General features: G+C 38.7%; 3 protein-coding genes and 1 pseudogene across 5 annotated transcripts; 1 reads left to right on the top strand and 3 right to left on the bottom strand.

Moving 5' to 3' along the window:
• Nucleotides 1-49,943: 49,943 nt before the first annotated feature.
• ERCC8 (ERCC excision repair 8, CSA ubiquitin ligase complex subunit) lies at nucleotides 49,944-99,428 on the bottom strand. Of its 2 annotated transcripts, XM_068990713.1 has the most exons (12): nucleotides 99,313-99,428; nucleotides 90,639-90,734; nucleotides 86,043-86,144; nucleotides 81,091-81,214; nucleotides 77,570-77,651; nucleotides 75,660-75,728; nucleotides 74,433-74,499; nucleotides 71,471-71,571; nucleotides 69,990-70,114; nucleotides 60,460-60,657; nucleotides 54,615-54,698; nucleotides 49,944-50,012 (listed from the first exon to the last, which is right to left on the bottom strand). In XM_068990713.1, the coding sequence occupies exons 1-12, from the start codon at nucleotides 99,387-99,389 to the stop codon at nucleotides 49,944-49,946; spliced, it is 1,194 nt and encodes a 397-aa protein (XP_068846814.1). In that variant the 5' UTR covers nucleotides 99,390-99,428. The 2 variants fall into 2 exon arrangements, with proteins under 2 accessions (XP_068846814.1, XP_068846815.1); XM_068990714.1 differs by lacking the exons at nucleotides 77,570-77,651; nucleotides 86,043-86,144; nucleotides 90,639-90,734; nucleotides 99,313-99,428 and having other exon boundaries at nucleotides 81,091-81,112.
• Nucleotides 99,429-99,629: 201 nt separating this feature from the next.
• NDUFAF2 (NADH:ubiquinone oxidoreductase complex assembly factor 2) lies at nucleotides 99,630-273,129 on the top strand. Of its 2 annotated transcripts, XM_068990759.1 has the most exons (4): nucleotides 99,630-99,776; nucleotides 200,220-200,309; nucleotides 223,599-223,639; nucleotides 272,868-273,129. In XM_068990759.1, exons 1-4 carry the CDS (start codon nucleotides 99,650-99,652, stop codon nucleotides 273,114-273,116), a joined length of 507 nt encoding a protein of 168 aa, XP_068846860.1. In that variant the 5' UTR covers nucleotides 99,630-99,649; the 3' UTR covers nucleotides 273,117-273,129. The 2 variants fall into 2 exon arrangements, with proteins under 2 accessions (XP_068846860.1, XP_068846861.1); XM_068990760.1 differs by lacking the exon at nucleotides 200,220-200,309.
• LOC138094660 (prohibitin 1 pseudogene) lies at nucleotides 181,725-182,517 on the bottom strand (annotated as a pseudogene).
• Nucleotides 273,130-277,712: 4,583 nt separating the features above from the next.
• On the bottom strand, nucleotides 277,713-282,193 carry SMIM15 (small integral membrane protein 15). The gene is made up of 3 exons (XM_068990631.1): nucleotides 281,960-282,193; nucleotides 281,000-281,133; nucleotides 277,713-279,720 (listed from the first exon to the last, which is right to left on the bottom strand). Exon 3 carries the CDS (start codon nucleotides 279,706-279,708, stop codon nucleotides 279,484-279,486), a length of 225 nt encoding a protein of 74 aa, XP_068846732.1. The 5' UTR covers nucleotides 279,709-279,720; nucleotides 281,000-281,133; nucleotides 281,960-282,193; the 3' UTR covers nucleotides 277,713-279,483.
• Nucleotides 282,194-288,358: the final 6,165 nt, after the last annotated feature.

Below are 288,358 nucleotides of genomic sequence, written 5' to 3'. Positions count from 1 at the left end.
GGTCCTCCCTTATCTGAATGATTGCAATAGCTTCTCAGCTGCTCTCCCTTATTTCACCTTTGTTCCTCTTCAATGTACTTAACACACCAAAGGATAAAACAAAATAAAATGAAAACCCTCACATCACTTCTCTGCTTAAAATGCCCCAATGTCTTCCCACCTCACTCACACTGAGTCAAAGTTCCTACAATGGCCTCCAAGGTCCTACGTGGCCTTGACTACCTCTCTGACCTCTCCGACCTCTCCTTTTCTCACCTAGCCTCTTACACAGAGGGCATCAGCCACACTGGGCTCCTGGTCCTTTCTTGAACACTGCAAGAACATCTGAAACCACTGTCCCAACAGTGTGGAGTTCTCTTCTTGCAGATACTTGTCATGATACTCCTTCACTTCTTTTGGATCTCTGCTAAAATGTCACGTTCATCACCCCACCACCATGGACTACCCTTTGTTGCTTTATTTTTCCCTGTAGCAGTTATTACCATGATTTTTATATATTTCACCAATGTTCTATATGTATTTGTTTATTATCTGATTTCCACTCACTCCCTAATAACACCCTGGAATATAAGCTCCTTGGGGTAAATAGGATCTTTTTCTGTTTTGTGTGTTGCTGCCTCTCCAGCACCTGAGATGATACCTGGAGTATGTCAGACAGGAAAGTATTTGTTGGATGGCTCGATGGATGGACTTTCTTATAAGAGATATATAGGCACGGGATGGGGAAGAGCCATGACTGTTATTTTTGGCAGGTGATGGCAATGAGGATATGACAGAGTTTGAACACGGTGGAAGAGGGCTTCAAAGAAGAAAAGACAGAGTGGAAGTGTGGTTAACAGCAGGAGGAGACAACAGAAAGGCTGTGATGCCTAGTAAGGCATTTCTCTTATAGGCAGTAACCAAGAATCATGAGAGCAAGGGTGGAAGTCAACTGACCTCAAATCCCTCATCTTTGAGACAAGCCAGAATTAGCAGTAACAGGTTCAGTCTGGTTGTGGATGGGAATAGAGTATGGTGTCTTATCACGGAAGGGAGATGGTACCCAGAGTAGGTGGGTAGGTCATGTGGATTAACAGCTCCTGGAGAGAACAAAAACTGTACTGGTCTCCCCCATTACAAATCAGAACATAGGAAAAGTATTATAACATACATGTACATAACAGCACACACCCACAACATATACAGATAAGCTCACAAAAGGAAGAAAAACAAATGGTCCTCAAAAAGAAGTGTGTATAAGAAAAGTAACCAACAGTAAGATTAAATGAAATCATTGTGCTTTCTATTTCTGCATTTTGTTGTTGTTCAGTCACTAAGTCATCTCCGATTCTTTGCAACCCCAAGGACTGCAGCATGCCAAGCTTTGCTGTCCTTCACCATCTCCCAGAATTGCTCAAACTCATGTTTAAGCAATACCATCCAACCATCTCATTCTCTGCTGTCCCCCTACAATTCACTTATCCAGCCTCATCCAGGATTGCAGTGTTCCACAGAAATGAATATCAATAACCTCAGATATGCAGATGACACCATCCTTATGGCAGAAAGCAAAGAACTGAAGAGCCTCTTGATGAAAGTGAAAGAGGAGAGTGAAAAAGTTGGCTGAAAACTCCACATTCAGAAAACTAAGATCATGGAATCTGGTCCCATTACTTCAAGGCAAATAGATGGGTAAACAATGGAAACAGTGGGAGGGCCCCAAAATCACTGCAGATGGTGACTGCAGCAATGAAATTAAAAGATTCTTGCTCCTTGGAAGAAAAGTTATGACCAACCTAGACAGCATCTTAAAAAGCAGAGACATTACTTTGCCAAAAAAGGTCCGTCTAGTCAAAGTGATGGTTTTTCCAGTAGTCATGTATGCATGTGAGGACTATAAAGAAAGCTGAGCGCCAAAGAATTGATGCTTTTGAACTGTGGTGTTGGAGAAGACTCTTGAGAGTCCCTTGGACTGCAAGGAGATCAAACCAGTCCATCCTAAAGGAAATCAGTCCTGAATATTCATTGGAAGGACTAATGCTAAAGCTGAAACTCCAATACTTTGGCCACCTGCTGTGAAGAACTGACTCATTTGAAAAGACTGATGCTGGGAAAGATTGAAGGCGGGAGGAGAAGAGTTCGACAGATGATGAGATGGTTGGATGGCATCACCGACTTGATGGACATGAATTTGAGTAAACTCCGGGAGTCAGTGACAGAGAGGGGAGCCCGGCATGCTGTGGTCCATGGGGTCACAAAGAGTTAGACACGCTTGAGTGACTGAACTAAACTGTTTATGACCCTTTGGAGTGTAGCCCACCATGCTCCTCTGTTCATGGGATTTTCCAGGCAAGAAAACTGGAGTGGGTTGCCATTCCCTTCTCCAGCGGGTCTTCCCAACCCAGGAACTGAACCTGCGTCTCCTGTGTCTCCTGCATTGCAGGTGGATTCTTTACTCACTGAGCCATCAGGGAAGCTCAAAACAAAGATTAGCCAAACTTAAAACAAAAAAACTCCAGTAACCTTGCCTGGAAAATCTCATGGACGGAGGAGCGTGGTAGGCTGCAGTCCATGGAGTCGCTGAGAGTCAGACACGACTGAGTGACCTCCCTTTGACTTTTCACTTTCATGCATTGGAGAAGGAAATGGCAACCCACTCCAGTGTTCTTGCCTGGAGAATCCTAGGGATGGGGGAGCCTGGTGGGCTGACGTCTATGGGGTCGCACAGAGTTGGACACGACTGAAGCGACTTAGCAGCAGCAGCAGCAGCAAAACAAAAAAAAAAAGTTATGAAGAAATGAAACATGACAGACTGATATGATTGGGTCAACAGATTCAGAAGACAGCAACACTAGGAGGGGAGTCAGAAAGTTCTAGAACATTTGAGAGGATCTCAGGGGCGAACAGTCCTGGAGGAGACAAAAGCAAGGGCAAAGGCTAGAGGCAGGGACAAACAGTATGTTGGAGCAATAGCAAGCAGAGTCAAGGAAGAGACTGATGCTAGACGACTTGGAGAAATGAGTATACAGGGTCCCGAAGCCTCAGTGAGAGAGTCAGAGGTTTTATTCTAGGTACAATGGGAAACCATCAAAGACTTTTTGTTGTTGTTGTATGATTATTTTTAATTATAAATAATAAAATACACATAAAATTTACCAACTAACCATTTTTAAGTGCATTGTTCAGTGGTATTAAGTACATTCATATTGTTGAGCAACCATTATCTCCATCCATCTTTGGAACTCTTTACATCTTATAAAACGGAAACTCTCATCAGAGGCTTTTAAGCAAAGCAGTGACATGATCTGATTTATGTGTTTAAAAATTAACTTGCTTGCTTGGTAGAGAATTGATGGTAGGGAGGCAGCAGGATCAGGAGTTTGTTGAAGCAGATGGATTCAGGATACACTTTGGGGACGTTCCTGACACGATGGCTGCTAAATCGGATGTGAGCATGAGATACAGAAAGAAATAATGAGGGGAGTTGACTTCCAGATTTCTACATCTCCAGTGTCTAACTCACAGAAAATAGTCAAGGTTTATTTCGTAAACTAGTGAATATTGATTTAACACTTAAAGCAGAAGTCATTTTTCCTAGAGAAACAGGAAAACAGAAATGAAAACTATCATGGATGAAGGTCACCTCTGTTCAGAGGCCTCGCTATTAGTGCTGTGTCCTTGCAACTTGGATAAATTCTACACAGTCAGTTCATGTAAACACTATACGCTTAATTCTAACATTAACATTAAAAGCTAATCCCTGTACATGTTTATAAGTGAAACTTTATTAAGCATTTTATATATTTTATTTCATGTCTCTCCTAAATCAATAGCCTTTGAGACTATGGTGCTGTGGGCTACTACTCCAGAAACAACAATGTATACATAGATTTGATGTTTTTGAGATGGTATGAACCCTCTAATGCCCATCCTTAGACTAATCTTAGGTCTAAAAAAGCTGCTTTACTTAGGATGGGATGTTACTGTAATCATTATAAGAACCTAAACTTTATTAATTTAAGTTTGCATTTTGCAATAAGGAGCTCATGATCTGAGCCACTGTCAGCTCCAGGCCTTGTTTTTGCTGACTGTACAGAGCTTCTCCCTGGTCTGCTGCAAAGAATATAACCAATCTGATTTCAGTATTGACCATCTGGTGATGTCCGTGTGTAAAGTCAACTCCTGTGTTGTTGGAAGAGAGTGTTTGCTATGACCAGTGCATTCTCTCGGCAAAGCTCTGTTAGCCTTTGCCCTGCTTCATTTTGTCCTCCAAGGTCAAATGTGCCTAGTACTCCAGGTATCTCTTGATTTCCTACTTTTGCATTCCAATTCTCTATGATGAAAAGACATCTTTTTTGGTGTTAGTTCTAGAAGGTCTTGTAGGTCTTCATAGAACCATTCAACTTCAGCTTCTTCAGCATTTGTGGTTGGGGCACAGACTTGGATTATTGTGATGCTGAATGGTTAAAAGGACAGAAACTGTAAGGATCTAACAGAAGCAAAAGATATTAAGAAGAAGAGGCAAGAATACACAGAAGAACTGCACAAAAACGGTCTTAATAACTGGGATAACCACAATGGTGTGGTCACTCACCTAGAGCCAGACATCCTAGAGTGGGAAGTCAAGTGGGCCTTAGGAAGCATTGCTCCAAACAAAGCTAGTCGAGGTAACGGAATTTCACCTGAGCGATTGAAAATCCTAAAAGATGATACTGTCAAAGTGCTGCACTCAATTTGCTAGCAAATTGGAAAACTCAACAGTGGCCAAAGGAATGGAAAAGGTCAGCTTTCATCCCAATCCCAGAGAAGGGCAATGCCAAAGAATGTTCAGATGTGAAAGTGTTAGTCACTCAGTTGTGTCTGACACATGGACTGTAGCCCACCAGTCTCCTCTGTCCATGGGATTTCCCAGGCAAGAGCACTAGAGTGGGTAGCCATTCCTTTTCCACGGGATCTCCCCGACCCAAGGATTGAACCTGGGTCTCCTGTACTGCAGGCAGATTCTTCACCACCTGAGTCACCAGGGAAGTCTACAAGAATGTTCAAACTACCATACAACTGCATTCATTTCACATGTTAGCAAGGTAAAGCTCAAAATCCTTCCAGCTAGGTTTCAGCAGTACATGAACTGAGAAATTTCACATGTACAAGCTGGATTTAGAAAGGGTAGAGGAACCAGAGGTCAAATTGCCAACATCCACTGGATGATAGAAAGCAAGAGAATTCCAAAAAAACATCTACTTCTGTTTCATTGACTATGTGAAAGCCTTTGATGGTGTGGATCACAACTAAGATTGCCATGAGAAAACCTTAGATATGCAGATGATACCACCCTAATGGCAGAAAGCAAAGAGAAACTTAAGAGTCTCTTGATGAAGGTGAAAGAGGAGAGTGAAAAAGCTGGCTTAAAACTCAACAGTCAAAAAACTAAGATCATGGCATCCAGTCCCACCACTTCATGGCATATAAATGGGGAAACAATGGAAACAGTGAGAGATTTTATTTTCTTGGGCTCCAAAATCACGGCAGATGGTGGGTGCAGCCATGAAATTAAAAGATGATTGCTACTTGGAAGGAAAGCTATCGCAAATCTAAACAAAGTATTAAAAAGTCAAGACATCACTTTGCTGACAAAGGTCCGTATAGTCAAACCTATGGCTTTTCCAGTAGCCATGTACAGATGTGAGAGTTGGACCATAAAGAAGGCTGAGCATCAAAGAACTGTTGCTTTCAAACTGTGGTCCTGGAGAATATTCTTGAAAGTCCCTTGGACTGCAGAGAGATCAAACCAGTCACTGTAAAGGAAATCAATCCTGAATATTCATTGGAAGGACTGATGCTGAAGCTCCAATATTTTGGCCATCTGATGGGAAGAACTGACTCACAGGAAAAGACCCTGATGCTGGGGAAAATTGAAGGCGGGAGAAGGGGACAACAGAGGATGAGATGATTGGATGGCATCATGCAACTCAGTGTATGGTGAAGGACAGGGAAACACTGTGTGCTGCAGTCCATGGGGCCACAAAGAGTTGGACATGACTTAGCAACTGAACAATAAAACTTTATTAGCCTAACCCTGACGCCTTTGAAGAGATGTTTCAGAGTTTACCTTCATTATTGTCCATAATAAATTAGTTATCAAGAGCCAATATCAATATATGGGACTTTCCTAGTGGTCTAGTGGTTAAGATACTATTCTTCCACTGCTGGGGGCACAGGTTTGATCCTTGATCAGGGAACTGAAACACCACATGCCACATGGCTGGGCCAAAAGGAAATAAACTTTACATAAAGAATCAATATTAAAGAATATTTTTCCATCTTTACCAAAACTATTATTGAAAGCATTATATTTACATGAAGTGATTCAAGATCCTTTTTATAAGAACCTACTTGATAAATAAATTCCTCCTATAATTCATTTCTAGGAGAAAAAATTGCCTTAAAAATTGATCTTTGGTGTTAAAAAACCAAACCAGTAGAGTTGTGATAATACCATCTTACTCTTTCATCTACTCCCAGCTAGAAGTTAAAATTTAGAGTTCCATTTATCATAATTCTGTCACCTAGATTTTCCCCTTCTGTGCTTGGATCTCAATATATTTATTGCGAGCATTTCAAACATTCTTTTTAATGTGTAAATTACATATTATCACGTACAAACTTTGTAACTGTCCTATTTCATAAGCATATTATCTGCCATCCTCCATGATTCTTTACTAAAGATGAGGAAATAGATTCTAAGGTCACACAGAATAAATGGCAGGCTGTGTAATCAGAATATCTGCATTCTAGACCCAGATCCGGGCTTCCCTGGTGACTCAGATGGTAAAGAATCCGCCTGCAATGGGAGAGACCTGGGTTTGATCCCTGGGTTGGGAAGATCCCCTGGAGGAGGGCATGGCAACCCACTGCAGTATTCTTGCCTGGAAAATCCCCATGGACAGAGGAGCCTGGTGGGCTACAGTCCATGGGATGAAAGAGTCGGACATGACCGGGTGGCTAAGCACAGACGCAGGTCTGCCACTCACCCTGCAGTGACCTTAGCAGAAATCACCTAAATTTCTTGGAGTCTCAAATTTTCATCTGTAAAATTGAGTTGAGATACACATCACTTAGGGTAACACTAAGAACTGAGATTATGCATGCAAAGAATTTCTTTTATGGCATGTACAAGCAAAGAAGGACACGGAGAAACAGCAGCACACACTTGTTTGCTAGTAAGGAAATGGTTAATAACCCATCCTTGCTGTGTCTACTGATGAAACAGTGAAAGACTGCAGGTTGGCAGATCTTTTAAGGGGTGTCCAGAAAAGCAGTGGGCACCAACTCTCCTCCGACCTCACCCCATCCAGCCCCACAGATGCTACTTTCATGAGATTCTCAGGCAGTCACCTAAAGGTGATAAACTATGGCTAAGGACAGAGAATGAGTGTTAGGGCCTGTTAGATGAGCCAGCATGGGCTGGGCTGGATGGTTTAGCTGTGTTGGCTAAGATAATGTATTTTTCTTCTTTTACATTTTCAGTCATGGTTCAGGGTTAGGTTCTATAATTCATGGGCCTCAGAATGAGAAACATCACATTGCTTTGCGTTTCCCACTCATCACACAGGGGAAATGTAATCCTTGCCCTGGTCATGATGTACAGTAAAATCTACAGGACTAATTAATGTTGTTACTTACAGACAAGGATGGATGGGGCAATTTAGGGGCTTTAAACATTCGGTAGTGGGACTTCCCTGGCGGTGATTATGACTTTGCCTCCCAATGCAGAGGTGTGGGTATAATCCCTGCTTGGGAGCTAAGATCCCACATGCCTTTGGGCCAAAAAAACAAAACATAAAACAGGAGCAATATTATAACAAATTCAATAAAGAATTTTAAGATGGTCCACATCAAAAAAATCTTAAAAAAACCGATTCAGTAGTGAAGTCATATTCAGAGTTAAGGTTAATGAAGACAAAATAATTAGCAAGTCAGAAAACCATTTAGACTCTAATCAGGAGAACTTATTTCTAGTCCCCACATTTTTATTTCCTAATTAAAAACATTTTTTTTAATTGAAGTATAGTTGACTTACAATGTTGCATTAGTTTCAGGTGTACAGCAAAGTGAATTAGCCATACATATACATATATCTACTCATTTTAAGATTCTTTTCCCACATAGGTCATTACATACTATTGAGCAGAGTTCCCTGTGCTATACAGTAAAGTCCTTATTAGTTATCTATTTTATATATCGTAATGTGTATACATCAATCCCAATCTCCCAGTTTATACCTTCCCATTCTTCCCCCTGGTAACCATAAGTTTGTTTTTTACATATGTGACTCTGGTCCTACATTTTAAATAGGCTTATGGGCTCGACTGGACTTCCCTGGTGGCTCTGACAGTAAAGAATCTGCCTGCAATGCAGGAGACCCAGGTCTGATCCCTGGGTCGGGAAGATCCTCTGGAGGAAGAAATGACAACCCATCCCAGTATTCTTGCCTGGAGAATTCCATGGACAGAGGAGCCTGGCAGGCAGAGTCGGAGATGACTGAATGACTGACACACACATAGCCTTGGCCAAATGACCTGTACTTGCTGGGCCTCGATTTCCTCATCTGTAAAAGAAGTTTGATCTAAAGGATCTCTAAGGTGCTTTCCAAGTGCAAAACGCTTTAACATGTCTTTTAAAAGACATGCACATGTCCCAACAAAGTTTTCACTTCCTTGCCGCTTGGATAGATAAGTCTGGGAAGTATCCCTGTGGGAAGGAGGCCTAGGCACCCGCAGTAGTAGTAGTACCAACTTCATTGACACTCTTTGTACTGGCTGCCTTCCTTCCCCTGTCCCTGCTATTACTGCCTAGGACCACCTCTCAAATGCACTGCTTACAAAACGAAAAACAATCTATATTAGGGCACGTGGGCATTGGAGCCCAGACTGAACTGGGTCTGATTTCCAATGCTGTGTCTAACCACATGATCTTGGACAAGTCACTGAACTTCTATATGCGTCAGTTTTCTTGTCTATACACTAGAAACACTACCATCCTCTTAGTAGGGCTTCTGTGAAGATTAAATAAGACAAGGCACGTTAGAATTTAGCAAAGTGCCTGGCATACAGCAAGTGTTCAATAAATGCTATTATTGTAAAATGTATTTTTATTTTTCACATTTTATGTTTGTTTTTTTTTCACTAACCTGTTATAATGTTTCAGAAAATAATTATCATATCACTATAACAAACATTTGAATCTAGAATAAATTATACCTTGCCTAATTCAACTTACCAACTTAATAACACTAAGAAATTGGTCAAGTTTAACTGATTCTAGCTAACTCTAGCCTTTGTATTTTTGCTTTCAATCTTTATAGAAGTCATTTAAGGGAGGTAGGAACCAGCTCTAGGTTCTATGTATTGGTTCACATTATTAAAATAAGCTTAAATAGTATATGGATACTAAAAGCTTAATTTAAAATAAGAAGTAGAGTTGAATATGTACCATTAGCATGGTATGCTAAGCAAAGGAAAAAAAAATCTACATGTACTCTGCTTTTTACAATCTAAATGGCAAAGTTTCACTAGTCTTTATTAATGAGGTGCATAAAATACCTTCAGAGGCAAAGGTTCTGACAATCTACTATGTAACAGCATAAATGATTATAGTCTAACAGCTGGAATTAAAAAAAAAAATACTGCTGCAATTTTGACTAGTTCCGGTTGATTAATCAAAAAAAATTGTTTGAAGAATCAAAAATTATATATATACCATAAATATGTACTTTACCTTTAGACATATTAATAGGCACTAAGTTCCCAGTTTTCCAAAGTAATTTCAAGATTTCCCTTGAGGAAGAATTCCTGCCCAATATTTTTCTCACATAAACCACAGTCAGAATTTATTTTCTACAGTTCTAACTTTTAGTGTTCTATGTGGACTGAAAACTAAGAAACAAAAAGAAAACAAACAGAAAAAAATTGCAAATCAAGCTTAGGATATTATCTCTCAAGCTTTCAAAATCTTCTCTCCAATTCTTTACAGTTCTCCTACCTACTTTTTAAGTCACTCGCTTTAAAGGAAACTTTCCAAAGAATACAACATTCTCTTCACAGGAATAATACTCTTTCCTTTTGTACTTTTATAGATTTACACACATTTAAATTGAGAGTCCCTTGGACTGCAAGGAGATCCAACCAGTCCATTCTGAAGGAGATCAGCCAGGGATTTCTTTGGAAGGAATGATGCTAAAGGTGAAACTCCAGTACTTTGGCCACCTCATGCAAAGAGTTGACTCATTGGAAAAGACTCTGATGCTGGGAGGGACTGGGGGCAGGAGGAGAAGGGGACGACAGAGGATGAGATGGCTGGATGGCATCACTGACTCGATGGATGTGAATCTGAGTGAACTCCGGGAGATGGTGATGGACAGGGAGGCCTGGCGTGCTGTGATTCATGGGGTCGCAAAGAGTCGGACACAACTGAGTGACTGAACTGAACTGAAATTACCTAATCACGATAACAAGCATCAGTTCAGTTCAGTCACTCAGTCGTGTCCGACTCTTTGCGACCCCATGAATCGCAGCACACCAGGCCTCCCTGTCCATCACCAACTCCCGGAGTTCACTCAGACTCACGTCCATCGAGTCAGTGATGCCATCCAATTACGAGCATAATTGACACCAATAGGCTTGCAATAAAGATAGTCACTGACCCAGCTGTAGGAGCAGGGAACAGGCTACTAGAAGCCCATATTCATATCTGGGCAGCATTTGGTGTGTTTTATGGAGAAATGAACATGGGCTCATGGGGTCAACCAGTTAGGTGTCAAGAGGATTATCTTTATATTAGAATGTGTACATGCTAAGTCGCTTCAGTCATGTCCGACTCTGTGACGCTAAGGACTGTAGCTCGCCAGGCTCCTCTGTCCATGGGATTCTCCAGGCAGGAATACTGGAGTGGGTTGCCATGCCCTCCTCCACGGGATCTTCCTGACCCAGGGATCGAACCCCTGTCTCTTATGTCTCCTGCACTGGCAGGCAGGCTCTTTACCGCTATTGTCAACTCGGAAGCCCCATATTAGGATGAATCATATGTAACTGCCAATATCCAAACAGTTTTTCCGAGAGAAATGTCAACTGAATATGTTCAACCTAATATAGTTCTATTTTTTAATTATAAAAATATTGATTATACTTAATGTTTAATATTACACCTATTACCCCCTTTCTCCTCCCTTTGAACAATGAATAGTGATTCTTACACTTCACTTTTTAAATTCCACATTTGCTCAGGAATAAGTTATTCTATAAGCAGTCACTTGAGGTTGGTTTCCTAAGAATGTGATTTCTATTTTCTTTCTTTCTCCAGGTTAAAGTCTCACTGGTTAGAATTTCAAAGAAATTTTTCAAAGACTGAAGGTATAAGAATATGCCTTGCAGCAAATCGCAGGGTAAAAGCGGAGGGACTAATGTGTGAGGTCAGCATTAGTTTGTTTGCTCCTCAGACACACATCTTTGGGCTTGTAGGATCCAGCACAGCACTGTCTGCCTAGAGAAGGCAGGAACCAGTAAGAAGAGGACTGAGCGGAGAAGCCCTGGACCCCGTGAGATACAAGCAGCCTTTCCTTCTCATCTGTCCATGTTACGCCATGTAACTGTAACAAGCAAACAAACACATCGTAAATGTACTATTAAGACAAAAATCCCACAATTTGGGATGGAAAGGAAGAAGACAAAGGAATGGGGCACTGTATTTAGATGAGGGACAATTTGCCAAACCCTCTTTTTCTTGTTCTCATATTTCTACCACCGACCCTAAAAAGTCTAAAATAAGATTTATGTTTATGGTTGTCCTTAAGTATTATTAAGTATTGGTCGCTCAGTCCTGTCTGACTCTTTACGATCCCGTGGACTGTAGCCCGCCAGGCTCCTCTGTTCATGGGATTCTCCAGGCAAGAATACTGAGTGAGTTGCCATTCCCTTCTCCAGAGGATCTTCCTGACCCAGGGATTGAACTAAGGTTTCCGGCATTGCAGGCAGATTTTTTTTTTTTTTTTTTTTTTTACCATTTTAGCTACTTGGGACCTCACAAAACTAGTGTTGGATATTAGAACCCTAGTGGCTTAAGAGACACCCTCTAAATTATCAACCCACAAAGTTAGTATACTAAGGCAGAAGAGCCTGAATGTTGTAACTATATTTGGGTTTAAATCCTGGCTGCACACTTGTAACCCTGGACCCTTGCTGAGCACAATTTCTGCTCCTTCACTTGAGCACCTTTCTTCACTTTTCTGCATCCATGTGTGCTGTGAGGATTCTGGTACAGACCTTGCTGTCTTACAGTTCATGAGAAAAATGCACAGAAGTGCCTGACTGCAACTATTGACTGATACCTAAAAGATGCTCAAACTTTTCCCCTCGTAATCGTTAGCAAGAGCGTGCATTCTATAAACATTTCGCACAAGCTCATTTTCTGTTCCCAAATCGTTGTGGAAGGGAGCTGTCCTTTCCAGGGTCAGATAGAGAAAAGAGATAAAGCTCCACAGGAGAGGGAGAGGTTCCAGAATGATGAAGTTGCAAGTGCAGAGGGGTGCTTTTGAAATACCAATACCAACAGGTCCCTTCCATTCTTAAAAGGCTCCAAAGCCCGCTCCCCGCCCCCCCGCCCCCATTGCCTGTATGATAAAATCCAAAATTTTTACTAGGTGAAATGCAGTCTTCAGTAAGCCAAGCACGCTTAGCAACCTCCTATCACACCCTGCTCTGCAGTGATTTTTACAGTGTTTCCAGTTCTCTGAACGCACCACAGCCTGAATTTGACTTCCAGCCCTCAGCCCATTTCTCTACTCCAGTGTTCCTTCTTTTGGCTCAGGAGGGCAGTTCTGCCTGCCTTCCCGTTTGGCTTCCCCCATGCTCTGTTTCTGTTAATCACAGTTTTTCACACTGTACTGTATTTACCTCCCTTGAACCCACACAGACCTGGACGAGCTTCAGCATCCTGCCAACCACTCTGCCTGATGCAAACCTAATACTCAGATGTTTACTGAATGCGAACTTCTGCAATTCCCAAATTTTGGCTGAATTTGACTCTATAGTTAATCTTGGAGGAAACAAAGGAGCTGGGCTGCTGGTGGTCAAGGCCTGTGGCTGCTTCTCCAAGTGGATGCAGATTTGTCTTTAACAAGGTAGTCATACAAGTTATATGTTATATGGTAACTTAGTTCATCTGAATAATGGAAATATCTATCTCTTTGGACATATTTATCACCAAGAAAAAGCATAATTTTATTTGTCAAGGCAATAACATGTGCTTTTGATATATCTAAATCAGTTTGATTCAGTCACTCAGTCGTGTCTGACTCTTTTTGACTCCATGGACTGCAGCACACCAGGCTTCCCTGTCCATCATCAACTCCCAGAGCTTGCTCAAACTCATGTCCATTGAGTTGGTGATGCCATCCAACCATCTCATCCTCTGTTGTCCCCTTATCCTATCTAAATCAATTAGGAGTAATTAAAAATCTCAGTTTTTAAAAAAGACTGATCCTATAAAGTGCATGAGTGTTCAGTTTTTCATAATGTGAGTAGTCCAAATTGGATGAGTCCAATTTGTGTTTATGGGATGCTTCTTTCCCTGGTTTATGATGTATTTTGTTGAAATTCAAGGTCAGTTCTCAATTTAACATGCTGCTACATATCAGTTCAGTTCAGCTCAGTTCAGTCACTCAGTTGTGTTCGACTTTTTGTGACCCCGTGAACCGCAGCAGGCCAGGCCTCCCTGTCCATCACCAACTCCCAGAGTTTACCCAACTATATATACAAAGGCTCCAAAATTCTTCCATATTCTAAAGCTGATGTTTGCACATGTAGCATACCAAGAAGAATAAACAATTAAACAAATTAGAAAAAGTCTTATTTCTTCAACTCAAATAGTAATTATCTGAAGACAGAGGCTTTCTTTTACGTACATTCCATTGCCTACCATAAAGAAACAAATCCCAATTTGTACAATGACATATTTGCAAAGGTAAGCATTACTGCAATGTGAGTTGTTTATAATTATTGCTAATACACCTATCCAACAACAGAGGATTAGTTAAGGAAATCATATTATAATTATTGGAATAAATGCAATAGGAGTTTTAGAAATTATAAGAAAAATGCTTACTATATATTACAAGGAAAATATAAAATATTAAAACTCTATATGTAGTATGATAGAGGAAAACATGTATTTTAAAAAATGAGAGAGATAAAGGTAAAATGGCAAAATGTTTACTGTGGTAGAATCATGCTCGGGGGCAGAAATTCTCTTTTTGGCTCCCCAGTCTCACCACTTTGACACCTTCCAGTTTTCTTTTCTCCTCACCTCAGACCTCCCCAAGCACAGCCAGTTCTTCTTCAACAATGCCTTTCGGGATCAATCCAGGCCCACATCACCTTACACAGAGATTTTGAGAAAAGATTCCCATTTAGCCTATCTTCAGAATATCCAACTATCATATCTACTGTCAGAATAAGACAGTTATTCTACTTCTAAATTATTTACTGATAATCTCTTCATTTATGTTTTCTGCATTTTTATGTATGTGTTATATTTGTCAGTAAAATTGGGGTTTTTGTGTAACTCACTGTGGTTTCATCTCTTGTTTTGCTAGGATAAGGTTAGGATTCATGATTCCCTGTTGATATGGTCCCTATTCATTACACTTCTAAGTGGAATGTGTAGCCAGGATAGGTGGGTTTCTGTCTGCAGCAATGTAGCTGACAGAGGCCAACTCCTCTTCTGCTGCATTGTCTGCCAGCTCCCCCATGTTTACTGAAACAAACTCCTTAACATTCTCTAAAACCCAGCTTAAAAAATTTTAAGTTTTCTATCATCATCCAACCCACCCAGTATATGCTACCTTAATTCATCTTGCATCGTATTCTGCAAGCATTTATCAAGCTGATACTAGTTGCAAGGCTTGAAAAATTAGCCTTACTTTGTTTACAATCTTTCTATGGACCATGACTATTGATGGAAGAAGCTAATCAACAACAAAAAATGATATAAGTGATAAACAAATGTTCAGGAGTGGGGAAGAGGGAGACTAGTAAAGAAGAAGAGGGGAACAGAGGTGAGAATGAGGAAGGCTAGAAGGAAGAGACAAGGTAAAAGCTGAAAAGAGGTTTCCAATTGAAAAAAGTGTAATCTGAGACACGACCTCTGAGTTTTGCACCTGGGTGACTATGATAAAGGGGAGGGAGGCTAACATAACTAACTGGTGTTAACTAGAAATGCTTTGCGGCAAAGCAAGACAAATCCAAATGAAATACAGTAAGTCCCCTGCAAAAGACCAAGTTCTATTCCAAGACTGTGTTTGTAAGTCCAACAGAGTTAGTACTATATTGTAATAGGTTTATAATACTTCTCACACAAATAATACATGAAAAACAAACACAAAAAGTAAAGAAAACGTGTACAGTTGTAAAACAGCTGGCATATAAGGGCTGGCATCAAGTGAACAGGCAAGACGAGTCACTGACTGGAGGAGGGAGAAGAGATGGGAGGTGATAGAACTTGAAGGGTCATCAGCAAAAGGAAATGGAGAGCAAGCTGCTATTTCATTCACACCTGATGTTGACGGCGCAGATTGTGGTTTCTTGCTGGAACCAGATGCACACTTGCACCTTTGAAAGTTCACAATCGGGAAGGTTCTTCATATGAGGGGGACTTGCTGTATTACAATGCGCACTGATAGATGCTACGCTAAAACTGAATGAGATCCATGGAAACCACAGAAATTTAAGGCAAGTAAGTAGCAGTGATAACCTAAGTAACAAAGTTCTATGAAAAGGAAACCTAAATGAGTACAAAGTTACACAAGAAGGAAAAAAGGAACCAGAGAATGAGAGCCTGGTCAGTGAACCATGAAACAGCACAGGACTTCAGGAAAGTCAGAGAGGAAAGAAAGGAACTCTAGGTGAGTGGGTACCCACAGTAGTTGTTACCAGCCTCAGCCCTGGATCAGACCCCTGAGTTGCCATCTCAGTTGCAATCTCCTCCAGCTACTTGTGTGCCTTTGGGCAAGTTCCTGTGTCTCAGTTCCCTTATCTGAAAAAGCATCATGTTTTCATTTATTTACTCCATAGGGCTGCTGTGAGAATTAACAGATTAGATACAAGTTCTTAGAACAGTACCAGGCCAAGAAGCATTCAGTACATGGCTGCCACTGGGGGTGGAGGGGATTTTTTGTTTTTAATCCTCAGTGACCTAGAGGGGAACAATTTCAAGCCAGTAGTAGAAACAAAAAACTACACAATAAGGGAATTAACAGTCAAGGGAATTGACAGGAAGGGAATTAACAGTCAAGTGATGGGCAAGAAGACTGGGGACAATCAAAAGTTGATGACTCTTTCAAGGCAGTGAAACAGTAAGAGCGAGAAAGAGTAACCTGAGAATATAGGGTTAAGTGAAAAAGCTTTTCGAGGGACTAGATCAGTAAGAGGAAAAAGGCTTGGTCGCCAAAACTATTCTTCAGTCGTTGTGGCACTTGTTTTCCCCAAGCTGGACAGGGGTAGAGACCAGATCCTTCCTGTCCCAGCCTTCCCCAGGGAGCTCTAACGAACGCTCCCTTGGCATCCGGTAAGTTTGAATCAGCGCTGGTTGATTAGGGGGGAAGGCCCATTTTCTAACCAACGATACCTCGGAAGATGAAACAACAGGCTTTCCGATTTCCATCTCCGGCACGACCTGTTCTACCGCTCTGTACTCATCACTCTCCTCAGCCAGCAGCCGCTGCCGGGACAGGATGCAGTTCAGGGAGCCAAAAAGGCAGCGCCCGCTGCAAGAGCAGCGCCCCGAGTTAATTCTGGCCTCGAGGACACAAAAGCACCCCAGAGGGGAAAGAAGCAGAAAGAAAGGGGCTCGGCCAGGCGGGGTAGGGGTAGGCTGTGGCGAGCAAGGCCAGATCCCGGAGCTGGGAAAATGACCTCGGCGGTCAAGGTCGAGGAGGTCCCTCTTCCTGCCCGTCCCACCAGCAAGCACCTTTGTCCTCCCGCCTGGAACAGCGGGGCCCAGTCCCCAGGGAAAGCTAGGGGAGGGCTCAAAACCCAGGGACGGCGGGGGCCACCGTCCCTGTGCGATGCTGCGGAGGGTGGGTAGGGGGGCTCCCAGGGAGAGCGCAGGTGAGCTCCGCGGCCCCGCCCGCCGGCGGGAAGGGCTTTGACCCCGGGCACTCCCCGGCGTCGCGGCCGCAACTTCCGAAGCGCCCCCCAGAGTCCAGGCAGGGCCTGGCCGGGCTCCCGAGTCTTCCGGACCCGGATCCCACTCCTCGCGCGCCGCGCCCAAGTTCCTTCCACTAGGCTGCCCTCGATCGCCCGGTCCTGGGGTCCTCTCCCTCTCCTCCCCCATCCCTCCTCCTCTGCGTCCCGGAAAAGTTAGGCCCCGGCCCCCCGGCTCGGAGCCCCGCACTCACCCCGCGAGGAGCGGAGCCGAAGCGCCTGGGCGCGCGAGCAGAGGGCGGCGGCGAGCGGCGGCGCGAACGCGGAGCTCCTCACAGCGGCCCCTGCTGCCCTGGCCGCAGACCAAGCTGGGAAAGGGGCGGAGGCGGCCGGGGTGTCACCTGCCCGCTCTCCCACCCAGCCGCGTGACGCCGCGCAGCGCCGCCCCCTGCCCGCCCTCCGCGGCCGCCAGGTACCCGCGAGGGGGCGCGGGGAGGAGCCGCCCGCTGGGAAGGACCCGCCGGGAGGTGCGCGCGGCCTCGGGCGCCCCTCCTCCGCCTGGCTCGGCGCCCCGCCGCTCGCCTCGCGGCTGGGACCGGGGACCGAGGGTTGCTCGGGAAGATCGGTTCTGACCTCTGGACATTTCTTTTTGAGCACAGATGTCATCACCTGAGGTCATCTCAAGGCTTAAATAATAAAGGCTTAAATGATGTGAAAACTGTTATCAAGCATGACTCAGGATTAAGTTGCAGAAAAATCTGAAATGAGGAAAACCTGGCCGAGGATGAGGCTGGCGGCGGAGTGGTAGAAAAAAAGGGAGTTCTCGCTCCTGAAAAGGCTCTCTCAGAGGGTTAATTCATTATCTAAAATGGTGACCAGACCCGACGGCCGTGAGAGGCCCAGTGCGGGTCAGCTTCACCCCTACTTATTAAAAACTAGAGTTGCGGCGAATATGGGGGAGCGAAGGGGGCTATTAGAGCATGAAGAGGAAAATCCTATATAATCTAAGTTAACTTTCTTGCTCTGATTAGTAACCGCAGCTGCTGTAGCCAGCACACTCCAGCACACTGACTTCTCCTTATCCTGGACTGGACTGAATGGTGGGGTGAGGATGATTAGGCGTTGCCTTCCTTTGTGTCTGATCTTGATCCTCCTAACCACTGTCATGTCTGGAAATCCTGGCATCAATACCTGAAAAGTAAAATAAGAATCCTAAGAAGTTAATTATTGTGGAGGCAAAAACTCAAGGAGAATTGAGTTGTCTTCTAGAAGCCAGAATGTAGCAGGAGGGGCTGCAGTCCTGACCCCCCGCACGTCACAAGCATGGTCTGTGAGTTTCTGCTGTGAGTTTTAAGCATGAAATCACTGCCGGAAGGTCCAGACTACCCAGGAGGAAGGGGAGGGAGAAAAAGCATGTTTCACTCAGGTACAGGTGTGGCCTTCCACCACCTAATCCTACTGCATCGACAGGAGATTTTAAAGATTTTATACAAAATGTTGAGAGCCCTCGTAGTAGCCAGTGGGGAACGTGAAAGCTCAAATTTAAGAGAATCCCAGCTTCAGCGAAACTAAAGGCAATGGAAATAAAATAATATTATTAATCATGTAGATATTCTTGCTTCTTGATTATCGTGATCCTGAAGTCTGGAATTCTTTGTTAAAATAGGTTATTAAGTATTAGAGAAGCTAAAGATTTCTCCTTCTGTTTAGATAAACTTTGCTTTCATCATAAAAACATGCCATTTAATAGACGTGGCTACTGGGAACTAGAGACAATTGCTTAACAATATTTGCTTTTGTGTTTATCACTATCTACCTACCTATGTATAATTATGAAATTCAAGTACACAAAAAGGTCAAGTGGATTCATTCATTTAACATATATATTCAGTGCTTTTAAGTTCCAGGCTCTGGAGATTCAACAGATGACAACAACAACAAAAATTCTCTGTTCTTGTGGAATGTACCCTCGCTTACCTCATTCTAGTTGGGGATGACATACCACAGAGAACTAAACAAGTGAAATACAGCTGTCATGTTATGGTCAGTGCTGCCAAGAAAAACAAAGAAGGGAAAGAGATAGGGGCTTTTGGAGATAGGGAGTTGGAATGTTAAAGTAGCTAGGGAAGTCCTCAGCTGAAGGAGGCATTTGAGCCAAAATTGTAAAAAGACAAGTGGCAAGGTTGTGTGTCTATCTGGGTAACAGCATTCCAAACAGTGGGACCTATGAGGCTAATGGTATGGGCGAGCATCAGATGATCAAGTTCACAGAATAGCAAGGATGCCAGAGTGGTTGAACCTCAATAAGTGAGGTCAAAGGGTCAAGGGAAGCATTTTGAGTAAATATGTGACATCATGTAACGGAAGTTTTTAGAGGGAGCACCAAGACAACTCTTTTGAAAGTAGGGCAGGGAGCAGGATGGGAAAGGTAGAGGCAAGTTGGTAATTAGGAGGCTCTTTCAACATCCAGGTGAGAGAGAAAGGTGGCTTGCACCTGCTTGACTGGGAGTGGTTAGAGAGAATCAAAATTTTAAAATATATTCTAGGGAATTCCCTGGTGGTCCAGTGGTTAGGACTTCACCCTTTCACTGCCAAGGGCCCAGGGCCAATCCCTGATTGGGGAACTAAGACCCTACAAGGCAAAAACAGAAAAACTATATATATATATATATATATATATATATATAGTTATAGTTATAAGTGTGTATATATATATATATATATATACACTGAAGGTAATATCAAAAGGATTTCCAGAGGAGCTGGCATGCAGTGTGAAGGGCGGGGGGAGGTCGACTGGAGGTCGACTCCAGGGTGTTTGTAGCTGGAAGGAAAGAGCTGCCATTTACTAAGAAAAGAGGGACTGAGAGAAGACTGTTGGGAGGGGACTGTTTGTGGGACTGATTTAAGACACCTATTAGATATCCAAGTGGAAGTGTCAAGTAGGAAGTTGTTTCTACCAGTCTGGAGTTCAAGAAAGAGGTCTGGCCTGGCTATATAAATTTGGGAGAAATCAGCTTTCACACGATATTTAATGGTCTGAGAATGGCTAAGAGCACCACAAAGGGAACTAGAGAAGAGATTTTAGAACTTCATACTGGGGTACCCCACTTTTAAGCGGTCAGAAGTGAGAAGGAACAGTCCTGAGCCTGGAGTAAAATCAGAAGAGTGTGGTCTCCTGGCAGGCAAACATATGAGTCGGCTATTGCCACAACAGTTCTGCATGACAAATCACTTCAAAATCCATGGCTTATAGCAATATACCTGTCCTCATGCCTGCAAGTCAGCAGGCTGGTTGAGGTTCCGTGGACCTAGATGAATGGCTCTGCTTTAGGCTGCACATTTAGCTTCAGTTTGTTCCAAGTGTGTTATTTCTGGAGCTCAGAATGAAGAGCCAGTAGCCACAGGGAAAAGATCTTCCCATGGTAGATAACTGGAGTACAAGAACCAGTCCAAAACGCTCATCGTCCTGGGGACTCTGCTCACATCAAGTCTGCTAATATTCCATTGGCTAGAGTAGGTCACATGGGTAAATCCAACATCAGAGGGGAGTGGGGAACGTATTCAACCCACAGTGGAATGGTGAGAAGAAAGATTATTTGCTTAAAAAAAACTATACTTTTGTCACAGCAAGGGAAGTGATCAACTGAGAATGAGAAATTGGTCCTTGATTTAGCAATACGGAAGTCATTGGTTAACTGTGACAAAAAAACAGGTCTGGAGGAACAGAAGGAGCAAAAACCCAAATGAGATGAGTTTCAAGAGTGAGTGGGAAGGGCTTCCCTAGTGGCTCAGTGGTCAAAAACCCACCTGCCAACGCAGGGGACACAGGTTTGATCCCGGGTCTGGGAAGATCCCACATACCATAGAGCAACTAAGTCTTTGCACCGTAGCTACTGAGCCTGCACACCCAAGGTCTGCAACTACTGAAGGCCACTGCACCATACGGCCTGTGCTCTGGAACAAGAGAAGCCACCACAACGAGAAGCCCAAGCATGGTAGCTAGAGAGTAGCTCCCGCTCACAGCAACTAGCGGAAAGCCCCCCGCAACAACGAAGACCCCGCACTGCTGCTGCTGCTGCTGCTGCTGAGTCGCTTTAGTCGTGTCCAACTCTGTGTGATCCCGTAGACGGCAGCCCACCAGGCTGGGATTCTTCAGGCAAGAACACTGGAGTGGGTTGGACAAAGACAAAAATAAATAATTACAACAAAAAATTAAAAGAGTGAGTGGGAAGAGGGAAATTGGAGATAACAAGTTTAGACAATTCTGTCAAGGCTTTTTGTGGTAAAAAAGAAGAAATGAGGTAATGGCAGGAAGAAGAATTGAGTCTAAGGAGGCTTTTTAAAAATGTTCAGTTCAGTCATTCAGTTGTGTCTGACTCTTGGAGACCCCCTGGACTCCAGCATACCAGGCTTCCCTGTCCATCACCAACTCCCAGAGCTTGCTCAAACTCATGTCCATTGAGTCAGTGGATGACATCTAAAATCTGTTTGTACATTTTGGAAAATTTTAGTAAACGTGGAACAATTGATAATGCTGCAAGTTCAGTTCAGTTCAGTTCAGTTCAATCACTCAGTCATGTCCGACTCTTTGAGACCCCATGAATCGCAGCACGCCAGGCCTCCCTGTTCATCACCATCTCCCGGAGTTGACCCAGACTCACGTCCATTGAGTCAGTGATGCCATCCAGCCATTTCATCCTCGGTCGTCCCCTTCTCCTCCTGCCCCCAACCCCTCCCAGCATCAGAGTCTTTTCCAATGAGTCAACTCTTCTCATGAGGTGGCCAAAGTACTGGAGTTTCAGCTTTAGCATCACTCCTTCCAAAGAAATCCCAGAGCTGATCTCCTTCAGAATGGACTGGTTGGATCTCCTTGCAGTCCAAGGGACCCTCAAGAGTCTTCTCCAACACCACAATTCAAAAGCATCAATTCTTTGGTGCTCAGCCTCCTTCACAGTCCAACTCTCACATCCATACATGACCACTGGAAAAACCATAGCCTTGACTAGATGCACCTTTGTTGGCAAAGTAATGTCTCTGCTTTTGAATATGCTATCTGGGTTGGTCATAATTTTCCTTCCAAGGAGTAAGAGTCTTTTAATTTCATGGCTGGAGTCATCATCTGCAGTGCTTTTGGAGCCCCCAAAAATAAAGTCTGACACTGTTTCCACTGTTTCCCCATCTATTTCCCATGCAGTGATGGGACCAGATGCCATGATCTTCGTTTTTTGAATGTTGAGCTTTAAGCCAACTTTTTCACTCTCTTCTTTCACTTTCATCAAGAGGCTTTTTAGTTCCTCTTCAGTTTCTGCCATAAGGATGGTGTCATCTACATATCTGAGGTTATTGATATTTCTCCTGGCAATCTTGATTCCAGCTTGTGCTTCTTCCAGTCCAGCGTTTCTCTTGATGTACTCGGCATATAAGTGCAGGGTGACAGTATACAGCCTTGACGTACTCCTTTTCCTATCTGGAACCAGTCTGTTGTTCCATGTCCAGTTCTGTTGCTTCCTGACCTGCATACAGATTTCTCAAGAGGCAGGTCAGGTGGTCTGGTATTCCCATCCCTTTCAGAATTTTCCCCAGTTTTTGTGATCCACACAAAGCCTTTGGCATAGTCAATAAAGCAGAAATAGATGTTTTTCTGGAACTCTCTTGCTTTTTCCATGATCCAGAGGATGTTGGCAATTTGATCTCTGGTTCCTCTGCCTTTTCTAAAACCAGCTTGAACATCTGGAAGTTCACGGTTCACATATTCCTGAAGCCTGGCTTGGAGAATTTTGAGCATTACTTTACTAGCATGTGAGATGAGTGCAACTGTGCGGTAGTTTGAACATTCTTTGGCATTGCCTTTCTTTGGAATTGGAATGAAAACTGACCATTTCCAGTCCTGTGGCCACTGCTGAGTTTTCCAAATTTGCTGGCATATTGAGTGCAGCACTTTCACAGCATCATCTTTCAGGATGTGAAATAGCTCAACTGGAATTCCATCACCTCCACTAGCTTTGTTCGTAGTGATGCTTTCTAAGGCCCACTTGACTTCACATTCCAGGATGTCTGGCTCTAGATGAGTGATCACACCATCGTGATTATCTTGTTCGTGAAGATCTTTTTTGTACAATTTTTCTGTGTATTCTTGCCACCTCTTCTTAATATCTTCTGCTTCTGTTAGGTCCATACCATTTCTGTCCTTTATCGAGCCCATCTTTGCATGTAATGTTCCCTTGGTATCTCTAATTTTCTTGAAGAGAGCTCTAGTCTTTCCCATTCTGTTGTTTTCCTCTATTTCTTTGCATTGATCGCTGAAAAGGCTTTCTTATCTCTTCTTGCTATTCTTTGGAACTCTGCATTCAGATGCTTGTATCTTTCCTTTTCTCCTTTGCTTTTCACTTCTCTTCTTTTCACAGCTATTTGAAAGGCCTTCCCAGACAGCCATTTTGCTTTTTTGCATTTCTTTTCCATGGGGATGGTCTTGATCCCTGTCTCCTGTACAATGTCACGAACCTCTGTCCGTAGTTTATCAGGCACTCTATCTATCAGATCTAGTCCCTTAAATCTATTTTTCACTTCCACTGTATAATCATAAGGGATTTGATTGAGGTCATACCTGAATGGTCTAGCGGTTTCCCCTACTTTCTTCAATTTGAGTCTGAATTTGGCAATAAGGAGTACATGATCTGAGCTGCAGTCAGCTCCCGGTCTTGTTTTTTCTGACTGTATAGAGCTTCTCCACCTTTGGTTGCAAAGAATATAATCAATTTGATTTCGGTGTTGACCATCTGGTGATGTCCATGTGTAGAGTCTTCTCTTGTGTTGTTGGAAGAGGGTGTTTGCTCTGACCAGTGCATTTTCTTGTCAAAACTCTATTAGCCTTTGCCCTGCTTCATTCAGTATTCCAAGGCCAAATTTGCCTGTTACTCCAGGTGTTTCTTGACTTCCTACTTTTGCATTCCAGTCCCCTATAATGAAGGACATCTTTTTTGGATGTTAGTTTTAAAAGGTCTTGTAGGTCTTCATAGAACCATTCAATTTCAGCTTCTTCAGCGTTACTGATTGGGGTATAGACTTGAATGGTTGGCACATAGGAGATGGTTAGATTAAAAGATTAGGTCAGATTTCCCAGAAACTGACCTGAGGCAGGAAATCATGTGCAAGGGATTTATTGAGGTCAATAAGGGATCCAAAGAGATCTGGGTGAAACAATGATATTGTCCACTACACAAATGCTCTGTGTGTGTGTGTGTGTGTGTGTGTGTGCGCGCGCGCGAGCATGCACTCATGATCAGTTATGTCTGACTGCAACCCTGTGGACCATAGCCTGCCAAGCTCCTCTGTCCATGGGATTCTTCAGGAAAGAATACTGGAGTGGGTTGCTATCTCCTACTCCCGGGGAACTTCCCCATCCAGGGATCAAAACCATGTCCCTTGCATCTCCTGCACTGGCAGGCAGATTCTTTACCATTAGCGCCACCTGGGCAGCCCTTAGGCAAATATTAGTATTTTTGAAGTTTTTTAAAGAAATAAAATGTTACAATTAAAGCTCTACCCTGCCTTAATCCTTTTCTTCCTCCCAAAGATATCCTAAAGTAGCTATATATCATTTCAGTGTGTGTTTATACTTTCTTAGTATATCTATCTGAATATATACTGTAGTTTTGTATAAGGTTAAATTGAATGTAAATAGTATCATACTGTATGTATTCTTCTGCAGCTTTGCTCTTTAGTCATGTTGATTCATACAGATCTTATTCATTCATTTAACTACTATAGAGTATTCTGTTGTACAACTAAACCATTTATTTATTTGCCTGCTGATGAACAGAGTTGAGCTAGTTCTAATCTTTCCCTTCTGGAGATGATGTGTTACAGAATGTAGAAGTAAAGATTTTCTTGTACACATGGAGAAATTTTTCTAAGGTTTATGGTTAGAAATGGAACTGTTGGTCATGGGATAGATTGTTCTCTCCTGTGGACATTTGCAGTTTTTTAACTGCCGTATATCTGAACCCTCTGTCTCTATTTGAGGAAGTTCCTATTGTGACTTCACAGAGACCAAGGTCACCTCCCATTAGAGAAATTAAAAATGCGTGATACTCATTTTGCCACCCCACCTTGGACACCTAGAGCTCACAGTTATGACAGAGACTGGGACAAGGGGACCCGCCTCCACTCCCTGATCACCTCCTCCCAGGATTCTGAAGTTGAAGCTAGTGATACAAGAGAGACTTCCCTGGTAGTCCAGTGGTTGAGAATCCACTTTCCATTGCAGGGGACATGGATTCAACCTCTGTGGGCAACTAAGCCGTCACTCTGCAAGGACACCCAGCACAGCCAAACAAGCAAACAAAACAACAGCAAAGAACAGTGACCCAAGAAGCTGTCACTCTTCAGACTGACTCACTGGCATACGTTTAGCTCTAGTTTGTCAGCAAAGCTTGCCTTTCTTCCTACCTTTTCCAAACCTGTTATCCAGGCTTTGTGGAGAATCTGTAAGCTCTCAATATTTTTCAGTAAACACCTTTTCCCATTTAAATTAGTCACTTTGTTTCTATTTCCTGCAACTGAAGACTCTGACTGACAGACTTTCTTAAGTGATGCCAATTTACACCCTACAACCTTGTATTAATAGTTCCCATTTCCCTAAATCCTTGCCAACATTTGATGTTTTCAGACCTTATATTTTTCCCAGCTGGATGGGTGTGAAGTGATTTCTCACTGTTTTTGGTTTTTAATTAATTAATGTATTTATTTTGTTTGGCTGCATCAGGTCTTAGGTATAGTGTGTTAGAGCTTTGTGGGCTCTCTAGTTGTGGCTCGTGGGCATGTGGGATCTCAGTTCCCCAACCAGGGATCAAACCCGTTCCCTGCCTTGCAAGGTGAATTCTTAACCCCTGGACCACCAGAGAAGCCCCTCACTGTTAATATACATTTTCAGGATTCCTAGTGATAGTGAGCATCTTTTTTATATTTTTTATTCATCGAGATAGCCTCTTTGAAATGCTTTTTCTTATCATTTGCTTATAAAAATAAGCACTGGTTTAGTCATACAAACTTATTTTATATTTTTCTTATTGATATGTGCATTACATGTTTTATAATATCTTTTCTCAATCTAGGACTTATATTTCTATACAGATTTTTGTTATTTTTAAATTTAAGTATAAATTTATCAATATTTGTCCTATGTTTTATGCATTTTGCTTCTCAAATAAATGTTTTCTTTTCCTGCAGTTTTAAATATACTCATTTTTGTTTTCTAAAATCTATATTTTTTCTCATTAAATATAGGCCTTTAATCCATCTGGAATTGTTTTATTTATTTGGTTGTGTGCGTGCACGATCAGTCGCTTCACTTGTGTCCGACTCTTTGTGACCCTATGGACTGTAGCCAGCCAGGCTCCTCTATTCGCGGGATTCTCTAGGCAAGAATACTGGAGTGGGTTGCCATGCCCTCCTCCAAGGGATCTTCCCGACCAAAGAATCAAACCGCCATCTCCTGCATCTCCTGCATTGCAGCCAGATTCATTACTGCTGAGCCACGGGAAGTCATTTGCTAACCCCAGGTCTTAGCTGTGGCACGTGGGATCTAGTTCCATAACCAGGAGCAAACCTGGGCCTCTTGCATTGGAGTAACCAGGAGCAAACCTGGGCCTCTTGCACTGGGGGCTTGGAGTCTTATCCACTGGACCACCAGGGAAGTCCCTGGAGTTGTTTTTAAATTGTTACATTTGAGCAGGCAATGCATTCACATGCCTTACATATCAAAAAGTCATACAGTGAAAATTTCCCTTTTTATCTCATCTGTGCTTTTCTGATATACTTTGAAAGATTAGAAATATTTTTTTAAACACAGCATATTCTTCCTGTTTCTGTCTTTTTTATACAAATGGTAACTCTTAATACTATAGACATTGCTTACACCTATTTTTTTCACTAAACAATATATATTGAGATACTTCCATAAAAAGCCTTATTTATTCCTCTTTTATGTTGCATGACTCCACCATGATTTATTCAACAAGTTTCCTATTGATAAATATGTAGGCTGTTTGTAGTCCTGTGATGTTAATATCAATAGCTAACACATGTATAATATGTGCCAGGGACTGTTTAAATTGATTAATTCATTTAATTCTCACAGCAGCCCGAAGAATAGATACGATTATTACCTCCATGTTACAGATGAAGGAACCAAGGCATAGGGAGATTTAGTAACTTACTTGAGAGCATAATATTAGTTAGCGGGAGAGCTAGGATTCGAAACCATGCTCTAGCCTTCACGCCCCTCACCACATACAGTGCTACAGTGAATACCCTTGCAAACACGATGTGATCCCCAGAGGTAGACCTGCTGGTTCAGGGGGGAAGCTTGTATAATTGTGCTGGCCATTCCTCCATTCAGGCTTGCACTGATGTCCATGCCTGACAGCAGTATATCACAGTATCTTTTTCCTCCATAGCCTTACCTACAGTTAAGGTCACGTTCGTTATCAAATGTTTGGATCTTTGTCAACTTGATAACAGAGATCCAGGATATTGCTCTTATTTTTATTTGTGTTTCCCTTAAGGTGACTTCCCTGGTGGCTCAGATGGTAAAGCGTCTGTCTACAATGTGGGAGACCTGGGTTCGATTCCTGGGCCAGGAAGTTCCCTGGAGGAGGAAATGGCAACCCACTCCAGTACTCTTGCCTAGAAAATCCCATGGACGGAGGAGCCTGGTGTCCATGGGGTGGCAAAGAGTAGGACACAACTGAGCAACTTCACTTTCACTAAGGTGAGTGAGACTGAACAGCTGTTTCTTACGTTTAAAAAGTCATTTATATTTCCATATCTACAGACTCTTTCTGCTCTCTAGTTTTCTACCAGGATGTAGCTCCTTTTTTCCCCTTATCAATTTCTAGGAGGACTCTAATATATATGTATGAAGATGAACCCTTTGCTAATGAGTAGCAGGTATCTTCTGCCCTCCCTCCGCCTTTGCTAAGATGTCACATACATGTCTTTCTGTGTAAGCTCTCTGTTCTACTCCACTATTTGTCCTGCCTTGGATTTTCTCTTGCTGCTGCTGCTGCTGCTGCTAAGTCATTTCAGTCGTGTCCGACTCTGTGTGACCCCATAGACGGCAGCCCACCAGGCTCCCCCGTCCCTGGGATTCTCCAGGCAAGAACACTGGAGTGGGTTGCCATTTCCTTCTCCAAGGCATGAAAGTGAAAAGTGAAAGTGAAGTCCCTCAGTCGTGTCCGACTCTTCGCGACCCCATGGACTGCAGCCCACAAGGCTCCTCTGTCCATAGGATTTTCCAGGCAAGAGTACTGGAGTGGGGTGCCATTGCCTTCTCCGTGGATTTTCTCTTACTCCTCCGTAAATTTTAGAACAGTTTCTTCTTCTTTTTTGTTTTTAAATGAAAAGCTAGGATTTTGATTTGAATTGCCTTAAAGTTTAAAGATTTGTTTAGAAAGAATTGCCACCTTTAGAATATTGAAGTAATCCATCTATGAGCATGGCGTTACTCCTCTTTATGTAAATCTCCTCTGTCTTTTAATAAAGTTTTTATTTTTCCCTGTTTTGGTTTATCACATGTTTTGTTAGATTTGTTCCTAGGAGTCCTATAATTATTGTGGCTATTATAAATAGTATATGTGCTTTAAAGTTACAGTTTCTAATTGTAAATATAGAAATGTTATTAATTTTTGTTTAATGACTGTGTATCCTTCATCTATATTAAACTCTTAGTAATTTGTAGAATTTCTTTGACTTTTTATTGAGACAATAATGTTGTTGTTTAGTCACTAAGTTGTGTCCAACTCTTTACAATCCCATGGACTGTAGTCCACCAGGCTCCTCTGTCCATGGAATTTCCCAGGCAAGAATATTGGAATAGATTGCCATTTCTTTCTCCAGGAAAGTCTATAATATCTCTTGTGAATAATTACAATTTTATTTCTTTTCAATACTTTTCACTCTTTGAGTTAAGCCTAAGTCATTAACTGCAACTTCTTACTCTATGTCAGTCTGTTATGGATTTAACTTTTAGCAGTGATTCACAAACTTTAGTGAGAGTAAGAATTTTGGAGTTGTTAAAATGCAGATTCCTGGAAATATCTCTCCAGAGATGCTGATTTAATAGGTCTAGATAGTGGAAGCCTGGCATGCTGCAGTCCATGGGATTGCAAATCACTGAGCGACTGTTCTGAACAGAACTGAAATAGTGGGATAAGTAATCCGCATTTTAATACACACCCTTTGTGATTCTGCTATAGTTGTTCAGAGAGCTACAGTTTGGAAAATTTCTTACATATAACCCATCCCTTCTTATATTTATTATTGCCTCCCCAATGAAATTATAAACTCTTGATGACAGAGATTTAATCGAATCCCTCTTTGTATCCTTTGAGCCTAGAATAGTAACCTACAAACAGTAGATGCTAAATAAGTGTGCAGATGGTAAAAAAGGAATTTTAGGAAAGTTGTTGGAAGGACTTTGTGTGAAATTACAATTTAAATGCTATAAAAATATTTTCTCATCTGCATTTTATATACATTCAAAAGCTGTCTTTGCTATCATAGAGGAAGAACAATGATTGCAATTTGATAAGTGCATTGACTGAGTGACTACCAACCCTTACCTCTTGCCAAGCTTAATGGCCTCAATTCTTTCTGGCACTGAAAATGCAAACTATGACAAATAGTTTCAGACAAATCATTTTCTTTTTGGTATCTTACTGTTCCGATATCTAAGATGTTTGTAAAATTTATGTTCTCAGGACAGGATATAAGTGAGATATGGAGTAAGAACATCCCTTAAATTATCTTAACAATCAGTATTATAATTATCTTCCTATAAATCCCAATCACTTGAAAATGTTAATAACAAATGGTTTTCAACTGTGAAGGATTGTCACTTACTGTGATTTTGACATTAGCTATGATTAATTTGATTTTAAATATTACGGAACTGCTTTCTGAATCAACTATATTACCTGAAGGTAAAGTCTAGCAGCTTATTTTGTGCATTCAATTGATATCTTTGATACCACAAATTCCTGGGAAGACCCAGTCTAAACAATATTTTAAATTCTTATATGTTTCACTTCATAAAAAAATGCTTCTCAAATAGGTGAACTGTCTTAAGGTTTTAATAATTCTATGTATTTGCTTCGGGCTGTGCTGGGTCTTCGCTGCTGCGTGGGCTTGTCCCTAGCTGTGGCGAGTGGGGGCTACTCTCTGGCTGCAGAGCACAGGCTTCTTATTGTGGTGGCTTCTCTTGTTGCAAAGCACGCGCTCCAGGGCGCCCGGGCCTCAGTAGTTGCAGCACGTGGGCTCAATAGTTGGGGCACCTGGCTTCGTTGCTCTGCAGCATGTGGAATCTTCCAGGACCAGGAATTGAACCAATGTCTCCTCCACTGGCAGGCGGATCTTTACCGCTGAGCCACCAGGGAAGCATGAGATCTCTCATGATCTATATCTTATTGAATGACTAAATAATGTAGCATCAAGACAGGTTACATTTTAATGATGTGTTGAAACAGAGCAACCATTAAGAAAGCATTAAAAAATTTACATTGTAAAACTATTTAGCAGGCATGATTCTTTTGGAATGTTTAGGATATTCCACATTTATACTATGTTACTCTAAATTTTATGTATTGGTAATTGTTCAGTGTACCTATGGGTTTACAAAACAATTCAGCAGATGGAAGTTCTGTCTTCTTGGAGGACTTAACACTTATACTAGGTTGGTGTTTCACAAACTTGTCTGGTTTTAATAATCACTAGAAATAAATGTTTAAAAAACACAGATTTTTTAGCCCCTCCCTAGTGATCCAACCCTACCTTGAACAACTCTGAAATAACCAATGGTAAGAATCTTGATAAGTTTCCTCTCTCTTTCTCTTTAAACATTGCATATCTTCTCCTGCCCCCACCCCACACATACATATACTTGCTACTGAAGAGATAAACTGTATAATTTATTATGCATTCAGGATGATTGGGTAATCATTTATTTTTTGTGAAAAGTTTATAATTTTGAGGTAAGAGAAGATACCAAGGACACTTCTATTAATAGAGTATCACGTAAGATTTTGTAAAAATATTAGAAATATCATTACATTTTAAATCCTATATCATATACTAACAATTAAAAATGTTTTTTGTTGCTTTTTGGGTCTTTCCTTCAGATTGCTACTATCATAAAATTGTAATAAGTAAGCAGAAAGAGAAGACAGGGGGAGGAGGGGACAACAGAGGATGAGATGGTTGGATGGCACCACCGACTCAATGGACATGAGTTTTAGCAAACTCCGGGAGTTGGTAATGAACAGGGAAGCCTGGTGTGCTGCAGTCCATGGGGTTGCAAAGAGTCGGAAATGACTGAGCAACTGAAGTGAACTGAACTGAAGCAGAAAGAGGCACCAGGGACTATGTTTTATCAACAAAATGTGTGCACCTTGGCTGCCTACAAGAATATCAAAACAATGAAATTGTCTTTAATTGAAATGAGCATTTTAAACTGTCACTGGAATGTTTTTATAGCTTAAGATATATCTTCAAAACAATCTGTCCTATGAGTGTAACCCGTAGCCAGTTAATCAGTGTTTACTGATTATTTGTCATTAATGACAGTAGGGGCCAGCTCTGAAAATCAAACTGAGTGGAGACATGCATAGGTGCATTTGTGACTAAATTCTTAAGTGAAGAAAAGATAACGTGTATTGTTTTAAATTATCCATGTTTCTTTTTCTTCCACACAGATCATTAAGAGCTGACTGTGAACGCAAATGTGTATCTTTCATCTCTGTTCTTGGTTTTACATATCTATTCTAATGCATGTGAAGTATCTCTTTCCAAGTGATAAAGCAACTGTGCAAAGTGCTCTAGGAAATGCGGGTGCAGCAGCTGTGGATTCTATTCCCCAAAGCAGTTTGTTAGTCATTCAGTTTGCTACAACTTCATTCATTTCAGCTTCTTTCTTCTAGAACTAGGCTGAGGAAAAAGTGGTCTTTTTCAGAAAGCTTAAAGAGATGCGGCAAGTAAGTGACCTCAGTGGTGGACATAAAAATAGCCATCTCCTTGCAATTTAAAAATCTGCAAAGGAATTAGCTCATGGTGCATTGAAGAAGGAGGTCTCAGAATGTGTGGTGATTAAGAGCATGCTCATTCACAGCTGGAACAGAAGATGGCTAGCTCTTCACTGGGTCAGCTTCCTCTTCCTCCAGGGCATGCAGCGGGGCTCTCTTTCCTAGCCTTCCTTGCAGTTTAAGTGTGGCCATATGGTAGAGTTCTGGCCAATGGCATTGGAGCGGAAGGGCTGCCTCATTCATACTTACCAAGTAAGACTCCTTCTTCTCTTTATCCTGCAGCATAAGAAAGCCTTCTGTTGACTGGTGAAGCCACAAGGTGGAAGGATCCTAAGTTCTCAAATTACCATTTGGAAGAGAGGGACTTTATATGAGGTATAAACAAATGTATACTGTTAAATCTCAGAAATTTTGTAGTTCATCTGATACAGCAGTTAGCCTGCCCCAACTGATACAACAGAATAGTACTATTGGTCAACGATTCTGCTTCTCAGCCTGTAGAAAGCAGGAAATGGTTGCCTCTTCAATAGTACTTGCTGGATAAGACCTTCTTTGGCATTCTACTTTGGACAAGTTTTCCCAACCTCACCTTTTTTATTGCAGTTGCCTACTAACTAGATCTTGGCTTCTGTTGGTGCCCTCCTCTATAGTTTATTATCAAAGCAGAAACCAGGGTGATCTCATGTCATTCTTCTCAACTCCCTCCAAGCTCTCCATTTGATTCAGAGAAAAAGCTAAGGTCTTTTCAATGACCTGCAAGACAATTGCCCACCTGCCACTTCTCACTTCTCTGTGCTTCTCTCCTAACACTCTCCCTTTCCCTTGTTCTGAACCAGCCTCACAGATTCCTGTGCTATTGCTTGAGCAGAACAGGTATGCTCTTGCTGTAGAGCTTCTGTGTTTGTTTCCTCTGTCTGGAATTCTCTCTTCCGGGATGTCCTTGTGGTTCGCTCTTTGCTCAGAGAGGCTTTGCTGAGCATGCTATTTAAAATGACCGCTGCTTTCACTCTCTAACCCCTTCCTTCTGTTACTTTCCTCTGTTGCACTTACTACCTTCTAACATACTACACACATTTCCTTTTTAACGTTGTTCACTGTATGTTCTCCTGCATGCCCCTATTAAAATGAAAGCTCCATGAGAAAGGATTTCTGACTTTTTGTTATAGCGTAGAGTAGCACTTGGCAAGTAATAAATAATAGATACATTTTTGTTGAATGACTAAATGCTCTTAAATAGATCAGTGCCATGTGCCAGAAGAGCACTAAAGGGAAACTTCTAATTCCCACGGGGGTCTAGCAAGGAAAGTTCTCCTGGAGAAACTTCTTCTTCTTCTGGGCCTGGAAGCTGATGTACTTGCTAGGAGTCTGAGCCAGTGGTCACTGTTTAGTCCTCCTCTTAGCTGGCCTGTGAGCATCATTTGACACAGCTGTGCTTGTTTTCCTGACGCGTAGTCTTCACTTGTCTTCAGAGTACCACGCCTGCCCGGCTGTTCCCCTACTTCCTTGGCAGTCCATTCTCAGGCTCTTTAGCAGTTTCCCTCCATTTCCCCCACTGAATGCTGGAATACCTAGGGTTCAGTCCTGGCCCTCTTCTCATCTTTCTGCGCTCGTTCCTCGGGGTATCTGATCTAGTCTCAGGGCTTTAAATGCCATTTGTATACTCATGACTACCAAACATATACTTCTAAGTGGTATCTCTTCCTTGAACTCCATATCTGTGTATCGGGGGGGCCTACTGGGCCTCTCCCCTTGGATGTCTAATAAGTATCTCAAACGTAAATGCCCACAACAGAGCCTCTATTTCCCGCTTGCCTTGTGTTCCTGATCTCATTTAATGGCAGCTCTGTTCTTTTGGTTGCTCAGGCCAAAAGCCTCGGAGTTATATTTAATTCTCCCCTCCTCTGCCAATGCCACTTTCACAATATAACCAGAACCACTTCTTAGCATCCCCACTGCCAGCACTCTGGGACTGCTTGGGTGCTACTAGCCTCTTAAACAGTGACTTTGCTTTTGCTTGTTGATGCTCTTCAGCCAGGCCTCACACTGACACCAGCTTGATCCTATTAAAGCCTAAGTCACATCGTGTCTCTCTTCGGCTCAAAACTTTCCAATGGTTTCTCCTATGCCCTCAGGGACCTGCAAGGCCCTCCTTGACCTGACATCATCTCCAACCACGATTCCACTCATTACTCTTCTCCATCAGCTATCTTGCTGATTCTTGGCTATTCCACATATGCTTTTGCTTCAGAGCCTTTGCATTTGATATTCCTTATCTGGAATGTTCTTTCCCCAGATGTCTGCTTAGCTAGCTCCCTCACTGGCTTCAGTCATTCCTCAAAATTCATCTTTTTTTAAAAAAATTCATTTTTTTCAGTGAGGATTTTCTTGATTGCTTTGTCTAAGATTTTAATGGTTTCCTGCCTCCACTTCTCATTCCCTTTCTTTTTTTCCTTCTTTGCGGTTTTCAGTAATGTGTTTTATCTTCATATTTTCCTTACCTATTGTCTTTTGCCTCTACTTCAGTATGAAACCATAACTCTCACCTTTTAAAAGGTGCATCTGTCTCCTCCCATTTTCCTTTCTTCAGTCAGTTTTAAAGTCATGCTAATAACACTGACTCATAGTGGGAATATCTGAGCATACCAAAGGATTTGGTCTGTTTTGTTCTCTGAAACATAGTCGGTGTTCAACTCATTATAATGAATGGATCAAAATTAATTAGAGCTGGTAAAACTCTTTCCTTATCAAGTAGATGTTCTTCAAACCTCAGGAAGAGTTAAAATTTTAAAAGATGCTAAAACGAGGCAAATCATCTTTATAGTATTATCAATATAGTAATTATTGATAAATATAGTAAATATAGTAATTATTGATATAGAAATGTTAAATACCTATAATGATGATAGATATTTGCTAGTAATTATAGATAACATGAGCATTTAGGGTTTAAAATTTCACAGATTAGGTTTATGATTCCATTTTGAGTTTTATCAGTTCAGTTCAGTCCAGTCGCTCAGTCGTGTCCGACTCTTTGCGACCCCATGAATCGCAGCACCCCAGGCCTCCCTGTCCATCACCAACTCCCGGAGTTCACTCAGACTCACGTCCATCGAGTCAGTGATGCCATCCAGCCATCTCATCCTCTGTTGTCCCCTTCTCCTCCTGCCCTCAATCCCTCCCAGCATCAGAGTCTTTTCCAATGAGTCAACTCTTTGCATGAGGTGGCCAAAGTACTGGAGTTTCAGCTTTAGCATCATTCTGGATTCAAATACATTTAAAAATTAGAACGTAAACATTTTTTAAAAAAATGTTTATAATCAGTACTAAATGCTTGAAATGAAAAGTTTGGTCTTTGTAAGTTTAATTTATTGGATTTATAAGAGATGTTTGGACTTCCCAGGTGGCACATTGGTAAAGAATATGCCTTCGATGCAGGAGATGCAGGTTCAATCCCTGGGTCAGGAAGATCCCCTGGAGAAAGGAATGGCAACTCACTCCAGTATTCTTGCCTGAAGAATCCCATGGATGGAGGAGACTGGTGGGCTACAGTTCATGGGGTCGTAAAGAGTCGGATACGACTGAGCACACACACATAAGAGATGTTTAAATTATTGGAAGTTTTGCACATTCATTTATCTACTAAGACATTTGAAGTGCTTAAAAACATCGGTTGTTAAATGCTTAAAGGGAATTTGAATAGATTTGTGAATATAGCTTATCGTTTAAGAGAAGTTGAGTTCTACAGTGAGTTACACTCACAGCTACTGATATAGCTATAATAAAAAAGATAGACAATAACAAATGTGAGCAAGAATGTAGAAAAATTGAAATTGGAACTTGCGTATGTTGCTTGTAGGGATGTAAAAGGGTGTAGGCATTTTGTAAAACAATTCAACAATTCTTCAAAAAGTAAGATGCAGTATACTTGAAAATAACACAATATTGTGAATCAACTATGTGCTTATCCTCTGCTGTGCTTAGTTGCTCAGTCATGTCAGACTTGTTGCAACCCCATGGACTGTAGCCCGCCAGGCTCCTCTGTCCATGGGGATTCTCCAGGCAAGAATACTGGTATGGGTTGCCCTGCCTTTCTGCAGGGGATCTTCCCAACCTAGGATTGAACCAGGTTTCCCGCATTGCAGGTGGATTCTTTATCATCTGAGTCACCAGGGAAGCCCATGAATATTGGAATGGGTAACCTATCCCTTCTCCAGGCGATCTTCCCAACCCAGGAATCAAACTGGGTCTCCTGCATAGCAGGTGATTCTTTACCAGCTGAGCTACCAGGGAAGCCCAAATCAACTACACTTTGAAAAGTAAAATGCAGAGTTGACATGTGACCCTGCAGTTCTTGGATGTTCTCTTGTGTACTCAAGAGAACTGAAAGCGTATATCCACACAAAAACTTGTACACAATGTTCATAGCAGCATTATCCATAATAGCCAAAAAGTGGAAACAATTGAAATGACCATCAGCTGATGAACTGATAGATATAATGTGGTATATCCCTGCAATGGAATACTATTTGACAATAAATAAAGCATGAAGTGCTGATGCATGCTACAATATGGATGAATCTTGAACACAGCATGCTAATTTAAAAAAGTCTGTTACGAAAGACCACATATAGTAGGATCCATATGTATGAAATGTCCAGAATAAGCAAATTTATAGAGATTGCTTAAGGCTAGGGATTTTGGGGGCAAATGAGGAATGACTGCTAAGGGGTATGGGATTCCTTTTGGGGCTATCAGAAATTTTCTGGATTAGATCGTGGTGATTGTTCAAGTTTGCCAGTACACCAAAACTGGTGAATTGCATATTTTTAAAGGGTGATTTTTAAAAAATGTAATGTGACTGATACCAATAAAAAAGAGAGAAGTTGAGTTCTTTAAGGTCAGTTGACTGATATGCTTTTTAGATTTATAAATTTATTAGATTTATAAATATAACAAGATTTGTAAGATGAATTTGGTCTTAAATAAGACAAACTTTTAAATTTGCAATTTTAATAACTTTATTATTAACTTTAAGCCCAGTCTTAAAAATGTAAATTTGAAAGGAAGCTTGTCTTGAGTAACTCATTCATTTGGGACTGTTCCAAGGAGAAACGTTAGGAGGGAAGAGGACTATATCTATATCTATATATATAAGTGTACTAATATAAATACAAAACAGTGCAACAGGCTCTAGGTTAGATGGGCTTTATATTAAAGAAAAACACAGGCTTTTAAAAAATGTCAATCCAAACAGATCTCAAAAAATAGATACTTTAAAACTCTTTCCTATATTATGTTTATGTTTTGTTTCCTATATTATACTTGTTTCTGTACTTTGGTTTTTAATTTGCCCTTTAGAGTCACATATAAATCTGAACTTTATCCTATAGGACTGTTCTTCATATAATACATGATAGTTATCATGTCCACAGCAGATTTTCTTTTCTCTGGGTTAAATGGTTCTGGATCCCTTTGGCTATTTATGTGACTTTACTCTATGTCTCTTGGCCATCCTAATTGCTAATGTGAGGTCTCTTTTTCATGATGTGTTCTACTCTTATCTGCATAAACGGTCACAAGTAGTACACTCAACTGGATGCAGATCATTGATTTTTGACCCTCAAGCCATAAAACATTTTGAATTGCTTGTCAACATCTAAAAATTGTAGTTTTTCACAGAATATGAATTTTTCACTTCTCTTGAATAATTAGCATTTCTAGTTTCAGTAGGTCCACATTCACACATGGCTGGTTACCTGGAGTTGAGTAGTCTTATGACATGGGCTATTAGTTGTTCCCCAATATTTGTTTTCCTCAATGTCAACAGTAATCAAGCTCCCAGTTTTTAGCTCACCACAACGCAGTTTCTGTTTCAGTTGAGTCTGACCAGGAGTTCTGACTAGTAGGATGTTACTGTGGTGTGTGAAAGATAGAAGTGTCCTTAAGGATGCCATTTTCTTCATTTTCCTTTTTCTTGTTGGGTGGAATGTGGATTTAATGCTAGAAAAATCAAGTTGTATTTCAAGAGGGAAGCTGCTGATAGAGGGTGCAAGAGCAAAATGATAGAAAGTGCTGAGTTTCCTGATGATCTTAGAATCAGCACACCTCTGAGGACTGCCTTCTTGGACTTTTATCAAAAGAAATGCATTTTTATTTAAGCTATGTTATTTTGGGCTTTCAGGCAAATCTATTCCTAATTCATAACACCTGCTCAGGTGTTCTCAGGTTTATTACAAATCCCACCACTATGTAATATATCTTAATATTGACCACGAGTTGACATTTATCATATACTTTTTCCTCTCCATTAAAAATGGAAAGTTGAAGAACTGACATAGTCATGTGTTTCAAAGAAAGTTGAAGAGCATATGCCATTGTGGAATTAGAGATTATTTCTATATGATTAATTCTGCTTCAAGTTTGTAGCTCAGTCAGTAAAGAATCTGCCTGCAGTGCTGGAGACCCAGGTTCGATTCCTGGGTCAGGAAGGTCCCCTGGAGAAATAAGTGGCAACCCACTCCAGTATTCTTGCCTGGAGAATCTCATGGACAGAGGAGCCTGGCAGGCTATAGTCCATGGGGTTGCAAGAGTCAGACTAAATTATGACTTAGTGACTAAATTACATTTTTTTATGTATTAAATATACAATGACTTCAGAAGCTATTATGAAACTACCCACAGCAAGAAATATGCCCAGAAAAGCAAAGACATGTTAATGACAAACTTAACTTAGTGAATAACTAAATGGACTGAAAACAAGGACTGGAATTACAGCAATGATAATGGTGTAAAATGTATCAAATGAAAAAAAAATTCTTGGCATTAAAACATTTTGCCAGTGACGGGTTGATGAAAAGGTTGATTGCAACAGAAATTGTGTACTGAACAGAAACTAACATTTCAAATGTAAGTTTAATCTCATTAAATATGTCTTAGCATTTCTTAGGGGTGAAGGGATTTATAGTACAAAGTAGCATGAAAAGGTTAAATCATTTATAGTTTTTTCCCCTTCCAGCCAATGAAAGTATAGATATAAAAGGTATAAATACCACCCAAGTAGCTATAGTCATTTGTGGTGTCTGGAAGACTTTAAGTGTTTGAATAGCTTTTGAACATTGTACCAGTAATAGGCATATCAAGACATTATTTTTATGTGTTGAGTAAAGTCAGTAAATAGGGCCACAGTCTTTAGCAAGTCAGAGCTACTACTGGATTTGTTTTTCAAAACTTAAGTCCATGCTGGCAGTTTGCGCAAGTCATACAACATGTACTTATTTCATAACTAAATAGAAATCAAATTTAATTTAGGAAAAAGAGATAAAATGAATGTAGTAATGAGTACTATGAGATGAATGTACTAGCAAGGTTTAAACCATAGGAGACACATCAATGCTTTCTTTACTTGGTGAACTGTATGCAAAGTAGATGTGGTGTGAGAATGAAGAGTTTTGTTTTGGATGTTTCTAAAAATTGGTTTGTGTTATCTAAAGTGTCAGCTGAACTCAGTGAAGATTTCTTCAAAGATTGTCTATGCCTTTAGCTGATATAGACACTCTAATTCTCTGCAAGTGTGTTTACAATCAATTACACAAACAAATCATTTCTTTTATTCATCTAATTTCTAATCAAACTGTGCCTTTGGGAAACTCACTAAACCAGAAAAAACATGGCCTACTTTCAGATGCAGAAATCATTTTCCAGAAATTAAGTGATGATTAACCCTTGTGTACCTAACAGCTGAATTCTAAGATATATGATTTTGAAATTTATAAAAACAAACTTAAATCAGTTTGCCTTTTCTCATTTATAATATTGATAATGTGAATAGGCCTTAAAAAAAGTATAGTAAAGTGTGGGGAGTCCCAGGTGGTTCAGTGGTAAAGAACCCACTTGTCAATGCAGGAGATACAAGAGACACTGGTTTGATCCCTGGGTTGGGAAGATCCACTGAAGAAGGAAATGGCAACCTGCTCCAGTATTCTTGCCTGGAAAATTCCATGGACAGAGGAGGCTGGTGGGCTACAGCCCATAGGGTTGCAGAGTTGGACACGACTGAGTGACTGAGCACACGCACATACTATAGTTATAAAACTAACCATGAACTGAATTCTATAAATAACTCAGATATTTTAAATATGAAAAAGAAAAAAAAACTGAGTGAGGAATCTGTTTTGGAAAAACTGTATCTGTGAAAAACATATTAATTTTAATAAAATTAGTATTGCTCACAGATGAAGAAAAAAGCCACATTTCTTTGGTTCAAGATAAAAAACAATGAATTATAGAAGAAACACATAAAATACTTTATTAGTATTTAGATTTATAGCAGAATACTTAATCTTTAGTTTCATGTATTTATGTTACATGCTTATAGCAAAGTGCAATAAAAATGAGGGATATAATTCTCATATCTGCTGCTTTTCTCATTTACCATGTTCTCCTGGCTTTTGCAAGTGTTTGAGTTTGCGAGCCCTCATCTTGCCTTTCTTGCATTCCTTCTGGTTACAAAGCTAATCAATGACCTTAGCAGGTGAAACTTGCAAATGTATTTGTCATTTTTCCATAATGAGGGTACACGAGAGTAGAAAGCCCACAACTTTAGAGCCAAAAGCAATGGAGAAATTCAGTCTAACCATATTACCAGGTGGGAATGGGCTAGAATTGGAGAACACACAAGTCTGAATTCAAGGTTTCATAAAGATCCTCTAATTTTGTTTAGCTATTGAGCTTCATACAGCAAATCTCCAGTGTAACAGCAGCCCTCTAAAGGATTCACGGAGGATCTATGATAGGTGTACAGGCCAACAGGACCCTTTCCCATTGCCTGAGAATAGAGACTACAAGATTAATGCAACACCCAAGTTGTTAACTAATATTTAATAATATAAAATTTCTTACAGTTTTAAAAACAGCATAATCAATTATGACCAACCTGCTGCTGCTGCTAAGTCGCTTCAGTTGTGTCTGACTCTGTGCGACCCCACAGGCGGCAGCCCACCAGGCTCCCCCATCCCTGGGATTCTCCAGGCAAGAACACTGGAGTGGGTTGCCATTTCCTTCGCAATGCATGAAAGTGAAAAGTGAAAGTGAAGTCACTCAGTCGTGTCCGACTCCTAGCGACCCCATGGACTACAGCCCACCAGGCTCCTCTGTCCATGGGATTCGCCAGACAAGAGTACTGAAGTGGTTTGCCATTGCCTTCTCCGACTTCTTTATGAAAGCAGTACAATTTTAAAATAAACTTACCATTCTTTAATGTTCAGAGCAGTATTACCGAATTACTTACTTTTAACACATTTTTTCTACCATATTTACTGAAAGTCACATTTTTCCACACAAAATATATATATGTAAAACATTAAAACAGTACAATAAAAAGTTAATAACTTGATTCTCAAAGATCTATTTCCTCATTTTCGCACGTTAACAGTACACGTGTACAGGTGATGCAGATTCACATGGCAGTGGATGACGCGACTACACAGGTGGAGAGAAGCTGGAGAGTGGGGCGTGAGCCACTGGGGAGGGGTCAGCGCTCCTGCTCCTGCTGGTGTCTGAACAGAAGGGTGATAGCAGTGCTGTAGCTAACTCCTGCTGTAAGAATGAGGTAAACAGGAGAGAAGGGGCTTGTGCCACATTTGGACATTTGCTGCCTTCAACAGTTGACCAAAATGCCTAGCAAACAAAGCTACTGGCCAGGCCCAAGGCTATAGATCCTATGCAATAACCGCTAACAGACTGTCAAGGCATAAGAAAACATGCGGAGCTTGAGGAATTTGGTATTTAAACACTGACGTGTTTTTGGTGATAAAATAACAAACCACATGAAGACTGTGACATTTACTTAGTTCCAAGTCTAGGGAGAGCACAGACTGGGACAGCTGTATTAACCCATTAGCACAAAGTTGATGAGTACTCTCTTAAAGATAAACAAGACTGATTTGTCAGGAGTATACAGGGCATTTGCAGACTCCACATACAGAATCACAGAGGTCACAGCACAGTTGTCTTTTATTTCCCTTGGTGGTTTTTTTTTTTTTTTCTATTTTCTAATTGTCCAGTTTTTAAACAGCAGAAAGTAAGGAACTAGATGGCAGCAAAAGAACCATACCTCCTGTATGTGAGAATGTTGCTGAGATTCTAAGACAAGCTTGCCTTCCCAGAAATGACTTGTAATAAATTCTGAGCACCAGGGTTCAATACAGCAATCTAGGCAGCACAGGACCATACATAGTTTTTGCAAATAAAAGCCATATTCATGACTGAACTGTTTGTCCCTTAAATGTAATATTTTTTGCAGAGCTAAAACAGAAGAAACTCTATCCTAGCAATAGATTTATCTTTCAGATGTCTAGAACCTTCTTCATTATACAAAGTGATTATTGTCTAGTTTGCAATTAGCTTTCCCTGCTATACTTTTTATAAAGGAAAAATCTCAAGCATGTCAGGCTTTGTGCCAATTTCATTTCTGGCATGATTTGAATAATTTTAAATTTACTGTTCTAATGATACTCAAGAGTTTTAAAATACAGGCTCAGTAAATAGGCTGTGAATATAGAGAAAAATTACATTGAAAGAAAGTTTATCAATATGCTTATAATAATTATAACTTACAGAAATCTCTTTCCCTTTTCTAATCTTCCACAGCTAATCACTTTTATAGAAACAACCAGGTATTAGGATATGACTGAACAGTGATGAACTACTGAGTTAGAACTATGCAGTCATTAGGTTTAATATCTAATCTATGAGACAGTGACTTTTCTTTAAAAGATCACTGAGATTAGTTTGTTGAGACAAGCTTTTTCTATTATTCTCATTGAGACATTTTCTCATTAAATAATAGAGCTACAGGTTTTTGTTTCCTTATGTCTCATCAACAATAGGCTTCATATACCTCTGTGTCCTTTACTGGAGTCCTCACTTTGAAGCTATTTTTATCTATTAATACAACTGGTACAGTTAAAGGGCTTGCCTTCAGGGCTTTCTTTAAAGGTTTTTATATAGTTGAAATGGGGCTTTTTAGTATAAATTGAAGAGAAAGAATGCTTCAGTTGAAGATTTTTTTTTTCCAACAGGCTCTAAGTGGAGTTGGAAAGTGTGCTAAAGGTATGATAATATCTATTTGTGTGTGTGTGTATATATATATATATAAAATATGTATATATGATATCTACATCTCTCAGGTTGACAGGTCCAGCAGTTATTCTGTTGGGCAGTATGACCTAACACATTAGTGAAGTATATGTAAGATTAGTGAGACTGTGTGTAACCAAGGAGAAAGAGTGGCTGTGGTGAGCATGGCGAGACACACAAGGCGAGAGTAAGAAAACGCCTTGGCAACTCAGCGGTCCTCTCCCCAGAGCGTTAAAGGATTTGACTACTATGAGGCAAGTGCTTTCAGGGAAAGCAACAGTCTCCACTAATACTTAAAACACAGATAGCAATGACCTCTACTAGATTCCTCTCTAGGCACAGGAGTGTGTGCGTGTGGGGGTGCCTTTTGGCAGAGAACAAGTAGGATCACGGGCTAAGCAGACAGTAAACTCAGAGATGTAATGGGATCCTTAGTAAGAATGTCTTGTGTCCAATTTGTGCCTTAGGAGAGGGAACCCCATCTATGTTGATGGAGCTGAGGTTTTAGTGTCAGGATGAAGTCATCTCCAACGGCGAGGTCTCAGTTTAGGAGGTGGGACTAGGGTATCCTTTCAAAGAGGGTATCCACTTGAGGGCACGTGAGTCTCACATTTGCCATGTTTGGTTGAAACTACGGCTTATTTATAGAGGATTTGGGCCTTTAGACGTAAATTAATAAAAGCACACAGACTAATAGCAATAAGACTGACAGTCAACAGAAAAAATGTGCAGCTGCACTGACAGGGCTTTTGTTTTTGGTGGGTTTAGGCTCTAATAGGTTCCCTATCAGATGAACAGCTGTCTGGTGTATGGACAATTTGCTTAATGGGCCCCTCGATATGGCTTCCAGCCCTTCTGGGATGAGGGAAATGATAAAAAAAATTATAAAGATATGGGAAGACACTATAAAAAGGGCCTCATATAAAATGAATCTTTATATACATGACAGCAATGCACATCCACTTTAAATGTAAGGGGGTTGGGAAATTTTAAAAAGTTGATGTGAGGTGTACAGCCTTGAGTGAAGGCCTAGAGCAAGATACAGACCCATTCAGGGGTCCATTTACCTGATTGGAACTTGAAAAGGAGCCATGTGAGACCATTACGTCTCTTAATTAAACTGGCTATTTGATACCTTCCAGGGACGTGAAAATTCTATTGAATACTTTTTTCAAGAGATTAGCACCATGCATTTTAGAGAAGTAAAATGTGTATCTTGGTTATCACCACTTATAACTCTGATAGTATGGAGTACATTATATTGTATATTATGGCCTCAATAAATATTATGTGGAGATGTGTGGTTGTGAATTATATTTTGGGTATCTTGTGAGGCTAGACACTCCAAGTTTTGCTGGCTTTTTCTCCCTTAAAGGGACAATTTTAGGCAATGACCCAACAGTTTATAATCAATGTGAAATGGGGCTACTTGTTGGCCAGCACTTTGGCTGAGTGTGTTGTTTCTTGGGTTCTGTCATTCATGAGGCACATCCTGGCTAAGAGATGGAAAGCAGCAGCAACCCATTAAGCTCCATCATGTATGATGGTTGCCAGTGCCATCTGCATAGTCTATAAACATCCACTGCTGTTCAGTTAGTCCCTAGTGGATTCTGAGCAGCCAACTGGACTGGAGGAGGGGTGATATTCTCCAGCGCCATGGCATTTAGATAGGGACAGATGACAGCGGACACCACCTCCTTCTGCAGGTGGAATACACCAGAGAGCTCAGGTTTGGCTCCGTGCTCTATGAGGCTTTACTAAGAGGCCTTAGTAGCTGTGCCATGTTTCTGGTATATCATTTCTATGACCAATGTTTAACAAGCAGTTGGTATGGAAAACCACAGGCTCAGAGCTTCTATTTTCCAGAGAGCTCAGCATGTACTTCATTTTTTTTTTTTTTCTAATGAAGCACAGTATGGAGCTAAGAGGAGCAGTTTCTTGCCTCAGAAGCCCTTGGGTAACTTATATCCATCTTAAGTGGTCTGGCAATTCCAGGAGGTATGACAAGAGGTTACCAATATTTCCTTGGTGAAAGAGTCCTTCAGGGTACTAACAGGAGTAACTGTTGATTTTAATTTGGAAGTATTAAAATTTGTAAAGAAAGAATATTTTTGCCATCAGAACCCCGAAAGTATTAAAGATATTAGACCTGTATGCCTTAAATGTATATCAAATGAGTCTCCCTGGAGGAGGATATAATTAATGTAAACCCACATCTCTGCTCCTGGAAGAAGGCGGATGCAGTTGAGATCCTGTCTGCCAAGACTGTGTGTGACGGCAAAGCTGCTGAGGACGGACAGTCCGGAAAAGGTGTATTGTGTCTCTCTGAAGTGAAGGCAAAGAGCAGTTAGAGGATGGTGAAACAGGCACTGAACAGAACATGTTAGCCACATTTTCAGGGGCAAAATATTTACCAGTTGTTGACTGAATAGAATCAGGAATTTCAGTAATATTGGATATTCAGAACTACAATGAAGTACCACCTCACACTGTTCAGAATGACCATCATTAAAAAGTCTTCAAATATATGCTGGAGAGGTTGTGGAGAAAAAGGAACCCTCCTACACTGCTGGTAGGAATGTAAACTGGTGCAGTCATTATGGAAAATAGTATGGAGTTTCCTCAACAAACTAAAAATAGAGTTGCCATATGCAACTATTGCCATATGCAATTCCACTCCTGGGCATATACCCAGACAAAACTATATTTCGAAAGGATACATGCACCTCTATGTTCATAGCAGCACTATTTACAATAGCCAAGACATGGAAACAACCTAAAAGTCTATCAACAAATGAATGGATAAAGAAGATATGCCACACACACACACACACACACACACACACACACAGTGGGGCATATATATACACACACACACACACACACACACAGTGTGGTATATATATATACACACACACAATGGACTACTATTCAGCTATTCAAAAGAATGAAATGTCATTTGCAGCAATATGGATGGACCTAGAGATTATCACAGTAAGCAAAGTCAGAAAGAGATAGGAAATATCATATGACATCACTCGTATGTGGAATCTAAAATAAGCTTCCCAGGTAGTGCAGTGGTAAAGAAGTCACCCGCCAATGTAGGAGACGTAAGACATGCGGGTTTGATCCCTGGGTTGGGAAGATCCCCTGGAGAAAAAAACGGCAACCAAGTCAAGTATTCTTGCCTGGAAAATTCCAAGGACAGAGGAGCCTGGCGGGCTGTAGTCCAAGGGGTTGCAAGGAGGGGACAAAATAGAACCAGACTCACAGGCACAGAGTACAGACTAGCAGTTGCCAAAGGGGAGGTGGAAGGAGAAGCGTGCGAGTAGCAGATATAAACTATAATATACAGGATGGATAAAATACAGGTCCTACTGTAGTGTACAGGGAACTATACTCAATATCCTGTGATATAAACCATAATGGAAAAGAATATGAAAAACAATATTTATATGGATATAACTGAATCACTTTGCTGTTACAGCAGAAATTAAGACAACATTGTAAATCAACTATACTTCAATAAAATTTAAAAGAAATAATACTGGATATTGAGTATGGGGGCCCCCAATGGGTGGGATATCATTAATACTGTAGTAATCCAACATAAGGTACCATTTAAAACTTTTTGTTATACAAACTCTTTAGTATATTCATTTAGTATATAAATTTTGGATTTCCAACTGGATAAAATTAAAAGCTTTGTTTTAATATTAATTTATATATAGAAAATTCAATTACCTTTTATCTCTTTTTGCTTTTAAATCAGTAAATAATCTAGAATTAGCATTGTTTGCTGAACTGGCGCTTGCTTAGTACCTAAGATTTCAAGTTCCTTCTTTTTTCCCCTTGGGCTGTAGCCACCTAAAGCGGCAGTCAGTTTTTCTGCTTTGTTCCTGTTTTAGATTTTTGTACCCTGAAGGTACAGTCTTCACTTTCTTTTTCTGGCTGTTAAGAGGAAAAGAGGGAAGCTGAAGGGGTCAGGTGCTTCTAGTCAACTTATCCCTGGGATTGCCCCTGTCCGAGGACTAATCTGGAGAAGGCAATGGCACCCCACTCCAGTACTCTTGCCTGGAAAATCCCACGGATGGAGGAGCCTGGAAGGCTGCAGTCCATGGGGTCACAAAGAGTCAGATACGACTGAAGTGACTTAGCAACAACAACAAAGAAATAATCAGTCCCCTTCTCACGCTGCCACCTTTTTAAAAACTTACAGAAAGACTTCTCTCTTTAGCCGACTAAAACTTCTCCATTTTTTTCTTTTCAGTGTTTACCTGATGAGCTCCTGTTGGTCCCTAGTAGCCTCTCTGTGATCAGTGCCCCTTCTCTAGGGTGTCCTAATCAACCTTAGTGGGGCTAGTGTCTACATCTAGAAAAGCAATGGTGGCATCAGCTTATCTTTTACATTTGCGTATGAGACTCCTTGCATATTGGTAAGTAGCAGCTCTTAGGAGAGCCCATGTACATGGATCAAGTACTTTGCATTTTTAGCATTAATTGGACCAACTCCTCAGCTTTTTGGCGGGGCATGCTGGAACCAGGTGCTCCTTGACCTCTCTCCTCCTTTTCATTAAATGTTGAGACACAGGTCTCTGGGCATGGGACCTCTTACACCCTACTGGCTTGGGGAATGAGTTGCTTGTGACAGCAGCAAGCAGACACGGCAGAGAAGCTTGTGACCTGAACATAGTATTTGTGGGAAGCCATGATCTCCTGAGATGGCTCTCACACCAAACCCACAAATGGCCCACAATACCTAAGCAAGTGTTCAGGTGGACTCATCTCTTACTACTTTGAGGAATAGGCTGAAATTTGACTCAGAAAAGCTCAGAGGGGGAAGGGAAATGGTTTATGGGTGCCTATAGAAACATATAAAGTCACAGACACTAGGTACTAATATAGCCTCAATGCTTGCCAGCACTGCCTGGTCAGGGGATTAGACTTATGCCACGGCACTGGGAGGGCTGTCATTCCTCATCCTCAGCAGATGGACCTTCTCAAAATGTAGCCAGTTATCTATACAGTATTTGCAGTTTGTAGAAAGACTTCTTTTTTCTTAAAATTAAAAAAAATTTCCAATTTCAACAGCATTCTCAAAGGTTAAAGGTCTGATATGAGGCCTAACAGTTATACATTGAAAAACTCAACTGTATAGTTGGTTAAGCTCACAAAAACCTCATTAACTAGTCTCCTATTGATAAGAATCAGAAAGAAAGGGAATATAAGATTAGGTTCATGATAATCACCTGTGGGTTATGACACAAGAGCAGAACATAAAATAGAAATTTTCTGACATTTGACAACGTTAATTGGCTATACCTCAACAACAAAAAAAGAAATTTTCTGACATTTTATGTTTAAATCCAATTACCTGACAGGATATTTTCTACTTTGATGAATGCAGTAGGACTTGGTCACATAGTAACCAGATTCATAGAAAAGTAGTTCAAGCTGCCATCTGATGCATTAAAATAAAGGAAATGTAGGATTTTTCCTTAAAAACCTCCTATAATGCATTTTTTCAATTGTGGAAGGCAATGAATTCAAAAATATTTAACATAAAGCTAGAAAATGGTTATTAAATAAATGAAAGCACTGCAAAAACTGAACATATTAATAAAAATAAACTAATTTTGATTCTAACTTTTCAACTATAATTTTTGATATAATCCTCAGTAAAATCACCCTTGAAGGTGAAAATGAGCAAAGTGACTGTACAACCGGCAGGAGAAAGTCAGTGCTGATAACCTCTGCTTGCTCATCCTCTAAGACTGCATCTTATCATTCACACAATCTGCTCAGGTCCCACAAAGGGGATACCACAACCTGTCTCCTTGTACTATAGCGGCTGCAGCAGCCCACAGCAACTGGGGTTAAGGGAAAATGTTCTGATTAAATAAACTATACTGAACTTTGTTTTATGACTTTACACAAATATTAACCTTATTTTAAGACAAAAGGGAAAACAATTACTCAAATTCACGGCTCATTTAGCTGTCACTGGACAACAGTGGTCCGCCTAGTCAAAGCTATGGTTTTTCCATTAGTCATGTTTGGATGTGAGAGTTGGACTATAGAGAAAGCTGAGCGCCAAAGAATTGATGCTTTTGAACTGTGGTGTTGGAGAAGGCTCTTGAGAGTCCCTTGGACTGCAAGGAGATCCAACCAGTCCATCCTAAAAGAGATCAGTCCCGAGTATTCATGGGAAGAACTGATGCTACAGCTGAAACTCCAATACTTTGGCCACCTGATGTGAAGAGCTGACTCATGTGAAAAGACTCTGATGCTGGGAAAGATTGAGGGCAAGAAGAGAAGGGGACAACAGAGGATGAGATGGTTGGATGGCATCACCGACTCAACGGACATGAGTTTGAGTAAACTCTGGGAGTTGGTGATAGACAGGGAGGACTGGCGTGCTGCAGTCCAAGGGGTTGCAAAGAGTCGGACACGACTGAGCGACTGAACAGAACTGAACTGGACAACTGAAAAGATAAAATAGTCCAGTCTTAAAAGTTTTGACAGAGACAAAAAGGGTCCTAAGGAATGATATTCATCCTTCCTCATCACTGCTGCTCCAGGCATCTTCAAATGCTGGATTTAACTGTGATCTGGTTGAAGTCTAAAAAAGGAAGCAAAAAAGAAAGATTCAATTATTCTACCTCATAATTTTAGGCTTACAATATAATTATGAAATCAGATAAAAAGCAACTAGATTATTTTGAAAGAAACTATATAACTGTTCATTTAAAACCAAAAGAAACACCTACATTCAATATAAAACAATGCAACTTCATTTTAAGTAGACATATCAGGCTTTATTCAAATTACATTTCCCTCAAAGTAGTTACCTCACACGCAGACACACACACACACGATGCTGCTACTATTATTAAGGCATTTTTTTTCTTAATAACCCTTTGGAGTTACCAGGAGTACAGGGCACAATCATATCCATGTGGCTAAGACTGGACTCAGGTCTGCAGGCTGGCTTGACAGCCCAAAATATTAAAGTGAGCAATTTTTTACTGTTTTGATGGACCTGATTTTTATAAATAAGCAAAATTCATATACAGGGAATAAGGTGTTCATCAAATGGAGCAATACCCTTTTCGGTATGAAGTAGTGAGGTTTGCTATTATAGCTAGTAAAGTAGTGGAGAAAGACAGACAAAATGTGTTGGATTTGGTAACATTTTGTCATTAGCACACAGGTTTCCCTGGGAGAATTCTTTGAAAGAGAATATGCATTAGATGGTGTTTCAAAAACAACAAACATCACAGTATTCTTACAGCTTTAGAGCTGTGCCTAAATAAATGTAATCAGCAGTAGAGGAATTTTAATTATTTGTAGTAGTTCAAATCAATTCACTTGTTTGGGGAATTTGTTTGAATGGCCACCTTCTTATTCTTAGGCGAATGATTACGGGACTTTAAAATGATCTGTGTTGTTGTTTTTGAGTACCTACGTTTTCTGAATCATGTGTGCTTCTTATTTTGCAGTTTTTACATTTGCTGTCAGTTTGTTCACATCCCAAATCCAGTAACATATTAGTACTTAGATTATTCTTAAATTATTTTAGAAATATTACCTTTTACAACATATACGAATATTTTATGTTAAGGGTAACCCTTACTACATATTTGAGAATGTTCATTTCCTTTTTGATGAACATGATGACTTAGACTCTTAAGATTCAAACAATAATAACAGTAGAAAAAAGTGTTTCCAGTTTCCCAAGTGTCAGCCAGGAGAGTCAGAAAACAACATATTAATTTAGGTATTCTTTATAGCTGTGAAAGGTATAGATCTGAGTCCTTTACTTAATCTAATAATGTTGGCCATTGTTACTTAATTGTTCAAGCAAAATTCCATTATACCTTGTGTCCAGATCCAAAACTATTTTCAAAGCTTAGCTAACTACTCACCTATTTCTAGTAGCAGTCCACTGATATGCAAGAGTAGCATACTGAAGTCTGTTCGTTTATTCTTTCAACCAAGCATTTACTGAAATTCCTACCTTTCTGGGTTCATGATTTAACTACCAAGGTAGGTTATTCAGTGACAGTTTATTTAAAGATGCATTGTCCTCTGGGGTGAGGTGATTATTTTTCTCTACTCTATCTCTAAAAGCCTTTAACTCTGCCTTAGATGTCTACCAAAAATGTCCTTAGGTAGATAAGTCACACAAAGGCCATGTCTCCTAATTTCACTATGGAAGCTCAATATATAACCTATTAAACACTTAAATTTCATTTGAAGAATCAACAGAGAAGCAGAATTATATTTTAATGTAAATTATTGTTGCTATGGTAGGCAAACAAAAATAATTAAGTGAAAACTAGAAATGCAGTTGGATATAAATTTTACTGTATTTATAGTAGTAAAGAAAAAATATGAATATATTACTGTATTATTAGAAGTACATTTTATTGCTAAAAATCACAAATGAAACATCTTAGTTATAATTGAAAGCTGCAGTAAAAATGTCACACATGATATAGTACTGTTGAGGCCAAACTGTTTGAGATCAACTTAACCTCCATCCATTACTTCAGTTTTCTCTACAACATCTCCTCCTAGTGGGCGTTCTTTCTATGCTTGAACGTGTCCATCTCTACTTAACCAGCCTGCCTGTTCTGCAGATAGCTGGGAAGGGAAGTAAGAGTTAAAGGGGATCTAGTTCAGGTCCATAGAACGCGAAGGAAGAATGAAACCAACTTTAACATCTCCCACACATATATCTTACTTAATTTGATAAATTCAAAAATTCTTTTACTGGTAATTAGTGGAAAGTCTTTAAAGGTAGAACATAGGGTTGTCTGAATATAGACAGTAATTATACATCTTATCGCTGTTGTTTATTCTGACTCTTTTGCAACCCCACGGACTGTAGCCCTCCACACTCCTCTGTCCATGGGATTTCCCAGACAAGGATACTGAAGTGAGTTGCAATTTCCTTCTCCAGGGGATCTTCCCAACCCAGGAATGGAAATGGTGTCTCCTGCACTGCCAGGCAGATTCTTTACCACAGAGTTACCAGAAAAGACCTCAAGATTATACATCTAAATACAACAGTTACATACTGTGTAACTCTCAAAATAAAGTAAGATTCTTGATGAGAGGTCAGATTTAGATTGTAATACAGAATAGGAAAGACTAGAGATCTCTTCAAGAAAATTAGAGATATCAAGGGAACATTTCATGCAAAGATGGCCTTGATAAAGGACAGAAATGGACCTAACAGAAGCAGAAGATATTAAAAAGAGGCAGCAAGAATAAACAGAAGAACTGTACAAAAAAGATCTTCACGACCCGGATAATCATGATGGTGTGATCACTCATCTAGAGCCAGACATCCTGGAATGTGAAGTCAAGTGGGCCTTAGAAAGCATCACTATGAACAAAGCTGATGGAGGTGATGGAATTCCAGTGGAGCTATTTCGAATCCTGAAAGATGATGCTGTGAAAGTGCTGCACTCAATATGCCAGCACATTTGGAAAACTCAGCAGTGGCCACAGGACTGGAAAAGGTCAGTTTTCATTCCAATCCCAAAGAAAGGCAATGCCAAAGAATGCTCAAACTACCGCACAATTGTACTCATCTCACATGCTAGTAAAGTAATGCTCAAAATTCTCCAAGCCAGGCTTCAGCAATACATGAACCGTGAACTTCCAGATGTTCAAGCTGGTTTTAGAAAAGGCAGAGGAACCAGAGATCAAATTGCCAACATCTGCTGGATCATGCAAAAAGCAAGAGAGTTCCAGAAAAACATCTATTTCTGCTTTATTGACTATGCCAAAGCCTTTGACTGTGTGGATCACAATAAACTGTGGAAAATTCTGAAAGGGATGGGAATACCAGACCACCTGACCTGCCTCTTGAGAAATCTGTATGCAAGTCAGGAAGCAACAGTTAGAACTGGACATGGAACAACAGACTGGTTCCAAATAGGAAAAGGGGTACGTCAAGGCTGTATATTGTCACCCTGCTTATTTAACTTATATGCAGAGTACATCATGAGAAACGCTGGACTGGAAGAAGCACAAGCTGGAATCAAGATTGCTGGGAGAAATATCCATAACCTCAGATATGCAGATGACACCACCCTTATGGCAGAAAGTGAAGAGGAACTAAAAAGCCTCTTGATGAAAGTGAAAGTGGAGAGTGAAAAAGTTGGCTTACAGCTAACATTCAGAAAACGAAGATCACGGCATCTGGTCCCATCACCTCATGGAAAATAGATGGGGAAACAGTGGAAACAGTGTCAGACTTTATTTTTTTGGGCTCCAAAATCACTGCAGATGATGACTGCAGCCATGAAATTAAAAGACGCTTACTCCTTGGAAGAAAAGTTATGACCAACCTAGATAGCATATTCACAAGCAGAGATATTACTTTGCCGACTAAGGTCCATCTAGTCAAGGCTATGGTTTTTCCTGTGGTCATGTATGGCTGTGAGAGTTGGACTGTGAAGAAAGCTGAGCACCGAAGAATTGATGCATTTGAATTGTGGTGTTGGAGAAGACTCTTGAGAGTCCCTTGGACTGCAAGGAGACTGAACCAGTCCATCCTAAAGGAAATCAGTCCTGAATATTCATGGGAAGGACTGATGCTAAAGCTGAAACTCCAATACTCTGGCCACCTCATGTGAAGAGTTGACTCATTGGAAAAGACTCTGATGCTGGGAGGGATTGGGGGCAGGAGGAGAAGGGGATGACAGAGGATGAGATAGCTGGATGGCATCACTGACTCGATGGACATGAGTCTGAGTGAACTCCGGGAGTTGGTGATGGACAGGGAGGCCTGGCGTGCTGTGATTCATGGGCTTGCAAAGAGTCGGAGACGACTGAGCAACTGAACTAAGTAAGAATGACAGAAAGCTATATTATAAAAGACAATGTTTACAAATAGTTTTTAATGACATGTAAAAAGTCTAAGAAGGATGCTAAGCTGCATGTTCAAGCGTGATATTAACTGTTAAAAATATGCACAGGATAAAACAAGAATGAAATAAATAAAAATGTTAAAATTGATTAACTTCAGAAATTTATTTCATCCTCAATATTTTTTTGAATTTTACTAACGTATTATACAGGTAAATTATTTAAACAGTCAGAAAATAGCAAGAAATGCTTTAAAAGCCCCTCCCATTTAAAGTAAATTAGTAAAATTTTTTTATGATTTAGAAGTCACTGTACAACTTGTATGAATAATATTTACCTCATCATCATCATCAGGAACTGATTCACATAAGGATGGTACCCACGCAAGAATATTGCAGTCTCTGCTACCACTGTACAGTTCCTATAATACAGAAAACAAAGATGTGGTTGTGGGTCAGCTGAAAGCTGATGCCAATTTGAAATGAACAATTTTTTAAACGACTAATTCTTAGGTTAAATTAGAGGAAATCTGTTTCTATTCCCCAAAGAAACTGGATTGATGCCCTTTTCTGTTTAAGAAATAGCAAAACTTTGTTTTGTATTGTGAAATAGTATTAGGATATATTGGAATTTGCTTACATGGTTAAAATTCACAAAAACCATCGCCATAGTTTTTTCTTTTTTAAATCAATTGTATCCATATATTTCAAGTGACAGAGAATAAAAAAATGGTTGTGTCAATAACTGAACTTTAATAAAGGCTTTCAATGAAGAAACCATACGTTGTTGTTCAGTTGCTGAGTTGTGTCTGACTCTCTGTGACCTCATGGATGGTAGCACACCAGGGTCCTCTGTCCTCCACTATCAGAATTTGCTCAAATTCATGTCCATTGAGTTGGTGATGTTATCTAACCACTGCATACTCTACTGCCCTCTTCTTTAGCTTTCAATCTTTCCCAGCATCAGGATCTTTTCTAGTTAGTTGGCTCTTTGCATCAGGAGGCCAAAGTATTGGATCTTCAGCATCAGTCTTTCCAGTGACTATTCAGGGTTGATTTCCTTCAGGATTGACTGGTTTGATCTCCTTGCAGTCCAAGGGACTCTCAAGAGTCTTCTTCAGCACCACAATTTGAAAGCATCAATTTTTCAGTGCTCAGCATTTTTCATGGTCCAACTCTCATGTCCATACATGACTACTAGAAAAGCCATAGCTTTGACTATAAGGACCTTTGTGGGCAAAATGATGTCTCTCCCTTTTAATATGCTGTCTAGGTTTGTCATAGCTTTTCTTCCAAGGAACAAGTGTCTTTTAATTTCATGGCTTTAATTTTAATTTGTCACTATCTGGAGTGATTTTAGAGTCCAGGGAAAGAAAATCTGATACTGCTTCCACTTTTCCCCTTTTATTTGCCATGAAGTGATGGAAGTGGATGCCATGATCTTAGTTTTTTTGAATGCTGAGTTTTAGGGCAGCTTTATTCACTCTCCTCTTTCATTCTCATCAAGAGGCTCTTTAGTTCTTCACTTTTTGCCACTAGAGTGGTATCATCTGCATATCTGAGGTTGTTGATATTTCTCCTAGCAACCTTGATTCCAGCTTGGGATTCATCCAGCCTGGCATTTCACATGATGTACCCTGCATATGGGCTTCTCTGGTGGCTCAGAGTGTAAAGCGTCTGCCCGCAATGCGGGAGACCTGGATTTGATCCCTGGGTCAGGAAGATCCCAGGGAGAAGGAAATGGTAACTCACTCTAGTACTCTTATCTGGAAAATCGCATGGATGGAGAAGCCTTGTAGGCTATAGTCCATGGGGTCGCAAAGAGTTGGACACGACTGAGCGGCTTTACTTCTACTCTGTATATAAGTTAAATAAGCAAGGTGACAGTACACAGCCTTGTCGTACTCTTTTCCCAATTTGGAACGAGTCAGTTGTTCCAAGTCTGGTTCTAACTGTTGTTTCTTTACCTGCATACAAGTTTCTCAGGAGACAGGTAAGATGGTTTGGTACTCTCATCTCTGTAAGAATTCTCCACATTTTGTTGTGATTCACACAGTCAAAGGTTTTAGCATAGTCAATGAAGCTGAAGTAGATGTATTTTTGGAACTCCCTTGCTTTCTCCATGATCCAACGAATGTTTGCAATTTGATCTCTGTTCCTCTGTCTTTTATAAACCCAGCTTGTACATCTGGAAGTTCCTGGTTCACGTACTGCTGGAGCCATTAGCTTGAAGGATTTTGAACATAACTTTGCTAGTAAGTGAAATGAGTGCTTTGAACATTCTTTGTCATTGCCCTTCTTCAGGATTGGAATGAAAACTGAACTTTTCCAGATCGGTGTTCACTGCTGAGTTTTCCAAATTTGCTGACATATTGAGTGCAGCACTTTAACAGCAGCATCTTTTAGGATTTTAAATAGCTCAGCTTAATTCCATGACCTCCACTAACTTTGTTGGTAGCAATGTTTCTTAAGGCCCACTCGACTTCACACTCCAAGATGTCCAACCCTAGGTGAGTGACCACACAAGTGTGGTTATCCACGTTATTAACAACTTTTTTGTATAGTTCTTCTGTGTATTCTTGCCACCTCTTCTTAATCTGTTCTGCTTGTTAGGTCCTTACCATTTCTGTCCTTTATCGTGCCCATCCTTGCATGAAATGTTCCCTTGACATCTTCAATTTTCTTGAAAAGATCTCTAGTCTTACACATTCTATTGTTTTCCTCTGTCTTTTTGCACTGTTCATTTAAGAAAGCTTTCCCATCTCTCTTTGCTGTTCTGTAGAATTCTGCATTCTGTTGGATGTATTTTTTCATTTTTCCCTTGCCTTTTGCTTCTCTTCTTTCCTCAGCTATTTGTAAAGCCTCCTCAGGTAACTACTTTGCAGAAACCATAAGAGTTTCTAGCTAAAATAGGCCAGAAATTAAAAAAAAAGTTTTATTTAGCTCAAAACTGCCTAACTAGCTGCTGAAGAGCATTAAGATTCATATGCCATGCTTGTTGAGAAGCTTATTATTTTATAAGCTTGGATTGATGCAGTCAATGGCAATGTCTTTATGGATATGGTGTCTGTACATGCTGAACAATGTTCATTCTTCTTCTGACAAAACTTCAGAAATATGTTATATTGGCTAGTACTGAAAATATTTCTATGGGACAGTGAAATAGATACTCTCACATACAGAGGGTATAAACTGATATAATCCTTTCAGAGACTGAAATCTCTGTATGTGTCAGAAGTTTTTGTATACATTTCTAAGAAGTCATGCTAAAGACACATATGAAATTCAAGGTTATTATCACCAATATTGTATTTATAATAAAACAACAATTTCCCAAATATTATTGTCCAGGGTTATGATTTATATATAAATTTATGCTGCATTAATATGATATATTATATAGCCACTAAATTTGTTTTTGAAGAATATTTAATGACACTGGAAAATATTCATATTGTCAAGAGAAAGGAGCAGGATATAAACCAAATACAGAGTGAAAAGAAAAAAACAGGATGTAAAACACTATGTCAATTTTTTTAAAAGCTACTCAGCAAAGAATAAGGGCTAAAAAGAAAAATCAGCAAAACGTTAAGTTAAAACTCGACTGACTGTTTACTTTTCTCATAAATGTATTTCTACACAAATATTTCTAATACTACAACTTTCTTTCTGATCTGGTATTAAATTATTTATTTTTATTTTTATTCATCTCAAAAGTGATTTGAGGCATGGTAAAATCAGTATTTTTCTAAAAAAAAATAAAAGTAAACATTCTTGGTAAAGAGAAAATAAGATTATGAAGAAACTTATAGGGAATACAGATGTAAAGAAAATTAAGTTAATTATGCAAGCAGATCCAGTCAGTCCATTCTAAAGGAGATCGGTCCCAGGTGTTCTCTGGAAGGAATGATACTAAAGCTGAAACTCCAGTACTTTGGCCACCTCAAAAACATACTCCAGTACTTTGGGGAAGAGCTGACTCATTGGAAAAGACTCTGATGCTGGGAGGGATTGAGGGCAGGAGAAGGGGACGACAGAGGATGAGATGGCTGGATGGCATCACCGACTCAATGGACGTGAGTCTGAGTGAACTCCGGGAGTTGGTGATGGACAGGGAGGCCTGGTGTGCTGCAATTCATGGGTTGCAAAGAATCAGACACGACTGAGCGACTGAACTGAACTGACACATTAAAAAATTTCCTAAATGGAACAAAATTCTACAGACTATACTGTTTAAAATTTAGAATGTATGGTTACTGCGGATGGTACAAAGATATTTTCATATGCCCAGTGCTGTAGAGCAATTTAGTTCCTGCCTGAGAAGACAAGATTATATACTCAAGATAAACTAAGGTGAGGTAACCTTGTTTTCTCATGATTAAATGAATTTGGTGCTATATCTTTGCCAGGAATATCACATACACTTTGGCAATTTGACTAAGCTGATGCATGCCAGTCTTAGTCAAGGTGAAATTATTTTATCTTTGTAATTAATATTTTGTAGGGTGCAAACTTGAGACTATGTAAATATTCCACTCCTCATCAGACTTGAAAGTTATTAGGTTAATTACTAGTAGCAGAATGGATTCAGGGATCCCTATTCTAGTCAACAGAAAATAATCAACTATTATCATTATTTATTTTGATGTTGGATATATCTTCACATTTTTATATTTATAGCAGAATTAGTATAAACATCAATTTTATTTTCAGATAGCGAGTTTTTGTGTAATATATAATTGGTAAAAGGGTTCTGCTGCTAAATGGATGCAAAAGCACTGCTCTTTTATAATTTAGATTTATAATTCTCTTCCTTTTCAGAAGTCATAATAGATGGAATGGGATAAAAGCTGGAAGCTTTCTGATATAATAAAGTAATTAAAATCTTTCTTAGTACATAGCACATACAGAAATGGTATTTGTCAAGAGGCAATTGGCCTCAGCTTTCTGGCTAGACCTGTTCCAGCCATTTCAGGGACTGAGAGGAATCAATTATCTTTACTTACTTTTAATCTGTTCTAATCCATTCTTCACTCACTTTCAGTCCAATCTTCCTAGCAGGATATGGTGGAAAGCAATAGCTGGTAGTCAGAATACTTGAATTAAAATCTTGGCTTTGTCTCTAATGGCTCTGGATAAGAAAAGTACTGTATTCTATAAATTTATTTGAATGGATAATCACCCTCTGTCAATCTACTTGCAGATTTGAGGCAAGTTGTATCACCCCCTGGTTGCCTTAGTACTATTTTCCCAGAAGTAACACTAAAAATAGTTAATAAGTAGTACAAGACAGTAGCCAATCAGAAGAGATATTATTGGACATAGAGTAGAAGCAGGGTTTTAAAGGTCCCACTTAGTTACTGGGTTGAAGTGAGGTCTAGGAGGCTCCAAGAAATAAGGTGAAGCTGGAGGTCATGTAAGGGGCTTAGTACAAAAGCTATGTAACAAACTAAAGGATATGTGTTTGAGTATTTTAATAATGAATACCGCCATATAGATGTGTGCTAGCTGAAAATCCCAGGGACAGGGGAGCCTGGTGGGCTGCTGTCTATGGGGTCGCATAGAGTAGACACGACTGAAGCAACTTAGCAGCAGCAGCTGAAAACTAGCCCTGTATATCTTACTTCACAGTGTCAGACACAGATTAAGTAATACCTATTAATGAGTGACTGAACAGGTGATAAAGTCCCTCCAAGTAATAACTCATGGATGGAGGAGCCTGGTAGGCTACAGTCCATGCGGTCGCGAAGAGTTGGACACAACTGAGTGAATTCACTTTCACGCGTTAGAGAAGGAAATGGCACTCCAGTATTCTTGCCTGGAGAATCCCAGGGACAGAGGAGCCTGGTGGGCTGCCATCTATGGGGTCACACAGAGTCGGATATGACCGAAGCGACTTAGCAGCAGCAGCAATAACCCATAATTTTCATTCTTTTGGTATTTAATTTTTATAAGCCTCATTTTCCTCATCTACAATGCAGGGAAAATCCCAACAATCTCGCTACACTTAAGAATCACTTAAAGGAGCATATGAGATAATCTATGCAAAAGTTCTATGGAGAAAACACTCTGTTCCATTGGTGAGACTAAAGAGAAAGATTAAGATATTAAAAAAACAAAACCCATAGGTTTTGGCAAGCTAGCTACCCAAACATTTTAAATTCCCTTAAGTATCATTCTTACCTGGAAATTAGACTGAAATACACAGCAGTCAACAGTTTTATAGTGTCCCTTAAGCATAGTTATCTGTTCTCCAGAGTAAATTGTATAAACAGCAATGGTGCTACCATATGGTACAAAAACAAATTCTGAACTGCAGCCAGAGGAGACAGTGAATTTCAATCCTTTTCTACTATCATTATATACTTTTCCATAGTTGACCTGCAGGATGTAAAAGGATAAAGTTACTTAAATATGAATTAAAAAGACAATAAAGATAACTATTTACTTAAAACATTATACTATAGAAACAGCTCCAGAAAATCTAAAGAAAATGATCAGTGTCCTAATAGGAACAAGGACCAATGACATACATGTACATTTTGCATACAAAAGAAGTACAAATACTAAAATGACCCACAAAAACAAATGTTCACATTTCAACCTTGATAGAAATAAAATGCAAATTAAGGTAACCTTGAAAAATCATTTTCGACCGTTTAGCAAAAATTTTAATAAACCATTAAGACACTCAATATTAGTACAAGTGAGGAAAATATGTAGATGGCACTGTAATTTGGTCATCCCTTCTAAAAGGCCAAATGGTTTATTATGCAACAAAATATAAAGTATACCTTAATATTAACACATATGTATATAGAAATACATTTTTGGAGAAAGAATAACTTTCTTTTTATACATATATAAAATACATATAACAAAATTTATATAAATATACATTTAACAAAATTTAAATATATAGTATAAAAAAAAATTCATATAACATAAAATTTGCCATCTTAACCATATTTAAGTATACAGTTCAGTGACATTAGGGATTTCCAGGTGGCTTACTGGTAAAGAATCCATCTGCCAATGTAGGAAACGCAAGAGATGTGGGTTTGATCCCTGGGTCAGAGAGATCCCCTGGAGGAGGAAAGGACAACCCACTCCAGTATTCTTGCCAGGATAATCTCACGGACAGAGGAGCCTGGCGGGCTACTGTCCCTGGAGTCACAAAAAGTCCTACACGACTGACACTCATCAATGACGTAAAGTATATTTACACTGCTGGGCAACCAGCATTACCATCCATTTTCTATCTTACAAAACTGAAATTCTGTACCCATTAAACAACAAAGATATTCTTACTCCTTGACCTAGTAACTATTACTGGGAATTCATCTTAGGCTAATAATTAAACAGCAAAAAGGTATATGCCCAGAGGAATTCAATGTGGCCTTATCTAAAATGGCAAAGTAATTGAGAACAGATGTAAATTCCTAAGAGTATTATATTAATTTTAGCTTATATAGGAGTTAAAAATTATACATTTGAAATTATGTAGAAAATAGAAATAAAAGTATAAAAAGAAAAGAACACAAATAGTATATATACTCTAGTTGCAGCTTTATATAAAAAATTATGTATTTGCAACAAAATAATAATTCTGCATCTGTACACCAAAGTTGCAAGCCCAACAATAGCAGCATCACCTGCACAACTAGAAACAGAATTCCAGACCCCATCCCAACCTACTGAACTATAATCTTCATTTTAACAAAATCCCCAGATGATCTGTAAGTCCATCAAAGTCTGAGAAGCTTTGGGCTAAAGATATTGACAGGTTTACTTTCTGCTGATAATTTAGATAAGCAGCTTAAGGTAAGTATAAAACCAGTATCTAATGGTCTGAGAATTATGAGTGAAATCACCAAAATCTCCCTTCAATATGGCTAATACTGGAGTTTAAACAGTGAGTGATTTGCCTTTTTCTCTTTTTCTAAAGGTTGGGTGGGAGTGGTGTACGTGTGTGTGTGTTTGTGTGCATCTGTATGTGTAAGGCTCAAAGGGATATGCAATGGTAATTATGGATACTACAGTCGGCTTATGCACCATTGAGATTTACATGTGACAGAAATGAGCACATGTATTCAGCAGTCCCACTGAAAGAGTGGTATGCTGCTGCTCCTGCTAAGTCGCTTCAGTCGTGTCTGACTCTGTGCGATCCCACTGACGGCAGCCCACCAGGCTCCCCCATCCCTGGGATTCTCCAGGCAAGTGTATAGTGAATTGCTAGAATGTTAAACTTAAAATCAGTAGATTTGGGTTTCTGAAACCAACTCCCCCCCTACCTTTTTTTTGCCTCTTATGAGTAATGAATGACTTAACTTCTGAGTTTCATTCTTCTAATATATTAAAAGGAAATAACACTGTTTACCAAAGATTGTGAAAAATAAAAAGAAATAATGCATAAGAGAAAACCTAGGATACGAAAGTATTCAGTGAGTCCCTAGATTTATTAATTCTTATATATTTAAAAGTATAACATTCCCCCACTTGTGTATTTTGATCCTTCATGTACAACAATTTGTAGAATAACATCAGGGTGGGAGGATGGAGAAAAAACACAACTAGCAGAAAAAAAAATCTCAACTAGCAATTTTCTGTTCCTCCTAGAAAAATTATGAACTGTTAGACTGTAATGGTCTTATTCATACATCAGAACACCTACCTACAAAACTTATGTTCTTTCCATTATACCACATTCCATCCCAAATGTGAACTGCAAAGTGTTCAATGAGCTATAAATACTGAACTAGCTCACTAACTTCTGTCTGTGTTTTTAGGTGCTCCCCCTGTAATCCATCTTGCAACTTACTGTCCTATTAATCTTGGTAACTCACTGTTGTGATCAAATCACCTTTGGGCTCTAAACTATCAATACCTTTTCAACGTCTATGGAATGAAGTTCTAATAACAGATTAAGGGAAGCAGAGATCTACCATTTACTAAGTGCTCAGTGTCACACACTGTGCTAGGTGATTATCTAAGCTCCCCATTTTATAAGTATTTACCATAAAAAGCAGTGTGTGACAAATATCATACTATATATTATTATGAAAGTAAGTGAAGAAGAACTAAAGAGCCTCTTGATGAAAGTGAAAGAGGAGAGTGAAAAAGTTGGCTTAAAGCTCAACATTCAGAAAACGAAGATCATGGCATCTGGTCCCATCACTTCATGGCAAATAGATGGGGAAACAGAGGAAACAATGACAGACTTTATTTTTGGGGGCTCCAAAATCACTGCAGATGGTGACTGCAGCCATGAAATTAAAAGACTCTTACTCCTTGGAAGGAAAGTTATGAACAACCTAGACAGTATATTCGAAAGCAGAGACATTACTTTGCCAACAAAGGTCCGTCTAGTCAAGGCTATGGTTTTTCTAGTGGTCATGTATGGATGTGAGAGTTGGACTGTGAAGAAAGCTGAGCACAGAAAAACTGATGCTTTTGAACTGTGGTGTTGGAGAAGACTCTTGAGAGTCTCTTGGACTGTAGGGAGATCCAACCAGTTCATCCTAAAGGAGATCAGTCCTGGGTGTTCTTTGGAAGGACTGATGCTGAAGCTGAAACTAATACTTTGGCCACCTGATGCGAAGAGCTGACTCACTGGAAAAGACCCCGATGCTGGGAGGGATTGAGGGCAGGAGGAGAAGGCGACAACAGAGGATGAGATGGCTGGATGGCATCACCGACTCAATGGACATGAGTTTGGGTAGGCTCCAGGAGTTGGTGATGGACAGGGAGGCCTGGTGTGCTGTGGCTCATGGGGTCGCAAAGAGTCAGACAAGACTAAGTGACTGAACTGAACTGAACTGAACTGAGTAACAGGCTACTTTGGGTTATGATGTCTTCAAGTAGGTATGTACAGGCTTTGAAAAGATTTTGATGGGGAGGAAAATTTCATAGATGTTGGACAGGATGATGGCAAATACAATTCCCTATCTTATGAATTCCTTTTATTGTCCCAGAAATACATACATCTTGTCACTGAGTAAATACCTGCAGTGATGCAGTGACTCTGTCATAAGGCAGCTCATTTTACTGTCAAACAACTATCAGCATAATTAATGACAGGTGAGGAAGAACCCCTGGAGAAGAAAATGGCAAACCATTCCAGTAATCCTGCCTGGAGAATTCCACGGACAGAGAAGCCTGGCGAGCTCCTACTCTTAAAGAGTTGGACATGACTGAGCAAATAACACTTTCACTTTTCAACATTTACTGAATGTTAACATTTGGTGTAAGTATCAAACAATGTGAACTAAATATTTTACATGTATTATTTCATGTAATATGCGAAACAATACTATGAGACAGGCGGCATTATTAAACAAAAAGAAAACACTTAGAAAGGTTAAGTATCTCAAGCAAGGTCTCTTGGCTAGTAAATGACAGAATCAGAAACTAATCTAGGTTACAGTAATCAAAAAGTACGGTACTACACTGTTGTAAATTATTTTTCTTTCATTCCACTAAATGATGATCACAATCTACTATACTATAAGTGAGCACTAGGTACTATGGACTCATGTAAGCTAAACTAGAGGAGTTAAAGAGAGGTTGTGCCTGAGATGAACTTTGAAAGCTGAGAAGCAGCTAGCACAGAAGAAGAGAGTATCCTAAAGCAAGGGCAGCAGCGGTCTATGCAGCAGAATGGAAGGGTGAGAAAGCCTGGCATATTTAAGACCTCTAAGTAACTCAACAGGGCTAAGGACAGGGAAAAAATGGGGAAGTGGCAGGATATGATGATATAAAGCCGGTGAGTTAGAAGAGCCAGCTTACGAAGGCCTTGTGGACAATAGGCAAAAACATTCAGTTTTAATGACCTGAAAGTGTACTGACGAAACACTGAAAGACTTTCACTGGGAGTTGAGTTTGGGGAAAGTTAGAAGGACTTAGAGTAATTAAAGAGAGCGATCCTGGGAGTCCAGAGGAAGGCTGGAAGAGAAGACAACTATGAAAAAAATTAAGAAGAAATAATTAACAGGACCTGTAATTTGACTTAATTAGGAAGGTGGGCTTTAGGGAGGGAAGAATAAAGGACAGACTCCCAGTTTCTAGACATTGGTAACTGGGTAAATGATAACATCAGAAACTAAAAGAGTAAATACCAAAATAGTTATTTAAAAATTTTGTTGTTGTGCCAAATGCTCTCTCTCTGTGAATTTTGACTGTGGGTATGTGTTCTGTACTCCAAGGCCATGGTCTCCAGAGTGCAGCTGGCAGCTCAAGGAGTCTGTAAGATGATCCATTATGGTGTGAGAGGAAAATGTGAGAATTTCTGTTTCTTTTTAACTAAAACAAAAAAAGAAAATAAGCTTTAATAAAATATATAGATTCACAACACTCCTCCCCCTCCTCCTTCTAAGTTGCTTCAGTTGTGTCCGACTATGCGATCCCACAGACGGCTGCCCACCAGGCTCCTCTGTCCCTGGTATGCTCCAGGCAAGAATATTAGGTGTATATAATTTACAAATAATTATATATACATCAGAATCATGTATTTACACATTTTTCTCAAAACAGTAAGGGTACTATTCAGCAGGCAGCACCCTACAATGAAGATGGTTATCATTTATGATATGCCTATTACTCAGCAGGTTATGGTCCAACTCTTTACCTATTTCTATTCTGCCCTTACAATGACTGTTTAGGTACATAATAATCCAAAATCACTGCAGATGGTGATTGCCATGAAATTTTGACGCTTACTCCTTGGAAGGAAAGTTATGACCAACCTAGACAGCATACTTTGCTAACAAAGGTCCATCTAGTCAAGGCTATGGTTTTTCCAGTGGTCATGTAGGGATGTGAGAGTTGGACTGTGAACAAAGCTGAGTGCCGAAGAATCGATGCTTTTGAACTGTGGTGTTGGAGAAGACTCTTGAGAGTCCTTTGGACTGCAAGGATATCCAACCAGTCCATCCTAAAGGAGATCAGTCCTGGATGTTCACTGGAAGAACTGACGCTGAAGCTGAAACTCCAACACTTTGGCCACCTGATGCAAAGAGTTTACTCACTGGAAAAGACCCTGATGCTGGGAGGGTTTGGGGCAGGAAGAAAAGGGGACGACAGAGGATGAGATGGCTGGATGGCATCACCGACTCGATGGACATGAGTTTGGGTAAACTCTGGGAGTTGGTGATGGACAGGGAGGCCTGGCGTGCTGCGATTTATAGGGTCACAAAGAGTCTGACACGACTGAGCGACTGAACTGAATCCTGATTTACAAGAATGGAGACATTGAAACTGACCATAGTCCTTCATAAACTCACATTAAATAAATTGACTAATATCTCCAAGTTACTAAATGGCAAGACTGGAATTTATTTACTATTCTGTCTGATAGCCCATTAAATGTTTAAAGACAGTGTTTTCCCTGAGAATTACTTTACTGGGATAAGTGTCTCAATTCTTTTAAGTGTCTTTGTAGGTGAGTTTCTGGGCCACTGTAGTATTTTTACATCAATGGCTTTTTCTTTGATCAAGTCCTTTTTAAAATGTATTATCCATTATAATGGCTTCTCTGGTGGCTCAGACAATAAAGAATCCACCTGCAATGCAAGAGACCTGGGTTTAATCTCTGGTTTGGAAAGATCCTCTATGAACAGAGGAGCCTGGTGGGCTACAGTCCATGGGGTAACAAAGAGTTGGACATGACTGAGCAACTAACATACATCCATCATAAACACACTGTTCAAAATATGGACTTCTAGCAAAAATCCATAGAGTATGAGTATCACCTTCAAAAAGGAGAGAAAAATGGAATAAAATCACATTAACAATTTATGTATATACTCACTACATTTATATCTGTCACATTCACCTTTGATGCAGATGTCAACTTACTTTTCTAAAGTGACACTGTCACTTCTCCACTCAAAAGCCTTGAGCAGCTTTCCATTTCACCCACAAAAAAGCTAAAGCCCTTATAAAGGGCTACAAGCCATAAGCTCTGGTATACTGTTCCTTCTGTTCCTCATCTCCTATTACTGTCTCCTTTGCTTACTCTAGTCTAACACAAGAGCCACATACATGCTCCTTGGGTATGCCAAGCATGCTTCTGCCTCAAGGTCTTTGTACTTTCTTCCTTCTTCCTGGAATGCTTTCCCTCCCAGAAGTTGGATGTGACTCACTCCTTCATTTTCTTGAGGTCAAATGTCATCTTCTGAGTGAGACCTAGCTTGACTGCCCTATTTAAAACATCACCCCAACTTCCCAGTATTTTCTATGCTCCTTTTCTTGCTTTGCTTTTCTTCATAGAACTTGCTGTGCTGTGCTGTGCTGAGCTGCTCAGTCATGTCAGACTCTGCAACCCCATGGACTGTAGCCTGCCGGACTCCTCTGTCCACGGGAATTCTCCAGGCAAGAACACTGGAATGGGTTGCCATCACCTCCTCCAGGGGATCGTCCTAACCCAGGGACTGAACCCAGGTCTCCTGCATTGTAAGCGGACTCTACCATCCAAGCCACCAGGGAAGCCCCTTCATAGCCCTCATTGCACGTAATATATATTTTACCAATCCATCCATCTACCCATTGCTTGAATGATGGATGTCTTTCTTTCTCTCCCTGGAAGGTAAGCTCCACAAGGATAGAACTTTTCTGTGTTTGTCTACTGCTGTATAGTACTGCCTGGCATTTAGGAAGTACTCAGTAAATACTTATTAAACAAATGAATACAACGAGAAAAGGAAGGAATTACCTAATTAGAGGCATGTACAATATAATGAACAAGAGAGTCTAAATGAGACCTCACAATGCCTGTATTTTCAGCCTGGGACATGACGGAGACACGTTTCATAAAGAATAAGAGGGATTAGCAAACTCCAAAGTAATCTAGCACAAACAATTCTGACTTTAAAGTTAGTTTTTAATAATAAAAGTAATATACAGAATATCTAAGAGAAAATTAGCTAGAATGGATAAAAGAAATGAGTATGATTTAACATTAATATGAACCTTAAGGTAGTTAATAAATGCTTCAAGGGGTCTGGGTATAATCACCATTATGGTAACAGTGGAATCTAGAGTCACTCTGTTGTTTTCCAGCTATGTAAACTCAGGCAAGTTACCCAATTTTATGTTTTATTTTACTCACGTGTAAAATAGATATTATAATAATATTATAATAAGAAGCTTCAGAGTGTTGATGTGGTCATTAAATAAGACCATATACAGCCTGGCCTATACAGTAAAAGATAATTTTTATTAGCATAATAAATAGGATATAAGTGCCTGATAAATATTAGCTGTTAGTATTATCACCAAATTTAAAACTTTTGGAAGCCTATTCTGAAAGTTACTAAAACAAAAGGTATATTTGGTAAGGACCATAACATAAAAATTTTAAAAAGTACTAAAAATTAATTACCACATAAGAATTTAGCACTTTCATGGAAAGGCTGTGGAGAAAAGGGGAACCACACTGTTGGTGAGAATGTACACTGGTACAGCCACAATGTAAAACAGTATGGCTGTTCCTTAACAAAATGAAAATAGAGTTATCATATGATCCAGTAACCCCACTCCTAGACATGTATCTGGAAAAGAAGAAAATGCTAATTCAAAAAGATACACACACCCCAATATTCATAGCTTAACTATTTATAGTAAGACACAGAAGTAAACTAAATGTCCACTGACAGATGAATGGATAAAGAACATGTGAGATATACACACACCCACACACACACTAGAATATTACTCAGCCATAAAAAAAATGCCATTTGCAGCAACAAGGATGAACCTAGAGATTATCATACTAAGTGAAGTGAGTCAAAGATAAATATTATATGCTATCATTTACATGTGGGAAGTGAAGTGAGTCAAAGATAAATATTATATGCTATCATTTACATGTGAGTTCTAAAAAATTATACAGATAAACTTATTTACAAAACAGAAACAGACCCACAGACACAGAAAACAAAGTCATGGTTACCAAAGAGAGGGTGAGGTGGGGTGGGGTGGGGCAGAAATATCAGAGGTATGGGATTAATAGATGTTGTTGTTAATAGATTAATAGATACACACTACCATATACAGAATATATAAACAACAAGGATTTACTATATAGCACAGGGTACTATGTACAATATCTTATAATAACCTATAAAGGAAAAGAATTGAAAAAATAGATATATACAGATATATACATATGTTTAAGTGAATCACTTTGCAGTATACCTGAAACTAACACAAAATTGAAATAAACTACACTTCAATTAAAAAAAAAAGAATACAGCACTTTTAGAACACATCTACTCCAGTATTAAAAGTGCCAAACATTTTGCATTCATTTTATAACAATTCATATTATAATATTCATTTTGGATTTTGCTTACAAGTCAGATGCAGTACAAAATTTGACTATTTAACTATATAGCTTTAATTTATATCAGTTGTTCTCAATCTTTTATTCTTCGTCAACATACTTAAGAGACATGGCACATTCCCACTATGCACAGGGGCTCAGTAGAGCAGTGATTCTCCACTAAGTGAGGAGAGTGTGGTGGGGGTAAGGTGGAGTGGATTGTCCGGAGTTAAGAATTACTAGTTCACTAATGGAAAAATAATATAAAATGAAAGCTATGATTCAGAGGCAAGAAACAAAGTTAAATCTACAGAAAAACACCAAGTGTATGTCACAGATCCATTTCTTTAATGTACATCCAAAAGGTTCAAAGTACTTAAAAAGGTCTTACTAGTGTATTTTCTCCATTGGAACTATTCCAGAGCCTCATTCGATTATCTGTGCCAACAGTGAGTAGGTGAAGACCATCACTTGTAAAACATAAGCCGTTAACCTTTCCATTATGAGCAGTGTTTGCTGCAATGAAAAACACAATTCAGATTATCTCTTCTTATAAATTCAACAAAGGTAATGCTTGATGACATAGCTATTAAATATATTAAACATATTAAGGACATAATGTCCTTTAAACACAGTAAAGAACAATTATCTGAACTAGGTAAAATACGTAAGTTGATTATATTTAAAATTATTTAAATATATACATATGTTTAAGTGAATCACTTTGCTGTACACCTGAAACTAACACAAAATTGAAATAAACCACATTTCAATTAAAAAAAAGAAAGAATCCTTTCAATTATTTGAATATGATAAGCTATACAATTAGAACCATAATAATAGAGGAAAACCAAATGGAAAAAATGTTGCCAAATAAAATTTTTCTTCAAGAAGTAAGCTGTGCTATTCAGTTCAGTAGCTCAGTCGTGTCCGACTCTGCGACCCCATGTATTGCAGCACACCAGGCCTCCCTGTCCGTCACCAACTCCCGGAGTTCACTCAAACTCACGTCCATCAAGTCGGTGATGCCATCCAGCCATCTCACCCTCTGTCGTCCCCTTTTCCTCCTGCCCCCAAACCCTCCCAGCACCAGAGTCTTTTCCAATGAGTCAACTCTTAATTAAATACAGAAACAGTAAAAATTTTAATTAAATACCTTTTAAACTTCTTATATATTAATACTCTACTTTCAATCTAAAAATCACTTCATGGACTATTAAAAATCAGTAATACGAATATTTCCTTCTTAAAGATAACTGTTCCAGTCTCAATCAAAAGTGATATTACTTTCAAAATGAACAGGTTTAAGAAACCATAATCCTCAATAGTCTGATTAACTTAATTTAAAAGATTATTAAAACAAACATAGGTTTTAAATAGTTCATCTGAATGTATTTCTGGTCCAAATTTAATTCTAAATCAGAATTTTAATCTACATATAAATTACACTCTATTGTAAAAATGCAATTGAATTACTTTGTCTCCTAGATTGCAGTGAACTCAAATTTCATACAACCACAAATTTTATTGTGACAAACTTGCCACAAAATGTTACCATTCCTTTAATTTATTATAACTTCTTAAATGGTACTGAATTTGCATTATTAGTTGGCCTCATGTGAGCAAAAAAAAAGTTTCTACCAATACATTAAAAAATTCAGGAACAGAAGGAATGACATACTTGTATTTTGAAGAAAGACAACCATAATTAGTTGATGTAAATTTAGAAATTGACTCATTGTGAATGCCTTTTTAAAAAAATATAAAATCTATAGTTTGTAAACATCTATTTATTATCTGGTTTCAATTCAAATTTTTCAATATAAAAATATTGTCAATGTCATATTCGTATATTAATGCATTTTTCATTACCTGATTCAGCTGCTTGTGACTTTTTCCCATTATGCTGATCAAGAGTTATCAAGCATCCTGATGCTCTCCTCACATCCCATAGTTTTGCTCTACTGTCAGCACTGAGAGGAAATAAATGTTACATTGACATATAGCTAGGATAAGGACTCTACTCCTCACCCACCTTTCCTGTATTACTGGCATACACAATCTCAGTATACTAACACAAATGCGTTTGTATATTTGGGTGGCTATACTTTTGCCTTTCCAGCAAATATCCAATAGTCAATAGAAGCACAAAGAAGTGAAAAAAAAAAAGAAAAAAAAAGTAACCTTTTTTAAATCACAGGGGATTCTGTTGCTCTTTCTGTTTTTAATGACATGAGCATCCTTCTCTCCAAAGACAAGACAGGCTAAGAGCTTTTTTCCTTGGTAAGTTTGCTGCTAAATCCCCATATCTTTTCTACTGTTTGTTATTCAAATGTTTACAGAATCATGCAGTGAACTAATTTCACTTTTTGCTTAAATTTGGTAGGAATGGTTTTTCTTTTTATATGAAAAAAAAAAACTGAAAATAAGGTGAATAATAAGGAGAATATATTTTTATTTGATTTCCTGTACTCAAATCAATCTTTGCCAAAACAAAGGAAATACATTTAATGTCTCCTAGAATTAGAGAGTTATTTGCATTTTACTTCAAGTGAAAATAAAAAGGTAAAACCATGATCATAAATCAATTTCAGCTTCTAAACTACTCCTAAGGAAAACATAAATCAGTTCAAGTATGCTATCATATCCTCACAAAGCCCTTAATAATATCTTAACCCATTGGGTCTATCTAGGCCATTTTAATCAAGAAGAGTATTACACTGCATTTTATAAGCCTATTTCTCATTTAAAAATCTTTTAAAATGTATATATACAGGGTTTATCTCTTTCTATAACTTTGATTCTTTTCACAGATCACAAGCAAACCTAGCAAACTGGAATGGCTGGCAAAAAGTTAGTGTTTCCCATTCTCAATTTGGTTTTCTTTCTTTTCAGTAGGGGAATAGGTCAGCAATGGTATGAGTCTGAAGACATAAGTCTCTTCTGAAACATTAGATTTGGACATATCTGACTCCTAACTGACTACCAGGTCCATTCCAGAACTGATTCGAATTCCTGGGGTACTCTGAGAATTGAGAGCCTCTAAATTTCCCTCTTGATTTGAGGAAAACCAAATTAGAAAAGAACAATGTAAATCCACTCTAGCATGGAACACAACCAACGCCTAGCTCCTCACCTTCACAACTCTTTAGCAACCTCTTGTGGCTACACTGGGGCTTCCTCGGTGGCTCAGATGGTAAATAAACTGCCTGCAATGCAGATCAGGGTTCTATCCCTGGGTCGGGAAGATCCCCTGGAGAAGGGAATGGCACCCCACTCCAGTATTCTTCCCTGGAGAATTCAATTCCACAGATAAATAGAGGATTCCATGGCTGCAGTCCATGGGATCGCCAAGTTAGACATGACTGAGAGACTAACACTTCAACTTTAACTTTGTGGCTACATACTAGACTTTATACTACTTCAGACATTACAAATTTCAATGTCACAATCTGTAAACTATTAACCCAAGTTTCTCTGGGGACTAAACAAACTGTGACAGAGAAGGAAGGCTGGCAGCTTTACAAAAATACAGATACATTTCTTTATAAGCCTAAAAAAGTAGCTTTTCTAATAATTCTTCTGCAAAAAGTTTTATTAAAATGTCTATATCAAAATTTGATTACTACTTCCTATCCCTTCAAGTTTCAAAATTTTGTTTGACACTCATGCGTCTATCTCATTAGGTCATTGATCCCTCCTATAAGCCTTCAAGTGATTTTATTTCATTCCTTATACCCATGACTTCAACAATTTTTAGACAATTGTTAAGTTTGTGTCATTCACTGTTCTAATTTCTGGGTCATAGCACAGCTGTGAACTACACCTTCAACAGAGCACACAATACTGACCAGCAATCCTATGTGCCCCTAATCAGCTCCCTCTTCCATTCATTAAAATTGCTATTTCAAACCTTTACTACCTTCTCTGAAAAGTGATCCATGTATTTTCAATAGATGACATCAAGTTCTAAAATACAAGAAACTGGGTTTGCATTTCTTGAACTCTGCCAAAGTCACATATTTAGTTGTACTGACACTATTTCCTCCTTCCATGTAGTGTTCCCCTTCTAATGGGACCCTTGATATTATCTTTGCCTGTCTATTCAAGGTTCAATTATTCTCTCCATTTCTTATCTTCACTAATTTCTCTCTACCAATACTCTTCTCTCAGCATTCAAATATACAAGATTCTTCCTTCCAGCAAACAAAACTCCCAAACCCCATGATCCTCAAGAGTTAAGTGCTCTTGTTCTTTCTTCGCATACAGAAACTCTCAGAGATGTACCTCTGTTAAGGCATTTTTCAGGATGTCCTGCAATCACTGATTTTTCTGACTATACTCCCTCACTAGACTATCACCTTCTTGGAGGGACTCTGCCTGCGTTACCTCTGTGTTCCTGGTACAATGCTTGGCACATGACAGGAATCATGAACTGTCAGCAAACTGAATCAACAAATGTGGATGGAAGTGATGAATCAGATTTAAAATAATTTTGGGTTAAAGAAAATGAATTAAAATGTTACTAATTTTAAATTAACAGAGTGCTACACTTTTGTATGCAAAAATGACACAACACAGCGTTTCATAGGTAGTGTTAGGAGATTTGCCTTGCTACACAGATTCGGTTGTTTTTGAGTATCTTCAAGTTGGATAGTCAGGATTAGGATTATGATGAATAGAAAGATCTTTTTTGGTAATATGAATTAAAATCTTTAACTCAATTATTTTTCAGGACTTACTTAATAGCTAAATATGTACCTAACATAAAACAATCTTTTCAAAATGCTTATCCCTAATTATTAATCTCAAATCCAAATAGCTTGCATTTTACCTTGCAGTTGCCAAGATATATTCATAACGTGGTGACCAGGAAACTGCCAATATTTCTTGTCTGTGACCTGCAGAATAACTGTATATAATGACTTGCATTTTGAAATATGCATTTTGAAATCTTTTAAAATATCAAAAGATATTTCTAACTAACTTTGCCTGATTATGAAGAAAGCACAGACTAAATTTTAAAAACAAACTGATATAATAATTTTTTCACATTTATAATAATCTATATTTAAACACTAATGTGAAGTCTCTGGGACATTCCTCACATATGGTATTTTATTATAAAAGGCTTGGGTTTGCTTTGGAAAGAACAGCCAGAGCAAGTGAGTCTGTCTTTTTAAATATAGCTGCTAACCTAGTAGGTCAGTCCATCAATAAATGACATAGCTCAAGCTTACTTATAAGACAAACATTTCAAAGACTAAAAATGTTTCCTAACTTTTTTTAGAAAGTTGTAGCAGAAAAAAATTATTTTAATTCATGATTATAAAAAGCATTTATATAAAATTTTTGTCTAGAGCATAAGTGATAAGTTCATAGGACAAGTAAATTTAGCATTTTAAATTATTTCTACCTAACTATTCAAATTATATATTTTCATCAGCTTAGTGTATTTCATAGAGATTCATAATATAAAACAGATGTTATCCATCTCATGAAGTTTTCCTAATATATTTACTATGTGTTTCTCAGAGATGAATACAAACAGAATTTCTGAATTACATCCTATTTTTTTCACTGTTTGGAATTAGACAATCTAATACTGATTTAAAACAGTAGCAAAAATAATTTAAGCTGGTAAACCTTTACCAAATTTTATTTCAATATTTTTTCTAAAATATTTTTATTGAGAAAAGAAGTACCTAAATATTAAGAACGTCTACTCAGCCAGAACAATATTAAATAAAGTTCATAGAGACAGCTATACCGATGTAAGTTTCATAAGTAGTTCATTTTTTTCAATGTAGAAATAACACAATGTTTTGAGTTTGACTTTCTGTATCCTTTAAGCTTACCCTGCAGCCATTGTTCATATAAATGTCTCCTTAATAGTTTAGTTTTATAAGAATAATGCACAGAAGGATCTTTATTTCCCTGCTGACTTCTAACAACTAGCACAAAATACATCAGTCATGTCGTTTACAAAGACTGCATTGTTAGTAATGTTTCATTTTATTGAATGGTTTACTCAAAGTAGTTGTTGTTTCAAATAAAATACCCTGTAGAATGTGAGAACAGGATCCAGACTTCAAGTCACAAAGTTGTACTTTGGGTCCTCTAGTACCAACTGTAAAAACAAAAACAAAAATGGTTTAGGATCATTTAATTATAAATGATCACCAAAAGGAAATAAGAAACTACCATTATGAATCATGACATTTTCACTTGCAAAAATATAAAAATGTATGTTAATAATATACTTTAGTTTTTTATGTTTATAACTAGAAAATTATTTTAGTTGTACTAAGATTACTCTATTATTCTATATTACACTATTATTATTTTTAAATATTTAACAATGAAACAATTATAGATTCACAGGAAGCTGCAAAGATAGTGCAAAGAGGCCCTATGTACCCTTCACCCAGGTTGTCCCAATGGTTATATGTTAGGTAACTATAGCACAGTATCAAAACTACGAAACGTGTACTGGTACAATGTGTGTATAATTCTATGTTATTTTATCACTTAAGTTATTTTATTTTAATAGCTTAGCCGTTCCATGTTAATAATATACTTCTAAATCACTATTAACAGATTCACAGGAACTCTGGACACAGACTGAGTGAGCCTCAAAGACGAGTTAGTGCCCAAACTCTTTACACATGAAGTAGCTGACTGGTGTCCAGAGGTGAGGAGATTCATGCAGTGCCACAGAAATAATATCACAGGGACCTGATGCCTGATACCAGAAAAATATTTCTTCATCTTCATACATGAAAATTTTTTGTTGCATGTGCTTTCAAAAAAATGGATGTTTAATTTGAATCACATATTCTCAGAGAGAAGGAAATCATTTCTTTGTTTCACTGTATTGAATGAAAAGGCTGCCAAATTTTGTTTTCATAGGTGGGTCAGAGGTTAAAGCGTCTACCTGGAATGCGAGAGACCTGGGTTCAATCCCTGGGTCAGGAAGATCCCCTGGAGGAAGAAATGGCAACCCACTCCGGTACTCTTGCCTGGAGAATCCCATGAAGGGAGGAGCCTGGTAGGCTACAGTCCATGGGGTCGCAAAGAGTCGGACACGTCTGAGCGACTTCACTTAGTGTTCACTTAGAATCTTCGAACTTTGGTGGTTTAAAAAAGTTCTTTAAAGTGAAAGTCACTCAGTCGTGTCCAACTCTTTGCAACCCCACAGACTATACAGTCCATGGAATCCTCCAGGAAAGAATACTGGAGTGGGCAGTCTTTCCCTTCTCCAGGGAATCTTTCAAACCCAGGTCTCCCGCACTGTAGGCGGGTTCTTTATCAGCTGAGCTACTGGGGGGAAAAAAGTAATTAAGGGAACAGAAATGTGCTTTCTTTCTTTCTTAAAAACACCCCACAAGTGATACTCGTTTTCATAATTTTATTTTTACTTATTTATATATTTACTTTTTGGCTGTGCCAGGTCTTTGATGCTGTGCGGCCTTTTTCTCTACCCTCTGGACGCAGCGCGCAAGCTTCTCTTGCCGTGGCTTCTCTTGTTGTAGAGCTCTTGCTCTGGGTGCACAGGCTTCAGTGTGAGAGTTCAGCAGCTGCAGCTCCCAGGCTCCAGAGCACAGGCTCAACAGCTGTGGCACGCGTGCTTAGTTGCTCTGTGGCATGTGGGACCCTCCTGGACTAGGGATTGAACCCATGCCTCCTACACTGGCAGGCAGGTTCTATACCACTGAGCCACCAGGGAAGTCCCAGAAATGTGCTTTCTTAGTTTTCAAATCCTAGCCACTCTGAAATCTAGCATGGTGCCTGACTTGTACAATATCTGTTAAACGGAATGAATATAAATAGTAATATATATTTAAGTTGTTTTTTTTTTAAGAATTGTGATCTTCATCTGGGTTAAAATGTTTATATCAAAACTAACTAGATATTAAAAGGGAAAATGTTTTCAGTATGTTAAAAAAACAAAAGAACACAAATACAAACCTGCTACCAAACAGTGCTTGGTGGCAACCGGGGACATATGATGACTATAAACTGTTTCTTCAAAATTAAATACATCAGCAATCTGATAATCAAAAGACATTTAAAATAAGTGTAATCACAAAAGCAGCAAATTTTCTATTTACCTATTGTCACACTGTTAGTAATTTTTAAATTGTTAGCAATTTATCTTTCTCTAATAAATTCCAGAGATTAAGACAAGATAACCTCCTGGTTCACCATCTTCCTTTCTGCTCCATTCTGGAGAACTTCAGCACCTACAGAAAGGATCTAGTCAGTACTCTGCCTCTCAGTTCCATATAATCTCAGCTACCACACCCGGGACACTCTCACCACCAAAAACTGCTCCTTTGAAATCACATATTTCAGTTACATATGACCAGAATTTTATATTATTTCAGCTCCCTCCACCACCTCTAAGACACCCAAACAAAGCCCAGCAGCCCTATCAGTTCCTCCTGTCTTCACTTTTCCTCCTTCAGCTTGGATTCCAAGGTTAAATGCTTCAGCTCAAGGATCTTCAACTCCTTTGCCATCATCATCTCACCTGTCAAAGCCTCAACCCTGGATGACTCAAATGTCTGCCTTCTGTGCACCTTATTCAGGTTTAACTACACCAAAGGTCAACAAACTTTTTTAGTAAAGAGTCAGACTGTAAATATTTTAGACTTTGAAGACCAATTACTCATTTCTGTCACTGCAGTGTCAAAGTGGCCATAGACAACAAATGAGCATGTCTGTGTTACAATAACACTTTGTTTACAAAAAAGAGTCCGTGAGAAGCCTTGGCCAAGAGCCTAGACTTGGCCTATTGGCTGCAGTTAGCTGGCCTCTGCCTCATGAAGGTGAAGAAAACCTTATAATAGGGCAGACTGCGTGCATGCTCAGTTGCTGCAGTTGTGTCTGACTCTTGGGGATCCCGTGGACTATACACCCACCAGGCTCCTCTGTCCATGGGATTTTCTAGGCAAGAATACTGGAGTGGGTTGCCACTTTCTTCTCCAGGGGATCTTCCCAACCCACAGAGAGACAGAAATGGCGTCTCTTCACTAATCATCAGAAAAATGCAAATCAAAACCACAATGAGATAACACCTCACATCTGTTAGAATATCTATTATCAAAAAGAGATAACAAGTGATAGCAAGGATATGTAGAAAAGGAAACCTCTGTGATTATTACAGGGAATGTAAATTAGTGTAGCCATTATAGAAAACAATACAGAGGTTCCTCAAAATTAGAACCATATGATCCAGTAATCCCAGTTGTGGGTATATATCCAAAGGAAATGAAATCACTGTCTCAAAAGAGACAGCTGCATCCTCATGTTTTCAACAGCACTGTTTATAATAGCCAAATCATGGAAACAACCTAAGTGCCCATCAACACAGGAAGGGATAAAGAAGACCTGATATGTATACACACATGCACACACATATATGATGGAATATTATTCAGCCATGGGAAAGAATGAACGTCTGCCATTTGTGACAATACAGACAGATATTAAAGGCATTAAATACCAAGTGAAATAAGTCAAACAGAGAGGAATAAATACTGTCTATCACTCACAAACAGAAATCTTAAAAAGCCAAACTGAAAGAAACTGTGAACAAAATGGTGATTACTGGAGCTGGTGAATGGTGGGAGAAATAGAAAGATGTTGGCCAAAGAGTATAAACTTCCAGTTATAACATGAACAAGGGAAGGTAGAAGTTTCATAGGGAAAGAAATTTGAGGTAGGGAATACAACATATAAGATGTGTTCAGAAGGCAAAGGAGATCAATTTAGTGGCAGTACATTATTTATGTTGAAAAGAGGTAGAAGCTAAGGTTGAGAAAGTAGGAAGTGAGGTCACAGAGAACTTAGAATGCCAGGCTGAATTTAGACAATGGAATCACTCACCAAAGGTGGTTTGGGTCGAGACAGGATGAAACTGCTTTATTCTAATTAATTCTAGGGTAGAACTTACTGTGGAACTATGAGAAGAAAAATAATAAAAAGAAATCATTTAGGAGTTTATAGTAGTAGTCCAGATGGACAGTGATGGTAAGGGAAATAGAAAGGAGAAATCTGAGAGTCTGAAGGAAGACTAGCTAAGATTTGAGGACTAAATGGATATGAGGAGCCATCACATTCACTCCAATTTAGAATATGTTTAGTTTGAGATGATGACACTACATTTAAGTAAGAGAGGTTCTGTATACAGGTAGAGACATATGCAACTAGAGCTCAGGGAAAAAATTAGCATGAGAAAGAAAAATAAAATTTGATCAAATAGCATAAAAGCTATTATCTACTGTATCTTCCCAGGTGGCGCTATTGGTAAAGAACCCACCTACTAATGCAGGAGACATGAGATGTGGGCGCAATCCCTGGGTCAGGAAGATCCTCTGGAGGAAGACATGGCAACCTGCTCCAGTATTCCTGCCTGGAGAATCCCATGGACAGAGGAGCCTGGAGAGCTACCGTCCATAGGATTGCACAGAGTCAACATGACTGAAGCAACTTACCATGCAAGCATGCACTGTCTACTTTACTCAGCTATAATATTAATAACTTTCTTTTTCCTTATTTTTTTAGGTCAATAGGAGATAAATCCAATATTCTTCCCTACACCACTACACCATAGCAGTTTTTGAGTAATAAAATATATAACAGCTAATGGTGTTTATGGAGAAGGCGATGGCACCCCACTCCAGTACTCCTGCCTGGAAAATCCCATGGACGGAGGAGCCTGGTGGGCTACAGTCCATGGGGGTCGTGAAGAGTTGGACATGACTGAGCAATTTTACTTTCACTTTTCACTTTCATGCATTGGAGAAGGAAATGGCAACCCACTCCAGCGTTCTTGCCTGGAGAATCCCAGGGATGGGGGAGCCTGGTGGGGTGCCATCTATGAGGTCACAAAGAGTCGGACACGACTGAAGTGACTTAGCAGCAATGGTGTTTAAGTACTTACTATGCTAGGCACTGTTTCCAGGTACTTTACACATATCAACCTCTTTAATCCTCATAGTCATTCTATAGGGTACAATCATTACTCCCTTTAGAAGTTCAGACTTGCCCAATCAATATCACATAGCTAGTTAGCAGCAGGGGCTTCCCAGGTGGCTCAGTAATAAACAATTTGGCTGCCAAGCAGGATATTCAGCTTCAATCCCTGGTTGGGAGCCTGGTGGGCATGGTCCATGGGGTTGCAGAGTTGGACATGACTCAGTGACTAACCAGCAGCAGTCAGCAGCAGAGACAAGATATGAACTCAAGCAGTATTGCTCTCCTCAATCACTATACTGCTTTCACATCTAACATATGAAGTGAAGTCGCTCAGTCACGTCCGACTCTTTGTGACCCCATGGACTGTAGCCTACTATGTTCCTCTGTCCATGGGATTTTCCAGGCAAGAGTACTGGACATCTTAGCAAATAATCACACTAAAACTGTTTAGGACTAAATTTTCCTTCATTGTACAGAACAGCTCGGAAAAGCTTTAACGTACTTACTTGTAATGTGTTTGTATCCCATACTTTCAGAGTCTTATCAAACGAACTGGATGTGAACATGCCAGTGTCATGAGGATACCACTGTACAGTCTCCACACTGTATTTGTGAACATCAGGATGGCTTCTACAAAACAGCAATCAAAATTTAGAGATAACTGATTTACTTGAGCTTCAAAATGGATACCATATTAACAAGTCACAGTTTTTGGAAGAACAATACAAACCTAGATTACTCGCCATGCCCTAGCTGTCTAGAGAAAGAATATGTAGGCATCTCTAGTTTTAGGTGCCCACAGTATGATGTGGAGGCCTGCTTCCTACTAAGGCTCTTAAAATGAGACTTCCTATTTCTGTATGAGAGCTTGGATGGATTAGCCAACTACGCTGGACTGATTCATGGAAGAAAGTGATTTCTCCTTACTGGAGGAGATACCTACTTTGGTTTTGGATTTGCTTTTCTGATCATTTTATCAGCACTATCATTTAGAATTGTTGCCTCCCGTACCTCCATAGTGTCCCACACAGTATGGCTTCTGATTAAGAACCTCACTTCTACAGCAAAAGAATGTGACAGGGAGATGCCCATGGGGTTCACTACTCTTAGGTAGCCCATAGCCGACAAATGCATGATCTGTTGAAGACTCAGTTATGACATCAGTTACAGTACACCACCTGTGATGATGATGTGCTATCCTGAAGGACGCAGTATATGCTCTGAACTAGTGATCAACACAGTATGTGTCCTCTATTGAAACTTAATTCAAAGACACTGGATGTTTAGAAATACTTATGACAGTGGAGGGACATTTGAACACCAACTGGATACTTAACGTCATTAATTATCGTATATGTGAGACAGTGGTAATGGTGTTATGCTTATAAAACATTTTTTATTTTTTAGAGATAAAATTATGAATGAAATGATATCTTTCTGAGTTTTGCTTCAAAATAATCTTCAGAGTAGGTAGGTGGGTGGGGTAAAGATGAAATAAGATTGGTTATGACTGATAGCTGCTGAAGCTGGGTGATGGGTACATAGTTCATTAGACTACTATTTTCATATATATTAAATATTCATGATAATATAAAAGTAAACAGACTACTGCAACCCAAAACAGACAGGACCATCATAAGTTATGATTCTTTAAGCTTAAAGTTTAGATGACAATATAGGATAAAGGGCCTCGCACGTGTTGCTACTTGAAGAAATAAGAATATGAAGAAGAAAAGCTTTATATGCCATTTCTGGCCTTGAGATAGCTGCAAAAAACAACTGCAGTTCCTATCCATATTTTCTTACTTTCTACGTCATATAAATATTTTAACTAATTTCCCCTTTCTTTCTTCTCTCTTACCTCGATTATTTTATACAGATTACCTACAAACTGAGCCTACAAATTGCATAATCCTAATATAAGAACACGTAAAACTAGTGGAAAAATAGAGATTATCTTGAACTGGATCTGGTAACTAAATACACTTGGAATCACAGCTTTTGGGGGAAGGGAATAATTACAGTTTTGGTCAAGTAATAGATATTTGCATTAGGTTAGGATGAAACTTTACTTTTTTAAAGGAAGGGTAAGTACGGGAAGAAAGGTATATACTGATACTGGACAAATGGGTAGATTGTAGTGGATGTGTGCTCTTTTCTTGACTGAACATTCAAACTCTGCCCTTTGGGGGAAAACTCCCTTTATTGAAAGGTAGGACCTTGCCTCTTGTTACAGAAAGCAAGAGACTCCAAACATGGTTCAGCAGTAAAGAATCCACCTGCAATGCAGGAGATGTGGGTTTGATCCCTGGGTAGGGAAGATTCCCTGGAGAAGGAAACGGCAACTCACTCCAGTATTCTTGTCTGGAGAATCCCATGAACAGAGAAGTCTGGTGGGCTAGTCCATGGGGTCGCAAAAGAGTCAGACATGACTGAGCGACTAAAACAACAACAAGTAACAGAAAACAAAGAGACTCCATATATTCTCTTTCTCTTGCTCTGGGCAGCAGGGGCACAAACGTGTCCTGGGCTTAATCAATCCTGCCTGGGACTCCAAAACTCCAGCTAGTAATGCAAACCAGGGATATATTAGCAATTATTCATAGTTGTGGAGTCAAGAGTCTGTGTTGGTGATATGCAGCAGATCCCAAACTCGTGTGGTATGACCTTGACTGTGTTCTCTTATTCTGATTTCTCTTATTTTCTGCTCATTTTTTACATTTGTTTCTTCTACCTTCCTGCTGTTATGTGAGATATGAAGTATCTTTCCAGTAAATTTCTGCTGAATATAAAGAGAACTTGCCTCTATTTGTTCCTAAGAATCTACACAGAGATTATCTAATTTCAAATAAATCTTTAATGTAGTAATCACAAATAAAAGTTCATTTATATTTTAGATTTTAAAAGAGTACAAATCAATCTCCTACTACGTGTGATATATCATTCTCCTTAACATTTAACAAAAATTTGAGTTAAGGAATCTTTGGTGCTCAAGAATAAACACATTAAATAAAGCAAAAGTAACTATTAGGAAACAGTGTAAGCCACATTAATTTAGTATCAATTTTTATTGAAACTATTTTTTAAAGTCAGATTATAAAGTCTTTGGATGTAAAATGCTACTTTAACTCATTTTGTAAAGATGCTTACTATATGTCCATTTACATTCAAAGTGATGGTTTTGAAGATAAGACTTTGAATCTAAGAAGAAAGTCATAATAAGTAAGACTGATGTCCTAAGCATTTACTTGACCTCACATAACAGAAAAGCCAATCACAGCCACTAATGGAATAATATTATATAGCATGTGGTATATATGAAGATACTATTTTACCATATAACAAATTAAACAATGCTAAAATAATAGCTAAGATAAAATAAGGCAAAGATTAATTAAACTAATTAATGGCTGCCTTACATTTTAGAATTTAGATCTTTTATTGTTGCTGTTGTTTGTTTGATGGGAGTGGAGAGAGTATAAAATGGAATAAGCCTCTTAGAACCAAGTTCCAGAGTACTTGAGGCGGCATCTTGTGTTGTACCAACTGAATCTATAATTATACTGCTTCCCATTTATATAGTGGCTTTACAATTTTAACGTGCTTTTTGAAGATAATATTTCAGTCTCATAGAAAACTTACAAGAAAAATAGGCCAAGTATAATTACCTCTAAGACGAAATAGTTTCGTCAGAGGTTCAGAGAAATAGTTTCCTTAAATCTGTATTTTCAAAGTGAAGTATCAGAGCCAAGAAATAATCATAATTCTCCTCACAAATATTCCACGAACTTATGTATCTATACTAGCGCTTTGGAAACAGCTTTAATACATAGCAGTTGCAGATATTAATGTTTTCCTCTTGAAAACATTTTTTCAACTCTTATTCTCTGTTATTTCAAGGTCTGCTTAAAATCAGATCAAATACAGGAGACAAGAAAGAATTAGGTGACCACTATGAACAAATTAAAATCGTAAAACACTTTATTAAACAGCCAAAAAATTCAAGGTAGAAAAGTATGTTAAGTCAAGCAGCTCTAAGTAAGTAGGTAAGAGAAGAGGGGTGTGTGCGTGTGTGTGTTTTGTACTGGCTAGAAGCTAGTACATTATGGCTTCTAGCTATTAATCTTTTTGTTCTACTAATAGTTGAAAAAACTAATTTGTGTTTATATTTAGCTAGAAAGACTTAAATGAATCTTATGTTAAGTACTCTAAAAACTAAAATTAGTTACTGAGGTGTGCCATGTAGGTGGAGAACAAAAAGACCATAATCAAAAGTCTTAAAATAAAGTCCTTTTGAAAACTGATACCCCAGTTGTTTTGGAGAAGTCATATGTTAAAAACAGCAATATCAAAGAGACCTGAAGAGACATTTCTCCACAGAAGACATACAGATGGCTAACAAGCACATGAAAAGATACTCAAAGTCACTCATTATCAGAGAAATGCAAATCAAAACTACAAATGAGATACCAGTTAGAATGGCCATCATCATGTCTATAGACAATAAATGCTGGAGAGGGTGTGGAGAAAAGGGAACACTCTTACATTGCTGGTGGGAATGTAAACTGATACAGCCACTAAGGAAGATGGTATGGGGACTCCTTAAAAAGCTAGAAATAAAACCGCCATATGACCCAGCAACCCCACTCCTAGGCATATACCTTGAGGAAATCAAAACTGAAAAAGACACATGTACCCCAGTGTTCACTGCAGCACTATTTACAAAAGCCAGAACACGGAAGCAACCTAGATGTCCATTGAGGATGAATGGATAAAGAAGCTGTAGTACATAAATACAATGGACTACTACTCAGCCATAACAAGGAACGCATTTGAATCTGTTCCAATGAGGTGGACAAAACTAGAGCCCGTTATACAGAGTGAAGTAAGTCAGAAAGAAATATAAATATCATATACTGACACATATATATGGAATCTGAAGAGATGTACTGATGAATTTATTTTCAGGGCAGCAATGGAGAAACAGACATAGAGAACTGACCTATGGACAAGGTGGGAGGAGAGGAGGGAGAAGGGGAGATGAATGGAGAGAGTAACACAGAAATTTACAATACAGTGTAACAGATAGCCAATGGGAATTTGCTGTATGACTCAGGGAACTCAAACAGGGTCTCTGTGACAGGATGAAGGGTGGGGTGGAGAGAGATGGGAGGGAGGTTTGGGAGGGAGGGGACATGGGTGAATCTATGGCTGATTGTTGTTGACGTAATGCAGAAAATCACAAAATTCTGTAAAATAATTATCCTTTAATTAAAAAATTTAAAAAAAAGAGCAATATTCAAATTTCAGTTATTACTTGCAAGAAGATGTCAAGGGATAACTATGTAAATATATCATTTGAACAATTTGCTTGAAACATTCATATTTCATGTTTTGCATTTGATGCAAAAAATACTCAAATGTTTATAAATTCATGAATTACGTTTTTAATACACACCTGCCAACGGAACACACTGCTTTACACGTGTAATAAGGTTGTCTGCTGGAGTTCTCAAGATCATAAAGCACAATCACACCATCTGAACCACCTGATAACATGCTAATAATAAAAAAGTTCAAATTAATTTATCATTTATATAGTTCATTTATTTATGATTACATATTTCTGAAAATTACTGATCCACAAACTCTCAAATTTATTATGCCCATAAATACAGAGTAAATCTTCATTAGCAGACTATAATAAGCTAAAATCTTTAATTTAATATTTGTGGAAAAACAAAAATAGATAGATTTAATCTGTGATCGGTTAAAATTTACCTTCAAGATACCAAAATGAACAGGAGAAACAAGATGGCAAAAGATATTTCTCATTTCAGAAAGTAAGACATTACAAAGTCATTTTAAATGTCCCAATTATAATTGTGTTAAATGAAAATGGAATCAGACAGACCAGTTATTACTGATGGAATATTACAGATATTACTATCTGACCCTGGGCAAGTTACTTCACTTAAGCTTGTTTATTTACAAAAAGGGGAACATTTTCACCTAAATCGTAAAGCTGAAATAAAGATAAATCGTACACAAAAGTCTTTTACACTGCCTGGCGAAAAAAAAAAAAAGGACATCAGTAAGTGTTAGATTCGTTCCCTCCATTATAAACACATTTACTTCAACTCATTCAACTCTGAGCTTCTACAATATGCTAGGCATTATGCTAATACAACTGTGAACAAGACAGGTATGATTCCTGACTCCTCAGTTTATAATCTAGTGGAGAAGACACACAGATCCATGAATTTAATCTATATATCTATATATGTAAATATGTATGAATCTATAGAAAGTATTGTTATTTGCTAATATTATTGCTCACCATCAATTCTGGTGTATCTCTCTATTCATTCTTTTTCTCTAATTTTATTCTCTTGTAGATTCTTAAGAAAGGACTAATGAGAACAATATTCCTTGAATTCTTGTATATTAGTAACCATTAGTCAGTCTGGTTGGATATAAAATCCTTGACTCAGATTTTATTTCCTTGAACATCTTAAATAAGAAACTTCATTTCTTTGAGCATAAAGCTCAAAATCAAAGTCTGTGGTTACAACATGATTTTCTTCCCTTATATGTAGTAGTTTCAGATTTTGTTCATTCTGACAACGTTTCCTTCAGTCTTTATTCCATTCTCTTCCTTTGGTTTCTTCTCTGGAAACTCCTCTTATATGTATGTTGGATATTCTTTGTCTGTCTTCTACATATACCTAATTCTCTTGACTCCTTTTCCTATCTCCATCTCTTTTTGATTTTTATGTTTCCTCTTGTATTTATTTGCTTCTATTTCTAAAGCATCACCTCTTGTATTTAACTTTTTTCATAATTTTTTCTTAAGTTTGATCATCTCATTTCTCAGTTTTTCTAATTATAACTTATGTTATTCTTTCATACACTGTACCTTTTAAAAATGACTTTTAGTTATTTTTAAAATATTAGGTTACAGTTCTCATCTATTTTGTGGACATATCTTTCTGGCACAAATATATTGTTTATAGGAACATTATTTATTTTATTTGTTATTAAAATAATTTTGTATGAACTCTGACCTTAATCCTATTCTTTTGCTCATTTTTATATAAAATTTTCTTAAACTTTTAAAAGGGAGGCTTAATTTGGCAATATTTAAAATTTATATCCCTAGAACATCCTCCTCCTCTTCTTTTTAAAATAAGATATTCTGAATATGGCAGCTAATTTTCAGATTTCCAAGTTCTGGTCATCTCTCCAATTTTTATCTGACTCATCTTTTTTCTTTGTTTCTATCATCACTGTACTTCTCACTTTGGATTCTATTCCAAACAGTTTCTCCTCAACATGGGAACATGGGGTTCATCTATTAGGGCATCTTTAGTTGGTCAGCTGGAGAGATTATAGGGGCTAGATTACTCCAGCCTCTTTGGGTCTTACTGTGAACCCCTTGGACATCAAGAGTACACAATCCTTTCCCAGTTTCAACTGTTGTAGTCAAACTGACTTGCTGAGCTTTCAAGTAGCTGTCAGTCACTTTGAAGTTATCAGGTCTATTAGATGCCCCATTGGTTTTTCTTACCCCACCTGGTATAGATGCTGATACCACACAGATCTTGTAGTTATCAGTGTGTTGCTCTCATTCATCCATATTTTGAGGTTTGCAGGGATATCTGATCACTTATATTTGTTATAAGTAATCATTTTTCTTTTAATTTTGCCACCTTTAGTTTCTCTGTTATTGTAGTGCAACAACATAAGGAACTTGCACCAGAAATGATCACAGTTCTTTCTTCTTGAGAAAGTCTCGCTACAAAAAAGCTACAAAAAAAATTCTAGCTCATCAAAACTGTGCTTAAAGACTTAATAATTTACATTCTGGTACAAGTGCCTTACCATGTTATGAACCAGTTACAAAGGATTCATGAAATAGCAGCATGTCCAAGAAGCACTGATTTATAGATCTGTTTTAAGAAAAATTCAATATTGATATGTAGAACAATTAGTTAATTTAAAAGTACTTCTTCAAAGTTTTTTGTTCAAACGGTTCTATATCTGATTGATGATAGGGCAGTAAAGCTATCCTGAAGGGTTTTTTTAATTTTTAACATTAGCTTCATTACAAAATTTTGTGGGTTGGTTATTCTAATTGTGTATATCCAGTAATCTCTGTAAAGTTTAACAACTACAGCTTTTTTATTTTAGTTGAAAAAATGTTGCAGCTTGCTTGGAAACAGTTGTGAATTATATGTGTACCATTTCTAATTCCAAAAACATTTTGCTGAACATTTGAGCTTTGTACAACACTGTTTTTTTTTTTAACCACAGCACATGTATTATCAATGGAAAAACAACTGTTTTCAAAATTCAACTTTTAAAGTTAATTTAAATCATATTTATAATAAGGTCAGATGTTTCACCTTTGCTAGAGTGACTTCCAAAAGCTTTCTTTTGATTACATTAATTGGGTGGAAAATAAAACTGAACATTACTGTAATTAACTGATTTTGTAGTTGAAGTATCTAATGGCAATGATGTTACTTAACTGTAAGGTAGTTGGTAAATATGAATAAGTGTTTTCAGCAGGTTGTATGTGAGTTGATTTTTGTGAGAAAAAGAAGACCTATATTTAATTTTCCATTAAACATCCATTTTGCTTTTTATTTCTCTTTGCTGCCAAAAGGGTTTTTAATGCAAAATACAAGTCTTAGCAAACAATGAAACAGTTGTAGATTTTCACTATACAATAAAAGGGGAAACTACTATAGTAAGAATCTTGACTTTTCTGTATATGCTCTGCAAAGACTCCTCAGCCTGTATTTCTCACACATATTTAATGCACATATAATCCATAACTTTCCACATTTCTCACTAACTCTCCCAACTGGTAGCCTACTGGATTCATGAACTTTACAGGTCAAACAACTGATCACTATCCCACCAGCACCCAAGACCAAAAGAAATCAGCTATCCCTTGCTGCTTATGTCAGGATTATTTTACAAGCAAATGTCCCAAAGCTGTCCTTGATTGAGAGGTAGTATGTTCAGCCTAGAAAAGGTTAGGGGAAAAAAAAAAAAGATCACATGTCATCTTTTACATTTAACCATGTGTTAAAGTTAGAATTTGTTCACTGTACATGTTTCTCATATACTAGATGAGATAATGACAGAAGCTGGAATTTAAAAAATTGAATTCTATTAAACCTATCCTGGCTTATTTTAATGCAAGTAATAATACCTCATTATAATACAATGATTTGGGGCAAATGCTAAACAAAACATAACAAGACACACTTCTTTAGTTACTTTTATACTTGTCCTAATTGAAGGACAAAGGTTTTGAACATTTTGGTAAAAGTAATGTGGGGTAGATAAGCTTTAAGTGGGTGGGGATGTGTGTGTGGCATGTACATATTTGCATTTTTCAAAGCACTTTAGCTGTTGTGTGGAAAACGGATCGAAAGTACAGGTGATAATGGTTTTGATTAACAATAATGGTGGCAATCATTTACAATATGCCATGTGCTATGCTAATCATGTTATACATATTATTGTAATTAATCTTCACAACAAACTTGTTAATTAGGTATTGTTCTTACACTGTGTAGCTAAGACAACCGTGAATTAGAAAGGTTAGACAAATTGCTCAAGGCCACACAGCTAATAAATATAAAGCCAGGAGGAAGTCAAGTACAAGTCTGGTGTCCTTCATATACTTTTGCTTCTTATATTTGTTTTCCCACAAGATTATCTGAGAGCAACAACTGTTTTGAAATAGCTCCTTAAGATATACCTCAGCACTTACACGCTCTCTGCATCAAAACAAAAAACTCAATATTTGTTGATTTAACAATGAATATATTTATATTAAAGTACTTTGGAAATACTTATTTGGCAACATTTCATAGGGTCAATCTTTTGTATTTATTTGAAATTAATAATGCCAGATTTAAATGTGACAATGTAGAATTTTTATTAATTTTTATGAAATTTTACAACATTAATCTGAAAGCAAGATTTTACTGGATCTCACTTAGGAACAAAAATGATTATATAAGAAACTTACTATCTCCCTTCAACGGGTTCAATGTCAAGGGTGTTAACTCCACTGCAATGGATCCTTTCAACATCTCTGTCTTTGTTTAACTCCAGTCCCAAAACCCTAAAAACATATATATATAAAAATTAAAAGGGAGGGCACACAGAATCCAACAACACATTAGAAGGATCATATACTGTGATCAAGTGGGATTTATTCCAGGGATGCAAGGATTCTTCAATATATACAAATCAAACAATGGGATATACCACATTAATGAATTAAAGAATAAAAACCATATGATCATCTCAATAGATGTAGAAAAGGCTTTTGAAAAAATTCAACACACATTTATTGTAAAAACTCTCTAGAAAGTGGGTGTAGAGCAAACCCACCTCAACATAATAAAGGCCATATATGACAAACATACAGCAAACATTATTCTTAATAGTAAAAAACTGAAAGCATTTTCTCCAAGATTAGGACCAAGATAAGAATGTCCATTCTCATCACTATTATTTAGCATAGTTTTGGAAGTCCTAGTGATGCTAATCAGAGAAGAAAAAGAAATAAAAGGCATCCAAATTGGAAAAGAAGAAGTAAAACTGTTTGCAGATGACATGATACTATACTTAGAAAATCCTAAAGATGCCACCAGAAAACTACTAGAGCTCATCAATGAATCTGGTAAAGTTGCAGGACACAAAATTAATAAACAGAAATTTCTTGCTTTCCTATACACTAACAGTGAAAGATTAGAAAGAGAAATTAAGGAAACAATCCCATTTACCATCACAACGAAAAGAATAAAAAACTTAGGAATAAACCTACCTAAGGAGGCAGAAGATTTATACTCAAGAGAATTATAAGATGCTGATGAAAGAAATCAATGACACAAACAGATGGACAAACACACCATGTTTCTGGATTGGAAGAATCATTATTGTGAAAATGACTATACTACCCAAAGCAACCTACCAATTCAATGCAATCCCCATCAAACTACCAATGGCATTTTTCACAGAATTAAAAGAAAAAACTCTACAATTTGTATGGAAACACAAAGACCCTGAAAAGCGAAAGCAATCTTGAGCAAGAAAAATGCAGCTGGAGCAATCAGGTTTCCTGACTTCAGACTGTACCACAAAGCTATATTAGTCAAGATGGTATAGTTCTGGCACAGAAACAGAAATATAGAGCAATGGAACAGGATAAAAAGCTCAGAGATAAACCTCATGCATGTATGGTCACCTAACTATGACACAGGAGGCAAGACTACAGAATGGAGAAAGGACAGTCTCTTCAATAAGTGGTGCTGGGAAAACTGGACATCTACATGTAAAAGAATAAAATTAGAACATGCTTTAATATATACACAAAAATAAACTCAGAATGGATTAAAGACCTAAATGTAAGGAGGGACACTATAAAACTGTTACAGGAAAATACAGGCAGAATACTTCTTTACATAAACCACAGCAAGATCTTTTCTGATGCACCTTCTAGAGTACTGAAAATAAAAACAAATGGGACCTAATTAAACTTAAAAGCTTTTGTACAGCAAATGAAACCATGAACAAAATGAAGACAACCCTCAGGATGGGAGAAAATATTTGCAAATGAAGCAACTGATAACCTTCAAAACATACAAACAGCTCATGGAGCTCAATATCAAAAAAACAAACAACTCAATAAAGAAATGGGCAGAAGGCCTAAACAGACATTTCTCCAAAAGAGACATACAGATGGCCAATAAAAACACATGAAAAGATGCTCAACATTGCTAATTACTAGAAAAATGCAAATCAAAACTACAGTGAAGTATTATCTCAGTCAGAATGGCTATCATCAAAAAAAAAAATCTATGAACAATAAATGCTGCAGAGGGTGTGGAGAAAAGGGAACCCTCTTACACGGTTGGTGGGAATGTAAACTGGTACAACCACTACGGAGAACAGTATGGAGGGTCCTTAAAAAACTAAAAATAGACCTACCATATTACCCAGCAGTCTCACTCCTGGGACATACCCAGAGAAAACCATAGTTCAAAAAGATACATGCACCAAATCTTCACTGCAGCACTATTTACAATAGCCATGACATGGAAGCAACCTAAATATCCATCAACACAGGAATGGATAAAGAAAATGTGCTATTACACAATGCAGTATAACTCAGCCATAGAAAGAATGAAACTGTGTCATCTGCAGAGAAATGGATGGACCTAGAGACTGTCATGGAGAAGGCGATGGCAGCCCACTCCAGTGCTCTTGCCTGGAGAACCCCAGGGATGGGGGAGCCTGGTGGGCTGCCGTCTCTGGGGTCGCACAGAGTCGGACACGACTGAAGCAATGCAACAGCAGCAGAGACTGTCATACAGAGTGAAGTAAGTCAGAAAGAGAAAAATATCATATAATATCACTTGGTTATGGAATCTAGAAAAATGGTACTGATGAACTTACTCATAAAGCAGAAATAAGAGACCAAGATGTACAGAACAAAGGTACAGATACCAAGAGGGGAAGGGGCTGGTGGGGTGAATTGAGAGACTGGGGTTGACACGTATACACTACTACGTATAAAATACATAACTAATGAGAACCTACTGTATAGAACAGGGAACTCTATTCAGTGGTCTGTGGTGACCTAAATGGGAATGTAATCTAAAAAAGAGAGGATACAAGTATACATGTAACGGATTCACTTTGTTGAACAGCAAAGACTAACACAACACTGTAAAGCAACTATGCTCCCCTCAAAAGTAATTTAACAGAAGCAGGGGGAGATAAAACTAAACAACAGGAAAGCAATTTAACATTAAAATGTCCTTATTTCACCAAAACCACATGAAGTTAAAAGTGGCTTAAATACAATGCTTAAATCTCCTAACATACATCCAAGGATGTATATAGATTATTAAAAGCCTTCTACAAATTTTTGAAGTATTAAGGGTATTAACAATTACATGTCAAGTTTCTCCTGAAGCATTATCTTAAATCTTATTTAAAGAGTGTATTTTACTAATTTAAATTTAGATATCTAGAACCTGAAACAAATTTTCATGAACAAAAAGCTAAATTCTTGTAACTTAAAACTTAACTGAGGACATCTAGTGAACAAAAGCTTAAATTACAGTTTAAAAAAATTTCCCTGAATTGTTTCTTACAGAAATATAAAATGAGTATGTTCAACTCAATAAATAAGCACATTTAAATAAAATTAAATATAAATAAAAGTGATTAAGAAGTACTCACACAAATTAAGATGAATGAAATTTCTGATATTCAGTAACTATAAAACATCATTATCCTGGTGAGGACATTAAGATTAAATGAGTTTAAACATAAAAAGGGCTCATAACAAGGCTCAGCATACAGTAAATGCCTGCTGCTGCTGCTGCTGCTAAGTTGCTTCAGTCACGTCCAACTCTGTGCGACCCCAGAGATGGCAGCCCACCAGGCTCCCCTGTCCCCGAGATTCTCCAGGCAAGAACACTGGAGTGGGTTGCCATTTCCTTCTCCAATGCATGAAAGTGAAAAATGAAAGTGAAGTTGCTCAGTCGTGTCCGACCCTCAGCGACCCCAAGGACTACAGCCTTCCAGGCTTCTCCATCCATGGGATTTTCCAGGCAAGAGTACTGGAGTGGGGTGCCATTGCCTTTTCCGACATCACACCCCTAGTACTATGTATTTATAACTGGAATTTTGTACCTTTTGACCACTTTCCTCCAATTCTTCCTCCTACCACTCCCTGACTCTGGTAAATCTGATCTCTTTTTCTATGGGTTTTTAAGATTCCACATATTTAAATGAGATCATACAGTATTTGTCTTTCTTTGTCAGACTTATTTCATTTAGCATAATGCCTTCAAGGTCCATCCATGTAGCTGCAAATGGCAGGGTTTCTTCACTTTCTGTAGCTAAATAATATTTCATTGAATATATGTAACACAACTTCTTTATCTATTCATCCATAGATGGACACTTAGTTTTCCATGTCTTGGCTATTGTAAATAATGCTGCTATGAACATGGAGGTGCAGATACTTTTGCAAGTTATTGCTTTCATTTCCTTTGGATATATTCCCAGAAGTGAAATCGCTGGATCATATAGTAGCTCTATTTTTAATTTCTGAGCATCCTCCATAATGGTTTTCCACTGTGGCTGTACCAATTTATAAATCTCACCAACAGTGTACAAGGGTTTTAAATTCTCTACAGCATTTAAATCCACTCCAACAATTGTTATGTCTTTTCCTTTTGGTAACAGATATTCTAACAAGTATGGGGTGTTGCCTGTTGTTTTTGCACTTCCTTGATGACTAGTGATGTTGGACATCTTTTCACACACCTGTTGGTCATTTGTATATCTTCTTAGGACAAATGCATATTCAGGTTTTTTTTGGGGGGGGTCCATTTTTAATTTTTTCCTCTTGTTATTGAGTTGAATGAGTTCTTGACATATTTTGGATATTAAGCCCTTATCAGATAAACGATTTGAAAATCTTTTTCCCCATAGTGTGAGTTGTCTTTTCACTATGTTGACGGTTTCCTTGGCTGTACAGAAGGCTTTTAGTTGATACAGTCTGCTTGCTTTTGTTTCTGATTTTCTTTTTTTTTTTCCTTAGCCTGTGAAATCTCACTCTAGACCAATCTAATCCCTGTCTTTTAGGTAGCCTACCTCTACCCAACCTAAATACTTTAGGTCTGTGTCATTTGGGAACCAGAAGAAGGGGCTAAGGTAAAGGGAAAGGGGAGGTTTCTAAAACAGGGAAACAGGGGTAGGGTTTGTGTGGAAGGAGGCAAGGTATGCAAAAAATATAATTAAAATGGCAGCCCTGAGGCTACTATCCTTAAAAAGGCCTGCTTGTAAGACTGACCCTTACCTGCCTTCTGGGATTTCAGGAGGGTTCCCATTATTTCTGGGTAAGAATGGCTCATTGTGCCTAAACTATTTGAAGCAAACAGTGTACATTATGAATTCTTACATGCTTTCTAGGAGTCTGGAATTTTGGTACATGCTAAGCAGAAAGTGCCTATGTGGCCAGTTTGTACTTAAAAACTCTAGGCACTGAGTCTGTAATGAACTTCTCTGAGAGAGATTTCATCTATGCTATCACAATTCATTGCTAAAGAAATTAAGTGTGTCCTACGCAACTCCACTGGGAGCTTGTGCTTGGTTTCCTTCTCAAGTCATGCATGTGCCTTTCCCTCCAGTAAGTTTACCTGGTATACTTTTGCTGTAATAAATCACAGTTATGAGTATTTTGGTACAACTATATGCTGCATACTGAGTCCTTCTAGAGAATCCTCAAGCCTGGGGGAGGTCTTGAGGACTCTTGGGCCAAGGCGGTGACGAGAACAGGGGAGAAAAGAGGAGGAAGAGACAAAGTGAAGAAGAGAGGATGAAGGGAAAAGAAGTAAAAGAATAGAGATATAGGGGAAGGCAGAGGAAATTGGGGTAAGGAGGGTAAGGAAAAGAATGAGTCCTGGTGTCTTTTAAAATCATTTTTCCAATCTCTTTGCTATGAGACATCACATACTGGTCATTAATGGTGAGAATCCATTTTGATTGGTTGCTTTCCATGTCACACCGATTACTGAATATTAGATTGGTGCAAAAGTAATTGCAGTTTTGCATTGTTGAACTTTGCCATTTGATATTGGAATACATTCTTAAATAAATGTGGTTGTTATACATTACTTTAATTCACTTTTCTTGCCTTATCTTTTTTTGCTAATGACTTATTACTTTCTGTTTATTTTATATGCACTTCAGACTATGAAAATGATGTTAGACAAAAAACAAATTCAAATGATTTTATTTGAGTTCAAAATGGGTTGTAAAGCAATGGAGACCACTTGCAACATCAACAATGCATTTGACCCAGGAACTGCTAGAAAATGTACAGTTCAGTCATGGTTCAAGAAGTTTTTCAAAGGAGACAGAGTCTTGAAGATGAGGAGTGTGGTGGCCAGCCATCAGAAGTTGACTAGGACCAATTGAGAGTCATCATCGAAGCTGATTCTCTTACAACTACATGAGAAGTTGCTGAAGAACTCAATGTCAACCATTCTACAGTTGTTTGGCATTTGAAGCAAACTAAAAGGTGAAAAAATTTCAGTAAGTAGGTGCCTCATGAGCTGATCACAAATTTAAAAAAAATCATCGTTTTTTAAGTGTCGTCTTCTCTTATTCTTTGCAAAAACAAAGAACCATTTCTTGATCAGATTGCAACGTGCGACAAGAAGTGAAATTTATATGACAGAGATAACCAGCTCAGTGGCTGACCAAGAAGAAGCTCCAAAGCACTTCCCAAAGCCAAACTTGCACCAGAAAAAGGTCATTGCCACTGTTTGGTGGTCTGCTGCTGGTCTGATCCATGACAGCTTTCTGAATTCCGGGGAAACCATTATGTCTGAGGAGTATGTTCAGCAAATCGATGGGATGCACTGAAAACTTCAAGGCCTGCAGCTGGCATTGGTCAACAGAAAGGGCCCAATTCTTCTCCACGTCAATTCCTGACCACACGTCGCACAACCAATGCTTCAAAAGTTGAAAGAATCGGGCTATGATGTTTTGCCTCATCCATCATATTCACCTGGCCTCTTGCCAAATGACTACCACTTCTTCAAGGATCCTGACAACTTTTTGCAGCGAAAACACTTTCACAACCAGCAGGAGGCAGAAAATGCTTTCCAAGAATTCACTGAATCCTGAAGCACATATTTTTATGCTACCTGAATAAACAAACCTATTTCTTGTTGGCAAAAAAGTGTTGTATGTAATGGTTACTATTTTGATTAATAAACATGTATTTGACCCTAGTTTGAATTTCACTGGTAGCTCGGCTGGTAAGGAATCTGTCTACAATGCAGAAGACCCTGGTTCAATTCCTGAGTCAGAACATACCTTGGAGAAGGGATAGGATACCAACTCCAGTATTCTCGGGCTTCCCTGGTGGCTCAGATGGTAAAGAATCTGCTTGCAATGTGGGAGACCTGGTTTCGATCATTGAGTTGGGAAGATGCCTTGGAGGAGGGCATGGCAATCCACTCCAGTATTCTTGCCTGGAGAATCCCCATGGACAGAGGAGCCTGATGGGCTGCAGACCGTAGGGTCGCAAAGAGTTAGACACAACTGGGTAACTAAACACAGCACATAATGATTTAAAATTTATGGTCCAAAATGGCAATTACTTTTGTACCAACTTAATATATTTAATATCCTGTGATAAACCATAATAGAAAAGATTAAAAAAGAGTGTATATATGTATACATTCATGCATATATTGTACATGCATAGATGTATATATGTATACAACTGAGTCACTGTGCTGTACAGCAGAGATTGGCACAACATTCTAAATAATGTGTGTGTGTGTGCTCAGTCACTCAGTCATGTCTGATTCTTTGTGAGTCCATGTACTGTGGCCTGCCTGACTCCCCTGTCCATGGGATTTTCCAGGCAAGAATATTGGAATGGGTTACCATGCCCTGGTCCAGGGGATCTTCCTGACCCAGGGATCAAACGCATGTTTCTTAAGTCTCCAGCATTAACGGGTGGATTCTTTACCATTGTACCACCTGGGTATACTTCAATTAAAAATAAAACAGTTGTAAAAAAAATCAAATTGCTGAAAACAAAAAGCAAAGAAAATTTCAAAGCAACCAGAGGATAACAAATTACCTATAGAAAAACAATGGTTCAAATGACTGCAGATTCCTTTCCACAAACTACAGAGCCATCAAGACTTGCTCTATAAAAATTGCTAAACAAATTTCTTCAGACAGAAGCAAAGTGATATAAGAAGAAAACTTGGGATATCAGTAATGAAGAGAGAGCAACAGAAATGATACGGATCTAAAGAGATTATTCTTTTTCTTAAAATATGTTTGACGGTTGAAAACAAAAATTGTAACACTGTCCAATGGAGTTTACAATGTGTGTAAATACAATATATAAGACAACACTCTTCATAGGGCTGAAAAAAGACCTGTGATTCTATTTCTCAGATATTTTTCAAATATCTTCACCCTCTTGGTTCCAGCTGCCACAACCCTGGCTCAGGCTTCCATCAACACTCTCCTTGCAACAGTTACCTAACTTGGTTCCCACTCTTGCTCTCAACTTCAATCCATTCTCCAAGCTGATGACAAAATGCAATAGCTGTCACCTTTTTCTGATCTTCATACCTCATAACCAAGCATACAAGGCTCTTCCCCATCTAGCCCCCTCTATCTCTCCAGCTTCATCTTTTGTCAATGGCCCTCTCCTCACAGTTCTCTGCCTCGAGCCACACTAAATTTTGTTCAATTTCTGGCCTATGCTCGGCCTTCAACATATTGCTTGGCACATGGTAGGACCTCACTAAATACGCTGACTAAATGAAAGAATAAATTCTTGAACGATAGTTATTCCTTGGGAGGCGGGGAGAAAGCATGAGAGAAAAGGAATAAAATAAAATTAAAATATCCTCATTTCAATGTAAAGCGCCCTCACCCGAGCCTACTTTCGCACCCACTTGCCTATGGGTGTATAAAAGGTAACTTGTTTTCTCAACTCACAGAGCAGAAGAGAGTAAAGCCCAGTGTGGTGGCAGGAAAGTGATAATGAGGCGGAAAAGTGTAAGGCAAGGCTAACACAGTCTTGGTCTACATTTTAACTAGCACGTTAGACTAAAAAGTAAGGCTTTCTTTACCTCCGTGTGGATTCTGCTCTCCGGAGGCGAAGAGGGTCTTCTAAACCCGCTTGTCGAGCCGACAAGAACCCTAGCATCCCGTTCTTTCACATTGGCTTGAGAACTGGACGCTGCCATGGCAGAACTCGGAGGCGGGGTTGTAGTAGCGGAGCCTCCCATTGGTTAAGCGTGATGCCATCCGACCAATGGAGAGCGCCTTTATTAGAGAGTACGCGGATGAAGGTGGATGGGACTCCTCGGCGTTGGTGGGCGGGGTCAGCGGCGGGGGCGTTCCCGCTTTGGTTGCTGATATCCCGGCAGATCCCGCCGCCCGCCGCGCCGGAGCTGGTGGGACAGTATGGGTTGGTTTCAGCATTTGTTCGGCGTCCTGCGGAGAGCACTGTCAAAGGAAGTGAAAGAGCAAGTGGGCACAGACCGGTTCGGGAACAAATACTATTATATCCCGGAGTACAAGAACTGGAGAGGTGAGATGAGAGCGAGGGCAGCGGGTTGGGTGGTCGGAAAACGACCTGCGGCACTAGTGGTAATCGGCAGAGTGGCCAGCCGAGTTTGTTCACCCCGCCGCGCCCTCCGCGCTGGCCACTGGCTTGAGTGGCCCGCCAAGTGCCTGAGTCCCTGCGCCGCAGCGTCTAGGTCTTGAGCCCGGCCGCCGCGGCGCTAGCTTCGCACACTCCTCCGCCTAGCGCCGGGAGCCTTGCCGGCGTCCTGTGTGGGTCCTTGCGATCGGCAGTGTAGATAGGGACAAGTCCAGGGAGCTTTTCACCAAAGGGTCCAGGGAGAGATAGGGACGTACCTTTCCTCCTCCCTGGTCGCCAGTGCCCACTTTGCGACCGAGGGGTCGGGGGAAATTGAAGAGGTGTTATTTTGAGCGCTTCTGCTCTCCTCTTTCTTGGCGTTGACCTTTTAAAGTGGCTCCGGCGTTGGCCCCGAGCGTCACCTTCCTCGCGGACAAAGCTGTCAGAAGTAGGTCCATGCTCACTGACAGTGTGGAAAAGAGATCCCATCACCAGACCCCACGTTACCTTTCCCTCGAGTTTGCATTCCCAAGTCCCTGTTGCGCTCACTTTAAGATACATGGCGCTAATCGTGTTTCTGTGTAGGAATCTTGCGGCAAAGTCTTGGTGTTTGCGGAGGTAGGGGGCGTTCCTGGTCCTTGAAATCACACCACGTGGCAGTAATCTCTTCTGTGTTTTTGTATCACCAGGATGCAGATCTCAGGCTTTGGGTCAGAAAGGCTTGGGTTCTAGAATCTCAGCTTTGACGTTTAATTGAGGGATCACGGACAAAGTATTTGTCCTCCCAAGTATCAGGATCCTTACTTGAAAGAGATGATAATATTGAGAAGCACTAAAAGACCTTTGAAAGTGGTGTTTCATTCACTTCCTAGAACTCTTAATAGAGGAAATTTCTTCTTCTTCGTAGAGTACATGTAAAGTATATTTATTATTACTCAAAATTGTTTTCCCTACCCGTTTTCTGTAAATTATTTTAATATCTTAGACTTGTTTCCCTAATGAGCGTTTAAAATGTATCAGGGCAGAAAGTATTTCTTTCTTAAAAAAGTCCACAAAGAACCTAGCATGATGGTGAAGTATTTCTTGAAAGATTGCAAACAAAGGGAAAGATGTTTCTTTTTCATAAGTTGTCAGGTAATATTAAAAACAAATGTAAAAACATTGGATTGATCTAAAGTATAATTTACATATGGTAACATTCATCCTTTTCGATGTATGATTTTATGATATTTGACAAATGCATAGTCGTAAATATCACCAGAATCAAGATACAGAGCAGCTGCATCACCCCCAGAAGTCCCTCTTAGCCTCTAGTAGCTCCTTCCCTCACCGCATACCCTGCCGTTGGCAACCACTGATTGATGTTTTCTTATGTTTGCTTTTTCCAGAATGTCATGTAAATGGAGTTAGAGAAGATGCAGTCTTTTGAGTCTAGCTTATTTCATGCGGCAGGCTGCAGTTGAGATTCCTCCCTGTGTCAGTAGTTCCTTTCCGTTACTCAGTAGTATTCCATTCCATTGTGCAGGTTTACCGCAGTTTATCCATTCACCTGCTGAATGACCTGTAGGTGGTTTCTAGTTTTTGGTGACTGTGCAGAAAGCCTCTATAAAAATTCCCATACAGGATTTCTTTCTTTTGGGTGAACAGCTAGGAGTGGGATTGCTGTCTTTTGTGGTGAGTCTGTCTATATATATATATAACTAACTTTATAAGAAACTGTTTTCCAAACTGGTTGTACCATATTGCATTCCTGCCAGCAACACATGAAAGTTCTAGTTTTACATTCTCACCATTACTAGGTTCTGTCAGTTTTTAAATTTTTGTTTGTATTTTAACCATTCTAATGGGTAAATAGGGCTTCCCTGGTGGTGCAGTGGTAAAGAACCCACCTGCCAATATAGAAGATGAGGGTTCAGTCCCTAAGTCTGGAAGATCCCCTGGAGAAGGAAATGGAAACCTACTCTAGTATTCTTGTCTGGGAAATTCCACGGACAGAGGAGCCTTGCAGACCCCAGTCCATGGGGTCACAAAAATCAGACATGACTCAGTGACTAAACAACAACAGGTAGCTCGTGTTATCTCATTGTGGTTTTAATTTCCATTTTCCTAATGACTGAGGATGTTAAGAATCTTTTCATATGCTTATTTGCCAACCATGGGTCTTTGGTGGAGTATCTGTTAAGTCTTTTGACCATTAAAAAATTTTGTATTAGTTTCATTTCTTTGAAAATACAGTATCATTAAAGAAAGACTTAAAGTAGCAAAATCATGTGTATTCTAAAATAATGTGTGAGTCAAAGGATATGTTTAATTTTATTACAATACCAAGTTGTTTTCCAAAGTGCTTATGCTGATTTGTACTTCAGTTAGCTTGATATTTTGAATCCAGGTACTCTTGATTGTGAGAAAAATTCGGCTTTGATTAATAATGTAGTACAGTCACTGTATGCAGCTGTTTAATATCTCTGTGCATCTCAGTTCTTGGATAATTGAGGACTGTGGCACAGATATGTTGTACAGTCTGTAAATACCATTACACGTTTCCTAAGCCTTCTGCTATAAATCAAGGGAAAATAGTTTTAGTTTGTTTTCAAGCAAGTTTTCCAAAAATAAGTCATCTAACTTTTTTATTTCCTGGATATGAAAGGTGGTTCTTACAGGTCTCCAGGAGTTTTCTTTGAATTGCATAAATTGAACACCACCAATGAGTAGTGTTTAAGAACCCTTTAGAGGAAATTAATTTTTCTTTTAATTCAGTTAATTACTCTGGTGCTAGTCATCAAAGAACTACTGTATTTTCTACATAGGATATTATTTAATACGAGAAAAATCTGTTGTTATGTAGTTCAAAATTAGTCTTGAGTATTATCCAGGCAGCTGAATTTAAGTTTAGAATTGTTGAAATTTTAACTTAAAAAAAAAAAACAAACCTATTGACATTTCAGGATAAAAAGATTAAGAGCTTTGCATGTATTTGGCATTTTTGATAACAAAGTACTGATTAACATATTTTTAATTGAAAATTTGCCACTCTAGAGTAGATTATTTAGTAAAAGATTCCTTAAACTTTATCTACAAAATTCCTTTGTTATTGCACCCTTCTTATGTGTAATTTACTTGTTTTTATCCATCCAGTTCCACTTATCTCATGTTTCAAAAGGTAATTCTCTTCCTTTCCAAGATAAATTCTTGTATTTGTATACTTGATTCTTATAGGAACCTTTTTGAACCTCATTTTGTTATTTTCACTTCTTTTTTTGCACATTTATTAAACATCTGCACCCCTAAAAAATAACAAATTTATTAACTGAACTGTCTTGAGCTGTTAATTTGCTAATAGACATTGTGAGTATCCAGATTTGGGGGGGTGGGGTGAATATTGTGGATAATTTGCAAAAGCACCCTGTTTTTGTGTTTTGAGTATTGTGTTTATTTTGGGGCACCACGCTTTAGAAGAGATGCTTGGAAATCTGGAGAGTCCAGACAGGAATAATTATGATGATGAGATTTTCTAGAGATTATGTCTGTAAGTTTTATTACCTGCAAGTCTTGAGCAGGTTTACCCTGTGAAGATCAGTTTTAGGAGAAGCTTCAAGTATTTTAAAAATTGTGGTGTAGAAAAGAATTAGGCTCATCTGTATAGCCTTTAACTCATAACTTAGATCAGAGGGTAGATGTTTACCGTTTTTTAATAAGAAACAACTTTCAGACTTTTGGGCTATGCTAGAGAAGGAAGAGAGTGCTTTATGTTTGATTGTACTGGGAGAATTTAGGGAGAGAAGTAGCTGGAGACATTTGATCAGTACCTTGAAGGATAAATAGGATTTCACAAAGAGTGGTCGGTGGTGGGAAGAGATGGGAAATACCACAGAGATGAGAAGGTGAGTCCCATGGGGGTAGACTTCAGTGCAGAAGAACAGTAGAAAGCTGTTCTAGTGAGGTGATAGACAAGGTCAGCTTATAAAAGACCTTACATAGGTTTGAAGTTTATACTTCATTCTGAGGTAGTAGGTAACCACTGAAAGCTTTTTAGCAGAGAGAAGTTTGTGACATAATTAGAGCTGTTAGAGAAATGGCTCTGGAAGCTCTGCAAAAGATGAGCTCGAGGGGAAAGGGAGGAACTACAGTTCTGCTAGGTGAGAGCATTGCTGGATTTGCCCTCATCCTAGAGAGAGATCTTACTGGACTGAAGTGAAGGAAATGGAAAGAAAAGTTTGATTTAGCAAAGCTTTTGGACTTGGTAATGAATTGGACTGGTAGAAGGGAAAGAAAAGAGGAGAGGCCAAAGATGATTTTGTTGTTTTAATTCTGGAGAACTGGTGGATGGTGGTGTATTGACCCATGCAAACAGAGGCTAACAGGGACTAATGAAAACAGATAAGCAGCCTTTAGGGTGGGGTTGGTGAAAGAATACATAATTTGTTGCTTATAAGAGGGCAGCTTTATAAGCAGGCAGTTGTATACTCAGATCTGCACTTCCAAACATGTCAGCGATTAAAGTAGAAATTTGGAAGCCATCTTAATATAGGTGATCCCTAAAACTGTAGGAATAGTTAGATTCAGGCAGGAAAAAAATAATAACATGAGATTAAGAGACAGGTATATGGCAATCTGGTCATTTCAGTGGCTTCTTATCACCTGAGAGTAAATCCAAACTACCTGGCAGACATTCATGACCTTTGAGTCCATCTTGAAAGTGATCTTGGGCTTCCCTCGTGGCTCAGAGGGTAAAGCATCTGAGAGAGACCTGGATTCGATCCCTGGGTCTGGAAGATCCCTTGGAGAAGGAAATGGCAACCCACCCCAGTACTCATGTCTGGAAAATCGCATGAACGGAGAAGCCTGGTATGCTCCAGTCCATGGGGTCGCAAAGAGTCGGACACGACTGAGTGACTTCATTTTCACTTTGAAAGTGATACTTGTTTTTAATCTAATCTTTAGATCAATGGTTTGTAAGAAGCCTGGATGTTTATGCTATTAGGAGAGCCCAAACCTGAAAGCTTACATGATTTCCGATATATCAGGGAGTTGAGTCAGATAATATTTAATTTTCAGCATTCAAAAAAATCATAACATTAAAATTAACTGAATGTACTTATATGAGAGTTGCATCTTATACACTGATATTGAAAGTGTTAGTCACTCAGTCGTATCTAACTCCTGTGACCCCATAGACTATAGCCCCTCAGGCTCCTCTGTCCATGGAATTCTGGTAAGAATACTGGAGTGGGTAGCCATTCCCTTCCCCAGGGGATCTGCAACCCTGGGATTGAACGCAGGTCTCCTGCATTGCAGGCAGATTCTTTACTATCTGAACCACCAGGGAAGCCCTAGTCTTGCATCTAGTCTGTAACTTTGCATAATACTGAGCTTTAGATGATATTACCAAAATAGAATAGATTGGGGGCAAGGCCGGGATAACAGTGGGCGTTAGACAGCAGTGACTCTTTCTTCTAGAATCCAGGACAAATATTTCATCAAACATGGTAGATTAGTTTTTGGAGTTAAAACATTTACACATTTAAAAAACCTGTAGAACCCTCACTAGGGCTTTTTGTAGTGAATTGTTTACACCAGGCTACTGGCAGTGATTTTTGAACTGTTCATAGTTTAATAATTAAGAGATAAACCTATTCAAGTTCAGCATTGTATTAGAAAATCTTACATTCTAAAAGATGTTTTTCACTTTGTGTTCAGGTTTTTAATGAAGCATTATTGTATATTTATAGAAATTGTGAACAAAGAAAAATCTATGCTAAGATTTTAGTGAAAGCATTTATTACCAAATTATATATTTATACTTTCTATATTTATTTGATTGTGTTTAGATTCACATATATCTAGATTATCAGTGTGCCAGATGTGTTTATAATAACATTTCCCGAATTTTACATTTCATGCTTTTTGGTTTTAAAAAGAAGGTGGCCTTTGAATTTGGCATTTCCAGATACTTTTGGGAAGTCAAATAAACTATGCTTTAAAGGTGATAATTTAGAATTGAGGTTTGTCCATCTAAAATGGAAGTTTGTTTAAAATTAAAGTTTATTTTATGTCTGTGTGCTTCCTTTTAAAAAAATTAGTTGGATTTTACCTCTTTTCTAACCTGAGAATCATTTATTTTATTTATTCAATTATCTTTATTGAATTATAAAATATTTCTAATATAAAAAATAGAATGATAGTGCAAACCTCCATGTACCTGCTTGAGTCCAGCTCCAGCAGCCAGGGATTCAACCTGAAGAGATGAATGGTGTCGGCGAGTAATGAGACAGCCTCTCAGTTTTCTTGGACTGCCTATTTATTTCAAGTTTAAGATTTTCTTTTATACTTTTACAAAAGCATTAGGTCAGAGGTTTGACATTTTCAGTTCCCCCTCACCCAGATTTATTATCTCCATAAATCATTGTTGCTCTTCAAACAGAATTCCTGATTCAGGGATTCTCGGAATCAGCCTTACCATCTATTATTTACTTCCTCTAATGTGTCCTATAGTTGACTTGTGATTACACTGTAACTCATGCTACATTCCTCGGTTTACTACTTATCTTCCTAAATCCTGTTTGCCCCTAGCATCCTGAGCTCACTATCTCTTAAAAAGGCTTCTAGCTATAGTGTCTCTAAAAATTCCTAACTTCTATAAGCTATAGTAAAATATGCTAACTTTACAACATTCCTTAAATCTTTAACTTCTAACTATTTTAATTATTTCTAAGCCCTAAATTCAGTAAACTCCTTTGCCATAAACATTTTCCTCACAAATAGGCTTCAGATAGCGATCCCTCCCATGGCCTCAAGCTGCAGCCTATGTGCTCATCCTGGAGCACTCTTTTGTAAAAGTCCTTAAACAAATGTCAGTGATTAACTTTATGAATTATTCTCTGAGTGTGGCTACAGAAGGCTTTGTGCCTTCTCATGCTCCTCTCAAGAACAATAAGCACCTTAATATTCCTTTTCAGTCAGCTCAGCCGAGGAGAGGAAAAAACAAGTCAGAATCACAAGGCCTAACTCCTTCATCCCGGGTCCGTGCCTGCGGAATGAGGAGAGGGGGCTGGGGGCCATGCCTCTATTTTGTCAGAAATGCCTAAGGCGGCTCCCAACGACATGTACCTACCCATCACTCACTTGAAACAGTTATTAATGCATGACTAAATTTTATTTTCTTCCCACCCTGCTACCCACCTCTCCTCTAATTTTGAAACAAATACCAAACATCATGTCAGTTTACCTCTAAACATTTCTTATATGTCTCGAACACAGACACCTCTTTTTAAATTAAAAAAATTTTTTTTGGTTGTGCTGGGTCTTCATTGCTGCCCGTGAGCTCTCTCTAGTTGCAGCGAACTGAGACTAGTCTTCACTGTGGTGTGTGCACCCCAGGGCACGCGGGCTTCAGTAGTTGCAGTGTGAGCGCTCAGTAGTTGTGGTGCACGGGCTTAGTTGCCCCTTAGCACGTGGAATCTTCCTGGATCAGGGATTGAACCCATGTCCACTGCACCACCAGGTGCATTTTTAACCATTGGACTACCAGGGAAGTACCTCTTTTTAACTATAAAAATAACACCATCATCACATATAGAAGTAAAATATTTCTTAATATCAAATTTTCTGTCCTTCCCATTTCCCTAGTTGTCTATAATCCTCTTATTTATATGAGAATTCTTATGTTCTCTATAATTCTTTTATTGGTTTACTTAGTTTTGCAGTTGGTATACATTGAGCTCCAAACAAAATCCTTGCATTATTATCACCAATATGGTTTTTTTCTTAATATTTATTTATTTGGCTGTGCCAGGTCTTAGCTGTGGCATGTGGGATCCTTCTTATATTTTTTTTAGTTTGTGGCACATGGGTTCTTTAGTTGTGGCATGCCAAACTCTTAGTTGTGGTATACAAGATCTTGTTCCCTGGCTATGAATGGAACCCAGGCCCCCGCATTAGGATTTTGGACTCTTAGCCACTGGACTACCAAGAAAGTCCCACTAATATGGGACTTTTTAAGAGAACTTTAAAGTATCCTGTAGTTTATAAGTTTCCTCTTTATGTTAAAAACTTTTTCCTCTCTCTCTCTCTCTCACATACCCCTGCTTTTTTGGAGTGGGTGTTGACAAGTCACTTTTTTTTAAAATGGCATTAGCCTATTAATGTTTGTTATAAGAAGTGGTCTATTTCTTCTTTGATCATCATATTTTTTAAGGCTTTGTTGTTTATGTCTTCTTATCCCTGACTACCTTTGTAGATGTCTGTTGTAGCAGAGTCCTCGTTTCACCTGAATTTGACTGTACTGAGTGAGACCTGAGTGAATGCTACAGGCCTGTGGCTTCTTACAGGGCCCTGGCAGAATTGCTCTGGGAGAACTGTACTCAGTACTCCAGATGCCTTCACTCTCACCTCCTGCAAGCGGGAATCTTAAGAATGTCAGTATCAGGTCAGAGTCCCATTAATAGTTGCCTATGAGAAATAGGGAAGGGGATCATTGGGGTACTTAGCACATGCTATTGTTTGGAAGCTTTAAAAAAAAAGATCTCATTTTGTGACATCTTACAAGCTCTTCACATCAGTGATAACTAGGCCTCCATGTTAGGAGCACTTGTGGCATTCCCAGCTTCCTTTGACTTGACCCTTTTCATTCATTTGCCCCTTGCTCTTATACCTGTTGCTCTAAACTTGAAGTTTTCTCAGTATTTCTTTTTTGGAAAAACCCATAGAAGTTCTTTCCAGTGTGACCTGTTTTGTCTGTGCTGATTTACAGACCAGTCAGCATTCTTGGTTTTACTTCCGTGTTCTCTTGTATCTTTCATTAATTTTCTCAGATGACAGATATTTACTCATCACGGCTTTATGCAGAACATATCTGTTTTATGTACTTCAGATCTGTCGGTCTGTTTCTCAGCTTTTGATGGTTAACGGTATCAGCTTTACAGTGTAGCTGCATCCTGTATTTTTTAATAACTTCGTTAGGATTTGGGAAGATAAATGAGGTTAACATAAATTAATAGCAATGTTAAACTAAAGTTTACTTATTTAATTTGGAATACCAATTAGAAACACTTTTTTCCTCTATTTTGTTCTCAACTCACCATAGTCTCCAGGGTGTTTTTTTTGCTAATACTTCCGTTAATGATAGCTGTCATTCATTGAGTGTTAACTGATAATCTCATGTCTTTATAACAACCATATAACTAAAGATTATTATCCTTATCTTAAACATGAGGTTTTGTTTCATCTTGAATACTTGAATGAACTTTATGTATATGTGCCTGAGTAGAGTACATATACAGAAAACGGGTGTTCAATGAACTGAGATATTTATGGACCCAGATCTGTGAAAACAAAAAGCAATATTTAAAAAAAACATAGGAAATGATGAAGTAGTATTACAAGATCTTAAAAGAGGCTATTAAGGCATATTTTTATTTATGACGAATGGTGAAAGCTGAGCGCCGAAGAATTGATGCTTTTCAGGGACTGAAATATTCTCATTCAGTCAGTTCAGTTCAGTCACTCAGTCGTGTCCGACTCTTTGCGACCTCATGAATCACAGCACGCCAGGCCTCCCTGTCCATCACCAACTCCCGGAGTTCACTCAACTCACGTCCATTGAATCGGTGATGCCATCCAGCCATCTCATCCTCTGTCGTCCCCTTTTCCTCCTGCCCCCAATCCCTCCCAGCATCGGAGTCTTTTTCAGAGTCAACTCTTCGTATGAGGTGGCCGAAGTACTGGAGTTTCAGCTTCAGCATCATTCCTTCCAAAGAACACCCAGGGCTGATCTCCTTTAGAATGGACTGGTTGATCTTCTTGCAGTCCGTGGGACTCTCAAGAGTCTTCTCCAACACCACAGTTCAAAAGCATCAATTCTTCGGCGCTCAGCTTTCTTCACTGTCCAACTCTCAAATCTATACATGACCACTGGAAAAACCATAGCCTTGACTAAACAGACCTTTGTTGGCAAAGTAATGTCTCTGCTTTTCAACATGCTATCTAGTTTGGTCACAACTTTCCTTCCAAGGAGTAAGCGTCTTTTACTTTCATGGCTGCAGTCACCATCTGCAGTGGTTTTGGAGCCCAAAAAGATAAAATCTGACACTGTTTCTACTGTTTCCCCATCTATTTCCCATGAAGTGATGGGACCAGATGCCATGATCTTCGTTTTCTGAATGTTGAGCTTTAAGTCAACTTTTTCACTCTCCTCTTTCACTTTCATCAAGAGGCTTTTTAGCTCCTCTTCACTTTCTGCCATAAGGGTGGTGTCATCTGCATATCTGAGGTTATTGATATTTATCCCAGCAATCTTGATTCCAGCTTGTGCTTCTTATATTCTCATTAGAAGTAAGGTTATCTTTTCCGTTAACGTTTCTAGTGTGGTTCCAGTTTGAACTTAACTTAGTTCCTAGCATCAAACTTATGTCAAAATACATGGTCATATTTGTTTTCCTTTCAGAGTGAGTATATCACCATCTGATAATTTAAAACCTGCATCATCCAACAGTTACGTGTGGTTATAGAGCTGCATGCATTGTTTTTGATGTTATTTCAGCCTATTTGTATTTAGTGTTTGAGTACACTAAAAACTATAATTAATTGGCATTCAATTAAGACTTAGTTAAAAATCAGACAAATCAAGTGAGGTGTATCATTTTTCAGTAGGTAATTGGTAGATCACAATATATATATATCTCTTGAATGTACCTATATGTTTACACTAACATTTGGGAAATGATGAAGACATTTCATATTTTTCCAGCAGGTGGCAGCATTTTCTTTAAAAAAGTGTAGTTGCCACTTTATTATTTTCCTTTGAGCCGATTTGAGGAAAGAATCTTCTCTAAAATAATTGGATTTATTTCTGTTTTCTTCCAAATAAATCCTATACTATTGCTTTATAAAATGCTAATCTTCAGACAAGAATTTCAAAATGGTGCTGTGGATTATTCCTGGTCAGTAATGCACTGTGATGAAATTGACAATTATAGAATTAACCAGAATTTTTAAAAAAATCATGCATATAATTTTCCCAGCAGGGAGTAATATTCTATCTTGAGTTGTCAGAGATAATATAATCATAACCATGTACATCATAAAATTCATAGAATACTCTAAAATGTTTTATGATTGTAATTAAAACATACCTTCTTGTTCAGTTCAGTTTAGTCACTCAGTCGTGTCCGACTCTTTGCGACCCCATGAGCCGCGGCACGCCAGGCCTCCCCGTCCATCACCTACTCCTGGAATACACCCACACCCATGTCCATTGAGTCGGTGATGCCATCCAGCCATCTCATCCTCTGTCGTCCCCTTCTCCTCCTGCCCTCAATCATTCCCAGCATCAGGGTCTTTTCAAATGTGTCAGTTCTTCACATCAGGTGGCCAAAGTATTAGAGTTTCAGCTTCAACATCAGTCCTTCCGATGAACACCCAGGACTGATCTTTAGGATGGAGTGGTTGGATTTCCTTGGAGTGCAAGGGACTCTCAAGAGTCTTCTCCAACACCACAGTTCAAAAGCGTCAATTCTTCAGTGCTCAGCTTTCTTTATAGTCCAACTCTCACATCCATACATGACCACTGGAGAAACCATAGCCTTGACTAGATGGACCTTTGTTGGCAAAGTAACGTCTCTGCTTTTTAAGATGCTGTCTAGGTTGGTCTTAACTTCCCTTCCAAGGAGTAAGCGTCTTTTAATTTCATGGCTGCAGTCACCATCTGCAGTGATTTTGGAGCCCAAAAAAGTCAGCCACCGTTTCCACTGTTTCCCCATCTATTTGTCATGAAGTGATGGGACAAGATGCCATGATCTTAGTTTTCTGAATGTTGAGCTTAAGGCCAACTTTTTCACTCTCCTCTTTCACTTTCATCAAGAGGCTCTTTAGTTCCTCTTCACTTTCTGCCATAAGAGTGGTGTCATCTGCATATCTGAGGTTATTGATATTTCTCCTGGCAATCTTGATTGCAGCCTGTGCTCCCTCCAGCCCAGTGTTTCTCATGATGTACTCTGCATAGTAGTTAAATAAGCAGGGTGACAATATACAGCCTTGATGTACTCCTTTTCCTATTTGAAACCAGTCTGTTGTTCCAAGTCCAGTTCTAATTGTTGATTCCTGACCTGCATATAGGTTTCTCAAGAAGCAGATCAGGTGGTCTGGTATTCCCATCTCTTTCCGAATTTTCCGCAGTTTATTGTGATCCATACAGTCAAAGGCTTACACCTAAAAAAGGCTGAACTTATTTTAAAATCCTTTGTTGAATATGAAGTAATAGAAATTCTTATTTTTGTATAGATTATCTTAGGGTTGTCTGAATGTTGGAATTTTCATTTTCTTATTTTCATTTAAAATTTTCACTTAATTGTGTTTGCCTCTTAGAGTATTTAAATTGCTTATTGCATTCCCTTAGTTTGTGTGTATATACACGCATATACTTAAACACTTGCTTATGTTTTGGTAAATGTAAAATAATCAGCATTTTCCTTGTAGTTCTTGGTTGCATTCCTGTCTCATACCGGTAGAACCACATCAGTGTCATACTTTCATCCAAGAGAGAAACAGGAGAGTAGGGTGAAATTATTCAGTTATACAGGAAATCCTTTTTACTATCTTTAAAAGGAATTTAAGGAACCTTAATCTTCAATTCTGCCTTTCCCTACCAGGGATATATGGGACCTTTTGATCAGAAATGGAAACTAATAATGGATGAGTGACTAAGTTTAGTACATCTATGTCTAAGTGAGGATGAAAATACTTGATGCAAGAGAAAAAGAGTTACTTGTCCTTTTTTGCTCTGAGAATTTCACAATTGCTTTACATGAAGAATAATAATGTCAACAACAATACTAACTATAATTAGTATTATTAAATTCTGTGAATTAGGCATTCTTCCTAGCATTTGTCATGATTCATTGTATTTGTGGAAGAATTACAACATAGGAGGAAAAGTAATATTTCTAGTTTTGTTTGTCAAGGTCATTTAGTGGTGAGCTCCATTTTTATTCATTATGGAACCCAAGTTTCTCTGTCCAGGTAAATCAGTTGAACTTACTCTTATTTTTCTTTTTTTAATTAATGTATATATATATTTGAAGTATTGTTGACTTAAAAAGTTTCAGGTTCACAGGAGGTGATTCAGTTATAATGTACACACATATTATTTTTATATTATTTTTCATTATAGGTTATTACAAGATATTGACGATGGAAACTTACTTTTCTTAGTTAGCTCTCTCACTTTCCAAAGTACTACGCAGTTCGGCAGTTCATTTTTGCTGCTATTTGGAGACTAAGTATCAGTTATTCTAAGAATTACAAAATCGAAAGACGAGATTAAGATGGTAGAGGATGCAAAACTCACCTCCTCCATAAACACATCAAAAATACCAAGTGTTTTCTATAGGTGAAGAAATGTTCGGTGAAAACTTAACTGGAGAGTAGCAGAAGGACTCCTGTACAACCAAGGCTGTAAGAAGGATTCAGAATCAAGTAGAGAGGCAGTCAGGTTGAACTTGTGCCTCTGGGAAGGGACTCAGAAGAGGAGATCCTCCCTGGGGAGTGAGCAATTTGAGTCATATTTTGGGTGCCCCAGCCCTGGGGTCTGACACTTGGGAAGCTGATTGCGCTTGGTTGGAGGGAAAGTGAGACTAACAGGAGAGCTGTTGGAAGCCTTGACCCTTCTTGTGAGGAGTATGTGTATGCTTGCTTACTCCTGAAGCAGGGCGGACTGAAACTGTATCCGTCACTGGCTGGTTTCCCCCAGCTGGCTTGGCACGTGCCCGTGCCCTGCTTGCTCCACGGTGCAGCTCCACATTGGAGTGAGGGTTGTCATGGCTGAGGGGAGAACTTGGCTATGAGGCAGAAAGGTGGCTCAGACCTGTGGCAGCCACTGTGGATGCTTAAACAGGCCACGCATCAGTGGCAGTCTGGGACTCTGACTTGGGCTAGACTGACACAGCCCATGTCCCGACCTGCTCATTGCAGGCCCCTGCCCCACCTGTGCAGTAACAAAGTTCCATGATGTGGAGAGGACTGCAGCAGCTGAGGAAGAGTTCGATTGTGAGGAACAAAGGCAGTTCATACCCAAAGTGGCATCTGAACAGGGCGGGGACATTTTACAAAACCAGTGAAAAGCCAATACTGGTTTTTACAAAGTGAGCTCATCAGAAGCTGTCTGGTTGCTGACATTAGCCGGGGTCAACACTGCCCATGCCCAGACCCACTCTGAGGGCCTGCACCAGCCCCCTCTCTTTCCAGCCCTGCTCACCTCTGGGGTGAGGGTGCTTTTACTGAGAGGGATAAAAATACACAGTTGAAGAGAATGGAGCCAGCTCAAACATGATCCTCGGGGCTTCTGCTCCAGCAACTTGGGACCCACCACCCCAGTAAAGTGGTGTTGGACACTGAGCAGAAGAGAATGCCTAACTGTCTCCTGGTTTTCTGGCACCTGCATCTCCAGGGCCACCTCCTACCAAGGTGATAGCTGCCAACTCACCCTGGGAAAAGACGTGACTTGTGTTAAATTAGACCCAACTCTCCCACCAAAGCCAGTGGGTACATATAACCTGTACAGAGAATAACCTGTATAGGGATATTCCTATGCAAAGACACCACTTTAAAACTGCAGTAGCTGACTTTTCCACCTCATTGCATAGAGACAGAGAAAGTTAAGCAAAATGAGAAGGTAGGAATTTGTTTCAACTGAAGGAGCAACAGAAAAGTCCTGAAAAAACAACTAATGAAACAGAAATAAACAGTTTATCAGATAAAAAGTTCAAAGCATTGGCAATAAGAATGCTAACGGAATTTGGAAAAAGAACAGATTAACACAGTGAGAATTGTAACAAGGAACTAAACAATATAAATAAAAGAACCGATCAGAAATAAGGAATAGTGTAACTGAAAAGAAAAACATGCTAGAAGGAATTAACAGATTAGGTGATACAGAAGAATGTATAAGTGATCTGGAAGATAGAATAATGGAAATTGCCCATTCAGAACACCAAAAGATAAATTTTAAAAATGAAAACAATTTAAGGGAACTCTGAGACAACATCAGGTATACCAGCCTTTACGTTAAAGGAGTCAGATGGTGCAGTGGAAAAGACTCCTCCTTCCCGTGCAGGAGATGCAGGAAACGTGGGTTCAGTCCTTGGATTGGGAAGATCCCCAGGAGGAGAGCATGGCAACCCATTCCAATATTCTTACCTGGAATATCCCATGGATAGAGGAGCTTGGCAAGCTGTAGTCTGTGGGGTGACAACTGAGCATGCATGCATGCAGAAGGACAAGAGGCAGAGAAGGGGACTGGAAATCTATTTGATGAAACTATGGCTGAAAATTTCCAGAATCTGAGGGAGGAAAAAGGTATCCAGATACAGGAATTACCAAGGGTCCCAAACAAGATGACCTCAAACAAATCCACACATATTTTAATGAAAATGACAGCAGTTAAAGAGGGAATTCTAATGGCAACAAGTGAAAAAACAAGAGTTATATACAAAGGTCCTGTCATAAGTCTATCAATCAACTGATTTCTCTGCTGAAATGTTGCAGACCTGAAGGGAACGGCATGATATGTTCAAAGTGCTGAGAGCGAAAAAACTGCAACCTAGAATACTCTACCCAGCAAGATGATTATTTGGAATTGAAGGAGATATAAAGACATTCTTAGACAAGCAAAAATAAAACTAATTCATCAATACTAAGCCTACTCTAAATTCAGTTCAGTTCAGTTCAGTTGCTCAGTTGTGTATGACTCTTTGCGACCCCATGAATCGCAGCACACCAGGCCTCCCTGTCTATCACCATCTCCCGGAGTTCACTCAGACTCACGTCCATCAAGTCCGTGATGCCATCCAGCCATCTCATCCTCTGTCGTCCCCTTCTCCTGCCCCCAATCCCTCCCAGCATCAGAGTCTTTTCCAATGAGTCAACTCTTCACATGAGGTGGCCAAAGTACTGGAGCTTCAGCTTCAGCATCATTCCTTTCAAAGAAATCCCAGGGTTGATCTCCTTCAGAATGGACTGGTTGGATCTCCTTGCAGTCCGGCGGACTCTCAAGAGTCTTCTCCAACACGACAGTTCAAAAGCATCAATTCTTCGACACTCAGCCTTCTTCACAGTCCAACTCTCACATCCATACATGACCACTGGAAAAACCATAGCCTTGACTAGACGGACCTTTGTTTGCAAAGTAATGTCTCTGCTTTTGAATATACTATCTAGGTTGGTCATAACTTTTCTTCCAAGGAGTAAGCGTCTTTTAATTTCATGGCTATAATCACCATCTACAGTGATTTTGGAGCCCCAAAAAATAAAGTCTGACACTGTTTCCAGTTTCCCCATCTATTTCCCATGAAGTGATGGGACCAGATGCCATGATCTTCGTTTTCTGAATGTTGAGCTTTAAGCCAACTTTTTCACTCTCCTCTTTCACTTTCATCAAGAGGCTCTTTAGTTCCTCTTCACATTCTGCCATAAGGGTGGTGTCATCTGCATATCTGAGGTTATTGATATTTCTCCCGGCAATCTTGATTCCAGCTTGTGTTTCTTCCAGTCCAGCGTTTCTCATGATGTACTCTGCGTAGAAGTTAAATAAGCAGGGTGACAGTATACAGGCTTGACGTACTCCTTTTCCTATTTGGAACCAGTCTGTTGTTCCATGTCCAGCTCTAACTGTTGCTTCCTGACCTGCATACAGATTTCTCAAGAGGCAGGTCAGGTGGTCTGGTATTCCCATCTCTTTCAGAATTTTCCACAGTTTATTGTGATCCACACAGTCAAAGGCTTTGGCATAGTCAGTAAAGCAGAAAAAAGATGTTTTTCTGGAACTCTCTTGCTTTTTCCATGATCCAGTGGATGTTGGCAATTTGATCTCTGGTTCCTCTGCCTTTTCTAAAACCAGCTTGAACATCAGGGAGTTCATGGTTCACGTATTGCTGAAGCCTGGCTTGGAGAATTTTGAGCATTACTTTACTAGCGTGTGAGATGAGTGCACTTGTGCAGTAGTTTGAGCATTCTTTGGCATTGCCTTTCTTTGGAATTGGAATGAAAACTGACCTTTTCCAGTCCTGTGGCCACTGCTGAGTTTTCCAAATGTGCTGGCATACTGAGTGCAGCACTTTCATAGCATCATCTTTCAGGATCTGAAATAGCTCCACTGGAATTCCATCACCTCCACTAGCTTTGTTCGTAGTGATGCTTTCTAAGGCCCACTTGACTTCACATTCCAGGATGTCTGGCTCTAAGTGAGTGATCACACCATCGTGATTATCTGGGTCATGAAGATCTTTTTTGTACAGTTCCTCTGTGTATTCTTGCCACCTCTTCTTAATATCTTCTGCTTCTGTTAGGTTCATACCATTTCTGTCCTTTATCGAGCCCATCTTTGCATGTAATGTTCCCTTGGTATCTCTAATTTTCTTGAAGAGATCTCTAGTCTTTCCCATTCTGTTGTTTTCCTCTATTTCTTTGCATTGATCGCTGAAGAAGGCTTTCTTGTCTCTTCTTGCTATTCTTTGGAACTCTGCATTCAGATGCTTATATCTTTTCTTTTCTCCTTTGCTTTTCGCCTCTCTTCTTTCACAGCTATTTGAAAGGCCTCCTCAGACAGCCATTTTGCTTTTTTGCATTTCTTTTCCATGGGGATGGTTTTGATCCCTGTCTCCTGTACAATGTCACGAACCTCATTCCATAGTTCATCAGGCACTCTATCTATCAGATCTAGACCCTTAAATCTATTTCTCACTTCCACTGTATAATCATAAGGGATTTGATTTAAGTCATACCTGAATGGTCTAGCGGTTTTCCCTGCTTTCTTCAATTTCAGTCTGAATTTGGTAATAAGGAGTTCATGATCTGAGCCACAGTCAGCTCCCGGTCTTATTTTTGTTGACTGTATAGAGCTTCTCCATCTTTGGCTGCAAAGAATGTAATCAATCTGATTTCAGTGTTGACCATCTGGTGATGTCCATGTGTAGAGTCTTTTCTTGTGTTGTTGGAAGAGGGTGTTTGCTATGACCAGTGCATTTTCTTGGCAAAACTCTAAAGAAAGGTTAAAGAGTATTTTCTAAATGGAAAAAAAAAAAAAAGCTTTAACAAGAAGTAAGTATCTACAGGAAAAGCAAAATCCCACTAGTAAAGGCTAATATATAGTTAAAGGCTGAGGATCAACCAAGTAAATAAGCTAGTACAAAGATGAAAAGATAAAATATTGTTAAATCAATTAAAACTACAATATTCAGTAAAGGGGACCATGAAGATGTAAAATATGACATCAAAAACACAAAATGTAGGGAAGGTAGTGAGTGAAAAAGGTAGACCTTTAGAATGTGTTTGGACTTAAATGACCACATGTTTAAAACAAGTAGTTACAGTTAGAAGTCAATGTATATGAGTCCCGTGGTAACTGCAAATCATGAACCTACAACAGATACACAAAAACTAGAAAGAAGTAGCAGCATACCACTAAAGGAGATCATCACACCGCAAGGGAAGAAACCAAAAGAAGAAAAGAGCAGAGATCTACAAAAACAAGCGGAAAACAAGGGACAAGTGGCAGTAAGTACATACTTGTCAGTAATCACTCCAAATGTCAGCTGGCTAAATGCTCCAGTAACATGACATGTGGAGCTGACTGGATGAAAAGACAAGATCCGTCTATGTGCTGCTTGTAGGGGACGAACTTCAGAGACTGAACAGAGACTAAAAGTAATGCAAAAAGATATTTCATCAAAATGATAAGAAGGCAAAGGTAACAAATGCTCAGACAAAGCAGACACTGAAACAATGCCTATCACGAAAGACAAAGGGCATTATTATTGGATAAAGGGATCAGTCCAAGCAGAAGAGATAACAAGTATGCAGCTAGTACAGGGAGCACCTAAATATATAAGCAAATATTAAAAGACATGAAGTGAGAAATTGACAGCAATACAGTAATAGTAGGGGCATTTAACATTCCACTTGCATCAATGGGCAGGTCATTCAGACTAAATCAATAAGGAAATTGATCTTAAATGACACTTTAGACCAGTGGGACTTAACCAGTACTGACAGGACATTCTATCCCAAAACAATAGCATATGCTTTCTTTTCAAATGTACATGAAATGGTCTCCATATAAATCATATGCAAGGCCACAAAATAAGCCCCAACAAATTTAAGAGGATAGAAATTTTATCAGGCACGTTTTTCTGAAAGCAATGGTATGAAACCAGAAATCAATTACAGGAAGACATATGGGGAAAATATACAGACTAAACAATATGCTATTTCAAAACCAGTGGTTCAATGTGGAAATCAGAAAATACTTACCTTGAGACAAGTCAAAATGGAGACAATGTTCCAAAACCTATGGGATGCAGATAAAGTAATCGTAAAAGGGAAGTTTATAGTGATGCAGGTCTTTCTCAAGAAGCAGTAGAAACTCAGATAAACAACTGAACCTACCATCTAAAGGAATTAGAGAAAGAAGAATAAATAAAGCCCAAAATGAACAGAAGGAAGGAAAAAATAAAGAGGAGAGAGGGGGAAAAAAAACAGAAAAAAGAAAAAAGAAAAGAAAACTCAAGAGGAAAGATCAATGAAACCAAGAGCTGCTTTTTTGGGAAAAGATAAACTTGATGCAACTTTAGCCAGGCTCATCAAGAATAAAAGAGAGAGGACCCAAAGAAAGTAAGAAATGAAGCTGTCACAGAGATATAAAAAAGTAATAAACGAATACCACGAACAGCTGTATGCCAGCAAATTGGACAGCCTAGAAGAAATGGACAAATTCCTGAAACATACAGCCTGTAAGAGTGAACTAGAAAGAAATAGACAATATAAACAGACCCATCACTAATAGTGAAACTGAATTTGTTATTAAAAAGAAACCCAGCAAGCAAAAGTCCAGTGTTTGATGGTTTCACAGGAAGATTCTATCAAACATACAAAGAAAAGCTAATACCTATCCTTCTCATACTGCTCCAAAAAATGTTGAGCTCACCCACACTGATTCTGTGGGGTCACCATTAACTTGACATCAAAATCACACAAAGACCCCACAAAAAAATTACAAGAGAATACCTCTGGTGAATATATATGCAGAAATTCTCAACAAAATATTAGCAAATTAGCAAACTGTGTTCAACCATATATAAAAAATTATGACCACAATCAAGTGAGATTTATTCCAAGGACACAAGGATGGTTCATTATTCACAGATCAATCTATGGAGTCTACTACATTAACAAAAGGAAGGTTAATAATCACATGATCATCTCAATAGATGAAGGAAAAGCATTTGATGAAATTTGGCATCTATTTTTTATAAAAACTCTCATCAAAGTGGGTGTAGAGGAAACATATCTCAACATGGTAAAAGCCCATTTATGACAAACCCACACTTAATATACTCAACAGTGAAAAGCTAAAAGTCTTTCCTCTAAGATAAGGAATGAAACAAGGATGCCCACACTCACCACTTCTGTTTAGCATAATACTGGAAATCCTAGCCACAGCAATCAGAGAAGAAAAAGAAATAAAAAGCATTGAAATTGGAAGAGAAGAAGTAAAATTGTCACTATTTACAGATGACATGATACTATAAATAGAAAACTCTAAAGTCTCTGCCAAAAAACTACTAGAACTAGTAAATGAACTCAGTAAATTTGCAGGATACAAGATTAATATACAGGATTCTGTCACTAGTGTGTGTAATGAACTGTCAAAAAAAAAAGAAAGCAAGAAAACAATCTGTTTGAAATCATATCAAAAAGAATAAGATACATAGGGATAAGCTTAACAAAAGAGGTGAAAGACCTCCACTCTGATAACAATGATGAAGGAAATTGATGATGATACAAAGAAATTAAAAGCTATCCTATGTTCTTGGATTAGAAGAATCAGTATTGTTAAAATGTTCATAAAACTTAAAGCAATCTATAGGTTCAGTGCAATCTCTATCAAAATACCCATGACTTTTTCATAGAACTGGAACAAATAATTTTAAAATTTATATGGAACTACAAGAAACCCTGAGTTGCCAAAGCAATCTTGAGAAAAAAGAACAAAGCTGAAGGTATGACATCCTCAGACTTTGGATTAGAACACAAAGTTGTAGTTACCTTATTTCTCGCGGTGCTTCTGCTGCTTTTCTTAAGCAGCAGCAGAATAAAGAGAAAAGTAGTTCCTTTGAGAATATGAAAGTCTTTGAGATGGTTTTACTTTAAACCTAAGAGATTTCTTATCATTTTTACCTCTGAAATTTGATTTTCTTCTTCTAAGATGTTATTTCCGAGACCCCCTTTTCTGCTTTTGAAATGAACCTGCATTTAGTGACTGTTCTTAGCAATACCTTTTAAAAAATGAATCAGATATATTGTTTTATGAGTATGTGCCATCTAGGAAGACAGATGGTATGATAAAAGGACAAATGTACAGTTCATAAGACTAGAACCACCTCTTACCACTTTCATTCACCTCTTTAATGATTACTATTGTTTAAGTACCAGGCATATACTAGAAGGTGTGTGTCTTTAAAATAGACCTTATTTTCTTAGAAATGTTATTTTCATAAGTTTCTAATCAAATATTTCTATTAAGGTCTAGTTTCTAATCAAATATTTTGACTAATGATCAAAATCATAAAATAATACAATACAGTCAAATATGGGCATTTTTAAAACAGAAATTCTTTTCCTCAAGCATTGGAGATGAGTATATATTGTCAGTAAAAGTCAAAAGTAAAATTATGGGCCAATGAGAAGTTGTTAAATGTAGAAGAGAGGTATTTAAATGTTATGTACATTTTAATACACCTTTTAAAAATAACCAACTTTTATCAAGAGATGGGAATACCAGACCACCTGACCTGCCTCTTGAGGAATCTGTATGCAGGTCAGGAAGCAACAGTTAGAACTGGGCATGGAACAACAGACTGGTTCCAAATAGGAAAAGGAGTACGTCAAGGCTGTATACTGTCACCCTGCTTATTTAACTTCTATGCAGAGTACATCATGAGAAACGCTGGATTGGAAGAAACACAAGCTGGAATCAAGACTGCCGGGAGAAATATCAATAACCTCAGATATGCAGATGACACCACCCTTATGGCAGAAAGTGAAGAGGAACTAAAAAGCCTCTTGATGAAAGTGAAAGAGGAGAGTTGAAAAGTTGGCTTAAAGCTCAACATTCAGAAAACGAAGATCATGGCATCTGGTCCCATCACGTCATGGGAAATAGATGGGGAAACAGTGGAAACAGTGTCAGACTTTATTTTGGGGGGCTCCAAAATCACTGCAGATGGTGACTGCAGCCATGAAATTAAAAGACACTTACTCCCTGGAAGAAAAGTTATGACCAACCTAGATAGCATATTCAAAAGCAGAGACATTACTTTGCCGACTAAGGTGCGTCTAGTCAAGGCTATGGTTTTTCCAGTAGTCATGTATGGATGTGAGAGTTGGACTGTGAAGAAAGCTGAGCGCCGAAGAATTGATGCGTTTGAACTGTGGTGTTGGAGAAGACTCTTGAGAGTCCCTTGGACTGCAAGGAGATCCAACCAGTCCATTCTGAAGAACAACCCTGGGATTTCTTTGGAAGGAATGATGCTGAAGCTGAAGCTCCCGTACTTTGGCCACCTCATGCGAAGAGTTGACTCATTGGAAAAGACTCTGATGCTGGGAGGGATTGGGGGCAGGAGGAGAAGGGGACGACAGAGGATGAGATGGCTGGATGGCATCACGGACTTGATGGACGTGAGTCTGAGTGAACTCCGGGAGATGGTGATAGACAGGGAGGCCTGGTGTGCTGCGATTCATGGGGTCTCAAAGAGTCGGACACGACTGAGCAACTGAACTGAACTGAACTGAGAGCATGTGCAAAATGCTTCAAGTCTATGGTAAAATTTATGCAGATGTAGGCAATGTACCTTTATTAAGCAGATTTTCTCATTAATGACCTGAATTATGGAATAATAGAATATAAATTATATTTGGAATACATCATTAATAGACATTCACCTCACCTGTATTTCTGTATTTTCCGAAGTACTCTTACCTTTAAGACTTCTTTTGACCACTCAACCATCTGTACCAAAGATGAGTGCTTACTGGTAAGATAGCACATGTGAGCGTGTGTGCTTAGTCGCCCAGTGGGGTCTGACTCTTTGCAACCCCATGGACTATATCCTGCCAGGCTCCTCTGTCCATGGAATTTTCCAGGCAAGAATACTGAAGCAGATTGCCATTTCCTTCTCCAGGGGATATTACCCACCCAGGGGTGAAACCCTGGTTTCTGCATTGATAGGCAAATTCTTTACCATTGAGCCACCCCGGAAGCCCAATGTTATAAATGTGGCACGTTCATCAAGACAGATTTGGTGATTGCTGTGTATTTTCCAATAAGTCCCTTTTGAAACTCATGAAAAAGTCTATCTGACCCTGTTGTGCAATATTCCTGTAACTCTCTGACTTCACTAAGATGTTTTCATTTAGGCAGGATGTCCAGATGAGGAAAATAACTGAAACACTGGGAATACTGACAAATACTGAGAAATAAACAACCCCAAACGGTTAAGCTGTAAGAAAGGAAAATGAGTCAAAGCCAGCTTATGATTTTAGTCAGCTGTATAATAGTTCAGATTGGGTATGCTGGAAAGGCTGCTGACATTGCAGTTAAAGGTTTAATTGTACTTTATTTAGATAACTTACTTTTGATTCACCTGCTGAAATAAATCTTAATAACTTGTTGATGTGACATTAGAATTTAATCAGAAAAAGAATGATGCATAATTATTTACAACTGCTAAAATTTTACATTTCCTTTTTTATATTACTTGAATAACCATGAGTTTATTCACATTAGCAAATAAAACCTTTTCAGGATATTCCTTTCCATTCTTACTTTTATTTTGCTTGGGTTCCTTCCTCCTTATATTTTTAAATTTTATGCTCATGCAAGAACAAAAGTTTTTAAATGTCTATAATAGCCTCTAAATGAGGTGTTAGTGTCTTGGAGAAAGGCTTATTCTTTGGCCACCTGTCAAGTATCCTGCTAATTAATGGCAAGCATATATTTAATATGATTCTCAGTCAGTAAGTGGGATCCACCTATATCTTTTTGGAGGGAGTGTTATAGAAAGGAGTCGAGTTTTTAAATTCTGGGAGTCTCAGAAATGCGTCTAGGTCAGCATAATTAAATTGTAGCTACTGCTTAAATTGTTGAAAAGCTAACATATTCAGTAACATTTTAGGCAACTATAAACTTGAATGAGTGGATAAATACACCAGTAAATTTAAAGCTTTAATTTTAATAATGTCAATTGTAATCATTAACATTAACTGTGTCCTTTAAGAAACTGATACTATAGGAGCAAAAAATTTAATGATCACTTTCTTTTCTTTCCAGTATGTATCATTTTGAAGGATTATTCCTAAATGGTGTTTTCTGAAAATTATGGAATAAAATATGTGAAAATCCAAATAAATCATTTTAGCAATAAGAAATTATTGCTGTTTGGGAAATATGGTAGTTTTATGACCTTTAAAATTGTTCATTTTGTTTAATAAACATATAGAATAGACTTGCAAAATTTCATTTGTACTAACATGTTGAAAACATACTTTATTTTATGAATAGGAACGAATGCTGGTATTATAAACTTAACAAAGGCTTTGGTTATTAATGAGTAAACCACAAAAATGTTATAAAGGTTTGAGTCATGTGCTCCCTCCAAAGTGAGAGATACTATGACTCAGCTCTAATCTCTATGATCTTCCTTCCTCTCTACAAAAATCCCATTTTTCTCTCTACAGGACACTCAGTGCACAGCAGGTGATACCTTTCCCTGCTTCCTTTCCATACCATGACCCATCTCTGTAAAGGTCCTTACCAAACCTTCATAAGTCCCCCCACTTTTTTTGCAATATAATTTACTATTAAGATGAGATTTTCAGTAATGGAGACTCATTATATTCAGAGATTTGTGATTTAAAATTTCCAGTATTTGAGTAGACTGTATCAAATCCTGTTTTCAGTATACTGTGAAGTATAAAGCCACTTAACAGTGGTAGAGGAAGTGAGATTGGAGGCTTTGAGGCTACAGTTCAGTTCAGTTCAGTTCAGTCGTTCAGTTGTGTCTGACTCTTTGCGACCCCATGAATCGCAGCACACCAGGCCTCCCTGTCTATCACCACCTCCTGGAGTTCACTCAGACTCACGTCTATCGAGTCAGTGATGCCATCCAGCCATCTCATCCTCGGTCGTCCCCTTCCTCTCCTGCCCCCAATCCCTCCCAGCATCAGAGTCTTTTCCAATGAGCCAACTCTTCGCATGTGGCCAAAGTACTGGAGTTTCAGCTTTAGCATCATTCCTTCCAAAGAAATCCCAGGGCTGATCTCCTTCAGAATGGACTGGTTGGATATCCTTGCAGTCCAAGGGACTCTCAAGAGTCTTCTCCAACACCACAGTTCAAACACATCAATTCTTCGGTGCTCAGCTTTCTTCACAGTCCAACTCCTACATCCATACATGACCACTGGAAAAACCATAGCCTTGACTAGATGGACCTTTGTTGGCAAAGTAATGTCTCTACTTTTCAACATGCTATCTAGGTTGGTCATAACTTTTCTTCCAAGGAGTAAGCGTCTTTTAATTTCATGGCTGCAGTCACCATCTGCAGTGATTTTGGAGCCCCCCAAAATAAAGTCTGACACTGTTTCCACTGTTTCCCCATCTATTTCCCATGACGTGATGGGACCAGATGCCATGATCTTCATTTTCTGAATGTTGAGCTTTAAGCCAACTTTTTCACTCTCCTCTTTCACTTTCATCAAGAGGCTTTTTAGTTCCTCTTCACTTTCTGCCATAAGGGTGGTGTCATCTGCATATCTGAGGTTATTGATATTTCTCCTGGCAGTCTTGATTCCAGCTTGTGTTTCTTCCAGCCCAGCATTTCTCATGATGTACTCTGCATAGAAGTTAAATAAGCAGGGTGACAATATACAGCCTTGACATACTCCTTTTCCTATTTGGAATCAGTCTGTTGTTCCATGTCCAATTCTAACTGTTGCTTCCTGACCTGCATACAGATTTCTCAAGAGGCAGGTCAGGTGGTCTGGTATTCCCATCTCTTTCAGAATTTTCCCCAGTTTATTGTGATCCACACAGTCTAAGGCTTTGGCATAGTCAATAAAGCAGAAATAGATGTTTTTCTCGAACTCTCTTTGTTGAGGCTACAAGGCTACACATATTCTTAATGTAGATTCTATGTACTTAAAACCCATCCCGACCAATTAAATGGAAATGATACCATGTTACCAGACGAATAAGGACCAGAGGATCTCGAGAATATTTTCCACATAGCAGTCTCCTTAATAAATATTAATGTAGGTTTATTAGATAATCTTTTAAAATACAAGTGCCCCTTTGGAGGAAAGTTATCATTAATTCTTATTTTAGTCTATTGCTTCAACCATTATGATAGGTAACAATATGCTTTAATATAGTAACAAATTGGATCAAAGGGCAGTTAAATTGGCACTTGTTACGGAAGGTTAAGAAGAGGGATCTTCCTCTCTCTTGTGAGGCTTATCTCTATGAGGTGGAAGACTTTAGATACAGAAAAAATGTTGTTGTTCAGTTGCTAAGCCACATCCAATTCTTTTTGCAACCCCATGGACTGCAGCCCACCGAGGCTCCTCTGGCCATGGGATTTCTCAGGCAAAAATAATTGAGTAGGTTGCCATTTCCTTCTCCAGGGTATATTCCTGACCCAGGGATTGAACCCTCATCTCCTGCATTGGTAGGCAACTGAGCGATCAGCAAAGCCCACAGAAGAAATGAAGAACCATAAAACGAGTGAGACACTTGGCAGATAAAGAATGGTGGAGAAAGACTTAGCGGTTTTGGTCAGAGTCCTAGTAGTATCTCCCTGAAAATCATCTTTCTCTTTGTCAGGTACAGTCTGCAGAACCTCAGACCCCATCCCAGAGCTACTGAATTAGAATATTCATTTTTACAAGATCCACAGGTGATTCACATGCATATTAAATACCAAGTGCTTCTCATGTTAAAGTCTGAGAAGCACTGCTCCAAGTGACTGATATCTGAGAAATAAACAAGCATGGTTAGTTCAGAAAGAAGCCCTTCCACTCTCCCGGTCCCCCTCCCTCCATAGCTTTAAGTTGATCTTCCTGGTTCAGGCTACTCTAGACTTTTGGTTTTTTAAGCTCAGTGTTGAGTATTCTTGGTTAAGTCCCTGTTGAGAAATGGAGAGAAAGAAGAGAAAGTGTGCTGAGGAATATGTCACCTAAAAGAGGTCGGTTGCTGCTGCTGCTGCTGCTAAGTCGCTTCAGTCGTGTCCGACTATGTGCGACCCCATAGACAGCAGCCCACCAGGCTCCCCGTCCCTGGGATTCTCAAGGCAAGAATACTGGAGTGGGTTGCCATTTCCTTCTCCAATGCATGAAAGAGGTTGGTAAAATAAGTCAAATTTCCCTCTCATATGACCCTCATCACATACCTTGTGATTTATCAGATGGTAGAAGACTTTCTTATGGGACAGTTTTTCAGAATTCATTCCTTATAAATTCAGAGAGCCTCTCTTGTAAGTTAGTGGTATTATCAGATCCTAGGGGCCTTTAGGGTAGAGCTTTTGCATGGTAGTATTCTCACAGTGCCTAATACAAGGACTTCAGCTTCCAGCCAGATGACTGGTTCTTAAGTTGCTCTTAATTGTTCTGGTTCTCTAGCTGATACAAAGAAAGACTCTAACTTCAGTATCTCCTGAGTAAAGTTCAAGCACCGTCTTAATTCTAATGGCATCTTTGGCATCAAAAGGGCTACCTTCTTCCGTCTTAAAGATAAAATGATCAGTATTTCCATGATCGTACCACAGTTTTAAAATTTATGACTCTCTGCATATCTTTTAATATCATGGTACTGTGAGTTGTAAGTAAATCCATTAATAGTGTTCATTGTTGAAAACAGTAGACTTGGTAGGTCAGGCCTAAATAAGTTACGTTTTGTCACTAGAATATTAGTGAGAATAAAAAAAAGGAAAAAAAATTTCCTATATTATTTTTTTCCTGTACTTTCGTAGAATAATTCCTAAGACTTTTCATCTTTAAAACTATCTTGAAAATGAGTCTTTAAAAAAGTAAGTTCAAAAAACATTTTTGAAACTAACATAAAACAGTATTTTACCCCTTCACATCTTTCATTTGCCCATTTCCATATTTTGTTTTCTGAATTTATATATCAAGAGAATATTTGCAGCAAACACTGAGTTCACACAATTTTCAGTGAAATCTTCGGTGTTTGTGGCTATGAGGTTACAAGTAATCACTGCACATGCTTATAAGTATGTGATGAACTGAATTCTTGGTCACCTAGTCCAAGTTTATTAGCTATTGCTAACAAGTGATACAGATCTCCTGAGGGTAGAAGCTGTGCCTCCTTTGTGTCACCTTTCCCCTTTTTTATCACCTTTCCTGCTCCCAGTGATGATGAGCTACACAAAGAGGAAGATTGGTAGTGGCATCTCAGTGCCACGTACATTTATGGTAGAGAGTGCCTGAAGTTGATTTGCAAGAACCTAAGGAATCTGTCTTTTCTCATGTCAGCTACAGGAAGACAGTGCTTTGGTAGGGTGGTATCGTCCCTACCAAAGGTACAACTCAGGTCGCATATGTACTTGCACTTGAGAAAACATGTCACCAGTCTTGTGGGAAACTTTAAGTCGAACTAAAGATCTTAGAGTATTGTGTCTTATCCAGACTCTCTTGTATTTATGCTTTTAGCATGTAGAGACGTATATAGTGTAAATGAATAACTACAGACCAGTAGACTAACTAGAAGAAATAAACTCATGCATTCATGGCCAGTTATTTGCAACAAAGGTGCTAAGACCACTCAGTGGGGGAAAAAATAATCTCTTTAACAAATGGTGCTGAGACAATTAGATATCCACATTCAAAAGAATGAAGTTGGGCTTCTGGCTGACACCACATAAAAAAATTAGCTCAGAATGATCAACCAGACTTCCCTAGGAGTCCAATGGTTAAGACTGTGCTCCCAAATGCAGAGATATGGGTTTGATCCCTGGTCTCGGAACTAAGATCCTGCATGCTGCACCATCTAATTGTAGGCACTGAAACTATAAATATCCTAGAAGAAAACATAGGGTAAATCTTTATGACCCTGAATTTGACAGTGGATTACTAGATATGGCACTGAAAATTGCAACAAAAAGTTGAAAAATTGGACTTCGAAATTAAAAACTTCCATTTATCGAAAGATGTTATTAGCAAAGTGAACAGTCAGCCTACAGAATGGGAGAAAAATATTTGCAAACAGTGTATCTGCAAACAGTATAAGTATCCCAAATTTTAAATGTATTTTAAGTAATATTCGAAGGAACCAAATTTTAAAATAGGTGAAGGATTTGAGTAAACATTTTTCCAAAGAAGAAATGACCAACAAGCACAGAATGGATGCTTAATAGCATTATTCTTTAAAGAAATGCAAAATAAAACAATGGTAAGATACCTCCTTCACAACCATTAGAATGGTTATAATTGGAAAAAAAAAATTGATGGTAAAAATTGGAAGAAATCAGAACTCTTTTACATTGCTGGTAGGAATGTAAAATGGTACAGCTGCTCTGGAAGACAATTTGATAGTTCCTCAAGAGTCGGACACAACTGAGCGACTTCACTTTCACTTTTCACTTTCATGCATTGGAGAAGGACATGGCAGCCCACTCCAGTGTTCTTGCCTGGAGAATCCCAGGGACAGAGGAGCCTGGTAGGAGGCCATCTATGGGGTTGCACAGAGTCGGACACGACTGAAGCGACTTAGCAGCAGCAGCAAAAAGCTAAACATAGAACATAGAATAACCCAGCAATTCTGCTCCTAAATATATATATCCAGAAAATCGATACAGGTACTCAGATATTTGTTCTTGAATGTTAATAGCACTATTCACAATAGCCATGAGGTGAAAACATCCCAAATGTTCATCAGCAGATGAATATTACTCAGCCCTAAATAGGAATGAAGTATGATAAATGCTACAACATGGGTGAACTGTGAGCATTTTAATATGCTCCATAAAAGAATCTAGACAAGAAGGGTCACATAATGTATGATTCCATTTATATGAAAATATCCAAAATAGGTAAGTACATTGAAGCAGAAAGCAGATTACTGGGGCTAGGGAAAGCTGAGAACAGGGAGTGACTGCTTTAGTGGTTACTGGGGTTCTTTTGGGGTGATGAAAATGTTTTGGAGCTAGGCAGGGTGTTTTCACAACATTTTGAATGTACTAAATGCCACTGACTTGTGAGCTTTAAAATAGTTATTTTATCTTAAATGAACTTCACCTCAGTTTTTTTAAAAAAGGATAACTAGTTACACAGAAATAATGTTGTTGATATCAGCATCATCAAATACAGTGTATTTTGAGAAGTGTTTGCTGTAGAGTCAGAGTACTAATTCTGGAATTATTTAAAGAAAGTTCTCGAAAAACTAGGTACACTGTTACTTTACCTTGTTGAATGGAGTCGTGTTTGTTCCTATTTTTTGCTTTTTACAGAAAAGCTAACAGTGTTTAGAATTCCAGATTGAGAAAGCTTTTTTCTGCATGGTGGGAATTTTCATAATAATATTTGATGAGGAAAAATAACTATGTCAAAAGACAACATAATAGAAGAAAAAATTAAAAATTTTTTGTAAATGATTGCTAAAGATCATAATCTTCATAGTGTTGAAGGGTCCAGTACTTAATAGAGTATATAATTTGTCAGCATTGAAAAATGTGCTAATCATCTGCCCAACAAAAAAGATGAACGAAGGGATTAAAGGAGCTTTAGTCTCTAGTGCTCCTTTTCAACGAGAGATGAGTAGATTTAATGTACATTTGCCACATACGGTTTCATTAAAAGCACTTCAGCTTTTCTCTGCCCCATTTGAGGCTTTGCATTTCGGTAAATTCAGCCTCCAGTCAGACTTGCCAGCATTTCTGTATGTACTCACTAGTTATTCAGAGGTTATATTTTAGCACTTTCCTAACCATCTTTAAAAATGCCTTCTTCATAAATTAGCTTTTTTCATATTTACAGTCAATAAATGATATGCTGTGATCATGTTTGATAAGAAAACATAAAATACCAAAATAAGAATCTTAAGTATCTGTCTGTGATGACAGTGCAGTACAGGGTAGAGGTGAGCTTTAGCTTGAAATGAAAACATGCTGCTTCCTTTAGGTTAGTCCTCCTCGCACTCTTGGTGCCCTCGTTTAAGAAGACCTGGGACTCCTGCCTGTCCTCTTGTCCTGTGGATTGGAAGTTTTCACCTGGTTCCTTGAATGATGATCCTCTGTTAGTCCCATGACCAGTGACCGTAAAACACCTGACATGTATGTTGTGAAGCCTTTTAATTTAGGTTATCTTTCAAATTAAATCTCTGCTCATGTTAATTTACAAATGGTTATAGAATGACAGAGATGCCGCTAACAGAGAGTGGGTAATAGAGTGGCTTGAAGCATAGAGTATCAGAATGAGTCAGAGGAACAGAAAATGATTCCTGGTCCACTTCTTCTGCTTATTCTTCTGTGAATCATTACCGTATTATATCCTGGCCTTTTTCTAGCAACAGACACTCTTTGGGCATTTAGCCATCACATGATACTATTCCTGAAAGTTCTATTCTTATTCTTCTTCCTTGGCAGAAACACCCCAGGGAGGGAGCCAACATGAGTTCCCCTTTCCCAATTAGCTTCTAACTATTTCTCCTATCCCACATTCCCAGCTATTCCCCTCAAGGCTTTTTTCTGTCTAATAAGTCCAGATGGGCCCAACCTCCTTATACTTTTACTTTTAGGTTATATTTGTCTTTCTGTATCTTTAATGAGCTCTGCTTCACATTTGCCTGTGTTTGAAAATGATTGGGAGAATGCAGTGACATCCCTGTGCAACTTTATTTCTAGAGGGAATACCATTGTGAATACTACACACCAGTACAGACTCATAATTCATTGTGCCCATGGTGTCTCCTCTCCATTAATATTTTGTAGGGCTGCACTGCACTTATTTTTCTCACCTGTGCTGTTCTCACAGTCTTGTGAGACATATTTCCATCAGTCTTCAAGACAGTGAATCCTTATTAAATATAGTTTGATTGGAAGTCATATCTGATAAAATATTCTGTCACTTGAGATACATAGTAAAGTCTCATTACATTGTGATGAATGGCTTAATATATAAAAAAAAAGCCAGAATTTCTGTTATTTAACTATAAAATCTTTCTGTGTTAGACACACTTTTCCTTTTGCCTATTTCTCTTTTAGGTTCTAACCTCAAGATTTATTCTGCTGGCATCCTCAGGCACCATCTCATCCCCTGATGAGACCCTCTTATACAGTCACTTTCTAATGCAGGAGTGATGCTGGTCCTGTGCCACCTGAGATTATACCTTAAAACAAAATGACAAACCTTGCTTACCTGCCCTCTAAGGCTGGTATCTCATAATTTCTCTGCAGCTGGACCGAGGACTTAATAACTTAGGAAAGACAGGAAAAGACTGATAGGAAGACTGAGGTGCAAGTGTAGGGTGGTGTAAGCTACCTGCCTGGATCTGCCCTGGCAAGAGCTGGCAGGAAAGCAGCAGGAAACACCAACCAGGACCGTGTTGTCAGAAAATGGGAATGGAACTGATGAAAGAGTAAAAAGGAGTTCATCACGCCATTGCCTTAGTTCACAACTCACAGGATCAGTTATTAACTGCAAATTATCAAAGATTTCATTTTTGTTACCTATCTTGTGAATCTTCTCCAGTCATAGTTTAAGATAAGGAATGTAGCTTTGGTTTGTCACTCTTTTCTTTCTCAACTCAAGCTAGGCGGGTATTCAACCCTAACTTCTTTAGAGTCTTAAGTGGTCATTTTTAAAAAAAAATTCATTCTGATTTAAGATTATAAAAATCTTCAAAATGTGGTCTTATATTTCTAAGTCTACTACATTTAAATCAGTGTATAAGTTCAAGGGCATTGGAATCGGTATAATATATGGTTCTTTTTTCATCTCAGCATGAACAACTTCAATTTCAGTGAAGTGTTGTTTGGCTTTTCTTACCCAAATGGTATACTTATCTGATTCACTTCAATAGTTGCCTATTTTCCCTTTTAGAAATGTCTGTTCTCTCTCCAGGAGACTAAAACATTGTGCAGATGTACAGTTGGATACAGTGATGCCAATATAATATATGAACTGTTCAATCATTTATTTTGTATCTGGAATGATGCATCTGTTTCCTTCTTGTGGGAGGGGGTTTGAGCTTCATTTCAATGTCATTTTAGGTACTGGTCCAATTCTTCCATCCAGTTAACCAAAAATGAAAATTTCCATCTGTTCAGTTGCCATTCAGAGGAATGTTTTATCTCTGAAGCACATTATGACAACTAAAATTGACAGCATAATCTGTCTGACTTTTTTCTCTTTTATTCCTTCTTCAGATTCTCTTGAGCTTTAACAAGAGGGTATTCTTTTCTGTAGCTGCTTAAGATTATAGGACTTACTCATTCTTCTCTCTAGTAATGGTAGACCAGTAGAGCATGAATGGCTGTCCACTGTTCAGTGCTTTATTATGTATTTTTTCTGTCCATTAGTGACCCGACAGGAAACATACTTGTTAGCATGCTATTAACAGAACAATGCAAACATAGCCCTCTCTTTCTATAAAAGTCTGGCAGTACTATTTGGCATTCCACTGAACACAGACTCTTTCCAATTGATGTTTGGAAGATACTGTTACAGGCTGATTTTTATTGATCATTCTGTACTTTAGAAAATTGGCTAAGGAAGTCTTTGGAATAATATTGCCTCTAAAGTTGTTAACTCTTTACTTAAAGAACTAAGAATATTGCCTCAAATAAGTTTTATTGCTAAAATGGCCGAAAGACTTGTTATTAATATTTTAATTTAAATGAATGCCCCCCAGGCCCTTTGTATTTATGGGCCAGGTAAAACTTACAAGTGCAGTGAATTAAACAGGTCCTGTCTCTCAAATGAAAGGTTATGCCTTTGTAACAGCATGATCAGGTTAAAATAACTACTTTTTGTGACAATGTAAAATAGATTCAGCAATATACTAAACTTCAGTGATGCTGAAAAAAAATTATTCTAGTTAGCTGGGTTTCTTTGTAGTATGTGCACTGTTAATAAGCACCTCTGATGTCTTATACCCTTTCTTGTTTTCTTGAAGATATTATATGATGGCTTATATTATAATAATGACCAGCACTTACTTTTCTGTTCTATAGAATATTTGTGCCTTCATAGCCTTTTTGAGGTATATTGAGTTGTTCCATCTATGTTATTTATCCTACATGCCTGTGTTCACTAAGTTTTTCTGTTCTTGTTGTTTTTTATTTTTTTTCTTTTCCCATGCTGTTGGCTTACACACGTCTCTTTTAGCTTCCTATGTCTTTCGTACTTTCCTATAGCAAATGTGATCTCCTGTGGGTCAAATCACTGAGTAAGTTAGAGTACTGTATACCAATGATATGTGATGTTACCCAATGTAAATAATAATACTTTAAAACTGAAATTAATGTTTTTGTCATACAGAGTCTTTGATATAATGGATAACCAACTGTAGACTACTCAATATATGGAGTATTTCAAAAGCTGTGATTGTGAAATTTGTTGGAATATCATATAAGGGAGTAAAAGAATGTTCTTGAGAATGTTAATTGTCAGAAGTAAAAGATTTCAGATCTTAGATGTTTTTTAGCTATAATAATATGGAAATTTATAGATGCTTTTATAGGAGTCTGAGTAAATTTAAATCTAGTACTTGAAGTCCTTGGGATCTTAGAAATTGTTTTGTTGATCAGTTATTGGTGTTTTGGCTTCATTGGGAATGTTTTAATTCATCAGAGTCTACCCTTATGGACAGCTTTCTTGGAGAATTGTAGCTAGGTTGGTATTTAAGACATAATCACATCATTTAAAGGATTATAATATCTTCTAATTTTACAACTATAGATGTTTATGTTTTTAAAGCATTTTAAACCTTGTTCTTTAATCACCTAAAAATAAAAGGAAGAGAAAGAGTGGAAACAGAGGAGGAGAGAGAAAGAGAAAAAAAGGGAAGGAAAAAAATGACAGAAGAAAGGAATGATAAAGGAAAGCAAAAGAGTTGGATTCGGGTTATTGCCTTAACTCATAGTCTTGTAGGAAAAAATCAGGCTTTAAAAGAGAGGGAAAAAATTTCTCTGAGTGTTCAGAAATTGTATGTCTAACTTTTTCTTTCAATACTGAGGAAGACCAAAAAACAAAAATAAGAAAGATGTGGTTCTTGAAAGCAAAGTAAGAATTTTTTAAATGGAAGAAGGAAGGCAGTGGGATTAGAGATGTATTCTAGGAAGAAGAGTTGCAAAGAGTCGCGACTGAGTGACTGACACTAGGAAGAAGAAATGGTGTGAATTGCTTCTACCCACAGATATTCCCATACTATTTTTGTTTGTTATTTCTAATACCTTAGAACTTATAGTATGAAGTCTAAATGTTATTTTGTTAAGTATATATTGATAGCATATTTTACACACAGCAGTGTACTAGGGGATATGGAAGACATGAAAATAAGTCAGATCCATTCTTGTCTTCACAAGCTGTCTGTCACAGTTGACAAACTCTTAGGATGGGCACCAATTAGAACTGGATTTGAATCCTAATTCAACCACTCAGTGGTTCTGTGATTGACTCACAAATATTTGTTGAGCACCTCCTTTGTGCCTGGTATTATTCTAAGTGCTGGAATACTGTGGTAAGCAAGATATAAAAGGTGCATTTGTCTCATGGTATTCTAATTTTTTTCTCCCAACTTTAATGAGAAAGAATCGACATAGACTCTTATGTGAGTTTAATGTATATAGCATGATGGTTTGAGACATGTATGTATTAGTATGGTGAGTTAACATCTCCATCACCTCACATAATTACTTTTTTTTGCAGTGGGAACATTTAAGAACTTTTCCCTTATTAAGTTTCCCTGCTTAAAATATAATGGCATGATAGGATTTGCCTTTTAGCCTTTCAGTTTTTTTGAAAAGCCTTTTTGTTCTGTTTTTAAAAATTTAATCTCTAATATTGGAGTAGGGGATAAGCTATACCATTTGGTGTTTCTGTTTAATCTAGAAAACCAAGAATGCAAAATATAATTAATATTGGTTAGTAATCTCAGTGGTGATAGTGTCTTCCCTATGAGTGTTCCTTGAAGGTAGATGTTATAGCTTATCCATTTTTGTATCCTCAGCCCCTTATCATGGTAACTAGCGCTTTTCCAGGTAAATCGCTTTGTGCTTATGGAAGAACACATAAGGTCTGAGTGATCAAGTACCACCAGCCATGGCGAGAGACATACAAAGAGCTGTGTCGTATCAAAGACGCATACATAAGAAGTTGAAAGCTTGTCTGAGATAAGATGGGTTACCCATAGCACTGGACCTGAAAGAAGCCAGTCAAGTCCCTAAGTCATCCTCTATTTCAGACACTGAATACTAATCCTATATGGTGGTAAAATGTCCTTTGCTTTAATAGGACTTCAACATTTATTCTTTTAATTAGAAAACTGTATTTAACATGTAATCATTTCTGAGGATAGTCTAGAGAGTATACTGGAGTAAGGCTGTTATCATCTGGCTAGTCAAGAAACATGACCTTTTATTTATTTAAATTGAATGATCATTTAGGTCAAAGCATTTGACTGATTGGAACTTTCAAAAATACTAGTAATACTATTTCCAGTTTTAAAATAATACTGTGGAAAGACATCTTTAATCAGTGTTTGGTTCCTGAGGAACTGATGTTCACGTTTCTCAAACCTTGATAACTGGTATTACTAAGAGTAATCTTTGTGAGGAACGTTAATACATATGCATACAAAAATAGAAAAGGTACTTATATGCATTTTTATTTAATAATGTCTAAAATTTGTATGACACTGTTCAGTCTTTAGAATACTTCATTTATTCAGAATACTCCATCTTATTCCTCTTGACATTCAAAATGACCTCTTAAGATCTTAGAAAAATCGCTTGCATTCACTGACCCTGTTTCATTGCCTATAAAATTAGGATAATTCCACCTATCTTGAAGCATTGTAAGTACTAACTGTGTCTGTAAAGGGCTTGGTACATGGTAATTAATCAATATATTGTAGTCAGTATTATTATCATCACCTTCATCATTACATTCTTGAGACATTTTAGGCACATATTGGCTGGTAGACTTAGCTCCTCAGTGACAGAATTAGGATGTGAACATCGGTCCTGCTCATTCCAAAGCTAATAGTCATCTCTTTCTATTGTTATCTTGTCCATAGAGGCAGATCATATTAAAGCCTGTATAGAAAACATCTTGATACAGGGCAGTGAAAGACAGATTGCCTTTGTAGCATCCAAGACTTTTTATGAACTGTGTTTATTGTCTCTCACACCAGTTTTTCAAATTTTAATATTTATTACTCTGTGTGTCTTCTACTTGAGCGTCTTCATTCCTGTTTGTGTCTTCTTACATTATCATTACTACATGTCATGTACATATTTTTATGTGGATTTCACTGCTAATTTGTGCCTTTTATCATCATTATGGTTTACAGTGATTCCCTATATTTTGCTAAAAATCTCTACCAGTGTTTTGAGATCACAGAGTATTCTTAGGCTTTACAAGATAGAACTATGCCAAAGCCAATATAGTTTAGGAACAATTTGTTCAATAGAGTTACGTAGATTATGTAACAAAACACAGAACCTCTCAGGCTTTTTATATGCTGTTGGTCACTGAAAATCTGCAGGAAGGAAGGTGGGTATGTAGTAGGTAGGGTATAGTATATGACATCTCCTAAACTGATTTGGCCAAGGAATCCTTTTTTTACTTTTTCCCCTAGATCATTTTTGGAGATTAGTTTTATTGGAACCCACACATCTGCAGCAATGATTGCCAGAAAACTCTGGACCTATTATATCAGAATTGGTTAGTGTTTTAAGTTCCAAGGTTACTAAGCTTCAGCCCAGTCCTATTAAAACAGAATCTTGGAGAAGTGAGGTGAAATGGCTCCTAGTTTTTCTTTTCCCATCTCTTCAGTGATTGGGTTAGTTGGAGCTCTATTCCCAGCTGTCTGCCAGTCTTACTGTACATCCTCTTCAACCCATGGAATTCACTCCCGTGGCTTCAGTACTCATTGCTCTGAAACATATTAGATCCATTCCCCCTGTTTTCTGACTTTAGACAGAAACAGCAGCATGCTGAACAATTCCTATGAGATACTTCAATGGGACCTCAGAGGCAGCATGTTAAAACTGAGACTAATTATTCCCTTCCTCTGAACAACAACTAAAAATTGCTTTTTTCTCTAGCATTCTCTGTTTAGCGAATGATGCCTACCCCATCTCAATATCCAGGTCAGAAACCCGAGAGCCAGGTTTCTCTCCTATCCTCAGCATCCCTTCAGTCACCAGGCCTGCCAGTTATGCTTTCGGAATAGCTCTTGAAGTCGCAGGCCACGTCCCTCCACCAGCAGTACCTCTACACCAGTCTAGGCCTCTGAACAACAACTGCCTCTCGATTTTCCATTTCCAACCTTGCTCTCCTCTAATCCACGCTCCATACCACAGTCTTACTGATATTTCTGCATTTCAGATCTGGTTATATCACTGTAGTGCTTTGATCTGTGACTTCATACCACTAGGATTCAGTCCAAGATGCTGAGCTTGAGACATTTCACAGGATTGGGACCCGGCCTCTCTAATGAGCATTATCTCACCGGCCTCTTCCCCTCACTCTAGACTACAGCCTTCAGCCCACTAGAGATTTTTCTGCTCCTTCTCTGTGTATCAGGCCAGGCCTTTGTACATTTTTCCCTTGCCTCGAACTGCCTTTTCGTTCTCTCTTGCCTCTAACCTTTCCATCAGCTAAATATTCATCCTTTACTTTTCATTTAAATACATCTTTCCCAGGGAGATCGTCCTTGTATTCTGGACCAGGTCAGAATTCTTGGCACTTCATTGTTACTACACATTTCATTCAAGTGGCTGTTCACTGTGGGCCTGCTGTGGCTGATGCTGCTGTTTACCACCCATTGGGCATTCATTCTTTCTCTCTTGTAAGAATTCTTATTTTTAGCTGGGTGCATTGCTGCATAGCAGTGCCTACCTTCTCTCATTTCCTTTGCAGCTATGTTTGCCTTATGATTAAGTCTTGGGAAATGAGGTAAGTTGAGTGTGACTTCTGCAAAGTATCATTAAAGGGAAGACGCATGCTCTTCTCTGCCTGTTCCCTCTTTTCCCTCTGCTGACTAGTATGTGAGTGTGCTGACTAGCGCTGCAGTAGCCACACTAGGTCATGAAGTGGCACCGAGGACAACAGAGCAGCCAGGTAGAAGTGGCCTGGATTCCTTAGGATTCATCTTAATCATATTATGATGACAGTTTACTGTCATATCAGCTCTGGACTCTTGCCTTTCATAGTTCCTTTATGTGAATGAAAAAATAAGCTTCCATCTTTTTAAAAAAGATTTTTTTTTATTTTTCGGCTGTACAAGTCTTTTTTTATTCATTGCTGTGCGTGGGCCTTCTTAGTTGCGGTAAACAGGGGCTCCTCTTTGTGGTGGTTCACAGGCTTCTCGCTGTGGTGACTTCCCTTATAGTGGAACGTAGGCTCTTGGTGTGCAGGCCTCAGTAGTTGCAGTGCTGGGCTCAGTAGTTGTGCCGCATGGGCTGTTGCTCCGTGGCATATGAGGTCTTCCCGGACCAGGGGGCAAACCGGTGTCCCGTGCATTGCAAGGATTCTTCACCACCCTAGCAGCAGGGAAGCCCCATGTCTTTTTTTAAGCTGGTGTTACTTACTTACTCCAGTGTGTATTTTTATTCTGATACAGCTGCTCCTCATTTGATCTTCTTCTTGTGTTTGGACAGTTCTGTACCTTGTGAGTCTTAGTACTGCTAGTCAGAGCCTTCCTCCCACAGTAGGGGAGCTTGTATAATCACTACTGCAGCTTCCCTTGTCGCTGAGGTATGATGTATAATCTAGATTTACCCGATGTGAAATGTCTGTGTCACTTGTGAGTTCATGAGTTAGTGATACAAATAAATGGAGGCACAGTGAGCTCTTGCTGGCAGTGGCGGTAGGTGGGTCAGACTTATGGGCATGGACAGCAATCGAGCACTCAGGGTGGAGGTGCCATCCCTTGTTTAGTGCCAGTGGGATACCATTTGTAGCAGCTAATGCTTGGTGACTGATCCCTGGACTAGTTCTGTGGCATCATTTTCCATGCTTTTCTCCTTCACTACATAGTTTCTGAGCTTGTTTCCTCAGCATGCCAACAATTCTGTAAACTAACATTGGTTGAAACTAAGCAAAGGTTTCTTTTGCATGCAGTTAAAATCCTTTACTGATATAGTCATGATTGATCTTCAGCTCAGTCTTCTCTAGCAGATTATAAATGCTGTGAGGACTGTCTTCTTTTCAGTATATCCCCACAGTGCCTAGCATCTCAATGTATCCTGGCTCAATATCTGGTACATTAAATAGGTGCTCAGTTTTTGTTTTGTTTTCATAAATGAGGAACCTATGCCTTCGATTTAAATTCTCTTGCCTACCCCAGTAATTTCACTTTAGCTCCATTAATCTCCTGAAATTGCCCTTGGTAAGATCACTGCTAGTATTCTGCCTTCCAAATCCAGTGTTTCACTCTAACTTGATTAACTTCCTTAAAGCTTTAAACACAGTATTCCTTCCTGGTTCTCATTTTGCCATTTTGGTCCTTTTCTTTCAGGTTTCTGAAGGTATTCTTCATGATCTTCCAGCTGGTATATTTTAGTGATTCCCCAGAATTCCTTCTTCAGCTCCCCCGTTCCTATGGCATTAGTTACTATACACGATGATGATTTCCAATACTTATCCAGACCTCTCTTTTGAGCTTTAAACCATTGTATCTGACTGCCCATTGAATATCTCCATCTGGATATCCCACAAACCAATCGAACTCGACATATCCTACATGGCTAAAATTAAGCTGCTGTTCTTCCAACAGACAGATGTTATAGATATGGCTATGAAGTCATTCGCTTAATTGTCAGTTGTTGTTTAGTTGTTCAGTTATGTCTGACTCTTCATAACCCCATGGACTGCAGCACACCAGGCTTCCCTGTCCTTCAATACCTCCTGGAGTTTTCTCAAACTCATGTCCACTAAATCAGTGATAACGTCCAACCATCTCATCCTGTGTCGCCCCCTTCTCTTCCTGCTCTCAATCTTTCCCAGCATCAGGGTCTTTTCCAGTGAGTCGTCAGGTAGTCAAAGTATTGGAGCTTCAGTATCAGTCCTTCCAATGAATATTCAGGATTGATTTCCTTTGGGATTGACTGGTTTGATCTCCTTGCAGTCCAAGGGACTCTCAAGACTTCTGCAGCACCACAATTCAAAAGCATCAATTCTTTGGTGCTCAGCTTTCGTATGGTCCAACTCTCACATCCATACATGACTACTGGAAAAATGATAGTGTTGACTATACAGACCTTTGTTGGCAAAGTGATATTTCTGCTTTTTAATACTCTGTCTAGGTTTGTCATAGCTTTTCTTCCAAGGGGCTTCCCTGGTGGCTCAACTGGTAAAGAATCCACCTGCAATGTGGGAGACCTGGGTTCAGTTCCTGGGATGGGAAGATCCCCTGGAGAAGGGAATGGCTACCCACTCTAGTATTTTGGGCTGGAGAGTTCCATGGACTGTAATAGTCCATGGGGTTGCAAAGATGGGACATGACTGAGTGAGTGACTTTCTTCCAAGTAGCAAGCATCTTAATTTCATGGCCATAGTCACCATTCACAGTGGTTTTGGAGCCCAAGAAAATAAAGTCTATCACTGTTTCCATTGTTTCCCCGTCTATTTGCCATGAAATGATGGGACTAGATGCCATGATCTTTGTTTTTTTGAATGCTGAGTTTTAAGCTGGCTTTTTCACTTTGCTCTTTTACCTTCATCAAGAGACTGTTTAGTTTCTCTTCACATAGATTAGCTGAAATTAAGTTAATATTCATATGCAAATTCACAATTGAAATCTATTTTCAGATATTTTTCTTTAGTACTTTCATTTTTAAAGATTTATTTTATTGAAATATAGTTGATTTACAATCTTGTGTTAACTTCTACTGGGCAGCAAAGAGATTTAATTATACTTATGTTTATATATTCTTTTTCATTTTAGTCTAGTACTTTCTATTTTTCTACTAGTATAGAATTAGGACTATTTATAATTTCCAAAATTCTGGTTAGTACTAGGACTTTACTACCTAAGTGTAGACACAGATATTAGTATTAACATGTTGACTAGACCTAAACTGTAGAATACATTTGCATCTATATTTGTCTACCTTGAGAAATCATTTTAATTACATTTTAAACTATTTTAATTTACCATTTTTATTTAATAAAATTTTAAATCTTTTTGAAGTAGAATTTAGCTTTCAGAAAGATGTGATATAAAACATGCAAAGAAATGGGGCATAGTAGTTGAGAAAGTAGTCAAACTAAGTCATATTTATTTCTTACATAAAGATTTCACTTATAATCTCATTTATTCACTTTGACATTTTCAATTAAGTGTTTTGAAGATTATAACAATAATTTACTTCAACCGATCTGTATCTTGCTTGAACTCTCTAGATACCAATCACGTAAATAGCATGACAGGAAATTTCAGTTAGAAAACACTTCAACAGCTTGGTTACCTTGTAAGATAAACTTCTTCATATTGGGGAATTATTAAGCCATACAAACAAATGAAAATTGGTTGTTAATGTTGCAAACACAAACAGAAGTTGGGAAAATTATTGAAATTTGCAGAGTAGCTTTTTATATTTAACCACCCTCAGAAAACAGCTGATGCAAAAAATGTGTTAGTGTCATTTTGTTCATTTGAAACCCTTAAGCTTAATTAGATTTTTTCCAAACAATTTATGGCAGAACAGTAGTTTCTTTTGGATTTTAATTTTGTTTAATGTCTTTTGTTCAAAAGTACATAAAAAGAAAATTTCCCCTTTGTAATAATTTCTTTCAACTCTTTTAAAATATTTTAAGAGTTCCCTTTGTTGATATATTGATAAAATGCTCTGTGTGTTGTACACTTGGATTATATTAAAGCTAATGGATTTATTTCTAACTATTATTCTTTTCTATTAGACATCTGTTTGAAGGTTTGAAGATTCTGAATAAAACCAGTTTTTAAATTAATTTCTATGAATCATATGACATTGAATATGCTTGTGCAGTCTATGGAGTGTTGCTGTGCATCACTGGAGCCTAGCCAATATATCTTTTGGTCCTGATTGTTCTCAAGTTTATCTCTTCCTTTTGAAGAGTTAGGAATTCATGAGAGTAAAATCAGCATTCAAAGAAATAGTAGAAAACACAAAGCTAGGAACTGGAAAATGTACAAGAAGTTTCAGTGAGGTTTGTATAATTTATGTGTGTGTCATGTACAAGGCATCTTTATAGGTATTCTAACTGTTTTATACAACTGACCTTGGGGCAGTTCCTACTAGAGGTTGTTCAATATAATTGTAGGCCATTTTTCAGTCTTTATTTTGGTATAATTGTTACTCTTATTTGAAACTGTTTTGGAAATGCCAAAGCTGATAAACTTTCTGTTGTTGTTAGTCACTCACATAGCAGACCCTGGATTTTATAAGTTTAGGGTAATGTTAAACTCTTAACCACCTACAGGGAGAAGATAATTTCTTTTGCATATGTTTAATATCAAACACTCATGATATGGGCTTCCCAGGTGGCTCAGCTGGTAAAAATCTGCCTGCAATGCAGGAAACCTAGGAGATGTGGGTTCGATCCCTAGGTTGGGAAGATCCCCTGGAGGAGGGCATGGCAACCCACTCCAGTATTCTTGCCTAGAGAATCCCATAGCCAAAGAAGCCTGGCTTGCTAAGAATGTAGATCCTTCGTTTCTCCTCAGATTTCTTGTCCATTACCTGTTGAGACCTGACTTAAATAAAAGAATTGTCACAAGCAAGGTTAATTTTGGGGACATTTTCTGACTTTTTTCTGAAATAGATATGCTTAGGTATGAACTCCTGTTAACCCTGGAAGTGTGTATTTACTAATGGTAGATTTTTTTTAAAATTGAGTGACTGAACCAGTATATATTTACCTGATATACTGTTTTAAATTACTTTAGAAAGTTACTAAATATAATACCCAATCTCTTGTATATATTACTATATTTAATAGGAGATTCATGCAAGCAAGTAGATTGTTTAAATATTTCTTGACCTTCACTGCTACTCAGAAATCTTTCCACATTATTGCACAGAAAATTCTACATGTCAGAATAGCAATCGTGTTCTAAATTTCCAAGTTTCTATTAATATTTAAAGGATGATTTAAAATCTGAAGGGAAGAGGTTAAACAACAACAATAATTATGAGTTATATTTTAATAATTGGATACTTTGCTAATAGGATTTTTAAATGATTCATACAAAAGTACAACGTAATTTTTTTTTTTTTACATTAAAGTAGAGAAAGACAAAAGGCAGCAGAGGTAGGGAGTGAGATACTATGTAAATTGGAGACACAGAACGCTGAAATTACATAACTATCTGTTGGGGAAAATAGGACTAATTTCAGTGAAATCCTGTTAGATTATTGCTGTGATTGCGTGTGTATTGAAATTCTAATAATGACATTTCTGGTAGGTGGCAGCCAAGTAGCACAAAAGCTGGTAGCAAATAACTATGAAGTGGGAAAAAGCATAGATTAACTGTCAGGAGAGAATTTGAAGCTTTGTTCTTTTTTGACTCATTTTGCATTCTACTGCACTAACATATTCTGTCTTGAAAGGTGTTTCTTAAGGTAAAGATAAATGCTTGAATAGTTTACTGTGGTTTCCTTTGCTGTCCTGGTAGGAGTCTCTGGTACAGTTCTCTCCCCAAAGCGCGAGGATCCCAGATCAAATGCTACTTTGCTTTTTAATTATTTAAATGTCACCTAAACTGGCTAAAGCTTATAGTTTTAAATATGAACCTAAGTTATGAATCTAGATTATAATAAGGGAGTTTGTGTTTCAGGGCCAATTCTATGTTGGAAAGGTAAAGACTAACAGTGACTCTTAGGTGCGTTTTCTTCTAGAGCATTGATGGGTTGCTTGTGCCTGAGTAACCTGTACTTCTCACTGCACTTCTGATGTATCTGGAATGTCTAGCCCCCAAGTGCCTGGGCACCCTTGATAATATAACTATCAGCACTGTCCGAGCAAAAGTATTTATTTTCTCCTCTTTCCCTCTTTTGTAGTTTAGTAACTCAACTTCTGATCATAAATAGCTTTTCTCTATTTTTAGTTCATTTTTTACTCCTACTTTTATGAAGATGAGTTAAGCATGAGGTAGCCTACAACAAGGAGAAGGCAATGGCACACCACTCCAGTACTCTTGCCTGGAAAATCCCATAGGCGTAGGAGCCTGGTAGGCTGTAGTCCATGGGGTCGGAAAGAGTCAGACACGACTGAGCGACTTCACTTTCACTTTTCACTTACATGCATTGGAGAAGGAAATGGCAACCCACTCCAGTGTTCTTGCCTGGAGAATCCCAGGGACAGGGGAGCCTGGTGGGCTGCCATGTATGAGGTTGCACAGAGTCGGACACAACTGAAGCGACTTAGCAGCAGCAGCAGCAGCAGCAGCAGCAACCTACAATAAATAGCCGGTTCCAGTAAATCAACTATACGCCAATAAAAATTTTTAAAAAGCAGTAGGTTCTGCAAGCACTGACTATGTGCTAATGAAATTATTTTGTAAAACACTAATTATTATTATTTGTGTATTACACAAATTATTAATGTTTTATGTTAAACATGTTCAGTTGAGTACAGTTCAGTCACTCAGTTGTGTCCGACTCTTTGCAACCCCACGAAACACGGCATGCCAGGCCTCCCTGTCCATCACCATGTCCCGGAGTTCAGTCAGACTCACGTCCATCGAGTCAATGATGCCATCCAGCCATCTCATCCTCTGTTGTCCCCTGCTCCTCCTGCCCCCAATCCCTCCCAGCACCAGAGTCTTTTCCAATGAGTCAACTCTTCGCATGAGGTGGCCAAAGTAGTAGAGTTTCAGCTTTAGCATCATTCCTTCCAAAGAAATCCCAGGGTTGATCTCCTTCAGAATGGACTGGTTGGATCTCCTTGCAGTTCAAGGGACTCTCAAGAGTCTTCTCAAACACCACAGTTCAAAAGCATCAATTCTTCAGCGCTCAGCTTTCTTCACAGTCCAACTCTTACATCCATACATGACCACAGGAAAAACCATAGCCTTGACTAGACGGACCTCAGTTGGCAAAGTAATGTCTCTGCTCTTCAATATGCTGTCTAGGTTGGTCATAATTTTCCTTCCAAGGAGTAAGCGTCTTTTAATTTCATGGCTGCAGTCATCATCTGCAGTGATTTGGAGCCCGCCAAAATAAAGTCTGACACTGATTCCACTGTTTCCCCATCTATTTCCCATGAAGTGATGGGACCAGATGCCATGATCTTCGTTTTCTGAATGTTGAGCTTTAAGCCAACTTTTTCACTCTCCACTTTCACTTTCATCAAGAGGCTTTTTAGTTCCTCTTCACTTTCTGTTGTAAGGGTGGTGTCATCTGTATATCTGAGGTTATTGATATTTCTCCCGGCAATCTTGATTCCAGCTTGTGCTTTTTCCAACCCAGCGTTTCTCATGATGTACTCTGCATAGAAGTTAAATAAGCAGGGTGACAATATACAGCCTTGACGTACTCCTTTTCCTATTTGGAACCATGTTGATATGTTTAAAAAATATATTAATGTTATGTTGACAGTTTATATAAGAGCAAAATAAAAACTGCATACTCAGAATTATACATTAGGGTCTTTTCTGTATAAACTTATAATCTAAATTAAAAATCTTTGTAGAAATTTTGAACTACAGTGTAATTAAATAGGTTATTGATTTGGATTTTCTTTGGGCATACTGGTAACTTTTTATAAATTGACTTTTGCTAAATCCAATAACTGCAGAATTTTTGTACTAAAATAGAATGTGTGATTTTATGTGAAATTTCAGAAGCAGCAGTAGTAGTTACAAGTGTTTCAGGGTCAGCTTGCACTGTCTTATAAGAGCTAATTATTAACTTTTCAAGAATTTCCTGTGCTGCTTATTCAGCACAGACATTATTAAAAGTTAAATTGTGTAACCATATACTTACATTGTTCACATTAAAAGCAAAGATAATAAATGCTTAAAATTCATTCCTTTATAATTAGTTGACTGTTTTTTACTATTATCTGTTCTCGTGAGGTTATTTATGCCTATTGTGTCTTTATGGTAGAAATACTGTGCAGGAGTAAGCTACTGTACATCTCTATAAACTCTGTGTTCAGCATTGTGTTAGTAGCTTGAACTTGGCCATGGTAGGGAATTTATAGCACAGAATTAGCAAGTGCTACAAATCAGAGCTTGATGTATTGTTTTGTTGATTGTTGGCACTTAAGGTAATAGAAAAAAATGTTACATAGTCATTATGTTATAAATTGTATAAATTTTGAGGAAATATTCTTTCAATATTAAAAAACTATAGTTCAGTCAGCATTCATGAAATTATACCCAGAGTGGGTGTTAAGTATTTGCCAGCATATTGCTGGTTTCAATTCATCAAACTTTGTTAATTTTTTAATTAACAAATTAGGATTTAACAAAGTGCTTTAAGTTTAAGCTGCATAAATAATAATAAAATATACTTTTATTCATCCAATGTAAGTTACTACCCAGAACGTGACATGTATTTATGCATTTATGACAAAAAGCTAGCTTACGGTTTTCTTAAATTTTAATATCCTCAACAACATTTATATTAGAAGTTCCATAAGTGATTGATCAAAGTAGCAGAAATTTTAAAAACAATGACAAGAAAAACATGAGTTGTATACTAGAGATCCTGATTCCATGGGTTTAAAGAACTTGGTGTCTTAGATACCTCCTTTGGTGGCAGCAGTCAGCCAGGCTTTGGAATCACTGACTTAATTTCCAATGCCTTTTTTGCATACTTGAAGACTTTTACTTGGAACAGGTAAAATGAAAATGATAGAAGGAAGTTTTGCAGCCTTTGTGCTGTTCATCTGTTGAGTTTAATGACGCTATCCCATGTGTCACGATGGTACTGTTAGAATACTTTGAGTAATATGCTGTGAAGGTCTTTTTAGTTTATCACTAGGAAAACTGTCCAAATAAAGTATCTGTACATACTAAGAGATTATAATAGATAATCTTTTAAGATAGAAAGGATAATTGATTAAATGTTACCTTGCATTCATAGGGATTTATTTTCCAGCGCTGCTTCTATGTCCACTGAGTATCTTAACCCAACAAAGAAAGTTGGAATGATAGCAATTTTTCACTTATCTTTTTCTCTGTATGATGGGAATAATAATAGTACACATCATTTCAGTGTTATTTTGGAGTTTTGGGATGTAAATACATTTGTGTTTGAAAGAATTTCTGGCACAGGCTACATGCTGTATAATTATTATCTACTTTTCCACCTTCCTGCTCTTTTCCTTTCCCTCTTCCTTCCCTTTACTTTGCCTGCCTCTACTTCTTCCCCTGCTGTAACTTACTCTGCTTTTTTTGTCCCTTTCCTTTTCATGGACGGTTGGTGGTTCACTTTAAACTACCAGCCAAAAACAAACAAAAAAATAAACTACAGCCTTTTCCTTCTTTACAAGTATTGAGAAATAACTTAAAATTGCAGATTACTTCAGTAAGTTTATAACAGATTAAGAATAACTTTAAAATATCTTTGTAAGACTTCTTTTTCCAGTGACAAGATAGACTAAACCCTGAAAATCTCTTCTGCTATAAAACATTTCATAGAGTTGAATGAAATACAACTTTTAAAAAAATTTGTCCAGCTGAGATATATATACATATGTATTTTTTAAATAAATGATTTTTGCATATACTATTATAAATGAGATTGGGTTTATTTTTCCTTTTTTTGTACTGATCTGCTATACTTTCGGTATCAGATTATGCTAGCTTCTTAAAAAGAACTGAGGCATGTTTCTTCTTTCTCTATTCTTTGGAATAGATTGTGTAAAAAAGGGTGACCTAGGCCTGTGTGGTCTAGAAAATATACCTGTTAGACTTTCTGAACTCAGTGGTGTTTTTTACAGGAAGATTTTTGGCAGTGAGTTCAGTTTCTTTTGGCTTCCCTGATGGCTCAGAGGGTAAAGCTTCTGCCTGCAATGCGGGAGACACAGGTTCGATCCCTGGGGTGGGAAGATCCCCTGGAGAAGGAAATGGAAACCCACTCTAGTATTCTTGCCTGGAGAATCCCATGGACAGAGGAGCTTGATGGGCTATAGTCTATGGAGTCACAAAGAATCAGACATAACTGAGTGACTTCACTTGCACTTTCAATTTCTTTCATAGTTGCAGGTTCCATTTAATTTTTCCAATTCTTCTTTGATCCATTTTTATAATTGATACAGTTTTGAAAACTGTTTAATTTGACTTTCCAAATATATTGGCATGAAGTTGTGTACAATGTCTTCTTGTACTTTTGCATATATTTTTATACATTTAATAGGGCTTCCCTGGTGGCTCAGACGGTAAGGCGTCTGCCTGCAATGCGGGAGACCTGGGTTCGATTCCTGGGTCGGGAAGATCCCCTGGAGAAGGAAATGGCAATCCACTCCAGCACCCTTGCCTGGAAAATCCTATGGATAGAAGAGCCTGATAGGCTACAGTCCATGGGGTCGCAAAGAGTTGGACACGACTGAGTGACTTCACTTCACTTTATACATTTAATACTGTTTCTATCATCTCATTTAAAACTTGATTAATTAATAAAAATTTGTCTATAATTCTTTGAGGACCTAGCTTTCAATTTTATAGTTTCTTCTTGTCTATTTCTTATTTCATTATTTCACTAAGAAATAATGTTTTAATTAATAAATTATTTCTTTAATTTAATTAAAGAAATAATCTTTATGTTTTAAGATTATTGATTGATTTCTATATTAATATATTTTAAAATTACTTAAACTTTTCCTCTTTTAGAGAGATTTTTTAGACTTTATTTTTTGCACGTATCTGTACATAAATATTTAATACATGTTTTCTAAGTGAAGATAAGTTGATGTGTAGTTTGTGTCAAACAGAGTGTTCCAGATGATTTAGTTAAATTCTATGCTTTGGGACTCTTGTGTGTTAGAGTTAGACCTAAAGACCCTACCAACCTGTAAAATGATGATGATAATAAAATAGCTTCAAATATATAAATAGAAGGCACTTAATTCTCATGCTAATCTTATGCCATGTGTATTGTTACCATTTTACTGATGAGGTAATTGAGTCATAGAAAAAGTAACTTGCCCAAAACTATGGCCTGAAAATAGCAAAGCTGGATTTGACCAGGAGTCTGTATTCTTAATCATTATACTTTAACTTTTATATCCCGTTGAAAAATATCATTCATTATTGTTTTACCTCTGTTTACATCCTTCCGAGAACCCCCACTGCCTTCTGTATAATGTTTAACTAAATAGTTTAAATGGCATTCTTAGCTCTTCAAGACCATATCCCAGCCTACTCTACTCCAGCATATCGCATATCAACCCTGTTCTCTGTCTCCAGTCACTAACAGTTTTCCAAAGGCACCATGCTATTTCATGCTCCCATGTTTTTTGTATTACATGCTGCCTTCTGGCTGGAATGTGCCTTCCTTCTTTTTCTTTCTTGACTGACTCCTATATGTCCTTAGAAACTATAACTGTTTCTGAAAGCTTCCATAACTGCTCATGAAATAGTTGTCTCCTTAGTGCTTTCCTAAATTTCCCTCCCTTAATGTGGGCTTTCCTCGTGGCTCGGCTGGTAAAGAATCCGCCTGCAGTGCGGGAGACCTGGGTTCGATTTCCTGGGGTGGGAAGACCCCCTGGAGAAGGGAAAGACTACCTGCTCCACTATTCTGGCCTGAAAGATTCCATGGACTATACAGTCCATGGGGTCGCAAAGAGTCGGACAGGACTGAGTGGCTTTCACTTTCACTTTCCTCCCCTAATGTACCACTTTAGGGACTTTCCTGGTAGTTCAGTGGTTAAGACTTTCTCCAACTGCAGGGGACATGAACTGAGATTTTGTATGCATGCAGTCAAAATACTTTTTTTTAACGTACCAGTTTAAAGCACTTATTTCACTATGTTTTAATAAATGATTTTCTTCTCAACTTGAGTAACTTCTTGAAGGTAAAAGATTGTGTTCTGCACATATCTTTGTCCCCATGGCCTGGTAAAAATTACCTGCCAATAGGAGATATTCAGTAAATGTTTGTTGAAAGGATGAATGATTGCTGTTTTATAACTTGTTTTACAGACCGCCTACCCCCATAAAAAGATTTGCTTACTGCAGTGTCTTGTTGAATTTTTATTTTATTTTGTACATTTTTGGGGTATTTTCTAGTAGACATGTATTTTATTGACTATGAACTCATTCACATGTAACTTGTGACATTCTCACTCTAGGGCTATGAATTATTTTGTTAGTGACATTAATGAAAAGATATTTATATACCAATAAGAAGTTGCTATATTGGAATGAGCCACTTAATGGATTTCTTAAGATATCTTTTTTAAGCACATAATATTTTTGCTTATTTATTTGTAAAATAAAATAGGTTCCTTAATAGTATGTTACTTAAAAGCAGTTCTTTTTAGCTACTCAGCTGTAAATGATTCTTTGGTGAAAAAATTAACTCATTATAACTATGTGTTAAGAAGAATGCCTTGGAACTTCCCTGACAGTCCAGGGGTTAAGACTCCATGCTTCCACTGAAGGGGAAGCAGATTCTGTCCCTGGTCAGGAAACTAAGATCCTGCATACCGTACAGTGTGACCAAAAAATAAAAAGAGAATGCCTACTTTAGCTGGTATAATTCTTTGTTTTAATATTGTTACTCTTGGCAATATTTAAGTTGAAATATTGAATGAAAATATACCTCATTAAACTTGAAGTTACTAGTCATTATTTTGTGACTACATTTCATTTATGTACTATCTTGACATTGTACTGTAAGTTCTATAAGAAGTATTAATTTTATGAAAGTTCGTAGGATTATTCACCACCAAATTCAAAAGAAAGAATGAAAAGCAACCATATAGAACAAGTAAATGTCTTGAAGGGGAAAAAAAACTCTTTTTGAAACATACAAAATATATTAATGATTTGTATATCCTCGTTTTCTTTTAATAGTATAGGAAATTTAATTGTTTAATTTGGGAGGAAATATTTTGTCTCATGGCTTTTAAAAATATTTAACTGTTTAACAAGCATGCAGGGATAAGAAGAGAAAAATTACTTGTTTCAGCCTGGTAGGCAGTGTATCTGGGCTAGCACTATTTTGTTGCAGCTGAAATTCAAACATGAGGAAATTGCAGAAATTTACAATTCAATGTGTGTTTCATCAGGGAGAAATCCACAGATTGTTTTGACACTCAGTTAGAAATTCAGCATGAAGATGGACGTCTCATGAAATTTGCAGCTGCTGATTGAATTTATATTTCCATAAAGGCCATCAACAGTAGCAGCCTGCAGGGGAAGAGGGGGGGAGAAATGACAAAAATTGTGAGGCTAGCATTTTTCCTCAGTGTTATAGTGGCAAATTACTGGTAATAAGGGTTTACACTGACCAGGATTAAAGAAAAATATGGACAGCCAGAAGGGAAGGACTTCTCAGTTTAATTGATTTTAACTAAATATGTCTACATTTGATATCTTAGTATGTGTTTAGTCATATGTGGAAAATGTAATACATACCTAAAAGTCATTTTATTCATCTTTATTATTTAAACAGGAAAAATAAGGTGTTCTTAAAGTTACAGAAGGTTTTATTGTGTGGGTTATTTTCATAAGAGCCTTTCAAGATAAAAGATAAGTATTGTAGGAACAGAGTTACAAGCTTATTCTGTATGGGACTGAAAAATCATTCCGTGTTCTTGCAAGTAACATACAATTCACTTTTTGAGAATACCAACTCATTATTTTAAATATTAAAAAAATTTTTGAACAGACAGTCAGGTAACAATCACAGATAACGAGTTGCTTTTTCAAGGAGATTATTTCATTCTTACTTCAAAGTTTTTGATTTTTTTTTTTGAGCAAAATTGACAAAAAGTTAATTCTTTTGTTTAATGCTTGTTTTATAGGGATTTCGTATTGTACACGATTTTAAAAGATTCATGAATTTTAGGTGAACTAAACAACTTAAGAATTTGTTCATTGTTCCTGCAGAGTTCTTTGTCTCTGTCGACAGTGTGTGTTTTAACCATAATAGGATGCCCTCAGATAGCTTTATTGAAAAATTAGTATTTCATAACTGTATGTAAATGTAGTATCCCTACTGTGAAAAAGTATTTTGTTTAAAATTATGTAGTCTAAGTATTAAAGTGAGATTGTTACCCAGAGAATATATATGTAACTTTTAAACTTTACCTTTTTTTTAACATACTAGATTATTTAAAAGAATAAGAATATAGAAGCTTATTTCATTTGTTTTATTATATTATATTTGAGAACATCTACTATACCTGTGTCATAAACTTTTAATTTGAGAAGAACAGTATACATTTCTGGCATTTGTACTTAGAATATGTACATGGACATTTTTCAGAGCTTCAGAATTTGCTTTAGGTGTTAAAAGAGCATCTTCAGATTAAGTAACAAGAGTGTGCTTACTCTGCTAAGAGTTTATGAAGGCTTGCTTTTTTCAACATCCTTGCTACTATTTTACTCTTTTATGTTAATATCAGAATCTGCCATTTAAATACATTTTTACTTCTTATGCATTATTACTTTACGGACCAAAGCAATACTATTCTATGAGAGAGGTACCACTGTGTCCAGCATAGATTTTGCAGGTGTACAGAACAATCATTTTCTTATTTGTGCATTTTCTTGCTAGCATTACTCAGGCATGTACACTTGTTGGTCAGTCATTCAGTCTAGACTTGGCCCTCTTTCTTCTTCTCTCTCCCTGTCTGCCCATTAGCGGATTTGTGGTATTTAACATTCCAAAATATATGAGCCTAGGTAATTTAATTTACGGCTCATTAAAAGTCACCTTTTTCTTTAAGTTGCTTTCAGTTCCGTCATGAAATCAAATCAGTATCTTCATTTGCTGTTTTAGCTTCTTGCTTCTGCTCATGTGTATTTTTAGTTTTTAATCCATGAGATATAATTTATTCTCTCTTTATGCAGCAAACATTTATTATTGGTTTCTATGTATCAGAAATGATTTTAGGTCCTTGCAATATAGTAGTAAACAACACAAAGCCCCCTTTCTACCTTCACAGAGTTTGCATTTTCTTGGGAAACAGACAGTAAATAAATGAATATGTACTATAATCCTACTCAGGTATATGAATAACTATAAAGCAAGATAAGAGGCTAAAATGAGACAGAGTGAGGATGTGGTGACTAAATAGGGAGTTCTGGAAGGATCTTTCGGAGGATGTCCCATTTGTAAAGAAACCTGAGTGAAGTGAGGGCATGTGTAATACTTTGGAGTTCTGTGTGTTTTCCTTTTAGTTTGTACAGTGTGAACATTTTCCCCGATTTTGCTGTATGAGTGGTTCTCTCTCACTTATCCCCATCCTCTAGTCACCCTCGATATTAGTAGTCTAAAATTATGTTTCCACAGCTCCCATAGCTTTTCCATGCTCATACATTGTATATATTTATATATAGATATGTAAAAATAAGGTTTTTTGGAAGGGGGATTTTTTTTTACATAAAAGTGGAATCATTATATTTACTTTTCCCTGGCGCTTGTGTTTCTTACTCAATAGCATGACCATGATTTAGAAGCTACAGATCAAAAGCAATTCTTTTTAAAAATTAATTAATTAAAATTTGACTTTGCCTGGTGCTTGTTGCTGCACACAAGCTTTCTCTAGTTGCAGCGAATGGAGGGCTTCTAGTTGCAGTGCATGGGCTTAGTTCCCCCCCGGCATATGGACTCTTCCGGACCAGGGGTAGATCCTGTGTCCCCTGCATTGGCAGGTGGATTCTTAACCACTGGACCACCAGAGAAGTTCAACTCTTTGAAATTTTTATTTTTATAGTATCGGTATGCCACAGTTTATTTAACCTTTCATTAATACACTAATGGATATTTCAGTTGCTTGCAGGTTTTGGGTTTTTTTTTTGCTACTATTGAATATGTTTCAGTAAACACCCTATAAAATATCCTTTTCTACTCATGTTTTTACATCTGTAAGATAAATTCCCAGAGTGAGCATTGCAGAACCAAAGATATGTCTCATTTTTATTAATAAATATTACCATAGTACCTTCCAGAAAAGTCTGAGCAATTCACATCCCTCACAGTAGTGTGAGTGTCCCTTTCCTCTACAGCCTTACTAGCATTAGGTGACTTTTGTAATATGTTTCACTTATTGCCTCTGACTATTGTGACTCATCAGTCATCTGTCTCCCTGATGTTCAGCTTGCATGTACTCTGGGCATGCCCTTTGAAATAATGAGACAGTGTGCCCTTATGGAACTATACAGACCACTTTTTAGCAGTCTTACTGTGTTGGGTTTTAACATGTTTAAGTTACATTCTTCACCAGGTCTGACCCTCAGCACTTCAGTAACACAACGCCTGGCACATTGTAGGTGAGTGGTAAGGATGAATACTTGCTTTCAAAACCAAATGAATGAGATCTTTGATTGCCATGCCTGTTGGATTATCTGCACCATTGACTTCTTTAGTCAATGCGCATAAGAGTTCACTACGTTTAGAGGTTGTTACCTGAGAGATCAAACATAGTCTTTCCTTTACACTGTTTTTCTCTGGGGTTTAAGCATGCATTTCCCTATGTTGCATATTGCTATGATCAAGACATAGATCTATTTGTCAGATTGTTGCTTGGCTCCTATTCATTTTTTTCTGGCTCTGAAATTGCATACACAGTCTAGGCCTGTCCTCTATAATTTTTTTAAAGTGATATTGTGAGCATTTTACTGGGCAAGTGTCTTCACTTGAGTATGTGATGTGCACCAGTAAACAGAGGTCAGGTAAGGGGGAAAGCTGTTTGTCATTTGCCAAGCGGTTTGTTACAACCAGATAAAAGTGTATTCCCATTTTCAGATTTAAAGTATAAACAAGTTACATATCTAGTCTCAACCAGTCTCTTCATTTTAGAATCTTAATGTTGAAATGTCCCTTTGCTGTCAGCTAGCTCAGTCTTCTTTTCACAGCCACCCATTCCAGAAGGTTATGTTTATAGTATATTTCAGTTTCTGCCTTTATTTATTCTTTAACTGGGAGCTATGACAATCCAGCAAGAGCCTGGGTGACCGTAGACTGCATTAGCAACTGGATCTTAGAGAAAAGGGAAAGTGAAATCCTGATGAAGCTCTGATTGAGATCATGCCTTTAAATGGTGGGTCTAAAAGCTTATTCAGTTGCTTACAAGTGTAAGGACCCTGATGGTATTTCAAGGTTTTTTTTTAGCATTGGATGAGCATGGAGGTCTTTGGAGTAGATTTTAGTAAGAGGGCATATAGGTATCTTAGGGGATAAGCTGTACTGTCTTTTATGGGTAGTTAGGGAGAGCATATTGGTTAATTCAAGAGACTTCTGAAAAATAGAGTTTTGAGAATATAGGCAGAATGGGAATGACAAGTAGGGAAACTTACCAACTCTTTAAGTTAAGTCTGGAGTTGCCTTATACAGAGTAGCCAGTTCTGCTTTGCCTTCCTGTTCTGGGTTTTCTCACTCCCTGTTTTATTCATTTTTATCATTTAATGTGATCAGAGTATGTATATATTGCTCTTCTACTATTTGTTAGAGATTCATGGTGTAGTTCAGAAATTGAGACTTGGAATAAACTGTTTCAAGCTCCGCTGTCACCAGCAGACCTCAGCTCTAAGATCCTTTACTGAATCTTACTATTTTGTTAGTTTGGACCACTTTTCTTGTGACATATCAGTTTCTTAATTCAGATTTTTTAATGTGTAGAATTGTTGATTGTGTTTTCTAATTAGCTTTTTGCATTAACTGTTTTCTAAGCATTTTTAAAATTTGAAGTGTTTTCAATCTATTAAAAGATTAATAAACCTAAATTCACAAGTAAAATAGGTTATACAGTATCTAAATATTTGTTTCCTCTGTTTTCCTCTCCCTTCCTTCCTCTTTTTCTTTTTTTCTTTAATATTTGAAAGCATATTGAAGTTTACTTCTAAATCTCCAGACAGCTAATGAGGTGTTTTTTTTTTTAATAGCAGAAGATCAAGCAGTTTATGTAATGTAACCTTTTTATTTTGACTAGAACATATTCAAAAGCAGAAACATTGCTTTGCCAACAAAGGTCCGTCTAGTCAAGGCTATGGTTTTTCCAGTAGTCATGTATGGATGTGAGAGTTGGACTGTGAAGAAAGCTGAGTGCCCAAGAATCAATGCTTTTGAACTATGGTGTTGGAGAAGACTCTTGAGAGTCCCTTGGACTGCAAGGATATCCAACCAGTCCATCCTAAAGGAGATCAGTCCTGGGTGTTCTTTGGAAGGAATGATGCTAAAGCTGAAACTCCAATACTTTGGCCACCTCATGCAAAGAGTTGACGCATTGGAAAAGACTCTGATGCTGGGAGGGATTTGGGGGCAGGAGGAGAAGGGGACGAAAGAGGATGAGATGGCTGGATGGCATCACCGACTCGATGGACGTGAGTTTGAGTGAACTCTGGGAGATGGTGATGGACAGGGAGGCCTGGCGTGCTGCAGTTCATGGGGTCGCAGAGTTGGACATGACTGAGCGACTGAACTGAACTGAACTGAGAACATTAAGATTTTTCCTGAGCCTCCTTTGACCAAACACCCATTTCTTCATTTGTTATTATTACAGTGTTCTTTGCCTTTGGTATCCCATTTCTCTGCCTCCTTAGCTCTTTTTCCTGGCTGCCCTATCACTGTCATCTCTTCTCATTAGTTCCTTTGACCTCTTTTAGACTTAGTTTTGTACAGACTCTTTTATAGTATCCATCATGTTTATCAACCATTTCCATTCATGTGAGAGTTATGGATATAGGTGGCAAGTTCTGTATCTCTCAGCAACCATCAAATAACCATTATACTTTCACTCAGATAACTTCTAAGAAGCTGGTTTATATAGAGTTCTTTTGAACCTTAGTTATACACTATATGAAGATAGTGATGTAGATTTTTATGCCATCTATTTATACCAGTACATAATTTATTATATTACTATGGAAAATATTAAAGGTATCATTTCAGGTATGGCCTTTTTTATATATTATCTCTCATGATACAAATATGCTTTATAGTCCATTTGATACCCATTTTGTGATATAGATTTAATTTTTATCATAAAATTTTTTACATTTTCATTTAATGGTGCCTATAATTAGTAAACTTAGGGTGACATAGGATACTTCTTGTATGATAAGTATTGAAAGTTCTTTTATACATACAAGTATAATTTATTTATAAATTTATTTATTTCAATATTTGTTCAACAGAAATTCAGTTGTCCTGACAATGATAATCTTAAACTCTCCTTTGATAGAATTATTTCTTTTTTGGAAAATGTTTAGTTTATACGTATTTTTAAAAATCAGATTAGGGATAAACCAAAGCTGTACTAAGTAGACCACTTCAAAGACATTAAGGCTTCTCACAGAAGGAATGGGAGAGGTGAGACAAACAAAAGGAGTGTTTTTTATCTTTAACTTCACGGGGAATAGTTACATGTATATAGTGTGGGCACATATACATACACCCCTATTCCATATGATAAATCAGTGACTGAGGTTCTCATTTGTTTTGTTGGAAGGAGAGTGAAACATCTCTTATTCGTGGTCTAATTCTGATCATTAAGGAGAAAATTGACCAGTAAAGTAGAAACTTCAGAGAAGTCAGTATATAATTTTAGAATTTATTGTTGCTAAGGAAAGCAGTGCTATAAAGACTTAGAAGAATATTCTAACCCATACATTAGAAGAGGTGGCTTCAGATAGCTCTGTAGGAAAAACAGGTATGTATTTATATTTCAAGAGGAGTGGAAAAGATCTAAACAAACAAACAAACAAAAATTACTGACAATATATCTGTTCCTAATCCTAATGAGATGGAGATGGAAAGTCTGCTAAAGGCAGTATTCTAACTAGTGTTTTATTTTTATTTTATTTTTATTTTTGAATTTTATTTTATTTATTTATTTATTTTTTTAATTTTAAAATCTTTAATTCTTACATGTGTTCCCAAACATGAACTAGTGTTTCTAACTAGTGTTTTAAAAGACCAAGAACACAAAAATGCCTGTAACTGTAGCCAGAGGAAATGTGATGGTAGCAAGATAGGGGGCCTGATGTGTTCCCACATAATCATCAAAATTCAGCAAAATGGCATCTTCAGTCTGTGAACAGAACACAAAGCCGAGGAGGCAGTGGCTCAAATCAATGAAGCATAATACTTAAAAGACTAAATCTCAAAAAGATGAGAGCTTTAAGGTTCTCAAATGACACAAAATGCTCATCTACTTTTATGTATGAATTTATATGTGTATATAAATTTATGTATGTGTATGCATTTGGTTTTTCTTAGATGGGTAAATATATATAGGTAACAAATATGTTCTTCTTTGATAATATCCCATAGTCTAAATAGTATTAAGTAGCCAGAAAAAACTAACAACATTTGGAGCTTGAAAATTTCAAAAGCTTAACTCATTGCCTAAGAAAATGGTGTATTTTTAATAGATGAAAGAGAATAAGACAGCTCAGTTCTGTTTTTTTTTTCCTCTTAGTTTTTGAGAAATGCTTTTAAGCTGAAAATATAAGGCATGCATAGGCAAGAGGGAACATAAAGAAAATACTTAGAAAATCTATAAATGTTCCAAACTGCTAGAAAGACCATTCTTTACTCTTTCTGTGTTCAACCACAGAACTGCCCCCTTTCTTCCCTTCACTACAATACCTAAAGAAATGAAACATGGGCCTGCTCCTGGGGACTCAGCCTGGAAGTAGAACTCCTCAGGTCATGACACATCATGTTACAGTTATCTTATTCTGAGGTGTACTTAACGGCAAACAAATGACAAGAATACCTTTGGTTCTTTTCTTCTGACAGTAATATATTAGGCATTTATTTTCATTCATTGCATAGTCTGGGTCAGTGATTAGTCTTCACTATATCTTGAAATAGTAAAAAAACAAATCATGAGAAAGCTATCATATCCAAATAGAAATGAAAAATCAGTTGTTTTTAAAACACAAAGTTGTTACAAGTAGGAGATACTTGAACTCAATTAGATAGATAATAAATAAACTACAAAACTCAGTGGCTTAACCCAAGCATTTATTTCTTGAGTCAGGCATCTGTCATTTATTTTATATTTTCATCAATTGGAAGAATCTTCAAGGTTGACTAGAGGAGAAGAGAGCTGAAAGTTCCCCTGGGATGATTTTGAGGGCTAGGCTGGAGGAGGCATATATCGCCTCTTCCCATATTCCGCTGTCCAGAACCCAGTCACGTGAGTAACACCACACTGCAGGGGAGGCTGGAAGATGAAGACGAGCCTGTGCCTAATAGGTGCGCACCAGCTGTCTTTGCCGTGGTTGGTTTAATCCAGCTACATGAATGTTTATTGTGAACAATGTGCCTGTACTTTTCTAGGCCCTGGATTTGGATTGAGAGATGAATAAGTCATGGTTTCTTCCCTCAACTGAATCATAACCCACAACTTATCGCAGACTATAGCCTGTATTCAGTTTTATATTTTTAAAACAAATCCGTTGCCTATTCTCAGTATTACGAGACTAAGAAATATTTTTTAAAACAGCCAAACGATCTGTATACCGTCTGTATCAGTTAGGATTCAGGTAAGAAACAGATGGTACATTCAAATTCGATAATAAAGGGACTGTATAAAGGTGTGGGCAGGGTTTAGGAGGGAAACCACAGGGTGTAGGAAACCATAAGTGCAATACTGGAGCATTAACAGCAGGGTGTCCCTACCATTTCCAAGCCAGTCTTTTAGTTGTGTGAGACTCTTTGCGACTCCTTGGACTGTAGCCCACCAGGCTCCTCTATCGATGGGGTTCTCCAGGCTAGAATACTGGAGTGGGCAGCCATTCCCTTCTCCAGGGAATCTTCCCCACTAAGGGTGAAAGGGTGAGGAGAAGTGGTTTCTTGGACCTGGGGTTGTGATCTTGAGCTAAGGGAAACAGCTAGCCCATTTGACCTTGCAGGGAGTGAGCCAGCAAAATAAATTCTCTGACCTCATTCTCCTCCTTCCCTCTAGTCTCTCGTTATTGTTTAGTCACTAAGTCATGTCCAACTCTTTAGAGATCCCATGGACTGTAGCCCACCACGCTCCTCTGTCCATGAGATTTCCCAGACAAGAATACTGGAGTGGGTTGCCATTTCCTTCTCCAAAGAATCTTCCTGATCCAGGGATCAAACCTGTGACTCCTACATCACAGGTGGATTCTTTACCACTGAGCCACCAGGGAAGCCCTAGTCTCATTGGTATTCTCTGATATCCGAATCTCAGTAGAAGTCAGGGAACCTTTGATGTAATCCATACTGGTCAACTTTCTAGGGCAAAGGGCAGAAAGGCGGGGGACTGGATTTAGATGGGCAAACAGCACACTATTCTAAAATTTGTTTCATCTGTTTTGCAAATATTATCTGGGCCCTGTTCATTGCAAAGCTGTAAATACTATGGGGCATGTACAAAAGGTATGCCTTTTCCTTCAAGGACCTCTTGCTGTCTAGTAAGCAAGAGGGAACCTCAAGTGAAAACTAGATTCAGAGGCAAGTCTCTAGAAGATTTGTGTTCAAGCAGTGATCAGGTGCCACATGGAGCATTAGATGAAATGTAAGTGGTGTGATTCAGAAGAGAAAGATTTTATGCCTTTGAATTGTTAGAGGAAGCTTTGTGAAAGACCTGAATCTTGAACTTGGCTGTGAAAGGTTTACAGAGATTGTATAGACAAGGAGGACAGAGTCATACGTATAACCTGCTCAGAATATAGCGAGTGTGAAGTCTAGTTGAAGGTGGAAATTCATATAGAAGTCAGTGAGAGGTAAGTTTAGAAATAGTTTGAGGTCAGATGTTAGAGAGTTACAAAGAGCAAACTAAGGAGTTCGTGCTTTTAAAAACTGCCATAGTGTTCTAGGAGAGATGGCAAGGTATTGTGTGGTAGAAGAGTTATGCAATGAAATAAATTTGGGGAATGTGTACTCTCCCACCCTTGGATATATGTAATATGTCTTTAGTACATCAAAAGCAGAAACCACTTTTGCGGCTAAGCTTCATGTGGCTAAAAAGAAGTCCTTTTTTAAAAAAAACTGAAACAGGTTAAAATCTTGTGAAACCCTGGTATTCTATAAAACATGTTTTGAGAAATGCTTCGGTATAGGTAATGGTAAGCCTTTGGATAGGTCTGAAAGAGCTATGACATGATTAAAGGGGGAATTTAGGGAGATACTTTGGCAGTATGGATTTGGATGCACATGATTATTTAGGAAGCTATTGCTACTGCAACAATACAGGCAAACAGTGCCAATCTGAAGTAAAGGGTGGTGGTAGTCTGTAAAAGATGCATACTTGTGAGGGGCATTTAGGGGAAAGAAATGATAACATGACTTCGACTGAATATGGGTGAATTAAAAATAGGGAGGGAAAGTCAGAGACAGGTAGAGGTAAGTAATGACACAAGCTATGACTTTCAGGCCCAATCTTCTAGTTCTTTGTGGGGGGGAAAAAAAAAGTGACAGTACACAAAGGACACCATAATGCCTATTCTGAAAATAAGTTTAAAAGTGTGTGTCTTGGAAATAATGGTCATCATCACCACGGTATACAAACTTAATTGTGATTTAGGACTAAAAGAGCAGTGTTCTGCTGCACCATTGGGATCATACATATAGCGCCCACACAAACTGAATATTTATTAGTTGTACCTGTAAATTTAGGATTTTTGTTAAACCTCTCCCCACACAATTTTTGGCAGAGAACCAGTCTAGAGTAAGAGCCAACTCCATCTTGTTTATTTGATGTTTTATTAACAGTCATAACCTAAGAATGTTGGTAATTTTTATAGCACGTTTTTTTTAACACCTTTTGAACAATAATCATGTTAGCAACCAGCTGCTGGCCTAATGTCTAAAGGCACATACTAAAGAAACCAGTGTTGGACAAAGAGAGAAATACTATGTAAATCTTTTTAAAATTATTTATTATTAGGTCATAATCATTTGAAAAAGAGGAAAAACCCAGCAACAACTCTAACATTGTTTTGGGGAGTCATATTTCTTAATTGATGCTTTTATTCTGGCTGTAACTTTCTTTTCTTTTCATTTTATATACTCGCTGTCATTTGCCCATTTCTCTCTGTGCTTGAGCGCATTTCCCTTTATCTTCTTCTATTGTATTTTTATTTATAGAAGACAAAGTACAATGTGATGCTTCTTATTACTTGCTAAATTCCTTGTTTACATGCTAAATCCCTATTTTAATGTAGTTTTGGGATAAATTTACTGAAAATATTCAGTGCTTATATTTTCAGTTTTGAATTTATTCATATTGTGACAGTAATTGGTAGAAAACTGTTTCTCACAGCTGACAGGCCGAAAAAAAAAAAAAAAGCTTGGGGACAAAGCTAGCACATGCCAGAGTGCTGAGGACCCATCAGATATTTAAAGAAGTGGCATTTGTACTTGCATTATTTAAGCTACTGTTGAAAAGGGGGGTGGGAAGAGACCATATTTGTAGCAAGTGTACTGTAGAATTCATTTTCTAAAGTATCATGTTTTTGAAGAAGATATAACATCTATCAGGCATTTTATAAAGCACACAAAACAAATAGATAATAGTTCTCAAAAAGAGCTAGAAATCATGAATGTTGTTGTGACATAAACCTTTTTTTATCCCAAAATTCAAATAAATATATTTACCTCCTAGAAAATAGTAATTAAGCCCAAGTTTCAAACTGAATGTACATGAATAATTTTGTCATTTTTTACCACAGAATGCTTTTTAGTGAACAGTGCAAGTAAAGAAATAATTATATTTAACCTCTGTTTTGCCAATTAACTTAGATGTTAATTGTCAAACACCTAACAAACATGAAAAAAAAAGTTACAACCAGAATAAAAGCATCAATTAAGAAATATGACTCCTGAAAACAATGTTAAGAGTTGTTGCTGGGTTTTTCCTCTTTTTTGAATGATTATGACCTAATTGTGGTTTGGGGGACTTTTGATAGCCCTAAGCATTCCTCAAGAGATGGGATAGCTGGTTCTTTTGCTTCAGTGACTATGACTATATTTCTATTCTTTCTGGCAAGTATGAATAATTACATTCAATAAAAATCAAACAGCATCTTACTTATGGCTCATCAAAGAGAAAAACAACCTTGCCCTTAATTGTGATGAGATACATGGTGTTACAGGTAACAACAGATGGGACTGTCATTTCTACTTTATTTTGTCATTTTTCATACTATAGGATGAAACTTTGAAGGGTCATTGATATAGATCAAAGCACAGTAACTCTTTTGGACTTTGAGGATACTCTATTAAATCATCTCAGATCCATTGTTGAAATGAAGATTTGCACAACCCCCTGGTGGCTCATTTTCATAATGTTCATGGGGTTCTCCAGGCAAGAATACTGAAGTGGTTGCCATTCCCTTCTCCAGTGATTCATGTTTTGTGAGAACTCCACCATGACCCATTTGGAAAATACCCTGATCCTTAGAAGGATTGAGGGCAGGAGAAGAAGAGGGCGACAGAGGATGAGATGGTTGGATGGCATCACTGACTCAAAGGACATGAGTTTGAGCAAACTCTGGGAGATAGTGAAGCCTGGCGTGCTGCAGTCCATGGGGTCACAAAGAGTCAGATACCACTTGGTGACTGAACAACAACTGGTGGCTCAATTGTAAAGAATCTGCCTGCAATTCAGAAGACCGATTACAGTGTAGGAAACACAGGTTCAATCATTGGGTCAAGAAGGATTCCTTTCTTGGTGAAGGAAATGGCAACCCACTCCAGTATTCTTGCCTGGGAAATCCCATGGACAGAGGAGCCTGGCTGGCTACAGTCCATGGGGTCACAAGAGTTGGACACGACTCAGTGACTAAACCACCACCACCAACAACTGAACATGTTAAAAAAAGTTTAAGTAGTTGTGAAATTGTGCTCTTTCCCTGGCTTCAACCAAGAACAAATTATAAAACACTTCAACCTGACGTTTACACAGTCTGATAAGTCTTTTTTTTTTTCCTCCTTTTTTTCCTCATACATGGTTAGTGTAATGGGTTGAGTAGTATCCCCCAGAAGTTCTTATCTGCCCAAAATAAGGTCTTTGTGTAATGTAATTTGTTGAGGTGGGGTCCTGCTAGGTTCGAGTGGGCCCTAAATCCAATGACTAGTGCCTTACAAGAAGAGGAGAGAGCACAGAGAGAAGACTGTCTTGTGATGATGGAGGCAGAGACTGGAGTGATGCAGCTGCAAGCCCAGAAATGTCATGGAATGCCAGGACCACTAGAAGATGCAATGATGACATCTTCCCTAGCATCTCCAGAGGGAGCCTGACTCTGCCTGCACCTTGATTTTGGACTTCTAGTCTACAGAACTCTGAGAGAATAGATTTCTCCATTTTTAATGTGTATTGATTTACTTTTGGCTGCGTTGAGTCTTAACTGCAGCGCATGGAATCTTCTTTGCAGCACACGACCTTAGTTGCCCTTGTGGCATGTGAGATCTTAGCTTCCAGAGCAGAGATCGAACCTGCATCCCCTGCATTGATAGGTGGATTCTTAACTACTGGACCTCCAGGGAAGTTCCACTTCTCTTGTTTTAAACTACCCAGTTTGTGGTATTTTGTTATGGCAACCCTAGGAGACTAAGACAGTATTCCTAACCATTCTCCTAAGAACATATGTTTTACTACTTACTTTTACACGTTTGTCCTGTGTGCTATACTGTGAGGTCCTTGCAAGTGAAACCATGTTATACTTATCCATAGTATGCACATGATTCAGTGTCCCCCAAATAGTTATCACATAAGTGTGTGGACACTTATTTTTTAAGGATCCCAAATGTATTCTTCATGAATAAACATGTTATTTTTAAATTAGATTTGGATATTCGAGGAAGACAAGAGTATAAATAATCATAAGGATATTCTGTATGGAAAAGGTTGGAGATAATTACCAGGCATAGGTTTCTATAGTTAGCAAAGGTATGCTAGCTGTTACTACCACTTTTAGATCCCATTCATATGAAAGATAAGATCTGAAGTGAATTTTAAAGTAAATGAAATTTCTAAAGAGCTGTCAATCTGAATTTTCCAGAGAATATTCAGTTTGTCACAATTTTGCTTTAACATTATAGAGCACAACTGAAAATAAATGATTGCTTAACTATCAAAACTTTGTCCAAAGTACAGATCACTTATAAAGATTAACATTTTAGTAAAAAGACTAAAATATGTAATTTAAAGTCATGGTATTTTATGAAGAACTGATATTCCAAAATAACATTCAAGGGGATATATAAAAATTTTTAATTTTTATTCTTAAAGGATTGGCTTATAGCCTGAATTTCTAAGAAATGAAAAAATGGTCAGTAAATAATATTCTTAGGTCTCAGTTTAAATTTATTCTCCATTTGCTAGTATCATTTTTTTGTTTCTCTTTGATTACAAGTAGTTTTAAATTGTCCCTTGGAGAGTTTTTTACCCAGTAGTTGAAATACTGCTAGTAGAGGCACTAATGACTCTTCTAGGTGCTTGTAGGTTGTTTAACCTGTCTCAGGTTTTGAGGGTTTTTTCCATGAATTTTAGCATACAGGAATTCCTAGTCTTTGTATATTGAATTCTCACCCTTCTTATAGAGACTGTAAGTAAGAAATACTAATTTAATTCACTACAGGAAATGGACCAGTACTAGAAAAAGAAGAGAATGCCAATTTTAAAAGTTGGCAAATACTTAAATGTATATGTCTTTTAGCTACATAAACTAATAAATTATGAATTATAATCAAAATTTAGTTTATCCAACAAGGTGAATATAAGCATCTCTTGTAATGGCTAAATCTTTATATATACAAATCTGTGGGTGGACACTCAAGTTATCTTCTACTAATAAGAAAAGGATCACTGATTTTAGTTAGTAAAGGATATCATTTTAGACGTTTGTTCATTATGTTTTCTAGAGGAAAGAGATGATTTTAAGGGCCACTTGGTAATTATCTTCTTTCTGCTTTCCAACGATGTTTTCACATTCCATAGATCAAAATAAAAATCTCTGTGGCAGCCATGGGCAAACCAGGTATCCTTCTTGAACTCTGAGTTTCTCTGACATATCTTGTGACTGGATCATATGGGTAAAATTATCCATAATAAACTCGAATTAAAAATCTAGATATGAGCAAGTAGATCTGTAACTAATATGCTGGAATATATTTTTAGAAATATATTTGTGCTTTTGGACCTACTACTGTTACTCTAATACCCCAGTAAGCCCAATAACCTTGATGGTACTATATTAACCATATAAGATTTTTACCTTTTGTTCAAAATTTGTTGTTGTACATGCCTTTGAGCCTCTGTCATGTCTGACTCTTTACTACCCTTTGGACTGTAGTCCTCTAGGCTCCTCTGTCTATAAGATTATCCCATCTAGAATGCTGGAATGGGTTGCCATTTCCTCTTCCAGGGGATCTTCCCTATCCAGGGATCGGACCTGCGTCTCTTGCAGCTCCTGCATTGGCAGGTGGATTCTTTTACCACTGAGCTACCTGGGAAGTCCTTGAAATTTGTTGGTCTTTGATAAAGAAATAATTCTATGATTGTAATTTAAATTCCTCTTTAACTCAAGTGCTTATCATTAGCAAGCCAGTACCATAAATGATAGTATATATATGCAGTGGATGCAGCTGTAAAAAATAACGAGGGCATGCTTTGTGTATTAATATTTTGTATAAAAAATTCCAATAGATATTACTGTGAAGAAAGCTGAGCACCAAAGAATTGATGCTTTTGAACTGTGGTGTTGGAGAAGACTCTTGGGAGTCCCTTGGACTGCAAGGAGATCCAACCAGTCCATTCTGAAGATCAGTCCTGGGTGTTCTTTGGAAGGAATGATGCTAAAGCTGAAACTCCAGTACTTTGGCCACCTCATGCGAAGAGTCGACTCATTGGAAAAGACTCTGATGCTGGGAGAGATTGGGGGCAGGAGGAAAAGGGGATGACAGAGGATGAGATGGCTGGATGGCATCACCGACTCAATGGATGTGAGTTTGAGTGAACTCCGGGAGTTGGTGATGGACAGGGAGGCCTGGTGTGCTGCAATTCATGGGGTCACAAAGAGTCGGACACGACTGAGCGACTTAACTGAACTGCATAAAATGGAAAATTGCAGAAATTTTGTAGAGTTAGCTATTTTTTTGTGGAAAAGCAAAAGGGGTGAAATTATGTGTGTATATATGTATAAGATACATGTGTGCATGTGCGCGCATGCGTGTGTGTCAGTCGCTCGGTTTGTGTCCAACTCTTTGTGACCCCATGGACTCTAGCCCACCAGGCTCTGTCCATGGAATTCTCCAGGCAAGAGTACTCGAGTGGGTTGCCATTTCCTTTTCCAGGGGATCTTCCCAACCCAGGGATGAACCTGAGTCTCCTACATTTCAGGCAGATTCTTTACTGTCTGAGCCATTGGGGAAGATATATAACTTACATATATATATATTAATACATATGTTGACTTTTCTGTTGACTTTGTGTGCATGAAAATAATTTCTAGAAGGTTGAACTAATAAAAGGAAGTTGCCAGCTATGTGTATGTGCAGAGATGAGCACTGAGCAAATAGGACTTATGTATAGTATATAACCTTTCTTTCTTATATTTGATCATTTTTTCTGTGTACCTCATCCCAATTCTGTGTATTCAATGGAAATAATCATCTTTGGGACCTCAATGTTGGTAGCAAATCCAATGTAGCCCTACCAAAAGCAATTTATATATAGAAGGATGCCTTCTCTTTAGATAGTCTTTTAGAGAAGGATGTGTTAACCTAAGTAAATAATTCTCCAAATTAAGTAGTGTCCATCTGCAGAAATTGTTACAAGTGTTTGTACTTTGGATGTCAGCATTTTGTTCTTATATTTTTACCTTTTTCTTCTAATTATGAAAGTAATAAAAAAAAGTTATTTAATATAAGCATCAAAAGTTTACCATAGTCCTTTCTCAACCCATTGAAATAACCACATTCAGTTTTCAGTTGGTTAAACATCCAGTTTTTTCCTTGGTCTTTTGACTTCGTTTAATAGTTTTTTTTTTTTTTTTTTTGCTCCTTAGAAGTTTTTTTAGAAAGAAAAATATACAGCACTTTTCTTAAAAGTTTCTGAGTTATTTATCATTTATAGGAAAGCCTTTCCAATTAAATAATATATAATAATTGTAAGGGATCAATCCAATAAGATATAATAATTGTAAGTACATATGCACTAACATAGGACCATTTAATACATAAAACAAAGATTAATATAAAGAGAGAAAGTGACAAATATAAAGGAAGGAGGGGAAAAGTTGTTTCTTTGAAAAGGTAAACTGATAAACCTTCAGCCAGACTCATAGTAATAGTAGGAGATTTTAACACCCCGTTTACATCAATAGGTTATCCAGAAAGAAAATCAATATGGAAATATTGGCTTTAAATGACACATTAGCTCAGATAGACTTAATAGATATATAGAGAACATTTCATCCAAAAGAAGCTGAATATACTCGTTTTTTTCCAGATGCACACACTGAGAAATGAACATTTCTCAGTATCACAAGCTAGTGCACAAAACAAAACTCAGTAAATTTAAGACTGAAATCACATCAAGTATCTTTTCCAACCACAACATTATGTCCCTGGAAATCAACTGAAAAAAACACAAACATGTGGAGACTAAACAATATGCTACGAAACAAGATGGATCACTGAAGAAATCAAAGAAAAAATAAAAAAGTAGCTAGAGATGAAGGAAAGCAAAAACACAATGATCTAAAACCTATGAGACACAGCAAAAGCAGTTCTAAGAGGGAAGTTTATACAATACAAGCTTACCTGGGGAAATAAGAAAAATCTTAAATAACCCAACTTTATACCTAAAGCCACTAGAGAAAGAATAGCAAACAAAAACCAAAGTTAGTAAAAGAAAATAAAACATAAAGATCCAAGCAGAAATAAATGAAATAAAACAATAGAAAAGATCAGTGAAACTAAAAGCTGGCTCTTTGACAAGATATACAAATCTGATAAACCTTTAGTCAGATTCATTAAAAAGAGAGGGTCCAAATCAATAAAACTGATATAAAAGAGAGGAAGTTTCAAATAATACCACAGAAATACAAAGAATCATAAGAGATTACTGTGAATAATTATGCATAATAAAATAGACTATTTATAAGTGGATAAAAGAAACATATACTATTCCAAGACTGAAAACCAGAAAGAAAATATGAACTGACCAAGTATCAGTAACAAAACTGAATCAGTAATTTTAAAAATCTCCAACCAAACAAAAGTCCAGGACTCAGAGCATGTGAAAGTTTGCATAATCCCTTTAAGAGTGGAGTCTGTGCTTCCTGCAGCTTTCCAGCTCTCCTGTATACAAGCCCCATTGGCCTTCAAAGCCAGATGTTTGGGGGCTCATCTTCCCAGTGCAAGACCCCCAGGCAAGGGAGTCTAATATGGGCTCAGACCTTTTGCCCCTTGAGGAGAACCTCTGCATTTGTGATAATTCTCCTATTTGTATGTTGCCTACCAAAGTGTGTAGGAGTGCACTCCCATATCTCTACCCCTCCTTCCTGTTTCTTTGTGGTTCCTTCTTTATGTATTTAGTTGTTGACAGTCTTCTGCTAGTTTTCAGATTGTTGTCATAGGTAATTGCTCTGTAAATAGTTGCAATTTTGATATGTTTGTTTAGAGGAAGTGAGCCCAGGGTCTTCCTTCCCCATCTTGGCCACCTCACCTTTGACCTTCCTACCAACTTTTTCTGAAACACTTCTTTGATCCTGAAGTCACTAGACTCTGCAGGGCTCCAGGCAAATTTGAACTTCAGTGTGTCAGAACTTCCCTTGCCTACTACTCCCCTTCAACAGCAAAATAAGTTCAGTATAAAAAACTATTTATTTGGTTTGTAGTATGATTTTTAAACTATAATCAGCCAACAGAATAATTTATAATAACAATAATTGCTAATACATCTAACACTAAGTGCCAAGTACTATTCTTAGTACTTTATATACAGTCACTAAATTATCCTGCTAGTGTATTTTATCTTATTTTTCCTATTTTATACTTTGGCCACCTCATGCGAAGAGTTGACGCATTGGAAAAGACTCTGATGCTGGGAGAGATTGGGGGCACGAGGAGAAGGGGATGACAGAGGATGAGATGGCTGGATGGCATCACTGACTCGATGGATGTGAGTCTGAGTGAACTCTGGGAGTTGGTGATGGACAGGGAGGCCTGGTGTGCTACAATTCATGGGGTCACAAAGAGTTGGACACGACTGAGCTACTGAACTGAACTGAACAGAGGGCACAGGGAATTTAAGTAATACTAAATTATATAACCTCGCAAATTACAAAGCCACATGGTCTGGCTCCCATGACTGTGCTCTTAACCAATTGCCTTCTTGTTGCTCAGTCGCTAAGTCAATTCTGACTCTTTGTGACACTGTGGACTGCAGCACGCCAGGCTTCCCTGTCCTTCACTGTCTCCCAGAGTTTGCTCAGACTCATTTCCATGAGTTAGTGATGACATCCAACCATCTCATCCTCTGTCGCTCCCCCTTCTCTTGAGAGTGTGAAAATGTTAGTTGCTCAGTTGTGTCTGACTCTTTGTGACCCCATGGACTGTAGCCCACCAGGCTCCTCTGTCCATGGGATTCTCCAGCAAGAATATTGGAGTGGGTTGCCATTCTCTTCTCCAGGGGATCTTCCCCCACCCAGGGGTCAAACCTAGGTCTCTTTCATTGCAGATAGATTCTTTACCATCAGAGCCTTGAGGGAAGCCAAGGATGGGATACGAACCCAAAAGTGAAAGTTGCTCAGTTGTGTCTGACTCTTTACGATCCTATGGACTGTAGCTTGCCAGGCTCCTCTGTCCATGGGATTCTGACAAGAGTACTGGTTGCTGCTACTGCTGCCGCTGACGCTAAGTCACTTCAGTTGTGTCCGACTCTGCGACCCCAGAGACAGCAGCCCACCAGGCTCCCCATCCCTGGGATTCTCCAGGCAAGAACACTGGAGTGGGTTGCCATTTCCTTTTCCAGTGCATGAAAGTGAAAAGTGAAAGTGAAGTTGCTCAGTCGTGTCCGACTCTTAACTACCCCATGGACTTCAGCCTACCAGGTTCCTCTGTCCATGGGATTTTCCAGGCAAGAGTACTGGAGTGGTGTGCCATTGCCTTCTCCAAGAGTACTGGAGTGGGTAGCAATTCCCTTCTCCAGGGGATCTTCCTGAACCCAGGATTGAACCAGCGTTTCCTGCACTGCAGGCATTCTTTACAGTCTGAGCCACCATGGAAGTGCCCTGCGTTTCTCTTGCCTTCAGTCTTTCCTAGCATCAGGGTCTTTTTCTAGTGAGTCAGCTTTTCACATCAGGTGGCCAAAGTATTGGAGCTTCAGCTTCAGCATCAGTCCTTCCAATGAATATTCAGGCTTGATTTCCTTTAGGATTGACTGGTTTGATCTTACAGTCCAAGGGACTCTCAAGAGTCTTCTCCACCTAAAGAAACAAAAGACCTATATATAGAAAACTATAAAACACTGATGAAAGATATCAAAGAGGACACAAATAGATGGAAAAATACACTATGTTCATGGATTGGAAGAATCAATATAGTGAAAATGAGTATACTACCCAAAGCAATCTATAGATTCAGTGCCATCCCTATCAAGCTACTGATGGTATTTTTCACAGAACTAGAACAAATAATTTCACAGTTTGTATGGAAATACAGAAAACACCGAATAGCCAAAGCAATCTTGAGAAAGAAGAATGGAACTGGAGGAATCAACCTGCCTGACTTCAGGCTATATAGCAAAGCTACAGTCATCAAAGCAGTATGGTACTGGCACAAAGACAGAAATATAGATTAATGGAACAAAATAAAAAGTCCAGAGATAAATCCACGCACCTATGGACACCTTATCTTTGACAAAGGAGGCAAAAATGTACAATGGATTGAAGACAATCTCTTTAACAAGTGGTGCTGGGAAAACTCGTCAACTACTTATTAAAGAATGAAACTAGAACACCTTCTAACACCATACACAAAAATAAACTCAAAATGGGTTAAAGATCTAAATGTAAGACCAAAACTATAAAACTCCTAGAGGAAAACATAGGCAAAACACTCTCTGACATAAATCACAGCAGGATCCTCTATAACCCACCTCCCAGAGTAGTGGAATTAAAAGCAAAAATAAACGAATGGGACCTAATTAAACTTAAAAGCTTTTGCACAATGAAGGAAACTATAAATGAGGTGAAAAGACAGCCTTCAGATGGAAGAAAATAATAGCAAACGAAGCAACTGAGAAAGAATTAATCTCAAAAATATACAAGCAACTCCTGCAGCTCAATTCCAGAAAGATAAACGACCCAATCAAAAAATGGGCCAAAGAAGTAAACAGACCCTTCTCCAAAGAAGACATACAGATGGCTAACAAACACATGAAAAGATGCCCAACATCACTCATTATTAGAGAAATGCAAATCAAAACCACAATGAGGTACCATTTCATACCAGTCAGAATGACTGCTATCCAAAAGTCTACAAACAATAAACGCTGGAGAGGGTGTGGTGAAAAGGGAACCCTCTTACACTGTGGATGGGAATGCAAACTAGTACAGCCACTATGGAGAACAGTGTGAAGATTCCTTTAAAAACTGGAAATAGAACTGCCATATGACCCAGCAATCCCACTGCTGGGCATACACACCAAAGAAGCCAGAATTGAAAGAGATAACATGTACCCCAGTATTCATCACAGCACTGTTTATAATAGCTAGGACACGGAAGCAACCTAGAAGTCCATCAGCAGATGAATGGATAAGAAAGCTGTGGTACATATACACAATGGAATATTACTCAGCCATTAAAAAGAATACATTTGAATCAGTTCTAGTGAGGTGGATGAAACTGGAGCCTATTATACAGAGTGAAGTAAGTCAGAAAGACACCATTACAGTATACTAATGCATATATATGGAATTTAGAAAGATGGTAACAATGACCCTATATGTGAGACAGCAAAAGAGACACAGATGTATAGAACAGTGTTCTGGACTCTGTGGGAGAGGGAGAGGGTGGGATGATCTGAGAGAATAACTTTGAAACATGTATATTATCATGTGTGAAATAGATTGCCAGTCCAGGTTTGATGCATGAGACAGGCTGCTCAGGGCTGGTGCACTGGGATGACCCAGAGGGATGGGATAAGGAGGGAGGTGGGACGGGGGTTCAGGATGGGGAACACATGTACACCCATGGCTGATTCATGTCAATGTATGGCACAAACTACTACACTACTGCAAAGTAATTAGCCTCCAATTAAAATAAATTAAAAAAAAATCTTACTCAAAATTTAATGAAAAAAGTCTTCTCTAGCACCACAATACTATGAAGTTAAAAAAAAAAATCTTTTATTCAGCATATGTTTTTCAGCTTAATTGGTGTCAAGGTCATATTAGTTATTTGTAGAGATCTGCAAGGTAAAACATTGCCACAGCTTTTTGAGATGAGGGTTGACCTCAGTGATTTCTGATCCAATCATGGTTTGCACTAGGTGCGCACTTCCTGTGAACCTCAGTGCTGTAACAACCACATTTTTCTCTCTGATATTTCATGTTGTTTAAACCATGATGAGAACCTTATCTTTGTCTGGTAGGATTATAACCTGCCACAGAGCCCACAGCCTAAAAAAGAATCGACCCAACTATTCCCAGAATACTGTCTCATCCCAGTTGGGTTTCCCCTGAGGTATTAAGGACAGGAAAAGTAAAAGGAGTAAAATGGAGTGTCTGGTGGTGCCGTGTTTGCCTAGGTCAGCTTAAGTGGCATTTATGTAAGGGTGTATACCGTCGCTATGGTGAAGGGAAAGTCTTTCAAGCCGTCTATCAGTGATTTTATAGTTCACATTTCATGGAGTATGGAATAAAAGAGCAAAGAAAGTTTACTTTCAAAGTAATTTATTAAACATGAAGTGAAAAAAACAAGATAAACTTGTTTATTTTCATTTTCTTCCCTTTAAAATGGCATTCTTATTATTGACCCACGAACTCATTCTCTTTCATATCACAAATTTAAGTGTCTATCTGAATAAGACCTAGCCAGTTCTAATACATTTTTAAACTCCTGATATGTTCTGGAGCTAACTTTGAGAATTCATTTCCTTGGATTTTTTCCCCCCTTTAAGATTTGAAGAGTTGGGAAATTATGTTTGGACGGCTTTCAACTGAGGAGATATGTTTGCTTGTTTATCCATTTTAAGTAAAAAGAAAAAACAAAAAATAAATATTCATATCATTTCTTACAGAATAACTCAGTTATCAAATTATTTTTGTATCCCAGGGTTAGTGCTTACTCAGATTAAACTTTTTGGGAAGGAGACTGAGTTAAAAATGTGGATGCTCTTTAATATGATAGGGTACCTTGAACTGTTTCAAAGGCATAACAGGTTTTGTTTTTGTATGAAGTAAAGAATGAGGCATTGGAGTTATAAACTTAAGATTCTTGTTGGATAAATGAATTTTCCTAAGGGTAAGGGCAATGGAAATGTTTAATAATTTGCATTGAGAAATTAATGTTACCAAAACTGTCTCCCAAGACAGCCCTCTTCAAGCCATTATACCTGGTCTAATCACCTTATTTCTCAATGTCAGAGAAGTTGATCTTAACCCTAACACCTGAATAAGAGTTCTTCTTGTAACCTTTGTGTTTTTTCCTTGAAGACATGGTAGTGGAGAAGTATCATTCCTCATTCTTCTTTGTGATTTAGATGTTTCTCATTCTTTTGCTAGAAGCAATGAGGCAGTGCAAAATATCATCTTTGAGACTATAAGGACATCAAAGTCTGACTAGAGTGGATTAAGATGGGTGATTTGGGAGAGGAGTGGTGGCAGAACATTCACAATTGGATCTGCTTTTGCAGGCTTTGTCGGTTGCATGTCAAAGTTGCTTTTGACATAACATGCAAGTGAAACTATCCATCCCTACATCTCTATGTGGAAGCCAGTTCAGTTCAGTTCAGTTGCTGCGTTGTGTCTGACTCTTTGCAACCCCATGGACTGCAGCACTCCAGGCTTTCCATGGACAGAGGAGCCTGGTGGGCTACAGTCCATGAGGTTGCAAAAGTCAGACACAACTTAGCAACTAGATCTCCACCACAACAAAAGTACAATCGTCAAATTTGGTGTTTGAAAGCCACAGAGTATGTGAGATGCCTGGAGAAAGGCACATAATGGATGGCTATTTCCATAAATGAAACAAGAAGGTAAGGGAACCCTGATACTATCCGTTCATATTCAAAGAGAGAAAAGCAAAAGATGAGATGCAATTTTATGCCCTCCTTCAGCTCTGTGGAAGCCAAGGTATATTTGTAAAGCCTATTCATACTAATCTACAAAATTCAGCATTTTGGATTTATATCAGAGTTTTATATTTAATATATATAGAAAGGATATTAATCTGGCAATTTTAAAGATCAAGTTTATCCCTGTGGTATTACATCCTCTAATTATATACTATTTGAGTCAATATATTCAAATAGCCCTTTATTAAAAATAATATAAATAGGTCACAAGAGGACATAGTTATTTTTTAATAAACCCACTCTTCCTTGTTAGAAAGAGTTTCCTTTATTAAGAAAGATTAAAAGAAAAAAATCACTTCTAGGGAAAAAGTTGTTTTTAGTAATTTAGGATCTCATCGAGTACTAAAAAGTTATTTGAGGAATAAAACATGGGCAGGCAGGAGAAGGGGACGACAGAGGATGAGATGGTTGGATGGCATCACCAACTCAATGGACATGGGTTTGGGTGGATCCGGGAGTTGGTGATGGACAGGGAGGCCTGGTATGCTGCGGATCGTTGGGTCGCAAAGAGTCAGACATGACTGAGCGACTGAACTGAACTGATTTATCCTCTATCAGAGCTAACTGTGCTCTTGACAAGAAGTACTGAGGGTACCCAAACTTACGTTTAGTTTTATAGAGTAGTTTAACTATTTTGGTTGTACGTTTGTTGACATTAAAGGGTGATAGGAAATGGTATATGCACAGGCTTTGAAGTCATGCAGACCAGAATTTAAATTCTATGTTCTGTACTGAGAAATTGTGTGACCTTGATCCAAGTTTATGTTTAAGTGGCATTTAGTTAATTCACACTGTTGTCAGCGATCACCTCTGTATAGTTTGACGACGTTTTATGAGGACACTTTTTTAACCTAATGTGTAAGGTCTTTGAATGAATAATGATGGAATAAGTTTATATTCCTTGGTTTTTAAGAGCTTTAAGAAACGGCTTGATGATGATTCTAGTATGATCTCCCAAATTTCCTTTCAGTTCTAGCTTATTTTAAAATTGTTAAAATTTGGAGATATGAGTAACATGCAACCTAAACATTCTTGTGGCAACCAGCTTTCTATTTGCCTGGCATGGAATATTGACTGTCTGCGATAAGCAGAAGATACTGTGTTTATACATAAGGAGTTTGTAAATCAGTTGGAGGAAAAGCTACAGATGAAATATATAGAAAAACATGCTCATTCTTACTTCTGTGATAAGCCTCAGACCTTTTAAATGTGTCCATTCACTTCCTTTCAGGGGACTACATCTTAGTTACCAGAAGTTGAAGAACTGTCATAACAGGGCTACAAAATCTGTAAATTTTATATACATGTGCTTGCACATACATACATGTACATACACATACATATATGTATGTAATTATGGCAAAACACAAATAACATGAAATTTTCTATCTTAGCCAGTGTTAAGTGCACAACTTAGTAGTGTTAAGCACATTCACATTGTTTTACATCCAATCTCTAAAACTCTTCATCTTGAAAACCTGAAACTCTATACCCATTAAACAACAACTTCCCTTCCCCATTTGTTCCCATCAACCACCATTCTGTTTTCTATTTCTATGAACACAGAAGTAGGTTCCTCGTATAAGTAGAATCATGCAGTGTTTGTCTTTTGGTGACTGGTTTATTTCACTTAGCATAATGTCATCAAGGTCCTTCCATGTTGTAGCATTTGTCACAATTTCCTTCCTTTTTAAGGCTGAATAATACTGAATTGTATCTATATACCACCAGTGTTGTTTATCTGTTAATCTGTCATGGACTCTTGGGCTGCTTCCATCTTCTGTCTGTTGTAAGTGGTACTGCTGTGAGCATGGGTGTACACATATCTCTCCAAGACCCTGCTTTCAATTCTTTTGCTTATTTGCCCAGAATCTGGATCACATGCTAATTCAAGTTTTAACTGTTTTGAGGAGCACCATACTCTTCCATAGCAGCTGTACAGATTTACATTCCCACCAGCAGTGCACAAGGGTTCCATTGTGTCCGCATCCTTGCTGACACTTGTTATTTTCTTATTTTTTTCAATAGTAGATATCTTAATAGGTGTGAGGTATAGTAGTATAGTTTAAGCCAAACTTTAACACCGAGAACATTATTATGGAATATACAATCTTGTTTCGAGATCATGGCGAAAGCCTAAATTTGAGTATTGTGCCAGTTGACTCTTTCATACTCCATTATACTCCACAGTTTTGGGTACCATATTTTTTTGTGTGTGTGGTATGTGTGTGAGTGCTAAGTCGCTTCAGTTGTGTCTGACTCTGTGCGGCCCTATGGGCTGTAGCCCACCAGGCTCCTCTGTTCATGGGATTCTCCAAGCAGGAATACTGGTGTGGGTTGCCATGCCCTCCTCCAGGGGGTCTTCTCTACCCAAGGTCGTATCTACATCTCTTAAGTCTTCTGCATTGGCAAGTGGGTTCTTTACCACCAGCGCCACCTGGAAAGCCCAGTGTGTGATATAGCATAGAACATTTTCTCTCTTATAGTTGTCTCTGTGTTGTAGTCAATCTCTGTTCTTAACCATTTGACCCCTGAGACCACCAGTATGTTTCAGACCAAAGAGCTGAAGTTGTTACTATCATACTGAGAACTGTACATGCAGTATGTCTTGGTGTCCCTTCCGGAATGTGAGGCCATTAGATTGATGTGAGTGAGTGAAGTCACTCAGTCGTGTCCGACTCTTTGCGACCCCATGGACCGTAGCCTAGCAGGCTCTTCCCTCCCTGGGATTCTCCAGGCAAGAGTACTGGAGTGGGTTGCTATTTCCTTCTCCATAGATTGATATGAGTCATAGTGAAAAAATACTGGCACCGCTAAACCAGACTCTGAGCGTTGTGAACCTTCCTCTCTTTCTCCCATATATAGTAAAGTGTTTGACCTATGTATTTGTGTGTGTGTTTATATAAATATATGTTTAGGCAACCCACTCCAGTACTCTTGCCTGGAAAATCCCATGGACAGAGGAGCAGGGTGGGCTACAGTCCACGGGGTCGCAAAGAGTCAGACACGACTGAGCAACTTCACTTCACTTATAACTATATTTTCTATTTAGATATTTTTTTGTAAATGAAGTGAAGAATTTTGATTCTTAAAAGAAAAATACGTGGAGTAGAATCTTTAAGTTTTGTATACAAAGAGTGATAGAGTTGTGAGACAATAAAACTGTTTTATAAGATAATTCTCTTCTTTCTGGAGAAGACATGAGATTGAGGACTCAAAGACAAAGACATAAAATTGCAGTGAAAGGAGAGAGGAAAATCAGCGTGAGGGGAACATGGAGCCAGGTATAAGGCTCTCACATAAACTCTCGTTACCTGCACATTTTCTAAGAGTGAACCACAAATATAACTCTAGCAGCAAATTCAAAAAGAGAAAACCTTCCAGTCAGAACTTCACAGTGGCTATGAGATCAATCATCTAAACAACCATCTTGGAGAAATATGACTAATTTTTAGTTTACAAAAATGAAAATAGCCTCCTTTTGCTTTTAGTTCTTAAAAAATGCATGTTTCTTATTTTAAAAAAGCCAACCAATCAAAAAAGTACAAAATTTCTCTTGTAATTACCCTGCTAGAGATAATTTGTGAACATTCTGCTGAGCTTCTTGGTGGTCTGTCCAGAAAAGGAAACAGTTGGTCACACAGTTCCTACTGGCTGATTTACTTTCCCAGTAGTATAAGAGCTTATAAATTTTTCTGCACCATCAATAATAACACTGGGTCAGTGTGGTTAATTTTTCCTAGTCCTGTAAAAGAAAAATGATATTTGTTTTCTATTATCCTCAGTATTCATATCTGATATGAGTCTCCCACGGTTTTCCTATGTAGGTATTATACAGTGTAATGAACAGGTGTCTTTTACAACATCACTTGATAGATTTGATACATTGTTTTCCTTAAGTATTTCTTATAATTGCATTAAAATATGGGTAATGGTATTTCACCAGATTTTTAATTCAGTAAAAACCGTTTTGAGTAATTAGAAGGCGGGACAAGATAGGCGAAGTGGATTAAGAGGTAGAAACTGCTAGAGATAAAATAGGGTACAGAAATGTAATGTGCAGCACAGTGAAAATAGCCAATATTTTTATAGAGTGAAATCCTTAAAAATAACATCGCTGTGTTGTGCACCTGAAACTGATATTTTGAGTCACCATAATTCAGTTAAAAAGTGGGAGAACTTTCTCTGTGGGCCAAAATGACGTGGTCTGGTATTCTATTTCTTTGGGTTTTGGGGGGGGGGGGTTTTTGAGCTGGAAGGTCTGAGTGTCATTTATTGATAGTAGTTTACATAAATGTCTTCTTCCCATGGTCATTTCCTTCAAGGCACAGGCACAGAGCCCTCTAGAAGGACAGTCTCTGAACCAGGGAGACAGGAACACTGGATGCACATGTCTTTGGCAGGCCCGTGCAGCCCTGGGCAGATGCAGTCCTTCAAGCTGGAAATCTACCGGGTATTTGAGACACAGAGGTGGGAGGTAGAAAGCAAGGCCACAGGACTCTCGTTTCAGTCCAGGCCTGCTCTCACTATCCAAGTCCATTCCAGGACTCTGGGGAGGGCAGCAAATCAGGCCCACCACCTTCACGGGGGCAGATTCTTCAGTCTGTGCTGTTTGTACACACCTGCTTCCGCTGGTCCCGCAGTTAAAGAGCATCAGCTTTATGGTAAGAGAAGGATCACTTCCTCTCTGACCTTCCCCAGCACCTCTCTTCAGCTGGGTCTGTGCAGGAACCACTGGAGAAATCTGAGGCCTGTGTCCCCCATTCATCTGCGTGTGCCATCTTCCTCAAGTCTTGAATGAAGGGTTGGTTGGAGGCTACAAGTTTACTTGCTGACTCCCAGCTCCTCACACACCAAGCCCTGCCTTTCTTCTGCCAGTTGCCAGTGCCTGGGCTGGAGTACTAGGTGGCCCCAAAGACAGGAGCCAAGCTCCTGTAGGCACTTGGCGATTTTGGGTCGGGAGGTGGATTGAAAAAAGGGGGATGGAAATGAGAAGAATCAAAGAGTTTAATTTGATTAAGAGCTCTGAAGTGATTTTACTTTTGTTTTCTTCACTTTAAGCCAATCATGAAGTTTCACAGTGATTTCTGGGGTAGTAGAAGGAAGGTGGTGCTGAACATCTTGGGGGCTGTGGTCCAGATGGCCCAGGAGGTGTGGGCCTCACTGGGGCAGCAGGAGGAGCACCGACTGCCCTCCGGGCAGGTAGGTGATGTTCCAGGAGCGCCGCAGCTCCTATGTGATGTCCTCCGCGGCCTCCCGCTTGCGCAGCTGGATCACCGGCTGCGATGGCAGTGGCGGTTGTGAGTGAGTTGGCGATCCGCTCCGCTGACTTGAAGTCACCCTCCACAGAGATGATGGCTTCCTTCTTTTGAGGCCTCCAATCTGGCCCTCTCTGCTTCCTGCTGAGCCACCTGTTTGGCTTCTGCCTCTCTGTGAACTTCCCAAAGGTCAAGGATAGGTCATCCAAGATGAGCCCAAAGGTCGCTGCCCGCTCTGTGAGGTCATCGCTCACCCGGCTGGGGGCCAGCTCTCTCTGGGTGATCAGTTCTCCCGCCGAGCCACCACGGACTGGAGGATCTCTGTAGCGATGGACTGGCAGCACACTCCCATCGTAGTCCTCTCCCGTGCTGGGGAAGATGCGAGGAGGCTGCCTAGACACCGGCCAGAAGAGGATGCGTAGGATGATGATGACTTTCTGTACATCTTTGCTTCCAGTGTTTACTGGCACATTACGTGGTCGAGAGCGGCAGTCAAAGATAATTGGTTTCTGTACCCAAGGGATGAGGAAGTGAGTCCCTTCTTCTATGACAATGTCCTGCACTCCACCGAACCCATCAAAGAGGACAGCTCTGTGCCCAGCATCCATATTATACAAGTCAGAGTTCACCATGCCTCCTGCAATGGCTAAGGCCAGGCCAAACTTGCCAATGGACTCAAACACTTTGGCAGCCATGTCTCCTTTGGCTGGGCTCACTCACACCTGCTTCCACTCTGACCTCCACATCTCAATTTCTTTGTTGATTTGGCTTTATCCAGGAATATATTTGTAGAGACCACTGCTGCTGCTAAGTCACGTCAGACCACTACTCTCCACTAAAATCCATTTTCTCCTTCCTGAACACACAGCTAGACTACATTTACCAGCATCTTTTAAAATTAGGTGTAGCTGGGTTTTTTATGACTAGGGTTTTTGTCTAGTGCACTGTGAGTGGAAGTAATTTGAGTCACTTCCTGACCTGGCCAATAAAACTCTGCATATATGTTTCTCGGGGCCCTCTCTTCTTTTTAGCTGAGTGAAATGGCAGTGCTCAGGAAACCTTGAAAGTCATATGTTGACAGTGGCTGAATAGCCATCAGTGTGGATCCTTAAATGATGGACTTACCTGAATGTCTACCCAGGATGGTTATATAAGAAAGAAATATAATATGTCTATTAATATAGACATGAAACAAGGGCCTGGGTGGGGGGGGGTGTGTATGTGTAATAATGATATAAAAAGATTAAATTAGAGGAACATTAATAAGTATTTATGTGTTTTATTGAAAGTTTGCATCATGGATGGCGAGCAGTAGTAAAATCAATTGAAATTGTCTTAAAATAATTTTAAAACATACTATTGACCAATTTAACAAGAAAAATATAATGTTAAGTATATTCTTATGAATATTAGGAAAACAATTGAAGTTTTTAAATTAGGAAGTGAGTAAAGCAATAGTACAATCCAAAGACTTGAGAGATTTTAAGGGAAAAGCAGCTGAGGCTCAAGACAGGTGGATGTCATAGGAGGGAAGAAGAGTGCTCATGCTCAGTCATGTCTGACTGTTTGTGACACTTTGGACTGTAGCCACCGGGCTCCTCTGTCCCAGGCAAAAGTACTGGAGTGGCTGGCCATTTTCTATTCCAGGGGATCTTCCTGACCCAGTAATCAAACATGAGTCACCTGTGTGTCCTGCATTGGCAGGCAGATTCTTTACCACTGAGCCACCTGGGAAGCCCAGATGTCATAACGACTGATGAATCAGCAGACCCTACCATAGGTTTCCAGTCCTGATGAGTTAGTCCTAGACAGGAGATTTGCAAGGCTAGAGAGGGCTCGGCAACTTGGGCACTTGACATCATCCTTAAGCCGTAGACGAGTTTCACTAGACCATGGAATTGGTGTACAGGAGTAGGATCTGTCTTTCCACCAAGAATCGATTCTGTCCAGACAGGTAAGAGCAGTTACGAGTACAATGTATATGGAGCAGAGGCATATAACAAATGCCTGTAACAAATTGCATTCAAATCAGGTTATCAGGAGCAGTTTCTAGAACTAAAGTACAGGGGAAAGGCCAAGGGACAAAACCTTTGCTACTTGACCGGTACCAAAACAAAAATGACCTCCTATTGGTACTTCGCTAGCGGTCCAGTTGGTTAAGACTCCATACTTCCACTGCACGGGGCACGGATTTGATTCCTGGTTGAGGAACTAAGACCCCACATGCTGTGCCATGAAGCCAAGAAAAACCCCAAAACAAATAAATTACGTTTTAAAAAGTTGCTTCATATTGATTGCTTAGCTTGGGGTATCTTATTTCCCCACTTCAGCATGGTATTCCCACACATGAGAACTTACAGAGTTTACCATGAAGACAGGACAGCTTCAGGGGCTAGATACTAAGGATGTATTACAGAAAGATACAAAGCTCTGTGTAACAGAAGTGTAAGGACATCAGTTCATGGTTGGTGCTCATTAAGTGGTTAGTTAGACAAGGGAGACCTGGCGTGCTGCAGCCCATGGGTCGCAAAGAGTCGGACATGAATGAGGGACTGAACTGAAGTGGTTAGAGTAATAGATGTAATCCTGGTAATTTTCATCATAGAGATGAAGTTTAAATAATGAGATCTAATATTATCTAATATCATTGGTGTAACTTTAATGAGCCACTGCAGAGTAGCAATATACCTCCATCATTTTTTTGAGTATTCCAGTGTGTGTACTGAAAGATTCAGATTCCACAGGACAAGACAGATGTTCATCAACTCTAAAAAGGGGGAAGGTATATGCAACATAGTTTTGTATCAGAATTCTGTTTCTGCGTTTGCCTTGGAAACCACAGTGAGGTCTTAATGCTTTTATATTTTTGTTTTAAAGCAAGTTCCCAACCTACTTGAATTCCAAAAGTTCCACATAAGCAGCTTGCTTAAATTGAACACATTTTTCAATAGTAATTGTGTTATAAATGGCGGTTCGGTTTCCAGAATAATTCTCAAATCCCTTTTAACCCTCAATTCATCTGAATTGCTGAATGTTAGCAAAAACACCGGAGAAGGCAATGGCAACCCACTCCAGTAGTCTTGCCTGGAAAATCCCATGGACGGAGGAGCCTGGTGGGCTGCCATCTATGGGGTCGCACAGAGTCGGACACAACTGAAGCGACTTAGCAGCAGCAGCAAAAACACATATTGTTTAGCAGTGGAATTAAGAGAGTTGCATTAACTCTGAAGGATGAGAGATATTAGTTGCTCAGTTGTGTCTGACTTTTTGTGACCCCATGGACTATAGCCCGCCAGGCTACTCTGTGTATGGAATTCTCCAGGCAAGAATACTTCAATGGGTTGCCATTTTATTCTCCAGGGGATCTTCCTGACCCAGGAATCAAACCCCAATTCCAGGCAGATTCTTTACCATCTGAAAGTGAAAGTGAAGTCGCTCAGTCATGTCCAACTCTTTGCCACCCCGTGGACCTATGTAGCCTACCAGGCTTCTCTGTCCATGGGATTCTCTAGGCAAGAATACTGGAGCGGGTTACCATTTCCTTCTCCAGGGGATCTTCCCAACCCAGGGATTGAACCCAGGTCTCCCGCATCAGAGGCAGACGCTTTAACCTCTGAGCCACCAGTGAACTCTACAGTTTTCTAAAAGGAGAGATGAAGGAGAAGAAAAGGATATGTTTGTGTGTATATAGCTTCCCTTGTAGCTCAGTCGGTAAAGAATCTGCCTGCAGTGCAGGAGACCCCTGGGTTTGATCCCTGGGTTGGGAAGATCCCCTGGAGAAGGAAATGGCAACCCACTCCAGTATCCCTGCCTGGAAAATCTCATGGACAGAGGAGACTGGTGGGCTGTAGTCCATGGGGTCGCAAAGAGTCGGGCACGACTGAGCAACTAACACTTACTTACACTTACTTTTATATATATATATATATATATATATATATATATATATGAGATAACTTTTTCAAGTAGGTTTAACTCAGCTGAAAATTTTTTCAAGTGGGTTTAATAATAAAAGGTGGAATGAAAGAAGAGCCCAAATTATGCTTTAGTCTTTCTGAAAGGCAAGGAAGCAGGTGGATTTTGGATTGTTATGAGCCCTTGGCAACCAATAGGTGGTGCTATTGTCATACAGTAGTTAAGTTGCTTGTGGCCCGAAGTAAAAATGTGAACTAAGTACTATGCGCATAAATGTTGCTCAATAAATATGATTCTGCTTTTCTGAATGAATCAGATAATACTGATGAATAAAACCACTTTAGCAAAATGTTATTGAATGTTGCTAAATTATATTGTCTCTGGACTCTGGAAGCTTATAAAGAAGTAGCAAGGCTTAGGAAAAAAGCGTTAGGCTTTATCATTTATTACTACTAAAAAAGAAATTTTAAGTCCAGTTATTTGATTCTTCTGCAGGTAATATCCTGAGGAGCATTACCAGCATACTTTTGACTAGAAACAGTCCCCACATTCCTGTGCACAGTGATTTGGAGACACCCATCTTAAAGTACTCCACAACTGAAGTGGGCCTGTATCTCCTTAGGGCTTCCCTGGTAGCTCGGTCAGGAAAGAATCTGCCTGCAGTGCAGGAGACCTGGGTTTAATCCCTGGGTTGGGAAGATCCCCTGGAGAAGGAAATGGCAACCCACTCCAGTATTCTTGCCTGGAAAATCCCATGGACAGGGGAGTCTGGTAGGCTACAGTCCATGAGGTTGCAAGAGTCAGACACGATTTAGCGACTACATCACCACCACTCCTTAGTGTATGAAATTTAAGGAACAATCCTGCATTGTCTTACATGGATCACTCAGGATTTGCGACAGATCACAGGATTAACTACGTGAAAGATTGGGTAGGAAGAGAAGCAATATGGTCTTTCTGCTATTCACAAGATCTTGATTTTGTCTGGAGAACGAATATTTGTTCAAGGGTGGATTTTGCAGTTTCAGAAGTGCAGGATGTGGTCTGCATTAGTGAATTGCATGGTGCTTCTTGGGACTCTGACAATGTAAGGAGGCTGTCACCAGGGAAGGGGAGGAGAGTAAATTGTACTTTGGACGGACCCCTGCCTGCTTCAACCAGAGAAGCTCTGCTTTGAACAGTTTCATAAATTCATCTACTAAAGAAGGTATTTTTAAAAACTTAAGAGTTTGAAAATTATTGACACCTCAGTCTCTTACCAACTGAGCCCAGTTTTTATACTCAGAAATCTGGTTCACAAATACTAGTATAGTTCCTGTTAAATAGATGAACGTATCATGTTTCATTAGATGAGTATATGTGGTCTCTTTCTATACCAGAATAGATTTCTGTTCATTCATAAGTAGTGCCTGATGTTAACCAAACTAAATAGATGAATGAAAGATATTAATAATTTCATGGACTAATAACTAAATATATATATTTTAAAATTAAGACTAATATATCACAAAATATACTCTATTTTCACTAAATTATCCATGTTTATAACTGTCATCTGTTTTGTGAATTAGTCATGATAGCTAACAGTGCAGTCCTTGATGCTTTTATAATCTTTGAGAAATGGCCAACAACTATTTGATTTCTGTGAAACTGTTTGGGTCTAGAAATTAATCAAATGATCAGCCATGTCATCTACCTTTCAAATCTGAAAATAAAATTTGAGGTAGTCCCAAGCTTTGCAAGTGGTATAGCGTAGTTTAATAATTCTCTAAATTTTAATAATATTTGCCGCTTTTAAAAATTAATTCCTTCAGCTTCTCTCTTTGCCTCTCTATTGACAGACCCAAGTATTCAAATGGAAATCAAATGCTTTGATTACGTTTGTTTTACAACACTATGAGTATTTGCTAATATTGAGAGGAGAAAATACTATTCCTTTTTATATTAAGGATGTACCAGATTGGAATTTGTTTGCTTTAGCTAACAACTTTCACTTCAAAATGAAAAAAAAAAATTTTTCAGTCAATTATAAATTTCCTCATTGTAAGAATAGTCTTTTTAAAACCTGAAATTTCCATGTAATATGTTTTAAAGCCTGTTTAATTTGGCTAAAAAAATTTTATACCCTCCTTTATTTTCCTTCCCTTTTTATGTGTATTTAAGACATTTAACTCATCTGTCATGATTCAGGCATAGTTATATAGCAGATTCATCAAATGTTAGTTTTTTGTGTTATTTCTTCAAATGCTCAAATTCTCAACATAAATATACTTTATACATGGAATATAATTTAGCTTTACAAAGAACTGTAGAATATATTAGATGAATAAAGTACTTCAAGATACTGATTTCCTAAACATCAATCAAAACCAGAAGGCTGCTTCTCTTTCAGCTCTTCAAAGTGAACACATTATTATGTATGTTCATAAATAGTATGAATCCATCATTTGAATTTTTCTTTTTAATGATTAATTCTTTTGGGGGTGAGGGACAAGTGTAATTACAGCTGCACTTTTTCTGAGCATAAAAAATTCCTTGCAGTTTGGAAACTAGGTGATTTTATACAGAACATTAAGGTGTCTGTTTTTTAAAAAACATAGCTATTTTCAATGTTTGATTTCTGCAGTAATGGAAAAGACATAAATGAAGTAAAATACTGGACATTTCTAAGATGTATGTGCCTGATTTGGGACTAGAATCAGAAAACCTACTGAACTTTTGACTTTGAATCTTTTTAGATTATTGTAATAGACTCTTCAATATATAGGGACTTCCCTCATAGCTCAGTCGGTAAAGAAACTGCCTGCAGTTCAAGAGACCAGTGTTCAATTCCTAGGTCAAGAAAGTCCCCTGGAGAAGGAAATGGCAACCCACTTGAGTGTTCTTGCATGGAGAATCCCATGGACAGAGGAGTCTGGTAGTCTAGTCCATGGGGTCACAAGAGTTGGACATGATTTAGCGACTAAACCACCTTATTGTTTGAATAACATTTTGAGAATTTTCAAGTTTTATTTGCTTATAATATACTGTTGGTGGTGGTTCAGTCGCTTAGTCATGTACGATCTTTGTGACCCCATGGACTGCAGCACACCAGGTTCCTCCGGCCTTCACTGTCTCCTGGTCAGTCAGTTCAGTCGCTCAGTCGTGTCTGACTCTTTGCGACCCCATGAACTGCAGCATGCCAGGCCTCCCTGTCCATCACCAACTCCAGGAGTTCACCCAAACCCATGTCCATTGATTTGGTGATGCCATCCAACCATCTCATCCTGTCGTCCCCTTCTCCTCTTGCCCTCAATCTTGCCCAGCATTATAGCCTTTTCAAATGAGTCAGGTCTTCACATCAGGTGGCCAAAGTATTGGAGTTTCAGCTTCAACATGAGTCCTTCCGATGAACACCCAGGACTGATCTCCTTTAGGATGGACTGGCTGGATCTCCTTCTAGTCCAAGGGACTCTCAAGAGTCTCCTCCAACACCACAGTTCAAAAGCATCAATTCTGCTGCACTCAGCTTTCTTTATAGTCCAACTCTCACATCCATACATAACCACTGGAAAAACCATAGCCTTGACTAGACAGACCTTTGTTGGCAAAGTAATGTCTCTGCTTTTTAGCATGCTGTCTAGGTTGGTCATAACTTCCCTTCCAAGGAGTAAGCGTCTTTTACTTTCATGGCTGCAGTCACCATCTGCAGTGATTTTGGAGCCCAGAAAAATAAAGTCTAACACTGTTTCCACTGTTTCCCCATCTATTTGCCATGAAGTGGTGGGACCGGATGCCATGATCTTAGTTTTCTGAATGTTGAGCATTAGGCCAGCTTTTTCACTCTCCTCTTTCACATCAAGAAGCTCTTTAGTTCTTCACTTTCTGCCATAAAGGTGTTGTTATCTGTCTCCTGGAGTTTGCGCAGATTCGTGTGCATTGAGTTGGTGATGCTATTTAACCATCTCATCCCCTGCTGCCCCCTTCTTTTGCCTTCAACCTTTCCCATCATTAGGATCTTTTCCAGCATTTCGGGTCTTCATATCAGGTGGCCTAAGTACTGGAGTTTCAACTTCAGCATCAGTCCTTCTAGTGAATGTTCAGGGTTGATTTCCTTTAGGGTTGACTGGTTTGATCTCCTTGCTGTCCAGGGGACTCTCAAGAGTCTTTTCCAGCACCACGATTCAAAACTATCAATTCTTCAGTGCTCAGCCTTCTTTATGGTCCAACTCTCACACCTGTACATGACATGACTACTGGAAAAACTGTAGCTTTGACTATGTGAACCTTTGTTGGCAAAGTGATATATCTGATTTTTAATATGCTATCTAGGTTTGTCATAGCTTTCTTTCCAGTGAGCAAGCATCTTTAAGTTTCATGGCTGCAGTCACCATCTGCAGTAGTTTTAAAGCCCAAGAAAATAAAATCTGTCACTGCTTCCACTTTTTCCCCTTCTATTTGCCGTGAAGTGATAGGACCCAATGCCATGATCATCTTTTTTTTAACGTTGAGTTTCAAGCCAGCTTTTTCTCTCTCCTTTTTCACCCTAATCAAGACGCTCTCTGGTTCCTCTTCGCTTTCTGCCATTAGAGTGATGTCATCTGCATATCTGAGGTTGTTGATATTTCTCCCAGCAACCCCAGCTTGTGATTCACCCAGCCAGGCATTTCGCATGATGTACTCTGCATATAATATTACTATGGAACTCTAAAAAAAGACAGTAAATAAGAGTTTATTGTCCATGTGAAAAAGCACAGACACAAATTGGCGGTAGGTTCATCTTTTTTTGTCTTAAATTTTGATGTTCTTTCTGTATACATTCAGACCTAAATTTTACAAATGTTGTTTACAGCCTTTGAAAAATTTATGAAGTCAAATTTAAACAAAAGAGTATTGTTATGCTATAAACTTGCCACAAAATGTTTATGATAATAAAGGAAGTAGATCCCTTGTGATTTTTCCACTGTTTTTCTGGGTATTGTTTAAGACCTCTCACTTTTGAGTTCTGAAAAGTTAAACCATATTGTATAAGGCATTTTAGAATAACCCAGCATTTTTATATAATTTCAGATTTTCTAAGATAGAAGAAGCTGAGATTCCTTATGGGAAACCTGTAAGAATGGGGAAGCTAATAAGATTTTAGGTAATCCATTGAACTAGTTGGCAGTCTTAAAAATTCTGAAAGCTTATCTGGAAGGCCTCTTTAATTACTTTTAAAAAAGTATTACCTGCTGAGACCTGCTGAGATAGTCTTCAGTGCTCACATAAATATATGTAGAATATGTCAAATTATACAATCATTTCATTTTCAAGCAGGAATGCCTCATTTGATCACTATGGGAAAATAATAGCTTATGATAGTTATGAATAAAATGTTAGTTTTTAATTGGATATCTATAATGATACTATGTGCAGACTTTGTAAATGCTAATTTTAAAGTGTTAAATGGAAAATGCTTCCTGTTAGGATTCCAGTATTTGCTTGGGGGTAAATACTGGTTCTACTATTTTAATTAGTTGTGTGTATTTGGATAAGCTAATCACCTTATGTCTCATTTTCCTCATCTGTAAAAGATTATTTTATAGATAATGGATAATATATCAAGGGCACATAAATATTGCCTGGTACATAGCAGATTCATAGTAAAAAAAAAAATGTTACCTCTGAGTAACTTCAGTCAAATTATGCTGTAAGTCAAATTGGAAAATGACTTTCAGTGTAAGGATTCTTATTTAGTACTCTTAATTGATGTTTTTTTGAAAAATGTAAAGAGTTCAGAATAACAAGGTTTTAGGTATCCAAATCTAACATATATAGTGTGGGTCTTGGCTTTCAATAGCCCACGCTTTCATATATTATGCATCGACACTTCTAAGCCTCCTTTCGTATGCAAAATTCAATCTTCTATACATCACCACACAGATTGATTGAGAATTATTACCTGGTTTGCACTGATCTCTGCCACTGGGGTAAAGGACCAGACGTCAGTCAGGCAGCAAAGATCTTACTTGGCCATTCTGCCTACTTCATTACCATTCCTCCAAGCCAGGGGCTCCTGTCAGGCATCAAAGGCCTGAATCTTGCTTGTTTTCAAGGGGATAGCGATCCCAGAGATGTGCCACTGTACTCAGCCCAGTCTCTCTTTCCACCTCAGAGTCGCCCCTGAATTCCGTCCATTCTCCTCGCAGCGTTCCACCAGCAGGAAATACGGGGCTGGAAGTAGACAGCTGGCTGAAAACCCTCACCAGGACTGCATGTGCTCATGGACCACAACCAACATAGGCCTCCATCTTTGACTTGGTGTTCATGGGAGAAAGCTTCTTCTCCCCTGTGGTAGATATTTTGTGAGTCTGATGCTTCAACATTTAAAGATTAAAGTCTGCTTAAATATTTTTCCTAGCCTCTGTGGATGGATTAGGAAAGGAGCAGTGGCCCAAGTAAGGAGAAACGCGTAAGTCTGCAGTTTCATTCTTCTGGGCCATTGGTGTCGTCTGCCTCAGACTGGTACCTGTCAAGAGTCTTACTCATCAACAGGGTCACTGAGACCCTAGGAAAGCAGTATTTGAGGTAACAAATTAGAAATTTTATAAATTTCTAACCAAGTAAGTTTTATTTAGTTTTCCAATGTGTAGGGACACCCTAAATGTAGAGGAAAGGGAAATTACATCCAAATAAAAACAAAAGACAGAATCCTCTCCTCTTAATGATTCTGACCAGAACCATTCTTTATCAGGATGGTTACAAAATGATGATTTTCCAGCTCTTACAGTTACTGTACATATCCTGTTTGGCACTGTGGTAAGCAAGAGTGTTTTAATCTCAATTTATTTACTTATTCATCTGTTTATCTATATTTTTAGTGGTTTGGCTTTGTGGATTCCATTCTTTTCAGTGCTATATAGTTCTTATGCGTTTTGGTCTCAGAATCCCTTTAAACTCTTAATAATTATTGAAAGAGCTTTGTTTATAAGGTATATATTTAATATTTATTATATTGAAACTAAAATGGAATTTTAAAAGTATTTAAAAATTCATTAAAAATAACTCTAATAAATTCATTACATATTTATGGAAAGAATATATTTTGATCAGAAATAACTATACTTTCCAAAACAGAAACATTTAGAGAAAAGAGTAGCATTGCTTTGTTTTATATGCAAATCCTCCTAATGTGTGACTTAATAAAAGATAGGTGGATTTTTCATATCTGTTTCCTCATTCAGTGTGTTACTATATCACATATGATGTAACCTCTAGAAAACTCCATTGTACATTCATGAAAAAATTAAGAGGAAAATAACATCTTAGCATTATTAAAAGCCTCAGAATCACCTAAAAGGGTCATAGGCACCCTGCAGATCTCTCTTTTACACTTTGACAATTGCTGGTCTGTAATTCCTGGATTATTTTGGTGCTCAGATTATCCCAGATTTAGCCAGTGTCTGCACCTTCATGCTGGCTCTTAAGTCCTTGTAACAGGCCCCTATTATCATCATTTTTTTTTTTAACTCTTGTATTTTTGGCATAGCAAGATGTTCCAGGCTCCCCTTGAATCCACCCTGCCCTAGGCCTGAAATCAACCATTTTTCTGAGGAATCCTGATTTCTTTTGATGGATGATGGCATAGAGACCAAGATTTGAGAATTAGGAATCCTTCTTGCTACTAAGGCCTTTGCTTCTAGGCTCTTTCTGCAAATAGAACCAGAAAAGTGTATACATGTATATGTGAAAATACATATATCTGTGTACAAATACATGTCTATCTTATTTATCATAAGCCAGTATCTCCAGGTTCAATCTGACCCCTGGTCGTTTTTGCCTTTTCCCATTGCATGTCTATATATCCTTCCACAATGAGAGCTCTGGCTTCCAGTAACATTAATACATATATACATTTGCTGAATCATGTATCTAAAGTAGTTTCAGAATTGCCTTACCCATACCACTACAGAAAACAAAGATACTATAAACAGTTCAGGATGTATCTGTGGGTCTTTTCCTGCCCAAGACTTAGGGTACATATGCAAATACCATGTTCATAAGTTACCTGCTATAGTTCTTTCTTTTCTTTCCCCATTCAGTGTGGTTGTGTTTTTAGTCTGAAATAAAGTTGGGTTTATTTGTTTCAGCTCTCTTTCATTTCCTTTATTTTCCTTTCACATCTATGTTTATTTAATTTTTTGAATATATAGAACATAAGCATGTTTTCAAACTTATTCAAAAGTATATACTGAGACAAGTACCACTCCCTTACTACTTCTAAGATCTTTGCCGCCGCCTTTCAAACCTAACCTAAGATTGTACATAACGTAGGGTTTTTTGCAATGAAGAGTAAACACAATCCAAACAATACTTCAGTGTTCACTGACCATTTCCTATCCATAGTAATTTCTTACTGGTATGTTGATTCCTATGCCCTGTATCAACATATGTGCCACTGGGCCTGTCTCTCCTGACTAGTGTTCAAGATGACTTCACGAGGTACAAAGACAACCCATTACATTTTAAAGATATTTATCTATTTTATGTATGTTTGAACACAATACAACTAGTATATTAAATCAGTGATTTTTCTGGGTTTTTTGAGGGGAAGGTGGGGTAAAGTAAAAGTGAATATTGAAGAATAAAGCAAGTCAAAATTAAAGAAAAATATTAGGGAATTAATACCACATAGTGTGACCAAAATTGCAAAGCAGGCACTTGCATGAGTGAAGTTTAGGGCTCTCTACTCGAGCTCTTCTTTCCTTTGTCTGTGTCCGGGGTCCTTATACTCTGTGCCAGAAACCCAGTAGTCGGTGAAGTCACTCAGTCGTGTCCAACTCTTTGCGACCCCATGGACTGTAACCTACTAGGCTTCTCCGTCCGTGGGATTCTCCAGGCAAGAATACTGGAGTGGATTGCCATTTCCTTCTCCAAAGGCTCTTCCCGACTCAGGGATCCAACCCGGGTCTCCCGCATTGGAGGCAGACACTTTAACCTCTGAGCCACCAGGGAAGCCCGAAACCCAGTAGAACAGATGAAATCTTTTACCTAAACCCATCATCTACCTGATACCAAAAAATCGTGCCTTTTTTCTTCTTTTAACTAAATGGATTCCATATTTTTTAAAACAAAGTTTTAAGTTTGGGAAACAATACATTGGGCTTCCCAGGTTGCACTAGTGATAAAGAACCCGCCTATTAAGAGACACAAGTTCAGTCCCTGGGTCGGGAAGATCACCTAGAGGAGAGCATGGCAACCCACTCCAGTGTTCTTGCCTGGAGAATCCCATGGATAGAGGAACCAGGTGGGCTACAGGCCATAGGGTCACAAAGAGTCAGACACAACTGAAGCAACTTAGCACAGCACTATTACTTACACAGACTTTAAATCCATATACCATTGACCATTATTGATCTACCTAAATTCAGACTTTTGACTATTTTAATTTAATATTGTTTAATATTAAGTAAAATATAGTATTATATTGTTTTACTTAATATTCATGGAGTATACCACTGTTGATTGTTTATTGTTGTATTAGGCCTTATTAAACCTATACATACATTAGATTTAATGTCTTTGTTATTAAGTTAATTTTTAAATGTAAATTAGACCATAAAATTAGACACTTGAGTAAGTACTTATATTTACTTCATTTACTAGATGGAGTTTTTTTTTTTGCTATGGTACATAGGATTCTCTTTACAACTCTTGTATGAAAACATATTAGAATGAGTAAGTGTTCAATTTGTGCATAATTTCTTACTAAGTACAAAGCATAAGTTTTATTCCCAGTTCATAGTTGTACAAGTAGCATTTATTCCAAAGAATGGAGTAGTCTTAAAACAGTTTATTTGAGGGGGAAAACCCATATCTGGTTACTAAGAGTTTATGCAATAAAATAAAGGCCTTATTTTGTATTGTTGAAGGTGTGTACGTGTATTTTATAAACCTTTGATGTCATCTATTATCAGCGACTAATTCATGAATTACTCTTGTCTTTCCATATATACACCAATAGATAGGACTTTTGATTTTAAAATTCTTAAGATAGGTGAAATGAGGTTTATAAACTCGAGGGTAGGAAATGTATAGATATACATGTGTATACATTTACTGCCGCTGCTGTGAATGGTAGACATCTCCATTTGCTCCTCATATGCTCAATTTTATTGATGTACACTTAAAACCTTATAGAACACATATGAACTTTCAGAAGCCCATCTGTTAGCATTTTGTATTTTAGACGATAATTTTCTGTACTTGTTATTGCTAAAAAGACATACTTACATCTTAGTATTAAGTTAGGGACTATATGAAGGCACAGATATTTTGACTCTCAAACGTTTTGAAAATTGTCATGTAAACATACTTCAGTAAATTTAGTCTATGCTAAATTTATAGGAACTCTTATTATTATGATGTGTCTATATATGTGGATATAAGTAGCATTTTAGTAAAAATATATGTATATATGTTGAGCTTCTGCTATGAAAGTAATGCAGTGGTCATTGTTGTAGGCTCCTTTTACCCTAATTCTTGTCTCTATAGCCTGGGAGCTTTACTACTGATCCCTTGTCCTACTGTGTATTTATTAGGTAAGATAAGATAAGCAAAAGGGAACTCCTCTTGGAGAACCTCAGGGTTAAACCAGCCTGATTAAATGAGTCCATAATAAAATGCAGAGATTCCTTGATCTCGTCTCAGAGTTTTTAGTCATTAATGGCTTTTCTGTGAAATCCTAACCTTTCACTTACTATTACTAAGGCAAAGGAAATAAAATTAGCCGCTCGGTAATCTTAGGCTTCCCTTTTGTAGTTCCCTATCTCCTGCACAGTCACTCCTAGAAGTTTCCTTGTCTGTAATTGAAAAAACAATTTTTTGGGGCTGCATCTTAGCGTGGAGTCTTAGCCACTGGACCAGCAGGGAAAGTCCCAAAGGAATTTTTTAATTGGTAGAATTTCATGTCATATGGGAGAGAGATTTGCAGGGAACAAAGTCAGCTTCTTGAATTATGTCACCTAGTCCGTTTGGATTAGTGTAAGGTTGGCCTAGGAGTGGGAGGAGAAAGTAGTATTTTGCAAGGCCCAGATTTCTCTCCCTGACTGGTTTGATCATTGTTAAGCCATACTCCTCCCCTCACCATTATTTACCAGTGTCTTCTCTCTTTAAACTTGCATTGCCTGAAATAGGCAGGCAGACTTGTTAACTGTTGGACCGTAGAAAATTACCTGGTTTCTTCAGGATTAAAGTTTCAATGACAAAGAAATGTGTTTTGAAACCATCATTTTGATAAAGTTGCTTCAAAAGGATATAATCAGGACTTTTTGTTTATTGACATATAGGTGTTTTACAATATTGTGTTAGTTTCAAGTATGTAGAAAAATGATTCAGATATATATATATATACTCACACACATGCACATATATATAAATACACACACAGAGACACATATATATATACACACACATACTTTTCAGATTGTTTGCCATTATAGATTATCATAAGATATTGAATATTTTTCCCTGTGCTATACAGTAAATCCTTGTTGCTCATCTATTTTATGTATAGCAGTTTATTCCTATTAATCCCATATGCCTAATTAATTCCTCACTTTCCTCCCTTTCCCCTTTGGTCACCATAAGTTTATTTTCTATGTCTGTGAGTCTTTGTTTTGAAAATAAGTTCATTTGTATTATTTTTTAGATTTCACATATAAATAATATATAATATTTGTTTTTCTGTGACTTAATTTAGTATGCTGATCTTTAGGTCCTTCCAGGTTGCTTCACATGGCAATATTTCTTTCTTTTTTATGGCCAAGTAATATTCCACAGTGTAGTGTATTCCACCTTCTGATAGACACCTATGTTGCTTCCATAGCTTGGCTATTGTAAATAGTGTGCTGTGAACATTGGGGTACGTTGCTCTTTTCAAATTAGAGTTTTCATCTTTTCCAGATACATGCCCAGGAGTGGGATTGCTGGAAAATTTGGTATCTCTGTTTTTAGTTTTTTAAGGAACCCCCTATTATTTTCCATAGTGGGGCCAAAAATGGTGATTCCCTTAGGCAGTAACAGCAGCCTCTGGCATCTCTCCTATATATACTTGCAGGATGTGAAAGAGTTAAACACTTTGTTGTTAATAAAAATGTTTTTTTAATTGGCCTACAAATTAATTGATTTCTCTTTTTCTCTACACAGAACCTAGACTTATTCTGCCAAAATTACTTTTTCATACTATGGTAGGAAATTTAAAATTTCTGAAGTAGTTTTAGTGACAGAAGTAGTAGTAACATTGTACAGGAGACAGGGATCAAGACCATCCCCAAGAAAACGAAATGCAAAAAAAGCAAAATGTCTGTCTGAGGAGGCCTTACAAATAGCTGGGATAAGAAGAGAAGCAAAAACCAAAGGAGAAAAGGAAAGATATGCCCATTTGAATGCAGAGTTCCAAAGAACAGCAAGGAGAGATAAGAAAGCCTTTAGCGATTAATGCAAAGAAATAGAGGAAAACAATAGAATAGGAAAGACTAGATATCTCTTCAAGAAAATTAGAGATACCAAGGGAACATTTCATGCAAAGATGGGCTCAATAAAGGACAGAAATGATTTGGACCTAACAGAAGCAGAAGATATTAAGAAGAGGTGGCAAGAATATACGGAAGAACTGTTCAAAAAAGATCTTCATGACCCAGATAATCACGATGGTGTGATCACTCACTTAGAGCCAGACATCCTAAGTCAAGTGGGCCTTAGGAAGCATCACTACAAACAAAGCTAGTGGAGGTGATGGAATTCCAGTTGAGCTGTTTCAAATCCTGAAAGATGATGCTGTGAAAGTGCTGCACTCAGTATGTCAGCCAATTTGGAAAACTCAGCAGTGGCCACAGGACTGGAAAAGGTCAGTTTTCATTCCAATCCCAAAGAAAGGCAATGCCAAAGAATGCTCAAACTACTGCACAATTGCACTCATCTCACATGCTAGTAAAGTAATGCTCAAAATTCTCCAAGCCAGGCTTCAGCAATACGTGAACCATGAACTCCCTGTTGTTCAAGCTGGTTTTAAAAAAGGCAGAGGAACCAGAGATCAAATTGCCAACATCTGCTGGGTCATCGAAAACACAAGAGAGTTCCAGAAAATCATCTATTTCTGCTTTATTGACTATGCCAAAGCCTTTGATTGTGTGGATCACAATAAACTGTGGAAAATTCTGAAAGAGTTGGGAATACCAGACCACCTAACCTGCCTCTTGAGAAATCTGTATGCATGTCAGGAAGCAACAGTTAGAGCTGGACATGAAACAACAGACTGGTTCCAAATAGGAAAAGGAGTACGTCAAGGCTGTATATTGTCACCCTGCTTATTTAACTTCTCTGCAGAGTACGTCATGAGAAACACTGGGCTGGAAGAAGCACAGGCTGGAATCAAGATTGCCGGGAGAAATATCAATAACCTCAGATATGCAGATGACACCACCCTTATGGCAGAAAGTGAAGAGGAACTAAAGAGCCTCTTGATGAAAGTGAAAGAGGAGAGTGAAAAAGTTGGCTTAAAGCTCCAGAAAACGAAGATCATGGCATCTGGTCCCATCACTTCATGGGAAATAGATGGGAAAACAGTGGCTGATCCTTTTGAACTGTGGTGTTGGAGAAGACTCTTGAGAGTCCCTTGGACTGCAAGGAGATCCAGCCAGTCCATCCTGAAGGAGATCAGTCCTGGGTGTTCATTGGCAGGACTGATGTTGAAGCTGAAACTCCAATACTTTGGCCACCTGATGCAAAGAGCTGACTCGTTTGAAAAGACCCTGATGCTGGGCAAGATTGAGGGCAAGAGAAGAAGGGGACGATAGGGGATGAGATGGTTGGATGGCATCACCGACTCAAATGAACATGAGTTTGTGTAAACTCCGGCCGTTGGTGATGGACAGGGAGGCCTGCCATGCTGCAGTTCATGGGGTCACAGAGTCAGACATGACTGAGCAACTGAACTGAAGTCAAGTAGTTTAGAAGCTGCTTTTTCTAATATGCCTAAATCTAAATGAAATCTGTTCTTTTTCCTGTTCATTCTCTTATCATAGGAGGAAGTGTGCAATATCTAAAGAGAAAATACTTCTCTTAGTGGTGACTATGTCATGTGCTTTGCTCTTAGCTGCTCAGTAGTGTCCAACTCTTTTCGATCGGAGGGATGTAGTCTTCCAGGCTCCTTGGTCCATGGGGATTCTCTAGGCAAGAATACTGGAGTGAGTTGCCATGCCCTCCTCCAGGGGATCTTCCCAACTCAGGGACTGAATCCAGTTCTCCCACATTGCAAATGGATTCTTTAACCTCTGAGCCACCTGGGAAGCCCAGGAATACTGAAATGGGTAGCCTATCCATTTGCCAGGAGATCTTCCCAACCCAGGAATCAAAATAGGGTCTCCTGCATTGCAGGTGGATTCTTTACCAGCTGAGCTACCAGGAAAGTTCTGACTGTGCCATGGGTTCTTTTAAAAATGTGATACTCACTTTTGTCTTACAGGACAAACTATTCGAGAGAAAAGAATTGTAGAAGTAGCAAATAAAAGAGAAATAGACTATGAAGTGGGGGATATCCCAACAGAATGGGAAGGTAAGTTTCTGCTTTTAGTTATAACTTCTGGAAAGCAAATTATTTATATATAAAATCATTAAGAACATGCATAATTTCATGTTTATTCTCTTTGCAAAAACTTTTATAATCTGAATTGATAAAACTTTTTTAAAGCTTTTGTAGTTCTTTGAAAGTTGTGACTGTGTTACATTTCAGGAAGGGAACAGTGAGAAGAACTATGAAGCATTAGCAGAGTTCAGAATAGGGTGAGGGGAGCAAAGCTCCGTATATGCAGAATTGAAGGAGGCACTCATTTTTGTGTGCTGGTCCTAAACTTGCCCAGCCTCAGGATTTGAATTCTGTTTCTGTTTCATTCTCTACCCACATGAACATCTTCCCAGGAGGCTCAGTGATAAAGAATCCACCTGCCAAGCAGGAGACACAGGCTTGATTCCTAGGTTGGGAAGATTCCTTGGAGAAGGAAATGGCAACCCACTCCAGTATTCTCGCCTGGAAAATCCCATGGACAGAGGAGCTGGGTCAGCTACAGTCCATGGGGTCGCAAAGAGTCAGGTACAACTTAGTGACTAAACAACAACCCACATGAACATGGGAAAGTAACTCATACTTCTCAGACTTAGTCTCCTCTTTTCTAAATTGTGGATAATATTTGTTTTAAATGCCATTTAGAATATTTGTTCAACTTAACAATTAGCTGCCCCTGTGTTTAGACAAGGATGGACACTTGATCCCTGTCAGGCCTTTGGAATTAAGGTAAAAAGTCAAAGAAAGAGCTAATAATAGCAGTCTTTCCATATGACTGGGAATAGTAACTGATGAACTTGGTAGCTTTGGGGGGACTGTCTTCAGTCCACCACTTAACCTTTGTTACAGAAAAAAATCTCTTTATCTACTAAGAAGAAAATGGAAACCAGTCTGGAAAGAGAAGTACAATTAACCCTTGAACAGCACAGGTTTTCATTTTGTTTTTTGATTTTGTTTGTTTTGAACAACACAGGTTTAAAATAGGTCCACTTAGACACAGATTTTTTTCAGTAAGTCATGCTATGGTATTACATGATCATTGGTTGGTTTATTCCACTGATGCAGAACTGCAGATGTGGAAATCTGACTGCAAAGTTACGGGTGGATTTTTAACTGCAAGGAGGTCAGTGCTCCTAACCCTGTGTAGAAAGACAGAACGTTTCCTAGGTTTCCAGCAACTTTCCAGTACCCAGTTCCATTTCTTTCTGAATGATGTTCAGCTGCAAGTTTGCCTTTGAGTTCTGTGTTATAAATTTTCCCTTTCTCTTTACTAGTTCTTAACCTAGCGCTTGGCACATAGTGCTCAGTAAGTATATATTGAATACTTAAAACTCTTGCTTGTTATTTGCAACTAAAGGAAACTTAACTGAAACACCAAATCGTGCTCAGTTGCTCAGTCATGTCTGACTCTTTGCAACCCCATGAACTGCAGCCCTTCAGGCTCCTCTATCCATGGAATTTTCCAGGCAAGAATACTGGAGAGGGTTGCCATTTCCTACTCCAGGGGATCTTCCCTACTAAGGGATTGAACCTGCAACTCCTCTGTCTGCTGCATTGGCAGGCAGATTCTTTACCACTGAGCCACATGGGAAGCCCCATGCCTATCTTATCTGTCTTATATTTGTCAAGTGCTTACCTGTATACCTCATATTATGCCATTGCTTTAAATCATTATATGTATAGCACACTATATATGCTCAGTCGCTCAGTTGTGTCCAACTCTCTGCAACCCCATGGACTGTATGTAGCCCACCAGGCTCCTGTGTCCATGGGATTCTCCAGGCAAGAAAACTGGAGCAGGTTGCCATTGCTGTCTCCAGGGAATCTTCCCGAGCCAGGGATCAAACCTGTGTCTCTTGTGTTTCTTGCATTGGCAGGCAGGTTCTTTACCACTATAATCCTATGAGGTGGACATGGCAGTTTTACCCATTTAACAGAGAACCTAAGTTCTAGAAAGATTAGATAACTTACCTGGGTAATATAGCTATGCGCTGTAAGCAGTCAGCCCTTTGTTTTCTAGTGGGTTTAGTATAGTACCTTACACATTAGGTAGCTATAGTCATTGAGTTATTTTTATGTCAGCATGTAAGTGTAAATATGTCCCTGGAAATACCTTTTCTATTTTTCCATATTAACTATGAAAATAGTAGAACTATGAGAAAAGAACATAAAAAGAGACTTTTTGAAGAAATACAGAATATAAACTGGCAACTTCTAGGAGTAATTGAGCTTTCTTATTTTAACTGTTTCCAGTGTTATAAGTGAGAAGGAAATGGCAACCCACTCCAGTGTTCTTGCCTGGAGAATCCCAGGGACGGGGGAGCCTGGTGGGCTGCCGTCTATGGGGTCGCACAGAGTCGGACACGACTCACGCGACTTAGCAGCAGCAGCAGCACCAGTGTTATAAGCCTGGGTGGCTCAGATGGTGAAGCGTCTGCCTGCAGTGCAGGAGACCCGAGTTCAATCCCTGGGTTGGGAAGATCCCCTGGAGAAGGAAATGGCAACCCACTCCAGTACCCTTATCTGGAAAACCCCATGGGCAGAGGAGCTTGATATGCTACAGTTCATGGGGTTGCAAAGAGTCAGACACGACTGAGCAACTTCAGTTTCACTTTCAGTGTTATAAGCTACATTTGAAATTCTCAGATAATGCCTCCCACCTTCTTATAATGAACCTATTTTTATCATTTTTTCCAATATTAGTATAGAATTAAAATGTTTATAGAAATAAAGAAATAGGTAATGACTCATTTTTGAGTGTTTGAGACTTCCAAAAAATCAGAATGAAGTTCTGATGCTTTTTATGGGTCCGTACTGATCTAGTAATTCAGCATAAGTGTCCTGTGGGTCATACTCTTAAAATAAATGTATCATCTAAGCACTGAAACAAAAATTATTTTTATAGTGTTGCATATCAAGTAAATGTAAAAAATAAGAACTCCATGAGTAAAGTGAGTCAGAAAGAGAAACGTAAATACCGTATTCTAACGCACATGTATGGAATCTAGAGAAATGGTTCTGAAGAATTTATTTACAGGGCAGCAGTGGAGAAACAGACATAGAGAGTAGACTTATGGACATGGGGAGATGGGAGGAGAAGGCGAGATGTATGGAAAGAGTAACATGGAAGCTTACATTACCATATCTAAAATAGATAGTCACTGGGAATTTGCTGTATGGCTCAGGAAACTCAAACAGGGGCTCTGTATCAACCTAGAGGGGTGGGATGGGGAGGAAGATGGGAGGGAGGTTCAAAAGGGAGGGGATATATGTGTACCTATGGCTGATTCATGTTGAGGTTTGACAGAAGACAACAAAATTCTATAAAGCAATTATCCTTCAATAAAAAAATTTAGAAAAAAAGAACTCCATGCCATGAAAAGTAAAGTAAAATATAAATATGTACACAAAACACTGTATACAGGAAAAGAAAGAGAAAAACCTTAAATAATGTCAACCCCAAATGAATCTAAAGTATTTCCAGGTCCAAATGAATATTATATTTAATTATTAGTAGTAGGGTACAGGTTCCCACAAGCTGCATTTTCTGCCACAATATGTATTAAACAGCTCAACCTTTTCATCTATTTGTATACTAAACATCTACTGAGGACCTCTGGATTCATGAAGTTTACATTCTGGAGTGGGAAACAATAAATCAGATAAATAACTCTATGGTATGTTATTGGCCCCAGAAAATAAATCTGATAAAGGGAGTAAGGAGTGTTGGGGAGGGTTTTGCAGTTTTAAGTAATTTTTTAAAATGGCCTTGTTGAGAACATGGGTTTTGGATAAAGGCAGAGGAAGAAGCCAGTCATGCTGATAAGTAGCAGAGGAGCATTCCTAGAGAACCAGGGCTGAAGCCCTGAGGCAGGAGCATGCTCTGGTTTTTAAGGAACAGCATGGAAGCCAGTGTGGGTGGTAGCAGGTGAGGTTAGAAGAGCAATAGGGTGCCCGACCTTGCAGTCCTTTTGTGAGGACTCTGGCTTTTACTCTGAGATTGGAAGGCAGTGGAAGGTTTGAAAAGAGTACTCATGTGCTCTGAATTACATTTAACAGGATCACTGGCTGCTACATTGCAGAGAGTGGCTGGGGAGGGGGCCGGCGCATAAATAAACCTTGGAAACAGGATTCTCTTGAAATAATTCAGGCAAGAGCTAATTGTGGCATGGACCAGAGTAACAGTGTGAGTGGAAAGAAGTGGTTGCATTCTGCATCTCTTGTAAAAGTAAAGCCAGTGAGTTTTGCTGACACATTGGATGTGGAAAGTGAGAGAACAGTCAGTGCTGACTTAAACTTTTGGACCTAACCTGGGAAAGTGCAGTTGCTGTTGACTGAGTGGGGCAAGACTGGAAGGAGCAAATTTGTGAGAAGAAATTAGATCAGTTTTGAAAATGAAGCTAGCGATAACTGTTAGATATCCAGGTAGAGATATTAAGTTGTATATAAGCCAAGAATTTAGTGGAAAAGTTTGGACTGGCAATAAAACGTGAGACTTGACAGCAAATAAATGGTATTGAAAAGCCAGGAGATAGGATGAGATCACAGAGAGGATATATGTAAATAGAAAGTGAGAAGTTCATACAGTATGACCCAGCAATCCCACTCCTGGGCGCATATCTGGAGAAAAACAAAAATACCCTAATGTTCATTTCAGTACTATTTACAATAACTAAGACATAGAAGCAACCTAAGTGTCCATCAACAGATACATAGATAAAGAAGATGTGGTTAAAAAAAGAGAATGTGGTATAATGGAATACTCAGTTCAGTTCAGTTCAGTCGCTCAGTCGTTTCTGACTCTTTGAAACCCCATGAATTGCGGCACACCAGGCCTCCCTGTTCATCACCAACTCCTGGAGCTCACTCAAACTCATGTCCATCGAGTCAGTGATGCCATCCAGCCATCTCATCCTCTGTCGTCCCCTTCTCCTCCTGCCCCCAATCCCTCCCAGCATCAGGGTCTTTTCCAATGAGTCAACTATTCACATGAGGTGGCCAAAATATTGGAGTTTCAGCTTTAGCATCATTCCTTCCAAAGAACACCCAGGACTGATCTCCTTTAGGATGGACTGGTTGGATCTCCTTGCAGTCCAAGGGATTCTCAAGAGTCTTCTCCAACACCACAGTTCAAAAGCATCAATTCTTCAGCACTCAACTTTCTTCACAGTCCAACTCTCACATCCATACATGACCACAGGAAAAACCATAGCCTTGACTAGACAGACCTTTGTTGACAAAGTAATGTCTCTGCTTCTCAATATGCTGTCTAGGTCGGTCATGTATGTATGTGAGAGTTGGACTGCGAAGAAGGCTGAGTGCCAAAGAATTGATGCGTTTGAACTGTGGTGTTGAAGACTCTTGAAGGTCCCTTGGACTGCAAGGAGATCTAGCCAGTCCATTCTGAAGGAGATCAACCCTGGGATTTCTGTGGAAGGAATGATGCTAAAGCTGAAGCTCCAGTACTTTGGACACCTCATGAGAAGAGTTGACTCATTGAAAAAGACTGTGATGCTGGGAGAGATTGGGGGCAGGAGGAGAAGGGGATGACAGAGGATAAGATGGCTGGATGGTATCACCAACTCGATGACGTGAGTCTGAGTGAACTCCGGGAGCTGATGATGGACAGGGAGGCCTGGCGTGCTGCAATTCATGGGGTCGCAAAGAGTCGGACACGACTGAGCGACTGAACTGAACTGAACGTAACTGACGTAGGTTAGTCATGACTTTCCTTCCAAGGAGTAAGCGTCTTTTAATTTCATGGCTGCAATCACCATCTGCAGTGATTTTGGAGCCCCCAAAAATAAAGTCTGACACTGTTTCCCCATCTGTTTCCCATGAAGTGATGGGACCAGATGCCATGATCTTCGTTTTCTGAATGTTGAGCTTTAAGCCAACTTTTTCACTCTCCTCTTTCATTAACGGAATACTACTCAGCCATAAAAGAGCAAAATATGCCATTTGTAGCAAGATGAATGGGCCTAGAGATTATCATACTAAGTGAAGTGAGTCAGTCAAAGACAAACATCATATAATATTGCTTATATTTGAAATCTAAAAATATAATACAAATAGACTTATTTACAAAACAGAAATAGTGTCACAAATGTAGAAAAACAAATTTATGGTTACGGAAGACAAAAGGGGAGGAGGACGGGATAAATTAGGAGCTTGGGATTAACATACACACACTGTGTGTATGTGTGCACGCGCTCTCAGTCATGTCTGACTCTCTGCACCCCCATGGTCTATAGCCCACTGGGCTTCTCTGTCCATGGGGTTTCCCAGGCAAGAAAGATGAGAATACCGGAGTGGGTTGCCATTTCCTTCTCCGGAGATCTTCCTGACTCAGGGATCAAACCTGTGTCTCACGAATTCTTTACCATTGAGCCACCAGAGAGGCCCAAAATCAACTATACTCCAGTTGAAAAAAAGAATTATGAAGAAAAAAAGAAAGCGTGAAGTTCAAAGACTGAGCCTTAGGTTTTTCTAAAGTTTAGAGGCAACAAAGACAAAAAGGAGCAGCCAGAAAAGTAGGAGGAAGAAAGGAAAAGCTTCAGGAAGAAACAGGTGATCAACCATCGAATGAGGACCAAGAATTAATTCTTTGCTTTAAGAACAGGTCACCGATCCTGACAAAAATAGTTCTGTAGAGTGTTAGGAAGAAAAGCCTTTAGAAAAAAAGAATAGCAAGAGAAAATTTCAAGAGAATGAGTATGAGTAATGCTTATGAGAATTTATCTGTAAAAAACAGAGGAGAACGTTGAGGGTGTACCTGGGTGGGAAAGTGGAATTGAGAGGAATTCTATTGTGTTCTTAAAGGCAATAGAAGTAACCAAATTTTGTAATAGTGCTGAGAAAGTTCCAGTTGAAAAGGAAGCATTAATGACGCAGGAGAAAGCCCTTGAGAAAGCAAGATGGGACGGAATCTAATACACTAGGGGAAGAATTGGCCTTTGACAAGAGCATGAAGAGTTCATCAGGAGGGTTTGCAGAAAATTAGAGCATATTGTCATAGAGGGAGGCAGATCAGTAGATGTGGTGATAACTTGCGTAAATTCCTTTTTGATTCCTCCAAGTGAAGCAGAGAGATTAAATAGCTTCCTAAACACAAAGAGCAGCTATAGCCATGATTTTAACCCGAATTATCTGTCTCCCTAGTGGCTCAGATGGTAAAGAATCTGCCCCCAATTTGGGAGACCCAGGTTCGATGCCTGAGTCGGGAAGATTGGACACGACTGAGCAACTTTCACCCTCACTTTTGTCTGTCTCCAGAGTCTTTACTCTTAGTATTACCTTGTATTACCCACCTCATAATGACAAGGCCTATTTCTACTCATCCTTCAAGTATTGGAGTAGACATGAATTTCTTTGGAAGTCTTTCCGACCCCACTCCTCACCCCCTAATGCTAAGTGGGATACTCCTTTCAGGTTTTTCTTCTCACTTTATGCCTCCCCCCAAACATAACACAACACACTGTAGAATACTCTCAGAATATTCTCTGTAGAGTATCATCTACCTCTTCTCCCTGGACTTGAAGATTCTTTAGAACAGTCATTACCTTGTTCATCATTGTATTCTTAGGGCCTAGTTCAACACTTAACATAAAATAAGTGCAAGCTCAGTCAATATTTGATGAATGAATGTATTTTACATTGAAACTACACGAGGAAGAAACATTTTGGGGACATGCTGAAAATAGTCCATTTTAAAAAGAAAGACATGAAATGGTGCACCAAAGCAGCTGGTTCCAAACATAAAGGACACTCAAGGTTCAGATGTGGGAGGTAGTATAGTACCAGCTACTGAACTTTCTTATAAAAAAAAGTTTCTTATATAAAAAAGTTTCAGGGAACCTTTAAGTTTCATCCATGTTATGATATGTAGTTCTTATACAGAGCATCTCAAAAGCTTTATGTTTCTGATTCAAATCACAGTTTATCTTCCTTTTTCCTGTCTTGTTGTTTTTGGTAAGTTTAAACTAGTCTTTTGTTGATAATAATAAACATTGTTAATAAGAACCCTAAAAATACATGCAAAGTAGAGTATAATAGGAAGAGACAGAAAGGTTCTGATCCAGTATTTATTTTTAATGGAATGTTAAACTTTACTTAACCACACATACTCATTAAATTGTAAAAACAAATTTCTAAATAAAGTCAGATAATTAATTTTCAGATATATTAATCCATACCTGTCTCTCCTTAACACAATAATGAATCAGTTCAGTTCAGTCGCTCAGTCGTGTCCAACTCTTTGTGACCCCATGAACCGTAGCACGCCAGGCCTCCCTGTCCATCACCAGCTCCCAGAGTCCACCCAAACCCATGTCCATTGAATCGGTGATGCCATCCAACGATCTCATCCCCTGTCGTACCCTTCTTATCCTACCCTCAGTAATGTCTCTGCTTTTTCATATGCTGTCTAGGTTGGTCATAACTTTCCTTCCAAGGAGTAAACGTCTTTTAATTTCATGGCTGCAGTCACCATCTGAAGTGATTTTGGAGCCCAGAAAAATAAAGTCAGCCACTGTTTCCAGTGTTTCCCCATCTATTTGCCATGAAGTGATGGGACTGGATGCCATGATCTTAGTTTTCTGAATGTTGAGCTTTAATATCTCAATAATGAATATCTCAGTATAAAAGTACTTTCATTGCATTATTATTAATAAATAATAATTTTTTAACATGCTTTTCTCAAACCACAGGAACATCAGACATAGATGGGGCCTTAAAGGACTACCCACCAATAATTTTCAAAATAAACTTCAAAAACAAATGTAAGGGCATGTCCCAGCATCAAAAGACCTGGGTTATGCTCAGGTCCTCCAATGTCCGTTTATTATGTTGGTCATTTTGGGCAGATTGATTTACCTCTGTTTTTGATCTGTCAAATTAAAAGGCTGGGTTCAGTATCCTTTAAGGCCCCACCTATGTCTGATGTTCTGTGATTATATGAATCTAGAATTATCTCTAATCAACTGATGTCCCAATTCAAAGTCTCTGGACCTACTGTAAAACCAAATTGCTTGGCTGGGAATTATTGAGAGTTGATGGTGATCTCCTTTATTAGATGATAGGATAGGTGTGTGTATTAATTATCTATCGCTGCTTAACAAATTACCCCCAAAATTAAAGGCCTAAAATGACGAACGTATATTGTCTCATAGTTTCCATGAGTCGGGAATCTAGGCATGGCTTAAGTGGGTCTTCTGTCTTAGGGTCTCTGCCAAGCCTGCAGACAAGGTGCTGGCCTGGTCTGCAGTCGTCTCAATGCTTCTCTGAGGGCCCATCTGTTCTGAAGCTCATTCACTTGGTTTTGTCAGGCTGTGGAAGATCTGTGTTCAAGCTCACTCAGATGGTCATTGCCTGGCTTCAGGTTCTTCCTAGCTATATGACTTAGGGCCTTAGTTCCCTGATAACTTTAGCTTTCTAAGTCTTGATATCAGGTACTGTTAGTCCTTCTTTTTTGAAGTTGTTTTGACTATTTGAGGTCCTTTATATTTTCATATGGATTTCAGAATCACTTTGTTAATTTCTGTAAAAATACCTCCTAGGTGTTTGGTTGGGATTGTGTTGAATCTATAGATTTCTTTGCAGAGAACTAGTATCTTAACAATAAGGATCTCTTGACCTCTGAACATTGTATATCTCTTCATTTAATTTAGGCATTCTTTAATTTCTCTCATCAATTTGTAGCATTCATTATACCTATATTGCACATTTTTTGTCAGATTTTTTCCTAACTACTTCATATTTTTGATGATATCATAATGATAACATTTTTCAAATTTAATTTCTCATTATTGAATAAATATTCAGTAGACTTTTGTATATTGATTTTGTATCCATTACTTTGCTAAATTCAGTTTTTAATTATAGTAGCCTTTTGAAAATAACGCCATTAGATTTTCTACTTAGAAGATCATGTTGTTTGTGAATAAAACATGTTTCTTAATTCTTTCCAACTTGGCTATCTTTAATTTGTTTTATTCTCACTGATTTGCATTGGCTAGAAATTCCAATAAACTGTCTAGTAGAGAAGAGATAAGAATGAACAGTCTTGTCTTATTCCTTATGTTTTACTTTTTTAAATGTATTTTTGAGTTATCTAAAATTTTGTTTCGAATTTTTATGTCTGTGTTCTTGAGGGATACTAGTTAGTAATTCCTTTTTTCTTGTCTTTTTGTGATTTGTGTATCAGGGTAATGCTAATCTTGTGAAATGCATTTGGATGTATTCCTTCTTCACAAGTCTGTAAGAGTTTGTGTCAAGTTATACTACTTTTTTAGGCCTTCCCTCTTAGCTCTACTGGTAAAAAATCCTCCTGAAAGGCAGGAGGCCTGGGTTTTATACCTAGGCTGGGAAGATCCCCTGGAGAAGGGAACGGCTACCCACTCCAGTGTTCTGACCTGGAGAATTCCATGGACTGTATAGTCCATGGGGTTGCAAAGAGTTGGATATGACTGAAGCAGTTTGGCATAATTTCTTTCCTAGACAGGATATTCAGGTTATCTGTTTCTTCTTGAATGATATTTGCTGGGTTGTATTTTCCAAAGAATCTGCCATTTCATCTAAGTTTCCAGGTTTTTTTTTGGCATAAAACAGACCATGCTGCTGCTAAGTCGCTTCAGTTCAGTTCAGTTCAGTGGCTCAGTCGTGTCTGACTCTTTGCGACCCCATGAATCACAGCACGCCAGGCCTCCCTGTCCATCACCAACTCCTGGAGTTCACTCAAACTACATCCATCGAGTCGGTGATGCCATCCAGCCATCTCATCCTCTGTCGTCCCCTTCTCCTCCTGCCCCAAATCCCTCCCAGCATCACAGTCTTTTCCAATGAGTCAACTCTTCACATGAGGTGGCCAAAGTACTGGAGTTTCAGCTTTAGCATCATTCCTTCCAAAGAAATCCCAGGGCTGATCTCCTTCAGAATGGACTGGTTGGATCTCCTTGCAGTCCAAGGGACTCTCAAGAGTCTTCTCCAACACCACAGCTAAAAAGCATCAATTCTTCAGCACTCAACTTTCTTCACAGTCCAACTCTCACATCCATACATGACCACAGGAAAAACCACAGCCTTGACTAGACGGACCTTAGTCGGCAAAGTAATGTCTCTGCTTTTGAATATACGATCTAGGTTGGTCATAACTTTTCTTCCAAGGAGTAAGCGTCTTTTAATTTCAAGGCTGCAGTCACCATCTGCAGTGATTTTGGAGCCCCCCAAAATAAAGTCTGACACTGTTGCCACTGTTTCCCCATCTATTTCCCATCAAGTGATGGGACTGGATGCCATGATCTTCGTTTTCTGAATGTTGCACTTTAAGCCAACTTTTTCACTCTCCTCTTTCACTTTCGTCAAGAGGCTTTTTAGCTCCTCTTCACTTTCTGCCATAAGGGTGGTGTCATCTGCATATCTGAGGTTATTGATATTTCTCCCGGCAATCTTGATTGCAGCTTGTGTTTCTTCCAGCCCAGTGTTTCTCATGATGTACTCTGCATAGACGTTAAATAAGCAGGGTGACAATATACAGCCTTGACGTACTCCTTTTCCTATTTGGAACCAGTCTGTTGTTCCATGTCCAGTTCGAACTGTTGCTTCCTGACCTGCATACAGATTTCTCAAGAGGCAGGTCAGGTGGTCTGGTATTCCCATCCCTTTCAGAATTTTCCACAGTTTATTGTGATCCACACAGTCAAAGGCTTTGGCATAGTCAAGAAAGCAGAAATAGATGTTTTTCTGGAACTCTCTTGTGTTTTCGATGATCCAGCGGATGTTGGCAGTTTGATCTCTGGTTCCTGTGCCTTTTCTAAAACCAGCTTGAACATCAGGGGTTCACGGTTCACGTACTGCTGAAGCCTGGCTTGGAGAATTTTGAGCATTACTTTACTAGCGTATGAGATGAGTGCAATTGTGCGGTAGTTTGAGCATTCTTTGGCATTGCTTTTCTTTGGGACTGGAATGAAAACGGACCTTTTCCAGTCCTGTGGCCACTGCTGAGTTTTCCAAATTGGTTGACATACTGAGTGCAGCACTTTCACAGCATCATCTTTCAGGATTTGAAACAGCTCAACTGGAATTCCATCAGCTGTACTAGCTTTGTTCATAGTGATGCTTTCTAAGGCTCACTTGACTTCACATTCCAAGATGTCTGGCTCTAGATTAGTGATCACATCATCATGATTATCTGGGTTGTGAAGATCTTTTTTGTACAGTTCTTCTGTGTATTCTTGCCACCTCTTCTTAATATCTTCTGCTTCTGTTAGGTCCATACCATTTCTGTCCTTTATTGAGCCCATCTTTGCATGAAATGTTCCCTCGGTATCTCTAATTTTCTTGAAGAGATCTCTAGTCTTTCCCATGCTGTTGTTTTCCTCTATTTCTTTGCATTGATCACTGAAGAAGGCTTTCTTATCTCTCCTTGCTATTCTTTGGAACTCTGCATTCAGATGCTTATATCCTTCCTTTTCTCCTTTGCTTTTTGCCTCTCTTCTTTTCACAGCTATTTGTAAGGCCTCCCCAGACAGCCATTTTGCTTTTTTGCATTTCTTTTCCATGGGGATGGTCTTGATCCCTGTCTCCTGTCCTGTCCAACTCTGTGCGACCCCATAGACGGCATCCCACCAGGCTCCCCTGTCCCTGGAATGCTCCAGGCAAGAACACTGGAGTGGGTTGCCATTTCCTTCTCCAATGCATGAAAGTGAAAAGTGAAAGTGAAGTCGCTCAGTCGTGTCTGACTCTTAGCGACCCCATAAACTGCAGCCTACCAGGCTCCTCCGTCATGGGATTTTCCAGGCAAGAGTACTAGAGTGGGGTGCCATTGCCCTCTCTGCAAACAGCCCATAGTATTATCTTATTTTTCTTTTAATAGCTTCAAAAGCTGTGTGGTGTTGACCTCTTTCATTCCTAGTTGTTATAGCTACAGTGGGTACCCCCAGATTCTGTAGTGAAGTCTTAACCCCCAATACCTCAGACGAGGGGCTTCTCAGGTGGCGCTAGTGGTAAAGAATTCACCTGCCAATCCAAGAGATGCAAGAGAAGTAGGTTTGGTCCCTGGATCGAGAAGATCCCCTGGAGTACGAAGTGGCAACCCACTGTAGTATTCTTGCCTGAGACAGAGGAGCCTGATGGGCTAAAAAGTCATGGGGGTCACAGAATTGGACCCAACTGAGTGACTGAGCACACCTCAGGCTATATTTAGAAACAGTCTTTACAGAGGTAATTAAGTTAAAATGAGGTCCTCAGGACAAGTCTTAATCCAATATGACTAATGTCCTTATAAGAAAAGTCCTTTAAGACAGAGGTGTGAGCAGAGGGGGGACCTTGTGAAGATGCGGGGAGAAGACTGCAATCTATAAGCTGAGGAGAAAAGCCTCAGGAGAAAGCAGCCTTGCCACCACCTTGATCTCAGACTTTTCAGTATTCAGAATGTGTGAGTCTAAGGTTTTTCAGCGTCAGGGATGTTTTTAGAACGGATGCCTGCTACAGTTTTCCTCAGCGTCTGTTGACCGTTATCCCTTGGTAGGGGATGTCATCGGTCTTGCGGGGACCAGAGCCTGCAACTGGATGATGAGCGGGGTCTCTTCTTTGTTCTGTGGTTGTCACAGCCCTGTCTGGGGCAGAATCTGCTCCCTGCCTGTTGAAGCCCCCAGGTCCGTTTCTGAGTTGCGGCTTGAGGTAGGTGGGACTAGAGTGCTTCCACTGGGGGAGGAGCTACCAAGAATCCAAGACATGCACTCTGTGGTGTTGCCAGTTGCCTGATGTGCGCGTTTACAAAGTGCGCTCTTGTGGGCGCTGACCTGGGCCCCTCCTCCCCCACTGGAATGCAGGCAGTCGCCCCAGAAGCCCCTCAGGCACTGTGCTCACACAGCCACCAGCACAGCTCTGACGGCACAGCTCCACTGGGTAGGTACTGGGACCTGCCATAGTCGCGTGTATTCTCACACCTGGCCCCACTGTGGGAGTTGCAGGGTCAGCCCAGTACCCAGCTGCGCTTGTACGTGTGCACACTTGCAGAGCCCGCAGCTGCTAGTGCCAGACCTGCACACCCACAGGAGTACCAGTAATTCCCTCGGATGTCCTGAGGGCGCTGAGCTTACAGAGGCGCCAGCACCTAAATCCTCCAAAGACACCAGGACGTGGCTCAGATTTCAACCCCACCTCCACATGTGGGCCGCCCACAGGCACTTGCGCACTGCCAGACCTCTTGGAGGTGGAGCTACACCTGCTGTGAGTACCCGAGAATGAGCGTGAGGCTGCTGTGTGGGGCTCCGATAACTGGCCAGCCCCCTGCCTTTGCACACCCCTGTTTGAGGCCTGGGCCATGCTGCAGACTGTCTCTGGGCAGCCAGGCCCAGTCCTTTCCCCAGGGCAGTCCACTGAAGTTGCGTTTCAGCACCCAGCCCCTGTGCACACCCGCAGAAGACTCACATCTCAGGCTGGGTAGTGCAGTGAGGTGGTCAGGACCATCTGTGCTGGTCCTTCTTGGTTCTGCCAGCCACAAGCCAGCGGCTGCACTTGCCTCTGAGCCTCCGGAGGGCCCTGTCTGTCTTGGCTGATCTCCCAGCTGTTGAAGGCAGTTCCCAGGGGCTCAGGACCTATCCCTATTTCCTTTTTTTTCCCCCTCGCATCCTTCCCAGTTACATGGTGATCATTTTTGCAGCTTTGGATGTGCGAGATCTTCTGACCCTGTTCAGTAAGTATTCTATGAGAATTGTTCCACGTGCAGATGTGTTTGGTGTATTTGTTGGAGGAGGTGAGCTCCACAGTATTCTGTTCCACCGTCATGATCTTTCCCCCCTTCTAGTTCTGAGGCTTGTTTATGATTCAGTTGTATTTCCCTTTGTGGATTATCAGCTATATTTCTTTGATTTCTTATTTTAGAGGCTGCTTCAGGATTTGTAGACTACCATCTTCAACGTATCAGAGTCTTTCTTTATGTAGTTATTCTATTTCATACAGAGTACAAGAACCTTATAGAAGTATACAACCATTTTTTCTTTCTAACATCTCTGTTACTGTCATGTATTTTAGTTCTACATATGTTATAATCTACAGTCTCCATCATTATTTTTATTGAAACAGTGAGCTAGCATTTAGAGATGTTTAATTAATAAGAGAAATATAACATTTATCCATATTGTTAGCATTTCTAATGTTCTTCAGTCCTGTTTGGAGATGCAGATTTCCATCTGGAATTATTTTCTTTTAGTCTATAAGACTTCCTTTAACATTTCTTTAAATGTGAGTCTACTGGCATTGAACTCTTTCAACTTTTGCATGTCTGAGATACATTTTTAAAGATGTTTTAAAGATATTTCTCTGCATGTAACATTTTAGGTTGATAGCTGCTTTGCTTTCTGTAGTTTTAACATATTCTACCTTACTTGGAAGTTTCTGTTGAGAAATCTGTTGTCATGCTTATCTTTATCCGTATGTATGTGATATGTATTTTTTTCCTGTAGCTGATTTAAAGTTTTTCTTTTTTTAACTGGTTTGGAGCAATTTGATTATGATGTACCGTGATATAATCTCTTGTGCTTGATGTTTCTTGAGCTTCTTAGACCTACTGATTTGGTTTCCATCAAATTTAGAAAAATTTTGGCCACCATTTCTTCAAGCATTTTTTCCTGGGTCCTGCTTTGTCCTCTCTTTCAGGTCCTCCACTCACAGTGTTAAGCTGCTTGAAGGTGTGTCACAGCTCCCAGATGTTCTTTTTACTTGTAGAAACTTTTTTCTCTTTGAGTTTGCATAGTTTCTCTTCCTGTGTCTTCAAGTTCACTGATCTTTTCCTTCACAATGTCAAATAACTATTAATCCATCCAGAGTATTTTTCACGTTGGCATTGTAGTTTTCATCTCTACCAGTTTGATATGGGTCTGTTTTATATCTTCCAGGTCTCTGCTTAACATGTTCAAACTTTCCCTTAGCTTTGTGAGCATATGGGGTGCTGTTGCAACTGTTTTAATGTTCTTGTCTTCTAATTCTACCATCTGTATCTGTTTTCAGTTGGTTTGGGTAAGTTGATTTTTTTTTTCTCCTCAGTATGGGAAGTGTTTTTCTGCTTCTTTGTTTGCTCGGCAATATCTGATTGGATGTCAGACATTTAAAATTTTTGCCTAATTGGATAGTGGATATTTCTGTGTTCATATGTATATATATATATATATATGTATATTTGAGCTTTGTTCTGAGACAGTTACTGGGAAACAGGTTGATCCTTTCAGGGCTGACTTTTAAGATTTGCTAGATGGGACTAGAGCATAGTTTCGTCTACAACTAATAATTCTGCACTGTTGATGCAGATTGTTTCTCAGCGCGCTACTCTGCCCCGTTGATAATGAGGTTTTCCACTCTGGGCGCTGGGAATTGACATTGCTCTTGACCCTGTGCAAATCCTGAGTTCTGTTCCTTCTGATCCTTTCACGTGGCTCTCTTCTGACATCCAGAGTTGCTCATGCACCTGAACTGACCAGTGCCCTGCTAAATACTCGGTCTTCTGCTAACCTCCATCCGGAGTGTGCTCTTGCTAGCAGTTTCCTGTCTGGTAGTCTGTCCTGTGAATTTTAGCACCCCCCCCCCCGCCCCCCCCCCCCACCGCCGCCGGCTCTCCCTGGACTCTCAGCCTCATCTCCATAATTTAGGTGGTCTGATGGGTTTTGGCTGGATCCCCTCCCTGTTGCCACAGCCTAGAAACTGTCAGAGCATTAAGCTGTGGCAATTGTAAGGTAATTCTTGTTTGTTTTACATTCCCAGGGACCACTGCATTTATTACTCGATATCCACTGTCTTGAAAATTGCTGTTTCATATCATTTGTCCCTGTTGTTCCATCTTGGGTAGAAGCGGAAGACAGCTTTCTTTCAGTGAGCTTAATGCATTTGAGATTCATTTGTTCTTGTGTGAATCAGTGGTTTATTCCTTTTTATTGCTGAGTAGAATTATATCATGTTGATATACCAGTTTGTTTAATCTAGTCACCAGCTGAAAGACATTGGGGTCATTTACACTTGATAGCAATTGTTAACTGGAGCTGCTGTGCCATCTGTATATCTTCTTCTTTTTGCCCAGCTATGTCTTATTTGGTTGGCTTTTTTCCCCTATTTGTTTCCTTTTAAGAATTTCTCATATGTCCTCTTTACAAGTCTACCACACATGTGATTTGCAAGTATTTTTTCCCAGTCTGTGTTTTCGTTCTCTTCCCTGTGCTGCTTGAAGAGGACACATTGTTGATTTTAATGAAATCAGATTTTTAATCATTTTTTTTTTATGCCTCATCATGCTTTTGGTGTTGTACATAGGAAATTTTTGCCTAACCCAAGCTCACAAATATTTTCTTTGGTGATTTCTTCTAGAAGTTTTAGAGTTTGTGGTTTTACATTTATAGCTCTAATTCATTTTGAATTATATTTTGTGCCTGGTGTAGATATCAGTCAGTTTGGACATGGATATGGATAGTCAGTTTTTGCAACGCTATTTTTTAATTGTGTAAAATATGTACAGCATAAAGCTTCCTATCTTAATCATTTTTAAGTGTACAGTTGAGTCGTACTAAATACATTCACTTTGTTGTAGAGCTGTCACCACCATCCATTTCCATAACTCTTTTCATCTTCTGTTAAACAATAGCTCCCACTCTTTCTTCTGGTCTTTTTATGCCTTGTTCATAATTTTTCCCAACTGTGCATGCACAGTTATTTTTAGTCCCTCATAGTTTCTTTGTATTTTGCTGCTGGAGGAGACATTTGTCCAAGGGCAAGCACTGCAACAGAGGGTCACAGGTCCCAGCCTGTCTCACATTCTCATCTGGATGCTTGAGTCTGGAAGGACCCACTTTTGCACAGGTGGAGTTGTTGGCAGCATCCAGTTTCTCATGGCTGCAGGGCTGTGAGAAACAGGTTTTTGCTTGATATTGGCCAGACACCACCATAACCTCCCAGAGGTCACCAGCAGTTACTGCCACATGATATTCCCCAGCATGACTTTTTTTTTCCTTACAGCCAGTGAGGGAGAGATTTCAACAAGAAAGATTGCTGTATTTTATGTAACATCATCATACAAGCATGTGCATCCCATAACCTTTGCCATATTTTCATAGTTAGAAATAAGTCACAGGTTCTGAGCTCACTCAAGGGGAAGAGATCATACAGAGACATGATCACCGAGTGGCAGGGGTTGTCAGGCTACCTTCAGAGTCTGTTTTCTGTATACAGTAACAAAGGAACAGTATGTTGAGTACAAAAGAGTATATAAGATAAGATTCCACTTAAATGAAATCGTAGGTAAGCAAAGGTAATCAGCAGTGACAGAAAGCACCACTTGGTGGGGGCTATGGGTGAGTTAAGGTGGGTGTTTGCATGTAGTCAGACACTTGGGGACTTTTAGGGTGATGGAAATATTCTATACGCTGATTGTGGTGCTAGTCACACAGTTGTATACATTTGTCAGAACTCATGGAATTACACACTTAAAATGGTTTTATTATATTGTACGTTAATTATACCTCAGTAAAGTTGATTAAGGAAAAAGAACAATAATAGCCATGAACATCACAAAATTTGTAACTTAATTATGCCAACTAAATCTAGTAACATCCATAAGAAATTTTTTAGAGTCAATAATTAGAAAATAACTCATTTTACAATATATTATTTGAAGAGTTTTCATAGTTAAAAATGTCTTTTTTTTCTTTTTTTTATACAGTTTATACAGATTTCTTTTATTTATATGTTCTTTACTGTGTGTCAGCCTATAATTTCGTTCTGAATAGTCACTTGCTGAATCTACTGATAAATGTCTCATTTACCTCAACCCCTGTTGATACTACTTCTAAAAGTGTATTAGCCATTTTCAGTTCTTACCGAATTTTGAAGAAGGTATGCCTCATGAAGTATTTTCCTACCTGCATCTTCTAGTCTTTTCTAGTGGTTAATGGGAACTTCAACTTGCATGTTCACTTTTACACTCATTATAGTGTGTTATATTCCAATAAGAGTATTAAGGTTCAGTGAAAACCTCATGCATACTGATGAAAATGCAAATGAACATTGGTGAAAGAATGCTAGGATCTTAAGGCATAAGCTGTCCAGTTAACTTGCTATATTCTGTTCAAACAATAGTTACATTATAATGAAGACTGATACAGAATCCATCATACAAATATAATTAGCAATGGCAAAATCATTATATAATTTGTAATTGAATAGAGGTTCAGTTCCAGATTGTTCTGAGTTTAAAAAAAAGAAACGTAATGATTTGATATTAGTGCTTATTTCTGTTCCTTCCTCCTTATAACCTTTGCCAGCCTTCAGCAAGACATTTCCTTTGCTGTATGTAGTGATGGGGAAACTAGGGATGATTATATAAATGAGTGATAACATTGAAAATTTCCAGCTGTAACTTTTATTGGATACATAACACTGAACAGGCATCAACCATCATCTGAAGAAGACATTTCAAGTATCTGGTTATTGTAGAATTATAAATATTGTAGGATTATTTATTTCAGAAATTGCATGTATCTATCTAAATAAAAATCTCTTTTCCTTGAACCATTTAAACAAAATTAAAGGAAGCCCTGATATCTTGCCTTAGAGAAGAGTGTCTGATGAGAATGAATAGTCTAGGTTGTATTAATATATTACCTTAATACTTAATATTATATCTACGAATGAATTTTATAAACTTATACAAAACCAATAGAGTTTAGAAAAACACGTATCAGTTTCTTCAACCTATTCGTCTACCTTGGAATTAAAAAAAAAAATTATTTGAGGGCTTCCCAGGTGATCCAGTGGTTAAGAATCCACTTGCTTATGCTGAGGACACAGGTTTAATCCCTGGTCCTGGAGGATTCCCACATGTCACAGGACAGCTAAGCCTGTGCACCACAGCTACTGAGCTAGCACTCTAGAGCCTGCGAGCCACAGCTCCTGAAGCCCGTGCACCTAGAGCCTGTGCTCAGCAACCGAGAAGCCCACACAATGAGAAACTTGCACATCGCAACTAGAGAGTAGCCCCTAACTAGAGAAAGCCCGCGTGCAGCCATGAAGCCCGGTGCAGCCATAAATAAACAAACAAATCTTTAGAAAATTTTGGATTTGGATTTGGATTTGGATTCTACTGAAATATTTTTTCTTTTCTCAACCTTCTGAAAACAAAAATTGAAAATTCTGTTTGATAGACTTATCAGTAAGACAAATTGTTGTTTTTCTCATAGTGACAGTGTGTTATTGTGCGATTATACTTTTTTGGATGATCTAATGTCAGTGCTAGGGTTCACAGACTCTAGAATACATAGCGATCAGGTAAAAAGTGTTATCGTTTTTTCAGGGTTTTTTTGTTTTGTTTTTTTATGTTTATTGGAGTATAGTTGATTTACAATATTGTGTTAGATGCAGGTATACAGCAAAGTGAAAAAAGTGTAATAATAATGACTTTTGTTTTCGATAATACATGAGTGTTTTAAAATCAAGATATAAAAAAAAATAAAATAAAATAAAGATATATAATTGTTGCTAAAAGGATTATACTTAATTGTAGCCCTAGCACAGAAGTTGACAAACTTTTCCTTAAAGGGCCAGATGCTAAATAGTTTAGACTTTGCAGGCCGTATGGTCTTTGTTACAGCTTACTCATCTCTGCCACTGTAGCACAAGTTATAATAGATATGTAAATGAGTAAGTATGACTGTGTTCCAGTAAAAGCTTATTTACAGACACTGAAATTTGAATTCTGTGTAATTTTCATATGTCATGAAATATTGTTCTTTGTTGTTTATTTTTTCAGCCATTAAAATAAAAAACAAAAAGCAAGCCACGTGTTACAATTTTGCTTGTAGTCTATAGTTTGTCAGTGCCCCCCTCCAGCAGTTGATTTTTCTGAATTAACTTTCTAATCTTAATCAGAACTGAATATTTATTGTTTAAAACATTTTTAAGGTACATGGCTCATAGTGAATTATTTTAAAAGCAGTCTCTTTGCTAGGGAGAAAGTGCCCATAAATATAGACAATATTTTGACCATAAAGAGGCAGTTGAAAAATTCCATAGCTTACTTATTTCCTTGATTGTGCAGAAGAATCTTGATATTGCTAAGCTGGATTTTTTTTTTTAAATACAGGTCAAAATCCCATTACAGTGAATATTTTTATAGTGGAAGTACTCATTCAACAACTGTATTTAAGTACCTACCCTTTCGAAGCATTTAGGTGATAGACAAACAAATCTCCCATGGATACATTCTGCCCTTGACAAACTTCCAGCCTAGAAAGGAATGTAAAATCTGTGCAAGTTGTGGCTAAAAATGAACTAAATAGAGCTGGAAGCCAAAAAGAAGAGAATGCAGATGATGACAACAGGGATAGGAGTTCAGAAACAGGAATAGATAGAGAAGGCAAAACACTGGGTACTGTATTGAAAATATATGTATGGGGTTAGTGCCAGCGTGAACAGAACAGGGAGAAATGACCAGTCACAGGCCCACAACTGAATGCTGCTCTTTCCTCCCTCACAGTCATTCACTATTGGGCTTGTCATGAGAATGGGTGCTGCTGCTGCTATTACTTGGCCCAGACAGGCTAGTGGAGCTAACCTGTCAGAAGGGAAGGTGGCTGGTGAATGGACAGAGCTGATTTTAGAGCCAGTTAAACTAGTATTTGATTCTCAGTCTGTCACCTGCCAGATATGTGAGTTTTGGCAAGTTGCTTGATCTTCTTGAACCTCAGCTTCCCAATCTGTAAAATGGGGTTAATAATGCTTATTTTTCTGACATGTAGTTCGTGTTGTGACCTATTCCTCTTCCTAGTTTAGTGTTCCTTGCTTGTTGCTTGTAAACTTTGAGAACCTGCTTGGTAGAGCATGGATGGTTTTTGCGGCCAGAGACAGGGTCAGATCTGGATTCAAATTCCAGCATTACTACTTAATGTGTAAACTTGGGAAAGTTAGTTAATTTTTCTATAAAATAAGCATACTTCACAATTTGTAATGAAGATTGAACCAACTAAAGTGATAAAATAGTTTCTACTTTTCAAAGGCCATATTCCTTGCAGTATATCAGTATATGTCCTCATAAGTCAAGCAAGTTTTGTTGATCTTTGTTTTTTGGAGTCTGTTAAGAAAAAAAAAAATACAGGTTTGTTGAAAAATAGCAAAAACTTAGACTTTTATGTTTACTGTATGTCAGACTGTGAGCTAAGAATTTATATATATTATTTCATATAACTTTTGCAATAACCCTAGAATGTAGACACTAGTATTGTAATTTTATAGATAAGGAATCTGATGTCTAGAAAATTAAATAATTTGCCTCAGGTTGCACAGCTAGTAAGTACTTAAGTGGGGATTTGAACCCCAAAATTCTACCTCTGCTCTCCTAAGCACTGTATTACATGTCTTCATGTGATTCTGACACGCTTCCTCAGAGGCAGCTGCCTCCACTCCCTTCCCGTTGCTATAATGCATCTAAGCACTGGGTTAGCAGTACCCAGTGTCCAGCAGGAACTTAACAAGCATGAACTCTTTGTGCTGTGCGTCTCATCTCCCAAGCGTTGGAGCTTAAGGCCTGTTACACCAACCATAGGAGATAGACTGCTTGCTAGAACAGATTAGAAGAGAAGTCTCTGAAAATGAAAACTTTTCTCCATTCATTCTTTTATATGTCAAGCAATAATTGGTTAACATTGCCAGGATAAGTTTAATGTTGCCTTGTAGCATTATCATTTGGCCGATATGCCATTATATACACTAAATTGAATTCAGATGCTTATGAGGTATGATTTTAGTTATGAAACTATCCCCTCTACACTCTCCCCACACTCAAGTATTTCTTATGATGCAGATCATTACCTGACATATGTTTTGCTGATTCTTTTCTGTGGCCCCTTCACGAGTATATATGCTCCAGAAGAGGAGGGAACACGTTTGGTTCCCTATTGTATCTCTAGTGCCTAAAACATGCATGCGTGCTAAGTTGCTTCAATCGTGTCTGACTCTGTGACCCTGTGGACAGCAGCCTGCCAGGCTCCTCTTTCCATGGGGTTCTCCAGGCAAGAATACTGGAGTGGGTTGCCATGCCCTCCTCCGGGGGATCTCCCCGATTCAAGGCTTGAAGCCATGTCTCTTACGACTGCTGCCTTGGCAGGCGGGTTCTTTACCACTAGCGCCACCTGGGAAGCCCTGAAACAATATGTAGCAGGTGCTTAATACATATTTGTTTCATGCGTGGGTAAATAAAATGTTTGTGCAGTTTATAGATAACTTATATTTAGTTACTATTTTTCTTTCTAGCTTGGATCAGAAAAACAAGAAAGACTCCGCCTACTATGGAGGTAAGAATACATACTATGGAGGTAAGAATACACAAGGAAGATATTCAAATATGTGTCTGTAATGCTGTGCGTCTCAGTTGAGAGTTTGTACTCTCAGAGATACGTGAAACCTCTAAAACATATGTGATGCCACCTCTCCAAAATGTTAACTTTACTCCGTAGAAAATAATTTCAAACATATTTATAATCAATGTACAAATCATGGAATATAACATAAAATTTATATAAAATTTTAAGTGAAGTGATAAAAATTTAAAACAAGATAAAAATACTTTAGAGGATGTTTGGAGTTACAACAGCTTGCATCAGAACATTTCCCTGGCCTCTGGGAGTTCTCTGTTCTGATATGGATGCTTTGGTGGAAGAGTTGAGAAACACTAAATCTCTTGGTCCTATCCAAATCATGCTGTTTATTTTGCCCTTAATTTTATATAAAACTATAAAATTTTATAATTTTTATGTAAATTTAATGCCATCAGGTAGCTGAATAAACTTTAAAATATACAATTAACAGGTAATATGTAGCACTCAGTAACTAATAGTTGAATTTGTATTTAAAACTTTAGAAACATAGGAAATTCCCTGGTGGTCTAGGCCTGGGTTCTGTTCCTGATTGGTGAACTAAGATCCTGCAAGCTACATGGAGCAGCCAAAATAAAAGCTTTAGAAGCATAATTTTGGTGGTATGCAGAATAAAAAACATAGCAAAGCTGTGGTATTTGTGTTTTTAAAATATGGTTATTTCAATGGCAGAAACCAGCGTAATATTGTAAAGCAATTATCCTTCCATTGAAAATAGATTTTTAAAAAAGAAAAAAAAAGGTTATTTCATAATTTTAAAACAATTATTTCATAATTTTTATTTTAAAACAGTAGCAAAATGTTTGTAAGAGATAAATGTATTCCATAGAAGGGAAGTTTTCAAATTCATTTATATACTGTCTATTCCTTTTCTTTTACTATTGAGGATTCTTCTTTTCCCTCCCTGCCACGAACCCTGTTGACAACATAAATGAGTTCCAGTACTCAGGCCACACTTTTTAAGAGGTGGATACTCCAAGGAAGAGTTTAGGATAACCTGTAAATTAACATACCTATCTTTACTGTTCCATTCCTCCTGGACTGACCCTATCAGTGTTTGTCTGACCAAGGTCTAAGTGAGCATATTACTAAACCTATTTTTAGCTGTATATGTTGCTTCCATCTTGCCCTTGTCCTACGCCTCTCAGACTCTTTTTTCTAGTATCCAGTGGACCTTGGAATAAAAGTAGGAAAAAAATCAATGTGATCCAGGATGCAGAAGTATCTTCTGTGGTTTCCAGTGGTAAGGGCTTATTATAGCCCTTCTTGTGTTGGCTATAACAAGAGCTACTGTTCTTACAGAAAAGGGTGCTTCTTCTATCCTCAGGACTTTGGAAGCCTTCTTTCATAGAAACATTGATACATGTAAAGTGATTAGATGGAAGTAACTGCAATTATCAGGCCTAAGTCACCACTCCTGTACATGTTAGGTAATCCCATCATCTCAGACAAGCTCCAGTTAAAACAGTGAGACCAGGTCATTCCGTCCTTGGTGCTCACATTCTCAAATATCTGAAAAGGAGCCTTCTGTTTCCTCTTTTTGAATATACTGTTAGTTGCAGTGTTCTTTATACAGAAGAGCCCCCATGTCTGTGGGCCCCCAATACACACACACGCACATCCTCTTCTCTCCCTCCTGATCCGTTCCATTGTGTTTCAGGAATTTCCATTTTTTTATTAGCAAATTACTGTTCACATTTAATATTGTTCTAGGAACTTTCTCTACCACAGAACCTCTACTAAAATCTACCTGTGTCTAAAAGATAGTGAGACTCTTCTTTCCTTGGAGTGTGCTCATTTTCCTACAGTGCATAGAAAGAAAGTAGGACCTTGCCCCTATCATTTCTAAAATATTCTTCCATTTTGTGGGCCCAGGAGAGTGTAGTACCTTTGCAATCTAAGTAGATTTCTTTCAACCTATTCATCATTTTTTATCTTTGCTAATGTCCAGGGCACTCTCCCACACTGATGGCAGCGATTAGAACCAGACTTCCAGTTTTTTTCTGTTACTGTCTTTCCAAGTTTTTAGCCATTTAGTTCTTTGACTTTGTCCTCACCTATATCCCTAGCTCAAGAACAGCCGCTTCCATAACCACACCTTAGTTCATATCATCACCAAACGCCATTCTACCATGAGAACTTACAAACTTTTCAATCCCAGATTCTACATATATCATCTTAAGGGAGAGGAAAAACCTATTTACAATAAAAATAAGGCATGTATACAGAAAACCGCAAGAATTAAATGGGGTAGTTCAATAGGTTATTATAAAGCAAATTCCACCCAGATCAAGAAATATAACTTTGCCAGCTACTCATATGCCCCATCTCAATACAACCTCCTTTCTACCCACAAAAGCAACCTGGAACCCTGACTTTTGTAGTAATTGTTTCCTCACATGTTTAAATAATCTTTCTTCTCAGCCAAATGTACACTATAGTTTAGACTTGCCTATTTTGTAAAAACTTCATACTTAAGTCTCTTTCAGTTTATATATTCTCCCTCTATCCCTTTTATTTCCTGACCGATTTATCTATTGAAAAACCCACCCAAAGTTTGCCACAGTCTAGATTTTGCTAATCTTATGCTCTCTGTGTAGGCTTCCCAGGTGGCACGAGTGGTAAAGAACCTGCCTACCAATCCAGGAGACATAAGAGATGTGGGTTTGATCCCTGGGTTGGGAAGATCCCCTGGAAGAAGGCATGGCAACCCACTCCAGTCTTCTTGCCTAGAGAATCCCATGACAGAGGAGCCTGATGGGCTACAGTCCAAAGGGTCTCAAAGAATTGGACAAGACTGAAGTGACTTAGCACGCACGCACATGTTCTCTGCATAATCCAACATGTTCTCCTGTTCCTCTGTCTTCCAAATTGGCAGCTGGATCCAGCAGCTACATACTGATGTTTGATCTTTTTGTGAAGAATGTGTAAAGTGTTTGGCAAGACTACAGGAGAGCATTGTGTCTGGTGTCCTTTTTCTGATCTTTGTAGATGCTCATGCTTAACGCGTATGGTCAGTTCATTGGAAACAACCTCCTGTTCTTACATATCTTTTGAAACTAGTTTGTTTTTAAGATGCTGCCAGTAATTTGAGTTATCTACTTTTTTTCAAATCTGTTAGTGAACTCCCACCCCCAAATAGACTTCCGCCATGTCATCTATAGACTATGGCTGAAGGTTTGTTATTTAGTCACTACGTCATCTCCAACTCTCTTGCAGCCCCATAGACTATAGCCTGCCAGGCTTATGGCTGAAGGTAGCCAGTAGCAATTAAAATTACCATTTACAGTAGCATCAGAAAGCATAAAATACCCTGATATAAATTTAACAAACTATATGCAAGACATGTAGACTTAACACTATAAAACATTGGTAAGAGAAATTAAGGAAGAACCTGAATTAATGGGGAGATATATCTGTTCATTGACTGGAATATTTAGTATTGCTAAGATGTTAGTTCTCCCAAAAGCTACTGATTCACAGCAGTAATTCTTAACACTTTGTTATGAATCAGTTACAGAGAAGTCTTATTATAACACAAATTGCAGAACCTTTTCCCCAGAGTTTTTGATCCACAAAGTCTGGAGTAAGCCCTGAATATTTGCATTTATAGCAAGTTCCCTAGTGATGCTAACTAATGCTGCTGATCCAGACCCCATACTTTGTGAACCACTTCTGTATAGACTCAGTCAAGTAAAAATCCAGTTAAAATCCCATTCGACTTATTTTGGTAGAATTCAAGATGCTGATTCTAAAATACCTGTGGAAATTCAGAGCCTAGAGTAGCTGAAAGCAATCATGAAAAAGGAGACAATAATAGAGGACTTATGCTCTAATTAGAGAACTTATGCTCTAACAATTAGAGAACTGACTTTAAGACTTCTCTAAAACCATAATAATTACAACAGCATGGTGCTGGTGTAAGTATATATAAACAAATAAATGGAAAAGAATAGAGAGTTTAAAAGTAGATAGTGTACAACCAGCTGGTTTTCAATGGTAGCACCAAAGGAACACAATAGAAATGAAGAGTCTTTATAACAAGTGATGCTAGAATAATATCCATATGGGAAAGCTGAACTCGATCCCTACCTCACATCATACACAGATATTAATTAAAGGTGTGGCTCCTAAACTAAACGTAAATGTTAAGACTATAATGCTTCTACAAGAAAACATAATGGAGGGCTTCCCTGGTGTCTCAGTGGTAAAGAATCTGTGTGCAACGCAGGAGACATGGTTTGATCCCTGATCTGGGAAGATCCCACATGCCACAGAGCAGCTAAACCAGTGAGCCACAACTGTTGAGCCTGTGCTCTAGAGCCCATTAACTGCAACTGCTGAAGCCCGTGCCCTACAACAAGAGAAACCACAATTAGAAACGTGTGCGCCACAATGAAGAGTAGCCCCCACTCGCTGAAACTGGAGAAAAGCCTGCATAGCAGCAAAGACCTGGCACAGCCAGAAATAAGTGAAATAAAATTATAGAAAAAGGAGAGATCAGTGGGATATCTTCACAACTTTGGCAAAGACAGGAGATAGCAAGCACCATCATAAGAAGAAACACTGATAAGTTGAACCTAATCAAATTAAAAACTAATGTTAAAATATAAAGAGAACATGAAGAAAGGAACAGACTGGGAGAAAATAATCCCAGTACATGTATCTGGCAAAGGACTTGTATTCAGACTGTATAAAAACCACTTCAACTCAATGATAGAAGACAAAGCTAATAAAAATGGGGTGAAAATCTTGAATTGGCTTTAATAAGATTCAAGAATAGCCACTAAGCATACGGAAAGATACTTAACATCACTCGTCGTCATAATGGGATGCCATCACACATGTATGAAAATGGCTAAAATTTAGAAGATTGACATTAGCCGTAACTAGAGCAACAGTAAACGTACGTATATAACCATATGGTGCTGATTGGTAGGGAAATTATATAACCATGTTAAGAAACTGACAGTTTCTTCCTATCCTATAACTAGGACTTATAGGCCACCTTGAAGGCAAAGGAATCCAGTTTTAGGCTCACTTCTTGGGAAGCTCTGACCAAAAGAATCTAGTTCCTTGAAATACTATTTAAACTTCCTGATTCATGCCCAGCCCAACTTTCTAGCTTTCCTCTTTATATTTGCTATATCTAGCCTACCTTCGAAGGTACTCCTTGCTGTTTCCCAGGTTGAATGTCTTCTTTTCCATCAGCTGGGCTCTTCTGCTCATGCTTAATTTCATTTTAAAAGCCCTTTAAAATCATTGCAGCACTCTTTGCAATAGCTAGAACATGGAAGCAACCTAGAAGTCTGTTGACAGATGAATGGATAAAGTTGTGATGCATATGCACAATGGAATATTACTCGGCCATAAAAAGGAACACATTTGAGTCAGTTCTAATGAGGTAGATGAACCTAGAGCCTATTACACAGAGTGAAGTAAGTCAGAAAGATTAATATTGTATACTGTCACATACATATGGAATCTAGAGGGATTGGGGGCAGGAGGAGAAGGGGATGACAGGATGAGATGGCTGGATGGCATCACTGACTCGATGGACATGAGTCTGAGTGAACTCTGGGAGTTGGTGATGGACAGGGAGGCCTGGCGTGCTGCAATTCATGGGGTCGCAAAGAGTCGGATACTTCTGAGCAGCTGAACTGAACTGAGAAGGGTGGTACTGATGAATTTATTTGCAAGGCAACAATGGAGAAACAAACAGAACAGATTTATGGACACGGGGAGAAGGGAGGATAGGGTGAGATGTATGGAGAGAGCAACATGAAAAGTTACATTACCATATGTAAAATAGACAGCCAATGGGAATTTGCTGTTTGTCTCAGGGAACTTAAGCAGGGCCTCCATATCAACCTAGAGGGTTGGGATGGGGAGGGAGATGGGAGGGAGGTTCAAGAGGGAGAGGACATATGTCCACCTATGGCTGATTCGTGTTGATGTTTGACAGAAAACAACAAAATTCTGTAAAGCAAATATCCTTCAGTTAAAAATAAATAAATTTAAAAACAAAATTGTATAATGCTTTCTTCAGCTTTTCTCCCAGCTTCTTAACTCAGAGCGAGTCATTTCTTACTTGATATAGCTACACTGCCTTGTGTACTTATATAAGCCTTTGAGTTCAGTATTATAATTACTTATTTATCCATTTTTCAGACTCTGTTATGGGCTATATGGCACAGGGATTATGTCTTATTAATTTATATATCATAAACACTTAACACAGAACCTGATTCTTTATTAGATAGGCTTATTGACAGACTTCAAAATCTCAATGCCATGTAACTGTATTACATGGTTTGTATGACAGAGTTTGAATTTCCAGCAGCCAACTATCAAATAACCCTGAGACACTGAATATATTTTGAAATTGAGCATTGCTTGTACTTTTTTTCATGAAAATTCACATTTTACTTGAGGTTGCCAGTATCATTCAGTGCCTGTTCATCAGTTCAATACAAGTTGAAGTAACATTTCACAAAAAGTAATAAGGCAGACTGTTCATTGTCTTAACTGTGTCCTATTAGAAGCCATATGTAGCAAGTTACTTTGAAATATTGCTTCTCCTTTCATACTGACAAGATGGTAGGAAACAGTTTTCTGTTTGAAAAAGTGGATAAATGCATTGACAAAATATATGACTCGGCAAGTAGGTTCACAGACAGTAGAAGAAAGCGGTAACATTCGAGCATACTCACTTCCTTTTTAATACATATCCTCATTGAAGGGCTCCTCTGGTGGCTCAGCTGGTTAAAAAAAAAAAAAAACCCGCCTGACAATGCAGGAGACCCAAGAGACACAGATTCAGTCTCTGGGTCAGAAAGATCCCCTGCAGAAGGAAATGGCAACCCACTCTAGTATTCTTGCCTGGAAAGTCACATGGCGAGGGGAGCCTGGTGGGCCACAGTCCATGGGTCACAAAGAGATGGACATGACTGAGCACACACACCCACAAGCATGCTCCATGAAAGAGGAAGAAGAAATTCTTGAAACGAGTAGAGAATGGAGCTGCATGGTGATACTGTAGTCGAAGGAGAGGCCGGAGCTCTGAGGTAGCACCTTGTTAACTTGGCCATGTTCTCAGATCTGGGCCGAAGGCTCCAATGACTCATTTTTGTTGTGTCCAAAGTGATTTGGCTCTGAAAGATATCACACTGACTAAAACACAAGAGAGTTTGTAAGTGTTGCTAGAATTCCAGTATATTAATTTATAGTAAGAAATTAAATTGGCATAGGAAAAAGCAGTAGGATATGAGTATGATATTTGGATGAGAAAAGTTAAGTAGTAAAATTAATGTTTAATTGCATCAGGCCCAGAATCACCTGTTGTGTCTATTTCACCATAGGGATAATCTGACCACACGAATAGCCTTATGATTTGGAATAGAAAAAAGTTGCCACGTGCTTGTTAAGGTTTTTCTTCCCGTGAACAGTGTTTTTATGGATTGTCAGCATTTGTTTTTATGATTCCCTTTTTTCTTTGCTTCTCTTTTCTAATTGACCTATTATTTATTTTGGTATTACAGTAATGATATTATGGTCGAATGTTGCTGGCCCTGCAGCTCTTCTTTTGTTTTACTCTTCATATCTCTGCCCTGGCCTGTCTTGCAGTTTAACTTTCAAAGAGGGCTCTTCTTTCTGAATTTCTGAGGCCCATCTCACTGTTGTCTCCAGGTGACTGACATTTGTTGAGCATGTTCTTGGTGCCTAGTATTATTAGCTCATTCTATAAGTTACAGAATCGAAATGTTTTAGGATTAACGTTTTGCATATATAATCCTATTTTTCTACAGACTTATATGGGGAGTGTATGTTCTTATGCAAATATACACCCTCTGCCCTAAAGCTCACAGTATCACTATTGGAAATATGGTGGAATTGGATAAAAAAGTTGTACCAACTTCATACTCTGAGTTGTAACATCATTCATTTAAAGTGAATGAGCTAGAGATGCATGTATCAAGATGGATAAATCTCAGAAACATAATATTGAGTAAAAAGAGCAAGTTGCAGAAGATTTCAATACCATTTATGGGCTTCCCCAACGGCTCAGCAGGTAAATAACTGCCTGCAGTGCAGGAGACACAGGAGATGCAGGTTCGATCCCTGGGTTGGGAAGATCCCCTGGAGAAGGAAAAACAACCCACTCCAGTATTCTTGCCTGATAAATCCCATGGACAGGGGAGCCTATGGGCTACAGTCCAAGAGTCAGACATGTCTGAGTGACTAAAGCAGTATCATTTATATAAAGTTTGAAAGCAGGGAAAGAAAAATGGACTTCTAAGTAAAGTTAGTCAGTTAAACATATGAGTTTACTTTCTCCTTTTGGGCTTAATGAAAATGAAAGTGAAGCGTTTATTTTTAAAAGCATAAATTTACAAGGTCAATGAAAAATTGAAGACACAAAAGCAGTAACAATGTTTTAGAAACTGGAAAAGCAGATGAGCAAATGTTGGCAAACTTAGCAAAACTAAGAAGCATGACTCCTAGCAGAGAAGAAAGCTTAGAAGGAAGCCAGTTTAAACCACAGAACCCCAGAATGCTCAGCAATTAGCAGTGCCAGGAACCTGAAAGTGGAGTTGAGGCTGATGCTAAATACAGTAACCTGGTTGAAAATCTATTTAAGAAGCAATTAGGTATTAACCAATAAATGTAGAAGAAATAATAGAGTTGGAAAGTCACCATTTTTCAACAGTCATTGTGATAATCGATTCAAGGAAAAATCATTAGTGGATATTAAAACCATTGGATCAGATTTTGTTGGGGAATAGCATATTTACATGGTCTCAAGGTATCGCCCTACAGATTACTTATTAATTACAAAGGGGAAGAAAGTAACTTTATAGTGGACAAATTTCACCATACCACCTTAACCAGTTAGTCAAAAGTTGTATCAAGTAGAACAGACTTCACATCACAGTATGCCTCTTTGTATAATGCAGTGATAGTAAAACATCATTCATGTAGTTGTTTTTTTTTCTTTTTTTAACTAACAGCCTTAATCAGTTCACAAGGAAATAACCAGAAAAACCTCATGAAATGCCGGGCTAGTCATGTCAGTGTAATGAACGACAAAGAAAACCTAATCAACATAACAACTAAATGTGACATGTGGTCCTGAATGGGGGAAAACTTAGCTATAAAGGATCAGTTCAGTTCAGTCGCTCAGTCGTGTCTGACTCTTTGCGACCCCATGAATTGCAGCACGCCAGGCCTCCCGGTCTATCACCAACTCCTGGAGTTCACTCAAACTACATCCATCGAGTCGGTGATGCCATCCAGCCATCTCATCCTCTGTCATCCCCTTCTTCTCCTGCCCCCAATCCCTGCCAGCATCAGAGTCTTTTCCAATGAGTCAACTCTTCACATGAGGTGGCCAAAGTACTGGAGTTTCAGCTTTAGCATCATTCCTTCCACAGAACACCCAGGACTGATCTCCTTTAGAATGGACTGGTAGGATCTCCTTGTAGTCCAAGGGTCTCTCAAGAGTCTTATCCAACACCACAGTTCAAAAGCATCGATTCTTCAGTGCTCACCATTCTTCACAGTCCAACTCTCACATCCATACATGACCACTGGAAGAACCATAGCCTTGACTAGACGGACATTTGTTGACAAAGTAATGTCTCTGCTTTTGAATATGCTATCTAGGTTGGTCATAACTTTCCTTCCAAGGAGTAAGCATCTTTTAATTTCATGGCTGCAGTCACCATCTGCAGTGATTTTGGAGCCCCAAAAAATAAAGTGTGACACTATTTCCACTGTTTCCCTATCTATTTCCCATGAAGTGATGGGACCAGATGCCATGATCTTAGTTTTCTGAATGTTGAGCTTTAAGCCACCTTTTTCACTCTCCACTTTCACTTTCATCAAGAGGCTTTTTAGTTCCTCTTCACTTTGCCATTAGGGTGGTGTCATCTGCATATCTGAGGTTATTGATATTTCTCCCAGCAGTCTTGATTCCAGCTTGTGCTTCTTCAGCCCAGCATTTCTCATGATGTACTCTGCATAGACATTAAATAAGCAGGGTGACAATATACAGCCTTGACGGACTCCTTTTCCTATTTGGAACCAGTCTGTTGTTCCATGTCCAATTCTAACTGTTGCTTCCTGACCTGCATACAGATTTCTCAAGATGCAGGTCAGGTGGTCTGGTATTCCTATCTCTTTCAGAATTTTCCACAGTTTATTGTGATCCACACAGTCAAAGGCTTTGGCATAGTCAAGAAAGCAGAAATAGATGTTTTTCTGGAACTCTCTTGTGTTTTCGATGATCCAGCGGATGTTGGCAATTTTATCTCTGGTTCCTCTGCCTTTTTTAAAACCAGCTTGAACATCTGGAAGTTCACGGTTCACGTATTGCTGAAGTCTGGCTTGGAGAATTTTGAGCATTACTTTACTAGCGTATGAGATGAGTGCAATTGTGCAGTAGTTTGAGCATTCTTTGGCATTGCCTTTCTTAGGGATTTCAATGAAAACGGACCTTTTCCAGTCCTGTGGCCACTGCTGAGTTTCCCAAATTTGCTGGCATACTGAGTGCAGCACTTTCGCAGCATCATCTTTCAGGATTTGAAATAGCTCCACTGGAATTCCATCACCTCCACCAGCTTTGTTCGTAATGATGCTTTCTAAGGCCCACTTAACTTCACACTCCAGGATGTCTGGCTCTAGGTGAGTGATCATACCATCATGATTATCTTGGTCGTGAAGCTCTTTTTTGTACAGTTCTTCTCTGCATTCTTGCCTCCTCTTCTTAATATCTTCTGCTTCTGTTAGGTCCAGACCATTTCTGTCCTTTATCGAGTCTATCTTTGCATGAAATGTTCCCTTGGTATCTCTAATTTTCTTGAACAGATCTCTAGTCTTTCCATTCTGTTGTTTTCCTCTATTTCTTTGCATTGATCACTGAGGAAGGCTTTCTTAACTCTCCTTGCTATTCTTTGGAACTCTGCATTCAGATGCTTACATCTTTCCTTTTCTCCTTTGCTTTTCGCTTCTCTTCTTTTCACAGCTATTTGTAAAGCCTCCTCAGACAGCCATTTTGCTTTTTTGCATTTCTTTTTCTTGGGGATGGTCTTGATCCCTGTCTCCTGTACAATGTCATGAACCTCATTCCATAGTTCATCAGGCACTCTTATCTATCAGATCTAGGCCCTTAAATCTGTTTCTCACTTCCACTGTATAATCATAAGGGATTTGATTGAGGTCATACCTGAATGGTCTAGGGGTTTTCCCTACTTTCTTCAATTTAAGTCTGAATTTGGCAATAAGGGGTAATGATCTGAGCCACAGTCAGCTGCCGGTCTTGTTTTTGCTGACTGTATAGAGCTTCTCCATCTTTGGCTCCAAAGAATATAATCAATCTGATTTCTGTGTTGACCATCTGGTGATGTCCATGTGTAGAGTCTTTTCTTATGTTGTTGGAAGAGGGTGTTTGCTATGACCAGTGCATTTTCTTGGCAAAACTCTATTAGCCTTTGCCCTACTTTATTCCATATTCCAAGGCCAAATTTGCCTGTTACTCCAGGTGTTTCTTGACTTCCTACTTTTGCATTCCAGTCCCCTATACTGAAAAGGACATCTTTTTTCGGTGTTAGCTCTAAAAGGTCTTGTAGGTCTTCATAGAACTTCAGCTTCTTCAGCGTTACTGGTTGGGGCATAGGCTTGGATTATTGTGATATTGAATGGTTTGCCTTGGAAATGAACAGAGATCATTCTGTCGTTTTTGAGATTGCATCCAAGTACTGCGTTTTGAACTCTTTTGTTGACTATGATGGCTATTCCATTTCTTCTAAGGGATTCCTGCCCACAGTAGTATATATAATGGTCATCTGAGTTAAATTCACCCATTCCAGTCCATTTTAGTTGGCTGATTCCTAGAATGTTAACGTTCACTCTTGCCATCTCCTGTTTGACCACTTCCAATTTGCCTTGATTCATGGACCAGACATTCCAGGTTCCTATGCAATATTGCTCTTTACAGCATCGGATCTTGCTTCTATCACCAGTCACATCCACAACTGGGTATTGTTTTTTGCTTTGGCTCCATCCCTTCATTCTTTCTGGAGTTATTTCTGCACTGATCTCCAGTCGCATATTGGGCACCTACCGACCTGGGGAGTTCCTCTTTCAGTATCCTATCATTTTGCCTTTTCATACTGTTCATAGGGTTCTCAAGGAAAGAATACTGAAGTGGTTTGCCATTCCCTTCTCCAGTGGACCACATTCTGTCAGACCTCTCTACCATGACCCGCCCGTCTTGGGTTGCCCCGCAGGCATGGCTTGGTTTCATTGAGTTAGACAAGGCTGTGGTCCTAGTGTGATTAGATTGACTAGTTTTCTGTGATTATGGTTTCAGTGTGCCTGCCGCTTGAACGCCTGCCATCTTACTTGGGTTTCTCTTACTTTGGATGTGAGGTGTCTCTTCATGGCTGCTCCAGCAAAGTGCAGCTGCTGCTCCTTACCTTGGACGAGGGGTATCTCCTCACCACCGCCCCTCCTGACCTTGAACATGGAGTAGCTCCTCTTGGCCCTCCTGCACCCATGCAGCCACCACTCCTTGGACATGGGGTTGCTATAAAGGATAGCTTTGGGATATTTCTTTAAATTTGAACAGGAACCATGTATTAAATGATAGCATGGTATCAGTGTTAAATCTCCTGAAGAAAAAGAAAAGGACACTGTTAAATTCCCTTTGTGAAAGTCTGAAAACCATACAACTTCTCTACCCAATGGAAAACTGGAGGTTTTATTCATGGAGAAAGGAACATAGTACAGACTGTTTTTCAGACAAATATGAAGGAAGAGGTACATTCTGAAAAATAAAGGGATGAAATGAACACATACATACTGAACATATAAAGTTGAATTATAGATAAGTATGTGGGAAATAAATAAATGTCATTATTTCCAAGAAAAACCTCGGGTAGGAAAAGGAAAAGTAATCCTAGTATACAGAAAACTCACTTGTTGATAGTGTTTATTCATAATACTAATATAAATATTGAATATTGACCTACAGCTATATTGAGGATATGCTCATTCGCTCAGTCATGTCCGACCCTTTGCAGTCTCATGGACTGGACTGTAACCCACCAGGGTCCTCTGTCCATGGAATTTTCCAGGCAAGAATACTGGAATGGGTTGCCATTTCCGTCTCCAAGGGATCTTCCCAGCCCAGGAATTGAACTCACATCCCCTGTGTTGGCAGGCAGATTCTTTACCACTGAGCCACCTGGGAAGCGGGATAAATCCTCATTTTCAGCAATGAGGAGTTAGTATATAATGCTTAAAACTGAAAAATCAAGCAGTGATAATAGAAGAATGTTATGGAGGGGTTGGGACAAAGTCTTCTTGATAGCTGTCAACACTTTTGTGGCTCCCTGATTTGACCTGTACTGTAAATACCAGCCAGAAGAATATAAAGTAGTTGTTTCCTAGGAGAAGAAAATAATATTTTTCATAATAAGCCTTTTAGGACAACGTGGCCTTACATAACTTTGATTTAAAGAAAGAATTTGAGAAACCACATACACAATGCTGTAGCTGAGGAGTAGCAGAACTTTTTCTTCAGAGCACCAGATAAATATTTTGGCCATTGTGAGACAATCTCTGTTGCAGCTGTTTAACCCTGCCAGTTTTTCTCTGAAAGTGCTCATGGACAATCTGTAAACCAGTGAGTGTGACTACGCCCAACACAACTTTATTTACAAGCCAAGCAGCAACTGGATCCTAGTTTGTCAACCCCTGCTTTCGATCGGTGGATTTGAAATTGTGATACCTGTACCCTGGGTACACAGAGACTTCCTGTGGGATATACAGGTATGGACAGCTTTAAAGCAATTAATTTCCATGTTCTCCCTTTCCATATGTAGTCCTTCCTAAAAAAGATTTGCTGGAGATCCTTCTGGTCTGCCAGTACTCCGTTCTTTCTTCTTTCATAATCATCTGTCTTTCAGAAGAAAAGCTTACTTCTTGTCCACCCTAAATCTAACTATGGTGCATTGCCTTGGAATTTAAAAATGAGGGCACCAAACAATGAGACATTGGAGAATCTGTTCTGAGGGGAAATCCCTTGAGAACAAAACAGAAAGCTTCAATAAAAATTACTGAAAGGGGCAACCCATTATTTTATTCAGGTGACAAAGACCCCAAGCCTTATAGTGTCTCTGTCTACCTAGCTATCCATTTATCTATATTAAACTTAAAATCCCACAAGTGAGAAAGTTGTCATGGGCACATATAATAACACATTTATTTGAATTTAAAAATTAAGTTAGACTTTTTTTCTGACAGATTTGGGTGATTGGATTTGACTTTAGGGACTGGTTTTGCCAATTAAGTTATATGGTTATATTTTCCATAAATTGAATAAACTAAACTGCAGTCCAAAGCTTTGACAAAAATGTTTAAAGCATGCATTCAATCAACAGTAAACTGCCATTATTTAAGTGTCAAATAAGCGTGGTGGTACATAGTTTTTAAAGGTCTTAGGAGATGAACATATTAAAGTTTTAAAAAACCACTGCTGTTTTGTTTATGGATCTATAAAGATGTAATATAAGTATAAAAACATGCATGTAGTTGTTACTGCTGGGGAAGGACAGTGTGGACAGGGCATCACAGTATTTTCTTGGTCATATCTGTAGTTTTAATTTTCTTAAATTGGATGGTGGTCATACCTGTAGTGTTTTCTTTCTTAAGTTGGTCATATTTGTAGTGTTTTATTTCTTAAGTTGGATGGTGGGCACATGGGCATATATTATATTATTAGCTATATTTATTTATGGGCTTCCCTCATAGCTAAGTTGGTAAAGAATCTGTCTGCAATGCAGGAGACCCAGGTTCAATCCCTGGCTTGGGAAGATCCTCTGGAGAAGGAAATGACAACCCACTCTACTATTCTTGCCTGGAGAATCCCATGGACAGAAGAGCCTGGCAGGCTGCATTCTGTAGGGTCGCAAGAGTCGGACATGCTTAGCGTCTAAACTACCACCGCCACATTTATTTATACACGTGAAATATTTCCTTTAAAAAGAATACAGTGAAACCTTATAATAATATATTTTAAGTGAACATGTTGGATCCCTGATAGAAAAATAAGATATTCAGAATAAACTGAAAAATTAAATGCTTGAAATTCTAAAATAGCAAAAGCACTTAAGGAGTTAAATGGCAATATGTATAAGAAACAATTTAAAAAAAGGAAAAGAATCAATGTGGTTTAGTATTGGGAATTCCTTTTTAAATATTTAATGCTTTTATGGTTTTATTGTTCATTCAGTTACTTATCAGGCACCTAGTATGTGCTTAATAGGTAACATAATTTCTTTGTAGACGTATGTACCAGTTTGTCCTAGATATCTTAACTGTGTTAAATTATGTGTAAACCATTTTTAGTATCATCTTTTTTCCTCTGTGAAACCGAATTAGTCTCATTCTTTAAGGTTGCAAGGAAAAAACAGTCACATATTGCCTTCTAAAACTGGATCTTATTGCAGGTTTACACAGAAGCTTTGTATCGTCAGTGGTATAGTCTTATGAGATCTTTGGTTTACAAGATTGGAAAGGATATATCCTGAGCTTCATCAACGTACCATTCTTTATTTATCTACTAGCATTTCTGCCTCCCCAAAGGAAAAGATGTGGTTGAATGGGTTTACCACCATCCACAATGAAAGGTCCCTGTTGAGCCAACTTTTATGCCAGTTATTTGACTTCTTTCATACCTAACTCATTTGTGGCTGCCTTTAATCAGACCAGGAAGCAGGCTTGTCCCCAATCAGGACTGCCTGAAGCTTAGAAGCTTATATCTGCCAGTGTAATTTTGGGGCACTTTTGTGACTCTATGGCTTGGCCTATACACTATGACCTTACTTGATTTTTTTCCTTTGTTTTATTTAAAAATTAGTAAACAATAATATTTCCTAGAAATAATAAATTACCCCAAATCCTATGGCTGGCTGCACAGCTCTTAACTTCTAACAAGATAATTTACCCATGTATTCATTGGCACATATTTGTAATTTTAGTATGTTTATTGCTTTGTATCTGATGTTTTCACATAACTGTCATAGTCTAGGAATATAAAAAGGCACTTGAAACACAACAGCATAACACTTAGAGATGCCTTTTCTGTGTACCTTCTTTGGTATTGCTCAGTTGTGTCCCACTCTTCTTTGGTATCACTCAGTCATGTCCGACTCTTTGTGACCCCATGGACTGTAGCCTGCCAGGCTCCTCTGTCCATAGAATTCTCCAGGCCAGAATACTGGAGTAGGTAGCCATTCCCTTCTCCAGGGAATCTTCCCAATCCAAATTGAACTGAGGTCTCCTGCATTGCAGGCAGATTCTTTATCAGCTGAGCTACCAGGGTGGCCCTTTGGTATTGATCTCTACCTTTGTAAAAACTGAGAAAATATGAAATTTGCCATGCTTCTCTAGAAAAGTGTAGTAAGGATGAAAGTGAATCATTTGTGTGTTTTGAGCTCCCCAGAGACTATACTCTAACCATAAGCTAGTGAGCATCTCTAACTATAGGTATTTATTTATTAATTGTGCTAGAAATTTTTGTTAGTTTATGCTATAAATCTTTGGTTTTCAAAACCTTGATTTTAGATGAGTCTTACAAAAAAGTAGTATCTCAAATTTCAAGCCTCCCACCTTTCTCAGTCTGAAAGGATTGCTTCTTATATACTTCTGTACAAAGCCGAGGACTGGGTTTAACCTTAGTTTTGGCACATATTTTCTACTATTTTGACCTTTATCTGACTTTTAAAGCATTATATCTAAGCTTTTTTAAAGTTGTATATAAGTAAAGTGCTATTATTCATTATTTTTGGATATACTTGTGGTCAGGTTCTTCTGAGATTCATCATAACCTACTGGGTGCATATTTAAAAGTGTAGAATTAGTTGTGAGTAGTTAACCTTCTGAGTCATGTCACCAGTCACTAAGACAAGTCCCATTTAAAACTGGGTTTACCTCCAGAGAGGAAAAAGGTTAAAGGAGTTAAAATGAGATTAGGGTTTTTGTTTGTTTGATTCACACTTTTCCTCTGTTATCTCACCAAAACAATTTCTTATAATTTTCCTTATTCATTATTGTGATATTCTTTACAATCTAAATTTTAGAAGAATTAATTGCTGCTGATCACTTTTATCAAGTGTAATCTGATCATTGGATTTGCCCGCTGAGGAGCAAAGAGTGTGGGTGCCATGCTTAGCACGCTTTCTTCTGAGACTCCCACCTAAGGAATGGGCCCCCAAAACACATAGCTCTTAAAGCCATTTGGGCTTACATCCATGAGACACACAAGACTATAGCAAACAAAGATGTGCTTGTTAATGGACAGGTGTTCTCACCCCATCTGTGCAGAGGGAGCAGGTAAAATTGCCCATTTCCCTGAAAGGGGCCTACCTGCATACTTTGAAAGTTGCTGCCTATGGGTCAGGCTTCAATTTAGCACACTGTCTAGGGGACAGCAGCAACCCTCCGTGGACATTGGATAAACCAGCAGACACCTATCTACCTTCTCCCTCCAGACCACTCTGAGTTGCTGGTATCTCCCTGCAAAAAGCTTGTACATGCATCTTGTGCCCCAGCTTTTGCAGCAGCTGCCAAAATGGACTGAATCACCTGGCTCTGATAGCCGCTGGGGCTTGCATTCATGAGCCCCACAGGACTATAGCACACAAAGAAGCAGCTCTTAATGAGCACAGGAGCACCCACTTTTCTCTCCCCAACCCCACGGCTACTGAAAACAGGAAAAACACCCACCTGCTAGCTTCTCCCTGCAAGAAGCTTAACTATATACTTTTGAAACAGCTTAGCTGCTGCCTAATGTCTTTGACTGTGTGGATCACAACAAACTGAAAAATTCTTAAAGACGTGGGAATACCAAACCACCTTACCTGCCTCCTGACAAACTACCATACTCCTCCTGTATGCAGGTCAAGAAGCAAGAGTTAGAACTGGACATGGAACAGCAGAGTGGTTCAAAGTTGGGGAAGGAGTACATCGAGGCTGTATATTGTCACCCTGCTTATTTAATTTATTTGCAGAGTACATCATGCAAAATGCTGGGCTGGATGAAGCACGAGCTGGAATCAGGATTTTGCCGGGAGAAATATCGGTAACCTCAGATATGCAGATGATACCACCCTTATGACAGAAAGCAAAGAGGAACTGAAGAGCCTCTTGATGAAGGTGAAAGAGAAGAGTGAAGAGGAGAATGAGACTGGCTTAAAACTCAACATTCAAAAGATTAAAATCATGGCATCTAGTCCCATCATTTCATGGCAAATAGTCATTATCTGCAGTGATTCTGGAGCCCAATAAAGTCTGCAAGGAGATCAAACCAATCAACCCTAAAGTACATCAACCCTGAATATTGATTGGAATGAATGATGCTGAAGTTCCAATACTTTGGCCACCTGATGTGAAGAGCTGACTCATTAGAAAAGACCCTGATGCTGGGAAAGATTGAAGGCAGGAGAAGAAGGGAACGGCAGAGGACAAGATGGTTGGATGGCATCACTGACTCCATGGACATGAGTTTGAGCAAGCTCTGGGAGATGCTGAAGGACAGGGAAGCCTGACGTGCTGCAGTCCATGGGGTCACAAAGAGTCGGACATGACTGAGCAACTGAACAACAATAGCTGCTTTCTGATTCAGCTTCCAATCATCCAGCATCTCGGTGTTCAATGCAGTTATCCCTTCGAGACATTGATAGGTCTTGACACACCCTCAACTATTTTTAAAGAAGTAATGGCTGACCTGATGCGAAGAACTGACTCATTTGAAAAGACCCTGATGCTGGGAAAGATTGAAGGCGGGAGGAGAAGGGGACAACGGAGGATGAGATGGTTGGACGGCATCACCGACTCAATGGACGTGAGTTTGAGTAAACTCTGGGAGTTGGTGATGGGCAGGGAAGCCTGGTGTGCTACAGTCCATGGGGTCACAAAGATTTGGACACAACTGAGCAACTGAACTGAACAGAACTGAAAATGGCACTAGTGGTAAAGAACCTACCTGTCGATGCAGGAGATACAAGAGACACAGGTTTGATCCGTGGGTTGGGAAAATCCCCTGGAGGAGGGAATGGCAACTCCAGTATTCTTGCCTGGAGAATCCCACGGACGGAGCAGCCTGGCAGGCCACGGTCTGTAGGGTTACAAAGAGTTGGACACGACTGAAGCGACTTAGCAGCAGCAGCAGCAGTACCCAACTCTACTCTCAGTTTTCCTAAACCGAGGTCTTATGGAATTTTCAGGGAAAGTTGAGAAGTTTGGATGATACCCCCACCCCTGGGGAATTATGACTCAAAAGATAACCTTTTTTTTCTTAAAATATATTTCTTAATTATCTTTATTTTGGCTGTGCTGAGTCTTTGTTGCAGCACATGGGCTTAGCTGTGCAGAGTTAGTTGTGGTATGTGGGATCTTAGTTCCCAGACCAGAGATTGAATCCCAGACTGCCTGCATTGGGAGTGCAGAGTCTTAACTGTTGGACCAACAGGGAAAGTCCCCAAGATAGCCTTCTTACCTCCAAAGGCTTTAAGTGATTTGTTTCTTGTTATCACTTTCTTCCAAACATACTCATACATCATAGGTTATTGGCCATGGACACTATATATCTTTTGATCTATTAAATTTTTTATCGTTAAGTTTGCCGTATCAATGTCTCTAAAAGTCAGTTCTTATTTGCATTGCTCTAATTCCTAGCTCCAAAGTATAGAAGGGACTTTGACTCTTTTAGGTAATGATTGTGACTGTTAGTTAAGGGAAAGTGCAAGAAGATGCATTTGAACTTCTCACATCAGAGCCAGATAGAAGAGATAGCTCAAGTGATCAGATATCTCCAGATGAATGCTTAATTTATGTTAAATCAGTTAATGAGAGAATTTTAGCTTTTACCTTTTTGTTGGTTGCTGCATAGACAGTTTAATAAATGTAAATGAAGTGGAATAATGAAAAAACAAAACAAAACAAGGTGCATGCAGCCTCAATGATAATTAGTTAACCAAAGCCTCAAATTGAAAATTACTTATTTGTACTTCAGGGGCAGTAACAATGCCTGTCAGGGAAGTGGTTAAAAGTCCTTCCTGTTAGACAGTACCAACAAAGAAAGCTCCTTTTGCCAGTATCTGAACATATGGCAAAGCAGTGTTTTTCCAGACTTCTTTGTGCTAGCAGGGACTGGCCTCCTAGTCCCTTGGACCTTTGTTTGTGTAACCAAGATAATGAATATTCCACATAAATAATTATAATGATCTTCTCACTGAAGAAACATAACCTTGGAATTCAAAGCTGCATTCTTGGGTAAATCATCAATTTTGGAAAGAAGTAGAATTAAATTTTGTCTGTTTTTTGCAAATAAATGGCTGGTACAAAATTAATAAATTTTCTAGAGGTTTGCCTTTTGCAAAAATGTATTTGTTTAGGTTGAAGTACTTTATGTTGAAATACTGTGTTTTTCTTTTTAAAATACATTTCCTTTGTACTGTTTTTTCCTCTGAAATATTGTTTGCTTAAAATTCTGCATGTTGTTATTTTCCTTTTTAAAACACAGTAACTCAAACCCTTTAGAAGGTGTTAGCTAAAAGTGGCACCAATTCAGATTTTTAATTTCATTTATAAACTCACAGTATTTCACTTGTAAGTAGGGTGAATTTCTTCAATAATAAGTACATAAAAGTCAAAGTTATTTAAAAAAAAAAAAGAAGAAGTAATGGCTGAAAACTTCCTTAACCTGGCGAAAGAAACAGATCCAGATCCAGGAAGCCCAGAGAGTTCCAAATAAAAGGAATCCAAAGAGACTCACACCAAGACACATAAGTAAATTGTCAAAAGTTAAAGACAAGGAGAGGACTGTAAAAACAGCAAGGGAAGAGCAACTTGGTACACACAAGGGAGCCCCCATAAGACTATGAGAAATTTTGTAGACTGGAAGGGAGTAACATGGTATATTCAAAGTGCTATAAGAAAAATACTGCCAAGAACTCTCTACCAAGCAAAGTTGTCCTTCAGAACTAAAAGAGAGAAAATGGGACAGACAAACAAAAGCTGAAGGAGTTTATCACCACCCTACAGGATGTAAAAGAAATGTTAAAGGAATTTATTTAAGCTGAAATGAATGGATATTAATTAGTAAAAGGATAACATGAAAATATAAAATGTATTATATGTTTTATATAATACATATTAATACATATGTTTTATATAATAAATATAAATACATGTTTTATATAATACATATAACATTTATACGTATAAATAAATACATAGATAAAATCAGAATAATGTTATAATAGTAGTAGGTAAATCACTTAGAACCCTAGTGTGAAGATTAAAAGGCAAAAATATTAAAAGTGACAACTACAATAATTTGTTAATAGATATACAATGTAAAAATGTAAACTGTAATATCAGAAACAAAAATGTTGAGGGGGAATGTAAAAATGTAGAGCTTTGTATGTATATGAAGTTGTTGTCAGCTTAAAACTGTTATAAATATACTATGTTTTATGTAAGCGCAAAATGCAAAATGTTATGGTGATCACAGAGCAAAAACCTATGATAGATACACAAAAGACAAAGGGAAGGGAATCAAAGCATAGCACTACAGAAAAATCATCAAGTTACAAAGGAGGATAGCAAGAAAAAAAGAAATTACTAGACAACCTGAAAACAATGAACAAAATAGCAATAGTAAGTTCGTAATTATCAATACTTACTTAAAATGTAAACAGACTAAATTCTCCAGTCAAAAGACACATGGTGGCTACTCTGTGGTATGAATTACCATATGACCCAGAAATCCCACTTGTCGGTATATATTCAAAGGAAATGAAAACCTTATCTCAGAGGATATTTGTAGTTGCCTCATCTTTGCAGTGTTATTCATGAGAGCCACTCAGGAAACAACCTAAATGTCCATCTGTGGGTGAGCGGATCAAGACAATGTGGTCTGTATGCACAATGGAATATGTTTCAGCCACGAGAAAGAAGGAAACACTGTCATTTACAGCAAAACATATGAAACTGCAGGATATTATGCTAAGTGAAATAAGCTAGACACAGAAAGACAAATATAACTTACAGGTGAAGTCTTTGTTTGTTTGTTTTTAAGCCAAACTTATAGAAACAAAGAATAGAATGTGTTTGCCAGGGGCTGGGAGGTATGGAAAATCGGAAGAAACTGCTAAAAAAAAAATACCAACTTGCAATTATAAGATGAATAAGCTCTAAGGATCTAATGTATAACATGGTGACTATAGTTGATAGCACTGTATTGTACAACTAAACTGCTAACAAAGTAAAACTTAAATGTTCTCACAAAAGGGAAAATGTTAAATATTTGAGGTGGTGGATGTGTTAGTTAACACAGTTAAGGGAGTCCTCTCACATTATTTATGCATGTCAAGTCATATTGCATACTTTAAATATGTTACAGTTTTATTTGTTAGTTATACCTTAATAAAGCTGAGAAAATTTTAACTTAAATGCAAACAATCTAAATAACTAACAGAAAACCAACAATGTTTACAAAGCTTGTTGCTAGTTTTATATTAATTATGAGTTTATATATTCAAATTTAGGAATGAATGGTTTTGTTTGTGATGGGCCAATTTTTCTATTTTTGATCTTAAATAACCTTAAAGCCTGGCTGCTGCTGCTGCTGCTGCTAAGTCGCTTCAGTCATGTCCAACTCTGTGCAACCCCAGAGACGGCAGCCCACCAAGCTCCCCCATCTCTGGGATTCTCCAGGCAAGAACACTGGAGTGGGTTGCCATTTCCTTCTCCAATGCATGAAAGTGAAAAGTGAAAGTGAAGTCACTCAGTCGTGTCTGACTCCTAGCGACCCCATGGACTGCACCCTAGCAGGCTCCTCCATCCATGGGATTTGCCAGGCAAGAGTACTACAATGATAATAAATAACCAACACATTAGAAAATATTATTTCAAATCAGTGCATTTCCCACAAATTTGTGTATCCAGTCATTATCATTAGCTTAGAAACTTGAGTATACTAAAAGCCAAAATACAATAGTACTAAAAGAAAGGTCCATTTCTGATGGAAGATGTTGAAATACTATTTACTTATATGCCACAAGTTTAGGCATCTGCTTTTAATTTAATTTACTTTTTATTAATAATGTTTTCCTTTTATTTGTACTTAAATACTTTTATTGGGTTAAAATTGCTTTTTATCTTTAATGTATGAAATTCTTGACATGTAGTAATAAGGTTGAAGTGTTTTCTGAATTGCACAGTTGGTGAAATGTTCAAGAAGAAAGTAAAGTTTTTTTTCCCTGTCCTCTTTCAAACTATTTCTGGCTTTTCGATAATTATTTGTTGTGACAGTCTCTTCTTCTGATAGGGAAAAGGTATAATTTAGTGAGGACTAATAAGCATAGGGGTTCAGTAATCATCTCCCCCACAAACTCACACTAATTGTGTTATCTGTGGTCACCAAATTACATGACAGTTTATCATAAAAACGTTTCATTTCATACGTGTTTGTTGAAATACCATCACTAACAAGATTTTCTATTGAATGGTTCCCAAATTTTTATCACTAGATGTGTATTTTTGCCAAGAAATTTACATTGCATAGTAATTTGAATGCAATAATTATAAAAAGCCAAAGCATATTATCACACTAGAGTAATACTTGTTGACAATATTCATTTGCATATTGGAAAAATATTTGCATCTAGTAAGTCCAACGATATATTCAGTGAAGATTAATATATTACATTGTCACCCAACAAAATGCCACAGTTGCCTCTCAATTTAATAAACAAAAATAAATGATAGCATAGACTGTAAACACTATTAACCTATACTATGAAAATAGAACTCAGCTTTTGTTCAACTTATATTTGTATTAGACTTTTGAATTCTAATCCACAGATATTCTTTAAAAATTCCTAGATAGGAACTTTACTAATTCCTGCCACAATTAAAAGATATTTTAGTCTAAAAGGAAAGAAACATTCTTAAGAATATTTATAAAAATCCATCTAACCTGAGTATCACAGAGTTTTTTTTTGCCAGAATGAAAAGGGTCCAGCCCTCATATCTTGAAGTGAACTCTTTTATCTAGCAAGTGGCAAAACATCCTATCCTAACTTTCAGTCTATATCCTTATTAACCAGTTCTGCTCAAAGAATTGACTCTTACTGTTGCTGAAGCTTGTGCCTAAATATCTGAAGAAACCAGGTTACCAGTTCCTAAGTTTTGGAGTGCTCTAGCATCGCAACACTTTCTTTGATCCTAAATTAGTAATGCAGTATGTGTTCATTTTTGAAAGTGAACTCTAGTGATAGATTTTGGAACCATCAAAAACTCTTCAGATATAGGATGTGGATGCACTCTTGACTGTCACAGAAACAATATTGCAAGGTTCTGCATGAGAAGAATTTCCTCAAAGATCACATTATAACTTGTCTGACTCAGTTGCCACATTATTCCAGTGTTATGGAACTTACACTCTAGTGGGGAAAACAGACATGTAACAGCTACCAAAATTGGTCATTGCAAACTGTAAAAAGAGCTCTGAGGAGAAAAGCAAAGTAAGACAGAATAATAGGGACAGCTTTCTTTAAATGAGCGTTTAGGGAAGCTACTCTGTGACAGTTCTGTTTAGGCTGAGACTTGAAGAATAAAAAGGAACAAGCAAGAAAAGAGTGAGTAGCATGACAACTAAGCCAGATACTGTAATGAAGAGTTGACAAATTTGACAGCACAAGAAATTTTTACTTTTTCTCTAAAATATCCTAGACAAGGTTGGAGGCAAAACAAAGATGAGGTGGGGGTGGTTTTTAAATACAAAACTGACAAGGACTTTTTGTATTGATCACGTTGTGGGAAGACATGTATTCTCATTCGCAATAGGTACAGGTAGGTGTAAGTTAATGCTGACTCTTTAGAAATCAGTTTTCCAAATAAAGTTGGGCCTCCGTATCCATGGGTTCCACATCCCTGGATTCAGCCAACCGTGGATTGCATTTGCTGTTGGCTGAATTCACAGATGCCAAACGCTCGCATGTGGAGGCCAATTGTAAGACATGAGCATCAGAAGTTTCAGTGTCTGCAAGGATTCTAGAGCCAATCTCCCTGGGCTGTCAAGGGACATCTCTAATGGGAACCTGTTTCCTTGGCTCTCCTGGGTCTTCATTGCTGTGTGGGCTTTTCTCTACTTGCCACCAGCGGGGACCACTCTTCCTTGTGGTGCGGGGGCTTCTCATTGTGGTAGCTTCTTTTATTAAGGCCCTAGGACCACGCAGACCCTCGGGCTTGGGGGCGTTAGTGGTTGCAGCACACAGGCTCCACAGTTGCTGCCCAGGGGCCCCAGAGTGCAGGTTCCATAATCGTGGTGCACACGCTTAGCTGCTCCAGGGCATGTGGGATCTTTCCGGACAAGGGATTGAGCACTGCCACGTGGACTCTCATCCACTGCGAAGTCCTGTGGGAACCTTTTAATGTCGTGGTTTTGGTTGTGAGAAGGTATCCTACGGAATGATTGGCAAGTGTGTAATATTTTATACAAGAATGTTTGTAGTATTGTAAAATATAAAGCATCCTAAACATCAATCTATAAGGGGTTGAGTAAATAAATGATGTTACTTCTGTGCAATGGAATACTAGCTGCTCTGCAGCCTCCCAGGAGGTTCGGTGGTAAAGAATCTGCCTGCCAAAGCAGGAGATGCAAGAGACATGTGTTTGATCCCTGGGTTGGGAAGATACCCTGGAGTAGGAAATGGTAACCCACTCCAGTATTCTTACCTGGAAAATCACACGGACAGAGGAGCCTGGTGGGCTACAGTCCATGGGGTCACAGAGTCGGACATGACTGAATGAGCACAAATACACATGCAGCTATTAAGAAGGATAATATACACAGTGAAGGGAACCATCAACTAAAGGAAAAAGCAACCCACTGAGTGGGAGAAGATACTTGCAAATGATTGGTGTCATAAAGGGTTAATTTTAAAATATATAAAGAACTCATGCAACTTAATATTTTTTAAAAGAAAACAGGTTAAATAATGAGTTTAGTAGCTAAGTCACGTCTGACTCTTTTGTGACCCTAAGGACTGTAGCCTGCCAGACTCCTCTGTCCATGGGATTTTCCAGGCAAGAATACTGGCATGTGTTGCCATTTCCTTCTCCAGGATGTTCCCAACCCAGGGCTCAAGATATATTTATTTATTTATTATATTATTATATATAATTATATATTATAAATTATAATATATAGTATAATTATATTATAAAGTATAATATATAGTAATATATCATTAATTATAGTTTATTATATTATTTATATAATTATAATGAATATATAATACAATATTTATACAATATATGTATTGTAAAATGTGTATATATTGTAGAGGAAAGTCTATAATTATATACTCCAGACTTTTCAACAGTGAATATGAAATTATAAAAGATTTACCTTTTGACTTCATGGATTTTTGTTTAAATTTCAGTATTTGTTCAAAATGTGTTAGTTTTGTAGGGGAAAAAAGTGATTTTGAGTGGGAAAAAGAACATTCAAAAGGAGCTTAAAAAATGTTGTTTACTCCTTTGCTAGTTTACTATTTCGAATTTCCTGTTTCTTAGTAAACCCAAAGGGCAGGCTGATTAAATGAGAAGGATATGGCAATAGCAGGCAGTCTCCACTTAACTTATATTCACTATGTTTTTCACTGGTTTATCATTTCTCTCCTTTTACTAGAATTTAAGCCCCATGAGAGCAGGAACTGCCTCATGTTCCCTGCCATATCTCTTGAATCTAGAGCAGTGCCCAGCTCAAAGTAGGAGCTCAATTGTATCAAATGAGTATATATTAATAAGTGAAAGTGAAAGAGAAGTTTCAGCTGAGATCATCTTGGTGAATGTCTGAGGAAGCCCCTTCTTTCTCTGCCCTTGATTTCCTTTTGCCATTGCTGCTATTTCCCAGTGTTATTTCTCAGTGACCATGTTGCCACCCTTCCCGCAGTTCTCATGAGAGTTCTCACCCAGCCTGTTTCTTCTCTTTCCTGTCTCCAACAGACTTGGACAGTCCTGAGCCTTTCTTTCTCTCCTGGCACCAAACCTAAAGGAAGCCTGGCTTCTGGGCTGCCATTATGTCCAGCTGAGTTTTCACCTACCTGCTCACCTGATTGCCTGACCTTTAGCACTCACTCTACAATCCTAATTAGTATCCTAGCATTTTCATTTCTCTCTTAGAAGAAAAGATGTTACTGTGATTCCTCCCTTTTATCATCCCTCCTTCCCTGTATCATTTCAGATGGTTTCGTCCGTCACTACTCTTCCGGGAATTCTGCTCTGCTCCCAGTATAATTGCTACAGACAGGCCCAACTGCGGTCTGTCGGTGCTACTTCCATTGCCTGGGTGGGATGGTGTTGCTGTTGCTGGTGTAGTGGTGGTGGTTTATCTGACTGCTGCATTTCCAGTGGCCACGTGGTCTCCTCCTACTCTCTGCTGCTCTCCACCCTTTCCCAAGCCTGTCCTCTTCTTTCTGCCTCCTCCAGTCCCTCCATAGAAAGAGATACATGGGTACTCTCTGGAGGTGTGGAGAGTGGAGTCCTGAGCTCCACCTTAAGTGAAGGGTCACTTACCCACCTGCCTCCCCACAGTACCCTTGCCTTTTTGAGGGGACAGCACCACCAGTCCCTCTCAGATGGCAGCAGCTTGCTTTCACGTCTCAGTCAGTCATAGTCACTATGGATGTGATACTGTCATTTATCACGTGGTATTTTTTATTGCAAATATCCACACTCTAGTTAAATTGCTTAATATATACTAGACAGGGACTATAACCATTATTGTAAAACTGTTTCTCTGAGGGGATAAGAGTGTTTTAAGTCCAAAATAATTGGTTTATTATTAAACCTTCTTATTTTAATGTCTTCCAAAGTTAGAACTTTGTATTTGAGCGGTGATATTTTTAAGTTAATGGTTGACAGATAAAAGATATACAAAGAAAAAGACAAATAATTTTATTAATTTTCAAAAGAGCAAATTGAGTCATGCTTACTACATTGACTTTTTTTAATGAATGTAAGCTCCCAAGAGTACAGATAAATTTGTACCTATCTTTTCTCACTTTTCAGGTTATTAAAGCATTTCTAGCATATGAAGAGAAGGGCTTTAAGTCACTTAGAATCAGAATTTGCTTTATTAACCATGGAATATGATTTCTCCTTGATAACTAGCTATTGAAGTTTAGATTTGGATTTATAACACAACTGCAAAATACAGAATTAATCTGCTCATTCGGCAGTTAGTAAAATGCATATACCAAATCCATTAATTCCAAGATTATATTGAATATCTATCCTATGCTAAGTATTCTAGGCACTGAGTGTGCAGGGAGGAAAGAGGTACAAAGGCAGCCAGAAACCCATTCTCTTTGACATAGCAAACTGTTTATGTGCATTTACCCTTTATTTTAGCAATCCAGCTTCTAGAAATCTACCCAGAATTAGCTGGTGAAAATACATAATTTGGTGCAAAATATGGCATAGTGAAAGACTAGGAACAACACAGATATCTATCTATCTGTTGATAAGCCATGGTATGCCTGCACAGTGGAGGCTGTCTGCCCACCACACTCTCACTCTCCGTACCTTGGAAGCAAGTCCTTTCTTGAAGGGGGAGCTGATCCGAGTATCTCTATGTCTATCATCAGCAAGTTTGGGTTTTGTTCTAAGGACCTGTTAAAGAATTGTTAATGGGAAGTGGCATCAAGTATCAGAGTTTTCTATGTGGACATTAGATCATAGAAGGACCCAGGAGAGCTGTTAGAAAGCTATTATAATCTAGGCAAGAAATGCTATTGGCAGTGAAGATGGAGAGAACTACACAATTCCAGATACATTTTGGAGGATTTAGTGCTAGGAGGATGTGGAAGGTAAGGGGAAACAGGAATAGTTTTAGTAAATGCACACAGTTGTATAAGGGAGGCTGAGGTACCTGCTTAGCTGAAGTGCTGCTTCCCACCATGGGGACATCCCAGCAGCCTCTTCTCCTCCCCAGGTCCTGCCCAGGTTTGCCTTTGATATGTCATACTCCCAGAGTATGGTGTGTTAACTTCTCCAGGCTGCCTGTTAGCAGCATGCCCCTCTCTATGTACTATGTACGTGCAGTGGGGTGTCACCTTGGAGCTTGTCTGTATCTTAACACATGAAGAAGGGGAATACGGCAAAGCTGCCCCGTACTGGGGGAGCAAGACAGTGAGGCAGCGCTCCTGAGCCCAGCTGTGTGCGGAGCACTGTGCAGGGCCTGCTGAGAACTGCACGAGGCAATGGTGAATAGAGGAAGGAACACAGTGGAGCTGGAAGGTTCCGCCTCAAGTCTAAGCTAATGATGTGACCCTGAGCTGGTCCTTTTGAGCCTCATTGGTCTTGGATATATTTAATTTAAAATATCCCTTAGATATCCAAGGGAAGACTTCAGTTAGACAGTCGACTGTGTGATTTTGGAGCTTGGAAAGTGGTCACACCTGAAAGTGCAAATTTGAGATTCTTCAGTTCTATATGGAAACAGTTACCTGGGGAGAAACTATAGACAAAGTGGCTCTAGAATTGAGTCCTAAAGCACTTCAGGATTTGGAGGTTTGGCTGAGAAGGTGCTACCAGTTCCATACAAGATATGAGGATATTTTATAGATATCTCAAATTCGGTATGTCTAAGATGGAGCCGACTAAGGTCCGTCTAGTCAAGGCTATGGTTTTTCCTGTGGTCATGTGTGGATGTGAGAGTTGGACTGTGAAGAAGGCTGAGCGCCGAAGAATTGATGCTTTTGAACTGTGGTGTTGGAGAAGACTCTTGAGAGTCCCTTGGACTGCAAGGAGATCCAACCAATCCATTCTGAAGGAGATCAGTCCTGGGATTTCTTTGGAAGGAATGATGCTAAAGCTGAAACTCCAGTACTTTGGCCACCTCATGCGAAGAGTTGACTCATTGGAAAAGACTCTGATGCTAGGAGGGATTGGCAGCAGGAGGAGAAGGGGACGACAGAGGATGAGATGGCTGGATGGCATCACTGACTCAATGGATGTGAGTCTGAGTGAACTCCGGGAGTTGGTGATGGACAGGGAGGCCTGGCGTGCTGCAATTCATGGGGTCGCAAAGAGTCGGACACGACTGAGAGACTGAACTGAACTGAACTGAAGATGGAGCTCCTCTTTTTCTCTCCTTCCTACCGGGTTAGTGGCATTATCCATCATCCTTCATCAGAAATGTAGGGATTGTCCTGGTCTCCTTCACCTCCACGTACTTGCTGACTAAGACCCTTCTCCTTTTGAACATCTTACCAGTCTGTCCTTTACTGTCCGTCTCACCCCCATTGCCTTGGTTCCTGTCCTGATGATTTCTCACTTGTATTTCTGCAGATGCGCCCTACTGATTTCTCTCTTCCAACCTCACCTTCCCTCCAGTCCAGTTTCTACAGCTTCCAGAACTTTTTTTAAAAATGTTAAGTCTCTTGCTATGGTTGGCATATTTTACAAATAAAAATACAGGTAGTTGTGTTGTTGTGCTCAGTCGTGTCCAACTCTTGGCAGCCCCATGGACTGTGGCCTGCCGGGCTTCTCTGTCTGTGGGATTTCCCAAGCAAGAATACTGGAGTGGGTTGCCATTTCCTTCTCCAGGGCATCTTCCTGATTGAGGGATAGAACCCATGTATCTTGTGTTTCCTGCTTTGACAGGCAGATTCTTTACCACTGCGCCACCAGGTAAGACCCCCTCCAAGAAATACAGGGCACCTAGTTAAATCTAACTTCCAGGCAATAATTATGAGTATGCCCCAGGCAACATTTAGGACATACTTAGAGTAATTATTGTTTGTTTATCTGAAATTCAAATTAACTGAGGTTTCTCTACTCTCTGTCCAGAAATCCAGTCTTGCTTCAAAAGTCATAATAGTTCAGGGTAAAATCTGAATGTCCCGCCGTCACATTATAAATTCAGAGTGTCCTGGCCTCTTCGTGCTGTGTGAACTGCTTACGGCGTCCTGAACTCACCGTGCTTGTTGCTTTACTCCTTCATGCCTCTGAGCGTGCACTTACCTTTTCCCAGGATGCCCCCTCTTCTCAGTTTTCTGGTTAATTCCAGTTGCTAAGACTCACCCATTATCCTCTATAGGAAGTCATTTCTAACCCCCTACTCCCCACCTTGTGGATAATAATAGAAACACCAGCTTTTCTTCTGCCATCTGGTAACATTCTTTGCTTGATATTATCAGAGAACTCATATTGCAAATTTAATTAATTTTTTACTTGTCTCTCTTTCCTAGATGGTCAATTCCTTAACAACAGGGTAAAAATTGTTTCCTTTAACTCTGTACCCTTGGTAGATAGTGGGCTCTTAATGTGTGAAGGAACTAATGAATGAGAGTGAGTGAGAGAGTAGGAGAGAACCCGTAACTCTGCTCTTCCCTGCCATGACTCCTCCGTAAGTCTGTGTTGCAGCAAGCTGCTTCCTTGGCCTGTCCTCCTCTCTGCCCCCAAGGATGCTGCGTAAGAATCAGAGCCAGGTTTTATCCTCTGTACACCCAGGGCCTTGGCGTGTAGGTGCCCCAGTAGGTATGTACTGAATGGAGAGTGCATGAATGGATGAGTACATCTTGCAGGACTCCAGGTCCTGTTATCCCTTGTATCAGGGGACATTATCCCTGCATTAGGTCCTGGGGAGGGAAACCCCCGACCATGACATTTTTGAATCTCTAGGGCAGATTCTGTGCAGTGGGAGCTGCAGCTTCTCTGACTTGTGTCTCACCTCTTCTCACATAACTCCACTACTTCCCTCTCCCAACCTAGGGGAGAAGACCTCTTTTCTCCCTACGGCAGCTGGCATATAACAGCTCAATAAATGTTAGCAGTCATTCACATATGGAGCCTCCAGGGCTCAGCCCCTCTGTCATTTCTCTCCCACTCTCAAAGCCCATGCCTTGAAAGCCGTGGGGACCTGACATCGCTTTCTCTTCCAGGGATTGTGGTCTTTACCACTTCTCAAACAAGGAGCAAGGTTTTCTTTGTCTCCCACCAGGGCAGTTCAATTAAAGAGGACTAATATTAAATGGCTCTAATTAATTTTTTATTAATGTTTAACTGCTAAATTCCTTTTTCAATTAAATAATTGTGTCTTTATGCTCAAAGGTCTTTTTTTTTCATATATATGGAAGTTCATTTGTTTTATTAAGGGAAGTACCACCTGCAAAACTATTAATGACTTGAGCTCTGTGATTAGTTCATTTCAGTGACATTTTGAGATTTAATAATCTGGCTCAAGTTCAAAGAAGGAAAACTCAATGCCAGAAATTCCTAGCCAGCAAGGAATATAAACAACCCTTAGAATTTGTTCCCTCAAATAATAAGAACCATTGAGATCAACTTCTTGCAATTAGAAATGTTTTGAGAAAATGCAGGAGGAAAGTTCAAGAAAGCATGTCAAAACGAGACTCAGTCTGCATTTTCATTATTGTAATTGATCAAAGTCTGTTTGCAGTAGACTTGGATGTGAATAAATCAAATATGACTTTGATTTGGCAGAAGCACACGAGTGACTGGCGGGAACACATAGCAGGAGCAGCTTCTGTTAAAGCAGAGCTTGCTTCATGGTTGTTTCATCCTAATAGATTTCTAAGCAACCCAATGCTATCGTTCTCACCTAAGCTCTGCCATTTATTTACCCTTTTGGCTTCTACTCCCATCCAGGCAAGATTAAATTCATTTTTGATTACTGATCTAACAGGCGTTGCCTCTGGTCTGAACAAAAAGTACCTTTGATGACCTATGTACCTCCCCTCCCCCATTTTTTTCCTATTCTCTGTTTCATGTATTTTAAAAAGAGTGATCTAATGACTTATTATTTCATCCTGGCAGTGCAACTTGTAGAACTAGAAAATGTAGTTGAAACAATTTGGCAATATTTTCAAGCTTAGGCATCCTTACTGCTTTTGTGAGGTCTGAATTGTTTCTTGGTATGTTGCAAAATCACTGCAGATGGTGATTGCAGCCATGAAATTAAAAGACACTTACTCCTTGGAAGAAAAGTTATGACCAACCTAGATAGCATATTCAAAACCAGAGACATTACTTTGCCAACAAAGGTCCATCTAGTCAAGGCTATGGTTTTTCCAGTGGTCATGTATGGATGTGAGAGTTGGACTGTGAAGAAAGCTGAGCACCAAAGAATTGATGCGTTTGAACTGTGGTGTTTGAGAAGACTCTTGAGAGTCCCTTGGACTGCAAGGAGATCCAACCAGTCCATCCTAAAGAAGATCAGTCCTGGGTGTTCATTGGAAGGACTGGTGCTAAAGCTGAAACTCCAGTACTTTGGCCACCTCATGCGAAGAGTTGACTCATTGGAAAAGACTCTGATGCTGGGAGGGATTGGGGGCAGGAGGAGAAAGGGACAACAGAGGATGAGATGGCTGGATGGTATCATCGACTTGATGGCCGTGAGTTTGAGTGAACTCCGGGAGTTGGTGATGGACAGGGAGGCCTGGCATGCCGTGTTTCGTGGGGTTGCAAAGAGTCGGACATGACTGAGCGACTGAACTGAGCTGATGTTGCAAAATTGACACTGCAAAAGATAATATTCATTTTAGAATATTTTAAACAGTTACAAGCCAAATTCCCATTATAATTGTGTTGGTTGTGGGGGTGGAGTGTGTGGCATATACTGGGAGGCTACTTTCTGGATGAGACCACTAAGCCAAATGTCTCTAAGGTTTGAGGACCTGTGTCATACTTCATGCCAAACCTTCACTTAAATCTAGTTACTAAATCTTATTGTATTCTTCAAAATGTTTTTTTAATGGACTCAAAGATAACATGGGGCTTCCCAGGTGGCTCAGTGGGCAAAGAATCCACCTACAATGCAGGAGACTCAGGGAACCTAGGTTCCATCTCTGGGTTGGGAAGATCCTCTGGAGGAGAGCATGGCAACCCAGTCCGGTATTCTTATCTGGAGAATCTTATGGACAGAGGAGCTGGGGGCTACAGTCCTTGGGGTCACAAAGAGTCAGACAAGACTGATGTGACTGAGCAAGCGAAGGCAATATATTCATACTTAAAATTTTTAGTATCCATTATGCTTCTGCTGCTGCTGCTAAGTCGCTTCAGTCCTCTCCGACTCTGTGCGACCCCATAGACAGCAGCGCACCAGGCTCCCCCGTCCCCAGGATTCTCCAGGCAAGAACACTGGAGTGGGTATACATTATGCTGAAAATTATTTATTGGTATATAGAGTTTAAATTATGGAAAGAACATGGAGATGTCAAAGTAAAATATATTGTATATATCACATGATCTAGTAAGAGGTGAAAAATGTATGGATAGGGGAGAATGTGTTTAGTAATTTAAATATTTTAGAAAATTAATCTGTTTCTAAGGCCGAAATTAGCATTGTAATATCTTTATCTTATGTGTACTTTGAAAGGTATGTATCTACATTCAGTAATTATTCGAGATACATTTATATTAAGCTTTTGCCACAAATGTATTGTGAATTTAAAATTTTAAATTAAGACTTTAAAGAATTTAGGTTCATGTTTTTTGTATGTAATATAACTGGATCATTATGAAACAGCCATGTTTTTGTTGTTCCCATAGAAGGCTGAAAAATCATCCAGTGCCATGGGCAATTTCATCATTAGTCATAAGACTGACTCCTAAGCTTTTACTTGCTTTTGAATATACTAAACTTTCTAACAATGAAACACTGCCGAATTTACTTTAAACTGTATTTAGATTTTTTTAATCTTGGGATTTCTTTTGTACTTAAGTTTGAACATAGTTATATGTGATATACTTGAAATTCACAAGTACTTGAAACCAAATGGAGACCATTTATAAATACCAAACTCCAGAGGAGTGTGAAGGCAGAATCTTAAAGAAAAAATGGGTTATATTATATGTAACTGTTCTGTCTGCCTTTTTTCCTAGCTGGATTCATAGCAGTTTAAAAATAAACATTAGAATTTCCTAATAAAGGACTGACCATTAGCTCTATATTCCATTTCCAGTTCTATTTGTATAAAAATTACAAAATAATTTTGAAGTCTATTACAGAATTTTATCTTTAAATGAATATCACACCATCATATATATGTATATAGAGTGTGTTACTGAAATGACAGAAGAATTTTCCATTGACCTGGCTGAGACTCTAAAGAGAGAAATAAGGTTAGGGGATTGAGCTCCTGAATTACATCATGAAAACAGTTTTTCATTTTTATTTATACATACATGTGGCACATACAAATAGACGAATTTAAAAAATACTAGTGACACTTTACATATTTTCAGTTATTAATAATGGGTCATTTGTATTTATCTTCCTCTTGTTCAAAAGGTGTATGTGTAATAGTAAATATTCCTAAATGCTGTTATATGTGTGCTTAGATCAGTGTCCAAATACTCAATTCCGTTAAATAATTTAGACTCAGAATTGTTCATTCCTATACCTCTTGTCCCAGTGTGGCCCCAGACATGCGGAATGACATGGATACCTGAGACGGAAAAATCTTTGGGTCACCATTTTAACTCACTCAGTTCTCAGCCCTTTCCTTTCTCCAGTTCTTGTTCAGTCTCTAGGTCATGCCCTACTCTTGGGAACCCCATGGACTGTGGCACACCAGGCTCCTTTGTTTTCTGTTGTCTTCCAGAGTTTGCTCAAATTCATATCCATTGAGTCAGTGTGCTATCTAACCATTTCATCCTTTGCCACCCCCTTCTCCATTTGCCTTCAGTCTTTCTCAGCATCAGGGTCTTTTCCAGTGAGCTGGCTCTTTGCATCAAGTGGCCAAAGTATTGGAGCTTCAGCTTCAACTTCAGCACCAGTCCTTCCAGTGAATATTCAGGATTGATTTCCTTTAAGATTGACTGGTTTGATCTCCTTGCTCTCTGGGGGACTAGCAAGAATCTTCTCCAGCACCACAATTCAAAAACTTAATTCTTCAGCACTCAGCCTTATTTATGGTCCAACTCTGACATCCATACACTATGCTAGTGCTCAGTAACTTCAGTTGTGTGTGACTCTTGGCGACCCTGTGGACTGTAACCCACCAGGCTCCTCTGTCCATGGGATTTTCCAGGCAAGAACACTGGAGTGGGTTGCCATGCCCTCCTCTAGGGGATCTTCCCAACCCAGGGATCAAAACCAGATCTCCTGCATTGCGGGTGGATTCTTTACTATCTGAGGCACCAGGGAAGCCCAAGAATACTGGAGTGGGTAGCCTATCCCTTCTCCAGGGAATCTTCCCAACGCAGGGATCAAACTGGGATCTCCGGCACTGCAGGTGGTTTCTTTACCAGCTGAGTTAGCAGGGAAGCCCAGAAAGGCTTCCCTGACCAGGAATCAAACCCAAGCCATGAGAGAGCTGACTCCTAACCTCTAGACAACCAGGGAGTGTCACATCTGTACATATCTACTGGAAAAAACATAGCTTTGACTTTTGTCGGCAAAGTGATGTCTCTGCTTTTTAATACGTTGTCTAGGTTTATCATAGCTTTCCTTCCAAGGAGCAAGCATCTTTTAATTTTGTGGCTGCAGTCACCATCTGCAGTGAATTTGGAGTCCAAGAAAAGAAAATCTGTCACTGCTTCCACTTCTCCCCCTGCTATTTGCCATATACTTACTAAGTAATCTAAGCTTTGTTCCGGGCAAGCTGGGGTATCCACAAGAGGGCACTTACAGATCGCCCTCTCCCTCCTCTCTGCTAACTAGAGTGTGGTTCCAGGGTTCAAGTTTGCGTTGCCCCAGTTCCCTTTATCTCTCCCAAGATATCATCTTAGAGATCTTTAGTTCTAGTCCATCAGTTGTTTTACCTCTTTTTTATATTCCAAGTAGCCTGTTCTGTTCGGAGAAGGCAATGGCACCCCACTCCAGTACTCTTGCCTGGAAAATCCCATGGATGGAGGAGCCTGGTAGGCTGCAGTCCATGGGGTCGCTAAGAGTCGGACATGACTAAGCGACTTCACTTTCACTTTTCACTTTCATGCCTTGGAGAAGGAAATGGCAACCCACTCCAGTATTCTTGCCTGGAGAATCCCAGGGACAGGGGAGCCTAGTGGGCTGCCATCTCTGGGGTCGCACAGAGTTGGACACGACTGAAGCGAGTTAGCAGCAGCAGCAGCAGCCTGTTCTGTTATGTAATATCTCCAATGGCTATAACTGTATATTTGAGCCTATTTCTTCACCATCTTGGAAAAGTCACATGTACTAGATTTTCACATACAGGACTATATGATTGAAATGGAATTATATATTAATAATTCCTAATGTCTTTGAGTCAACATGTCTGAAAATTGCATTTTCAAGCTTCGTTTTTATCTATATTTTGTTCATTAAAGGAAAAAACAACTGTAAAAACTCTTGTCATTGCTGTTGTTCGGTCGCTCAGTGTGTGTCCGACTCTTGTGACGCCATGGGCTGCAGCATGCCAGGCTTCCCTGTCCTTCACCATCTTCTGGAGATAGCTCTCTTGTCATTACCACACCTATTAATTTCCAACATTCAGGAGAACAATAGTACAGCTACTAAAAGGGCTTATCTTAAGTAGGGCTCTTAGCAAAAGGGATGACAGAGGATGAGATGGTTGGATGGCATCACTGATTCAATGGAAATGAGTTTGAGTAGCTTCTGGGAGTTGGTGATGGACCAGGAAGCCTGGCGTGCTGCAGTCCATGGGGTCGCAGCGTCAGACACGACTGAGCGACTGGACTGAACTGAACTGAACTTAGCAAAGAAGCAGCATTGAAAAGGACTTGAGCTGCAACATTTTAGGGCCTTGAGTTCTTATCACCGAATTAATAAATAGTACACAATAAGTACGGCTTCTCTGGAGCTCAGCAGTAAAGAATCCACCTGCCAGTGTAGGAGATGCAGGTTCGATCCCTGGGTCAGGAAGATCCCCTGGAAAAGGAAATGGCTACCCAGTTCAGTATTCTTGCCCAGAAAATCCCGTGGACAGAGGAGGCTGGCGGACTACAGTCCATAGGGTTGCAAAGAGTTGGACACAACTTAGCGACTAAACAATAGCACTAACATAGTAGGTAACCATTAACTTGTCTACGCTACAAAAACAAGGTTAAGCTTGTTAAGGGCATACAATGCTTTTTTTTTTTTTAATCTCTTTTTCAATGTAATCCTTCACAAACAATGGTGATTTATAATTTGACTAAAGAAATACAGAAATTCAAACATTTCACATGATACTTTTCACAAATGAGTTTGTCTGTTTGTCCAATATCAAGTCTCTGCTGTAAACACCTCAAGCCTAAGCTAATTTGCTCCAGCTAAACACCCCTGGTGCCTGTTGAAATGAGACTGTCACAGAACAATGGTCATTCATAAACAACATATTTGGGAAAGTTCTGAAACACCAGATTTTGGTACAGCTTGTGCTTTCTCTGTTGTCAGTATGTGGTTTTTTGGTTTTTTCCTCTTCTTCCCTGAGATTGGTTGAGAATGGTATTCTTCAGTGCTTCACTCCAGGGGACTCTTTGATGTGACCTTCTCAGAAACAGGTTGACCTCATGCATGGCTTTCTGTTTCTCCACCCCACCAGAGTCAGCTTCAGTGGAGAAGGGCCTTTGGAAGCCAGGACAATGGAAAGTTTGCAAGACATGGAAGGTTTGGTGGGCAAAGCCTGTTTGTCAGGTGGGAGTAGGGAGGGAATGAGGCATCATCTGTCCCCCAGGTAGTGCTGTTAATTTGAGTGCTGCATATGCTCACAACAATCCTCTTTCATTTCCAGCTATACTTCTCCTCTATTACTGACATTTTTGCAAAGCTTGAAAAGTCCTTCTGGTGGGGATACAATGATGATAACCCGCAAAATCTATAGCAGTAGTTTCAATGCACAATGTGATGATGCTACTCGTGGGCTCAAGTAGCTGAGAGTGGATTGACATAAAGTCACAGGGCACTGAGTACCTAGCAGAGTATCCCAAAGTCTAGCATTTTTCCCTGCAATGAAGGCCTTCGTTCTGATATTTCTGGCACTATTCATTCCTTTATGTAGATTCACATTTCCATATTGTATCATTTTTCAACCTAAAGTAATTCCTTTCATGTTCTTATAATAGAGGTTTGCTTGTGACAAAAACACACACCCCCTCTTTTTTTTGGTCTGAAAATCTCATCATACCTTATTTTTAAAGGATATTTCTACTGAATATAGGTTTCTAAATGGACAGTTTATGTTTTCTTTCAGTATATTAAAGTCATTTCATTGTTCTATACGCCTTGCGTTGTTTCTGATGAGAACTCAATATTATTAATCTTTGTCTCTTAAATGTCTTTTTGTAGATTTTAAAAGATTTTCTCTTTATCATTAATTTTTCACAGTTTGATTTGATAAGCTTTGGTTTTATAATTTTCCTACTTGGAGTGTTTTTTAGTGTCTTGGATGTGTAGATTTATATGTTTATTTACTTCATATATTTTTAGTCATTATTTTGTGTCTCCTCTCTTCTCGTTCTGTGATTCCAGTTACGTGTATGTGAGACTGCTTAATATTGCCCCAGAGCTCAGTGAGGCTCTGGTTCAGTTTTTAACCTTTTTCTCTCTTTTGCTTCAGTTTGTATACTTTCCATTTCCAGATTTATTGTTTTTCTGCGGTGTTTCATGTCCTGTTAACCATATCCATTACATTTTTTATCTCATGTATTATTTTTCACTTCTAGAAGTTCTATTTGGTTCTTTTTAAATGTTTCTAGTTTTTTCTTCTTTCTGTTGCATTTTCTTTTACGTCTTTGAACATAGTTATAGCAGCTATGATGAAGTCCTTATCGATTAATTTCCTCATTTCTATCATGTTTCTGTTAACTGGTTTTAATTACACTTTCCTTCTTTGTGACTGGATGATAAACATTGAAACAGGACGTTATTTACTGTCTGTGTTTTTTAGCATCCGTTTAAAAATGTTGAGGTTTTGTTTTTTGGTTGGTTAGTTTTAGAGTATGTTAATTTACATGTGAATCAGCCCAGGCTTTTAGAGGCTTTATTTTTGAGTTTTGTTCAGGTAGATCTAGAGAAATACTGTTCAATTGGAGTTTCTGCAGTGATGGGAATGTTTTATATCTGTACTTTCCGAGATGGTAGCCACCAGTCACATTTGAATAGTAAAAACTTGAAATGTGTCTAGTACATTTAAGGAACTAAATTTTACATTTTAATTAATTGAAATTCTACTGTATTGAACAGTGCAAGTTTAGAGTTGTCTCTGCTGCTCCTGCTAAGTCACTTCAGTCATGTCCAACTCTGTGTGACCCCATAGACGGCAGCCCAGCAGGCTCCCCATCCCTGGAATTCTCCAAGCAAGAACACTGGAGTGGGTTGCCATTTCCTTCTCCAATGCATGAAAGTGAAAAGTGAAAGTGAAGTCGCTCAGTCATGTCCGACTCTTAAGAGACCCATGGACTGTAGCCTACCAGGCTCCTCCGCCCATGGGATTTTCCAGGCAAGAGTACTGGAGTGGGATGCCATTGCCTTCTCCAAGAGTTATGTCTCAGTTCAGTTCAGTCGCTCAGTCGTGTCTGACTCTTTGCAACCCCATGAATTGCAGCACGCCAGGCCTCCCTGTCCATCACCAAAACCGGAGTTTACTCAGACTCACATCCATCAAGATGGTGATGCCATCCAGCCATCTCATCCTCTGTCATCCCCTTCTCCTCCTGCCCCCAATCCCTCCCAGCATCAGATTGTTTTCCAGTGAGTCAGCTCTTCGCATCAGGTGGCCAAAGTATTGGAGCTTCAGCTTCAACATCAGTCCTTCCAATGAACACCCAGGACTGATCTCCTTTAGGATGGACTGGTTGGATTTCCTTGGAGTGCCAGGGACTCTCAAGAGTCTTCTCCAACACCACAGTTCAAAAGCATCAATTCTTCAGGGCTCAGCTTTCTTCACAGTCCAACTCTCACATCCATACATGACCACTGGAAAAACCATAGCCTTGACTAGACGGACCTTTGTTAGCAAAGTAATGTCTCTGCTCTTTTATATGCTATCTAGGTTGGTCATAAATATCCTTCCAAGGAGTAAGCATCTTTTAATTTCATGGATGCAGTCACCATCTGCAGTGATTTTGGAGCCCAAAAAAATAAAGTCTGCCACTGTTTCCACTGTTTCCCCATCTATTTGCCATGAAGTGATAGGACCAGATGTCATGATCTTAGTTTTCTGAATGTTGAGCTTTAAGCCAACTTTTTCACTCTCCTTTTTCACTTTCATCAAGAGGCTCTTTAGTTCCTCTTCACTTTCTGCCGTAAGGTGGTGTCATCTGCATAGCTGAGGTTATTGATATTTCTCCTGGCAGTCTTGATTCCAACTTGTGCTTCTTCCAGCCCAGTATTTTGCATGATGTACTCTGAACATCAGTTAAATAAGCAGGGTGACAATCAATATACAGCCTTGACATACTCCTTTTCCTTTTTGGAACCAGTCTGTTGTTCCATGTCCAGTTCTAACTGTTGCTTCCTGACCTGCATATAGGTTTCTAACGAGGCAGGTCAGGTGGTCTGGTATTCCCATCTCTTTCAAAATTTTCCACAATTTATTGTGATCCACACAGTCAAAGTCTTTGGCATAGTCAATAAAGCAGAAGTAGATGTTTTTTCTGGAACTCTCTTGCTTTTTCAATGATCCAACAGATGTTGGCAATTTGATCTCTGGTTCCTCTGCCTTTTCTAAAACCAGCTTGAACATCTGAAACTTAACGGTTCAGGTATTGCTGAAGCCTGGCTTGGAGAATTTTGAGCATTACTTTACTAGCGTGTGAGATGAGTGCAATTGTGCAGTAGTTTGAGCATTCTTTGGCATTGCCTTTCTTAGGGATTGGAATGAAAACGGACCTTTTCCAGTCCTGTGGCCACTGCTGAGTTTTCCAAATTTGCTGACATATTGAGTGCAGCACTTTCAGAGTATCATCTTTCAGGATCTGAAATAGCTCCACTGGAATTCCATCACCTCCACTAGCTTTGTTCATAGCGATGCTTTCTAAGGCCCGCTTGACTTCACATTCCAGGATTTGTGGGCTAATTTATCCTTCCTCTTATGGAGGTTTCGTTCTGAAGTCTCTATAGTAAATGCCCTTCAGGTTTGGTGAGGAATCTCTAGTCCATTAGAACTTAAATGTCTCCTAGTCTCATGCAAGCTACCACAGCTGTTCAGTTTATAGTTCCTCAGTAGTTATTCTTTAGCTAGAAATTGACTTTCGTGACCCTGTAGAGTCTCATCCATACGCAGATTAATACTCAGCTGAACACTAAGGGTACTCCTATGCAGGTTTCTAGAACTCTTCTCTGTGTGTGTTCTGATGCTCTGCCCCACAGATTCCAGCTTCCTCAGACTCCCTAACCAACTATATCTGTCTATCTCTTTACCTCACCGAGATCACCAACCTCTGCTCGGGTCCCCTGTTTCTGTGCAGCAGCCCATAATATGCCTCCAGGCCGAAAGCTGAGGTGAAACAGGGGTCATCTCATTTATTTCGCTTCCCTCAAGGATCACAGTTAAGGCACCAGCTGCTGTTTAGTGTTTGGAGAGTTGAGTGTTTTTTCCAGTTTTCTAGTTGTTTATGGGCTTCCTTTGTGGCTTAGCTGGTAAAGAATCCACCTGCAATACGGGAGTCCTGCGTTCAATCCCTCGGTTGGGAAGATCCCTTGGAGAAAAAGGCTACCAACTCCAGTATTCTGGCCTGGACAATTCCATGGACTCTACAGTCAATGGGGTCGCAGAGTCAGACACAAGCTGAGCAACTTGCACTCACTCACTCACTAGTTGTTTATGGCAGAAGAACTTGTCTGGCACCAGTTATTCCATCTTGTGTTTTCAAGCCAGAAGGCTGTGTCTTACTAACACCTTAGTTCTCAATCCAGTGGTAATGGTTGCTGGCTTTGTGGAGACTGTAGCACATTAAATTGGAGATTTTTTTTATCCTGGCAAAATTATGAGTTTTGTTCATTCTTCAAAAAGATAGCAATTAATGTAGGAATTCTGCTGTTTACAAAATGTTCACAACAAATAGTTAATCAATGTATGTCACAAATTAGTGGGTTAAATTTTTAAGTACTTAGAGGTATAGTATTGAGACTTTATTTCTACCCTGAGGTGAGAAAGAAGGACAGGTTTACACCTGTTTGGTGTATTTATTTTGAATGGAACAGAGTAAACAATCACTATTTAAAAATTCACTCATACGCTTTTCCGTTGTACTGTTAACTGCCCAGTAGTAGCCAGCTTATTTCCCAGGAGTAGCCAGTTTATTTCCCAGTCTTTGCAGTAGCCTGCTGAAGAAGACACTGTGAGACACAGCGAGGCTAAGCAACATTAACAGGGTCACACAGCTAGTAAATGGCAAAACTGAGATTTGTATGCAATTAGTCTTGCTTCAGAGCCCATGTTTTTAGCTGCAAATTTTCAGAAGGTCAAACAATGTGAATAGTATCCATTTGGGTATTTGAGATATAAATGTTTATACATACATGGTCACTCTATTCCCATTTTCAGATAAAGAAACTGCACCTGAAAAAATTAAGTGACTTTCTTTGTGTCATAGATAGTAAAAGGTAGATTTGGGATTGAAACTATGTGTGTTTGGGTAAAAGAACTGTCTATGTGAATAGTCATCAGAGTGCTGTTTTTTAAATGAAAAAGTGAAATATTGTAAACAAAAATAGAGGTAGTCATTAAGTAAGTCATGGTGTAATGCAAGTGGTAAAATACCATACAACTGGTTTTTTTTTTTAATGTTCGAGAATGTAAAAAGGTGGTGGTGGTTTAGTCACTGAGTGCGTGTAACTCTTGTGACCCAGTGGACACAATGGACCCAAGGTCCACCAGGCTCCTCTGTCCATGGGATTTCCCAGGCAAGAATTTTGGGGTGGATTGCCATTTCCTTCTCCAGGGGATCTTCCCAACCCAGGGATCAAGCCCACGTCTCCTGCATTGCAGGCGGATTCCTTACTGCTGAGCCACCAGGGAAGCCCATGTTAAAGGATAAATATTTGTTTTAAACATATAAACATTTATGTAAGACCTACTTACCCTTGGTTTATTCATAAGATGCTGAAATAACCAATGTTTTTGTTGATAACCATTTTGAGATTTAAGGTGACTTTGTTCCAAGGAAATAATTTAGGGGGAAAAACTTTGTTTTGTAGTAATTTCTGCTGTAAAATCAGCTTTTTTAAAAAATTGCTTCTGTTTATCTTTAAGTCTACAAATTCCTATTTTTTCTACCTAACTACTTTCATTTTATCAACTCCAAATATTTACAAAACTAGATTTCCCCTCATAAATGATTTATGTTCAGTTTAATTCTTCTGGAAGCTGTTGGCAGGGGTCTGGTAAGCATTAGTTTAAAAGAAAAAACAAAGACAAAATTTATTTTCTAGGGAAAAACTATGGTTTCCATGTTGTTCAACTTTAAAATCTTTAATCTTCATGTTAAAGTAATTAACATGTACAGATTGGCTTTTTATTTGCCTCAGTAGGTGCTATAAGATACTACTTGGCAGAATATGGTGAGTAAAGAGGCAGAAAAAAGTGAAGGCAGAAAAAAAAAAAACCAGCCCTCTGCCCTTGGTTGCCTTTTATGCAGAAGGCATAGCCTTGCACTAGCTGTAAGACTACAGCAGGCAAGCTGAAATCCATAAAGGTGTTATGACTGTCCCTCTTACACCAAAGCAAAGCAAGCTGCATACCAGCTTCTCAGTAGGTTTTGCTACCTGTGGTGGCTACTAGTGCAAATTTAGCGCAGTCCTGATCCTTTCATTCTGCCCAGGAGAAAGAGCTTTCATACTGACATATCACTTCATAGAGGGTCTTGAGTGGAGATGGCCTCAGACTGAAAAAAGAGTTCCATCTACTTCCATTACTTCCAGTATCATATTGAGGGACTTCCTTTGTGACAAGTGGTCACCTGGCCTGAGGATTCTACAGGATATATATATGAAAGAAAAGCCTGACTATTCTCATTCTCAGTCAGAGCAGCTATCTCTAAACTCATAGTTACTATGGTTGTTAAACTCATACAGAATTGATCTGTGTTATGGAAATTATAGGAATATTTATAAATATTCCTTCCCTCACATGTTTGCTTTGGGGGAGAAGTTTCATTAATTTCCTTCTTTGTGCCTAGAAGTTTCGGTTTAGTGATAGTTATAACCTCTCTAAATCTTTTTCCTAGATGTACAGACCATTATTTTAAATATGATTTTAAATATCAGTGTTTACCTTATTGAAGAACTATTTTTGCTTGAAATTCATGTTAGAAACAGAAAGATTTCATCGTGCTTTTAAAACCCAGATGTGTAATTTTTAAAAATCTTGATATTAAAAAATAACTTGGGAGAACTTGTTTTTGACAGTATTGTCAGATATTAATTACGTTAACATATTATAAATAACATACATATTCTTCAAGAAATATTCAGGGCTTCCCTGGTAGCTCAAACAGTAAAGAGTCTGCCTGCAATACAGGAGACCTAGGGTCTATCCCTGGGTCAGGAAGATTCCCCTGGAGAAGGAAATGGCAACCCACTCCAGTATTCTTGCCTGGAAAATTGCATGGACGGAGGAGCCTAGCGGGTTTCAGTCCATGAGGTCACAAAGAATTGGACACGATTAAATGACTAACACACACATTTTAAATAACATATATATTCTTCAAGAAATATCAGATGTTTTTGTGATCTTCTTAAAGAAAAATCAGAAAATACAGATAAGCAAAATTTACTAATTTTTTTACTATTTCACCTGTTTTTAAGATGCTTATCTTTTCAAATTTTGACATCTCTGAAATCAGAATGTGAAATTTAATTGCCTTTTTTAGTGGTATGTATCAGTGATGCATTTTAAATTTGATGGTCTTATTTTCAGTAAAATACAGTTATAGATTCATTGTTGTATGGGGGTTTGTGCTGTGTGCTCAGTCATGTCCGACTTTTTGCAGTCCCACAACCGTAGCCCACCAGGCTCCCCTGTCCATGAGATTCTCCAGGCAAGAATTCTGGAGTGGGTGGCCATTTCCTTCGCCAGCTGGGGGCATCAGTTCAGTCAGTTCAGTCACTCAGTCGTGTCCGACTTTTGCAACCCTATAGATCGCAGCACGCCAGGTCTCCCTGTCTATCACCAACTCCCGGAGTTTACTCAAACTCATGTCCATCAAGTCAGTGATGCCATCCAGCTATCTCATCCTCTGTTTTCCCCTTCTCTTCCTGCCCTCAATCCCTCCCACCATCAGAGTCTTTTCCAATGAGTCAACTCTTCGCATGAGGTGGCCAAAGTACTGGAGTTTCAGTTTTACCATTAGTCCTTCCCATGAATATTCAGGACTGATTTCCTTTAGGATTGACTGGTTGGATCTCCTTGCAGTTCAAGGAACTTTCAGAGTCTCCTCCAACACCACAGTTCAAAAGCATCAATTCTTCGGCACTCAGCCTTCTTCACAGTCCAACTCTCACATCCATACATGACCACAGGAAAAACCATAGCCTTGATTAGATGGATCTTTGTTGGCAAAGTAATGTCTCTGCTTTTGAATATGCTATCTAGGTTGGTCATAACTTTCCTTCCAAGGAGTAAGCATCTTTTCATTTCATGGCTGCAGTCACCATTTGCAGTGATTTTGGAGCCCAAAAAAATAGTCTGCCACTGTTTCCACTGTTTCCTTATCTATTTGCCATGAAGTGATGGGGCCAGATGTCATGATCTTAGTTTTCTGAATGTTGAGCTTTAAGCCAACTTTTTCATTCTCCTCTTTCACATTCATCAAGAGGCTCTTTAGTTCCTCTTCACTTTCTGCCGTAAGGGTGGTGTCATCTGCATAGCTGAGGTTACTGATATTTCTCCCAGCAGTCTTGATTCCAGCTTGTGCTTCTTCCAGCCCAGTGTTTCTCATGATGTACTTTGCGTATAAGTTAAATAAGCAGGGTGACAATATACAGCCTTGACGTACTCCTTTTCCTATTTGGAACCAGTCTGTTGTTCCATGTCCAGTTCTAACTGTTGCTTCCTGACCTGCATATAGGTTTCTCAAGAGGCAGGTCAGGTGGTCTGGTATTTCCACTTCTTTGAGAATTTTCCACAGTTTATTGTAATCCACACAGTCAAAGGCTTTGGCATAGTCAATAAAGCAGAAGTAGATGTTTTTCTGGAACTCTCTTGCTTTTTCAATGATCCAGCAGATGTTGGCAATTTGATCTCTGGTTCCTCTGCCTTTTCTAAAACCAGCTTGAACATCTGGAAGTTCACGGTTCACATACTGCTGAAGCATGGCTTGGAGAATTTTGAGCATTACTTTACTAGTGTGTGAGATGAGTGCACTTGTGCAGTATTTAGAGCATTCTTTGGCATTGCCTTTCTTTGGGATTGGAATGAAAACGGACCTTTTCCAGTCTTGTGCCACTGCTGAGTTTTCCAAAGTTGCTGACATATTGAGTGCAGCACTTTCACAGCATCATCTTTCAGGATTTGAAATAGCTCCACTGGAATTCCATCAGCTCCACTAGCTTTGTCCATAGTGATGCTTCCTAAGGCCCACTTGAGTTCACATTCCAGAATATCTGGCTCTAGGTGAGTGATCACACCACCGTGATTATCCAGGTCATGAAGATCTTTTTTGTACAGTTCTTCTGTGTATTCTTGCCACCTCTTCTTAATATCTTCTGCTTCTGTTAGGTCCATACCATTTCTGTCCTTTATCGAGCCCATCTTTGCATGAAATGTTCCCTTGGTGTCTCTAATTTTCTTCAAGAGATCTCTAGTCTTTCCATTCTGTTGTTTTCCTCTATTTCTTTGCATTGATCGTTGAGGAAGATTTTATCTCTTCTTGCTATTCTTTGGAACTCTGCATTTAGGTGCTTATATCTTTCCTTTTCTCCTTTGCTTTTTGCTTCTCTTCTTTTCACAGCTATTTGTAAGGCCTCCCCAGACAGCCGTTTTGCGTTTTAGCATTTCTTTTTTGGGGGGATGGTCTTGATCCGTCTCCTATACAATGTAATGAGCATCCGTCCATAGTTCATCAGGCACTGTATCAGATCTAGTCCTTTAAATCTATTTCTTACTTCCACTGTATAATAAGGGATTTGATTGAGGTCATACCTGAATGGCCTAGTGGTTTTCCCTACTTTCTTCAATTTAAGTCTGAATTTGGCAATAAGGGGTTCATGATCTGAGCCACAGTCAGCTCCCGGTCTTGTTTTTGCTGACTGTATAGAGCTTCTCCATCTTTGGCTGCAAAGAATATAATCAGTCTGATTTCGGTGTTGACCATCTGGTGATGTCCATGTGTATTGTCCTCTCTTGTGTTGTTGCAAGAGGGTGTTTGCTATGACCAGTGTGCTCTCTTGTCAAAACTGTATTAGCCTTTGCCCTGCTTCATAGATCCTTACAGATAGAATAGCAAATCTGAGTGATAGACCTGCATTGCACAAATTGCTTGCACTTACTGGAGGAAGCATTTCCAATAGCAGAGTGCCTTTGTGGAACTGGTGTCTAAGGCATGCTGAACTCTGATTCTGCGTCTGTCCTCCTCTTCACTGCCATAGCACTCCAGTGGAAAAAGAAAAATTGATGAGTCTTGGTCCTGGCATGCATTGAGTCCCACAGAGAAAAGACTGGCAGGAGCACCTCTCTGAGGCCTTCTCACCGTCACTTCATCTCCAGTAGAAGTACACATCACTGATTAGTCACTGAGGCAGTAAATAGCTGTTGTATTTGGAAAATCTTTTGATAAGAGTGACTTTTATGCCCTTGTGTAATACTTCATAGGTATATATACTAATATTTCATGTTAAGTAGTTTGTTTCACTTCCTGGGAAGTAAGTATCTCTATCTCGTGTTCCCTCCCTTCTTTTTATTATTGTATACCAGGATATAGCTGTTTAATTCAAAATAACATCAATATATAATCAGATAGCTTTTTCAAAGTTACGCTGTGTGTATCTATATATTATTTAAATGCAAAGCAAGAATCATGTCTATATGTACTTTATTTTTTTTACCAGCTATTTTATTTTTATAAAACCTGTAGTTTGGGTTTTCTTCTAACTAGAAATTTAATGATTTCTTCCATTTATATATGCATGCAGGAAATAATGAAGAATGAAATATACAGAGAAGAAATTCAAATGAAAAGCCAAGATTTTTATGAAAAAGAAAAGCTGCTTCAGGAGGAGAGCAACAAGGAACTTCCTCCACCAGTTCAAACTCAGATTAAAGGGCACGCCTCTGCTCCGTACTTTGGAAAAGATGAACCCTCAGTGACTCCCACCAGCACTGGCAAAACCTTTCAGCCAGGATCCTGGATACCGCAAGACGACAAGCGCCACAGTCAATGAGTGTACTGTGGTAAAGCTTTATATGTATGTGACTATTTTAACAAATAAAAGTAAAAAGATACTTTGTGCTTTCCATCTCTACTCTAGTTCTCTTTGCCCTTAAGCTTAAGATCTTGTTTTCACTGTTGTGTAAGTGTGAGATTATCAACCATCAAAACCTAACTTCTTGTAGGCTTAAATCCTTCACTTGGCTTATGCAGTCATCATTCTCTTTTTATGAATTTGCTTAGTTTTTTTCCTCTTTGTTTCCATATATCTTGGTAGAAATGGTAAGGGTAAATAAACACTGAGCTCAGAAGACTGCTATTTCTATAGATTCTAAAGGACTAATTTCTATAATTCTAAAGGATCTATAGAAATTAGAGAATATAGAAATTCTCTGTTTATGAATTGTCTTAGATTTTTCCCTCTTTGGATTGCTCCCATATATCTAGGTAGAAATGGTAAGGGTAAATATTGAGCTTAGAAGAAGACTGCTATTTCTATAGATTCTAAAGGATTCTAAAGGACTATAATTTCTATAGATTCTAAAGGATTCTAAAGCACAGTAAGATTCTAAAGGACTAATCAAAAACATGAACTTGGATGAGGCATGTGGAGGCCAAGAAAATTTACTTGATAAATGAAAAAAAAAAAAAAAACTATCTTGATGAGTAGATGGGACAAAAGCTAGTTTATGGTGGGATTGAGGTTGGAGTTTTAAAGAAAGGTATTTGGACCAGTAGAAGTAAAGAATCTATCACAATAGTTTGAAAGGACAGTAAACAAAGAAATGGTACAGTAATAGTTTAGTTCTGTAAGATTAAAAATTACTTTGAAGAAATGGAAAATAGAGCGGAGTTCTCAGAAAGTGATTCCACTGTTACTCAAGATTACAGTGATTTGTATATTGAAAAGTATAGACACATAACATTAAAACAGATTATATACAAAAGTGTTTTAGAAAGGTCATACACTTTCTGAAGTGCACAACCAAGTTTCTGTTGTTAATAGTTATAATTTTTTTTCCATTTATGGTTTGCTTTATCAAACTTTGAACTTTTTCTTTTGTATTGAGGTATAGCTGATTATCAGTGTTACGGTAGTTTCAGGTGAACAGCAAAGCGAGTCAGCCATAAAATGTATCCATTTTCTCCCTAACCCCTCTCCCAGTTCTAATTCTAACATAGTTCTAATAGTTCTAATTCTAATATAGAGATCCTCTAACAGTGTTTGCCATTGTAACAACTACTCAATAAACATGGACTGAAGAAAGCCTCAGATCTTAATGCTCTGAATAGTATAAGAAAATCCCTGGTTAAGTGTTTAATAATGAATTCCTAAAAACACATAGGTTGAGAGTTTTACTTAATAGAAGGTTAAAATGTTTAATTGCTTAAGAAATAAACTACAGAAACATTTATAAAATGTTATACTAAAACAAGTAATCAAATGTAATCACCATAATACTTAAGGAATGACCAAAAAAGCCCTTAGGTAATATTAACATTTAAGCAGTCCTGTTACTATCAGGTTAATTATTCTGTCTGTTTACATTATTATAAAGTAGTAGTACATTTTACCAAAGTTAGGCAAAAAAGGAACTAGCTCCTAGGCAATATAAAGACATAAAATTTGTTGTGGAATTGACTGTAAGGTAACATGTCCTTGAATCCTTAATTACAGGAAAAATTATAAATTCTAACATGATAGAATAGAATGCTTCTACTACCGAATTCCTGCCAGCTCATTAATTGTACTGTGTGTGCATCTTTTGCAGATGTTTACCGTGTAGACTGTTCTGTGCATACGTGTGTGCTCACTCAGTCCAGTCCTTGTCTTTGCAGCCATATGGACTGTAGCCCATCAGGCTCCTCTGTCCATGGAATTCTCCAGGCAAGAATACTGGAGTGAGAGTTTAGAAGTATCTTAATATATGTGACAGAATTTACATTAATTTTAATTTGTATAGTTTTCATTTTAAAATATCTGTTTTACAAAAAAAGAAAATCTTAGCCAATAGTTAACAGTAAGATGATACTGGCCCACTCATTAAAGTGTGCACTTTCAAAGTGATTTTGAGAGGTAAGAATAAAGTTTGTAGTAATCCATCCACATTACTTCCCTCTAGACTAACATTTTTAGGATGACTGGTTATACTGTTCAGTTCAGTTCAGTTCAGTCGCTCAGTCGTGTCCGACTCTTTGCGACCCCATGAATCGCAGCACGCCAGGCCTCCCTGTCCATCACCATCTCCTGGAGTTCACTCAGACTCACGTCCATCGAGTCCGTGATGCCATCCAGCCATCTCATCCTCTGTCGTCCCTTTCTCCTCCTGCCCCCAATCCCTCCCAGCATCAGAGCCTTTTCCAATGAGTCAACTCTTCGCATGAGCTGGCCAAAGTACTGGAGTTTCAGCTTTAGCATCATTCCTTCCAAAGAAATCCCAGGGCTGATCTCCTTCAGAACGGACTGGCTGGATCTCCTTGCAGTCCAAGGGACTCTCAAGAGTCTTCTCCAACACCACAGTTCAAAAGCATCAATTCTTCGGCGCTCAGCTTTCTTCACAGTCCAACTCTCACATCCATACATGACCACAGGAAAAATCATAGCCTTGACTAGTCCTACATAAAAATGAGACTATAAGCTTGACCTAAATTAAGACTGCCTTTCTAAATAATCTTGTTTTTATACAAGGCTTCTAGGCCAGACACATGCACAGCAGAATCAAAGTTTTACATAAAATATTTACTTGTCTACCATATTTCATATTTTAAAGTTATATTTGGAGTATTTGCAAGTTTTCTAATGAAAATGTTTTTCATCATCTCTTCCAGACAGACTCCAAACCCATGCAGTTTTAATTTCAGAAGTTAAAATGTTCATTTTAAAATAGTATCATATATACCTTAACTACTCAGATAAATCCTTCCTGACTTCCTGTGCTTCTGCTATACATGCATATAGCATTTTTCTCCCCAAAGCCCTTATTATACAAATTGTTCAAGTATACATGTAAAGCTTGTTGGGTATAACCATTTAAGTCTAGCCTGTTAGATGTCTGTAATTAAAAAAAATTTTTTTTAATGGAGTAAATAATTTTCCCACTGTTATCCTTTTTCATTCCTATGTTTACAAACAGATCTGTCATTTATTTACTTTCATCAGCCTTGATTCAATACCATCATATTGATTTTTTTTAATGCCATCTCATTAAGCACACTATTTAAAATGTAACCTGAATTCACTTAGACTAGGCTTTCTCAAACTGTTTATGTTCTTTGAGGAAGGGTGGAAAAGAGGGGAGGAAAGTCTATGATAATCAAAGTAACCTAAAAGACTCCAAGAAATCATGCAGAAATGAACTGCTTTACCCTGTTTCCCAAACTTTTGGTATTTGAACACAGAACCCCTTTTAATATGTTTGAGAAATACAGAATTTGTTCTTATACGTTTATTACAGATATGAAGCACATCAAAGTGAGCCTATACTCAGTTGCAAACATAAAAACAATCATTCCTAAATAGGAATCACACTTCCTCTAACTTAAAACCAGATGAGGTATAAAGTGCCCCTAAGGATAGGTGAGAAGCTGTTTGTTATAGTGGACCTCAGCATTGGGTTTCCAGCTCACTGCATCAGAAGCTTATTTCTTTTGCTCACTGTGATGTCAGGAAATAAGTTTAAAATGCGCTTGTGTATCTGATACAATAAGACCATACTGAAGTTTACCACAGGACACTATGAGTCAAATTCTGATGCACAAACTTCTGGGGAGGGAGGCAGTATAATGTTTGTTACAGGCAGTCTGTTTTTCCTTCAAAACCAGCCATAAAAGGTCATTGATTATACTACTTCTAAGAACTTCAGAAACAACATAATAGGTTGGTAGTTTTCAAAAGAAGTATTCTGGGTAACAGTAGATGGGATTCAACTGTAATAGTATAACAACAGACTGATTTTTCTGAAGAATATCAAACCTCACAATAATTATCAAACCCCATAATAATTAAGTCCCCAACTTATTTTTTCAGCTTTATGATACTGAACAGAAACTGTTGAAGTTTGCTCTTTTCTCAGACTAGTGGTATACACTAGGACACTTGATGCTGAGCAGTGGCATGGAGCCACAGCTGCCAGTCACGCAATCGCCAGTAAACAACTGATACCCACACTCATCCTGTTCCCACACAACCATCCTGTTTTTGACTTTCAGTACATTATTCAGTAAATTTTCAATTTGTAATGGGTTTATCAGGATGTAATACATCCCTACCCCTGCAATACACACAACATATAGACACAAATACTGTAAAACCTTGTTGATCTCAAATGTGTAAACTGGCTCCATAAACGCTGGGAAAGCCGAAGAAACAACAGCCTATGTCAAAGAAATACAAAACTGTATTAAGACCAACAGGAACCATGGAAAAACCCATTTTAGTTAAATACCTTTTAACTGTCAAAATGAACAATGAAACCATAGGTTTAGTAGATAACTAAAAATTTTAATTTCAATAATATAAAAAGCACATCCTAGATCACCTGAATAACTAGTTTGTAATTAAACACAATTATTTCAGTGCCTAGAGTTGCAGTGTGTTGCTTGCACTGGCATCAAGAAACTGACAACCTAAAATAATAGTAATTAAGTATTGTTCAAACCAGTCCATAAACATTCTCAGAGGTCCTTAGGCTCTCAGATTGGAGAAACACTGCTCTCAACTTTTACAAGTACAGTTGACCCTTGAAGAACATGGGTCCAAACTGTGTGGGGTCACTTATACAGATTTTTTTCAATAGTACTACAATACTGCATGATTCAGGGTTGGTTGAATCCATGGATGAGGAACTACAGATACAGAGAATCTGCACGTAGGAACAGTGTACAGTGAGGGTCCACTGTAAGTTATTTTCAACTGCGAGAGAGGGCAAATGTTCCTAACCCTGCGCTGTTCAAGGGTCAGCTGTATGCTTATCTACAAATGAAATTCATAACCCTTTGAAAGGTTTAACTTCTATAATACATCTAACCTGAATTATTATCCCTTCTCCCCAAAAAAAGCTCAGGACCTCTTTATAAAAAAGTATCAAATTTATTTCAATATTCTAGTTTCATTTTTAAATTAAAGCTATTGGACAATTTCTTGCAATTTAAAATTCATTATTAGAGGTGAGGAAAACATTAATAAGCTATTAATTACTGAAAACAAAATTATCAACCATGCATTTAAAAAAGCCATGTTAAAGAGTAAAAAGTTCCAATTATACTATTTAACTGAAGGAAATATCCTTTACCTCTTTATTTCTAATTATAACAGTCTCATTTGGACACAATTTATACCTTTTTCACCCAATTAATACAATGCAAACAAAATTTTTCCAAATATTAAGACTTCCTTTACCATTTATGATACATGACATAACTGTAACTCTTTAAAAGTTCCTTAAAAGAAAGTTGAAATTTTAATTTTCACCGTGAACCTGTCTGATCAAAAAGTAAAGGACATCACCACCACATGAATTAAAACAAAGAATGCAATAAAAAACAAAAGTGGTATCTATATAATCAGCAAACTATCTGATGAGACATGTTAACTACTTCACATTTCTTAGCACAATTGAGAATAAACTAGTTCCAAGGTTTGGCGTTTTTACTCTTAAGCTTTAAATCATAGTGTTACTCTACTCAAGTCATCTCTAAGAAAATGGCAGTGCTCATTAAGTACAAAAATGATTATATCCAGTTGGTGGTATTCTACATAGTCAAAATAATACAAAAATTCTTTATAAAATTAGATTTTTTAAAATGCAGACTATCTGGTAATTACCAGTATCTCAAAAGCTAAAATAAGAAAAATACAGAAAATAAAGAAGTACTCATTGAATAATATTAGTTTGCTCTGAGGAAACCAGAAATGATTCTATTTCAAGAAATAAGTAATAATGATAAAGAGATGTAATTAATACACCATATATCTTTTAAGCCAAACCACGCTTTTCTGCTCAGAACTCTCGATTTTTACATTCTTAATCTTTTGTCCAGAACAGGACTACATTTTAAGCCATTTTTGAATAGAGTTCATAATCTAAAGCCACTTTTCTTCACAGGATGTTTTCATTTTAGTATTCATACATAAGCTGCAAAAAGGCAAATGAAAGTCAGTTATAAGAGTCTGTAGCATAATAAATGCCAATTTACAGTAACTGTCAAGAGACTTCTATACCGAAGCCAAAAAGTTGCTACAGTACAGGTGAGAACTGCCATGATTCTTCCATAGACTCAGACTTCATTTAGTAATGCTGTCATAAGATCCAAAAAGAAACCTTAATGGGTCCTTTCAAAGATGCACAATTTTCCTCTGGACGCACAGCCTGTTCATTCCTTCAATCCTTTTTCAGTCGTTTAGCTTTTGCAATGTTTTCTTGACGTTTTTGTTTCTTCTTTTGCTCCTTTTCCCTGGCCTCAATCATCTTGGCCAATTTCCAAGACAGCACAGCACTTGCTAGAAACAATGGAGTCAGAGCCAAAATAACTGTTGTAAGGAAGCCATATGGGTCCTTTGCAGCCCATTCCACAACATACTCAGCCCAAGCCTTTAAATCAAACATGTTCGTGGAGGCCTTAGGAAAGGGGTGGGAAGGGGGGTAAAGACAAGAGAAAAGATGATGTGGTTAATCAAATTTTGAAAAGGTTACGCCAAACAGTTAAATCAGAATTCTGTTATCACTCAATAGTTTTTTTATTTGGTTTTAAAAAGTACTAATTAGTACTATTTTAATAAGGACTAATATTTCCAATAAGAAAAAATAATTCACTTAAAACCACCAGAAGAGTAATACTTAGATATGAAGATACAGAAGAGGAAAAAAAAAAGTATGTGAAATCTGTTATAAGGACTATGCATTCTCACATGCCTCCTACACTCAAGATAAACTTTAGCAGCAGAGTTTTTGTTTTTCTTTTTTTTGTCGTTGTTTTTCTTTCAGCAGCAGAGTTTTATAAGAATCTTAAGTTTTATGTGCTTATTCCAGGGAACAGCTGAATCCCATATGTCATTTTCTGACACAGCCTTATTAAGTTCTAATTAACAAAAGTGGTGGTTCAGTCAGTAAAGAATCTGCCTGCAATGCAGGAGACATGGGTTTGATCCCTGGGTCAGGAAGATCCACTGGAGAAGGAAATAGCAACCCACTCCAGTATTCATGCCTGGAGAATCCAATGGACGGAGGAGCCTGGTGGGCTACAGTCCATGAGGTTGCAAAATGAAGAAGTGAAGTCAAGTCGCTCAGTCGTGTCTGACTCTTTGCGACCCCATGGACTGTAGCCTACCAGGCTCCTCCCTCCATGGGATTCTCCAGGCAAGAGTACTGGAGTGGGTTGCCATTTCCTTCTCCAGGGGATCTTCCCGACCCAGGGATTGAACCCAGGTCTCCCACATTCCAGGCAGAAACTTTAACCTCTGAACCACCAGGGCAAAAGTACAATCATCAAATCTGGTGTCTCAAAGTCAGGAGTATGTGAAATGCCTGGAGAAAGGGACATAATGGATGGCTGTTTCCGAAATGAAACAAGAAGGTAAGGGAACCATGATATTATCCATTCATATGCAAAGAGAGAAAAGCAAAAGATGACATGCAATTTTATGCCCTCCTTCAGCTTTGAGGACATAATATAGTAAATGAGAACAAACTTAACAGAAGAGAAAATTAACCATTACACGTCCCATGCCTTTTGTTCCATTGTGAGTTAGTAAAGAAGGGCCATCTTGCAAATCAGGATGTTGTGGATTTGAGTGATATCATCTATTTTGCCCCCAGAGACTTTTCAACCTTTCATGTTTGTGTCAATCTCCATTCAAAGTAGAGAATTAGAATAGCTGGGATTTAAAAAGTCATGTACCTTATGCTTGAGTAGTGATCTCTAATTTTGTCCTGGGATTATCAGCCAGTCACAATTTCAGATGACGGTTGGTTGGCTGTCGTCTTCTTTAACTCTACCAAAACACTTCTGAGAGAAGGCTTAAATTCTATATACTGGTTGGGTTGAAAAGAATAGACAAAAGAAAAACCGTAAAGTCACAACCTTAAGGAATAAATTATAATACAATTTTAAATGTTAAAACTAAATTCTCTATATGCAACCTATAAATAACATGTAAAGTTGCCTGGCATATTAAATACATTCAGTATCTATTTCTTTCTAATCTTAAGGGATAATTACACAACCAAAATGCCCTGGAAAAAGCTCCTAATTACTGGGGATCAAATATTTTACTCAGTTACTTATTTCAACAATAAATTTAGAAAGCTCACTCATAAAAAGCTAACTGACCTGTTGCAGCATATCCATTCCTAGTTCTTGAACTTTTTATATTTTTACAGGGTTAGGTTTGTTTCGAGTTAGTAAGGGAGGGCCTTACTAATTTCAAAATCAAACAACGTTTTACTCTTAAAAAGGTTTTTTAGTCTCTATGTAATTTGTGCCCTTTACAGAAAAATCAGAGATAAGCAAAACAAAGTATGTCACTCACAATTCCATTACCTAAACAAAACTACCATGATTGGTTTTTAATTATATCCTATCACAATTCCTTCATATTTTTACCTTAAGGCATAAAGTTCCTAGCCTTCCCCCCAACCCCAATTCGTACGCCCCCACCCACACAGTGAAGACTAGACACTACAGATCCCCATCTGTTTTTTCAGCTTCTCCAGCCCAGTAATGAATTAACTAATGCAAGATTCAGAGACCTGCAAAAGAACTTTGCAATAAAGAGGAAGGGGGAAGTGAAGGACCTAGTTATGGCAGAGTTTTAGACATTAATACAGAGAAAGGAGTTACCATCCACCAGATACACACCTCTCGTGCACCTCAATTTCGGACCCCAGGTGCAAGCGCCCTCCACACTTGAAGGAATAAATATTCTTCTTCTTCCTTCCGAAAAGGATCCACCGGGCATGATATTCGGATCAGACCCGCACGGCGCCTGAAGCTGAGGGCACTTCACAGCCACCCGCACTTCCCTTTCCTCGTGTTTTCCCCTCGCTCACCCTTCCTCGCCCTACCCGGTGGCCCGCCTCTGGGGCCACGCTTCCCCGACCCTCCGCCTCGGCGAGCGCGGGCCCGGCGGGGCTCGAACAGCCGGCGGTCCCCGGGAATCAGGGGTCGTCCCCGCCACCCCCTGGGCCGCTGGCGCCGCAGCCACCTCCGCTGAGCACCGCGGCAAGAGCGCGGCAGCGACCCCCAACCGCCTCCCCTTCACCTCGCCGGGGACGATGGGTCCGGACCCCAACTCACGACTCACCTCCAGGCCGGAAGCAGGAAGGCGGAAGCCGCGACTCTCCCAACCCGCCCACAGGCCGGCCCTCGCCCGGATCCGGCCTGAGGAAGTCGCGGGGCCAGTTTCCGGCTGCGCCATTGCTGTGCGGGTCCCGGGAAGGCGGGGAGGGTGGGGCGGCTCCTGGGTTTCCGGGGAGAGGCAGGTGAGGCCGCTCGAGGTGAGCGGCGGCGCCCGGCTGGTGTCTGGCCCGAAGCCCGAGGCCCGCGCCTCCTGCCTGAGGCGCGGGTGAGCTCCGGTCTCTGGGAGCCGGTCTGGAAGCGCTGAGGACCCCCTACCTTTGCCCCCGAGGTCATCAGAACAGCCGCTCCCCTGCGGGAGCCTGGCCGAGGGTGGAGGGCCCTGGTGGGTGAGGTCCGTGACCCCCGGAGACTCCGACCAAGGAACGGCGGCCAAGAAAGGAGTTGGTCCCCACAAACCGCCCAGAGTCAAGGTGAAGGTCACACCCAGCGACTCCTGAAGGATTCTAGCGAGTTCCTCTGGTTCACATCCACTCTTTGACCCTCTCCTCTTCTGGCTGGACGATAGTTAAAGCCTCACGTCGAGGAGACCAAGCGCAGCAGGACCGTGGTGGAGCCACTGAACGTTGTTTCTAAGGGGAAATGCAGCCATGCTGCGTGAAGAAGTTTTTGCTGTTTTCAATTTAAGAACCTCTTTTCACAAAAGAATGATCGATATTTGCCCAAAGTAAACTTGAAAAATTACTAAACTGTGTGGGCATAGAGTTCCCATAGAGGTACTTGTTCTTTCAGTGCACAAATAAAGAGATTCAAAAGTCAACAAGCAGAAAGAGTGAGTTCTCATTGTCTTCTAATCTACAGGAACTGAGAGATTAACTCGGGTTTGCTTGGTGATCAAGTTTTGTGATCTCTTGCACTGAACTGCTCTGTTTGACTACCTCTTCAAATGTTGCAAGACCTCTTCACTGATGTGTGCCAAATAAAGCAGGTTTTTATTCTTGAAAGACTATAGAATGTTCTCTTTGAGGAGCAGGCTGTGACATGTATAACTAGTTTAGGGATAACAACAGTAACCATTATTTACCAGGGAACAGACTTTTGGCAAATAATCTAATGATCTAAAATACTGTTTGTTGGGCATATGTTAATGTTTGTATGTTGTATTAGTAGCAGTTGTTTTCTTACTCATTCTTGTTTGAAAACTTGGATGATGGTTTCAAAGCTTGTGCTGCTTGGACCTAGCCTGTACCTGTAGTAGCCAGAAAACATACTCAGCCATTGGATTGTGTCTACAGAAAACTTGACTTGCTGGCAGTAAGACTTTGTGGGGTTTTTTGTGTTTTTTTTTTTAACTTGCCCAAATAGTAATTCCAGGAGAGGGTCAGAATTTATTTTAACATCCTTCACTCCAGAGACCAGTATGTGTATGTGTTATTTTAATCATGGTTAGACAGTTTTCCTGATGACTGCCTCCCCAATAATTCGCTCTGCTGTGCCCCTTGTGAAATGCATGGGAGTGGATGGAAAGGCACCTAAGAAGGAAGCGTCTGTAGCTCCTTGGCGCTAGTGTAAAACAGGCTTTCACTGTCTAATATTACTGGTCTCCTTTCCAGTTCCAGGAATGGCTACGAGCCCTGAAATAGCGTAGAAGTTGCCACAGCTAAGCTCCCTGCTGCTACCTGACTTGCCTTAATGAAAGGTGGTGTCAAGATTGGTTCAGACGGTGCAGGCTACTTTCTAGAGTCAGGAGTTTTAGCTTGTGAGTTGTGATTCACAGGCCTTGTCTCTGATGATTTGATACTCTGAAAAAGTTTCCTCTTTTGTATGTTAGGTTATCTCTGGGGTTCTTTCAGCTTGAAAATTCTATTGATTAAACTTGATTTGGCCATTTTTCTTACTTCAGCTTCATAAGCAGCAGCAGAATAAGGAATTTAAGGGAAACATCATGGCCAATTTTCATAAGGGCTTGTTCTTTATTTAAAACATTCTTAATTGAGTGTTCTCTCAGATGTCTTTCAGAATTTACTTAGAATAACGGAAATAAAGTCTGCTTGTATTTTTATTTAAGAAATAAAATCTTAGCCATTCATGTAGCTTTAACTGAAATAACTAAAGCTTACACTTTAATTAATGAGGATTGTCTTTGAATAAAAATAATTACTTTGTAGCATATCACATCATATCCATACCAGTTACTCTGTTACAATTATAGTTTGAAAATGGAGCCTTCCAAATTTTTAAGTTTTTTACTCTTAATAATTATTAAGTAAGAACTCGTCTTTCATTAGTTCTGTTTAAGTCTTTCTCTCTTAGGTGGTACATTTCACCCTGACTCATGTCAAAATTGTGAATGACTAAAACCTCCATAAGATTCTATTATAATAATCTAGACTTAATTAAAGATTTTAAGAGTTTTCTTACCTGCTTAATAATTTGTGTTTTGGCTTTGGTAAAACTGGTTTCTTCCCTAAGTTTATGAGTTTTTCCTACCATTAAGACACAATGCAGATAGATTTTCTTGTTAGGCACATTTATGTAACTAGAAAGGTCATAGGTTTTAGTGATATTTGGGAGATTATACTGCAGAATTGTAATGTTTAAAGGCTATTTGTTGACTGCTGTGTTCCAGGTACTAGGCTAGCTGCTTCGCGTCTCATCACTATTGCTGAGACTAAACTCTGCAGGATGGTATTATACCTGTTTTACAGATATGGGACCAGAGACTTAAAAAGTAGAGCAGAATTCTAAACAGATCTGGCCCAAAAAAGCCCTGCTCTTGTTTAATTCCAGAGATTAGACAAAATGCTGATCTCATAAAATGAAAGTAAATTTTTTATTCTATAATTGTTGATTTAACTAATAATCACAAGAAAATCTTGCCATACTCCAAATTGCCCATTGCCCAGGTGGTGGCAGCATGTCTCAAAGAGCTAGTGTGGTGTAGGTTTTCTCCAGCCTTGCCAGTTGATTTGCTTCTTCATCCCACATACATCCGTGACCTTTCTGTTAATCTCTACTTCTCTCTTGGGCACTTTCACTGCTATTAGACCAACCCATCAGTGATTCACTCCATCTTCCATCCTCCCTTCTGCCTCATCTTCTGAATGGGTCATACTCTGCCAATTTGCTTTCAGCCTATACCAAGGACAGACGAGCCTGTCCAGCTGCAGTCCATGGGGTCGCAAAGACACAACTGAGTGACTAACACTTCCTTGCTTATTTTCCCTACAATGAAAGCATCACCAAAGTATTATTTTTTGGAAATTTCAGTAACACAAAGACTTTTTTTTTTTCCTTCAAATATTGTTAGTTTTCACCCATTTTTGTTAGATGTAATTTGACAAAAGCACATCATAAACTAAATAAGTGGCTGATATTATTATTAAATACTTGTTTAAATTAGAAGACGTGTCTTAAATGTAATGGGATATACCAGTTAAGAAGGTAATGAAAAGCTTTTAAAAGGTAGAATTTGTCTTCAAAATAAGAACAAGAAGATTCAGTAGGGAACAGTGAAAGGTCATATATTTTAGAAGGATGTGCGCGCGCACGCGTTTGTGTGGTGTGTGTGTGTATAAGAATAACTAGCTAAACTTACCTTAGCCAAAAATTTCTTGGAACATTGTCCTTGCAGGGCTGCTTCCTAGAGATTTCAAATCAGATGGTACCTCACAGAAGCCCTCTCTACCCCTATTTTATTTTTCTCATAACACTTCAGTCTGACATTTGTTTATTGGTTTATTGTTTATCTTTTCCCTGGTATAATATAAGCTAGATAAGATCAGTTACCACATTACCTAAAATATTGTTTTGAATAATTGATTCCAAGATACAACAGTACCACTTACAAATAAAGCTGTTAGTGTTTGAATGAATCATGAAACAATCTAAATCCTGGGAATCTATGAAGCTGATGTTAAAGTATCAAACTGTTAGATGCCCCAGTTAGAATAGGCCGCAGAAAAGATTAGTAAATAAGGTGTTTCGGAAAGATAAAAATAATTGTGGTTATCTTGTTAATGAAAGAAGACTAGTTGCTGAAGGATTTCCAAGTATGTAAAAAGTATGTTCAAGGAACCTAGTGATTCATCATCTTCATTGATAAGATAAAAGGAATTAGTCCTAGACTGTATGTGCTAAGATTGAAGATAACAACAAGCTAGACTAGAGATCTAAATAGAGATCTTTGAAAATGAGGTAAGAGTATGTATTATGCAGGCTAGATGCCCTCTCTAGATATTTCCCAGCTTTATGATTCCCAATGAAGATTGCAAGAGAAAGATAGCAGATGCTTATCTCATTGATTACTCCTTGCTGCCTATGGCCTTATCTGCACATTTAAAAAACTTTTCAGTGTGTTTGAGTGATACGTATTGATATTTTGGGTAGTTTATAGAAGTTTTCTCACGTGATTGGACATTGGGCGTTCTGCCTTTTTAACGCTGCAACTGTTTACAGTTCTGTATCTCCAGAATGTATTCTACATGTACATGCGGCAAACTCATTCCCTGTTATTAGAGGGCACCTTTTTGTAAAGGTAAAATTTCCATTAAATTCTTCTGAAGCCTTGAGTTGCAGTCCTATTAAAGTTGTGGGAGACACTAAGCTTTCCTGCTGAATCTAGAAGTTCAGATATTTGGCTTATCCCTAAATGATGTAATAATATTAGCCATATCAGGTCACCTTTAGTTTCTGTGCTAGGGTCTTCTAGCCATTAAATAGAAGTTGTTGTCCAGCTGAGAAAACTAACCCATGTATAAGAGTCCTTCAGTGTAAAGACAACATGTATTGCAAAAGCAGCCCCTAGCAGCATCACCTTCACTGAGTAACAACTTAATTGTATACATTCCACCTTCACCTAAGCAAACTACTCGAAGTAACCATATCAAATATAACCGTATTTGCTGTATGATATTGTCAGGTATGTTGGCCTCTGTGTCATACAGGGCCCTTTGTATATAAAGTCCCATTTAAGATATTTTAGAATGTGATTCTTAAAAAAAGTTTTGGAAGCCACTTTTTCATTCGAAGACTATTTCCTCTCTTCAGTTTGACAGGAAGCTCAGGAATCAAATTTGATTTTCATGTTTAATATCCATCCTGACTTGCATGCTTGCAATTCTTTTTGAATGTATTTTTCTTAGAACAGATATTCTGTACCTGTCATTATTGTGTGTGTTCATGGAGTAAGATACCTGGTGAAATAAGGCACAAGTATAATATGCCTTTAGATCAAGTGTTTGAAACCTAGAACATCACTTAGATGTTTGATATGTAACAGTAGTTATTTGGTAGTAAAACTCTTCCACTGCTTCCAATTTTTATGTTTATTTTAAAATCGTGCTATAATCATATCATTCAGAACTAGGGGACATAGGAAATCATTGTTTAGAATTGCATCCCAAAGTCTAGTTCTAAAAGCTAGCTTGTGCCTTTAATAGCCCTCAGAGTATAATGTGTATATTTGGAATCTAGTTTTAAAAGTGAACAAAAATTTACTGGTGCCAGGCTATAAATATAGTTCCCTAAACCATCACTTAGAGACATATCCTAGTCCCAAATTCATAAATTGCTTTTGCTGAGTTCACGGCTTCCATTTTTAGGCTTTAAATCAGGAATTGAAACAGTCTGAAATCCAAAAACTCCCTTGTGATTCATATATGTCCTCTTGAAGTGTAATAAATAATTGAGGTGCATGTGATGAGTTTCTGGAGGCTTTGAATTTAGAGTTCTTAATTTTTAGAATTGACCTTGATCAGCTGATTTTCTGTGCTCTGTAATAAGGAAGTTGGACCAATGTCCTCTTGAGATTCTTTTCATCTCTAGGTTTCAATATTCTATTGTAGGCTTTACTGCAATTGTAGACTATATTATTAATGAATATAGATGGAGAAGAATCTGACTTAATCTCCTTCTAGGTACATAATTGATCATGTTGTGTGGACCAAAGAGATCATTTAA

Source organism: Capricornis sumatraensis, chromosome 18, assembly GCF_032405125.1.
Source record: "Capricornis sumatraensis isolate serow.1 chromosome 18, serow.2, whole genome shotgun sequence".
Lineage (NCBI taxonomy): Eukaryota > Metazoa > Chordata > Mammalia > Artiodactyla > Bovidae > Capricornis > Capricornis sumatraensis.
The sequence above is the reverse complement of the archived record's forward strand: the minus strand, read 5'-3'. Positions and strand labels throughout refer to the sequence as shown.

Bases quoted from the DNA above. Each gene is read 5' to 3' on its own strand.
- ERCC8 (XM_068990713.1), bottom strand. From the start codon at position 99,389: ATGCTAGGGTTCTTGTCGGCTCGACAAGCGGGTTTAGAAGACCCTCTT. The intron at 60,658-69,989 runs GTAAGACCTTTT...TACATCCTGCAG, and splicing joins CCAATGGAGAAAATACACTA to GTCAACTATGGAAAAGTATA. The intron at 50,013-54,614 runs GTAAATATTATT...TTCCTTTTTTAG, and splicing joins TTCCTGATGATGATGATGAG to ACTTCAACCAGATCACAGTT.
- NDUFAF2 (XM_068990759.1), top strand. From the start codon at position 99,650: ATGGGTTGGTTTCAGCATTTGTTCGGCGTCCTGCGGAGAGCACTGTCA. The intron at 99,777-200,219 runs GTGAGATGAGAG...TTTGTCTTACAG, and splicing joins GGAGTACAAGAACTGGAGAG to GACAAACTATTCGAGAGAAA. The intron at 200,310-223,598 runs GTAAGTTTCTGC...TTTTCTTTCTAG, and splicing joins TATCCCAACAGAATGGGAAG to CTTGGATCAGAAAAACAAGA.
- SMIM15 (XM_068990631.1), bottom strand. From the start codon at position 279,708: ATGTTTGATTTAAAGGCTTGGGCTGAGTATGTTGTGGAATGGGCTGCA.